We start from the raw sequence: 285,918 nt of genomic DNA, 5'->3' as shown, positions 1-285,918 counted from the left end.
CGAGGACACTCGGCCTTGCTGTGCGGTTGTGTAACGCGGAGCATATGACTGATCACGTGAGTATGTCTGCGATCGTCGAGAGAAAGTACGATGCTTGAAACTTCACTGCGATGACTACTGGTGATCTGTATGATTCTATGAGTTGATGTACAGCATTATGAAATGGTTCTTATCAGAGCTAATATTACGTTATATAAAATAAAATGTTCTTGTCAGAGCTAATATTTCGTTATATAAAATAAAATGTTCTTGTCAGAACGAATCTTTCGGCATACGCTTATTACAGTTATTATGCACGATTACTATTTCTACGATCTATAATGCTACGTTACAAGTTAGATATTAGACACTTGTGTTAATTGATATTATTGGTTGCAGGTACAGCTACAGGCTCATTAATTATAAATGTTTATTGTACGATATCACATTGTAATCCACATTTTATATTTAAAAAAAAGTGCGTTTCTTGCTCCCATTCTTCTCAAGTCTGAGGCAATCTCTTTCGATTGGGTGGTAGTTTTTGACGTTCAATAAGTGATTTTAAATGCTAATTGGAATAAAAATATTGAATTTGAATACCATATACTTGCGATGGACGTAGCTAACTAGAGTCTGGCAAGCGAAAGCTGTCCCTAGAATTATTTGTATTATATATGGCATCTCTAATGCAACGTCAACGACATTTTGACAAACATTTCGCGATTGTGTAATATGATCATTTCATCCAATCCTTTATTTTGATTCTTTGTTAAATTGTACTCGTATGGTTTTAGTGTCATTTAACCTTAATATTGTTTTACTTTGATTCATTCTAATAATTCTTCTTCACGTTCATTTAATATAATTAACTATGGGCATATGTTCAGCAGGACTCACCATCTTCACACAAATCCTATTATATTAAATTTCAACGTCAATTTCCCATTTGATTGCTAAACGGGATGTGACAATGAACTTACTACACCCGTAGTATGATAATATACTCCGCCTGGTATTCTCTTCCAGTGATAGATCGGTGAAGTGATTGGCGTAAGAATATGTCATTGAGTTGTGATGCCTGTTTTCAAACTAATTTTGAGTGAAACAATGCTATAGATGTGAGCGACACGACAATAGCTAGCAAAGTGACGAAGTCTTAGGCAATCATGGGAAGAGAATACCAGGCGGAGTATATTAATATATAACAACCATGATTATACCCAAATTGATGAAGGACCTTCAAAGGATCCGAAACCCGTCGGTACCGACACCAATGAAGCCGATTTAAATAAATAAAGTTAATTAGGTCCCACAAAATTTTTAATCATTTAAGTACCTACCTAACATATAAGATTATAGGCGTTAGTCATCTTATCACATATTATATCATATATTGTCCTGACAACTTTCGAACACAGCCAAACCAAAAGTTATAATCTCTCGTATGTTAACTGTCTAAATGACAATTCAAGCCCATCTGTGGATCCCATTACAGGACTTTCCACAGATCTGGGTTTGAGCGCTAATTTTTGAGACTTAAGTTTGGAAAAACTAGATGTTCTCTTAATCTAGTTAAAAATTTGTAAAACTACAGATAATTTTATAATTAAGATATATTCTTGAAATTTCTTACACTACTTACACTTTACTTGGATTGGATTGCAACTGTTCTAGGTTAAATAATATTGGTCTCCTAAAGCATAACTTTTATTCTCTCATGTATAAAAAATAAAACGATTGCTGGATGTAATATTATATTTTATTTATACAATCTAACATATATGATAAAATTAAAAAACAAATGGCATATGTTCTATACAATTATATTTCAGTACACTTGTTTTTAAACTTGGGACCAAAAAAGCACCTCTTCAAAAGTCACTTCAGTGGGTCTCATATCTCGTTAGTTAATAATACATTCCTGGCGTCAGGGACAAAGCATTTTTTGTTTACATTAATTTTAACTTATTGTCAAGCTAGCTTAAATAATGACACGTTGTAATATTCAACATGTCTTGAGTATGAAAGTATCAAAAATGAGACTCATAATTGGTACAAAAAACATTGTCTCATAAAGACTAAGATTTTGCAGAATTATGTTGATACAAAAGTTATCATTATTAATTATTCAAGATTTAGATAGAACTAGGACTTAAAAACAACGAAAAAACAAACATGTTTGGAAGAGAAATATCAAAAACCATGTTATTAAATATAGTGAAAAATGAACATATCTGCTCTATGAAGGCTATATAGTATGGATACAACTTATACATGTATGTTAACGCATCCCAGTACAGGACACTGTAATTTGGTCGTGCCAGTAGAAGGTTTTCGGACTATTATTATTATTATTAACAGCCTGTACTGTCTCACTGCTGGCAAAAGGCCTCCCTCAACACCTTCCAATTATCCCTGCATTATTTTTGGGACTAAAATTAAATTAAAAATTAATGTGGTATGGCTCGTAGCAAGAGAATACACACATTGCAAGCTTTACAATATGTAATGGTCCTCTTCTTGCAGGCGGCGCATTGGCGCTTAAGTCGGTCTGGCTTTCCGGGCTTAATAAAATCATATTGTGCACCCATCCGAGCAGCAGTACACAGCTGCTCGGATGGGTGCATTGGGTGCACGCGTTCTGCATGCTACCAACAAATCGGTAATTAACGTCTACCGGAATTTACGATGTGACAATGGCAGATTTTTGTTCAGTAAAATATATGAGTTCAGTACACATCTTTCTAAAAATTTTTTTGTACCACACTCTAGTCCGCCTTCTTTCAATGCAATGCGAGTTGCTGATCTTTGCGATCTACTCCGCCCATACATATGTTGTAGTCCTGCACGACAGTCGGCTTCAAAGTATCGCCACACCTGGTAGTTGCGAGGCGCCCTCGGGTTTAATCATTGTTGTTATTGTTAGTACAATTTCATGCAAAAAATCCAATAAAAACAAATTGTGAGTGCAAAATTAACATTTTCAGTGTGAAAAAATGTTAACAACATAGAAGTACTAAAAGCAATCAAGTAAATAAAAAACATTTTAAAAATCGATCAAAATTGATTTTTAAATTAAATTAATTCGTCATAATAACTGCCTTAGACACAGCATCCAATCACTTTTTAAAATATAGCTATATGAAAAAAAAGAGAAAAAAAAACAAATAATTTTTAATTAAAATACCAAAAGAAAATAAAAAATCCAACATGAATTTCAATAGCCTATTCCATATTATCCAACCGGAGGCCATTTTGTGATTCAAAATTCCTATCTGTGGCAAGTCCCAGAACAGGACTTTTATTTATTTATTTATTTATTTATTTATAGGACAACCAGTAGTTGTTACATTCTAATATGCTTAAAATATATCAAATATTAACAAATAATGAGTTGAATGTACAACAAATTAAGGTGTCACAACATGCACAGAAAACAATTATATAAAATAAAGCAAAAATTATAAAATCAAGATATGAATTTGAAAAGAAGGAAAAAAAAAGAAGAAGAAGAATATTAATCATATTTTGGCGCCTAACAATCTCGTAATATTTTTTTTAAAAGCAGGTAAAGAATCTTTAAAAATATCTACTTCACCACAGATGGAGTTATAAGTTCTTGATAGACGTGGTATGGGAGAAAATAGGACTTTTGAGTGTCTTGTAAATTACACGTATTTTGTAATTACTATATTGAAGTTCAATGTAATTGTGACCTAACTACAAAGATGCGTTAAGGTTTTAATAATGTTTCGACCAAATATGACAAAACGAAATCCACGTACAAATTTGTAAAGTTACTTTACTTTGGTTCTAAGGCTGTTTTTGACATTAAAAGTAAAGAATATGTCAATATGAGTAAATAAAATGAAATATTACTTACTATTCCATGATTATTCCAGTTTAAATCACTAAAACTTACTAAGTTCAGCACAAAAACAATCGTGTAATCGCGACAATCGCTGATGGAACTTGTCGCAGATTAAAACAACAAATTTCAACTTTTTTGTACCATAGACGTGCTAAATTATATATGAGAGCGAGAGTCAGTTCATTCGTATACAATTTTTCATGTGGGCAAAAGAGTAAGAACGTCAAAATATGCTCGAAACTGAACAAGGTGATCGCACCTGTGGCGGGTCCTGTGACAGGACCTTCCACAGACTGTGTCCTGTGTCCTGTAATGGGCGCGTTAACATACAAGAGGATAATGCGACACTTCTTCAATAATGAATGCGCCTTAAAAAAATTAAAAAATTAAATTCATTTTATTTTGATTACAGATGTAATAAAAATTGGTACAAAAATAAATACGAAAAACTCCGTCTGTCGCAAATACAAATAAATGAAATAACGATTTTCATAATTTCGAATAGTTAAAGATTCCTATTAGAAAAACTTAAATTTATTATTAATTTATTTTACGTAAATCAATGACGTAATATGAATTCGTAATTTTTTCCGACTTGTGAAAATCGGAAATATAATATTGCAGAGTTTTTGGGTGTTTCCAAAATTTAGAGTATCAACTTTATTTTATTGTGTTTATCCCCGCAGCAGATTTTTTGAATTTGTAGGATAATTTTTAGTTAAATCACACACGAAATGGTCACCGTGTCACGAAATGTCAGACGTGATCAAAATGAAATAAAATTGCTTCAAATTATTGTTTTGCATTTCAAAACAGACAAGGTGAGATATGTCTGCCTCTTTTCATAGCATTGCGTTTCGCGTAGGTTAGAAAGGCTAAGCCAGTGCTATACAGCTCAACTTAAGCAGGACAGACACAGTGTCTGACTTCTGAGTACTGTGAAGTATGAAGTGTCAGTGTCATCTTCTGTGGTCATCTTGTTGGTAGCTAACGTCTATAGTATAAAGTATTGTTTTTTATTTTCATGTAATTTTTAATTATATATCATATATTTAATATTAAAACTCCTACTTAATGTGTGATTACGTGTAAATTGTATTACTCAGAAAATTAGTAGCTTTCTTTGTTTTTAAATACATATAACCATAAAAGTGTTGAAAAGTAGACGTAACGTTTTGGCGGTTACAAGTTAGCGAACGCTAACAATTACGAAAATAGAACTTTCTTGTGCAATATTTGTAATAGTATTGGCGCGTAAATAGAAAACTGCTCTAAGAAATTATCTCAAGGCTTATTATAATGGTGTAGTTAAAATTGGAGAGTATCAGTGAACGGGTAATATATCCTCGAAGTTTAAATATACGATGGAAAACACAAACGTTCCTGGATTGAGGTCAAGGTCCCGGTCCAAAACACCGTTTTTACGATCTAACTGTGACCATGAGAACTGCCTGGAGGACGAGGAACCGTCCCAGCAAAAATCTGGGCGAAAGACACCCATTAAAAGGAGCACCCCAACCAAGTAAGCATTCGTTAATCATGTTGTGATGAGATACTCAATTGTTTTTATTAAATCCCTCGTTTTAATTAGACTTCTGAAAGCTTAATAATCTACCTAACATTACTAGCAGTATGTTGCAATGGGTGATGTCATTTTACAAAGGCTATGGCAAGGCCACCTATGGTGTAGATTTTAAAGATCTTTAACTCATGATGTCATTTGGCAGAAATCCTTGATTTTACATAAAACATTTAAAAATTTGACTCTGTTCAGCTATAATTAAGTCTTATTTAGAAATCAAATCAGCAACAACAGTTAATTTCATTCTTATTTGTTTGATTTATGAAGGTATTTTAATGTACTTTACACAATTTAGCATCAAAAAATGTTTATAATGTATTTTAATTAATGTAAAAAAAAACTAACTTGCTACAGGAATAATTGAAAAGAAGTCAGTATATTTTATAAGGAACATCTTATTCAATGCAGTTGATAAGGTGATAACATATTACCAGTAATATTTTTATTTTCATTGTTATTGTGCATAGTGTTTGTTTTTCAATTTTGTTAAATAGCTATAAAGTGACTATAGACTCTGTGTTGTTAAAAAATAGTTTTTAAGCCATTTATTAGTTGGGCACAGGAGAAAGAGAGGAGAAACTATTACCTTTACATATACCTTTATCTATATTTACATATACCTTTATCTATATATTTCTACACAGTTTTAGTAAAAATAAGAGGTCAACATAAATAGTACTACTTAAACTTATATAATTTGTTAAAGTGAGCAATATTATGAGAAATGGGTGCCAGTTTTCAACCTGTGCAAAGCATAGTGGGGTAGGCTGGTACTTCACACCACTGTGTGCATGTGATACTAATCTTGTTGAGTCTACCTGGTTTTTTCTGTTATAATAGGATGTTGACACAACTCTTCCATATAATATATATATCTAAACATCTTAGTTGTCCTTGGGTTTGGTACTCCCCTGTTCTTTTAACACTTGGGAAGCACAGAGCAGTATTGTGATAACTCTGGTTGTAATTGATTCACTCTACCCATTACAATGTAGTGCCGCTTAGGATTCTTGAAAAACCCAAAAATCTGAGCGGCACTACAATTGCGCTCATAGAGTAAGCTCATAGATATAAGATGTTAAGTCTCATTTGCCCAGTAATAACTTACCATCAGGTTACCCACATGTCTTTTAATCATAATGAAAGTTCATTTAATGTGTGCCTCATGGACGGAAGATTGTGATGATGTAGCTATGATTGTAATTATGTAATATTGTCAAAAGTTATCATTGAAAAAAAACCCAAAACTGTAGTGTAAACTAAGAATATATTTCAGGCAACCGCAGCAAAAATCAAAAAGACGAAGCATAGACAGATTAATTGAGGAGGCAGATGTAACTACACATGATACAAGAAATTTTAATAAAATGACAAATCGTGTGAAGACATCTGACTATTCGTCAGAGGAAAGCCCTGATCGGCTAAAAGAACATTCTAAAGAGATTTATCAAGTGAGTCATTGTTTTTACTTTTATTACTTTTGGATCAATATTTTATGTAACATTTATTTACATATCAGGTGTCAATGGCAGAAAGATTAGTTTTTTGTCTTTCATGAGGGAGGTGCAGATTAAATTCCCGCCTGCCTAATGTGTTTTCCACTTTCCAAATTCATTTGTTTGTTTATTCAACACTCTTAAAGTGACACACAGTATATATATATGTCACAGGTATATTGTCAAAGCCATGTTACATCTACTGTTTTATTATAATATCACTTGTGAAATTGTAATATACTTATATAGGCTTAGTATAGGCTTAAAAAGCATTGAACAAAAGGTGTTTACACACAAAATAGATGTTGGGTAGAGAAAATAGCCTATGATCTAGACAAACCTAACTATTAATTGTTTCCACTGTCTAATTATTACATATAAAATAATGTTGCTTTACACAAAATTAAGTGTACATTCAATTTCGAAAACAAATTTGAGTCATAACAAAGTAATTACTTTTTAAATTTTACTATTAGTCATCATAGTCGTATGTCATTAGAAATACTTGTATGATGTGGAAAAACAAATCAATTAGTAGAAAACTATATATTGAAATAAATAAATGCTAAGATAAATGCTAAAATATATTGAAATAAAATAAATGCTAAGAAATTATAAAATTCACATAAAAATAGTTAGTGACTTTTTAATTAATTTAAAATATGAGATTTCATATTTTATGTTGATAATATTAAGCCGGTTGCACACCGAAAACTAAGCTATGCCAAGCAAGCTAAGCTAGAAATAAATAGCGTGCACAGCAACAGCTAAGCCAAAGCACTGTCAGAACACTGGATAGCACTGGCAAAGGGTGTGCGGGTTAGCGGGAGGGGCTTAGCTTAGCTCGTGTAGCTGCACATCGGCATACACAACTAACTTAGCTTCTCATATTTTAGTTAGCCCACATAGCTTAGTTCGCATAGTTTGCGGTCTGCACACAAGTATGGAAAACTGTGTCAGCTATGCGAGCTAAGCTAAACTAACTTAGCTTAGCTCTTGGTCTGCAACCCATATTATGCTGTTTTTAAGTAGTGGAGGTAGGAAGTTTTTTTCATGCTTAATAAATTTTGAGATAGAAATAGATATATGATATAACTATACCTAATAGCATAATACCTAACTCAGTTTGAATTAAGCATAAAATATAATTAATTCTATACCAACTCACAAATTATATTCGTTTTTTGAATTTACATGACAACAGGGGCGAAATTGCTACATTTATTTCGTACAATTATGCGGGCATGAGTTGCATAGAAATTCGTTACTAAGGTGGTTAAGTTGACAGAGAAAATGTATGAACATTTACATTTAACTCATTCTTTTTTAATGTTTTGCTATTGAACATTTTGACCTAAAAAGTTTATAAAGTTATCCAATACGGAATAGTTGCATGAAAATCCATTTCTACCAGGTAAAAATTGGTCAGCTGTAGGTAAAAAAAATTATTGAAGTACACGTTAACTTGCGGAAATCCATAATTATCCAAATGATTTGAGTTTTCTTTTGTCTTCAAACAATTCGACACGTGTTTCGTCTCTACACGAGGCATCCTCAGGACATGTTGAGTCTCCAAAATCTGGCATGAGACTGAAGTCTATAGGTAATTTATTTAATAATACAAAATTTGTGGGTATATGAGCCTAAATCGTTAAGGTAGTCTAAGAAAGTACACTCGAGCACATGTAGGGGGCATAATAGATCCGATAAGAATGCTTCAAACCGAAATAGTTAAAAAAACAAATGCCAAACAATTTGCAGTCCAGAAATTATAATATACATAATTCCTGTATTTTTGATAGATTCATTTGTATCATGAAAGAAGAGTCACATTATTTATACAATATTTAATGCCCCATGTTCCAAGAGCAAATAGCCACCAACAATAATTTAAAAAGTTTGTATTATTGCTGCTAGTCAGTTAATGTGAATTCATCAACTTTTTTAGACATCTGTTTGTACAACAAGTTATGTAGGTCACTATTTACATACAAGGTGTGTCGCAGTACAATTCAAAATTCAAGGTTATTGTTGTACCTACGCGTCTCGTTTGCCAGCCAGTGTAATGTGGCGACGCCCTTATATGGGTCAATACAAATAACTTGTTGTCTTTTCGTCGGGGCTGGTCTCAGCAAAATCGAATAAACGAAGATGATTTTTCTTTACAAAAGATGGTATCATATTCATATATCATTCAAATGCAGAAGTGTATAATGTATAATATATTATTTCAATTGGTGTACCATGTATAAACATGAGTCTTTTTTTACCATAATCTTTATTAAAGTGAGTGAAAAACAGTTTACAATTTCGGTCTGTTTGTACACAAAATAATATGCAATTATTTGATCATCACAGAGTCGTCATTCATCTAGTCAACAGCGCTTTATCATCATATATGAAACAAAATCTTATATCTGTATTATTGAGGCTATTATAAACACAGTACGGAATCCTGTCACAATCATGTTTACATTTAACATCTTATGTCTCAAGGTGACGAGTGCTATTGTTGTGCCGCTCAGAATTTTTGGGATTTTCAAGAATCCTTAGCGGCACTGCATTGTAATGGGCAGGGCCTATCAATTACCATCAGCTGAACGTCCTGCGCGTCTCGTAGGTACCTTATTTTATTAAAATAAAAAAGGTAGATTTGAAAACTTTTACAGCATTACAAATAAACTTGGTATAAAGTTATACCTGAGAATTCATATACCACGAAAATAAAAAATGCTTAGAAATAGACGTTTACTTATGATTGGTTTATGGTGCAGGGCTGCTTGACATTCGGATAACTTCATAATTATCATGGTATTTTTGGACAATTTTTTCAACAATATAGTCAACATTATGCATATTCTTGGTACATTCTCAATTATAACTTATATACCACGTTTATTTCTAGGGCCGTTAGTGTTTCGTCAAAAATAGAAAAGATAACTATACGTCCAATTAAATAAGTATTTATAATTTCCATGCAGCATAAGAGAAAGGATTGATAACAAAGAGATACACTGTCTGAACCTACATACCTACTCAAGAAAGACTTTCATTCTTGTTTATTGTTTAAGCTTCAGTGGTAATATAATATAAATCGATAAGAAACGGTCACTCGCGTGACCTTTTATCGTGACTGTATTTTAGGGTTCCGCCACTAAATTGTATCACATTACTGCTTCACGGCAGAAATCGGCGCCCGGTGCAAAGGAGCCTGCCACTGGTGTGACGCAGTTGATGGTCCAGTGTTAAAAGCACTTGATCTAGATATATTATACATAGATACATCATTGTTCGATATGGTAATGATTATCCTGACTGCTGACATTCTTTCACAGCCCTTTTTTGCGCACACGGCACACGTTATGTTAGATGTGTAGGTTTATCGAGAACTGGCTTCATCATTTCGAATTTTTATGGCTCCGCGGGAATAGTAGATTGCTAACCGAGGGTTGAAAGAATCAATTCCCGAGGTATTTAGACGCCCGAGTGCAGCGAGGTCGGCTGTAGTCCGAGTAGGAATTGATACTTTTACCCGAGTTAAACACTCTACTTTTCATTTCGAATATGAGGAAAATAAAACTAGTTGTTTATCTAAGCACAGATTAGTATCCCGCCAATTTTAAATATGGAACTTACCGCGTAATTGTTGCGGTTTATTCCGCTCAAAGAAGAATGCGCTAAGTTCACACTTACTGTTTAGAAAGTCACATGGCTGCAGTATTTTTTTAATTAGTTTTTTTTTTACATAAATTTCTTCACAGCAGTTCTATTTTTAAAGTTCATTCCGAAACTTAGGTGGGAAGTAATTTGTATGAGTTTTTCCCTCTCTATGGAGGGAAGCAGCATTTTCCACCCAATAATCAGATCAAAACAACATTACTTTCCGAGTATGAGTAATGAAAAATATTTTTGCCGTTCACATAATATAAAGAAATGTGGCGAGACGTTTGTAACAATTTCAGAGTGACAGTTAAAAGGTCAAAGATAATTATATTTATCTAAGAAGGTATTGTCGGCAAAATACAGGATCATGACCAAAAAAAATAGGAAAACTTTACTTATGACGATGTTTAGCTCTGAGCTCAAAAATATAATTTGTGTTATTTTCGAAGTAAATCCGAGTTCGATTACATCACTTTTATCGGTTTTCTTTCGTCAACGATAACTCACGAACGAATCAACCGATTTTGACCGGCTTTGTCGCGATCGACGTGGATTTTTGAGTTTAAGAGCTGACTTTTTTGGAATCTGTCGACATGTTTACATACACACGCACACACACACACAAACACGCACGCACATACATACATACATACATACAGAGGTACGGACACCATCGCGGGAATAGTCAGGGAAGCTGATATTCAATGAAGGTCTGTTCATATAAGATGAAAAAATTCATAAACAAGCTTTAAAATTTAACTTAATACGCGCTTAATTAATATTATTCAATATCATAGAACTCTTTGAATTCAGACGTATTTTTATTACTGAAATAATACGTCTTTATCTTGACCAAAGTCATTCACCTTAGACATAGCGAACCAACGTTATAATAATTGAATAACAATTAATGTTTCCATAAATATCAATTTAGATTATGTCCAGACGCTCACTGCTTTAATAACATCCTTCCTTGCCACTTAAGCTTTAACATTAATTAGGAACCTTGTTCACAACGATGCCGCACCGGCGCGCGGCGCAACGCATTTTTGAGTATACGAATAATTATCGCTCAAACGCGGCACAGTCGCTGCACTAATTTAATTATAACTTACAATTCAATTTATTGCTAATAACCTTAATCCTTTAGGATTAGAAAGAGTACACTAAGGTTGCTATTTTAGGGACAAGACGAGCAGGACGTTTACCTGAATATGGTAATTGATACGCCCTACCCATTACAATGCAGTGCCGCTCAGGATTTTTGACAAACACAAAAACTCTGAGCGGCACTACAATTGCTTTCGTCACCTTGAGACGTAAGTCTCATTTGCCCAGTAATTTCATTTGCTACGGCGCCCTTCAGATCGAAACACAGTAATGTTTACATATTACTGCTTCACGGCAGAAATAGGCGCCGTTGTGGTATCCATAATCTAGCCGGCTTCCTGCGAAAAGAGCCTCCCACTGGTAAAATATGCTATAGGCAGGGGCGTGCATTGGTTTTCTAGCAAGGTAGGCACTGTAGATCTAACTAGTCCTAGTTGAGCTTTAGAATATACAATTTTGAGGTTGATTACCGTAGGTATTTAGTATCTAGCGTAAGGAAATATTTTATGAGTGGATGTTCAATAGAAGTTTGGTTACAACATAACGGAACCAAATTAAACTTAATTAACTTTGACACTACATTTATTTAGGTTCATAACGAGGTAGGCACTGCCTTATTGCCTATATCATATGCACGCCCCTGGCTATACTGCTGACATTTATATAGTTTTTGCGCTGCAGAAGAGTACCGTTCCTGCTGCATATCAGCTTGTTTATAGACTGTACGTCTTATTATTCAACAGCGGAATATTTATTTATTTTATTTATTTATTAGGTTTATTTACAATCACTAACAATAATACACACAAATATAAAAAGTAGAACTAATAACTAGGCACTAAATTTAGTGATTACTTACAAATAAACACAGCATGCACAGAAATAATTTTAGGTATTATATAGAATAAGTTACGAATTAAACATTTTTTTTAATTAATAAATGAGTTATACACAGTTACATCAATTTTCCAATTATAACATTATTAAAGATTACCAATGATGCTGCAAATGGTCTTGCGGAATTTGAGTAAGGAATCAGCAAATATCTCAGCGATCCTAGAAGCTCGGACTAGATTATGTTTATTTTATAGCAAATACAATGACATAGTACAATATGGTATAAATTGTATTTTTAAATGAGTGCAAATAAAAAATTCTCTCAGCGCCCATTTTCTTTTCGAAGTTTTGGTAGTGCTATAATTGACATCAAAAAGTATTCTAAAGGAAATCGAAACGTTTCTCTCCTATTTAACTGCATTAGTGCGATGTGCACGCGTTTCCGCTGCGGTACCGGGCGCCGTGTACAAGAACCTTTAGTTATCAAGTTACGTATGAATATGACCTTTATTTGTATGCTGTTAAGTTGAAGCAGCCGCTGACCGGGTGTGTTGCATCAAATTTAATCTAAACAGGAACATGGGCGCGTATTTCTAACGTTTTTTTACGTTATGATGGTCAAAACATGTGTTTGAAATGATAAGTAATTTTAACTCCATATTAAAGCACGAAGGCTAAAAAGAGGATTGAATTGTTATGAGTTTTTTGAATTGTTATGAAAGAGAAAAAAAAATATTGTTTCTTTTTGAACTTGCTGAACAAATTTCGAAACATATAGAGGTGTACTCATAAATATGATATTAAAAAAAAATGCCGTTACAAGTTATAATTGGCCGTACGCTTCGATTGCAATAGATGATACAAAAATAGGGTTTATATCTATACTAATATATAAAGCTGCAGTGTTTGTTTGTTTTTGAACGCGCTAATCTCTGGTACTACTGGTCCGATTTGAATGATTATTTCAGTGTTGGGTAGTCCATTTATCGAGGCTATAGGCTATGTTTTTTTTTTTTCAAAATTAGGGATCCGTAATAAAATTGCTATTTTGTAACACAAGGTGTAAAATCGAAAACCTATTTCTGCGTGCGCTGCAAAAACTATTGACAATAGAACAAAATGATGTACAGGCTATAATATAGGCAATATTTTATTACTTATAAAACTATCGCGTGAATTATACTTTATATGGCAAAACAACGTTTGCCGGGTCAGCTAGTTATGAATATAGGTATTATATTGATGCTCAGCGAAGGTTTTTAAAGTGTACAAAATTCCAAATTAATCATCCGTTTGGAAGGAGTCGAAAATCACGTTCAAAGATTCCATTAAAATACAAACAGACATACATAAGAATTTAATCAAATTGGGGCAGGCTATTAAAATTACTGTATTGTCATCGGTCCTTGATTAGTGTGCATATTTCATTTCAATCTGACATTTTTAAATCGGTACATATATCAGGTTCAAGGACCGTTGACATATATACACATATACATACCTACATACCAAGCTTCTAAAAGTAGATACTTAGGTACCATAAATTTACTACTCTAAAAACTACTAGAAGTTTCGGTATAGTATTCGTTATCTAACTTGTTCTACCGGACGCGACGTAGAGAATGTAATATAAAAACATTTATGCAAATGCTAAATTGGGTATTTATTATCACTAGACACAGGTTCACTTGACAATTAAACACGTGTAGATGTGTTTTATGAAGTTTCTTTAATTAATATATTAAAATAATCATATGCCTGATATATTTCTGTAAGTATTTTCTCATTATTTTTCTTAATTATCACCGATTACTCACCTAAGTCCAAAATGGTGACAACATTAAGGTTACAATTTTACACTTATCTGTATACAGTCATATAATATGTTATAGTCTAAATTATATAAGCAACTTTATAGTACACTTATTATCTAATATATAAAATTCTTGTGTCATGGTGTTAAACTTTGAACTCCTCAGAAACGGCTTGACCGATTCTCGTGAAATTTTGTTTGCATATTGGTTAGGTCTGAGAATAGGACAACATCATTTTTCATCTCCCTAAATGATAATGATGATAATAGGTTTTAAACACGAAATTTTTTTTTAATTTTTTTGACATTTTTTTAAATTTGTTTGATTATGAGTCAGAATTAAAAATATATACAAACAACTTCAAATTTTCACCCATCTACGATCAACAGTTACTTTTGTATCGCGATTTTAATATCGGCAATACAACGTTTGCTGGGTCAGCTAGTATACGTATAATAAAAGACAGATACCGGATACCGCTGGTATACTTACTAGCAATACAATAATTTTGTCTTTAATGTATGGTTAGTCCTTATAGCTATTCAAATTCCAAACTTACAATGGATTATTAAAGCACACTTAAACCATTGAAAACCATAATTTAATCAAATATAAACTTACTAAGCCTAAGTGGAGGTGGGCAGGGCACATAGTTCGACGGACAGATGGCCGTTGGGGCAGTAAAGTCCTCGAATGGCGACCACGTACCGGAAGACGCAGTGTTGGTAAGCCGTCGTAAGATCGTCGTGGAAATCTTTGTGGGAGGCCTTTGTCCAGCAATGGACGACTTCCGGCTGATGATGATGTTGATGATCCGTACTAATGTTATTGGGCGTAGTCTATGTTTCAACTTCAAATTTTCAAAATAATTACATAATACATCAATTGAAAATTTAATTACAAACGTCTTTGTGGCTACATTTGCGAGAAATGACTATATAATAAATGATACCACGTTTTGGGATTGTAGCGATCTTCGCCAGGCTATTTCATGAAATATATATTAATTTTAAAGATGTACTCCTCTTATCTAATTGTGTTCAGGGATGAGTCCTAATAAAAATCCAACATATATTTGAATCCAATACGCTGCATGTAAAGTAATGATTATTAGGACAACAGAACAGGGTAGAGCTAGTTAATATATATAATTAATTAACTATTATTGAACAGGGAAAACGATTCGCAGGAAAACACAACTAAATATAACTTGAGATACTCCCGCGTTGATTGTATTTTCGTCATCGAATACGCGTACATTTAGCCCTAACTACGGCGCGGTTAAGTCGCCTCCTAAGTATTAAGTCGATTTCTATTAGTGATTCGGGGATTGGCGAATCTTGACCCAGTTATTTTTTTGGAGGGATCCCACGAGGTATGTTTAGTTGTTGTTATGGTGATCAATGCGGGCGATGTTTCGTGCGGGCAAGGTCGGTTCGATGCGGGATACAAGTGATTGTGTGTGATATTCGGTTTATTTTTAAACGACAGATTCGGTCACGACCTTAGATAATTTATAAGTCTAGATAGAGTCTCCTGCTGTTAGAAAACCGATAAAAACAGTCCTCGAATATTAGTTTATTGTGACAAGCTCTGTCTTACACTCGCGATTTGTATGACACTTTGTGTTAGTGTGCGTGAATTGTTCAAAATGGAGATTAGTTCTAAACGCATTTTTTTTCAACCTTTTCACAGCTGTCATAGTCTATCTAGACGTATAAATGAAAGTTATTTGTTTAGTTCAATATAAAATCTAATTTAAGCTTGCTTAAAACTTGTTTACTTACGTAATATTAGTGATTTTTATAAATCTTATAATCTTTGCAGGAGTCCATCTAAATATGTAGACGCAACTGTAGTGACATGTCGGTTGTAAGGCTTGTAACGCGAATAGATTCGAGCATGTAATGTGGGTACTATAGACTAACAATATAGAGAGTCCATTGTTCCAATAATACAGGATGAAACTTTTTTTTTCAAATCCTTCGGGTCGATTTCCGTCAAAAGTTCAATAAATTAAAAAAAACTAAATATGCAGTTATTGGTTTCTAATAAATCGAGGGCATGACTCCTTTCTCGACTTTTCTCTAAGTCTCGTAATTTCCGACTTGGCTATCACCGCCGTTATCAAAAAAACCACCTTGTAGTACGATATATTATAACGAAATTTTATAAATGGTTACAAATGGACATTTTACTTATGATTGGTTTATTCGGACGTTTAACGTTTCCAGCGTTTATTTGCAAGGCTGCTTGACTTTCTTCCTTAGTTTAACTTAACATAACATCTTTCCTTAGCTTAACTTACTAGAGGTAGACAAATCTATCCTTTTACGCTAACTTACATTTCAATAACCTATCGACAGATAGCATTGGACTATCAGCCGTTTTCAATAACCTATCTATCCGGAGTTTAACTTACTATAGGTATGTTAAACTCAGGTAAGGTAAGGTTCAATAACCTATCGACATAAAGCATTGAACTATAACTATACTGGACATAACTATGGATTGATAAAATCTTGTCACTAAACGGTGACAGCAGTGTATCCGTAACTAGAGATACGTAATTGAAAACGGCCGTAAGTCGACATTTTGCATACTCTCGGTTTTTTCTAAGGTATAACTTTGTATCAAGTTTATATTATGTAAGACCGAAACCTCATTAGCCCAGTATTTTGATAAATTACGGCGACCTTCAATCCAATATATACATTAAAGGGCCGCAGTGCAAAGAAGCCTCCAACTTGTAGGTATTGTAATATAGAAATGAAAACATGGGTTGACTGTTGATGGGTTGACAGATAAAACGGTCGGCTGAATATCGTATAGAAAACATATAAGTTCTACTTATTTATTTATTTAATTCATATAGGAAGACCAACAGTGTACAATAGTTTTAAATAACATCGAATAGTGACAAAAGGCCAATTAAAGGTCCTTACGGATAGCGATATATTAGTTTTAAATAGTCACGAACACTTAAGTTAATACTGTCAACGATACTGGTATATAATCTTATATCATACTTACATTACTTTTACCAGTGGGAGGCTCCTTTGCACAGGATGCCGGCTCGATTATGGGTACCACAACGGCACCTATTTCTGCCGTGAAGCAGTAATGTGTAAGCATTACTGTGTTTCGGGCTGAAGGTGACGAGCGCAATTGTAGTGCCGCTCAGAATTTTTGAGTTTTTCAAGAATCCTGAGCGGCACTGCATTGTAATGGGCAGGGCGTATCAGTTACCATCAGCTGAACGTCCTGCTCGTCTCGTCCCTTATTCTCATTTAAAAAACAAACTTATAGCATACTTATGCTCTAACAATTTAGTCAAAGAATTCGTTACTCAACATGTGCCTAGCCGATGCTACACTTGTGCAGAATAGATCTAAGCCTACTCGCATATCAATTTTATTAAAGTTGCTGCTCAGTAGCTACTAGTAGGAATTTTGCCTGTATTTGGATTTAACTAAGGATGTGGAGGACTGAAAGACAAAAGACTATTTTATTTTATTTATTTTCTTTTATTTTTACATACTCGCAAAACCTCTAAGGTTTATGTGCGAGCGATAAGTTCGCATTACAATAATTGTTTTAATTACCTAAGACTTAATATAACATATAGTAGTAATATTAAAAATATAGGTCATAGGTATTCCTGGTTATTAGCTTCTAGATAGTATTTTTTTAGCTTTACTTTGAAACTTTTCTTTTGCAGATATATATCTATTAGATTAATGTTATGTATTTAATATCCTAAGGTAATACATAGTTACAGGTTCTTTTACCAGATACATTGTTATATTTAGGTAAACAAAACTTATTTAGGTAGGCTAGTTTCCTCATATTATGTTTTGTTTCATATTTCGTAAATTTATATTTAACATGATTAGGCACAATGGTTTTAAGTAATCTTATTTGTAAGTTATGAATTTTTTCTAAATATGTTTTATACGTTCTGTCATAACAGCACAACCCGTATCCAACAACAGAGTCAGCCAGGGCAAGATATAGTAGTCTCAAGATTTTGTAGTTCATTTTGTATTTTAGTATTGATAATCTAGAAAGTATTGACCTTAGTTTAGTACATACAAATTTTATATGGACCCCACGTAAAGTTATTGTCTATAGTTAGCCCAAGGTACATATTTTCTTTCACTACATCCAGTGGTGTACAGTTTGTGCTGTTATGACTTGTATTATTATGTTCACAGTCGTGACAATGGGGTTTTATCAATGGATTTTTATATGAAGATTTGTTATGAGGGTATTCACATTAACAGGGGTATTTAATTTTATCGAAGTTAATAGCTCGGGACAGTCAATTATATGAGGCTATATTACGTACTAGCTGACCCGGCAAACGTTGTTTTGCCATATAAAGTATAATTCACGCGATAGTTTTATAAGTAATAAAATATTGCCTATATTATAGCCTGTACATCATTTTGTTCTCTTGTCAATAGTTTTTGCAGCGCACGCAAAAATAGGTTTTCGATTTTACACCTTGTGTTACAAAATAGCAATTTTATTACGGATCCCTTATTGTGAAAAAAAAGCCTATAGCCTTCCTCGATAAATGGACTACCCAACACTGAAAGAATCATTCAAATCGGACCAGTAGTACCAGAGATTAGCGCGTTCAAACAAACAAACAAACTGCAGCTTTATCATATTAGTATAGATGTCGTATACTATTCGGTCGTATGTGTAGCGAATACCTCTCGTGGCCAGTTTTCTGTGAGTAATACTTAAGTTTACAATACTCCGCAACTGTTCATGAGTCATTGTAACCGTCACCAACTGCTGCGGCGCGCTACAATAAATTCGCAATTTGAATTGGCCGCGACGTTGTTCGTTTGCCGTTATAAATGACATCATCGGGACGCCGAGCCTTCTATTGGCCACGCTGTTTGATTAAGTTTTTACTGCGTCATCTGTGAATCAGAATTTACCACAATGCCCATGTTTTTTGTAGCAATTTCTGAGTCGTTTAACGAAAATTTATTAAATTTTAACCCCCTTATTCATAATAGTCTGCTAACTTAAAGCATTGCTAATTCTCACTCTGTCTTCTTCTATTGACCTGAGTCAGAATGAGAAAAACACTCCTAAGCGGCTGTTTAAAGTTAGCGGACCATTACGAATAAGGGGGTAAATATCTAACGAAAATAAAATTTTAAAAACAAAATTTTATGAACGATGCGGGATCCGTGCCGGTGCTCTAACCAACTGAGCTCAGAACGCCGGAGGTCGTGGGTTCGTATCCCGCATCGTTCATAAAATTATGTTTTTCAAATTTTATTTGTGTATTAATCCTAGAAGTGAGGGTTGTCACTTTAAAAACATAACATATTATCTAACGAATATTTATTAAATTTTATATATCTTAGGTTATCGAGGAGGAGATTGTTGAGTGTCCATGGTATTTGTTTCAATTGTGTTTTGTTGTCTGACCGATATTATGTCCACATTGCTTACTTATCATTCCAATATCTATGACTCAGTTTGTTATCTACGTAGGTACCTATATCCACGAATAGTCAATACATTATAACGAATAGAAGACTTGTTTTTCTATTAAAGTATTAATTTGCATATTATACATATACCTACCTAATCCATAATAAAGAATTTTAAAAATGTCAATACACAATTAAGCATTACGTTACCATAAGCATAATACCTGGCTACCATTAATTTTTTTTTGTGAGGGGTGCCAGCATTTAAATGTGGAATTCCCATCGAATTCTATATTTAACCATTCGATTTCTGGAGGTCTACTCGCAAAATCGACAACGATACATTCGGAACGATACGATAATACTCCTAATATATCGCAACTATCCTACTCTAACAAATGTTTGAATTCCTTATCGTTTATCGTTACCATAGACTAATATTTTGATTTTTTTACGATGTCAATGTGAATGAAATATGTTCAAACCTAAACATTATCTGTGCTACGTCGCTGTTAAGTGTCAAAGTCAAAACATAGTTTAGGCGCTAAGGACCATACCAGACTCTGCACCACCAATTTGGTATCATTTACACATAATATAAATGTTAAAAAAATATGTGATGAATATAATATGACCATTTAAAATTGAATAAATCATACGAAACTCGCGGATAATAAAATGTAAAAAAAGTAACTCAATCCTTCTCGTCGACTTCCTATTTCATAAACGATCAACAAAATTACTTAAATAACTTAGTAGTAAAAAATCCTGTTGAATAGTAAATCACATATAATTATTTTAATAATATTTATTAACTATGTATATTGTATGGCAAATATATCTATACAACTTGAAACGATAATAGCAACGACAGCCTAGATGGTGTCTGGTGAGATTATCGTAAAAGTGACGTTTGATTATTTGTGAAATTCGAATATTCGTCTCTGACATTTTCAACTAAGAGTAGGGTTAGGACCGATAATATCGAATAATGTTTCGTTCGTTCAATCATCGTTTCGACATTGAATACGATGTAACTAATAGTAGGATTCGACACGACTAATGCCACGATTTATCGAATATCGATTTTAGAAGTAGGCCCCCAGAGCTGAGTTATACGCCCGTTCTTCTCAGCTCTGAGTCAATGTCAGTTCGAATGGTTGGTCGACTCCGACGACGTTCATTATGTGATTTTATCCAATTTTGAATTGAAATATTTGAATATGCGACATTCTTTCTCTAAAACTTTATTGGTTACTACAGTTATAATAAATAATGAAATCAATGTTCATTAAATAATATCAATAATTTTTTTAAGTCTGATATGAAAAAATTAAACCACGGATTCATAAGAGTTATTTGTTGTGATACGCACCTACCTACCATCGATACAACCTGGATATGTCGCTTCTATCTACGTCCTAATAGAACTATCTTAACCTTAAAATATATTCATCTAATAACTCAATTTATTTGTCAACAGAACGAGATCAATAGTCAGTATGAGAGCGTGTCGACGAGCACGCATCGCTATGGCTCGCTCGCTGACGTCACGTTCAGTCCGATACACACCTCACACCATGTGACAAGCGACAGGTGAGACATTGCTTAATAGTCAAGGTCGCGATCTTAAGGTATCGCTTCTACAGACAAGCTATACTATGCGATGCTTTGACCAAATCACATCGTGGCGCTCGGTTACCTGGTCTCGACGCTGCTCGGGCGAGTTTCAATAGCACATTTCTCCCTTAAATTTTGATTAGATAGTAACAAGGTAGCTAATAATATAGGTGTTTATTACTAACCGTACTAACTCTTGTTGCCTATTCTTCAGTTCAAAAAAGGAAACCACAGCTATATCAACCGATCATTTCCTTTTACTTAGTTCTTTCTGTACCTCAATAAAAAAAAATCTCTCCTTGACGTTGGCTGAATCTTCGACGTCCAGTCGGCGGAGCCATTAAATTTAAAAATAAAATTAATCAATTGTTATTTTGTAGCGCGAGTCAAAGCCGATATGTTTTTTCTTATGGAAGAGTTGGGCAAACGAGCGTACGAGTCACCAACAACGGAACACCAGAGAAATCATTGAAGGCGTTTTATTCTGGAAACACCTCTTGTACCAGCAACGAAGCACATTTTATAGTTTATTTATTTGGGCAACTAACAAATTACACTCTTTACATGCTTAAACTTAACATATAATAATAATATGGATAAGAGTTAATTCACTTATAAGCTACCACAGCATTCATAATTTTTACTACGTTTATAAGACAGTAATTTTAACAATTTAAAAACTAAAATCTATAAATATTGAAATATATAATTTAAAATAAAAATGAAATATGAAAACAAGGTTTCTTAGTCACGTGTGTAAATTAAGTATTTTCTTTTTATATTGAGCAAGATGGATGAATAAATTAATGTGCTGCGATTTGGCCAGTGAGTTATATGACCTACAGAGCCTAGAAATAGTTGCGTTTTGACCCAGATTAGTCCTAGATTGTGGTATACTACAAACAACGAATACGCATTTCTTATTAATTTTGGAGGAACGTTTATTTTGAATTTGGATAGCAAGTATGGAGAATCTATTTTACCGCTAAAAATATTGTGTAAAAACAAAAGATCTAACACTATCCTTCTATCCGCCAGTGGGATCACACCGTAATGTTTTAGCCCTTTTTTGGTAGCTTGAGTGCTTTTTCGCTAAGAAGTCATAATAAGATATATGATACATAAAGATTGTTTGGTTGTATGTGGCAGAAAATTTCTTGAAAACCGCTTTGGAAGTCGCCCAAGGTTTCCTTAAGTACCCTACTGCACTGTTCATTTACTTCAACTTCCGAAAATATCTAGTTGACAGAATGTTGCAACAGCTACTAACCAATGAAATGAATTGTTTTTGTCAAGTGATCCGTTGAATGTTAATCGTTATGTTGAAATAATGTATTATGGATTTATGAATAATTTTTACGTTCATAAAATCGTCACCTTTTTTTAATCTAAATAGTGATTCATTATTATAACAGAAGAAATAAGCGATTGCTTGTAACTGGTTCTAGTAGGCTTCGTTAGATACATAATAGCTTTAAGGGTAAATGTATGCAGTTTTAATTTATAATAAAGTTCCAGTCGCTGTTCAGGCATGATCTATAAATAAATTTAAAGGTTATATTAAATAATGGCTTTGTCGTAGATCCAAGTACAACACAGCTGAATATCTAAGGCTTAGATTCTAATCTTTCGGACAGCCTGAGACTAGCTTATGATTATTTTATAGTAATAACTTTTGTATACTTTATTAAAAAAGCGCAAAAAAAGAATACTAGGAGAGTTTCATGTGCCCTTTCTTCTCTCTCAGAGCGCCATCTGTTTCGGAAGCGGTGGTAGTGTTTGAACTGACATAAAAAGAATTCTAAAGGAATCAATTGTGAGAAAATAAACGCCGTTTTTGGAAATAGACGCGGCACGTTCGTCGCGGTGAGCGATTGACAGCCGACTGCATGTCTACCTCGAATCCCGCGCACCACAGATATCTTATAGCGATATTATCTTATAGCTAGTAATGTAGTGTGCAGTTAGCTTTGTTAAATTATTGCACCGGTGCATTCCTTCTAGCATCACCTGTCTACTGCATTATTTAATAATAATTGTAATTCTATATATTCAGCAACTTTTTTGAGCAATACGATCTATATTGTCTTCGGGCTTATTATCGTCATTACAGTGTTGGTACAGCCTAAGGCAATACCTTTTTCTTTGAAGCGAAAAATTTATTGCGTTTTAAATTTTACTTTGCTACACTTTTGATACCAGCAATATGACTATAAAATATAGGTGAGAATACCGTTTATTATAAAATAACTAATATATAAATAACTAGCTGACCCGACAGACTTTGTTCTGTAGATAATAAAAAAATATCTGTTTTATAGGAATTTGCCAATAATATTTTAAAACATCTAGAATGATTTCGTAAAAAATGCTCCCTGTTATTATAATAAAATTGTTTCACAGCGGAACTGTCAAACCGTGCGTCACTAAATTCTCTCATAGAAAATATGTCCATACAAAACAAATATTGAAAATAAAAATAATTATAGGTCCCAAATCGAAATAAAAACTATCCTATCTCTCAAGTTGGACCAAAGTGCACTCCATGAAGTAATCCCCATTAAAATCCGTTCATTACTTTAGAAGTCCATCGCGGACAAACAACGTGTCATCTAATTTATATATATTAGATTTATAGTTCTTAAAAATCTACTCATGTTCTGTGAATAAATATATTTTTAATTACATAATATTGTAAGGCCCTATTAAATTGTATTTGTATGAACATGTGCGGGATTCCGATGACTTATTGATTTTCAACATTGTTGCAAGATTTTATCTCCATTTTAAGTGCGATTTACGTGGTGCCGTTTTCTCATATGTACAAGAGCAATATTTGAACACAATAATTAAGTGTGCCCATTTATTTGCACCCTAAAAATGTGTATCACATTACTACTGTATTCGAGAACAGAGAGATTATATTTATTCTGTGACTAACAATTTTCGGATTAATGTACCAGGTCTCGTTCCAAACATTGGTAGTCATTGGAAGAAAGAGAGTGACAAGAGATGACAGTACCAATAATTAATTTACTTACTACTCTTCAATAATTACGTTGCGCATTTCCAAAATTTTTAATAAGTACATAGTTATTTTGATAATTATTATTCCCAGCTAATTGAAGTACATATCTATATATATAAAAATGAATTGCTGTTCGTTAGTCTCGCTAAAACTCGATAACGGCTGGACCGATTGGGGTAAATTTGGTCTTGAATTATTTGTGGAAGTCCAGAGAAGGTTTAAAAGGTGAATAAATATGAAAATGTTTGGAATTAAATAAAATCGACAATTTTGTTTTTCCTTTGATGTGTGGGGGAAATCAAAGGAAACACAAAACAAAAGGACACATCAAAGGAAAAACAAAATTGGTCGTTCAGAAATCAAATTGAAAGATATAGCATAAAATTGATAACTAATTAGAATCTTTATATCTTTCTCAGGAGGTTGACAAAAACAAACTTAATTTTAGCTACCTATAGTTAGTTGATTACATACAATTGTTAACTATGATGGCAATATATTGTTTGCTGGGTCAGCTAGTTGATGATAAAAGTTTGTAACATTATTATGTCTACCTAGGTCAAAACGCTTCGGCAGTCCCACCTTCAGCGCGTGCTCCACAGACAGTTCTTTCGCAGAGCAAGCATTGGCAGACGCCAGCGCACTACTGGAAAAGGAGCCCAGTTACGAGCAACTGCCCTACAGACTGTACAAAATGGCCGGCGAGTACTGGAAGTAAGTCACATACATATCAAAGTGCTAGAATACAAAGTCAAAAATTAACATTACAATTATTGGATTACAGTAAGCTTCGGCTACAGTACGCCAGGGCTCGTACGCTTAGCCAATGTTAGAGCAGTATTGCCGATATTGCGCGCTCGCTCGTTATGTTAATTTAAAAAAAATATAACTGAATAAACAAGAAGTCTTTATTGAAGTATCTATCAAATACATACATACTTTTGCAGATATCATGATTATTGAATATCTTACATACTTGATTATTTTATTATGTGGCTTAATTACTTACATCTATGGTTAACTTCGGGCTAGTTGTGAGACTTGACTTAATGTTGGGTTATCGCAAAAAATATTTGAAGTTCGTCTGGGAATATTAACAGAATTATTTTAGGAAAAACAATACACTAGGAAGTAATCGCTGTAACGTGCCATGGACGTCATATTGGATCGTGGGTGTAGTACTTTACAGTTAATTCCTTTTTTTTTTTATGGAATAGGAGGACAAACGAGCGTACGGGTCACCTGGTGTTAAGTGATCACCGCCGCCCACACTCTCCTGCAACACCAGAGGAATCACAGGAGCGTTGCCGGCCTTTAAGGAAGGTGTACGCGCTTTTCTTGAAGGTACCCATGTCGTATCGTCCCGGAAACACCGCACAAGGAAGCTCATTCCACAGCTTCCTGAGCAAAGCTTAGGGAGTTTTGTTGAGTCCTGAGCAAAGCGAGGTATTGAAACCGCCCAAGACTAGGACAAGCTTTGTTCCGTAGGCAAATACACACTTTTCACACCTTCTATGATCCAATAGAAATATAAATTAGCATTTATTTTGTTTTTGCGATTTTGATAGTAAATAATAAATAATACCTAAAGCATCTGAATGAATAAGCTCCGAAGTCAAATCACCATTTCGTAGTAACGAAAAATATTTGAATGCGTTAAATAAACCAAATTTCGATATTTTTATTCTGTTCTACTTATGGTGTTGGCTGCAGTGGGTTGTCACCCTTTGCCTGTTCCAGTAATGGACAATTACCGTACCGTATTGTAATGGGCAGGGCGAATCACGTAAATACTTCGAAACGACAAACTATTCGAAACAACTCCTATATTATGATCGTCGATCGTCGATCTGCAAAATAGTGTTGCACTCTAAAGAGCCTGGGTAACGGTGTAATTAAATGGCACGCTAGACGTTGCATCAAGGTTTATGGTGACGGGCGCAGTACAATATGGATGGGGTTTTATAACGTAGACGTTGCGATGCCTCGAGTCGAATGTTAATCTATGTGTCATAATATCATCTGTTAAATAAAATTAGACCGATTCAAAATCACTTTATTCATTTTGTACAATACAAATTTAAAGTATGTATAGTTATTATAATAATAAATAAACAATGGTTTTACATTTCACGATATGCTATTTAAGATATGACTCGTTAATTGGACTAAATTAATTCGACTACGATTCAAGATGACCTGACTAATTAACCACCAAAGTGAATTTCACCATTCCCTTGACGCGACAAATAATACAACTAATATAATATATATTATATATACTTAAAGATAATTAAGTAAGATAATAATTTATCGAGTCAATATTAATTAATTAATTATTATTAATTTAAGGTACTTAATGGTACACAGACATTTTTTAATCTACGCTTAATTCTTCCTTGTTAACGCGTGTTAAAATTTCTCAATATATAATAAGGTGTAAACGTTTTACTCACTCAAAATACAGACAAAGTAGGAACTCGGAGTGTGCGGCGCCGATTAAGTAGAACATCTTAACTACTAGCTAGTTGATTCACGCAGGCTTTTAGCGTGTAGTTCGTGTAGAGTTGTCGATATCGCATCTTCGAACAAATCTCTTATATATAATAAAGGAAAAGTCTTAAATATTCGAAACTATCTCATCTATCAATCAATCTTCTTTGTTTGTAGCTTCGATGACATCAAATCTATAAGACTCGTCATGTTGTTATCATATGTGACTTTTTAATACCCCTTTATTAAAATATCATTAAACTATGAAGTATCAAGAATATGCAAAATGTTGACTATATCGCTGACAGCACTGTCAATAAAATGATAATTCCGAACTTCTCCGAATGTCATGCGCCTATTTCTGCCGTGAAGCAGTAAAGTATAAAGATTACTGTGTTTCGGTCTGAAGGACGCCGTAGCTAGTGAAATTACTGGGCAAATGAGACTTAACATCTTATGTCTTAAGGTAACGAGCGCAGTTGTAGTGCCACTCAGAGATTTGGGATTTTCAATAATCCGGAGCGGCACTGCATTGTAATGGGCAGAGCGTATCAATTATCATCAGCTGAATGCCCTGCTCATCTCGTCAATTATTGTCATAAAAAAGGCAGCCTTGCAAATAAACACGGGAATCGTTATACGTCCGAATAATCAAATCTTAAGCAAATGTCTTATTGTAAACATTTTGCATATTCTTGGTTTATTCTCAGGTATCAGTTTATACCAAGTTTATCATTGAAATTTGACTTACCTATTTGTAATTTTTATTTGATTAATACATACATTGATATTATTATCATTTAATAACTCAGAAATGCCAATCCCAATTGCTCTGGCGTTCTTTGCCCACACCGCTCGCCTCGTCCCACTTGCGTCTCCAATTTCTTGCAGAGATGTTCTCCTTAAAGTTTCTTATTAATAAACGCGATTTAAAGTAATTCACAATTTAAAACTTTTACAGCCAATATAAACGCAGTGTAAAGTTACTCGTATTTTAAAATTTCGTCTCCGTGTCATGTTATTGTGTAGTGACAAAGGTAAGACAAGGCCAAAAAGTTTTAAACTTGGAATAAATTTATTTCGCGTTTATTAATAACACAGTTTGACTTTATCTTACCTTTGTCAGTACAGAATTACATGACAGGGAGAAGTAATTTTAAACTTGGAGTAACTTTACATTGCAATTATTAATAGGACGGATGGAGTTTTTGCATTGATACAGGTAATAAACTCACAGGTAAGGCTCGAGTTCATCAACTACAATACAATCGTTGATTACAGTAACCGATCTGTTAAAAGCTAACAGTTGTTTAAACAAGCCCCGTTTTTTCGTGTTCATCATATATAAAATACTATATCATATCATACCAGTGGGAGGCTCCTTTGCACAGGATGCCGGCTAGGTTATGGATACCACAACGGCGCCTATTTATTAAGCCAGTATTGTGTTAGCATTATTGCGTTTCGGTCTGAAGGACGCCGTAGCTAGTGAAATTACTGGGCAAATGAGACTTAACATCTTATGTCTCAAGGTGACGAGCGCTATTGTATTGCCGCTCAGTATTTTTGTGTTTTTCAAAAATCCTGAGCGGCACTGCATTGTAATGGGCAGGGCGTAAAATACCATCAACTGAACGACCCGCTCGTCTCGTCCCTTAATTTCATAAAAACAAAATTATCTACACCCATGGTTTAAATCCTCTATTACAGATTCTAAAACAGTTAGCTTATTGCCAACATTAAAACACCCAATGTCCTAATAACCATTACATCATCCAAACGAGTGTTGTAATGAAATTCAGTACAACATTATATAATCTGTTTTCGTAATAACACTCCTTTGGATGATATTATGGTTACTAGTACTGGCTTTTTTAATGTTAGCAGTAAGCTAACTGTTTCAGAATCTTTTATAGAGGATTCATATTATGGGTGTAGATAAAGTCTTGTATGCAACTGTTGATAATTAGGTATTAAAACACTCATGTGATACTATTATCTAACGGTTTACTCGCCCAGCGTTTTTGATTGAATGAGTTACAAATGACCGAACGGTGTAACATTACTGTGTAAAGACATTATCAGACACTATTCAGTTATGTTTGCTTTTAACGAAATGACGTCCAAAATGGAAGGGTTACATAATAATGCTGCAAAATGTAATGCTGGTTTCGTCAAAGTTATATCCATAGCGTGAACGGCTTTTTAATTTAGCAACTTTCCTTCTGTCAGTGTCATCGACATTGTGATTGTTTCCAAAGAATCAAGTAAACAATCGTTGCATGATAATTTTGTCATTGCGTTGTTTTCATCTTGGTAAGTGAAAATGAAAGAAAAACAGAAGAGAACACTAAAATTATCTAATACAAAAATATAATTCAAAGCGTCTTGCATTTTTATTTTGAAACAGACATGTCGTACAATTTACCACGTCATGGAGCAATTAATGGTTAATCTACGTGTGCTTCTGCGTTTAAGTTAATTAACCGGTTAAAGAACCTTCATCAATTGTTAGTGCATGATGAACACTATTAATAAACGGCCGCTTAAACCTTAAACAGTGGTTCATTATTTCAACGTCTGTTGATGAACTTTTTACTCTTGTCGCATACCGCGCACTTAAATCTAAACCCCCATTTTTTATGCCTGTTTTATAATCCACATTCAAAATCTGAACAATTGAATACACTCGGCGAATAAAAAAAAGCTTCGCGCCGTTTTTCTGTTTCTAAGCTATTGCTTAGAAACAGAAAAACGGCGTTCTCAGTCGGTAAAAAATATTCCCGCTAATAGGTATGCAATATCTGAGTCATTCGAAATACGTTAAAATTATGAAGGTAGTTTTAAATATTATCAAAGTAAACGTACAGTTGTGCTGAATGGTTAATGATGTTTTAATTGTGACGTGGTAAGAATGTGTAGTTAGAGTTTTAGATTTTAATTATTTTAGTTTTTTTTTACACGTGGCTACTGATGGAGGGCCTTGTGAAGGTGATTGATCTGGAGTGTGTAGAAGAAGTGTTGACCGTTACCAGGTTTGTTCAATGCTGTTATTTTAAGTGGAAGTCTTGGGTTTTTGAGTAAGGAGCGGTCGAGAGTAGTTGTTGCAAACGACAATTAGAATTTCGATTATATTCAAGTAGCATTTATTATGATAGAATAGCAACTTGGATCAAATAAACGCCTAATGAATAATAATATTATATGATAGTTTTAAAAAACTAAAAAACACACTAAAAAACACAAAATTCTCTATTGTACTCGAGAATTTCCTAATATTAGATAAATCAATTGAAGATAAAGGTTGAAATTTAAAATTAACATCATTTCCTGACTTATTGACGATAGATAGATATAGATAGATAATAGATAATTATATAAATTAACAAAAATCTTATTTTGCAAATTGAAAAATGGAATAATTTTATCAAATTAATGTATTGTCATCGGTCCTCGATAAATCTACGAAGTTTGAACGAAATCTCGCTGATTAAAGTGAGTCAAAATCGCATCGGTTTACAAACAATTATACAAACAGATGAAGCTAATAAAAAGCGTGTAAAATTGAACATCTTATGTGTACCGACAGCCATTATCTTATAACTTGGGCCAGCGCCTTAACATAAACTCGCTTTTCATTTAATGATATAAATATCCAGACAACCGAGCCTTGCTCGGATTTTTAAGAATGTACAAACTTGAATTTAAAAAAAAAACTAATAGGACATCTGGATTCGAACCGGGTCTTCTGCTTTCCGGATCACCCAATGTCCCAACTGAGCTACTGTAGTCTTGTATATAGTGTCGAAATTTACCTTTGTATTCTAAAGTTATTGTAGCTGTTTCTCATTAAAACGGATAAAACTACATTTTTTTTAAATTGAAACCTAGCTAGATCGATTTATCGCCCCCGAAACCCCCTATATACTAAATTTTATGAAAATCGTTGGAGCCAATTCCGAGATTCCAATTATATATATTTATACAAGAATTGCTCATGTAAAGATATAAGATTATTGTAAGTGACAATTGCCTGAAGGCCGCTATCCCAAGAACTCGCCAAAATAGCGCATAATTGAAACCATTTCTTGACGGTTTATTTAAAGCTTATTATTTCACAAAAAATAATTGTATATCTACAGAATATGAGAACAAAATTAATTTTGTCTTTACATTTCTATTTTTTAAAGGTAGTGCGAGAAATATCACCAAAATACAAAAAACCTTTTTCGCCCACGGACGAGTAAAATAAGACGGACTCCGTGTCACCTTACATAACTGTGAGGCGCCAAAAAAAGCCGGTAAACGTGTAAATACATAGCCCCACGCATACACTTACACTAATACAAGCCGATCGGCCGCCATTATGAGATTTGCCAGCGTCCGTGACAGATCAGTTTGCGTAAATTAATATTTTAAAAATGCCGTCGTGCGTTGTGAAAAAGTTTTAAAACAATACTATAAAAGTATCCATATACAGTATACTCCCTTAAATAATCATATATCCCCATGGATATATGATTATTTAAGGGAGAAAAAATTGTGTATCTGGTATACCCCGTAACCGCACACACACTAGCACAGTGCTTCACTTGCTAATATCACGGCGCAGAGTTTTTTACTAATCCGTGTTTTCGCCATAGACATTATATTCTAGCGTATAGACAGGCCGATAATGCGTGATCGATTTTGATTTATCAATGTGTGCGCTAGCTAGTGGCTTAGTATTCAAAATATTAACGAGCTATTGCCAAGCGTGGCTGACTGGTTACGACTTGTCAATCAAAATCGGTTACAGTAACAATAGATTAGCTTTCCATTTCTACTTTGCAGTATCTCGAGATTTCCTACTCTCTTACACGCTGAAGATTTATTGGTTCATTTATTTATCTCAAACCAGTTACGAATTAAAGTTCGATCTCTTAGGGCAAACTGGGAATTTCTCGTGGGAAACGAAATGTAATTGATGTAGTTGACCAAGCTAGCTGTGAATTATTGTGACTGTTGGATTAAAGAGAAAGTCTATTCTATCTTGCAAATGTCAAACGCTGCTTAGTACATTGTTGGATGTAGAATTTTGTAGGTCAGGTCGGTTTGAAACTAAACTTTGATCAACCTACATTAATTTGACTCCCCAAAGCCCAGTGGTTAGTGACCCTGCCTACTGAGCTGGAGGTCCCGGGTTCGAATCCCGGTAGTTGTAATCATTTATATAATGAATATGAATGTTTGTTTCCAAGTCATGGATGTCTATTTGTATTTATGTGTGTTTATGTAAGTATGTTGTAAATATATCGTTGTCTTGTACCCATAGTACAGGCTATGCCTAGTTTGGGGCACGGACTAGTAAAAAAATAAGGACTCCGTGTCACTTCACATAACAGTGTAGCACCAAAACAAACCGATTAACGTGTAAATACATAGCCCCACGCACACACTTACACTACTACAGGCCGATGGGCGGCCATTATGAGAATTGTCATCGTCTGTGACAGATTAGTTTGCGTCTCAATAAAATATTTGAAAAATCCCGTCGTGCCTTGTGAAAAAGTGTAAAAATGATATTATATAAGTATTTGTGGCCATATATGATTATTTAAGGCAGAAAAAATTGTGAAACTAGTATCCCTCGTAACCGCACACACACTAGCATAACGGTGCTTCACTTGCTAATATCACGGCGCGGAGTCCTTCTTTTTTTACTCGTCCGTGGTTAAGGGGAAGATAATTTGTGTGTGTATTTGTGCAATATTGTATTATATATTGACACTATAAGCTCATCCAAATTTTTTGTTAGTTCTGCCGGTTTATAGTAAAGGCTACAACACATTTTGATTATTTAATTTAATTTCTACCGATTATGACCAAATGAGATTTATTATCTCACCCGGATTGTGTCAAGCGCGGCTCTTTCCCTAGCACTAAAAGTTCAGAAACACGCACACTAATATATAAAGAATATATTGAGATGCAGCAGTCAATATGTTTATTTCTTTAAATTTTTATTTTAATGATTCTTTAGGTCGTAGGTTATAAATAGCGCGAATAGCCCTCTTCTGCGGTACAAAGATGGTATTAATATCGGTTGCACTGCCCCATAACAATATACCATAGACATAATACAATGAAAATAACTAAACTAGTCGCGTCGTATCTTTGTCAGTCTATTTTGTGTTGGTGGATCTCAAATGGATAAATATATGTTTGATACAAGCAACTCTAGTTGCGACCCCAAATAGAGATTCATTAATTAATCCAGTATAAATTGGATCGAACATTAATTATTGTTATTTTTCCAGCAAGTACCCCAAGACTGACTATACGTACTCGCCGTTGTCGCGGGACCGCGTGGAGCTGGCTCCGGGGCAGGTGGCCGTGCCAAACATGTCTCGGAGATCGCTGTCGCAGCTGCGCCTGTTCGGACCCAGCAGTGTCGACGAGACTGACAAATTCACAACCACCTCCTGGTCTACTACCACCACTAGGAAGCGGTATACTGTAAGTGGTTCTGTAATTTCACAACCACCTAATGGCTTACAACCACCTCTCTGAAGTGGTTTACTGTGAGCCGTCCTGTTATTTCACAACAATATACTGGTCTACAACCACCAGTAGGAAGCAGTAAACACTGAGTCGTTAAGTTTTTTCACAACCACCCCCTGGATTACAACCATTACTTTGAACTCTGAAGTAATATACCGTGAGTCGTTCCGTTATTTCACAACCACCTCCTGGCTTACAACCACTTCTCTGAAGCAATATGCTGTGACTCGTCCTGTTATTTCACAACAATCTATTTCACAACAATCTCCTGGCTTACAACCACTAGTAGGAAGCAGTAAACACTGGTTCGTAAAGCATACATTTTTTTTACTGACTCACGTGAACTACATATTAGCGTGTAATGTCACTTATTTGGTAATTCTTTTGTAGCAGGCTATTGAGAGCTCTGACGACGAGGCGACGTATGCGCACAGCAACTTCAAGCAAGCGGAGCAGGGCTGGTGGATAGTCCGAGTGCTGACGACCATTGCGACCTCCATATCGGAGAGGAGCCGGGCCGTGTACCGGAAGGTCGTGGGGCCCTCGCATCGGTACCCGTACACTGACAGGCGCCCGGCGCAAGGTATTTTCTCAGATCATTAATACTTCTAGATAGACTCGAAAAAAATTGAGTTTAAAGTTAACCTCTATTTTGAGTAATGCACGCACCCCAGTGGGAGGCTCCTTTTCACAGGAAGCCGGCTAGATTATGGGTGGGCAGTAATGTGTAAATTACTGTGTTTCGGTCTGAATGGCGCCGTAGCTAGTGAAATTACTGGGCAAATGAGACTTAACATCTTATGTCTCTGTCTCTAGGTGACGAGCGCAATTGTAGTGCCGCTCAGAATTTTTGAGATTTTCAAGAATCCTGAGCGGCACTGTATTCTAATGGGCAGGGCGTATAAATTACCATCAGCTGAATGTCCTGCTCGTCTCGTCCCTTATTTTCATTTAAAAAAAAAACTAACATAAAGTGTCATACAAATCGCGAGTGTAAGACGTAGATTGTTACGCACTCGTATTAAAACTGACTGGTTTTTATCGGTTGTCTAAAAGCAAGAGACTCTATCTTGACATATAAATTATATTGTAAGGTATTTTATGTTATTAGAGAATGTTACAGTCACAAACACAATAAAGTTAAAACGTGTGGAAAGACATATATATAAATGGTTTAGTGTGAATAAACATATATCTAAATCACGGACGAGTAAAAAAAGAAGGACTCCGCGCCGTGATATTAGCAAGTGAAGCACCTTTATGATAGTGTGTGTGCGGTTACGGAGGATACTAGTTACACTATTTTTTATCCCTTAAATAATCATATATGGCCACAAATACTTATATAGTATCGTTTTTACACTTTTTCACAACGCACGGCGGTTTCTTTAACATATTTTATTGAGACGCAAACTGATCTGTCATAGACTATGACAATTCTCATAATGGCCGCCTATCGGCTTGTTGTAGTGTAATTGTGTGCGTGGGGCACACAATTACTATTTACACGTTAATCGGCTTGTTTTGGTGCTACACTGTTATGTAAGGTGACACGGAGTCCTTATTTTTTTAATAGTCCGTGATATAAATAAACAAGTTTTTACAATTTTTACAATTCAGTTTATAAAAATAAGTATAGTCTAGCGCCAACATATAATATTTACAAAGTACACTTACTACTTTTTATGTTACCAGCAAATAAATCAATTACAATGTTGTCACTATTGTGCAAAATATTGCATAAATTAGAACTCCTAAATAAAAAGCTATTTGATCGATACTGTATTTGATGGTAAGGGATATGAAGCAAAGGCTGTTTCAAATTCAAATTCAAATATTTTTATTCAAAATCACTTATTGAACGTTAAAAACTACCACCCATTTAAAATACCTTCGACCTGAGAAGAACGGGCGCAAGAAACTCAGCGGGCTTTTTTTTTTCTATAAAAATATGGATTACGGTGTAATATTGTACAATAAACATTTATAGAGCCTGAGTGTGTTCGCATCATTCCCAGTCTGTGGTATCATTAAGAAAATTGTTTATGCTATAGTAACCTTTCACACACAAACGTTTATTAACAATTATTTTAAATTTCGTAACACATTTGTTGTGTACATTTTCTGTGATCATATTGTAGAAGCATATACATACATCGCCCATATAAAAGACTTACTAAATCGACTTAACCGAGTAGTAGGCATAACAAGTTTATATTTGTTCCGCGTGTTAACATTATGATTGTCACGTTTCCTTGACTAGCTGACCCGGCAAACGTTGTTTTGCCATATCAATTATTATTAGACTTAGACCGTTTCTTTGACATTGCAACGTCACTTTATTGTCTAAAATAAAAGAATTAAAACAAACGTACCCTAGTTACTCATTATTACATCAACTACCTGCTAATAAAAGTCCCTTCAAAATCGGTCGAGCCATTTCAGAGATTAGCCGGAACAAACAGACAGACAGACAAAAAATGTAATTTTGGTGTATTTACATATTCATATACATGTAGTAAAAACGGTTATTTCAATATTACAAACAGACACTCGACATAACACAACGATTCATATGTTTAGATAGGGCTGTTTTACATTATAATATAATATGATTCCAGCTGGTATAATGGCACGTTCGGCGAGCGCTATGGGCGCACCGTTCCTCTGGATGTATACCTTCCTCCAAACGATAATTACCACCACAGTCACCACTATTACTGAGACGGTGAGTGTGCCTTATTTTGTTATGGTTATTCGACATTCCAATTAGTACCAACATTCAGTAATAATAATATTAATAGAAAAATTTGTGACCTGTTAATATTACATTGTATAAGTTAATAGGTTTAGTATTTTTGTAGAAAATGTATATTATATGATTACAAGATGGACCACGATCTGGTCAAGACCACCGGAATACGTCGGATGAGTGCAGCGCAGGACCGATCATTGTGGAAATCTTTGGGGGAGGCCTTTGTCCAACAGTGGACATCTTCCGGCTGATGATGATGATAATTACATGCAAAATATTAATGATGTCACTGTTATGAAGTTTGGTATTATTAAGCTGGTAATACCACGATACGGTGACTGTTAGGATTTGCTCTCAGTTAAGGCATGTCTTGTTGGGGCAATTGTAAGTTGTGGATGTTGGCTGTTGTTGTAATTATCTGGATGTGTGGCGGTCCTCCACAGTGCGGTTTTCAAGGAGCTTTCTTCCACGTACTACAAAGCTGTGGAATGAGCTTACTTGTGCGGTGTTTCCGGGACGATACGACATGGGGACCTTCAAAAAAAGCGCGTACACCTTCCTTAAAGGCCGGCAATGCTCCTGTGATTCTTCTGGTGTTGCGGGAGATTGTGGGCGGCGGTGATCACTAAACAACAGGTGACCCGTACGCTCGTTTGTCCTCCTATTCCATAAAAAAAATATATAGTGAAATTATGGAAGTGAAACTTCTTTAGAATCGTTTTGATTGGACACTCGATGAAACGAAAAAGCGAGACGATAGAGTCACAAACAGGTAAATGTGTAGGATTCAGCCGGCGAGAGAATGAGATAGAATACATTACACGTTTTCGGTCTCAGTACGAGAAGTACTCATGAAGCGACTGCTTAATTTTTTCAATACTTTTCAATGAGTATTTTTAATCAGGAAGTTTTCAGAAGTTTCACTTCCACCGTGTGTGACACAGAAGTGTTTAATTATTATTTGTTCATGTAGACATGGTGGATGACAAGAAGTATTGAGACCACAGACTAAGAATATACCGTATAGATGACGTCACAGTCCGATGATGCGTGACCAATTCTGTTTTGTCAATGTGTGGGTTTAGTGTTCATAATACTAAGAAGCTAATGCCAAGCGTGGCAGCTGTTAACGACCTGTAAAAAATTGGTTACATTAACAATAGATTCGCTTTCCTTTCCTATCTTGTTGTATCTCCGTAAGAGGTATTCTTCTCTGTCGCACGCTTTGTTTCTATACGCTAGTATATTGTAAGTCAATGACAATTATTTGTGACAATGAAAAACTGGTTTTTGCTCTGTTTCTTGTCCCTCACACAGAGCGGCAATCGTTTCCGAAGTGACGGCAGTGCCTTAATTGACATCAAAAATAATTGTCAAGGAATCAATATTGATAAAATATATATCACAGATATTATTTTGATTTTCGACAGATATCATCAAGTGAAACTATCGATAATGACAAGTACAAGTCGCGCAGTTCCAAAGATGCGGCGGTAAAAAGAAAATGGTGGCCCCTGGTTTTGTTGTTACTGCTTCCAGCTGTCGGATACGGATGTAAGTAGTTTACTACGTTTCAGGGAAGCATTGGTGACGCTAATGATAGAACCGTTGAGTCGCACGACGACCAGTTTACACTTAGAACATATATATAATGATATTAGTGGTGATAGTAATGTCTTTCATAGCGGTTGAAATCATGTCTCATCCTAGCAATACGCACCAGGCCTTTTAGGCGGGATTATTCTCTATCTTTTAAGGTCCCTAAGTCGTATTGGTTCGGGAAAATTGCAGCCGGTAATTGATTCCACAAAGTGGCTGTGCGAGGTAAGAAGTTTCTCGCAAAACACGTGGTTGTGGAATGCCAGACGTCAACATGGTGTGTGTGGAATTTGAAATCAAGGCAAAGAAAGACTAATCCAAAATAAATCTCACGTTTTTCTATACCTGTTAAACTGTACATAATAGTTTTTATTCTTAAAATTTATTTCAGTGCATTACTCTTACGAAAACCTGGATCACATGGCAATGCCAAACTTTACAGATTTCTATCTAGATCTATCGGAATTTACCTCCAGCACATTGAAGAATATAACCTTGCCAACATTCAATATCAGTCTCCCGGTGCCGAATATAAGGATGCCAGATATCAACATAACTTTGCCGGATATTCAAATGCCGGACGTACGCGAGCTGGCTGTCACGAAAATGTACACAGACTATAAAGACGTGGTGCAGAATAGAATGGCGGACGCCACAGAGTATATGAACGTAGTAGGAGAAAGCTGCTGGGAGGAGATACGAAGATATTGGAGCGGGGTGTTCGGGTGATCTTTTATTTATGGTTAGGCCCGTGTTTTAGAAATTATTCGTGTTAAAGTGTTTCTTAAATATAACTTATGGAGGGTCAAAAAGGTGAAAAAACAATACACAGATTGCCTATAGTTGGTTACTCATACTAACATTCTTCGATATTTTTAAACAAAAAATTATCGCGATCAAATTACTTTTTAATCGAATAGTTAACCTATACTATCACCGCGACATGTTTGTGCGTATTCGTGTGTTGCCATTTTCACCTTGAAATTATAAAGCATTGTTTAATTAAACTCAGTTTAATAATTTTCATTTGTAACAATTGATTGATGTATACTTTCCCTTCGCTTCCGAATGCGGGCCTTATGTACTAGTTTCTAAAACGATTTTAATATTATTTTTCTCTTGTGGAATCAGACTAAATTATTAGCTCGTTCAACGAGTTTAGTTTGTATTCTATTTTTATTATCATTTTGGTATTTTTGGAGGCTATTCATATATTTTAGTGCCATAGAAAATATTCAAAATTCACGGACATTTATTTTGGGCCTTCAGTACTAGGATGTCAATGACATCGTACTAAGAACATATTATTTAAGTTATGTTTGATTAGAATTAGATTTTTATTTTCTACATATTTATATTTTAAAGTCACAATAATATTTTACTTAAATAGACTAATCGTACTTAATTGTCTTCAAGGTAAGCCTATTCAATACTTATTTTAATACTTTATTCATTTATTGTGACTATACAGGCTGGTTTTTCGAGAAGGGCGGTGACTTACGTCCGTTCCCAATATTCAATCTATCTCTTACTTGCGATAAAAATCGTAACCATCGTTGACTTTTCTGTCCCAATAAACTTATCGACGGTAAGTCACCTTATCCGTACACGCCGTCTGTCAATGGGACGACGTATAGATTACCAACGATAGAATTTGTATGGAAATTGCAATTCACCCGTCCCAATATACGGCGATCAGAATGACTTATCGGGTACATGGGGACAGCTAATTACTGACAGTAGAAGGTAGTTATTTATCTCTATCTGTAGATAGTATATTGGGAACGGCCGTTAGAGAAAAGTCATACCAATAACTGCATATAAGTTTTTTTTCAAGCAATTTGTAAAAAATATCTATTTGCTTTCATTTTTAGTAACACATATTTATTTGCAAAGATTGATCCTTATCAGCAACAGAGTCTGTCGGTTTGATAATAGAGGCTGTAATATTTTTGAAAAATATTTCGTTTTGATTTCAATTGTCAAAAGTTCATGAAATTTTAAAATTCTATACCGCCCTTCTCAAAAAACCATCCTGTATAATGAAAATCTTTTGGCAAAGGCCTAACAAGATTTGGAAATAATAACTTATGCGAGTGATACTTGTATACTATTGCTTATTGTCAGTGTATTTTTCTCGTGTTTTTGTTATTTAAATGTGATAAATCCGCCTTCAGTACAAAAGTAAATTAAAAAAAATTCTTTGTTATATCTTAAGTATTAAATATTTATTTTTTATGTTGCCATATTATATTGTATTACCTAGTCTTTTTATCGCACTAAACCGTCTATGACTACTAAGTTTGGTAAAATAATAAGTTTTTCTAATTATTGTAATGTTAAAATATAAATATATATTTTTATATAATATTTGTAAGCAGAAGTAGAATGTAACAAAATATTATTAATGTTTTCTTTTCAAATGATTATTTACTTACTGTACCTGTTACTACTCTGTGTCGTAGAGCAGTCCAGTAGTTGAATGAATATCGGATATTGACTTTATCGCCTACCGCTTAATACACTATGCTATGTGAAATGTATGAGCGAAAGGAAAATATGAAAAATACGCGCACGAAAGAGATGGCGTTATTAATGGTGGGTCATTGACCGTTATTCTTTCAACTTCGCGACAGCGCATTTCTTTTTGCCTAACATTACGTTAGATCTCTTTTAAATTGAAAGTTTTATGTTGCTTTAATATTTTAGGCTATGATTATATTTATTTTAAATTATTAATTATTTAATCTTTTGTAATTTTAATGAACAATATCCATTTACCGTCGTTAGTCATGAATGTTGATTTGAATTATTCAAATTAAATTTTCCAATATTGTATTTTAATAGCATCTGATTTAACTTTTGTGACATTTATAATTATCCATTCAGTTTGTGATTTGTTTTTCCGATTCGGAATTTCTGTAGCATTAAAGTACTATTATTGTTCTTTAAAATATACACTTCTAACATCGCACACTATTTTAACATCTTGATAATGACCCAGTGCACGTAGTTATTTGAAATAACTTATTTCTACATTGTCTATTTCTGTTTAGTTGAAACGTAGTGTGTCAGAAAGAGACAAAACAGTACGACAGCCATGAAATAAGAAAGTATTTCGTAGTTATTATATAAATATTGCGAAGCAATTTAGTTCCTATTCTACACTGAATATTTGAGATGAATATTTCAAATATGTGTGCGTGCGGTGTACGATATATCGAATTGGAAGAGCAAATCTTAATTTCGCACAACTGGTTATTAAATCAATAATGAGATTTTAAGTGTATTAAAATTATTACTTTAAATTAAGCGCGGTTTGGCTTCATTTAACATTTTGTATCGTATTTTGATTATACTAATTCCGGGCTATTTGAATTAAATTGATTTATGCAATGTCATGTTTCCTTTCATCCCTCCCACATAATTCTTCCCTGTCCAAATATAATTCAGGGAAGGATAGAGGTATAAACGTCACCTAAGATAGTACCGACGCTACTCCTTTAGGTGAGTTTAAGTTTTATTCATTTGTTAAGTTATTCTTTATCTCTGTCCTTCCCTGTACCTTGCTTTCTATATAGGAGTTCATGTGGGAAGGACAGATCGTGGGCAGAAGATTAATGATTCCTTTTCTTGCAGGCTACAAATACTCTGTGCCGAATGAAGCTGAGTATAAACCGCCAGTATTCAATCATAACGTGGATTTGAACGAACGCGTCGCAGCACTGGAGCGCTGGGCGATAAACGTCGACAATCGAATGAAATCATTCGATGGTAAACTATCGATAGTCGATGAACTCGATGCCAGAATCGAGCAGTACTCGTTGAAGTATCTCCAACGGAATTTGATTCAGATTTTAAATGTTAACGATAATAGTGAAGCTATTGCGAGCAAGTTGAAGGTTCATTTCGATCAAAATTACGTGGGCAAAGACGAGATGCAAGTGTTGAGTCGGGACATACACGAGAAGCTGATTAACTCTTGGAAACCGGATATGAAGGAGGAAGATGTAAAGAGGATAGTTCAAGAGTTCTTGTCGACTGTAGAGAAGAGGCAAATAGAGGTGGTAGTCGAGAAAGTGAAGGAGTATGTGAGTAAACTGCAGTCGTCTCCGGGAGAGGAGGTGCGTCACTTGGATACGGAGGAGATAAGGAGGATCGTGTCGGGTATGCTGGAGGTGTATGATGCTGATAAGACTGGGCTGGTAGACTACGCGTTGGAATCTGCAGGTAATTGTCCGTTTTATATTATAGACTTACCCCCTTATTCATAATGGTCCGCTAACTTTAAACAGCCGCTTAGGAGTGTTTTTTCTCATTCTGACTTAGGACAATAGAAGAAGACAGAGTGAGAATTAGCAATGCTTTAAGTTAGCAGACTATAAGGGGGATATATATTATATATATATATATATATATTATATATATATATATATATATATAGATAGTATAATATATATATATATATATATATATATATATTTATATATATATAAATATATATATATATATATATATATATATATTATACTATCGCATACACTACAGACAAACAAATCGTGCGAGAGGAAGGAAAATCTCTAGCGGAGATACAGCAAGATAGAAAAGGAAAGCGAATCTTTATTTATTGTAACCTATTTTGATTGACAGGTCATAAACAGTCAGCCACGCTTGGTGTTAGCTCTTTAGCTTTTTGAATATTAAACTAGCTTAGGCACACATTCATTGAATTTGTTCGCGCATTATCGGGCTGTCAGGTCGTTAGAGTGTACGTTGTTTATCCTAAGAGCGCTTTCTTAATTCGTCCGATCAGAATCCGATCCGTATCCGTAAAAATACAGATCTAGAAATCTTGGACCTAATTCCGACAAGCAATTCAGGTGCCACTTTTTAGCATACGGCATTTTATGCCACACCTGACCATTCACGTCGTTGATCATGAATCCTTTCAATACGTGTCAACTCCTGGCAATTAAGAAGTAAAGAATTCTGGGTGCAGGGTTCAGAAAGCCGGGTGTAGTGCGTAAACTTCCATAGAAATAGTTTTACAATTACCCCGGACCGTATTTTCACGGGTACGGATCGGACTCTGATCAGACCTAGTACGAAAGCGTTCGAAGTCAATAGTTTGTTCGGTTAGTTTAAATATATTATATAGATATACGTGGACCAAAATTTAACGTTAAACGACTGCCCTGCGAAAAAAAAGAATTCTCCAATCATCGCGAATCCTCTCAAAACTAGTTACTTATATTTCAGAATGATCGCTGTTTCCACGCTTAGCTCATAACGATGCGTGATCATTGTAGGAATGTATGGAAGCAATACCTTTTTCTTTCCATTCATAAATGAAATAAAAAATGGAACTAGTATTCTATATTTATAGTCGAAGTGAAAATAAAGCTATGTATTCACTCAAAAACAATGTTTCGTAGTTTATGTCGTTCACAGTAGCAGTAGATACACACACTTTTTACACAAATTATCTTGCCCCAAATTAAGCATCTATAGCCTGTGTTATGGGTTACAAGACAATGATATATTTAATACAATATACTTACTTAAACATACATAAATTCATATAAACATACATATAAACATACATTTAAACATCCATAACTCGGATACAAACATCCATAGATAGTTAAATATTAAAATCAATTTTGCTTTCTCTTTCCCAATATTGTCTTTGGTGACAACATTTCGGCACTGCTATGAGAGTATATACTCTTGGTCGACTTCGATTCGATTCAATACATCACGAAAGATATCGCGTAAGTAACTAGTGTTAGTGTATTATCTAATCATGAATGCTATAAACAGTGTATACAGTTTCATATTTATATTTTTTGTGTTGTTGTCTAAAGATTGTTGTGACGCTAAACAACTGAAACACACAGATTTGTAAAAGAACTTGTTTAAAACAAGTGTTCAACACATGTTTAACTTTTTTTGCAATGACACAGTAATTACTTATTTTCCAGGTGGTCAAGTGATATCGACGCGGTGCACGGAGCTGTATCAAATAAAGACCAAGCAGTACTCCATTCTGGGCGTGCCTGTGCTCTGGGTGTTCACTTCGCCCCGGTACGCGCTCACCCCGGGTGCTATGCCGGCCGAGTGCTGGGCCTTCCAGGGCTTCCCAGGATACCTGGGTGAGATCAAATTTTAACACAACATTACATTGCATTTATTATTATGGATTTAGTTTCAAGCCGGCCGTGCTATCTAACACGCATGTGTAATAAAAACAAAAAGTAAAGTGAGTTGGACTCGCAAATATATTATCCTGTACCAATGCGCGAGTTTTAGCACTATATACTTTTAAAATTTGCAATTTCAATATTATGGATGGATTGAATGAAATATAGCTTCGGTTGTAGGGTGTCCTTCGGGTGTAGAACCTTTATAAGCGTCCAAACATTGGAAAAGGAATTTCTCCCAACCAGACTGTCTGGGCGGCTCTGGTCAAGACTGAACAAAACAAACATTGACGCGCCGTGTCCCCTCCTACACTGGAGCCAGTGCTCGCTCCGGGGGGGAACAAGTCTAAACTATTGAACTATATAATATTGACACCTTTCCTCGTCGAGAGTACTGACTCTGGATTGTGACTGGTTCGTCCGCTCCTGTCTAGCTGCAGTGTAGGAGCGCCGAGTCTGGACTGGTCTGGTCCGGCCGGGTCGGGCCTACTGGCCAGACCGACTCCGCTTCCAATGTAGGACCGGCCAGACGCTACACACAATAATATGAACTATCAATTTTTTACCCCAAATTCGGATATTGCGCATACTATAGTTAGATATTTATACTTTTGATAACATTCTTCCAGTGATCCGAACATACGCTATTATCGAGGTGACCGGATTCTCGCTGGAGCACATGTCGAGGCTGCTTGCTGCGGAGGGCAAGATAGAGTCGGCACCTAGAAACTTTTCCGTATATGTGAGTATAATATAAAACGATTATCAGTTTAGTACCGACGTAAGACTTAATTATTGTGGTTACTACGAGTGAAGATCAGCTTAAACACATGATCAAACTTTTCAGGGACTCCACAACGAGCAAGACCCAGACCCACATTTATTCGGCAAGTACATTTACGATGCCAACGGTACATCCATACAATATTTCCCCGTCCAGTTCCCTAAAACTACCAACATGGGGGGCGTGGAGTATCCTGTCGCATACAACATTGTGGAACTGAGAGTCGAGAGTAACCATGGCAACCCGACTTACACCTGTGTCTACAGATTTAGAGTTCACGGTAATCCTCTTAACGATATCCGAAGAGCTACCGAAGACAGTATCCGTGATAGTGAAGTGTAATAAGGCCCTAGTAGATTAAAATCTAAAGTACAAAGCGTAACTGCCCAATCACAGCCTCAGATAGGCGTGCGTCATTTAATGCTGTCTTTTCATTGGCCAGGATTATTGAAGACATTTTCAAAATGGCCGATTTAAAGTGAACAATTTTAGCTGTTTTTTTGTGGCGATTATTTTATATTTTATCGTAGTTTTAACAGATTTACTAGTGTTGTTAATCTCACAGTAAGCGCACAATAGATACACTTACTACATACATGCTGTTTTACCATTTTATTTATAGTGTTTTATTATTTTTTTAATTTTAGTATGAGTTTGTTTAGTTTTAATTAACTGCGCTGGACGTGTTTTACTCGAACCAACGATGCTATTTTGTCCCCGAATGATCATGTAATATTAAAGTGTCGTATGTTTTAACAATAGGTATAAGATAATTTTGTAGATTTTTGCTTTTTAAAAGTCCTATATTTTATTGAATACAATAAACAACTGAAGTGAGAAGTGTAAATTGATATCGAATTTAATTTAACGTGCAATTCGAAATGCGAAATCGTCTTTGGTATTAAATTAAATCTAAACGAAAATTACCATAGTAAAATTCATGTTGTTATCAATGTGTGCACGAAAATTAGTTTGATATAGACATAAACACCAAATCAATTTAAAATAATCTTAACTGAGTTTGAATGGATACTATTTAATTCGTTTACTTATATTTTTTCAAAGCATAATTTATATCTCAAGCATCAATTTTAATTTATTTGATAATCGATTTTCGAAATATATCAACGTTTTACGATCCTTTTATAAGATATTTTCATTAAATTATGGTTTGATTGTATAGAATAAGTTTTAAAATGATGAATTTCGATTAATTTGCTTAGAATTTTAACTTACTTTACATATTGAGCCCGGTAGCGTTAACTTATTATAAGTAAAGGAGCTAGTCCCTTTAGCATAGGTCTATGTTTTACGATTCTATTTTTAACACAGTTTTTATATGAAACTATTGTCTGTTTTAAAATTGCTTTGAAGCTGCAGTCGTTCTTAACAAATACCTCAGCTGCATCTAAATTTTACAATCATACTAGCTGACCCGACAGACGTTGTTCTGTATATAATAAAAAAAACTGTTTTATAGTAATTTGCCAATAATATTTCAAAACATCAAGAATTATTTCGTAAAAAATGCTCCCTGTTGTAATAATGAAATTGTTTCACAGCGGAACTGTCAAACTGTGCGTCACTAAATTCTCTCATAGAAAATATGTCCATACAAAACAAATATTGAGAATAAAAATATTTATGGGTCCCAAATCGAAATAAAACTATCATATCATCAACTATAAGATGAAGTAACCCCCATTAAAATCCGTTCATTAGTTTAGGAGTCCATCGCGGACAAACAACGTGTCACGTAATTTATATATATTAAGATATCGGGGCCACAGTTTTTTTTAAATTAAAGGTGACGAGACGAAGTAGAAGTTCGCCGTATAGTAAGTGATGCGCCCTGCCAATGAAAACGCAGTGCCGATTAAGATTCTTGAAAAGAAAACGGAGCGGATTCACGATTGAGATCGATTTCGATATAAGTCTTTACTCCAGTAGCTACGGTGTCTTTAAAACTCAAACACAATAAAATAATAATGCTTGCATATTACTGTTTGGGATGAAGGCACCGCTGTTGGTACCGGCATCTTGCGCTTCTCCAAGTGTGAGGTTCCTTTGCCCAGGATGCCGGCTAGATTATGGGTACCACAACGGCGCCTTTTTCTGTCTTGAAGCAGTATTGTGTTTCCGTCTGGAGGGCGCCTTAGCTAGTGAAATTACTGGGCAAATGAGACTTACCATCATATGTTTGACGATGACGAGCACAAATGTGGTGCCGCTTAAAATATTTGGGTTTTTCAGGAATCCTGAGCGGGATTGCATTGTAATGGGCAGGGCGTATCAATTACCATCAGCTGAACGTCTTGCTCGTCTCGACGCTTTTTGTCATAAATATAGTGGTAAAACTCCCTCAACAAACTGAGAATCACTGGTCAACCTGTCTGGCTTTGTTAAATAGTAAATGTATTATTGTATGCGAATGTTCAAATTAATTGCCGCTTACCACGTGATTAAAGTTTCATGAGTTTTTTTAATTATAATAAAAAAAAAAATCCGTTTTTAAATACTTAACATATTGTGGCCTTGTTTTCGCCGGGTATCAATCAAATTTAAACGTAATTATTACTAAAGATATGTACATGGTTTTTAATAACATTACAACTATTACTAAGTTCGATAAGGTTAACATTTAAATCCCAAATTTATCCTCTATATTCACTTAGAATTTATTGTAACAAAAAAAGGTCTTACAACCCCACATGGCGGACGATTGCCAGATTTTAAAACGTTTAATTTATTATATTAGTCTATTTATAAATTTTACTAAAATATAATAATATATATAATTAGGTATTCAGCTGTTGTAACGTATGGAACATGGAGTATAATTGAATGTGTTCAGTCTATTGATAAGCTGAAATATTAATTTTATTTTTGAAATACTAAGATTATAATTAAAATAGCCGTAACATATTATAGTAAAAACGCACAATACATATTAATACAAAGATTGAACTGATATAATTATATTTGTTTAAGTTATTTAAGAATTTTAAGTGTGCAATTACGAGTTCGCGAAAAGTTTCGCGCGCGATTCGCAGTATTTACATCGACGATTTTTTAACTGATTTATAAAACTACTCTGGAGTATATCAACCTAGTTCTCAATAACTACCTGAGTACAATTAATATATTTTAATAAGATTTTATCATGATTTGTTTTATATTGTATTGATATAAATTAATACATCGTTCCGCGTGGAAATGAATTATAATATAGCCCTTCCTAGGGAATTTTCCAATATTTCGGGATAGTATTTCGCATGTACATATTAAAGTTATTCAAAATTATTGAAAATATTTTTGTAACGTAACACTTAATACTAAATTTACTTTCAACTTAATATAAATATAAATTTCAATCTAATAGTACAATAGGTCGAAACAAACCGTCCTCGTGGTTTAGCAGCTTGGCTTGTCTCTAAATACATGATTCGTTCCTTCGTAAAATGTTATATTTTTCTAATATTATATCTTTAAAATGTTAGTACAAATAACAACTTTATAGCATTCAGATGCAATTCAATTACTTGTACAAATTTGCTTCCTTTTAAATAAATTTCGATAAAAATTAGGTTTTTCAGTGATTTATATTATTAATAAATATTACCAGCTATATTAGTCTGTATTCGCTTTCTTTGTTACAGAATAAGTGGTAGGTATATTTTTGTGTACAAATAAATTATTTTATTAGTAATTGTTGTATTAGTTCGTCCAAAATGCCGTCATAACTTTAAGTTTATTGTGTAATAAGCGAATATAACCTTTAAGTTCTTTTGTAGCGGATGTGATTTGTACATAAAATGTGAGTTTTTGACGGATACTTGTGACAGGATGTTTTATTTATACAAGTTTTAAAATAGCGCCTTAGTATTTTATTTATCGTGTATTATTATTATTAAAGTAGATCTTATTGAGTTTGTGAATTACTAAATATTTGAAGTAGTTATTAACCTTTTCAAGTATATTCGCTAAGTCCTACGTATATTTTCGTCGTCACACCTATCCTAAACAATCGTTATATTTCTTTGTCATGACTGCAGTTTAGTTGCGCATGCGAAAATGAAGCGAATCGTTGCCGGAATTTCGCTGGTTCCTCTGAGGTGTGACGCAGAAAAGTGAGAAAGCGAAGTGAGATACTTGCTGTCGAATTGTTTTTAATCAAATAAAGGTTCTTAACTAGCATTTGTTTTTATTTTTGACTGAAGCAAATCGAGACGATCGAGTATTAGAATAATTGGCTAGCCATCCATGACCTTTAATCCACTGAAGTGTTAAGCTTTTGTGTTTAAATGCCATCTCATTTAAAGCTAAGTGGCAATAATATAAGGTTGGGATTGATTACCTTTTTTTCAGCTTTCAGAAAAAAGTTTGTTGGTTGGTTCTGATATTTAGATTTTACAAGAGGTTTCTCTCGGCTTTTGCGGTTCAAACTAGATCAATTCAAATTAAATTGTTCGTAATAAGCAATTTATAACTCAAATCAAAATTGGGTCTATCTCGTATAAATTATATAAGGCTGATTTATGGCGTCCACGTGGACGACTTTGCGGGTAGCAGCATTTTTATAAAAACTGAAGAAGTCGTGTACTCTTAAGCACACACCGATTTATTTTTGTTTAAAGAAACTTAAAAGTGTGTCAATATTATATTATAAGCTAGCTGACCTGACAAGACGTTGTTCTGTATATAAAATTTAGTTTATTTCCTGAGAGAGTTAGAAAGGTATAAATTCTAATTAGTAATTCTTTTCATTTTAAACTATTATTTCAATTTGATTCCTGAACGACGGGGAACACATCAAAGGAAAAAACAAACTTGTTGATTTTATTTAATTCCGAGCGTTTTTCTATTTATTCACCTTTTAAACCTTCCCTAGACTTCCACAAATAATTCAAGACCAAAATTAGCCAAATCGGTCCTTGTTCTCGAGTTTTAGCGAGACTAACGAACAGTAATTCATTTTTATATATATACATTATATTATTATTCTAATAAAATCTCTTTATTACATAATTTTTTGACACGATTATGACAGAACAATAAGCAGATTACTTGCCTTGATTTTGATTTCAAAAATAACATGCAAAAAATTGTAACATGTTTAAAATTGTATCGCTAATTGATAAAGAAAATTTTTATGCAAAATTACAATAAAATATATCTGATTAGATGGATCCATTAGAATGCTTGGGTAAATGATTTTGACACTTATAGTTATAAACGCTGTAGTTAAGAATAATAAAAGTGAGGTTAGTGCTGCAGCTGGCTTAAATTAGAGATGAAAACTAAAAAGTAACGCTTGGTTCTTAGGTACTACCAGATTTCGCTATCCTAATATTAACTGTGTTCGCCTGACCTGTCTAGTAAATAAAATTATTTGTTGCTCAAGTAGGTTTACTTGAGTGGTTGTACTTACGTGTTTTTGTATAGTCAGGTATCAAAAGAGTCGTCTAACGTTATGTTAGGTATAGGTACCTACTAAGAAAAGTATGAATAACAATGAAGTTACAATCCAAAAATTAATTCCACCTTCGCCATAAGTTAGGATATCATCCCCACCATCTCGATGTGTGGCGGTCCTCCACAGTGCGGTTTCCAAGGAGCTTTCTTCCACGTACTACAAAGCTGTGGAATGAACTAACTTGTGCGGTGTTTCCGAGACGATACGACATGGGTACCTTCAAAAAAAAGCGCGTACACCTTCCTTAAAGGCCGGCAACGCTCCTGTGATCCATCTGGTGTTGCAAGAGAATGTGGTCGGCGGAGATCACTTAACACCAGGTAACCCGTACGCTCGTTTGGCCTCCTATTCCATAAAAAAAAGGATGCATATGACAAGAACATCCATATTGTATCTGTTGACATTATTTAGGTGTTATCTACCTTCAGGATAAGTGGTAATTAATATTTAAACAACAATTATTGAAATGCTAAAGATAATTCTTTTCAGGATCGTGTGATTTACACAAAAAATCGCGGCGAGTCAGGTCATGGTATATGTACGAGCAGTATAAAACACTCGAAAAAAATCAATATAATGCCGCGCGAAAGCTCAGAGACAAGTCGTATCAAGATTTGTTATTACATCAAGAACTACAAGAGAGACGAGCCAGGAGACGCCTGAGCGATCAGGACAGCTTGAGTCAGAGTTACCCCCTCATTGACAGATTCGTAGAAAGCGCTCCCTGCGTATCACCACTCCGGCTTAGCACTAATGATTTCTTTCAAAGCTCTAGCAATTTTGATGGAAATAATGATTTCCAAGATATTAACCTAGATAACTTACAGGCTACTTTCGATTACGAAACAGATGTGATCACAGGAGACGTCGATACTAAACTAAATGAATCGACTGATTCCGTAAAAAATGATTCTGATGTCGTAACCAAATCCATAGCCGATAATATCAATCAACAATTTGAAACTGTTAAGGAGAACATTGAATCCTTAGAGAAATATACTAAGTTCTGCGATGAAGGAAAGCTATCGGACGAGGAGAGTTTTCTGACACCAAGTCTCTGTACTAAGAAAACGAAATCTTTAGGAGATCTTGATAAAATTAAATTGGAATACGATAGTAATACTGCAAATTGGGTGTGGTCGAAACTAGTAGCGTTTTCGTACAAAGTCATGCGACAACAGAGTGGTTGGTAGAATTTGGTAAATATAAACTTTCCAGATTTATATTTATTAGACGTTGCTATATCGTTGTCTTTGACAGGTAACTTATACTACGACTACAGTACTCAAGTTTTAACTGCAGTGTTGGCATGCGATATCATTCGTCGAAGTCTTGGTAGATTATGTAAGTTAACATAACATATTTGAAGTTTTTTTTTCCTATTATCGTACGCGTTTGATTTTGAGCATGCATTTGCAAGTTACTACTTTCCCACACGTTGACAAGAGTGTCCGGGAATGTAGATGAGCGTGCGGGAATGTGGTGAGCGTGCGGGAATGTTTGATAATAATTATTGTGGTCGAACTTTGTGCAACTTAATAGGAAAAATAGCATACGTATGCGCACGTAGGTCATGCTACTTTGCGCACTTGTATCGTAATGTTCTATTATCATCATGCTTACTTACAGTATGTATCGACCTTGTGATGCGTACGTAGGATGTGACCTTTATTCTACTAAACTTGTAAGTATACGATTTGAGAGTAGGTAACTCAAAGGTTGACGCAGTTTCTGCTATTTAGAAACAAACTACCTATTACCTTTCTTAACAAGCTTAGGTCTAGACTCTAGATTATTACTTATTGGCACTAGGTGACTTAACCTTAATATTATTTTACAATTGATAAAATAACGAGTGAAAATTATATTTTTAAAAGTGCGAGTAGAATTAATGAAATTTATTTAATATTCTCAATAAAACAGAATTGTTCATAATTTCAATTCAGAAACAGCCCTTCTACATATCACCGATGATTTGACAGAAGCATCGGATATGGGATATAGTAGTATACTAGTTTTGCTAGACTATTCTAGAGCCTTCGACTGTATCCCTTCAGAAATACTGCTGTCAAAACTAAAACACTATGGTTTCACCAAAAATACTTGCTGTTGGTTTGAAACGTTCCTGACCGGTAGAAGCCAAATGGTGGAAATTGAAGACAAAACTGGTAAAAAACTTCTTTCTTCGTTGCTGCCTGTGATAAGAGGTGTCCCACAGGGCTCTCTGCTAAGCCCGATAATTTTCTCCATTTTTACTGCTGACCTCCCCAAATATATAAAAACTTGTAAGTACCACCTCTACGCTGATGACACGCAACTGTATTACTCTTTCAAAGGCAAGGATGTCAAAGACGCTATACGTAAAATAAATCAGGACTTAGAAAATATCTACAATTGGTCAAAAAAAAACTCGCTGTCACTTAATCCAGCTAAATCACAGATGTTAGCCCTTGGAACAAAAAATCAAATTAAATATATATGTAACTGCAACGAAAAAGTAAAAATAAATGATATACCAGTAGAATATGTAAAAACTGCACGTAATTTGGGCCTGGTATTAGACGGCGAGCAAAAATTTATGGAACATGTTAACAATAAAATAAGAACTGCTTTCATGTTCCAAACAGAGGCTATATAACTCCATATTTAAACAACAAACGAATACTTAATATGAAAGCTAGGAGAGAATTGCAGTATGCCTGTAGTATAAAGATAATTATCTATAGCAAGCGCCCTGAATATTTATTTGAAAAATTGTCCTGGAGCGGAAGTTCTAATTTAAAATGTACACGTTTTGCCTCTCAAAACTTATTAAATATACCATACTACAAAACAACAAGATATAGATCCAGTTTCAAATTCATGGCTTCCCGTATTTGGAATAATTTGCCACCACCACTTAGAATGATAAAAAATATAAATCAGTTTAAGGGTAAATATAAAATGGCATTGTTAAAAAAACAACAGGAAGCTGAAAATTTTAATTATTGTGTATGGAAAGAACTTCCCTTATATAAATATTTTTCATGATTAAACCATAACATTTGCAACTCGTTTCATATTACATTTAAACTGACACATTGACACACACTCATATATTTATACGACACACACACTCACACTCACAAATACACTCATAGTTTATACAGAGGTTGATACACTTAGAAAAAGCTTAGATCTGCATTGTAATCATTATTAGTTTGCCCTCTTTACTATGTATCCCACCTTACACCTTAGGGAGATGGGAATGGCTGAAAACCAGCGCTGCATGAGAATATAATTTCAAGCAGCATAAGCTGAGCCTACTCCCTTTTGTCTTAATGTATGTTTTGTAATAAGCTGATATTGTATACTTAAATTAAGTTCAAGGCAATAAATTTTATTATTATTATTATACAATCAATAAAATGTACTTGTTCGGTCTCAATTATCACATAGAATATGAGCGCTGTTTAATTAATCTTCTAATTTAAGAACTAATAAGAAAGTAGGTACCTACTCGGTACTAACAATAAATTGAGTAAAATTCCCAGAAACAATACAATAGTGAGCGCGCAACATTAAAAAAAACTAAAATAGATAGTATTTCTGTAAGTATTAATTCCAAATCCTTGAGAGGATCGCGGAAGTTATAGTTGTCGTACGCACTCCCATGTCCACTTCCCGTCTCTAATACATTCATAATATTGTTCTCCGTTGCGTTAGTCAGTCGTGGCACTTGGGGTTTTCTCGGTCGGTCGGATCGGAGTCGGTACTGTACCACAATATACGATTCAAGATGAACGAAGTCCTATAAGCTGAAGGAATAATTCATTCTCATTAATACACAGTAGGTACGTGAACTACACAAGTCTAAAACCGTTATCATATTAAAAGACATAGTCTGCGAAACACTTCCTCCTTTCATCTATAAATGAAAATAAAAGAAAAAATCAAGAATCAAATAGCACAAAACTTCAGTCATTTATTCATTATTAAACTAAATTTCTTTCCTTAGGTCAAAGGGTTTTTTTCCTTTCATTAGGTTTAAATTTATTTCTCAGTAAAATATATTCAATTTCACGTGTTACATATAGTTATATAAATAAGTTGGGTAAATTATCACACTTTTTTAAACTTGTTAAAAATAATGCAAATACTGCTTTTATTTGATTTCGTCTATTGAAGATGTCTGCAAAATACTCAATTTTTTGTCAAAGTTATTGTTTCATTTCGAGAATATAATTTTAGGTTATATTTTGCAGCCTTACGTCTCTCCAATAAAGTATGCTAACAGTGATTTAGATGTCGGTTTGAATAGTCAAAAATGTTGTGATCATCTCGATAAAAAGAGCATTAATTCAGATAAGGTTTGTAGAATCCAAGAAAGAAGACATTAAATTAACCTTATTTAAACATAATTTCATTCATTTTGTACATTTTAGCTTTCGTCCTGTCGAAGATTTGGTGTTTGTAACAGATTAAGCAATAATTTTGGCAGCAGCAAGGCATATAAAGGAATGAGTGAACCATGGAAAAGTATTGCCAACAGTGAGACTAATAAAAAAATTATTAAAAAATCCCGTACAGCGAAAAAGTGCGGTCGGCCGGAAAACATAACATGTCAATGCCAAAGTTTGACAAGATTAGTCAATTCTATGATGCAACTGTCGCGCTGCATTGACACAGTATTGCAAGATACAGAGAAATTATGCTTGTGAATTAAATATTCGTTTGAGTTTATAGTTTTTATATGCAATTATAATATATTATATGAGTAGTATTTTTCACTTCATAATAATATTAATTACTGTCTGCCAGCAATTATCATATCCTCTTGTAGTTGTTGGGTCATGGCATTTAGACGATTAACCACTGGCCTTATACCGTACATATATAACCGTATCTTTACCTCATTTCGCACCATATGAGCTTCTTAAAAGCGTATACAATATACTTTGACCGTAACTTCCACGAAATAAGGTGTAAAATTGAATGAATGTTTTAATATTACCTGTATAAGTTAAAGTATACCTAACGCTGCTCGGACATTTTTGATGACCATTTATTAGGCAATGTGAGTAGTTGTTTAAAGTACGTCTATAACCACTGGACACAAAACACAAGAAGAATGTATGGAATCACGATCGACCAAGTTTTACGGGGTGGAAGAAATTATTGTCAAAATAGACAATAGTGACACAAGATTAACCGACGCTCTGGTGAAGATTGCCGGAATACGTTGGATGAGGGCAGCGCAGGACCGATCGTCGCGGAAATCTTTGGGGGAGGCCTTTGTCCAGCAGTGGACGTCTTCCGGCTGATGATGATGGTGAGACAATAGTACTTAAGCCCTATAAGAGGTAGAATTCGTGTGAGAGAGAACATCTCTATCGGAGGTACAGAAAGGTAGAAAAGCGAATCCATTGTTACTCTAACCCATTTTGATTGACAGACTGTATTGTAAGAAAAAACAACTGACCATGCGCGGTTTCCTAGACCCACTGTCGCTAAGAGGTAGTCGGGTACCAACCGACGAAATTTAAAACGCCCTAAGTCCGCAGTAAAGACGTGTAAATATAGTTTTAATAATTATTGTGATAAATAAATAATAGTTAAAAACACACATTTTACATAGAAATCCAACATTAATATTCAAATTATTAAAGAACCCCAATTCAAGGAATTTCAAGTGTGTCTGTTTTCGCCTCGTCAATCAAAATGGTTATAGATTCACTCTCCTTTTCTATGTAGTTTTATCTCCGTTATAGATGTGTCTTTACGCTTCATATTCTATGAATTGTCTATGATTGGCACTAACATATTCCGTTCTTTTGTCTGAATCCAAATGGTGAAAATCTTAACATACGTCTGGACAGCCTCAAGTTATCCGATTTAAAATGAGTTACACGATTCGTGTCGTAAGGGCGCCTTCTGGCTGCAACATTAGGCTGCCAGTCCACCAGAGCGGAGCGAGGCAGCGGAGCCGAGAAACGGAGAAATATTAACCAATAGGATTGCACAAAATCTCCGCTCCTCTTAAGTGGACAGGGACTTGCGAGCTAGTTTAAAATTTCATATAAAACCGGTATGCGGAGCGGGGAAACGGAGCGGGGAAACGTGCGGGGATGCGGAGCGGGGAAACGGAGCTCCGCATATTGAAAAACACAGCAACTCCGCTCCGCATTACTTCCTCACTCCGCTCCGCAGCCTCGCTCCGCTCCGGTGGACAGTCACAGTACGCAACTCCACTCCGCATTAGTCCGTTTCTCGGCTCCGCTGCCTCGCTCCGCTCTGGTGGACTGGCAGCCTTAATGGTCGCGTTAGCATATCAATGCGCCCACAATTCTAAATTTAAAGCTGCTACCTTCGATGACAATTTTAATTCTGACGTAATCGTCATTATTATCAATGATTAAGTTTGTATTTTTTTATTTTTTTCTTGACCTTTGATGCTAGTGTTATAACACTAGCACTTTTCGGAAAAATAAAATGGTAAATTTGTAGCTTATCTGAATTGTTGCTACAAGCCGAATATTATATAGGTTGCAATAAATTTTTCCGCGATGGTTACATAACTTCATTATTAATTTAATGGATTTAGTTTCGAAAGCATTCCTGCTCTAATAATAATTCAAATAACACATGGAGGCATAATCAAACAACAGTTACAAAACCATAGATAACACTTTAATACACCGTGTTTTCTGTACAAGAGCTAATGAACATCCACGTCGCTATTGTAAATCATAAGAACATACCCCGGCACCTTTACACATCGTCTTAATATCACTTATTTTACAACAATGGATAAATAATTGGCTATCTGCGGAAAATTACAAATTTCCACATATTTAAGCAATTCAATAGCGAAATAATAAGTCTATCAATAAATATCTATACGTTGTGTTAATAACATGCTAAGTAGTGAACTAATCATATTGTATCGACCAGCCGACCAATAGGATCACAAAAACACGTCGCCATTTTGAATTACCGCCAATTTGTTACAATTATCATCAATAAATAGTAATATTGTTTTTATCATGCGATTGACGTACAAAATATTGAATTTAACAAATAAAATGGTGATATTTTCAAAACTAATTCTGTAGTCGAACAAAAATGAAGGGGGGCAAACGTTCGGGCCTCCAATGCCCTTTTCCATAGACAAAAAAAAATACAACCCTGAATCATTGACTAGTAAAAAAAGAACAAGACGGATATTTGATTCAAGAATGCGAGGTAGGAAGCCAGTCGTAGCCTAGCGAAACTTACTAAGAAAAAAGCGATTCACTCGATCTTATGAAACGTGCAGTCATTGACAGATGAAGGCTATAATCTTGTAAAAAAAAGAAGTAGCCAAAATCCACTACGTTTTAAGCAACTGTTCGCTTTCAAACTTAGCCGCATTATATTTCGTGGCCAATCGCGATACTGTAATTATTACTATTTCAAACTTATGTCAAATGACTACACGTTTCATACAAAACTAAAATTTAATTTTACTTAGGCATTCTCGCCTCTTCTTACGTAGTATTTACATCCATTCCACCAATAGAAACAAGTTTCAAAACTTAAAAAATGATTATTTAACCCAATTAAACGTTTTTTAATTTATATAATTCTATAAAAGATGTTAACATTAAATTCAACTAGATCAATAAATAACGGAATCATGTTGGAAACTATACTCTATAACACACTAGTGCATAAATTAATGAGTCACGCACTTAATATCTACAGTTAATTCCGTCTTATTCTTTTTTACCCCATAATTTATTTTTAAACACGTGTTTTGCGTCTTACAATTATTTTGAAACGTACAAATGAATATTATTTATATACATTCACCATTATCAAGTTTATTGTAAAGAAATGTTTTTTAAAAAAACAGGCCCATTCGGTTTCTTGTGCTCATCACTTCTTCACAGAGTCTGAGATGTATCTTGTCGAATGGAATAGAAGATTATAACGCAAAACCCTGTATAATATAATATCCTGACGATAAGTGATTTAATATCATATCTTGAATAAAAAATATCGGAATTTGAATATAGGCTGACAAAACACGAGCCGCTCAAGACAATTAGAACAAGGATAATATACGGCTCATCATATGGACGGGACGCATCATTAGATAGTACACCACTGATGCACGACTAACAAAAAAAACCCAGATAATATCAGCTAGTAGGCAAAGGATGAGTTTTAAATGATTTTTTATTGTTTTAATTACAACATCCTTTTCTATCTACTCAATTATTGTGCGGAATATTTTTTAAGGTAATTTTGTGAATATTTATCATGAAGGGTGAGACACTAATGATACTCAAGGAATGAAGTACTCGGTAATCGATTTTCGTTCTAATTATGTAATAATAAATTAAGTGCGGAAACACCGCTGCACTCATACCACAGCTTGTTAGTTAAGCGCAAGCAACAATAGGTCCGTCTATAAGCATTCCCGCTTTAATCCGCGCGGTGAATTAATGACTTAATATTCGGTTAAATTTACTAATTAACATTCAATATTATACATTTTTTTTCATATACGATCGGCAAAAATCAATATTCGTCGTCAGTGTCAGTGATACTATACAGCATGGCTTAACTATAAAAATATTGCATAAATTGCATACTTTACCTTGCATTGCATAATATCCTTGTCCGACGTTAAAGTTAGTAGAAGCGTGACAATAAAGAGATATTTTAGGGTGCGGTCGCGCAGCAACAATTAAAAATGCAGACATTATATTATACTACTTGTGTCTGTCGTACTACATACAACTGTCCGTTTAAAATTTATTAAAGCAGGCGTTACTTTGCGGAAATCCATAATTATCCAAGTGTTTTGAGTTTTATTTAATGTTAATTCTGCCAATATTTGTCCATAAACAAATCGACAATACGTCACAACATCAGACCAATCACAGCGCGTCATTTCATGGGATAAAAGAGTGGTTTCCGGCTCACTTAATTCAGTCTCGTGTCAGAGTTTGGCGAGTCAACATCTCCTGAGGATGTGTGTAAAGGCGAAACACGTGTCGAATTGTTTAAGGACAAATATTGGCGGAATTAACACTAAAGAAAACTCAAAACACATTGACAAGGTGCGAATTGTTTTGGAAGATCTCACGTCTCCTTTTACATATAAAGAGATTACTTTAAGTATTATTACGGATCATTAAAAGTACATAAAAATTTTCAAAACTATTATATTTTTAAGGCGGTCTGTTTTGGAATTCGCCTTCTTATTTATTTTACATACAATGTAGTCTTAGTAATAGGATTGTTTTAAGAACGGAGAAACAAAAAATATACGATGAATCTTGTCAAATCGGCAATTGATGTTCGAATCACTGGTAATTGATCGTTTCGGTCGAAATAAACACTGTCACATGAACAATTGCAATATGAATACCCCAAATTCTCCGTACTGCGACCGTCTTTCACCGTGATAATAATTTAACGTGACTAACATCTAAACAGCTACAGTATACATTAAGATAATACAAATACTATTTAAAATTAGTATCGCACAATAATTTCGTTTAGTGGCAGTGAACAATAAATACTGTATAAAATTGTCTATGAAAAGTGCTTCATTAATAATAATCTAGAGAATAACAGCAAATGACTTTGAACTTTATTTCAATGTGTTTACGATATAAAATAGGATAACTTGAGCATTTACTGCACTACTTAAATCCATTGCAAAAAGCGTCCACTGACGGCCGTTCCCAATATACTGTCTACAGATAGAGATAAATTACTTCCTTCTATTGTCAGTAATTAGCTGTCAATAATCTGAAGCTGTCCCAATATATCCGATAAGTCATTCTTATCGCCTTAAATTGGGACGCGTGAATTGTAATTTCCATACAAACTTCTATCGCTGGTAAGCTATACGTCATCCCATTGACAGACAGCGTGTACAGATAAGGTAAGCTACCGTCGATAAGTTTATTGGGACAGAAAAGTCAACGATAGTTACGATTTTTATCGCAAGTAAGAGATAGCCGTTAAGAGTCCTGTCACTTTACATATCGACCAATGGAGTAGCGTGTCCGATACAACCGGAACACACTGCACACGTTACACCCGAATACTTATCTCGATTTTTTTCCACTACTACCAAGAATGCATGTGATCTAAATAACAGCCAAAAATTTTTGAGTTTAATTTCGAGCGAAAAAAATAATATTTAAAAAGTGTCGAAGTTTCTGGAACATACAAATGTTAGATAAGCGACGTCACTGGTCCGAACGACAAAATATGTCAATTTTCTAATAGTCCACTTTTCCGTCCGTTTTTCTGATTTTTGTTATGGACTATGACGTCATTGTGAGCGCTCACAATGCGCGCCAAAATGGCAGTCGTTTAAAGTAACCGCGTCCGTTGGCTATTTTTTTTAACAATGTTTAAATACTTTAGACTTAATTTTTCGGTATTTTTTACAATAACTTATACAGCGATGTAAATTATCAAATAAATATATAAAATATTCATCCTATTTTATTTATTATACATCCTCGTTTGACCAGTGAATGTTTGTATTATTTACCTATGTATATTATATATTATAGTAGGAATATTCATTGAAACTAAAAACCTAAGAGAGTTAAAAGTAGAACCATTCATATTTATTTTTTACGCAAAAAAATTATACATGCACAAACTGAAGCTAAAACGTACGATAATCTAAGCCTTTCATTTTCAGTGCAGTCCGATTACAATCTGAATTTTTGATTATGTTAAGTTTTGTAATTTGTATGCAAACTTTTTTATTAATTGTTTGGTAGAATAAATATTTGGGAGTAGTTCTAAACTATCATCCACACTAATTAATGTTATATAATCGTAAAATCCTGCAATTATTTACTGTTTTATAAACACAAGTACATCTGTGTTAGTACAAAAGTCAATTAATGCTTTATTTTCCTTATTTTTATCCCAAGAATTGTGGTTAAGTAATTTTTTTTTAATAAAAGACATGCCGACGATTTCGCTGGTCTTTTCCTATAGACCCTGTTTATAATCACTAGATTAAATCTATCCTTGTAATGGATCAAGTAAATTCTAGTTGTCTGGTGGGTTGTCGAAGTAGTCAATCTTGTTCTCCGGTTTCGGTTCAGGTTTCGTCCTGGTGACAGCTGTGGTGGACGCCGAGGGTTGGCTGCGGATGGCCCATGCGTTCGTAGAGGTGAGGGTAGCCCAACCACCTGATGACCTGAAAAATGTGTTAAAAAAATGTTAAGCTACGTTATTTCTGTGTTGGGCCGACTTCTGTTGTGTCGCGGAGGGGTTGTTATTCTGTATTCTGTGGCGCAATATGGCGCATTTTCAGATCATTCATGGTGCGGTTTGAATATGTGTTTTATAATGGAATCATCTGATACTGAAAGTATTTTCAATTTCTGCTATTGGCGACTCTTCTATAGTCTATATTGTCTCGCTAATTCGATTAGTTCATCGAATATCTTTGAAGTTATACTTCTTTAGGCTCGTTATGCAAAAAAAATATGAGAGTGAAATTTTAAGATGGGCGCGCATCACTGTAACACAAAAGTAAAAGGGTGAAATTGGTTCCTAAAATTTTCTGTCAGTTGCGACATTCGTTATTTTTTTTTATTGTTTCTTCGTCCATTATTAGGATAGGCAAAGGGTTCAAGCCCGTACATCCGTATTGGTTATTTAATTGTCAAAGTCATCGTTGCAAGATTTTAACAATATTGTTCTGTCTACAAACGTAGAATAGCGCGAGGAATAAGGATTAAGGATTTTTGCTTTGTTAGGCCAAAGAAGTATAACTTCTTGCGTGCATACATAAGTACACACACACACTTTTTTATAGACTCGAACGAACCAAAAACATGAAATATCTAGTTACAGAATTAACTGCATCCCTTGAGGCTACGCGTCATGACGCATTTTACCACTTTGGAAGTGTCTGTCACGCAAACTATTCAACGGTATTAGAAATCTCAATACTATTTTTGAAGACATATATAGACACAAATAGTGTTTGCTGAAAAAAAATTGAGTTTAAGTTCTAAGTATAGGGAACCCCCCAAAATTTATTGTTTTTTTTTTTTCTATTTTTGTGTGAAATTTTAATGCAGTTTCCAGAATACATCTACTTACCAAATTTCAACAGTATAGTTCTCATAGTTTTGGAAAAAAGTGGCTGTGACATACACGGACAGACAGTCAGTACCAGAGGCTCCTTTGCATAGAGGCCGGCTAGATTATGGGTACCACAATGGCGCCTATTTCTGCCGTGAAGCATTACATGTAAACATTACTGTTTCGGTCTGAATGGCGCCGTAGCTAGTGAAATTACTGGGCTAATGAGACTTAAAATCTTGTCTCAAGGTGACGAATGCAATCGTAGTGCCGCTGAGAATTTTTGTGGTTTTCAACGATCCTGAGCGGCATTGAATTGTAATGGGTAGGGCGTATCAATTACCATCAGCTGAACGTCCTGCTCGTCTCGTCCCATATTTTCATAAAAAATTACAGACAGACAGGACGCGTCTATAAGGGTTCCGTTTTTTGCAATCTGGCTACGGAACCCAAAAAATGTGCTATAGGCGTGATATTTAGTACTCACTTGGTGGTGTGAGAAGATGTCGCGGCGGCGCCAGAGGTCCTTAGCACAGGGCCTGGCACACGACGTTTTCCAGCCTCCCGCGCGAGAACCTCCAGGATACTCATGGCCGGCAACCACGACTGTAATCAACATAATTACATCATAACAAGGCTTCCGGGGACCTGTTAATTCATTTATCTACACCTATGCTTTAAATCCTCTATTAAAGATTCTGAAACAGTTAGCTTATTGCCAACATTAAAACACCCAATGTTCTAATAACCATTACATCATCCAAAATAGTGTTGTAATGTTGTACTGAATTTCATAATAACACTCCTATTTTTTTTTAATTCCCTTCATGCTCAAAGAGTTTTAACAGACAGCCACATTCTTATTGCTCGATGTGTGGCATCTGTACGAATTTCAAAAAAATAACATTTTGGTTTAGGCGCGTTCCACACCACCAGAACGTCGCGCGCCGTAAAAAAAAGTAGGTTATTCGAATCCCTGCCATTTTTCTTCGAAATTTTTATTGTATTGTTTACAAAAAATGAGCGATTAATTTCCACAAGAACATAATATTCAAGAGAATTTTAATTATTGCACTATACAAAATGTAAATTACTACTAAAATAAATAATTCTTTCATTAATACTTAGTTTATTTGTATATAATCAGTAATGGATGATATTAGGTTACTACTAGGGCTGACTGTAGTAAGCTAACTGTTTCAGAATCTTTTAGAGGATTCATATTTTGGGTGTAGATAAAGTCTTGTATGCAACTGTTGATAATTAAGTATTAAAACACTCATGTGATACTATTATCACACTTGACTGCGCCTCGTGTGATAAACCTACATTCGTATTTTAATACCTCTTATTACACAACGGTTGCATAAATAACTATTATTTTATTCCGATAACAAAATTAACTAAAGTATGAAACACGATTAACACACTATTGCAGCACAATATAGCTGAGTATGTATGTTTTGATGAAAATAAAAGCCCGCTGAGTATGTTGCGCCCATTCGTCTCAGGTCTGAGGCATTCTTTTTGGAATGAGTGGTAGTTTTTGACTTTCAATAAGTGATGTCACATTCTATTTTGAATAAAAATATTTGAATTTCAATTAGTGCGGGCTAATGCTGTGACGTGTTAACCAGAATTATGATTGTAAATATCTTCCCACAATTTTAGTAATACTATTGTTGCGTAGCAATCCTTCGAAGTATATGACGAGAGTTGTCAAACTTCAAGACATTGTTAATTTCAACAGCTCCGTCAGTATTACTCGTAGCTCAGCGGAAAAGTGTTTACTTTAGACGCTGTAGACCCGGGTTCGATACACGTACCAGTGTATGGATTTTTTTGGGTTTTGTGAAGTTAAAGGAAATTTCTAGTTAGTTCAGGATCAAATCGAACAGAAGAAAAGGGATGGAAAATGTGTAAGCAGGATAAAAATAGTTAAAAGAATTTTCTAGTACAATTTAAATTTAAAGATGTAATGGGAGAATCATTTTGAAAATAGAACGGATCCGGGGGTATATAAGCCGTACTAAGCGTGGCCTACGGCAGTTCTAGTTCTGACTCGAAAGCGTAAAGAAGAAGAAGAAGAAAAGAAGAAGTAGTGAAAAGTGGAAGTATTCTAAGAAGAAGAAGACAGAAGAGAAGTAGTGTTCGGTGCAGTGTGACGCGTTGAAGGTACCGCCGCCCACAAGAGGAACAGCGGCAGACCGGCGAAATGCAAGTTCAGAAAAAGTGAACGCAAATAAAGACTCGTTCCTATAAGCGGAGTATTATTTCCAATCCCTGACCCACTCCCGTGTCAATTGGGGTCAGAAGTGGGATTGGAAAGATGCCATTAGTACCCAGGAACGAGAAGGGAGTGACCACGCGAGCGGGAGCAGCTGCAGCGGCAGAGGACGAGTCACAACAAGCATCCGGCTCTGGACTCAGTGCGACCGTGTCAGCACCGCAGGCTCCTGCCGTAGACATCAGCGCGCTCATGCAGCAGATGGCCGCCATGATGCAAGAGCAAGCGCGCCGACAGGAGGAGCAAGCGCGCCGACAGGAAGAGCAAGCGCGCCGACAGGAGGAGCAGCTGCGGGGCTTGCAAGAGGAACAAGCGCGCCGACAGGAGGAGCAAGTGCGCCGACAGGAAGAGCAAGCGCGCCGACAGGAGGAGCAAGCGCGCCGACAGGAGGAGCACCTGCGGGGCTTGCAAGAGGAACAAGCGCTACGACAGGAGGAGCAAGTGCGTCGACAGGAGGAGCAGCTGCGAGCCTTGCAGGAAGAGCAAGCACGTCGACAGGAGGAGCAGCTGCGAGGTCTGCATGAAGGCCTCTCCAAGGAAATTTTATCAGTGGTGCAGAAAAACTCCGCCCGGATTGACGCTGTAGAAAAGGAGATCGCCAGGATTGACACTGTAGAAAAGGAGATCGCCCGGATTGACACTGTGGAAAGGAAGATGGGGGAGATGGAAGCAACTATTCATCAGCTCAATAGGAAGGCCGTGTGTGGGGATCCTTCAGCCAACCCAAGAGTCACCTGCGGAATCACATCGACCAGAAGTTTGAAAGTACCCCCCTACGACGGCAAGTCTTCCTGGGCCGCCTTCAAGCTACAATTAGAGACGGTCAGAAGAGTAAGTGGTTGGAGTGACCCAGAAGCACACTCTGCCCTCACACTAGCGCTCCGTGATGAAGCACTTTCCGTATTGGAAGCACTCGGCGCTGGGAAGGAGGAAGTAACCTATACGGGCCTTCTTAACGCGTTGGAGGCACGTTATGCCGATAAACACCTTGAGCATGTGTATGGGGCGCAGCTTAAGGACCGCAGTCAAAGGGCCAACGAAACTCTGCAGCAGTGGTCCCTCGAAGCTGAGAAGCTAGTGCGTAAAGCATATCAGTCGTCACCAACTGCAATAGAAGAAATGTTGCTCGAAGTGTTCATCGATGGAATACGGGACGCCGAAGTAAGAGCAGCCGTACGACTGAGTCATCACTCATCATTAGCTTGAAGGAAGCGGTGGCACATGCGTTGGAAGTGGAAGCAGTTCGCCACGATTCTCGGGGGTTGAGACTCCGCAAAATTGTACCAGCAGATTCCAGCCGAAGACAAGAATATAGCCCAGTATGCTATGGGTGTGGGGAGCGAGGACACATTAGGAGCACTTGCCCCAGGCGTCAGAGCATAACGCAAGGTAGGAAGGATGCGGCGGTCTCAACATCAGCTCTGGAGCAGCAGGAAAACTAGAAAAGGCCAGGGCAGTGGGGTGGGCGCTGGCTGGTAGAAGCAAAGCCCCAAGGATCTTCGTTAAACAGACATGTGACGGAAACACTTTAGTTATAGAGGGAATGATAAATGGAAAATCTTGCCGTTTCACTTTGGATACGGGAGCCTCACGTACAGTCGTTAGCCAAAGAAGACTAGAGAGCATCGGAAGACGACATATGCGAGAAACAAACCAAACACTCACAACACCTACCGGCCAGCGCATATCAGTCCAGGGAGAGAAGATCGTGGCCGTGAAAATCGGTAATACGTTGTACTGGCAAAAAGTGGTAATCGCAGATATCACAGATGACTGCATCATTGGGTTGGATTTTCTTCGAAATCATCAGTGTACGATTGACATGAAACATGGTGTATTGAAGCATGGAGGTGAAGAAAAGAAAGTGTTGTGCTTACGAGACACTACTTTAAATCCGAGATCGCAGACCCTAGTCCCGGTAGTCCTGCCAAGAGATGACAGAGGAAGATCTTGTAAATGCGCTTTAATAGAAAGAGAGACATCGGACACGAAATGGATCCCAGCCAGGACTGTTGTGGGAAACTCCCAAATTGCGATGGTTCCCGTGTTTAATCCTCATGAGGACAAGCAAATCATCAGGAAAGGAACAGTGATAGGAGGTTGTGAGGAGATAGCTTGGTTAAGAAAGTGTGAAGAAGGGAGGAAGACCGTAGCTGCAAGCCAGGATGTGAACATACAGAAACTTCTGGATGGCTGTAAGGACAATCTTACCAAGCTACAGTTAATAAAAGCGAGAAATTTCCTGCTACGCTACGCGGGGATGTTCTCGAAGAACGACGAGGACATCGGAAGAACTGGTTTGGTGAAACACAAGATCGACACAGGCGACACTGTTCCGATAAGGCAAAGACCAAGACGTATTCCGTTTGCACGTGAACAAGAAGTGGAAGACATGATTCGGGATATGAAAGAAAATAGTGTGATAGAACCGTCATCGAGTCCATGGTGTTCTCCAGTGGTTCTGGTGAAGAAGAAGGATGGATCAACTAGATTTTGTGTGGACTATCGGCGTTTGAACGATGTAACTAAGAAAGACAGTTATCCATTGCAAGAATCGATGACACATTAGATTCACTTTGTGGCATGACGTGGTTCTCTACTCTTGATTTGAAAAGTGGCTACTGGCAAGTCGATCTGGACCCTAAAGACAAGGAGAAGACGGCTTTTTCAACCGGAAAAGGGTTATGGCAGTTCAAAACAATGCCCTTCGGATTATGCAACGCCCCAGCTACTTTCGAAAGGTTGATGGAGCATGTGCTGGCAGGTATGTTGGGAGAAACCTGCCTTGTCTACTTGGATGACATAATCATTATGGGACGAAGTTTTGAAGATCATCTTAAGAAGCTCGAAAAAGTCTTCACAAAACTGCAGGGTGCCAAAGACTGGCCGACGCCGACAGAAAAGACACATGTGAGAGCATTTCTAGGACTATGCTCTTATTATCGACGCTTTGTGAAAGGGTTTTCCGATGTTGCTAAGCCCTTACATCGACTGAAGGAGGAGAAAAGAGCCTTTTCCTGGGATGAAGAATGCGAACAAGCTTTCTTAGAGTTGAAGAAAAGACTATGTGAATCACCTATCCTCGGATATCCTGACACAGAGGGAAGATTCATAGTGGATGCTGATGCCAGCAACACTGGAATTGGTGGAGTACTATCTCAGAAGAGAGGAGATCAAGAAGTTGTAATTGCATACTTTAGCAAATCTTTATCAAAGCCGGAGAGAAACTACTGTGTAACTCGTAGGGAGTTACTGGCCGTGGTGAAGACATTAGAACATTTCAAAAAGTACTTGTTGGGTCGCAAATTCCTCGTAAGGACTGATCATGCCACCTTGAAGTGGTTACTAGAATTCAAGAATCCGGAAGGACAAGTGGCCAGATGGATTGAGCAACTTCAAGAGTATGACTTTGAAATCGAGCATCGATCAGGAAAAAGTCATGGAAATGCAGATGCGTTATCTAGAAGACCTTGTCCGATGGAATGCAAACATTGCATTCGTCAGGAGGAGAAAGAGAATTTTATGATCCGGCTGATCAGAACAGATTCGATCGACGAGAACTGGAGCAACGATGCAATGAGGAGAGCTCAGGAAAATGATAAGGATCTTCAACCACTTTTACATTGGCTAGCAAGTGGATCACTTAAACCAAAATGGTCTGAAGTGGCTAGACACAGTACGGCTACCAAGAGTCTCTGGGCACAATGGAACAGTTTGGTGATGCATGACGGGTTGCTCTGCCGTAAATGGGAAACCCCGCAAGGAAAGGATTGCCATCTGCAACTGGTCGTTCCCAGGGAGAAGGTGAACGAGATCCTGAGAGCTTATCACGATGGTTCTTCAGGTGGACATTTGGGAATAAGAAGAACTCTCACAAAAATTAAAGAACGATTTTACTGGTTGCATTGCCGTGATGATGTGGAAGACTGGTGCCGAAAATGCAAGAGTTGTGCTGCTGTCAAAGGACCTCAGACCAGAAGCAGAGGAGCTATGAAGTTGTACAATGTTGGGGCTCCGTGGGAAAGAGTAGCTCTGGATATGGCCGGACCGTTCCCAGTCACCAAATCTGGAAACCGTTACATAATGGTGGTGATGGATTATTTCACGAAGTGGCCGGAAGCATTTGCTCTACCGAATCAAGAAGCAATTACCGTTGCGACGAAGCTGGTGAATGAAGTTTTCTGCAGATTCGGTGTGCCTTTGGAGTTGCACAGTGACCAAGGGCGGAACTTCGAATCACAAGTGTTTCAAGAAGTTTGCAAGATCTTGGGAATCCATAAGACCAGAACTACGCCATATCATCCACAGTCGGACGGGATGGTGGAGAGGTTTAACCAAACATTGGAGCGACATCAGGCAAAAGTAGTGGACAGTCATCAGGATAACTGGGATGAGTACATTCCACTGTTTCTTATGTCGTATAGAAGCGCAATACACGAGACGACAACAGTGACTCCTGCGTACGCCAATTTTGGAAGGGAATTGAAATTGCCAGCTGATTTACTCTCAGGCTGTCCACCGGATACTCCGAAAAGTATAACAGAATATGTGGATGAGTTACGGAAAAAGATGGTTGACATCTACGAGGAAATTAGAACAACTGGGCTTAAGGCAAGTGAACGGATGAAGACCCGCTACGATCGAAGAGCTAATATTCCTGGTTTTGAAGAGGGAACCCTGATTTGGTTACACAATCCTGTAAGGCGAAAGGGGAAGTCTCCGAAGCTCCAACCAAGTTGGGAGGGACCATACAAAGTAATCAGAAGGATAAATGATGTGACTCTCAGGATCCAGCGTACCCCTCGAAGTCCCCCGAAAATCGTACATGTCGATCGGGTGGCTAAGTACTACGGAAGCAACGATGATCGGGACGATCATGTTTTGGGAGGGGGCAGTGTTGCGTAGCAACCCTTCGAAGTATATGACGAGAGTTGTCAAACTTCAAGACATTGTTAATTTCAACAGCTCCGTCAGCATTACTCGTAGCTCAGCGGAAAAGTGTTTACTTTAGACGCTGTAGACCCGGGTTCGATACACCTACCAGTGTATGGATTTTTTTGCTTTTTGTGAAGTTAAAGGAAATTTCTAGTTAGTTCAGGATCAAATCGAACAGAAAAAAAGGGATGGAAAATGTGTAAGCAGGATAAAAATAGTTAAAAGAATTTTCTAGTACAATTTAAATTTAAAGATGGAATGGGAGAATCATTTTGAAAATAGAACGGATCCGGGGGTATATAAGCCGTACTAAGCGCCTAACGCCTAAGGCCTACGGCAGTTCTAGTTCTGACTCGAAAGCGTAAAGAAGAAGAAGAAGAAGAAAGTAGTGAAAAGTGGAAGTGTTCTAAGAAGAAGAAGACAGAAGAGAAGTAGTGTTCGGTGCAGTGTGACGCGTTGAAGGTACCGCCGCCCACAAGAGGAACAGCGGCAGACCGGCGAAGTGCAAGTTCAGAAAAAGTGAACGCAAATAAAGACTCGTTCCTATAAGCGGAGTATTATTTCCAATCCCTGACCCACTCCCGTGTCACTATTATGACGGTATGGCGCCATATAGCAACCCACAGTCGGTCACTACTACACAACCCCGCATGCACCGAAATGGAATTCCTCAGGGCGGCGACCCCACGACACCATATCCGACAGAGCTCCGAGAGAACTCACATACTGTACTATAAAAAAAAATATATGGGAAAAAGTAACCAGACTAGTAAGACGTTCACCAGAAGTTATACAAGGTAACCACGTAAGTGATACGCCCTTGCCGGCCGTTACAATGCAGTGCCGCTCAATATTCTTGTTTTTAAAGCCAAAATTGTGCGGCATCGCAATTGCACTCGTTGATTTGAGACATAACATATGAAGTCTCATTAGCCGAATAATTTCGCTAGCTACGGCACCGCTGTGGTACCTAGCCGGTATCCTGTGCAAAGAAGCCTCCCGATAAGTAACATTTATTGTCATAATACCACCAGTCAAACAAACAATGTAAAAGATATAAAAAAAAAATACGTTAAAAAAACCGACTTCAAAAACTGAAAAGTATCAAATAACTAAATATTTAATTTAAAACATCCTTTATGCAAACCTTTACCTGTAATGTATTTATATGTGCTTCCTATTGATAGGTTTTAAGTCGGTGCCAAGCTCTAAACAAAATAAAACTTAATATAATATATACAGCTTACTTACTTTAATTATTAAGGATGTCTGGCCACGCGTGTCTGTCTGCTTGGGTTGTTTTGTTCTACCCAATACCCAAACCTCCAACATCGCAATAGTGAGAGTGGGGGAGAGCGAGAAAATGAGCTCTTGATTTATTTTAAAATCGAACATAAGACTATCAGAATCCCCTCACTGTAAGCAGCATCATCGACATGTACGGATGAAGGGAAGTGCTTAGAGCATCAGAAAGTTAGTGAGTTCACTTTACATTGCATCAGTGTGTACGCAGCATTTCGTCACCAATTACACCAGCAACCACACACTTTAAACCAGCATTTAGTTGTTTAACTGCACAAATAACTTGAAGTACTGAACCGTACGCCCACTGTTCAGTTCTCCTAACAAGCTAAATGAACACTGTAAGGAACAAAATGGAGATGTAATAATAAATAAATACCTTCTCCTTGTCGGCGGTCGCAACTACGTTCCGGTTGGGCTCTGCGTCGTACGCGACGCTCTCGCAACCGAAGTGTTCGCACAGTTCGTGGATGAACTGGCGTTTGGCGCGATTCATAGACGGGAACGAGTGTGCGCGCGTCTTTTGCTTTGACTGTAATTAAATTATTACATAAAAACCACACGGAAGGCTCCGAACAATCATACAAGATATAAATCAAGTAGTTCAGCCTTATTTTAAATTTCTATGGCGGTTATTTTGTACTAGAAACAGGAAAGGTTCTAATACTGAGCCTTGGGGTGTGCCTATATAGATTAGGGAACCAGCGGATTGATTACCATTTATATTAACAATATGGACTCTGCCTTGTAAATATGATTCTTATTATTGTTTATGCAAGACTCCTCATACACCGTAATAAGATAATTAATTGATGAGTCTCATCGTGTATACAGTCAAACGCTTTTGTCAAGTCACAGAGGACACCAAAGACTATTCTCAACCTTCAAAATACCTTGTATCAACTCTACACCAGCATCAGTGGTTGAAAATGCCCGAGATAATTAAGAACAAACACCCAAAAATAACTTTTACCACATAAAACAGAAATGTTACACAGTCTGACCAGGACAAACACTGGCGAAAGTAGCTGTTCAATTCGAGTGGCATGACGGCGTTACAAAAGAAGTCATAGACATAAATATTAAAACCATTGACCAATAATAGTGCTTACAAGCTAACAAGGATGGTATCCGTTGTGTTGAACAATGATATCGTATATTAGGTATTGTGTGGGAGATACCAGCCAGCTCTTTGTGAACGGCTATGATAAATTTGGCTCTACTAAACTATACCTTCTTGGCGAGTTGCACCAGGTCTGTGAGCTTGTCGTGTACGTGTTGCGCGAAAGCGGGTTCTCGCGCAGCTGCCGCCCGCAGCGAGTCGCTATAACGAGGCGCCAGTTTAGCAGACACGTCCGGGTTGCGGATCTGTAGCGCTAAGGCCAGCTGCCGAGCTCTAGCCTCCTGCGAACACTCTTCGTCGCATTCCAGCCTGGTTCAAACAAAAACAATATCATTTATTCACCAATGACAAAATATTAATACACAGCCCTCATAGTACTTAAGGTCGAATATAACAAGTTAATTTAATTTGAGTAAATGAATTACGCATATTAGTTTTGAGAATTTTTTTTGGTTCGTGTGAATTGAAATTAAGACCCTCTTCAGTTTTTACTGGTTTTATTTGTTAATACTTACATGTCTAAAGTTACGTTATTTATTTTATAAATAAACGAAGTCGTAGACAACTGTGTGCGGACAAAGACCATAGAGGACGTGCATAAAATAAAGTATAACCCATTATGAGCTTTAGTCGCATACAAGTTTTAGAAATTGATCACAGGGAGTTCCTCCTTGAGGCGTTATCGACCGTATTTTTAAAGAATATTTCAAAGGCTGTCACATAGTTTGCATACAGAAGTAACAGGCCAGTATCTTTCTCCGACAAAACATTTAATAACCAAACAAAAAAAAAACAAATAAAGAAATATATTTTCATACAATCTTAAGGCATTACGCATGTTTTTACGAAATGAATGATGCAGATTCGACCAAGTTGTCAAATCAACACGAAGGCACCTGTCGATAATATGTAATTATTTACAAATGGGATAACAGTGGCGGTTAATTGTCAAAGCCTGAACCGTCAGCAATTTTTTTTTCAACATATTCAGTGACATATTGTTTTTAGGTAACAAGAAACAAAAAAAAACGCCAAAGAAAATGTAAAGTTCAACAACTTACGTTTTAAGCATGGCGCTCGATCGTTGTGCTTCAGATATGTCCACCGACCCGCCCTCTTGTATTCTGGTCGCAGCTAGCGCGTTCAATGTCCTGTTTGCAAATAATGTATTTAAGAATTTTTATTATTAGAAAAACCTTATTACGTATTTTTACGCCAAAGCGGTATAACGCGTGATCGTGTCCCTGCGTAATTAACATAAGTGATATACTTTTATTTTTTACATACAAATTCCTTACAATTAGTATATAGCCACAGAATCAGAATTCTTTCTGACAGTATGACGGTACTAACAGCGCTGAAGGGTACCACATACAACTCAGCACTAATACAATGGATCAAGGGACATAGGGGTTTGTTGGGAAATGATGCAGCGGATGAGCTTGCAAGGCGGGCATCGGCAAATCTAGTGACTGGTCCATTGCCACTTCTGCCAAATGCGCTCATGGATATGCTCTCTTACCAATGACCTACACAACACCCGATGGATGAATGTCTCAAGCTATTGACAGTCGAAGGAGGCGATACTTGCACTGTCGCCCAAACTGAAACGTACACTTATCAGCCTCAACAGACATGACATCCGTATAATGGTGGGCAGGGTGCCCAACGGGTCACACATCACTAAACAAACACCTTTTCACAATCGGCGTAACGGACAGTCCTAAGTGCAGAGGCTGTCTGGCCGAAGACGAAACGGTCGCTCACCTCCTGGAATGTGCGGGGGTGGCCAACCAACGGGCAAAAACCTTAACCAATACGAGGTCGCTTCAGGAAGTCTGCGAACACCCCAGGAATGTTCTGAACTTCTGGAAGGAGCTGGGCTGGTTGGAGTAACTGGCCATTACTGCACACAAAATGGACCCATGCTAGTGGTTTAATTGCGGAAACAGGAGCCCCCATACCATACCATTCCTTACAATTAGAAGCATCTGTCTACTCCAAATTATGGGAGTATTTCACGAGGGGCTGCTGAAAACTAGTGTTGTATTGGTGTTTTCCGCACTAACACAACTAAGTCAGCTCCTTTAATGTTGCTTTTTGTTTTTTTTTTTTTAATAAATCGATTAGTCCATAAGTAGAATTTGTATAGTTCAGTGTTAATACTCCCCCTTTTCATAATATGAGGCTCATAAAGCAGTGAACTAACTTGTCGTAGTCTCGCATGTTCTCGGCGCAGGCCCGGGTCGCCTTCCGCCGCAGGCACGGACACGTGACGGCGACGGGACGGCGGCACGCAGTCGCGGCGGGACACACGCCGCCGTTGTCGGCGTGACACGGGCTGCCGCACTCGTGGCCGCACCGCGGTCGCTTCTCTCGACAGCCCTGCTTGCATCTATCAAATCAAATCAACATCACTTTATTAACGTAGGTCACGGAAATGACACTTATGAATATCAAAAAAATATTTTACTTATTGAATCTACCGCTACTTCGTAGAGGGTTGAGCTAATGATAAAAAGTAGCAAGAAACTCATTGCCACTCTATTATATCGAGATTTACATTTCTATCGATTTACAAATCATTTCAATTACAATATAATATGTAAAATGATGCAACAAACATACTCAAACGTCAAATAGTCAATGCCTTACACGAGTAAGTCAAAAAAGTGAATGTAAATTAATACAAAAGTTATTGAGTACAGTAGCTGCATTATCCACACACACCGTAAATAAATAAAGGTATTCAATTATGTGAGCATTTTATAAGCGATATATATAATAACTTTTAAGAATCTGAAACCGAGTCTCCGGCAACAGGATCATCCTGCTCCCACAAGCAGCGCCCGTTCACGAGTATGACGCATGAGCCAGCTATCGCCTCCCTCAACTATATTTTATCAAACAGAGTAACATTGATGGTTGGTAACTATTAGTGAGTTGGAACGCAATACGCGTCGTATGGCAGTGTTGTCGATTCTTTTATTTGTCGAGTCTTGATCAAATACTAAACCATTAAAACAAATTTATAACAGCTTGTCACTGTTTAAAGTCTTCTCACTCACTTAGTAAACTTATCCTACAAAGTAGCTACCTAGTAAAATTACTCTACACAAACCCAAGTGGTTTATGGGTGCTATTATCCTTTATTTTTCTTAAAATAAATAAATAAAGAAAACAGAGCGATACGCCAGTAATTTCTTATTTTAATAATAATAATAAATCTTTATTTAATCCCATGCAAAATATTTACATTAATTTAATCTTACTTCTAAATTATTATCTACGGATTGTATGGACCTCTTTTGGGTAAAAGTCTCCTCAAAAGAATTCCATTCAGTTCTGTTTATTGCTGTCTCTAACCAATTCTGCCCCACCACCGCAATTTCATCTGCCCATAAGGCCGTTCTGAATATTATTCTTTATCAATATTTCGCTGGTGTACTCCTTGCTTTACACACCCACATTTAGAAGGCATCTCCCGGCTACAGTATTCCCTGTATATTTCCCAATGGGAGGCTTCTTTTGCACAGATTACCGGTTGGATTATGAGTACCAGAATGGCGCCTATTTCTGCCGTGAAGCAGTAATGTGTAAGCATAATTGTGTTTCGGTCTGAAGGGCGCTGCTTTTCACTAGCTTAAATTACTGGGGAAATGATATTTAATATCTTATGTCTCAAGGTGAGGAGCGCGATTGTATTCCCGCTCAGAATTTTTGGGTTTTCCAAAAATACTGAGCGGCACTGCTTTGTAATGGGCAGGCCGTGGTTATTGTGCCACCAGCTGAACGTCCTGCTCGTCTTGTCCCTTATTATCATTGAAAAAAAATCCCGATTCGATACGACCTAGGGATCTTCAAGTTAAGAGCATAATCTTAATTCATACGCCGCCAACGTATCTACAAGATCTTCAGTATTTTAAATGTGTATTTCTCTTTAGGTTTGCGACTTGCATGTTTGTCTCCTCTCACTCATAAAAATATATATTATATCATTTATACGTCCAGTTAGACTGTGACAACTATGAAAACGTCGAAAAAATTGATGTTGTCAAGTAACCTCTATTTTGAGCCATGCGCTCACACTAACACAAAGTGACATACAAATCGCGAGTGTGAGACGTAGCTTGTCACGCACACTAAACTAATAAACCTGGCCTGCTTTCATCGGTTTTCTAGCTGCAAGAGGCTCTATCTAAGCGTATAAATTATCTAAGTCTGCCAATGTTTATATGTTCCGAAACTATTTATCAGATTGAGATGAAACTCAGATTGTATAGTACGGTAGCCCTCGATGTTTCCATAACCATCCGTATAAGTATTTTGGGAGAAGAAAGAAAAAAAGTTTATTTGTGACGATAAAGTACAATAAAAAAGGATTGTGTGGTTTGATGAAACCACGGTAAAAGTGAAACTATTTTTCACATTATAGACATTTCACTATACATTTTTGGAATAATATTCCATTAAGGGTATAAAAATCGCTTTATCAATCTTAATTTTATGCTTGCAAAAATTGGAATGATAATAGGAAATAAAACGAGCAAAACAGCGTGGAGCACTGGCACAAATGAGTAATAGTCTATACACTACACGGTCAGCTGCTGCGAACTATAGGCGCCGCCCGACCGTCACGCGACATGTAACACACAGACGAAAAAGTTTGAGACGATGTAATTAACTTAATAAACTTAGCATATTTTAAACCAATGCTGGTCTTCCCTTGGGTCAATTGCTGACGTCGCCTTAAAAAAAACAGTGAAATAATTAAACAAATAAAAAGAAACTTACATGTAATTAAATTAATTATAATATTAAACATCGTAGTGTATCTCGCTCTCAGGTGACAACGAGTGGTGGAGTAGATTTTAGAGAATAGAAAAGAGATAGTAGAGAAGCTGTACGTAGATTAAAAGATAACATTATAGAAACATACTTCTCAGTATCACAGGGTCCTTTATGGCAGGTTTTAATACACGTGTGTTTGCCGCACGGCAGCGGCTTGCCGCACGGCAGACCGCACGAGAACTCCTCTTGTGAGCACGGTATCGTCTTGCGTTCCTGTAACGAAAGCTTTGCATGAGGCCATAAAATTACATTTATTTTATTACTAAGAATGTACACAACAAACAAACGATTATTTTCTGAATTGAAAATAAATATTATACACTAGATGACCTGACAGACGTTATTCTGTACATAATAACTGTTTGCTATGAAAGTGTCAATAATTTATAATTATATCAAGAATTATTTCGAAAAATATGCTCCCTGTTGTTATAATGAAATTATTTAACAGCAGAACTGTGAAACCATGCGTCAATAAATTCACTCACAGAAAAAAGGGGTCCACAAAAAAACAAATTTTGGAAATAAAAATAATTATGGGTCCCAAATCGACATAAAAACTATCCTATCTCTCAAGTTCGATTAAACAGCACTCCATGAAATAATCCCTAATAAAATACATTCATTAGTTTAGGAGTTCACAGGAAACAAACACCAGGACACTGGGTTTATATTTATTAAGATAAGTTTATAAGCATAACTATTGATATATAAGATCACTTTAAATTTTAACAACTTGAAGCAGAGTTGAGTGTGAACCTGAGAGTTAAACAAGACATACGATTACAACATTTACGAACAATACGTCACTAGAACGGTTGGCTCAGTTGGTAGAGCGCTCGCAGAGAACCCGAGAGGTCGCGGGTGTGAGTCCAGCATTGTTCATAAATTTTGATAACAAATTTAATTTATTTAATCCCAGAAGTGAGGGAGGGATATACCACTTCAAAAATGACAAATAATACATAAATAAATAGCAAGTTCAACTAGCTACCACAATTAGTAGCCCCCGTTGACGGGCATGACGTATACAACTTCAAAAAAATCTATATGATATTAATATACGAGGGCTGCACTAAAAGTATTGGGAATGGAATATTTCCACTGTTCCTGTCATATTAAAATCTTTTTAATTGAAAACTCTTTGGTTACAAAAATCGAATACCATTTATTTATTTTTTAAAAAAGATTCTCGGTCTTGTCACAAGGTCTTTTCAAACTTGTTTAGTCGTTGAGGAAATGGAATTGACTCGAGAAAATTCTAGAGCGATGATTTATTATGACTTTCGAAGTGGTTTAACACAAAAACAGTGTGTTGACCGGATGATTTCTGCATTTGGTGATGAAGCGCCATCCAAAACCACAATTTATTGCTGGTTTGCTGAATTTCAACGTGGACGTGTCAAGCTCAGTGATGATCCCCGTCAAGGTCGTCCAAAACTGCAGTCACCAAAGAAAACGTTGATGCTGTGCGTCAGCTTATTGAGGAAGATCGATATGTGACATACCGCGAAATTCAGGCAACTTTAGACATTGGCATGAGTCAAATACAAATAATCTTGCATGAACAGTTAGGTGTAAAAAAGTTGTTTTCCCGATGGATACCGCATTTGCTCTGTGAAGAGCAAAAAGCGGCTCGCGTTACTTGGTGCGTCAGAACTCTCGAAAGATTCCACGCAGGATCCTCAAATGCTGTATACATTATTGTATCAGGTGACGAATCCTGGATATACGCGTACGAACCCGAAACAAAAAACCAGTCACGAGTTTGGGTGTTCGAAAATGAGTTAAAGCCAACAAAAATTGTTCGTCCACGGAGAGTTGGAAAAAAAAATGGTGGCCACTTTTGTCTCCAAAACCGGCCATCTTGCGACTATTCCTCTTGAGTGACAAAGAACGGTTAATGCAAAATGGTATGCTAGCATTTGTTTGCCACAGGTCGTTTCTGAAATCCGTAAAGAGAACTGCAACCGCCGCATCATCCTCCATCACGACAATACGAGTTCTCACACCGCGCAGAGAACAAAAGAGTTTTTAGAGTAGCTCCGACCTAAGCCCTAATGATTTCTAAACTTTCCCTAAAATAAAGAATAAATTGCGCGGTCCGAGATTTTCATCACCTAAAGAAGCTGTGGACGCCTACAAAACGGCCATTTTGAAGCCCCTAACTTCCGAAAGGAATGGATGCTGCAATGATTAATTCTATCGTATGGAAAAATGTGTCAAATTTCGCGGAGAATACTTCGAAAAGCAATAAATACATATTTAAATAGCAATGTTGTGTCACTTCCTTGATTCCCGAAATTTTCAGTGCCGCCCTCGCATTCATACAATATATTCAAGATAAAAAATTCATTGCAAAATTCGATAAAAAATACTGTCCTCAATTGTTGAGCCACAGACTGCAGATGTAAAAATTTTTTTAACAAAAAACCAACTGACTTCAAAAAAACTATTCCAAAACAATAGATATGACATGCACAAAAAAGTATAAAAAATGCGTATTTTTATACAATCTAATTATTCTAATTCTAGTTCTGAGGTAACAAATATAAACAAATATAGTCCTCCTCCTTTTTTGAAGTCGGTTAATGATGCACAACAGGCTCTGAACGAATTGTATTGTAATGTTGTGGTTGTGTACCTCGTGGTTCCCGTAACACATCTTGGTGGTGAGCACGACGCAGGGCGGACAGTCGCCCGCGTGGCACGAGTGGTGCGGCTCGTGGCCGCACGCCCGGGCCCGCGCGCATGTGGCGCCGCACGCCGGCGGCTTGGTGCCGCACCGCACCGGCGGCAGGATAACTTCAGCGCCGCACGAGCACCGCAGCTCCTCGAAACCTGACCAATTGGTATGCCGTGAAAACAAGCAAATACTTAACAGAACTAATCATTTAACAAGAAGAATCTTTACTCAGTTCAAGGCGCTTTTTTTTATGAAAAAAAACGAGACGAGCAGGACACGTTCAAGCGGCAAATCGCCCGTGCGAAATCGAAGCATGTCGTCAAAATTGGCGAGCAGCTTTCCAGTTACCCGACCGGAACACGCAAGTTCTGGTCGTTGTCGAAAGCTGCTCTTGGTAACTTCAACCAGTCGGCCATGCCGCCGTTGCACATGAGGAATGACACCCTGGCCCATACGGCAAAAGAGAAAGCCGATCTCCTGTGCACTCTTTTTGCCTCCTACTCGACTCTTGACGACAACGGAAAAACACCGCCGACCATCCCGCGGTGTCAGAGCTCCATGCCTGAAGTACAGTTCAGACAAAAAACTGTTCGGCGAGCTCTGTTTTCGTTGGTACGTCAGGAAGTCGAGCGGGCCGGATGGCATTTCTCCAATCGTGCTTAGAACGTGTGCCCCTGAGTTGACGTCGGTGCTAACGCGTTTATTCCGGCACTCTTATTCAATAGGCGTAGTCCCTGACTCATGGAAGTCAGCCCTTGTCCATCCGATCCAAAAAAAAGGGAGACACTTCGGATCCGAGAAACTACAGGCCTATAGCGATTACCGCCCTGCTTTCCAAAATCATAGAGAGCATAATTAACCGCCAGCTCTCGGTATACCTTGAGGGTCACCAGTTGATCAACGATCGGCAGTACGGCTTTCGCCATGGTCGGTCGACCGGCGATCTTCTGGTAAACCTAACACATAGATGGGCGGCGGCTATTGAAAGCTAGGGGGAAGGCCTGGCAGTTAGCCTGGATATAGCGAAGGCCTTTGATCGTGTATGGCACAAGGCGCTCCTCTCAAAACTTCCATCATTTGGGCTTCCCGAGAGCTTATGCAAGTGGACCTCCAAATGCCTCACTGGGCGCAGCATACAGGTCGTTGTCGACGGTTATTGCTCGATTCCAAAGCCCGTGAACGCTCGAGTGCCCCAAGGCTGTGTGCTATCTCCCACACTGTTTCTTCTGCATATCAATGATATGTTGGACACCTCCAACATACATTGCTATGCAGACGACAGCACTGGTGATGCCGTATACACGGGCCATGCAGGTCTCTCTCGGGAAATCGTCGACAGTGCCGGGAGAAACTTCTGTCTTCTATCGAGTCCTCTCTCGAGAAGGTCGCGGAATGGGGTAAATTGAACCTTGTCCAATTTAACCCCCAGAAGACTCAAGTTTGCGCGTTTACCACTAAAAAAACCCCATTCGCCGTATCACCGCTCTTCGACAACTTCCCTTAATGCCTCGCCTAGTATCGGAATACTGGGTCTCGAAATCTCGAGCGATTGCCAATTCTGTGGCCATCTGGAGGGCAAAGCCAAATTGGCTTCGAAGAAGCTGGGGGTCATTAAAAGAGCACGGCAATACTTTCTAGCACTCTACAAAGCGCAGGTCCAGCCACACATGGAGTATTGCTGTCATCTCTGGTCTGGCGCACCCCAGTATCTGCTCGATCCATTTGACCGCGTGCAACGCAGAGCAGCTCGAATTGTCGGGGACCCAGTGCTCTGTGAACGGCTGGATCACTTGGCGTTCCGTAGAGACGTCGCTTCATTGTGTGTCTTCTACCGCATTTATCACGGGGAGTGTTCCGAAGAGCTGTTTAACCTGTTACTTGCCGCCGAATTCCACCTTCGCACAACACGCCACAAATTAGGATATCATCTCCACCATCTGGATGTGTGGCGGTCACCTTGAGACATAAGATGTTAAGTCATTTGCCCAGTAATTTCACTAGCTACCGCGCCCTACAGAACGAAACACAGCAATGTTTACACATACTGCTTCACGGTAGAAATAGGCGCTGTTGTGGTACCCATGGTACCCTAGCCGGCATCCTGTGCAAAGGACCCTCCCACTGATGCTGATCCTTAAAATATTACCAGTCGGAAATGATGCTCTTTTAAGGTTATAGTTTAATGCACTGGATTGCCAAAATAGTAAATCAAGTAACAAGTCTCGACCGCAAAATATAAAGTTTCAGTGTGTTCTTTCAGTTGGTCAGTTTGCTCTTAGTGATTTTCATTATTATAAAACTAGAAATAAGGGATTGCTTGTAACTAATTCTAGTAGGCTTCATAAGATACATAATAGCATTAAGGGTAAATGTATACACTTTTATATTAAAATCCCAGCCACTGTTCACGCATTCCGTATAAATAAATTAAAAATGTTTAATTTAAAAATAGCTGTGTCGTAAATCCTACTACTTACTCCACAGCTGAAATTCTAAGTGATCGGACGGCCTAGGGCTAGATTATGATTATTTTATAGCAATACCAATGACAGTACAATATTGTATATTTTTATTAAAAAGAACACAAAAAAAGAATGCTGAGAGAGTTTCTTGCACCGCTTCTTCTCTCTTAAAGCGCCATTTGTTTCCGAAGCTGTAGCAGTATCTAGTATATTAAAAATGACATTAAAAAGAATTCTGAAGGAATCAATTTTGAGCCCCCGCCCTTTTATGTTTCTCAGTACGCCGCCCAGAGTCATGGTGATAAAATTGTCCTTGTTACCGCTATAATGCCGTATTGTTCAGTAAAATGGTGTGGAAAGTGTAGACGTCTAGTCTTACAAAACATGGCATTACATTTCACATTTTAAATTTACATAATAATATCTCTCTGTCATTGCCACGTGCGAAATAGAGATGAGATACAATGTAAAAATAATAAAAAAGACGTGTGGCACTCGGGGACTGCCGCGGTAAAGCTATTGCATAGCATTTTTTATCAACTTATGCCATTATAATTATTTATTTATTTTGTTTATGCAGTATTTTTTTTGATAAAATTAATTTTAAAAAAAGCAAACGGGAAGTGAGTAAAATTTAACTTGCAAGATTTGATTACAGACAGACAACAAGGACAGGTGAAACTATATAAAAATGCGTATCATAATAACGAAAATTAAAAAAACGTGATAAAAAAATAAAGAAATTAAAAAAAATCAAGATGTACCTCAGGCTCGAACCTGGGAACTTTTTGCACAAAAAGCATACGTGATAACCGCTGTTCCACGGCAACTGTAATGACCGTGCCGAAATATCTATATATATCTAGTAAGTAAGTGTTAGGTTATTTTCTTTACGGAATTTCTGGATTCGATCTCCACGCTCAAGGCCCGCGATAGAAGCTATGCAATAGCTTAAAAACGTTTATTTCGCAATTATATATTGAGATCTGACTTTCGTACAAAAGTCTATTTTTGTCCGACTACTGTAGAAAGGGTATATGTTGTACATTGTTATATGTATGAGGTTTGTAGCCTCTTAATTCTTTATAGACCGGAACGTTTGATTGTGGATGCCTTATAATTTAAGTTTGTTTTGTACCTGTATGTGTATACTTATAGTATGATCCACCTAGTATTCTCTTCCCATGATGGCCTAAGTCTATGTCACTACATCGCTATTATTATGTCGCTCACATTTATTGCATTGTTTCACTCGGAAATAGTTTGAATACAGTCATTGCAGCTGATGACGTATTTTTAGGCCAATCACGTGACCCAGATTTATGTGAGAATACCTATTAGTAGGAGTATATTGAAGATATATTTCTTTAGGCGGGTTATGAAAAAATGATGAGAGTGAAATTTTAAGATGCGCGCGCATCACTGTAACACAAAGGTAACAAGGATGAAGTTGGTTCCTACAATTTTCTGACGTTTGATACATTCGTTATTTTTTATTGTTTCTTCGTCTATTAATAGAATAGGCAACGGTTCAAGCCCTTACAGCCGTATTCGTTATTTAATAATTAACTGTCAAAGGCAGAGTTGCAAGATTTTTACAATATTGTTCTTTCTACAAACGTAGAATAAGCACGAGGAATAAACAATTTTAATCATTTTTGTTTTGTTAGGCCAAAGAAGTGTAACTCCTTGCGTGCATACATAAGGACACACACACTTTTTATAGTATGCGTATACTCACTGAGCTGAGGGCACGGCGCGCAGTGTCCCGTGTGGCAGAGAGCCTCGCACCGGTGCAACTGGCAGGAGAGTGAGCGGCCACACACCAGCGAGCAGCGGTGAGACACCGAGTCACAGCACGTGGCGCGGCATCGGTGGCGCCCGCACGACAGCTTCTGTACATACAACAACATAACCGTTATATAGACGACCTGTATAGCCGAGTGGTTAGCGATCCTACCTACAAAGCTAGAGGTCCCGGGTTCGCATCCCGGTAGGAGCAAGCATTTATATGATGAATATGGATGTTTGTTTCCGAGTCATGGATGTTTAAATGTATTTATGTATGTTTATATGAAGTTATGTATGTTTAAGTAACTATATTGTATTAAATATATGATTGTCTTGTAACCCATAACACAGGCTATATATGCTTAACTTGGGGCAAGATAATTTGTGTGAAAAGTGTGTCATTATTATTATTATATAACAGTCAAACGTCAAACAGTAGGTACATCTGACATCACCAAGCGGAAAATATTAGCTGTTAGGATGATTGTGCAAGCACCAGTGGGAGGCTCTTTTGCACAGGATGCCGGCTAGATTATGGGTACCACAAGGGCGCCTATTTCTGCCGTGAAGCAGTAATGTGTAAACATTATTGTGTTTCGGTCTGAAGAGCGCAGTAGCTAATGAAATTAATGGGCAAATGAGACTTAGCATCTTATGTCTCAAGGTGACGAGCGCAATTATTGTAGTGCCACTCAGAATTTTTGGGGTTATTCAAGAATCCTGAGCGGCATTGCATTCTAATGGGCAGGGCGTAACCATTACCATAAGCTGAACGTCCTACTCGTCTCATCCCCTATTTTCATAAAAAAAACTAGGCGGCCTTTATACTACTTTCTCCTTTGAGATCTGTTGCGATGGCTGCCCTGCAGAAGGTGGACTTCATAGTTGTTACACATACCCACTGACTGGTACTGACCTAGCTCTCCCAGTGATTATTTTATTACTTATTTCCAAACTCGAAAAAGACCTCCCAGGGAAAAATTTTTCAAAGTTATGAAGAACTGAGGTATGCAGTTTCGGCGTATTGTTTAGAAGACAAATCATTTTTTTTTTTATGCGTATACATAAATTAATTGAAAGATCCGAAAAATGTATTAGGGTATCAGGTGGATATATTGAAAAGGAAAAATAAATTTAGATCTTAATTTTCACTCATTAAACACCAATCTGAAAAACTTCCCATCATATCCTTTGGATTGGAATCTATATAATACATAAAGTTTATTCGAATATTACATGAAAACCCTAGACATTCTTTAAAATCTTTGTTTACATTGAATTTCAGTATAAATGTGCCATTTTCGATATTTTTTTGCCCTTTTGTAGGTAGTGATATGATCCCATTGCTTCAGAAATTTTAGAACACCTGATCGAAATAACGCGACAAGTAGTTTTAGCAGTCTTCTATTGAAGTTAACTTGACATTGCCTAAAGAATTCTGAAGAGACCAAATCAGATGGAAATCTGAAACTACAAGATCAGGGCCTATGGCATTGTCATGAAGAAAGACCATACCCTTTCTATCAATAAAATCCCGACTGCTTTCGTGTCAATAACACATCCAATGCTGGAACCAGAAGATATTTTTTTTTAATTACATAATTATACCTTGTTACACTTCCTCTGACAGAACACCTCGTTCCGCTGACTCGGATAGTCAGCGCAGGGAATGTCACGCGTCAAGTGACCACAGCGGCACTGCACCAGTGTCGTATCAGGACAAACTCGACATGGGCCTGAAAAAAACTCTTATTTAAAATACCGTACAAATTACAATATTGGTCTGCATACATATCTCTCTCTATCTATCATAGGGAAAATAAATGCTCCAATAAATGCGACGGGCAGGACGTTCAGCTGATAGTAATTCATACACCGCGCCCATTACAATGTAGTGCTGCTCAGAATTCGATATGATACGACATGGGTACCTTCAAGAAAAGCGCGTACACCTTCCTTAAAGGCCGGCAACGCTCTTGTGATTCCTCTGGTGTTGCAGGAGAGTGTGGGCGGCGGTGATCACTTAACACCAGGTGACCCGTACGCTCGTTTGTCCTCCTATTCCATAAAAAAAAAAAATCTTGAAAGACCCAAAAATTCTGAGTGGCACTACAATTGCGCTTGTCACCTTGAGACATAAGATGTTACGTTTCATTTGTCTAGTAATTTCACTAGCTATGGCGCCTTTCAGACCGAAACACTGTAATGCTTACACATTACTGCTTCATGGCAGAAATAGGCGCCGTTGTGGTACCCATAATCTAGCCGGCATCCTGTTTAAAGGAGCGTTCCACTAGTGAATGAACCTCATGTTAAAATAATAAGCTCCCTCTATGGTCTGATGCACCAACTGTATCAACTCGAACCATTTAGGCACAGCTGATCTACTGCATCCAGTACTCTATTAACAGTTATATCGCTTGGCGTTGCGTAGAGATTATGTGTTTGCCTCCGCATTTATCATGGGGTTTAGAAGATCTGTTCGACTTGATCCAATTCTACAATCGCAAAACACACTGCAAACCTCACCTTCACAATTTGAATATGTGCGGCTTTCAAGGAACTAACTTCCACATTCAACCAAACATTGACAAGAGCTTCTTTGCGCTGTGTTTCCGCGTCGATATTTTATTAATACGAAATCAAAAATTGATACTGGATGTATGCTAAAAGTTCTGTGATTCTAGAGTACGACAAACGAATGTACGGGACATTTGATTATCCTCCTATTAAGTACCTAGGTACTAAGCCATTTAGTGTCATTTATGACAATTAGATCATATTAAGCAAATTTCTTATTGTACGAGTAAAACATCGCACATTACGTTGCGCCCTGTCAGCGGTTGCGTTGGCACGTACTGTGTTTCCAAATTTTCCCCCAGTTCACATTCGAGCATCAAACGGTTCGCGTGTGCTCATATCCATTTACCATTAAGAATTAGTTGAATAAACTAAATGTTCTTAAGTCTAGTATAATTTATGAACCAGACATAAATTAATCTGTACGGCAACCAGAACACCGTACATCGTGGTCCTTCGAGCCGGATCCGAACCAGCGACCTATGGACTTCATTTTATATAATGGATTCTCTAGTTTTTAGTAAGAGATTATTGTGAAATTAAAATATATGCATTTTGGGTTTTACCTTCATGACACTTCTCTTTACAGAAGTGCTTATCACCATCGGGCCCACACTCAAGAGGCTTGGCACAAATGTTATCGCATAATGGTATGGGGTCTGTGCAAGACTTGCGTTCTCCACTTTTGAGTCTAAAACAAAAATTACTTCACATTATTTTCTAAGAATATTATAAATAAGTTTCCTCTCATGATTAATGCAAATTTACAGTTTATTAGAACGAAGTTCCTTATCGCAACCGTACGAGATTAGCGGATGGTTGCTACGTGAAAAAAAGTGTAAGAATTTTTCACGACCCCGTCCAACCGGCCATGGAGTATAGGTGAAGTTGAATGATAAATTTCAACTACTGTTTTTCAAGTGATTATTGGCAGATTAGTCTAGTCTAGTGTGGGGTTGAACCCCACAGCCCTTGTTTTTTTTCGACTATTATGCTGATATTATGAAAAGTTTTCACTTGCATCATGGTTTCCTAAACCTTCCTTTGGTTCTAATTGCTTTCAGACTTCGTTTATCATATATATAAAAAAGTGTGTGTGTACTTATGTATGCACGCAAGAAGTTATACTTCTTTGGCCTAACAAAGGAAAAACCCTTAAAATTATTTATTCCTTGTGCTATTCTACGTTTGTAGAAGGACAATATTGTAAAAATCTTGCAACAATGGCTTTGGCAATTAATTATTAAATAACGAATACAGCTGTACCGGCTTGAATCCTTTCCCTATATATAATAATGGACGAAGAAACCAAAAAAAAAACTAATGTCGCAAACGTCAGAAAATTTTAGGAACCAACTTCCCCCTGTTACTTTTGTGTTACAGTGATGCGCACGCATCTAAATATTTCATTCTCATCATTCTTTCATAACTCGCCTAAAGAAGTATAATTTCAATAATATACTACTAAAGCAAAATTCACTAGTAAACATTTGTTGATAAACTTTTTATGACTAGCATTAAACAAGTTTACAATAAACACAATATGTTTCTGAACCTTAGCCGTCCACACTTGTCAGTTGTTCACAGGATGTCGCCCGAGGAGGTAGTGATGCTCTCTGCTGCTTACATAATAATTTACAAGAGCATTAATCGAAAAAAAAAAGAAGAAAAGGTGGTGGATTCGAAACTATTTGTTGAATAGAAGTTATGTATTTAATGACCTCCGCGGATGTGATGGATCATTTCAGGACTTCACCAGACTGTCACCAACTTACTTTTGTTTATAAACTAGATGTTTCGTCTTGCTCTCCACACGTAGTGGGGAGCACGGCAACACGTATCATAAACAATGTTTCATCACCTATGTTTCTGAACTGTTTATAAACTGTTTACAGAAATGATGAAACATTAAGAAACATTGTTTATGAACAGTGTTTATCTACACCCATGCTTTAAATCCTCCATTAAAGATTCTGAAACAGTTAGCTTATTGCCAACATTAAAACACCCAATGCTCTAATAACCATTACATCATCCAAAAGAGTGTTGTAATGTTGTACTGAATTTCATAACAACACTCCTATTTTTTTTTTCATTCCCTTCATGCTCAAAGAGTTTTAACAGACAGCCACATTCTTATTGCTCGATGCGTAGCATCTGTATGAATTTCAAAAAAATAATTAATTTTGGTTTAGGCGCGTTCCACACCACCAGAACGTCGCGCGCCGTAAAAAAAAGGTAGGTTATTCGAATCCCTCACCATTTTTCTTCGATATTTTTATTGTTTTGTTTACAAAAATGAGCGATTAATTTCCAAAACAACACAATATTCAAGTGATTTTTAATTATTGCACTGCACAAAATGTAAATTACTACTAAAATAAATAATTATTTCATTAATACTTAGTTTATTTGTATATAATCAGTAACGGATGATATTACGTTACTACTAGGACTGGCTGTTTTAATGTTAGCAGTAAGCTAACTGTTTCAGAATCTTTTAGACGATTCATATTTTGGGTGTAGATAAAGTCTTGTATGCAACTGTTAATAATTAGGTATTAAAACACTCATGTGATACTATTATTACACTCGGCTTCGCCTCGTTAGATAAATCCACATTCGTGTTTTAATACCCCTTATTACACAACAGTTGCATAAATAACTATTATTAACAAATATTTACTAATGAATACGTGGCTTAAATCATACCTGGTGTTTCCACAGGGGCAAGTGGGTACATTCCCGGGCCGCAGGGGGCACGCGTCGCACGGAGGCGGGTGACACTCGCGTCGGCACACGTGCGCTCCGCACGCTAGGACACGGGCGCATGATGCCTCGCACGACCACTGGCCCTCGCGGCTACTCTCCGCCGTGCAAGCCACACTGCGACTCTTTGCAGCCGGACAGTAGCACACTGAAATGACAGGAACATGTACTTCAAGAACAGCTCAATATTTTACAACCTTTTTAAACAATCTAGGTAAAATAATTAATTTTATTTAAATATGGAATAGGAGGACAAACGAGCGTACGGGTCACCTGGTGTTAAGTGATCACCGCCGCCCACACTCTCCTTCAACACCAGAGGAATCACAAGAGCGTTGCCGGCCTTTAAATAATAATATACATACAAAATACATTTCAAATGAGATCTTTGCGAATACGTAGAAATGCTTCACAATTGCTGTGTTTGCATAAACTTTTAACTTATGATATGGACTGTCCTCCGCTTTTATCACAAATCGGTTTGCATGTGCCTGCCTTCAATTGTCGGCTCAGTACTTTTTCCCCAATGCACATTAAATTCCACCACAGTAATTATGGCTTAAACTCTCCTCTACAGCTAATGTTACAATTATATAATTGTATTTTTAATATAGATGAAAACATTGATATTATCTTCTTTTCAAATTTTCTTTAAAAAACAAATTAATATTGCTCTGATTTTAGATTTTAAAATACCACATGTATTTCGTATAGTAATGTTGTGCCTATCTATAATTTAAGTACATTTAAACTATTTTATTATATTTGTTTAATTATTTGTGCATAAGTTAATAAATTGTATTTAGTTGGTAAGCCTTTATAAATAAATAAATAAAATATACACTTATCAGCATAAGATTCAGAAACTGTAACATACTGATGGGTAAAATCCGGTAGGCCACTAAAAAAAAAAAACAAAATAAAAGCTTGATGTGTTCTAAATTCAAATTTCAAAATATTTTTATCAACGAGTCTATTATCCGAAGATTGTGACAACAAGACCATTTTATTAGAAACATTTGTCAGACATGAAAATGTCCGGATTAGTGGGCTCGTGAATTATTTTCGGCTCCAGGTTTGGTATTGAATCCTGATACAAGAACAATAATGTGTGCCGTGTAACTGGACGTTATTCTATTCACGGCGGAACAATCACGGTTTGGGCCAGAATTCCTTTAGGCGGGGAACTGACCTCGTTTTGATACGGGGCAACATGACTGGCGAAAAATACCGCAGCGGTAATCCGCTATACCGCAGCCTCAGTACCTACTGAGGCTGTGATCTACAGAACGAACTTTGACCTTGCTCAGACTTATCTAGCGAGTTGAGTCCAAGTCCGTATTTATACACATCGCTTTGAGCGACACTTAAGTCCAACATAGCGAAGACTTAGGAAAAACTCACACACATTTCTTAGCGACAGCACAACAGCTGTTGTTTGTTTTAAGATTCCCGTATAAATACACTGTCTCCTGTCACACATCTAAAATTGTTTCTAATACCAAATGAGTTATCATGTCCGCATTTTGCATAAATAATTCATTGATTTCCACTTACTTCAATAAACCTAATAATCAGATAAGTTTTGGATACTTATATGGGATAAAAATGATTGTAAAGTGACTAACCTTGAGTGACAGTCTCCTGGCAGGGGTCACAGGGACCCTCATGGCAGTCTCGGGCACACTTATGCACCTCACAATTGAGCAGATGATCACACTTCCTCCCACACTCCTGTGGCAGTTTGCTGCTGCATAGCACAGAGCGGGTTTCTGCACCACATCCACATTTCCTGGGAAATATCATGGTTTTTGACTAACATGAAACTTGGATTTATAAGGTTTGGGTAAATGTATCATACATTGCATTATTTTGAAAACTCATGGTGACTGTATAAAACATTGTATATTTGAATCATATTTGACTTTTCTAAACTTAGTTGTAAGTATATTTTTTTTATGAAAATAAGGGACGAGACAAGCAGGACGTTCAGTGCAGGATTCTTAAAAAACACAAAAATTCTGAGCAGCACTACAATTGCACACGTCACCTTGAGACATGATTGGGCAAATAAGACTTAACATCTCATTTGGCCAGTAATTACATTAGCTAAATTACCGCAACACAGTTAATGTTTAAATTTCTAACAACTTTACTTGTGAATGTTTCTGGCAAATAAAGAACTTTTACTTTACACATTACTGCTTGACGGCAGAAAAAGACGCGCATTTTAAGTTATATTAAATTATTATATGACCTTTACATACTTAGATATGGTTGCTTGGCAAGCCGGACACGGGCCTGGATGACACAGGAGTGTGCAGGGATGAGGACAGCTCCGGGGCCTCTTGCAAGCCTTGCCACAGGTGTGAGCACCATTTCCTCCTCTCTGGTATTCCGGAGACCGCATTGCCCCACACATGCAACGGTACTCAGTTGGTATTTCTTCACTGGTGTTCTGACATGCCGGACAACGCCATTTACCCTCTATAAATATTTTAAGTATCAAAAATTCCGCATAAGAAATTCTATTACTAGCTATAATGGACACCTCAATAAGCATGCATGTGCACCTTGCTACTAAATAACTCACATAATACTAGTTTTTGACTACTTGTAATCACTTAAAACATCACAAGAAGACCTACCCCCTTATTGATAATGGTCCGCTAACTTTAAACAGCCGCTTAGGAGTGTTTTTTCTCATTCTGGCTTAGGTCAATAGAAGAAGACAGGGTGAGAATTAGCAATGCTTTAAGTTGGCAGACTATTATGAATAAGGGGGCTAAACTATACCTCCCTGTGTCCTATACTAACTATACCTCATCTGTGTCCAACCCGAATCACACCATCAGGGTTTAAACACTATTAGTAGAATAATTAGTTATGTAAAGTGCTAGACTAATTCGACTCATTGATCATCCTAAGTACAAATTTGGTAGATTCAAACTACATTTTATGAATTTTTGTGATTAAATAATAATTGGAAACTAAAGAAAACTTAAATTATTTGTATAATTATGGATTTCCGCAAAGTAACTCCTAATCCAATAAATTTTCACAATTCCCTTTGTGAATGTGGTCTAGATGAGGAATAAATGTGGATCATTTATTCTTCAATGCCCTTTAATGCAACATTCTTTGTACAATTTTATACCTCGTAAAGTTCCCCACCCAACTTCCTTTATATGTCTCCTCTCCCTAGTTTTCACTCCTTTTGTATATATTTTGTAATAATATATTAAAATAAATAAAATAAATAAGATAGTAATTATATTTGTGTATTTCCTTTATATTCTTAAGAGCATGTATATTTGTTTCAGGTATAAGAAAATAAAACTTGTTTCAATCTTTAGCAGCGATCACTACCATTAAAATTAGTAAATACTCTAAGCTTGGTGGTCTACCTTAATGTGACATTGGCATACTCATGGTATAACCTCCACAGTAGGAAGAATAGAATAGACTGAATTCTTGAATTTAATTTATTAATTTCTAAGATATGATTTAATATTATTCTATTAAGCTTTCTGCACTTCTTCTACATTTAAACTTTCACAATGACAAAACTCAAATATGCCTTACAAGTAGAATTTCTTAAAAGTATATCCAAAGATTTAAGAACTTACCAACCACGCTGCTGGACGCCCATTTCCGAATACACTTCAAATGCATGACATGGTAACAGTTACTGCAATGCCATACTGGATCTATCTGCTTGACTCGCTCACAACAAACTAGACATTCTAATGTACCCTTATCCAATTGTTCACTGAGTCTCTCTCGCTGAGTCATCTCAGTATTGCCTGTAACACAAAAATATTTCAACTGGTTAAAATTCAAAGATTCACAAATACGATCTATGATGGCAGGGGACCTACACAAGAATTGTTATCAAATTTCGTAGGTACTTATAATACTTAAATATCATTCATACATTGTGTTTACAACTCTAAGTTACTTAGTACCTACAACCTACCTACTAAAACAGATCTTATATTGTGCTTTAGTAGTACCTTCTATTATCAAGATGTGCCAAAACTAAAGTAGTAGTTGTAGATAGTTTATTATTATATAAACTTCTACAAGTTGAATATTTACTTACACAACATGCCTAAGATGAGAACTCTTAAACGTTTTTTGTCTTTCCATTATGATTCAACTTACGAATCTATTATATATAAAAATGAATTGCTGTTCGTTAGTCTCGCTAAAACTCGAGAACTGCTGGACTGATTTGGCTAATTTTGGTCTTGAATTATTTGAGAGAAGGTTTAAAAGGTGAATAAATAGGAAAATGCTGCTAAATTAAATAAAAACAACAAATTTGTTTTTCCTATGATGTGTCCATACATAATTTCTATGAGAGAATTTATTGACACATGGTTTGACAGTTCTGCTGTGAAACAATTTCATTACGACAGCAGGGTGCATATTTTACGAAGTAATTTTTGATGTTATGATATATTATTAACAAATTCATACAAAAACATTATTTTATTTATTATATACAGAACAACGTCTGTCGGTTCAGCTAGTCATCTAATATAATACAATATTATAAACTGTAGTAAAATTATAAACTTTTAAGCTAGTATACATATAAATGTTTTTAACAAACAAAAAATTTCATTGCACAACACAATAAAAAATATACATACTAACAAAAACTGAGAAACATTGAAATCTTGAGTTAAGCTCAAGGCTGTAAATACACTTTCAGGTTGGCATTAGAAATTCTCATCCTAAATTTGGGGTTGAAAAGGATTTTATTTTATGGAGGTTGTTTGCCCCTTTCGATTAACACCCCTCTCAATCCAAAGAGATTCATTGTAATTTTTAAATTCGCGTTTGAAGTTACATACAAGCGAACTAAGTTTTCAAGTTATTAGAAAAAAATAATATTGTGTGATGGTGAAACAGAATATTTTTCTAGATTGTCATGACTGCCTTTCTTGCAACTAATAAAAGATATAAAAAATATTTATAAAATATAATGAAATATTTTTTAATTTGTAAGTTATTACAATACTCATCTTTATCAATACACTAGTCTGCCCTAACCTTGAGTGTTTTATAAAAGCTGGAGTCAGAGCCCAGTGGGACAGCCGTGCCTAATTTGCAGACCCAAACTACTCTAAAAAAGTAGTAGTATATTATGATCCCTCAATTTGACCCTTATTAAAGCCCTTAAATCATGAAAGTAATGGTAATAGAGGTTAATGATCTAACGGTTAAGGTTTAAAGGGTCTGAGGTAAAAGATCAAAGGCGATTCGCTTGCACAACCTTTTCAAAAGAAACCTAACCTCAAATTGAAAAATTTAAATAAAAATACTCCTTTCTGTAATTTGCGGTTTGAAGGGGGGGCTATACACCACCTTCCCCTTCTCAACCCTTAAATAAGGATGGAAATTTCTAATGCAGACCCTTACTTTCAAACTATTTCTAATATCCAACATAATAAACATAGCTATAAAATAAATCAGACAGATATTTATGTTGTACAACTATTTTATTTTTTATAACATTCACATAGATAAATTATAATTTTATTGATACTTTTCAAGTGTCACATATAAACCTAATTGTAACTAGAGTTATCACATACTTGTCGTGTATAAATTTATTGCAATCTTTAATAATTATTAACTTGATAGGCTTCTTCAAACACTTAAGGAGCCAGTCCATAGTGCATCTTGTCATCCAGGTTAGTGCAATGCTCTAGACTGCAAGAAAGGTCACCTGTGTGATGCACCAACCATTTCAAATCAGTGCACTAGATAAGGAAAAACAGAGCTACCCAGGACTACTAAAGCCGCTTACTAACCATAACCAATACAGAGAGAGAGATAATGAGAAATTATGTGGCACATTACATCTGCTATTGTATGATCCATAAACCTATGCATAGACACATTGAATAGTTAACTTTACTGTCGTAAATACTGCCACTACACAGCTGAATATCTAAGTGATCAGACAGCCTGGGACTAGATTATATTATAACAATAGCAATGGCAATACAATATTGTATACATTGAACAGTTATCAATAGTGTCATAAATCCTACTACTCCACGGCTGAATATCTAAGTGATCAGACAGCCTGGGACGAGATTATGATTACATAATAACATAGCAATGACAGTACAATATTGTATACATTGAACAGTTAATAATACTGTCATAAATCCTACCACTCCACAGCTGAATATCTAAGTGATCAGACAGCCTGGGACTAGATTATGATTATATTATAACACTAGCAATGACCACTACAATATTGTATATTTTATTAAAAAGAACACAATAAAAGAAAGCTGGGAGTTTCTTGTACCCCTTCTTCTCTCTCAGAGTGCCATTTGTTTCCAAAGAGGTTGTTGTATCTAATATATTAGAAATGACATCAAGAAGGAATCCATTTTGAGAAAATAAATGCCTTTATCAAGTTAAATATCAATAATTTATATTTACCCACCTGCAAATGGAACAGGATTTTTCTTGTGTCTTGATGGACTAGCTGTGCTATTCTTCACAACCTCATCTTTGTATTGATAATAAGAGTTGGCATATTGTTCATCCTCATAACTATTGTAGTCGTTACCAAGTCTCTGGGAGCCCACACGACCTTTCGATCTTTGCGTATCCTTGCCATTCCTTCTGTCTTGATAATTTACTTTGGTATTATAAAAGGTGCGGGGATCAGAATCCTTGTTCTTTACTTTAACATTAGATTTTCGTTGGTTTCCATCTCTATTATCAGAGTAACGACTATTTGAATCACCATTGCTGTATGAATCATATTTACCTCTGCGTTGATTGTTAGTATCGCCATTATCAGACATTTGATAATTACTATCGCTTTTATTTTTAATATTATTGTCAAATTTTCGATTTTTATTTTCATATTTTGAATTTTTAGTGTGGGATACATTACTTTCAGTTTGATTGTTCCTAGAATGATATCTATTTGTTTCAAACTTATCAAAATATTTTGACTGATTGTCTTTACCATTGATGTTATACGTATTACTGCTATGACCTGAACTAGAGGGTCTATCTCTCCAATTTTGTGATTCAGGTTGCTTTTTATTGTTTGGCTCATTTAAACTATTTTCTGCGGAGGTTTCTTCTCTGGGCTTTGAATTTCTTGTAGGCATTTGAAAAGAGCTTTTGGGAACAAATTCCACAGCAGTTGGTGTTAGTTTTGATTTGGAAACCATTTCACTGGTGAAGTTAGGAGCAGAATTAGTTTGACCTCCATTGTTCATTTGAATTTCATTTCTGTTATTACCATGAGCTGAATAACTTGCTCCATAATCATAATTTAGCTGATTGCTTTGATTAGAGGTATCATTTTGATGATTACCTACATTCAGAAATTGACTATTAGGGATATTTGGGTTTTGTACACTATTGTAGCTAGCACTGTCTGTAGGAACTTGCATTTGTGAAATGAACTCATTGAAGCTAACATACTGATTTGCTCTACTATCACCTTGCCTATTATCATAGTAGTTTTGACTATGATACTGGCTGTTCGGGTCACCATTTAAATTGCTAGAATTTTGATATTGATTATTAGACATGAAAGTATTATTCCACTGCGACATTATAGTTGTAATATTATGAAATTGGGGAGTAAAATGGCGGAGATTTTTCTAGCTGTATTTTTTGGTTTAAAAATGTAATTTCGTTCCGAAATTAGTCACAGGCCGAAGCCTGTGGCTCCGGGATATATTCTTTCACTATCTGAAATGAAAAGATACGAATATTAAGGAGAAAGTCTACAGTTTACAACAGTTTTGTCCGACATGTGGCACTTTTTGTATTGTGATCAGTAATCAAAATAATAATCAACTCACCTCAAGGAAATAGATTTGGACAAACAATTACTATATAATGAAATCAAAAAATAAAATTATCAAAACAAAAATAATTTATTAACTCAAGAACCAACTAAAAGTTGTAATTTTTAATGTATGTACCAGATGTGTCAAATTGAAAATTGAAATTCTGCCGAATATGACTGCTTACCAAAGAATATAAACTATTCTACCTAAACTTATGGTATAGCAATGATTGATTAAGTTATGGATCTGGTGTAACAATTTAAAATATCGTGTATAGTTTTGATAACGAAATGAGGCTGCATTACATTCCCTTATGTGCCGCTGGATCCGTTACTTTTTTTTAATGGAAGAGGACTAACAAGCGTACGCGTCACCTGATGTTAAGTGATAACCACCGTCCACATTCTCTTGCAATACCATGCAAGGCCTCAGAAAGGTGTAGTCGCTTTTTTGGAGGTGGCGATGTTCCGGAAAGACCGCAAAAGGAAGCTCATTCCATGTACGTGGATGGAGCACATTGAATGTACGTTGGAGAAAGTTCCTTGAAAACCGCACTATGGAGGACCGCAGCACATCCAGATGGTGGGTATGATTTATCTTATTTGTGGTGTGTCGTGCGAAGGTGGAATTCGACGGTTGGAATAAGGTCAACAAGCTCTTCGGAAGACACTCCTTGTGATAAATGCGGTGAAGACACACATGGAAACTACGTCTCTGACAAATCGAGCAGTGTGCGCTGTGTTGCGTGCGGTCAAATGGTTCGAGCTGATACCGGACCAGAGACGACAACAATACTATTCTACGACAACTCTTTATGTGGCTGGACCTGCACGTGCTAGAAATTATAATAAGTTGTTAATTCCTCGCGAGTAAGCCCATTTTACGTTTCACTAACATTTAACCAAGGCACTTACAATATTAACACTAGGATAAACTCACTTCAAATTCAAATTCAAATATTTTTATTCAAAATAGGATGTGACATCACTTATTGAAAGTAAAAAAAACTACCACCCATTCCAAAATGAATGCCTCAAGCCTGAGAAGAATGGGCGCAACAAACTCAGCGGGTATTTTTTTTTCATCAGAACTATGTTTTACAATTAAAGTAATATTTACAAAGTAACAAAGTGACATTGTACAATTTAACTTATTATTTAATAGCTTGAGGGCGGTCGCTCCATTCCCAATCTGTGGTATCATTAAGAAAGTCAATTATGTTATAGTAACATTTACCACACAAACGTTATTTTAACAATTCTTTTGAATAACGTAATACTTTTGTTTTGAACATTTTCTTGGATCCTGTTGTAAAAGCATATACATCGCCGCACAAAAGACTTGCTAACTCGACTTAGCCGAGTAGCAGGCATTATAAGCTTATGTCTGTTCCCGGTGTTAACATCATGGTTTTGACAGTTTCTCGCAAATTCACTTATGTGCCTATGAACATACATTACATTATCAAGAATACAATATTGAGTAGCAACAGTCAAGATGTTAATTTCTTTGAATTTTGCTCTCAACGATTCCTTAGGGCCTAGGTTATAAATAGCGCGAATAGCCCTCTTCTGCAGCACAAATATTGTATTAATATCGGCAGCGCTGCCCCACAGCAATATACCATAGGACATAATACTATGGAAGTAACTAAAGTATACAAGTCGCGCCGTATCTATGTTAGTTAATTGTCTAATCTTTTTAACCGCGTATGCTGCAGAACTAAGTCTGTTCGCCAATCCTTCAATATGGGGGCCCCATTGTAATTTGGAATCCAGAGTAATGCCAAGAAATTTAGCAGATTCCACCAGTTTTATCACCTCTCCGTTTAACAAAACACTTGCATCAACATTTTTGACGGTAAATTTTATATAATTCGTTTTCTTGCTATTTAACAATAGATTATTAGCTCTAAAAGAGTACACGATATCAGATAGAATATCGTTCACTTCGTTATACATAACTTGGTTTCTTTTCACTTTCAAAATCAGTGAAGTGTCGTCCGCAAACAATACTACCCTATGTTTTTTCTCTATAAGATTAGGAAGATCATTTATATAGATAAGGAAGAGGAACGGTCCGAGAATAGACCCTTGTGGTACCTCCATACTGCGAGTAGTCCCAGGAGATCTCCTGCCATTCACGTCAACCTTCTGAATTCTATTGTTAAATATGAAATCAGAAGATCGAGCGCAGTTCCCTTTATGCCATAGTGACATAGCTTCCTGACCAGCGTTGAATGTTGAACACAGTCAAATGCCTTAGATAAATCACAGAAGATGCCAAGTGCATTCTGCGATTCCTCTCAGGCATCAAAAATATTCTTGATAAGCTCAACACCTGCATCCGTTGTTGAACGTCCCCTAGTAAAGCCAAATTGTTACAAATGAAGTAACTTATGAGAGTTAAAGTAAGTAAGCATTTGGCTTAAAATATTTTTTTCAAAATTTTTAAAAATCTAAGGGTCGGCAAAACCTACACAGGACGATAGTAATTCGGGTCAGAAGAGCATCCCGACTTAAATATTGGTGTAATTTTACTATGTTTCAGGAGGTCAGGAAACAGGACATGATTAAAGACTATTGCAAGATACGGTGCTATGACATCAATTATTGAACTTATTATTTTAACAGAAATGCCCCATATATCAGCAGATTTTTTCATGTCTAGAGATTTAAAAGTTTTAATTATTTCTCCAGGGCTAACAAAAATAAAATTGAAACTTTGTTGACATTCTATAACATTTTACAGAAGAAGTGACTCAGCAACACTGGTGGAGGAGATAAGAGTGCTTGTGATAGAAACTGGAATCTCAGGAAAAAAATTCTCAAAAGCAGTAGCAACTTTCTGCTGAGATTGAATTATTGTATTCTTTACTGATAGATTGTATTCAATGTTGCGGTCTTTCAATCTTCCAGATTCCCAGTTAATAACATTAGTAGTCATAGTACATAGTCATCTTTATTTTATTTGGTGCATTTTTAATTATTTGTCTGATATGCATAGACTTTGCAATAGAAAAAACACTTTTAAATAATTTAGAGTATTTTTTAACATACTCGAGAAAAGATGCATCATGATTATACAATGATCTCTCACTATATAGTTCATATAGCCTTTGTCTGCTCCAATGAACTACACTAATACTAAAATAGTATTCACCATCTCTGTCGCTTTGTAGTACGTATCCAACTTATTATATTGACTACAACCGTAAAAATGGCACGTCGTCTGAATTTATTAACTAAACCGACAAGGATGACGATGATTATTTATTTCCTCTTTCAAGGTGGTTAAATATAAAAGAAATAAAAACTAATTTTAAAGGAAAGAGCTAATTATTTTGTTCATTTATTATGATTATGACATTCATGCCGAACCACTACTCCACGAAATAGCTTCGTAGCTACCTGGTTTTTCTAGGGTTCTTGTTGTGTACTATTATTAAGACTCAGACGTCCGTTTATCGGTCAGCCTGCTGTATCTCATACATCGCAATATCTAGAAAGTTTAAATAAATCAAAATGATGAAAAAAAAAACAATATTGTGGTTTTATGAGACCACGATGCAAGTAAAACTTTTCTTCACAAAATTTTATCCTTACTAATATTATAAATGTGAATGTCAGTTTGTTTGTTACCCTTTCACGCTTAGACCACTGAAAAGATTTTGATAAAATTGAGTACAAAGATAGATTAGAACTTGGAAAAGAACATAAGCTACCTTTAATTGCAAATAAGAGGTTTGAAGGGGTTGAAACAGGGGGTGTAAGTTTGTCATTATCATAGGTTGAAACTCTGTATTTAGGCACTTGATAAGAAATAAATAAATATTTGTTCTAGCATTTTTGAAACTTCGACTTGCATGGGAATGAAATAGGGGATGAAAGTTCGTATGGGACTCCAAACAAAGTCATGCTTACACACCTAGGAATTCGATTTTGATTATATTTGGTACAAAAATAGAACGCCTAAAAGTTTCAGGAATATTTAAAGATAAATATGTTTTTCCCATAGGAAACTATATTATATGTCGTGATGACGAATATCAAACACTCAAAATGTTTTAGCAAAGAATGGAAAAACAAAATAAAGTATTTTATAAATGTGTATTAAAATAAGCAAATTTATAGTTAGCTGCAGAAATTTGTTTGTGAATTATTGGCAAAGTATTTTAAAATATTAAAAATGCTGCACAAAGTAACTATTCCACTCGGATGAAGTCGCGAGTAAAAGTTAGTATTAATATAAGTAATAATATAAACTTTGTTCTACGTAATACAAAGCTGTGGAATGAGCTTCTTTGTCCTGTGTCTCCGGGACGATACGACATGGGTACCTCCAAAAAAAGCGCGTACACTTTTCTTAAAGGCCGGCAACGCTCCTGTGATTCCTCTGGTGTTGCAAGAGAATGTGGGTGGCGGTGATCACTTAATACCAGGTGAACCGTACGCTCGTTTGTCCTCCTTTTCCATAAAAAAGGCAATATAATAAAAGTTCCACTGTCAAAAACCACTACGCAAATTAAAATAAAAGTTTAACTAACAAATACATTTAAAACGTACACTGTTTTATATTTTATACGATGGTACGGAACTCTCCACTGCTACTCCGCATCACACTTGACGTGTTTTTTTTACCTATTCATCGGTATGTATGATTACTTATAAGAAGTCCTCAATGCAGTGAAAATTCAGTCATCGTTAAATAGGCCGTATCATGAAGTGCTAAGCTCTCATTATTTACCGAAAACTCTTTTGAAGTCTTCGGTGTGAAGCCTTGGCATGATTAGACACACGCGGTCGAAATTAACTTTTATTCTGTGCTAGCTTGTGGGACAATACGGTATGGGTTGCGTTCAGTCGCAAGTAAGTGATGTAAAGGTGCGTAGTGTAATGTTATATTTCGTTATTCAAAGTAAATAAAAAAAGTATTTCTGAGGTAACTTGATTTTCCTCAATACAAAACATTTAAGAACTTATACAATACTGGTTATTACACATTTATAATGAGATTTAATGAAAAAAGCAAAACTTAAACATGACCCCTATATATACCTTGTATATATATATATATAATATATATAATATAAATGAATTGCTGTTCGTTAGTCTCGCTAAAACTCGAGAACGGCTTACCGATTTGGCTTATTTTGGTGTTGAATTATTTGTGGGAGTCCAGGGAAGGTTTAAAAGGTGAATAAATATGAAAATTCTCGGTAAAAAATTAATAGAAACAAAAATTTTGTTTTTCCTTTGATTTTGTGTCCCCGTCGTTCAGAAATCAAATTGAAAGAGTAATCTAAAATAAATAACTAATTACATTTTATATATCTTTCTTTCTAAATAATACTAAGCACTTTTTGGCCAACATTCAGAAATATAACAGCTGTTTCCCGATGACATCTATTTTGCACACCCGTAAATGATTAGCCTAGACAATTATAAAATAACTATATAACCTAAATATTATATAGTCTGAGAATCGGTCGTCATCAATTTTTTATACCTCAAACATTTTAATTATTAATTTTCTTATTACTTTTTATGGCAATACAACGTTTGCTGGGTAAACTAGTCCTTCTAATATTATAAATGTGAAAGTTTGTATGTCTGGATGTATGTTTGAACTTCTTTAACGCAAAATCTACTGAATAGATTTTGATGGAACTTTACAATAATATAGCTTACACACCAGAATAACAAATAGGTTATAATTTATAAAACTATAGTGTGAATTATACAAAATATAAAAGAAGTGTGATTGTTAGTAATGAATACAACTAGCGCCATCTCTTATCAACTAGCAAGCAAAAGATCAATACAATTTATATGGCAAAACAACGTTTGCTGGGTAAACTAGTATGTTATATAGTTTAGTTAACATATACAGTATCTACGTGTGTATGTTAAAAAAATACGGGTTTCTTCATTGGAATTGGGAAATTACAATAAAGTTTCCAACCTCACAAACGCAACATGCTTTTGCGAACGTGGGATAAACGCTGCCAAAAGATGGTCTTTCAGTGTATGGTTGAAAACTTGAACCTTGCTTTATTGCGGGAGGAAAATTATATAAGGTCATCTCACCAGATGGATACCGTGTATACCTAAACCCCGTGCCAACCTCGGTAGTGACTAATGAAAATAATTTGGGCTTAGTTCATCACGGTAAGTTCGGACACGGTAATACCGTAATACTCAAACTACTTAACTTTTTTGGTGGCAACATCGCATGAAACATCTTTTTGTTCTGCCCCTTACTTGTTCCCGGGTCTATCGATGTTTTGCGCTGCTTTTGTGTGGTGTGATACAAAAAAACTTATCTTATATAGGTTATCAAGGACTTACCCCATATCCGAACTTACCCTGATATACTACATTATTAAACTATCTATTATCTTTATCTCTTTCTTATATCTTAACAATTTTTTTTTCATCATCATCAGTCGGAAGACGTGCACTGCTGGACAGAGGCCTTCCCCAAAGGTTTCCACGACGATCGGACCTGCGCTGCCCTCATCCAACGTATTCCGGCGAACTAAGCCAGATCGTCGGTCCATCTTGTGGGGGACCTACCAACTACCTACAACATCGAGGACTTTACTGCCCAACTACCATCTGTCCGTCGAACTATGTGCCCGGCCCACTGCCACTACCGTTTCGCAATCATTTGGACTTTGGTTCTCCTACGGATATCCTCATATCTGATTCTGCGATCGCGCAGGGAAAATCCGAGCATAGCCCTCTCCATTGCCCTCTGAGCTACCATGAACTTTCTCATAAGGCTCATAGTTAGCGACCACGTCTGCGTACCGTAAGTCATCACTGGCAACACACACTGGTTGAAAACCTTCGTCTTCCTACACTGTGGTATTTGGGACGAGAAGATATTTTTAATAATGCGTATTATGTTAACTGATCATTTGGAAAAGTCAGTATTAAAAGTTTCTATATTTTTTTTCTAGAATAATAATTTAAGAGCTAGAATCAGTAAAGAAGGCGTGATCAATGCGCTGACAAGGTTGGACGATGAGGTTATGAGTTGTGAGGCGGAGTATCAGACTCAGAGACTGACTGTGGTTGCTCTGGAGTTGAAGAGTATTGAACAGGTAACAACAGGAAGGTACCTACGTAAGCAACAAGGATCCTGGGAAAGGGTTGCATGAGAATTTCCAGTTTTTAAGGACTACAATATTAATTTTTGAGAACGCCACACAATTTTACCAGCGGAAGGATGCACAGGATGCCGGCTAGATTATGGATTCCACAACGGCACCTATTTCTGCCGTGAAGCAACAGTGTGTTCACATCATTGTGTTTCGGTCTGAAGGGCGCCGTAGCTAGTGAAATTACTGGGCAAATGAGACTTAACATCTTTTGTTTCAAGGTGACGAGCGTAATTGAAGTGCCGCTCAGAATTTTCGGGGTTTTTCAAGAATCCTGAGCGACACTGCATTCAAAATCAAAAATCAAAATCAAAATATATTTATTTTCTCTCACAATAAAAAATTACAATACACAGTTTATTAAAATCTATATTGATACATTGTAATAATTGTGAGAGACCGGCGCTTGAAATAGGTAACAAAATACCTGTGCTACAAGTCACCGGGCCCCCAAAGCACATGGTTAAAATGATGGAGCGAATAAACAAAAAATAAATATATTATAACGAAACTAATTAGATAAACAAAATTTACTTAGATACAGAAAGTAATTGGTGTTAGTGTAGATGATTGTAGTAGTCCTGCTCGCCTCGTCCCTTGTTTTAATAAAATAAGTCTATAAACCAAATTAGTAATAACAATAAAATCGAGATCTTATACACGACTAATATATCATTGAATCTTGTACCAGCCTAGGCTATTTGAGTGCAGTGAAAATATATTTTGTTATAATAATTGTTTATGTGTATTTTTCAGGAATTGCGAGATTTTCAGGGTGTCACTAGTTTGAGTAAAGAGGAATCGTACGCAGCAACAATTCATGAGGTTAGCAACTTTATTTTCAATATTTATTTTTTAGTCAATATTATTATATTTTACTAAAAATTTATAAAAAATATTAAAGTAAGAATAATATAATTATCCTACTATAATATGATAAATATATTTATTATTATTTCAAACAAAACAAATCTTAAAACTATATTTACAATACTAAGACTACATAAAATTATAACTATCATTACGTGGAAGCGTACCAAGAATACTGGCAGCATTACCGCGTTGGATAGCAAGGCTGATCCGTTGACCGAAATAGCTGCAAGCGCTTGGGTTTCCAGTAGCCTTATTGAGGCGCGAACATAGTATTTTGAACATTCTTCGCGCCTCTGGGCCCCACGGGCCAAGTGTCTCGACACCAAACGGCACAAAGATGTATGACTCACTGAGACCAACATATTTGCGACGCTTGCTGTCTTCGGCAGTCGAAGCAGCAGCCCCAGCACCAACTGACGTAACCTGGACATGAGAAGGAGCCAGAGTGTCGACGCAAGTAGCGTCCTTTTACTAAAAAGAATTCTAAAGGAATCAATTTTGAGAAAATAAATGCCTTTTTATTTTTTTTCAAAATACAGGTAGATAGTAGAAACCTACTATTCTTATTAAGTGATTTAGTTTTAAGAGATTTAATGTTTGACCTTATTACTGACGCCGATTTCCACTTTGCACGACACGCCACAAACTTGGATACGATTCCCACCATCATATTGCGTCTAACATTGCGATATTCAAAACATATTTGAGAATTTTCTTCCAACTACAACCAAACTATGGAATGAGCTTTCTTGCGCGATTGGACATGGGAACCTAGATACATAATATAATTTAATACTAGTTTTAAGGGTAAATGTATACAATTCTATAATAAAGTCCCAGCCACTGTTCAGGCATTATCTATAAGAAAAATTTTAATGTTTTATAAAAATTGGCTCTGTCGTTTCTTGCGCCGCTCCTTCTCTCTCAGTGCGCCATTTCCGAAGCGGTAGTAGTATCTAGTAGTTATTAGAAATGACATCAAAAAGAATTCTAAAGGAATCAATTTTGAGAAAATAAATGCCATTTATGCCTTTCTTAAAAAGCGTGTACGCTTCTAAAAGACAGGAGACGCTCCTGTCATTCCACTGATGTTTTTTCAGAAAAATGTGTCTGCGGTAATCACTTAGCGTCAGAGCCCGTACTCTTGTTTGTCTTTTACTTCCATAAAATGTCATAAGCCTTATTATAATAAGTTATACGCAAATTATAGCATTTTATGTATGTAAGTATATATCACGTTCAGGATGCTTTTAACGATACGTCACTTGTGAAATAAAGATATTTTAGAAGTTATGAGAGAACAGAGAAACATCTGATGAAAATATCTAAATGAATACATACATACATTAAGAGCGCTTTTGCACTACGTCCGATCCGTATCCCTAAAAAACACGGTCCGAAGTAGTCGTACAACTATTTCTATGTTAGTTTACGCACTAGATCCGGCTTCCATCATCCGATTTCTTTCCGTCAACCATTAGAAATAGTTTTTATTTATTATGTAAAATAGAATTACAATTTCTTATTATATAACAGGCCAAAAACCACAGAGGTTTGTCCAGCATGTTAGAAAAAATACTTTTATCGCCTACAATAAATATTAATATTAACTTATAAATACACTAACATAGTTCATATATAAATAGTTCTCTACACAGACACGGATCGGATTCAGTTCGGATGTAGTGTGAAAGGGCTCTAAGACTTCGAAATAGCCTATATATAAATAAATACGAAAGGTCTTAAGCTTATTATAGTCATCGGTCAATCTTACGCAATAGGCAGATCTAACCTAGACAGCCCAAAAAGACACTGTGTACAATAAGTTATAATAAAATAACAGGTATCTTGAAATTACCATCTGTAAATATTAGTATTTAAATTGTTATGATTAAATATTCAATTAAAATTTTGACATTATGTCAAAATGTGAACATCCACCCACATCATATTGACGTGATTACCTTCTACAACCGCGCGTTTTCTTGCCTCCAGAAGTTTCTTGCCTCACGGTTGCAGTTTTCCCGAACCGATACAACTAAGGGACCTTCAGGCTTCAAGCATAAAGCATATACTGGCAAATTAAAGGCCGGCATTGCATCACTTGACCCCTGGTGTTACGGATGTCTATGGGCGGTTGACTCTCACATTCCCATCACATGACACTCTTGCCCATTTGCCCCCTCTAAAAAAAAAGTGTGTGTGTACTTTATGTAGGTACGCACGAAAGAAGTTCTTCTTCTTTGACGTTATAAAACAAAAATCCTTAAAAAAATATTATCCCTCGTGGAGTTTTACGTTTGTCGAAAAAACAATATTGTAATAAAAACAACCAATCAAAAATATTATCATACCGCATAATTTAATTAAACATCATTAAATTATTTGTATACAATTATAAAGATTTTTTTTTAACACTTGTTGAAGTTGAAATTATTTAATTCACGTCCATTGGTTGTGGTTCAGTAGACATATGAGTTACAATAGGCTTGGTGGCTGAAGTATGATACAATAATGGTCTAGTTTACCAGCTTACGTCAGGGTGTCGAATTTGCGTGACGGTGTGCGCTCGCATCGTAAAAAATCAGTCTAATAATTTTTCCCTAACGCGGCATAACAAGTACTATAACTTTTAAAAAATATTTACGTAAGTATAATTTCTCATTATAACGCTACTCTAACGACTCAGTAAAATCCGAATATTAAATTTCCTAGTATTTTTTTGATTAACGCGAGTGTTACACATTTAAATAAAACACTTTTAAAGGATTAAAACGCGTGTAATAAAAAAAAACACCCAAATTTCAATGGAAAAGATGGTCTAAAATTATCTAACACCTGGAATCCAATAATCTCTAAATTAAAACCCATGACTACATATACCAAAAAAGAAGAGGACACTGTCAGTAAATTTTGCCAAGAACCATCTGTGTACAGCAAATACCACCTCCGAGGAAATAAATGGCGCTAAACTTCATAATGACAACTATGACAAATACTATCTTTGACTCACTTCATCTGCAGTCCCCAAAGAGTATAATAATATATAGGGAATTTACTTACCACGGAGCGCACAACCGAAAGCACAACGTCTCGGCATTACACCAAAGTTCATAAATTCCACAAACAAAAGTGTCTCTGTCACAAAAAGTAGAAGTTCACAGAATAAGGAGATTTTTGGAATGAATTCGCAACAGCAAGGCGGAGGAACACAAGGCTCGACTCGACGCACTTACACTTCGATTTCAATACCAAAAATATGCAAAATGGAACACGAGAGCTACATACATGCGCCAACGCTAGAAGTAGCCGCCATTTTATAACCAGTGGGCAGGTTTCAAAGCGAGTGACAGCTGACAAAGCCCTAATTTTGGGGCCAACTAACAGATGGCACTACAGTTTACTGAAAACGTCACTTTAAGGCGACTGTCCCACCCTGGCAGTCCCCATGAAAACGAGATCTGGAAAGGTCTTGAAACGTCGGGTTAACTAAAATAAAAATGTAGCTTTTACGCAAACATCAAATGTAAAACCGTTACAATTACACGCGTTTTAATCCTTTTTTTAAAGTGTTTTATTTAAATTAAATTTCCTGTTAAAAAGAAACTAATGAATACAATATGTTTCAGATGTTTCTCAGTCTAGATTTGTACAGAAGACCACTGTTGATAGCAGATAATGAAGATTTTGTGGCAAATGTTAATAGAAAGGTAAGGCATTTAATAAGCTAGAAGTCCCGGGTTCGAATCCCGGCAGGTGCAATCATTTATATGATGAATATGAATGTTTATTTCCGAGTCATGGATTTATTTATGTATTTATATATGTTTAAGTAAGTATATTGTATTAAATATGTCGTTGTTTTGTACCCATACTTACAGGTTTTGCCTAGTTTGGGGCAAGATAATTTGTGTTAAAGTGTGTCAATATTATTATTATTATTTATACGTCTAGATGTCTATCTATCTATCACAGTCTTGTGACAGCTGTGAAAACGTCGAAACAAATTGAGACTGGCAGTTAGCCTATATTTTGAGTAATTCACGCACACTAACACAAAGTGTCATACAAATCGCGAGTGTGAGACGTAGCTTGTCACGTACACTAAACTAATATTCCTGTCCTGTTTTCATCGGTTGTCTAACAGCAAGAGACTCTATCTAGACGTATAAATTATCTAAGTACCTAATCAAGCAATCAATTCTGATGATCGTAAGCTGGTACAAAATTGCCATTTAATCGTTAAATTTCTTTGATGTGGTAATAGTTAAACATAAATGACTTTTTTTCGACCGCCCTAAACTATTTAGTAACTGAATTTTATTAACAATAAGATCCATTAAGATTTTTACGCCCGTTCTTCTTAGGTCTGAAGTCATATATTATCGAATGGGTAGTACATTTTGAGGTACAATAAGTGATTTAGAATTCTGTTATGAATAAAAATCAAAGAATACATGCTGTGTTTTCTATAAACAATACCGAATCGAAAAAAGTACTCTTTAGAATTTTTGTATGTTTAATTGAATGTATAGGTGTTATTAAAATTTTCGTAAATATTAACGACAGGGGAGAAAGTATTAAAATTAAATATTTGCTCGATACCTGAAGTTTTCTATGTCTAATTGGTTCGGGAAAACTGCTGTTTTGCTAGCAGATGATTTAAAAAGATTACCGAGAAGTCTAGTTTATCGCGAGTATGGCTAAAAAGTGTAATAAAACAATGAACCAGCTATCACAAAAAGATACAAACATAAAAAGATCATACGTAATAACATTAATGTGAATTTAAGGTCACATATGCATTATATTTCTAGGAAATGCGACGCTTAGAAGCATTTTGGTTAAGAAACCGACAGCAAGAATTACAAAGAGAGGCTAACATGCTGCAGTCATATATGTATAGATTGAGATCTCTGAATCAGCAGTTTGAACAGCTTTTAGGTAAATTATTTTTTTAATAACGTCATCATTATTTAGTAGTAACACGCTCATGAGAGTACAAACGTTATATACTTCAAATTCAGAATTTGTATAAGCTCCTATTAGAAGATATGAAGCACCAAATAGGAAGCCACGGAGAATTTTACCAGTTGGAGGCTCCTTTGCACAGGATGCCAGCTACATTATGGGTACCACAACGGCACACATTTCTGCCGTGAACCAGTAATTTGTAAGCATTATTGTGTTTCGGTCTGATGGGCGCTGAAGCTAGTGAATTTAATGGGCAAAAGAGACTAAACATCTTATGTCTCGAGGTGACGAGCGCAATTGTACTGACGCTCAGAATTTTTGGGTTTTACAATAATCCTGAGCGGTACTGCATTGTAATGGGCAGGGCGTAATCAAATACCATCAACGCAATGTCCTGCTCGTCTCGTCCCTTATTTTCATTAAAAATAAGGAAGCAATCTTTAGCCATCCTTTTTTTTTAAAAGACCAAGAGGCTTATGTGATGGGAGGTGGTTAGGCAACCGCCCATAGACTTCCGCAACATCAGACAAGAGAAGCGTTGTCGCCCATTAAGTAGTTTTTTTTTAATTTATTTAATTATAAAAGTATGCACAGTTGGTACTTAAATTTTACATCTCGCCGAAATGTTGCAACATTTTGTTGGCGAGATTATGCTCTATGCTTGAAGGTTCCTAAGTTGTGACAGCTTTTAAGAGTCTTGTCCCACCGCCAACGAGTAAGCAATGAAGTATCGACTATTTACTCACTTGCATACGTATAATAGATAAAGATCCCGTGTCAGCAAAAGTAACACAATATATTGATAGTTCTTCCTGTTCACACCAGTCCACACTGTCTGAAGAGAACTGACTGTCCACAAGTTTGTCGTAGCGATTAGAGCCATCAAAGATAATATACAATCTGAATTGCTCGACTGTCAGATATTTCACCAGTCTTCCAGGATTATTTGTGCAGGATGCCGGCTAGATTATGGGTACCTACCACAACGTACCAAAAAGCTGTAAAGTGCAAGCATTATTGTGTTTCGGTCTGAAGGGCGCCGTAGCAAGTGAAATTACTGTGCAAATGAGACCTAACATGTTATGTCTCGAGCGCTATTGTATTGCCGCTCAGAAATTTTGGGTTTTTCAATAATTCTGAGCGGCACTGCATTCTAATGGGCAGTTCGTATCAAATACCATCAACTGAAATTCCTGCTCGCCTCGTGCCTTAATTTCATAAAAAAAAAGATGTTATAGTCGCCGATACGCTCGCAGCGGTCTTCTCTACCACTACTACAAGTACTGACATAAACAAAACAATCAAAATTCATCATAGGCATGAATGTTCCTTGCATTATTTCTTAATTTTTTTACAAGTGACTGTTAGGCTCAGTAACCACCAAAGTAGAGAAGAGATGCGACGAGAGAGAGCTGCGAAGCTGCCAGGTTATTTCCACCAGAGTGGAGAGGAGATGTGAGCTGTGTTTATAGCAACGCTTTTTGGTGTGCGAGAGGGCAGTGGGGAAAACACGAATCTCCGCTCAGCCGCGTCGCTTGATGGCTCGACGCGGCGCAAAATTCTATAGACCAATAAAACATATCCTCTTCACTCCACTTGATCCATTTCCACGGAAGCTAAGCGGAGAGATGTAGAAATAACGAAATCTTATTGGTTATTAAAATACATCTCTTCTCCTCTCCGCTTTGGTGGATACCGGACCTTACAGTTGATTTACAAAGCGGTTAACTTAGAAGCCATTTTTATGGAAAACAACTACTTGGTATGCAAAACATCAAATCGATCCATCTACAACCCTGCAGCAGAAATTTATTAGAGCCAAACCAACTTGGCGTTGCGTAGAGACATCGCTTCAGTGTGTGTTTATCATGGGGAGTGTTCCGAAGAGCTGTTTCACCTGATTCCTGCCGCCGAATTCCATCTTCGCACGACACGCCACAAGTTAGGATATCATCCCCACCATCTGGATGTGTGGCGGTCCTCCACAGTGCGGTATTCAAGGAGCTTTCTTCCACGTACTACAAAGCTGTGGAATGAGCTTCCTTATGCGCTGTTTCCGCGACAATACGACATGGGTACCTTCAAAAAAATCATAGTATTCGCATACTCATTCCTTAAAGGCCGGCAACGCTCCTGTGATTCCTCTGGTGTTGCATAAGAATGTGGGCGGCGGTGATCACTTAACACCAGGTGACCCGTATGCTCGTTTGCCCTCCTTTTCTTTAAAAAAACTCATATCTCCTTCATTTTACATTATACACAAGCGAAATGTTTAGATAGTTAATTTGGACCTGAGGAAGGTTAATGTGTTAGTTCTATTGACAGATTCGATATGGTCACAGAAACAAAGGCCAGAGGAATATCTAGAAAGAAGTGTTGCCAGTACTCTGTCATTACGAGATGCGCTGGCGTTGGTGAGCATTCGCTTACGAGCGGCAGCGAATTACGCCCAAAGTAGTCTTCGGTCGATCGATGAAGCTTTGCCGGCATGGAAACTTGCATCTATAGGAACGTAAGTGTTCACAAAGGGGAGAATGCTAGCGATTCCAACGAGGGTACAGTTTGAAGGTACGAGGTGAAGCTGAGGGTCTCAATATACTCTAATTGAGATACTGCACATTCTTTCGTGTAATTTTCTTGCCACTATTTTACAGGTAATGGTTGAGGCAATAATTAAAGCATCATCTGGTTGTTGCTATGATTCATGGCAGTAATATCGCATTTCCAATCAGTATGGTTATTGTGTAATGTAGTTATTTTTATTTCATTATAATTTAAGCTGTTAAACATTGTAAAAGGCAATATATGTATATAGTTTATAGAATTAATTTCTAAATTAGAAATGCTGTAAAGTTTGCTTGAATAAGTAAATATAATAAATAGTAATATATCTTATATATAAAATTCTCCTGTCACAATGTTCGTCCCCGTACTCCTCCCAAACGGCTTGACCGATTCTCATGAAATTTTTTGAGCATATTGAATAGGTCTGAGAATCGACCAACATCTATTTTACATACCCCTAAATGTTAAGGGTGGTCCACACAATTTTTTTTTTAATTTTTTTTACATTTTTTTTAAATTTGTTTGTTTATGAGTCAGCATTAAAAAATACTTACAACTTCAAACTTTCACCCATCTACGATCAACAGTTACTTTTGTATCGCGATTTTAATATCGGCAATGCAACGTTTGCTGGGTCAGCTAATATATATATATATATATATATATATATATACTCAATTAATAATTCCTGCCTAATAGACGATAGATGGAATTATATAAATGAACAAAAATTTTATCGGTTACCAACAAACATACATACAGGTGAAGCTTATAAAAAGCGTATAATAAATCTTATATCTTTAAACGAGCAAATATATATACATAAACATATATATATAATTTGAATAAAAAAAATGTAGTTTTATTCATGTTTTAATGAGAAACAGCTACAATATCATTAGAATACAAAGGTAAATTCCGCCACTTTAAACAAGAATGTAATAGCTCAGTTGGGGCACTGGGTGATCCGGAAAGCAGAAGTCCCCAGTTTGAATTCAGATGTCCAATTAGTTTCTTTTTATGTTCAATTTTTGTACATTCCGGATGTCCGCATATTAGTATTAATTTCTAAAATAGAAATGCTGTAAAGTTTGCTTAAATAAATAAAAATAAATATAGCATCTAACGATAAGCTTCAACTCATCAATAAGTTATATGTATTGTTATCAGAAGTGGGATAGAGCGAACAAGAGCGTGTGCTGACGCGAGCAGATTATTGTTACGAGCGCGATGCTTTGAGCGAGGTGCGAGGCGTGTTTTGGGTGTGCAGTCTGCCCCCAGAGCGGCCAGGACCCTCAGACTGACTCTGGACTACATCTTCACGGACGCCTTACATGACCGCAAGTATGGAATTTAGGTTTTTCCCGACCTCTCAGCCATAGGCGCAACCGTTGGCATCATCATATTTGCATGATCACGATATTTTACCAAAGAAAGGCTCCTTTGCACAGGATGCCGGATAGATTATGGATACCACAACGGCACCTTTTTCTGTCGTGAAGCAGTAATGTTAAGGCATTAAGAGTTGAACGCATTAAAAAACGGTTCTTATGGCACCTTGCTTTTTCTTGTGGGGTACATAAGCAATTGCCATCGTACTGCGATAAATTGAGACACTTTAACTTGAAAAGTCTTTCTGTTCGACGACAAATGCTAGATCTAATATTTTTATACAAAATAATTAGAAATCAGCTCGACAGTCCATCACTCGTGCACTCCATCAGCTTACGAGTTCCCCGCCGAGTACCAAGGCGTGCGCAGGTCGGAGCTGGCCTGTTCCATCAGCCATTTGCCAAAACTAACCTTAAGCAATTTTCTCCCATACCAAGTCTATCAAGAACTTATAACTCCATCTGTGGTGAAGTAGATATTTTTAAAGATTCTTTACCTGCTTTTAAAAAAAATATTACGAGATTGTTAGGCGCCAAAATATGATTAATATTCTTCTTCTTCTTTTTTTTTTCTTTTCAAATTCGTATCTTGATTTTATAATTCTTGCTTTATTTTATATAATTGTTTTCTTGATGTCACGGAAGCAAAGACTGTGCATGTTGTGACACCTTAATTTGTTGTACATTCAACTTATTATTTGTTAATATTTGATATATTTTAAGCATATTAGAATGTAACAACTACTGGTTGTCCTATAAATAAATAAATTACTGTGTTTCGGTCTAAAGGGCGCCGTAGCTAATGAAATTACTGGGCAAATGAGACATAACATAGTGCCACTCAGAATTTTTTGGTCTTTCAAGAATCCTGAGCGACACTGTATTGTAATGGGCAGGGCGTATCAATTACCCTCAGCTGAACTGCCTGTCCTGCTCGCCTCGTCCCTTACTGTATAAAAAAAGTAAGTAGTAATTTTAAATTAAATGACTCTAATTACTTAATTATCAAAAACAATAAATTATTAAAGGAAGTTCGTGCCAAAATTACTCAGTACAAAAAATTGTGAAATAATAACAATCACTAGATATATTTTAAGGATTTATATTTCAATTTTTTTCAGATATCAAAGAGCTACCGAGACTTTTATTCAGTTCAAAGAAGCGATGGTTGAATTAGTTAATTCAATTAATCAAGTGAGTATTAATTTCCATAATATTCTTAGAATGATAAAAAATATAAATCAGTTTAAGGGTAAATATAAAATGGCATTGTTAAAAAAACAACAGGAAGCTGAAAATTTTAATTATTGTGTATGGAAAGAACTTCCCTTATATAAATATTTTTCATGATTAAACCATAATATTTGCAACTCGTTTCATATTACATTTAAACTGACACATTGACACACTCATATATTTATACAACACACACACTCATATATTTATACAACACACACACTCACAAACACACTCATAATTTATACAGAGGTTGATACATTTAGAAAAAGTTTAGATCTGCATTGTTATCGTTATTAGTTTGCCCTCTTTACTATGTATCCCACCTTACATCTTAGGGAGATGGGAATGGCTGAAAACCAGCGCTGCATGAAAATATTATTTCAGGCAGCATAAGCTGAGCCTACTCCCTTTTGTCTTAATGTATGTTTTGTAATAAGCTGATATTGTATACTTAAATTAAGTTCAAGGCAATAAATTTTATTATTATTATTATTATTATTATATTCTGCTGTTGTAATGCCCAGTATGTGATAGCAATAAATGAACGAAATTCTCACACGTTTGTGTATTGTATCGGTGATTAGTATTCGGAAAGGGCAATATAAGAACTGTAAAATGGCGATTGTCAAAGCTTCGAACCTTCAGTTAAAATTAATCCAATCACGATGAAATAATATACTTCTAATCAAGGACTCGAAACAACTCTGAACATTGATTTTGATACAAAGACGACTATGTTTAAATAAATTATTCAGTATCTCATATTTCCTGCCCTAATTATTATCAAGTAATATTTATGGCTAATGAGTCATGAAATCTTTTTGGAGTTCTCTTTTAAAGTGTCCCGTAATCTCGGAACGTTTCTGAGTACTTGCAACAATATTTTTGAAGTTAAAACTTCTTTAGCGGCGTTGAGCGGCTTTTCTTGAGATGGGTATAAAATTTTAAACTCGCGTCAGTTCTCGTGGCCTTATCGAAAATTCGTAAGACAGTCGTTGAAATTATGGATGAAAGTTGACCTTTCTGCGAGATAAACTCTTTAAAAACAAACCAATCCAAAATATTTAAAAAATGCACAACGTTAATGTTCAAGTTTTCACTTCTGCCGGCAATCCCGGAGTGCAACCCGTTATTTTAATAAATGTTAGGTATACGCAGTTGTACACTGTATGCTCGATGAGCAAGTGCCTCTTTAAACGATTAGTTACAAAAACGTCGACCTCAATCTGTCCCCACCAATTTGTGCTGCTTGTTTCAATTAGTTGAATTGCATCGTCAAGTGTTAACTCGATCGACACCTATCTATATACAGGGTGTCCCAAAGTTATGGGACATGAAGGGAAAGTACCTTAAATATCGAAGATAGGCTATTTTACTGAAAGGTGACTCTATGCTATTTTTAAAAGTAAGTAATTACTTAAATCGGGGTGTTTTTTTTTACATTTCAGTAGGTTCAATTCCCAGGCGAGGCAAGTAATTTTTATAAAATCTTTGAATCCAGAAGTACTAACTTTTAAAAATAACATAAACTCTTCTTTCAGTAAAATAGCCTATCTTCGATATTTAAGGTACTTTACCTTCATGTCCCATAACTTTGGGACACCCTGTATATATCATTAACACGTGAGAACCAAAAGAATTAAATAGTTAAAAATTAGATCAGCTGAATAAAGACAGAATTAAGTCTCTCTTCAAATTTTCGGGATAATATAAGTGTCCTCTATAGCCTTTTCTGTACCTACCCCTGACAACGTGCGTGAGGACGGGTATGTCTTGTATTAGACAAACGAGGGGTATTTCTTTTATCTAAACGATCAATACGCTCTTCACATAGCGTCGTGGTTTTCAAGATGTTCAAGAATTTTTCAACATCTCTCTCTGTTAGAGGGTATTTGATTACACGTATGTATAGTCTCGTCTGTTCAAATTTATATAATTAGAGTTCATAATGATGCCATGGCCAATATGCCTTGAATTTACTACTTTTCTTTCTCATAAAAAAAAACACGGCGACGTGTGAAATTTTTTATAACACAATTTTTGGCATTAAGTCATCTAACTGAATAATATTGTGTTGAAATAACTGTAAAAATTATGAGGAAGCTTGTGATAAAAAACTTGGCATAAAAACTTATTTTTATTTTGAATTACTTTGAATCAACGCCTGTCAGACGTGACATAAACTAAAAGATAACGATACAATTATTTGTATATTCGTTATAGTCGTAAATATTTATTAAATAAAATGTTAAGACCTTTAAGAAACTTTTTAAAATATCGACAAACACCTCATTCGTTTCAACGAAGATCAAACACAGACCAGGTTAATATATTTATAAATGGTAAATCGGTACCTGTTCCAAAGTACTATACTATTTTACAGGCATTGCGAAGTCACAAAGTAACCATACCTTCATTCTGTTACCACGACCGGCTCTCCATTGCTGGTAACTGCAGAATGTGCCTTGTTGAGATAGAAGGTATGTGGAAGCCACAAATTGCCTGCAGTCTTCATGTAGCTAAGGATATAAAAGTTTGGACCAATACAGAAATGACACAAAGGGCTCAGGAAAGTGTTTTGGAATTCCTTTTAGTTGATCATCCTCTAGATTGTCCAATATGTGATCAAGGCGGAGAATGTGATTTACAAGATCTAACAATGAAGTTTGGAAATGACCGGACTAGATTTACAGATATCCATTTCGAAGGTAAAAGGGCTGTTGAGGATAAAAGCTTAGGTCCTCTTATTCGTGCAGAAATGACTCGATGTATCCATTGTACACGCTGCATTAGGTTTGCTTCTCAAGTTTGTGGTATGGATATTTTGGGAACAACAGGCAGAGGTGGTGAAATGTTAGTCGGCACATATGTTGACAAGGTGTTTCTATCTGAACTTTCAGGAAATGTTATCGATTTGTGTCCGGTGGGATCATTAACTGCTATACCATACATGTTCAAAGCCAGACCATGGGAAGTCAGACAAGCTAATTCGATTGATGTAACAGATGCAACTGGTACTAACATTGTCATCAATCATAGATTCGATAGAGTTTTGAGGATACTGCCAAGGGAACACGATGAAATCAACCAAGAATGGCTATCTGATAAGGGGCGATGGTCCATTGATTCAATCGAATTGCAGCGATTGGCTACGCCGATGTGTAGATCTCAATCTCATTTATGTCCAATAGATTGGGATACTGCTCTAAAAAATGTATCACAACTTATAAGAAGCGTAAATCCCAACAGAATAATGGCTATTGCTGGTCCTCACAGTAATGTTGAGACTTTAGTGGTGGCAAAAGATTTTCTAAACATGCTTGGATGTGAGAATACTTTTACTGAACGTGGATTATCATTTTCTCTGATAGGCCCCGATTTACGGGCTTCTTATTCACTAAATGTTAATATGAAAGATATCGCTACAGCTGATAGAATACTTTTGATAGGAACGAATCCAAGATTTGAAGCGCCTGTATTAAATGCGTGGATAAGACAGGCTTACGTAACTAATGAATGTGAAATCTTTGCTGTTGGACCTACATGTGATTATAACTATCATGTTAATTACATTGGAAGCACAGTTGAATCTCTGAAGTCTGCAAGAAACCTATTTGAAAATTCTTGTAGGCCCCTTATATTTGTTGGTATAAGCCAATTAGAATCTTACCATGCAGCTAAAATTATGAATGAAATAAACAAAATAATGATTCCCAGCACTGTTCCTAAAACGTGGGGAGTTATCAATGTTATCACCCTTGACGCCAGTTTTGCCGGCGCTCTTGAAGCGGGATGGCAACCTGGCGCACTAGACGCTATCGATAATTTATGTCCAGAAGTGATAATATCTCTTGGCGCTGACGATATATTTTATCGATGGAGAGAACCAGACAAATATACAATGATTTATGTTGGATTTCAAGGTGATAAAGGAGCTGAATTATCCACATTTGTTTTACCGGGCTGTTCTTATGCAGAATCTGGCGGAGTGTATTTAAATATGGAGGCTCGTGCTCAGCATGCTCTACCTGCGATAACTCCTCCCGGCAAAGCTCGTCTTGACTGGAAAATATTTCGCGCCTTAGCTGAATATTGCGGACTATGCATGTTCTACACTGATCGCGATACTTTGTGCTGTCGATTAGGCCAAATAAGTCCAAATTTTATAAATTTAGGGCCATATCAAGATAAGCTATTTGGTGATTTGATTCCAAAGCTAATTGGACCCGAGAATCCTTCATATAATGAAAATGATAGTATATGTGTTAGGATGAAAACAATAAAGGATTATTACTGTTCGGATGTTTACACATGTAACTCATGTACGATGAGAACTGCCAGAAAAGCTGCAGAGGAGAACGAGTGTTCCCCATATGGTACAATCTTTTAGTCAATAAACTTTTATTAAATGTCTTTGTCTTTAATTTTATGTAAATTAAAATTAATATATCAAAACTAAGATGAAGGAAACTGGTTTATTCACCTATTAATTACGATGTAGATAAACTTATTTTGAGAATTTGAGTAGATAATGAATAAAATAAGGAATGTAAATTAAATATTTGTCAACAGGTCTTTCTAAGTAACATCGACAATTTAACCGTTGTTGAAAAGGATCTTGCTGAAGGTCAACGAAGACTAAGGGAGGCTAGAGTTAACGATATTTTGAATAAAGGTTTAGTAAAACTACAATATAATGGGCCTTTATAATGAAATAAGAAATAAGATTTACCAAAGTGTTAATTGATTAGAACAAGCAATTTCATTAAAAAATTAAATTAGAAGCGTCTTTTTGACATGCAATTTTATTTTGATATCTCAAGACTGAAAGAAGGAAAGATTAGTTATAACAGTTAAGCTAAGAAAATTTTAGTTTCATTGTTATTTTGTGAAGCAAATCTTGTAATATTGTTTAACTTATATGGTTGTATGCTTTCTTAGTGAGAGTTTTAGTGTACCTTCCTACCTATTAAGATTGTAGATGTGGATTAAGAAAACATGCCTTTCGTGTTATTTTTTCGTATTCCTCATACTTCTTCTTACCACATAATTCCAATATTTTCTAACAAATATCATGGCAAGTATTTTTGTTGAAAAGAAATGTTTAAGTTGGTGGCAATTGGAAAGTGTGACTCTCAAGCTAATTTCTTTCATGTAGTGTTTCCAAATTGTTTCGAGATATGGCTAAATCACCTACTTATGAATTGCGCAAAAGTAGACACTTAAGCCCTAAATTTTACAGATTAAAAACTGGAAACTCTCCTGTAATTTTTTTTTAGTTTGCACGAGAGAATAAGTGGCAGTGATCACTTACCCCCAAGCGGCTATTTAATACTCCTACATCATAAAAAAAATTATACGTTTAGACGTATAATTTTTTTATAAATGATGATTATGAAATATATTATTGTGTATTTATTATGTTATTGTGTATTTATTTTGTAAAGGTAGGATAGGTATAAGAGGTATAAATAAATTACAACATACAAAAACACAATCAAATTTTATTTAAATATCAAATATTGTATTGTCTAACACGATTATTATCTAATATGTTTCACATCAATATTTAATAATGGCATGCTTAAAATCACAAATATAGTTGAGAATGAAGTTAAGATGACAGGGCCACAGGAAGCCTTAGATTTAGTAAACAAATATAACATTAACATTAAAATAGAAATTCTGAATAGAATCTATATTGTCATGAAGGAACAAGATGGAGGTGTAATTTTAGTTAGTCACGAATAATAAAATAAGCTTTGATGGTAGAAGGAAAAAGTGATCAAAAACCTATAAACGGAGAAAGAAAATGGATAGAATAGACACAAGAAGAACACATTCACAATATTAATACTCATACACAATACATGGGCTTAAATGCAAAATCTACAAAATGTTATAATATGAGTATGATCTCAAAATAGTACGATTAATAAGGGCTTAAAAACTATGTTATTTTGTGCGACAAAGCTTTTCTTTCCAAAACTTTGTAAGCAATACAAATTCTTACAGGACTAGATTAAAACTTCGGCTGTCGATGAGCTGACTTGAGGGCCAAGACTGATATGTTGTTATGATGTGTTACGTACTTACTTGGTCATTACTGCTGATACATTTGAGTAGCAGTAAAGATGATAAAATTACTGTAAATGCAACCTAAGATCTAAAAAAGTTCCTATAAAATACAATTTTAGGTCTCCAAATTACCTAAAATACTGTGGTTAAAATGATTTATTACGATACTCATGACATTAAACTCTATGGCATATTGTACCATCGTTCAACGTTGTGTTACAACGGTACTGCTAAACAGTATTGTCAATCCAAAAAGCCCGAAAAATAGGCTAGATTTGCTTAAGTGCCCCTGCGTACTAGGCAGCCAACATAACACCTTGTATCGTAGTTAGTCTAGGCACTAGGCGGCCATGAATTTCGGGCTGCAGCAGCCATCAGAAGGAGCAGCACAAAAGGCTGTTTTTGTTAACTGACATTAGGCTATTTGAGTTATGAGCCATGTGAGCAGAGGACTGGTCATCAGTCTTCGCGCATCTATCATGGCAGCCCACGGTAATTTGTGTTCCAAATCTGGACTTTATCGCTATGCTTAACAGTTACGCGATTTTATTTGGTTATAAATTGGATGTACAACCTAGTGCGCTGAGGTTCTTAATCAACCCCAAAGTCTAAAGCTTTTTTATACACTTTAAAAATATGGAAGCACTCTTGCGGACAGACTGAATTCTAATATTGAAAAGGGATGAATACAAAATATTATTAAAGAGCCTAATACCTCGTTACATGTGACGTCGGTAGGGCTTATATTATTAAAGTGTATGAGGATACATCAAGGTACGTTTCTGGGACCTCAACTGTTCTTACTTGTAACATGCGAAAAATCTAGGGGTTGAACAATTTAATATATTATTAAATAACAAAAACGTAAACTAAATTCCAAACAAAACAATTACAATTAACTGAATTGGCCAACAATATCATTAATTGAGATCAGCAAGTTGCAGGAAAACGCTGTTGTAATGAAAATATCAATAAATATTTTCTCGCGTTTAGACTTTGGTTATAGTCTTCAGTCTGCGGCTTCGAAGACACCTGAAAAAAATTACAAGAATATTTATTATCATTAACATAGCACTACTGATCAGTAGATAGTGGAATTATAAGATGTATAGATACGTTTGTAAATTTCAAACTCAATTCTCTTTATTCCAAATAGGTTTTGAAAATCACTTATTGAACTTCAAAATCAAGCACCAATTCGAAACGGTATGCCTAAGTCCTGAGAAAAACGGGTGCAAGAAACTCGGTGGGTCCTTTTTAGGGTACGGAACTCTTAAAACTTCCCCTGACCTTAAGACGTAACACTTATAGGATCACTGTGTAGTCCATCCGTCCATCCATCTGTCTGTCAAGACCCTTTGCCTGGGGTACGCGTAGAGATATTGAGTTGGAATTAAAACGAATTTACTCCGTAGACTTACGGTCTCTCAAGAGTTTTTTCACAGCTTCAAAGCTGTGAAAAAATCAAACTTCTAAGTTAACATAACTAAGATGCGGCCGTATTTTCCGTTTACCCAGAACTATGAAATTGGCAAGTAGTATCGTCTTATGCTAGAAAACAGGGTCATTATCCAAGGCACGGCAGTCTATATTTTGAATTCAGTTAACCGTGTCATGTGGGGTATCGTATTAAAGAGAACAGAGATAGTTTTCGATTTAGGATGAAGAATGAAAACAGCCTTTGCCCTTTTTATATGTATACGTAGGTACCTAATAATGTGTGCGGAACTCTCAGTGGGCAAGTCCGACTCGTATTTCTCCGGTTTTTGTTTACTATTTTTTTTAATGAATATCAGGGATGAGTCGAGCAGAACGTTCAGTTGATATGCCCTGCCCATTACAGCAGATTGCCGGTCAGGATTCTTAAAAAACACAAAAATTCTGATCGACAACACAATTGCGCTCGTTACCTTGACACATAAGATGTTAAGTCTCATTTGCCTAGTAATTTCACTAGCTACGGCGCCCTTCAGACCGAAACACAATAATGTTTACACATTACTGCATCACGGAATTAGACACCCATCATCTAGCCACTGATTACCAGGGAGAATATTAAAGATTAGTTGTAGGGTATACCGGCTATGATACAATATTTACCTCAGTACACCGCGATACAGCATGAACGCACCATAAAATGTAAGAATAATGGTGGCTGTCCATACTGCTGTTAGCAACGGAGCGCTGCCCTCTGAAAAAAAAAGAGAAAATACCTTTATCATTCCAGGTATAATAATACATAGAAATATAAATAAGAACCTTTTTAATTAGCTAAGAGTTCTTATTATAATGCTAAACATGCGTTTCTTTGTTTGAAATAGCTAATCTTTGGATCTACTAAATTAATTTCAATTATTAGATTTTAAGAAATTTTGTGAAGTCTTGAGATAAAGCGCTTCTGAACTGCAATATATGCATTCGAGACATGACATCAACGCATGTTATTAATGGTTACGATACACACAGTTACCTACAAATATATTAATCAACCATCGCATTAATAAAATATAAAATACTTACTGTTTATGTGTGATCCCAGTATCTTTCTTAAGTTTTACTACGCAACCCGGCATTTTAGTTTCAACTATTAGCAAAGTTTAACAGAACATTTGGCACGTCAACGTCACACATTGTTCGAGACTGGCTCGAATACGGCCGCCCACATTGGCGTAGTATTAGTTGCCGAACTTTGAGACTACGCCTGCGGTACCTAGTTGGAGCGAAGCGGAGAACAATCCTTAATCTAAGACTTTATTACAAAAATCTAAATTACATACGACATTACGTCAACGCATGGGAATTTTTCTCAATACTTCACAATATTTCTAAAAGTATATTGTTTCGTGAAATCTTGTATAAAACGAATTATTTATAACACTTAACACTATACAATGATAGCACCTCGATCGGAGCTCTTATAACATCAACTATCGTCAAGCTACAATCAGTAACTCCGTAGATTATTCAGAATAAACAGACAAAGACAAAAATTATTTTTCTGTCATAAATACCGTGCAAACATTCAAAAGACACTAATTCTATTCATATGGTTCATACACGGACGAGTAAAATAATAAGGACTTCGTGTTACCTTACATAACAGTGAGGCACCAAAACAAGCCGGAAAACGTGTAAAAACATAGCCCCACGCATACACTTACACTAATACAAGCCGATCGGCAGCCATTATGAGATTTGCCATCGTCTGTGACAGATCAGTTTGCGTCGCAATCAAATATTTTAAAAATGCCGTCGTGCGTTGTGAAAAAGTGTAAAAACAATACGATATAAGGTAATGTATTTGCGGATATATGATTATTTAAGGGAGAAAAAATTGTGTATCTGGTATACCCCGTAACCGCACACACACTAGCTAGAGGTGCTTCACTAGCTAATATCATGGCGCGGAGTCCTTCTTTTTTTACTAGTCCGTGGGTTCGTACATAATAATGTCTTAAATTTTTCCGGATCCAGATAGTTACTTGAATTTCTATTTCTTTATATCCGACTGTAACAAACCTAAGTATCCATCGTGGTAAACATGCTGACGATGCACCGTCCAGCTTCGTCCCGTTTTCTCCTCCCGAGGTTCTATCGCCAGGAGGTCTGGAATCTCGTCGGCTTCACCGCTGCAGTTAGCCCATTCGATCGTCACGTATCTGGTGAATGTATTCTTTAAGTTAGCCTGTGTTGGTGTTAACTGTGGAATAAGTTTTCTTGTGCTGTTTTTTCAGGTCCATACGACATAGGTAACTTCAAAAATTAGCGTATACTGGTGAGTATACAGAGTGAGGGCCATGAGGCGGCAGTGCAGGATCACTAAAATAACCCGTTGATAAGAAAATTGTAATTGTTATTAGGTCGGTTTCGATGGTACAAAGTTATCAACAATTTCATGTAAAAATATATTGTAATTATTATTAGTGCGGTCTCTATGGTACGAAGTTCAAGGTTCGAGTCCCACATCGTTCATAAAATTTTGTTGATTTTCAAATTTTATTTGTGTATTTATCTTAGAAGTGATATCACTTTAAAAACATAACAAATGGGTACGAAGTTATCAACAATTTCATGTAAGACATTGTAATTGTTATTAGTTTCGGTCTCTATGGTGTGAAGTTATTAACAATTTAATGTAAAATATTGTAATTTTTATTAGTTCCGTCTTTATGGTACGAAGTTATCAAAAAATTCCTGTAAAAAATGCACAACTAATATTTCAATAAGATCTACAAATATCTCTTTAGCGAGTCATCTTTACAAACTTTAGCGACCGAAGGAGCACGATAATTATCAAAAACAGGTTTGTCCATTTGCAAGGAGTAAATAATTATGTCCCACGACTTTTTATTATGTAAACTACAATTAACTAAACTGATGCTATATAACACCTTGTTACGAATGTGGTATGAGACGATTTTTCACAAATGTATCATTTCACGTCTGGTATTACAAGCTATACATAATATAATAAAATTTTAGACGATCCTAGAAAATAATCTAATTTTAAGTTATTTCAAATTATTTTCTTCTAAACGCAACCAAACTGCAATAAACATTTTGGTGAAACTCTATATTCTCTAGCAACACCAAGGAATAACAATAATAATTTTGACATATAGAAAAATGCAGTAAGAATAATGCATTACCTGGAAGAAGTTCTACAGGCGCGTCGCGGTGGCACTAGAAGTTGGCGAGTGCGGGAGCGGGCCCCGGCACGACAAGGGCCCCAAGAGCCCCAAGGCCCCGGCTGTCCTAGCTCCGATTCATTGCAGCCGCATTCTACCTCACATATCTCGTCCTCCTAAGTAGGTATACATCGTTCCTCATTGTTAATGATTACATTGAAAACAAGTAATGAAAAAAATTTTCATAAGCTAATGACAGGACATTTTGCATTTCATGTCATTTTTTTAATGAGATATTTTTGATCTTAATGAATGTATTAAATTTTAATATGAATTAACTATACAAATCAATGGAGAGCCATTTTTTTCCTTCGATATACTGCGAAAACGGTTCAATAAACCTGCAACGGTTTACTGACATATATATCAAGAATATATTGATAGGAAAAAAGTTAAAATGTTTATTTCTTTAAAGGAGAATGGCCAGCATCGTATAAGCTCCATACACCACTTACAAATATTTTTGTGTCTCGATAAATAAAGCTTGATAATTCTTTTTTCATTCACAATAATATTTTAATGGTTGGAATCCCAGATTCAGAGAAATACAATTTTAAAGAATGTTAGGTTAGGTTGGTAAGAAGGTAGTCCTCTTTTGCATGAACATTAATTATAAATAGTTCAATAGAAGATAGAACCATACCTGATGGTGCAAAGGTGGCGTGACAATCCTCCCGGGCAGCGCAGTGAAGCATCGCCACGGTTCTAGGAAGGCTTCCGAAGTGGGTTCGTCGGTGACGCTGGTCAGCTCGCACCTGGCATGGGACAGCTTAACTCCCCAGCCGCATGCGCCGTCTGCCTCCTCGCCAGAAGATGTCTAAAGTGTTATTATTAGTATCATCATCGATAGACTTACAACATACAACCACAGCGTTTCACATTTACAGGGTTCCGCCTTGTTTAATAAAAAACCCTCAGATAAAACTGTCGTCATTACGACCTACACAACACCCGGTGGATGAATGTCTCAAGCTGTAGACAGTTGAAGGAAACCTGCACTGTCGCCCAAACTGACACGTAGACTTATCAGCCTCAACAGACATGACATCCGTATAATGGTGGGCAACCTAACGGGTCACACATAAACAAACACCTTTTCACAATCGGCGTAACGGACAGTCCTAAGTGCAGAGGCTGTCTGGCCTAAGACGAAACGGTCGTTCAGTCGGTAATCTTGGAAAGTGCGGGGGTGGCCAACCAACGGACAAAAACCTTAACAAATACGAGGTGTTCCAACACTCATGTACGGAAGTGAAAGTTGGGTATGGCAGAAGAAACATGAAAGCAGAATAAATGCAGTTGAGATGAGAGCGTTGAGAAGTATGATAGGAGTTAAGCTGAGTGACAGGCTAAGAAATAGTGAGATAAGGAAACGTTGCGGTCTGAAGAAGATGTTGTGGCAAAAGTCGAGAAAGGTATGCTGAGATGGTTTGGACATGTCGAGAGAATGAATGAAGAATGATGGACGAAGAAAGTGTATAAGGCCAGTGTTAATGAAAGTGTTGGAAGGGGAAGACCTAGGCGGACGTTTCAAGATCAAATCAGGGACGTCTTGAAAAAAGGCCAGGGCAAGAGTACCCTAAACCGGAGAGCATGTATGAAAGGAATAATGAAAGTGGACGAAGGGAAACAAGTATGTAAGGATTGTAGCAAGTGGAAAGAAGTGGTCTCTGCCTACCTCTACGGGAAAGAGGCGTGATTTTGTGTGTGCGTGTGTGTAAAAAGTCAGCTACGCTTGGATATAGCTCTTTAGTATTTTGAATAAGCTAACTCACACACTGACAATTCAAAATCTGTCACGCACTACGGGACGATCAGGTCGTCTTTACGCTAGTTTATTCTAAATTTGGTCTTATTAGTTTTGTATAAAATAATAATAATGCTTTATATTATTGTAAGATGTATGTTGTGTTGTATGGTGTGTATATTGTAAGTCCAATTTAACCTAATAGTTCCGAACAATCAACCGTGCCAGTTGCTATACTGATTATCAGTTAGTTCATTCGTATTCTTTGAATATACTAAAGGAAAACTGTTTTTTACGAGATATTATATATTACTAGCTGACCCAGCAAACGTTGTATTGCTGATATTAAAACCGCGATACAAAAGTAACTGTTGATCGTAGATGGGTGAAAATTTGAAATTGTATGTATTTTTTAATGCTGACTCATAAGTAACAAATTTAAAAAAAAATGTCAAAAAAATTAAATAAATCGCAGTTTAATACTAGAATGAAATGTACCTGCACATGGCAACCCAGCAATGGTCTAGCAACAAGTCGGAAGCAAGGTTCTCTGGGACAAGGCGCGCGTTGCTCCGTTGGAGGACAGCTACGACCTGGCCACACCGCTGTGCTGAGGTGCTGTCTGTGGTCACAAAATTATATACAACATAATTTAGAAACTGTCATAACCATAATGTAAGCACCAGGAACAGACATAAGCTTATAATGCCTACTACTCGGCTAAGTCGAGTTAGTAAGTCTTTTGTGGGGCGATGTATATGCTTTTACAACAAGATCCCAGAAAACGTTCAAAACATAAGTATCTACGTTATTCAAAAGAATTGTTAAAAAACGTTAGTGAGGTTTACCTCTTTTGTGAGGTTTAACCTTTAGGTTACTATAACATAAATTTAAACTTTCTTAATGATACCACAGATTGGGAATGGAGCGACCGTCCTCTGGCTATTAAATAATAAGTTTAATTGTAAACATATTTTTTGATGAAAAAAAGCCCGCTGAGTTTGTTGCGCCCATTCTTCTCAGGCCTGACGCATTCATTTTGGAGTGGGTGGTAGTTTTTTTGACTTTCAATAAGTGATGTCACATCCTATTTTGATTAAAAATATTTGAATTTGAATCTGAATATAACTGACAGTAGACAAGTAGAGTCACGCTGACCTAAAAATTATAGGAAGTGGTGATACGAGCAATACGCTGACTTGATGCTTATTTATACATTTCGCCCACCTTCCGTTCCACGTTCCATTCCACCTCTAAGGGTCCTTGACAGCCCAAACACCAGCCTATCACACTGAGGCATAGATATGTTTCATTAGTTCAGTAATTTCATTATCAACGGGGCAAAAAAGGTGCCAAGTTTTACAAAAAGTTGATTTGGAACATGTTTATAAGCTCTAGTGTTTAATGGTGGTGTCATTTGATTGCGCAGTAGGTAAGTTGGAGGGAAAAAAGCGCTCTTTTCTCATTAACAGTTAAAGTAGAGAATCTCCTGACCAACAGAGTTGTTCATATATGGAAAAGATTGCCCAAGGATGTGGTTAAATCAAAATCTGTTAATCAGTTTAAGAATAGACTGGACAAACATTTGAATAGATATGGCAAATGATATAGACGCATCAGCGAAAGCTGCTTAGTCTATTATAAATAATAATAATAATAATCACAAACCTAATACGTCTCATATGACTTGCGGTAGAAGCGTCCCCACAGGAACAGGCGCTGGTGTCCCACGGACCCCACTCTCCGACCTCGCAGTCCACACCACATGGCACATAGCACCACGACTCACGAGCTTCCGTTGCCGTTGCATTCTAAACAATTCCAGGATAATAGCCAGGCAAATTAAGTAAAGCAAAATAAATATTAGGTTTAATCTGACGTTAAATTTGCAGTTTTGCATGGTCAGGGTCTAAGTAGACATCCGCAAAGTGATATTCTGTCCTGAATGGTATTGCACTAAATGTTTATCCAAGATAAGATTCGAGCTACTTACTGGACAGAACGAATCATTTACAAAGGCTCCATCACTTCGAAGACAACGAACTGATCTACGTTTGATACCCTCACCACAAGGGGATCCACCTGAAATCAAAAAAAAAAATGTAGCACATACAAACAATAGAATTTTATTAATATTAAAGGTTTGCGTAAGATGTGTATTAAATAAAATTTTTAATAAGTTATTTTATACTTTCCAGTTTTTGAATTCGGTTTTATTAAAAGGATTTTTTTTAATCAAAACTGATTCTTAGTGTCAGTTAATAATAATAATATATAATCAACCTGAATGAAAACTCCTAAAAAATTGTACACAAAAAACAATTACATCATCCACCTAAACAAAAATGTTCATAAAATGAAAACTACTGGGCCAAACTATGTAAAATTTTATGGGACTAAATGGCATCGAACTAAAGAAGAATTACATAAATCGGATCATAAATCTCAGCGTAATCAGTGTACATACATAAAAAAATACCGATTGAATTGAGAACCTCCCCCTTTTTGAAGCCGGTTAAAAACACTAAATCATACACATTTTTTAATCCTAACTAAAACTTCTAACCTGTTCAGTACGAGTTTAGCGACATAAACATAGGTCTCCTTATGGTAGGATTACTTATGCATAAATAATCAGAAACTGTAACGTTCTGTATCATGTTTATGATCTCTTACCCAGCGGTTGACAATCATCCCAGGGTGCAATGTGCCAGGAGTAGGTGAGGGGCTCGCAGGGCTCCGCTGCGACAAGGGGCGCGCACCGCATGCCGCCCTCGTCAGCGGGGCGAAGTACTACTCGGGTTCGGTCGCGGCGTCCTCCCCATTTTGTCTGCAGTTAATAAAGTAGATTAGAACCCAAGGGCCTAGTAGCCTGTAAGGCATCAATTGCAGCCCGATTCTCGATTGTGAGGTAAGTAGAAAAAAACTGGTATTACAATAATAAAATATTGTTAATTGCTGTTTCAGCTTCCATTTTCATTGAATCGAGAGTGCAGCATATATCTTCATCACTTGCAGAACTCATGTTTTTTTCCTAATTAGCACGTAATTATAAAAAAATCCCAAAAACAAACAATATTAAAATTAAATTTTTCCATTCCCGCCTTTTTTTATCTTTTTTTTTAATTATTTTTTTTCAGAACGAAATTGAGCTTCGCCGTTCGATTTTTAAAATTGATGACTATTATACTCATACGAAGACAAGGCTGAATAGCGAAGCGACCTCTTTTGTCATTGGGCTGAATGCATGATGTCTATTGCCAGTATGGTTAGATGTACGCGGACTTTTTAAGAGAGTGAAGAGTTTTTTTTTAATTACCTACCGCCCTAGGGCTTACTTACCGAATATGAAAGATATATAGTTAGTTTAACGGCTTTAAGTATATTAGCCTATATATCTATCGCTATAAGGCCCGTTTCGAGGCAGGAGTCTTATACAAAAAATACACTCAGGTAGTGGTCCCTTCCCCCTCTCTCCCTACGCCACAATACTCCGCGTCCATCGGCCGACGCCCGCACAGTAACAAATTACTAATTTGTAGTCGATCCATGCATCACTGTTTGACACTCTGGTTTGCTTCATTTAGAATTTAAGATTTTTTCCATTATTCCAACACTAAACTTTTAAATAAGGCTGTAGTATTATCTGCTTTACTCAATTGACATTTCAATCATTTGTATAATTATGGATTTCCGCAAAGTAACGCCTACTTCAATAAACATCTTATGTATACCCATGACTACAAATAAATGATGAAATGATCAGGCGTTCAGTCAGAGAGCAGTCTTACAGCATGCATGTTATTGCCAGCCCGTCCACCCATCTGACAACATGACATAGTTACCATCTCGCAAGGGCTCCAGTCGGACCAGGCACTCAGAACACAGTCGGCGGGGCACGGCATGTGGCACCCGGATACCCGGTCCGGAGTTCGCCCGGCGCCCGACACCTCGCATACAGAGTCCTCCAGCTTATTACCTTGCCCGTCAACACATCTGACAGCAAAAGTAGTCGTTTATATCAACTGTTAACTATTGCCTCTCAAGATATTCTTGATAATGTTATGTATGTATAGAGGCACATAAGTGAATTTGCAAGGAACTGATATCCATAATGTTAACACCAGGAACAAACATATAAACTTATAATGCCTACTATTCGAGTCGTAGGCATTATAAGTTTATGTGGTTAAGTCGAGTTAGTAGTTTATAAAAAAAAGAAGCCCGCTGAGTTTCTTTCACCCGTTGTTCTCAGTCAGTGTTGGGTCTGAGGCACACTTTTTCGAATGAGTTGTAGTTTTTGACTTTAAATAAATTATATTATATACTATTTTGAATAAAAATATTTGAACTTGAATTTATTCATCATTCCATTTTTAATACAATATATAATTATTTTTTGTGATACAAAATGAGTCGGGCTTTTGGTTACAAGCCTTGCCTTCTGCGCCGATTGGAACGCTTCTTGACAATATGACATTGTCAATATGCGTATGATGATGTGCGTTCTAAACTGCTACGGCGTAGCGTGGGTAAAGATGAGATCAATATGGAAAATTGATTAATTTAGGTGAATTATTTTTTTATATATTTGAATTATTTTTTTAATGATTTCGGTTAAGTAGTTTTACGTTATATAAAAAACATATATGTATATGTATAAACAAAATATTATTAGGTGCATTTCACATTTGATAGAAATGTAACCTCCAACATAAATTTTAATCACCATTAGGCAAAACAGAGCCCAAAAGAGGATGAAAATAATAGGAACCACTAAACATTTATATTCTATATCTCATAGTATCGACGTATATATTATTTTCTAGTTTTAGTGGAGCTTTAAATGAAAAGGGGGCTAAGGCAGTCCAAAAACTTACTGGACACTTCTCTTGATATAGGAAGGACCGCAGAGTGCGTGGTCGGGAGTGCAAACATCCCACTCTCCCACCACCCAGCGGGGCTCCAGCTCCGAACACGTGGCACGCTGCAAGGTGGCGCCACACTCGCGACCTCCAGCTGATCCTTCTCCAATAACCTCTCTGTCAAAAGTTAGGAGCCGGTCTTTTACGAGTCAATTTGAATGAGTCTTGTATGTGCCGTTTGGTGACTTGGCTTAGCGCAACAAAAGTTGTAAGTAGCGGTGTTTCAAAATATTTACCTAGTCCGGAATCTAAATGCGGCTTTAGAGCCGGCTTCGGCAGCGCAGGGGCCCCACGAAGCCCAGGGCCCCAGCGTGCAGTCACGTGCGCAGCGGACTGTGCATGCGCCGCGCAGTAACGAGGCAAACTCAGTGTCGTATGTGAAACCGTCTGATGACGCCTCGCGGACTCTTTGTTCACCTAACAACACCATTCAATATTTTAAACTTAGATATATTTATACGTCTAGATAGAGTCTCTTGCTGTAAGACAACCGATAAAAACAGGCAAGGAATATTAGTTTAGTGTGCGTGACAAGCTACGTCTTACACTTGCGATTTGTATGATACTTTGTGATAATGTGCGTGAATTGCTCAAAATAGAGGTACTAACCTCGAGCTAAGATCTATATTTTTCGACGTTTCAAATCTGTCATAGTCTATCTAGACGTATAAATGATTTAAGATTTTAAAATGTAAACAAATATGGCAATGATTCACACGTTTCATCACAGTGTCAAGTCAATTATATTACTCTGGTAATTATTTTTATACCAGCATTGATGTTCGAAGCTATATTGTTGTAGACGTCCATCAAAATTAAACATTATTTATTCATATAATGCTTATATATAATGTTCTTTTGAATTCACGTCCACACTATTTCAACATTATTATAGCTCTATTAATTTACAATTTTAAAAATATATTATATTTAACACAACGTTTCGACTTGATTGAGTAAACTAAAACAATAATTAAATAAAAAATCAAAAAAAACCTAAAAATAATTATGGGTACGAGCGCCAAGCTTCACTCTTTAAGTATATAATGGTTATTCTTTTAGGTACAGAGAAATAAAATAATTATGAAGAACAACTAACTATAACCCCAATCAGCGCCCATTCAGCCATTGCCCCAAGCAATGACATAAAATTTAAGCGAGAATGATGAGGCTTACCATATGTACAAAAAATCAGATGCCCATAAAGAGTACAATATTATATATAAAAATTGGAGTAGGATTTTTACCTGTTAATGGATGATACTTCTTACAAACGTCCATTGGAACATCTTGTCCTCGGAACATACACCGTGCAGCGCGCAGTGATCGACCTTCACCGCATTCCATTCTACGAAAAATAACTTTTGTAGTACACCCTTTTAGAATGAAGAATATCTTCGTGTTAATGAGACGATAAATAAGGCTATGGTCTCCTATTTTACACAGTACGCGACGTCTCGTTACGCCGTACGCTGCGTCACAATGCTTACTATATAAATGTACTGTTGTGGTCTCTTTCACACGTCGACGCTGGCGTGTTGACGCTGTACGTAGCATACGTACACCGTGCGCCGCGTCGCAAGTCATTTGGAACCATTGCAGCGTGAAGGTCGTCGCTCGCGTCACCCATAATGATGAGGTTTGATAAAGGAAAAGACGAGTTGTTGATTGAATCAGTAAAATCTTATAATGCAGTGTATGATAAAAGTGACAAGAATCATAAAAATAAGCATCAATGTTGAGAAAAAATTAGTGATGCAACCACTGAGCCACCTGTGTCACGCCAGACGTATTGACCGCCGACGCTGTGCGTTGCGTCAAGACGTTGGAAGCCACGGAATTGAAAGTTGACGCTAACGCCAGATGCCGCGGCATAAAATAGGAGACGATAGCCTAAACGAATTGTAAAATTTTGTATAATTTTATAATGTACTATATATAACACAAGAGAAAGATGCGATGCCCCCTACTTAGCTGTATCGAGGTCCTAGGTTTCGCTTCGTGTCTTCAAATTCACCCTCATATGAAGTGCCTATTAGAGGCACATAGGCACTAACATTCTCACATGGGTTAATAATGTGGTAATAAAATAATGATAAAACTATTACTGGCTTGAGATAATTTTATAAATGATTTGAGTTTTCTTTAGTGTTAATTCCACCAATATTTGTCTTTAAACAATTCGACACGTCTTTTGCCATGAGGCATCCTCTAGACGTGTTGTCTCGCCAAAATCTGGCACGAGACTATTAGTCTCGAATATTGGCGGAATTAACACTTAAGAAAACTCAAATCATTTATAAAATTATGGATTTCTGCAAAGTAACGCCTACTTCAATATATATATATATATTTTTTTTTTTATAGCATAGGAGGACAAACGAGCGTACGGGTCACCTGTTGTTAAGTGATCACCGACGCCCACAATCTCTTGCAACACCAGAGTAATCACAGGAGCGTTGCCAGCCTTTAAGGAAGGTGTACGCGCTTTTTTTGAAGTCGAATGTCGTATCGTCCCGGAAACACCGCACAAGGAAGCTCATTCCACAGCTTTGTAGTACGTGGAAGAAAGCTCCTTGAAAACCGCACTGTGGAGGACCGCCACACATCCAGATGGTGAGGATGATATCCTAACTTGCGGCGTGTCTTGCGAAGGTGGAATTCGGCGGCAGGAATCAGGTTAAACAGCGATGCCCCGATGTTTGATGATTTTTTTATTGATTTTTTTATTGACGAATTTTGTCAAATTGTAAGTTGCCACTTTTACTTACCCTGAGGGAAGTATGCAGTCAGAGTCGGTTGGTAGCAACTCCAAAGTCACGTTCTTGCAGACACACGATGGAATGTCAGGGTCCGATGCATCTAAATATCTGAAGTATAATTCAACATTATTCAAATCATTATTTTTTTACTATAAAAAATGTTTAATATATAGAACTTTATGTGCAGTTTTCCGTTTAAAGTTAAGCGTAATAAAAAATTTAAATATCTAGTTGACATAAAAGAATAAACTCCAGACAATCTTAAAAGGGGTAAATTTATCTAAGTTTTCAAGCAATCGCTTGGTTCTATATATAAAATACAAAACTGATTTAGCAAGGTCTCATCTCTTTCAACGCGTTTTAGTTTTTGAGTGTTTACTTAGTCTAAGCTATGTGATGGAGAATCGTAGTAGTATATGTCCCACGTCGCGTGTTGAGTGAAGGATAAAAGTGGCCATTACGTGAACGCTATAGTCGTTTTTTTTTTATTTGATGTGAGAGGCTTCTTTGCACAGAATGTAGTAAAAAGATATATTAATACGAGACTACACACATTATGGTTCAAAGTGACGAGCAGAATTTGGGGGCTCTTAAGAAATAAACAAAATCTTTATTTAGCTCGTGGGCTCCCCTATTATTTTAGAAATTGACATTATTTTGTCAAATGATTGTCACTCTGTCAGGCTATCCAGCAGATAAATATGATATTTGCTACTAGATCCATCCTATAATTTAAATGGCGCTTATCTGTTAGATTTATACATGGTGAAACGCAAATGATGTCTTAATTCGGGGCTTTTAAGAATCCTGCGTGGCACTGCCTTGTAATGGGTACTTTCCACTATGTCACCATTTGGCCCGAGGAATCAAATGAATTTGTAAAACTTCGCTATCCGATTGTCAGGATGCTCATGGGCCAAATAATTTTCGCTTTCCAATGAATGAGAGTTACTGTTCGACTGTTCTCGGAATGTTAACAATCTTTTCAATTAAGCTACGACGATGCAAGGCATCATTCACAAGTGAATGAGAATTTTGCCAGTATTTTATAGCGAAGAGATGTCAAACAGGTATACTCATCATCTTATGGTAAGTGTTCACCGTCTCCCATACTATCTTGCAACACTATTAATGAGGAATTAATGAAACGTTGTCGGCTTCGGATTTAGGTTAAGGTTTGCTTTTTTAAAAGGTAACCATGTCATTCAGGATGCACAGAATGCCGGCTAGGTTATGGGAACCACAACGGCGCCTATTTCTGCCGTGAAGCAGTAATGTATAAACATTATTGTGTTTCGGTCTGAAGGGCGCCGTAGCTAGTGAAATTACTGGGAAAATGAGACTTAACATCTTATCTCTCAAGGTAACGAGCGCAATTGCAGTGCCACTCAAAATGTTTGGATTTTACAATAATCCTGTGCGGCACTGCATTGTAATGGGCAGGGCGTATCAATTACCATCAGCTGAACGTCATGCTCGTCTTGTTTCTTCTTGTCATAAAAACAATCAGAAAACACCGCCCAATAACATGTTAATTCCATACTTTGGTTGAAGTAGAAGAAAGTTTATTAAAAACCTTACTGTGAAAAAATGAAGGCCTCACTCACATTGATGGGATAGACATTTATTTATTTATTTATTTGGTAATCTTACAGCTATTCAATTGAGTCAAACATAAAAAAAACATAGTATTATGGTCAAAAGCGGTTTACACATTAAAATAATGCAAGGTTAAACTGATCCTGTCTACATAACATGTGTGGGTGATTCTGTCGTTGTCATTAAGAGCATGAGATTAACTAAATTGCGATTTAAGAAAATATATCAGGTTTTAAAGTAGATGTCTATTTACTTGAGGGGATCACTGCAGACCGAATCACAGGTGATCGCCTGGACTTCGTCACACACAACCTGACACGCCGCTATACTTGGCGGCACTGGCTGACCCCCACAAGCGCCGGCTTCAACACGGTGCGAATCAGACCCACACCAGATGACTTCGAATAAAGAAAACATTTACCAATGAACAACTCTTTACAATAAAATGCAGACTCCTAAGATACATACATTTTAAACTAAGGTACCTGACACATCATACGATAAACTTTATAACAACAAAAGGTGCCCACGACGCTCGATTAAATCTCTATTAAGATCTCGGGCGCTCCTACGATTATATAAATTGACATTATTTTTTCAAATGTCTTTTTTCTCAAATTCTCACTCTGTCAGGCTATCCATCAGATAACTATGATTTTTGCTACTCGATCCATCCTATAATTTAAATGGCGCTTACATGTTATTTATACATTGTAAACCACAATTGATGTCTTAATTCGGATAAATAAGTTGTAAGTAACTTTACTTGGACATTGTAAAACATGACATTTAGAAATATATTGGTCTCAGGTTCAAATTAATATTATCATCAAATCAAATTTAAAATGTAGGTGAGTAACAAATAAATAACTTGTTAAAGGATTAATACGCATGTAATTGTTACTGAATTTTCAGGCATTTTTTTTTGTAAAAATATACATTCTTATTATTAAATATTTAACCCGACGTTTCCTAACCATTGTAGGATTACATTCTCGATTCCCTGGAAAGTATTTTGTTTAAATAAATATGTAACTGTCACGTAACGCAAAGAAAAATACTTCCAGCTACCTTGTTAGAAAAGGAACCAATCTAATCTATAAATTATGTCCTATCGAATAATAAACAAACAAATTGCTTCTGTTTTAGATGATGATTAAAAATTAATGTTCTAAATTTATAGCAGGCACAGTTAAATAGATTGAACATGAAACGTTAAAAACTTCCTGATTCAAAACATTTGTATTTCTATGACTAAGACTTTCATTTTCTTACTTAATCTCCTCAATAAAGTTGTTTTTGTGAAATCTATTTCAGTGAAAAAAAATTACGAAAAAAATATAAAATTTCTTACGCTTTTTTTATCATACAGAAGATAACAGAAAAATTGATTAAATATCTGACTTCAAACCTTTATACAAACTCAGCATAATAACTTTCTGTACATACACTCGCTAATGGTGATCATATTAATAATGTACAGATTTATCCATTACGTTATCTTAATCAAATATTAATTAACTAACTTACTTCGAACCCTATACCCAATGCCACAACGTTGCGAAGGCGGCAAGCGGCACGTACTCCATTCACCGGTTACCCAACTGGGACTTCGGGCCCCACATGTTCGGGGAACGGGGCACGGGCGTGATTCTTGCAGAGGACCGCAGTTGGGGCCTCCGTGTACGCGACGAATACGCACCTGTTTTCCTGGATCTGTTGGAACAATAACATTTTCAGAGCTAAATATAATATAATCTAAAATTTTTTTATAGCGAGAATAAAACTTTAAAATTTAATCTTTATCTAATATATAAAATTCTCGTGTCATGGTGTACGTAATTGAACTCCTTCGAAACGGCTCGACCGACTTCCGTGAATCTTAGCGTGCATATCGGCTAGGGTGGATAATCAGACAATATCTATTTTTCATCCTCCTAAATGTTAAGGGTTTTTTTTGGACGTAATTTTTTGTTTTTATTCTTTTATGATTCTACGATCTAGAACCATTTTTGTATCGTGATTTTTATATTATTCTGTTACAAATCCGCTATTGGGTTGCAAGATCAGGCAATCGAATACAATAATTGTAGTACGATATATTTGGTAGGTCTGAGAATCGGTTGCATCTACTTTTTATACCCCAAATTTTTTTTAATTACTTTACATGGCAATAAAACGTTTCCTGAGTCAGCTAGTATATATATAATTCTTCTGTACGTGTGTTGACAGTTAAAATCTTATATATAAAATCTTATATATCCAATCGTAGTCAATTAGTAGCTCTGAAGGGATTCTACTCACGACGAGTCTCTATAATATCCGGCGTTCCTCAGGGATCCCATCTCGGCCCATTGATGTTTATTATATATATTAATGATCTGATCCCTAGGCTAAGAAATGTTTCCCTGCTTTATGCGGATGACCTTAAAATTTTTAGTCGAATTAAAACTGTTAGTGATTGTATTAATCTACAATTGGATCTTGATACTCTACTCGATTGGTGTAGTGCTAACAGTATGAGTTTGAGTATAAAAAAAATGCTCCATTATATCTTTCACTCGTATTAAAAACCCAATTTTGTTTGACTATAAAATTGATAATATACCACTTGAGCGGAAGTTTGTTTTACGGGATCTAGGTATTGCTTTTGACTCGAAACTAACTTTTAAATATCACTATGAAGAAATAGCCAAGAAATGTAATAAGCTATCTGGCTTCATATGCAGAGCTACTAAAGAATTCAAGTCACCAAATAGTTTACTGTTACTCTATAAGTCGCTAATCCTGAGCCAAATCGAGTACGCCTCCATTGTCTGGTCACCTCAATATAATACATATACTGATATGCTTGAGTCTATTCAAAGACGTCTTCTTCGCGTATTGACGATTAGGTTTGGTCTAAAAAGGGAGCTGACTACATATGAGGAAAGGCTATCTCACTTCAAGTTACTGAGCCTCGAGAGTCGTCGCAAATTGCATGGCCTAACGACTTTATACAAAATACTGGATGGCACAATTTCTACTTCCCTCTTGTCGAATATCCATCTAAGAGTTCCAAATCGGTCTTCAAGACATGAACAGCCTTTTATTCCGTTCTGCAATAATAACGTGTCCTTCCAAAACCCCATCTATAGAATTTGTCGTCAATACAATGCACTACTACTCGAAATCAGTGAAGTACCTGACATCCACAGTTCATCTGTTTGTAAATGGAAATCTAGTTTATATAAATTCCTTAATTAGTTTAAATTTTAAAAAAAACATCTTAATTTAACTACCATAATTATTCACTTCTATTTGTCCAAATATATATTCTCTCTATCTTTTTCTTTTATAATACTACATTACCTAAAGTTAGTTTTAAAATCGCTATTTCTGTTGTATTTGCATAGTTATCAACTTATGCTAAACATGCTGAGTACACACCCTCGTGGAGTTGCAGCCTATCTTGTATTTAGCTGATAGTTTATTTTTTTTATTATGTATTTGTTGTAATTCTGTTGTGTGTACCTATTAAATAAATAAATAAATAAATAAAAATTCCTCCTAAGAGGCTGGACCGATTTGAATGAAATTTTCTGTGTGTGTTCAAGTGGATTCGAGGATGGTTTAGATTCACAATTGAACTACCTCCTAAATGGCAGGACCGATTTTAATTATTTTTTTAGAGTGTTCCAGTGAATTTGAGATTAGTTTAGATTCACATTACAATCCATATACAATTCTACTACGTATGTTAGTGACCTTCTAACGTGTCGACCGATTTTTAAAATTTTTCAAACACGTGTGTACAGGACAACGTCTGTCGGGTCTGCTAGTTATATATAAAAAAATTAAATTAAATTTTAATTTTAATTTTAATGTGTTTTAAGTACTTAGAACGAAATTTTAGACTTGTAAAAAGTAAAATAAACACGTATGTTATTTAGTGTTGGTAGCATGCAATATAACAAACTAATAATGATATTACTTTTATGTGATGACGAATACATTTTATATATTTTTCCAAACTTGAGTCATTTATTTATTTTATTTCTTAGGGACAACAAACAGTTCACACAATACATTTTACAATTTCAAAGTATAGTAGATATTAAATTAATTTTAGTGAGAACCCACATCGTTATCCACAGGTTAATTTTTTAGTTACTAGTATCTTACATGATGAATAACAAAGTTAAACATTAATTAAAGTAATATGTACATACAAAAAGAGGAAAGAAATGTAAAATTACATGTGTTAAAACTAAGTTATTTACAAAATTACTTTAAATTTAAACAAAAGAGTTACCTAATGAAATTTTATATAAAAAAATATGTATATATATTAATCCTGTTCACTTAAAATATCATTTACTTGCTTTTTAAATTTTGGTTTTGTTGAAAAGAAAATGTCAAGGTCATTAAAAAGTCTGTCATGTTTACAAACTGAAATAAAAATGTAACTGCACTACTTAGAGTAGTTATTGTAACCGTTGAAATATTTTTATAATGTATTACAGACCGATAGAAGAAATACGGCGAGAAATATTAACATGCATGCAAATTCACTGACTCTGACTGACTCTATCGTAATTATATCTGCACACTAACTGTTACCCGCGACTTCATCCGCATTTACCAGTATATCCATATAAGTTGTTATTAACACCATATATCACCATCGTTAAGGCAGCTAACGTTAGAAACTTTTCGTTGCACCGTTGTCTCTTTGACTTTGCAAATCCTGGGTTTGGCCTGTGCGTTTATTTAAAACTTTCATCCCCTATTTGACACCCTTAGGGGTTGAATTTTCAAAGATCCTTTCTTAGTGCTCACCTATGTCACTAAAGGAATATTTGTGCAAAATTTTGTGTATCTAGTCCCAGCGGTTTCAGCTGTGAGTTAATCGATCGGTCAGTCAGTTTCTGCTTTTGCATCTATATAGTTTAAAATTACCACAGCTATTTGGACAGGAAGACCACGGCATCCAAGCTTCAACACGACAGCCCCGGCGACAGCGAATGGTGCAGGCACGACGTGACGCTGGCCTCTTCAAAGGTGCACATCTACAATTCAATCATTAACATAGTATTCGTCATATAATATATCCTCCTTGTTTGCTCTAATGCTGGCACAATAACATACCAGTGATTAATTATATCAATGGGTGTTACATCCCATTGTGTTAGCCTAGTCTAGAAAGAACTTCAAGACCATCCTAATCTGTGATAATTAGTTCTATCTCGTAATGCCAAAGGCCTGGAGATCGCTTACTCAACATTATTCAACCAGACAACTTTTAACATGACTCGGTTCCATTGAATACTATGCCTTCTTAATTTAAATTTATTAAATAAAAGATTTTTTAAGAAAAAACATAAACACTGGTTAAGTGAGCGACTATTTTATACGATAAATAAATTTCTGAACGCGAGTAATGTCATAACACAAAATGTGAAACTTTTTGTTAATAATTAATTAGACAATATTTATTATTATTATGTTAGTCTGTTATTACTTTATTATTATGTGAGTGGTTCTGTATTGTTTTTTAGTATTATGATAATTAATATTTATTGTTTCTGACATGTAGACATATTTCATCTAATCTTGTTATGTGTTATTTACCTTATACTATTTACTGTATTAAATTTATCTGCATGCCTAGTTAAGCCTGGAGCAACATGTGAAACTGTACAATTATACCATCGTAACATACCATGTTTATACGCAAATAAATAATTTGATTGATTGATTGATTGATTCTAGCAGCTTACGCGATACGCTGTATCTGCTATCTTCCATTTGGGCAACATGTCTCGGCCATAAACCATATGGTCTTCAATAACTAGTTAGATTACTAATATGAAGAGCTTTTGCCCACATCTAAATCTGTGTGCACCTCTAAACTTAGTCCACCACATTAAAATTATCCTGTGCATTATTGACGGTAAGACTTTGATTGTAGATGGTAGCAGGTTGCGTTTTGTGTCTCCAATATTTGTGATTCAACAGCTGATAGTATAGTAATAGTATAACAAATACTTGAAACCTATTTAATTTACATTATCATATTTTTAGATATCATGATAGTTATCGGTAGCCTATTATTTGTGCAGTTACTTAATTACATCATCATTTCAGCTGGAAGACGTCCACTGTCACAGTCCTTAGCTGGCCTCATCCAACCTATTCCTGCGATCTTGACCGGATTGTCGGTCCATCTTGTGGTGGCCTACCAATACGTGAACTTCCGGTACGTGGTCGCCATTCGAGGAAATTAACGGCCATCTGTCCGTCGAGCTATGTTCCCTGCCCACTGCCACTTCACGTTTCGCAACCATCTGGGATATGTCGTCAATTACATGTTCTTAGTGTAATATAATAATTTGCATCAGCGTCTCTTAAGCTGTTAAGTTGATATACAAAAAGACATAGGACTAATACTACATAAAGGTTTATATAGATGAGATTTACAAGAGCGACATCTCAAATCAATTTTCTAATATACAAATATTGGGTTTGAGCAAGTTATCAACTGTAAAGTAGATCGTGTAGATGAAGCCCCAACCTGAGAGTTGAACAAAGCATACAAGACTAATAATAAAACAGTTAATTTTTAATATTATTACAATAATTTATAATGCACTTAAAATTACTTACAAGGCTTCTCTTACAACATCGGCATTATTCTGTACACACATAACATCTCTATTCATCTCCCCTTCCTCTATGCAGGGTTCACCATCATCACTCTGACTGTATGGGTCACTGTCCTATATAACATACAAATTTTATTAGAAAACTAGCCGTTCCCGCCCGCTTTGCTGGGCTAATTTTAAAAGGAACGTACTTTCCGTTGGAATTCGAAAAATAGGTAGCCATAAATCATTTAGGATAAATTTTGCATCGAGTGGTGGTACTTTCATGTCGATACGATCAGTGGTTTAGGCTTGAAAGAGCCTCAAACAAAGACCATTTTCATTATATATATTACTAGCCATTTCCGCCCGCTTCGCTGGGCTAATTCTAAAAGGAAGGAACGTTGGAATTCAAAAAATAAGTAGCCATAAAGCATCTAAGATTAATTTTGCATTGAATGGTGGTAGTTTCATCTCGGTACAATTAGTGTTTTAGGCGTGAATGAGCCTCAAACAAAGACCATTTTCATTATATTTATATAAGATATTGTAGTATAATTGGCCCAAAATTCTTCGAAGTAGTTGTTAACCAATCTTATATCTGTTCAAATTATAAGGCTCATGAGATTTTTTATTGTTTAAATGCGGTTCGAGATTTAGGGATCTACCAGCCAGTTTTGTAATATATTTTTGCATATGATAGCCAGAACTACACATGGGCTACACTTCCTAACTAGTCTTTTTTTAAATAAATCTAAAAAAAGACGCTCCGGAACTGCTAAGATTTTTTTTATGACAATAAGGGACGAGACGAAGAGTACGTTCAGCTGATGGTAATTGATATGCTCTGCCCATTACAATGCAGAAATTAAGATTCTTGAATTAGCGAGGATTCAATCCAAGTTTGGTTGTGTTATAGATGTGTGTGATTTATGTGTTTATTATAGTATACTTTGACATATGCAAGGGCTTATATAATTTAAACATTAGCTATTAGTGATGGCCCATTAAAGCTCCGAAAAGATATGAAGTATGGAGTGGGTTGGATTTTAATTTTTGAATCTCTTTAATGCTTTCAATCATAGAAGAATTAATGTTAATCCCACTGTGTTGAAGTAATCTAGCTCGGTCCGTTTCATCCGCGTACGTTGGCATAATTCTCCAAAAATATTGATCTTAATTATGTCCAAAAACAATTTGAGATTAAATATACATATTATACGTGAGTGAAACCACAGATTACTGCCACATTCAAATATAGAACTAGAATACGTCAACACAAATGAATCAACACGAAATATTAGAATAGAATCTGACCCTAGCGGAAATAAAAGCAAGGATATCTCTTATGATCAGAATCTAGAATTATCTTACAGTCTCGCCACTATAAGTATTATATGTTATATACGATGTTTAATGATTATTGTAACGCAAAACAGAACAGCGAAAGTCTATATGCCTATATATGTCTAGGCCTGCCTGTAAGAACACATAAACCCACGCATAAATAAATAATAATTTTGTATAATTTAAGGGTTACATCTCACCTGTAGATCAGTGTAGTTATTAGGGGCAATGTAATCCTGTCGACGCCGCTCACAGGGGCCCCACGGCGTCGAGAGCCACGAGTACGTCCCGCAGGCGTGAGTGTTGCAGCTTTCATTTTGAATTAATAATTCCGGAGCGGGACACGGCCAGCCATCTAACGACAAACGAGACAGATATTAGGTCGAAATTAAATTGTTTCTCAATATACTCTAAACTTCTCTTATCTAAACTGATATTATTAAGAGAAAACATTTGTGTTTTCGTATGTATGTTTGTAATGATTTCACACAAAAATTACTGGACCAATTTCAAAAATTCTTTCACCATTAGAAAGCTGCATCTTTACTGAGTGACATGAGCTATATGAAATTAAAATAAAATGGGGATAACTAATAAAAATTCAATAATATAACCCAAGGTGTGACAAAAATAGTCATAAAAAATCTGTCATCGCGTGCTATTGATGATAGAAAAAAAAATCCACAGTATTATAGAACGTATCATTATCTACAAAAAAGTCCGCGATACCATATCCAACTATATATATATAGTCCAACTACTGTAGTTATGCCACTATTTCAATCATGCATGGAAATATGGTCATTATTTTCGAAAAAAGAACACGCGAAGTATCGAATTTTCGGACAAAGAAAATCAAATCCATTGCAGGAGCGTTTTTTGAATTTGGAACATTACAACGCTCCTGCAATGTTGTATGAAACGGCGTGCTCGGGTTAATTAAATACTCTTTGATCGGATCTCTTTTGTCATTCTTGGCATACCATAGTCTCTTTGAGTTTGCCTGTCGGTACAGATAATAAATAAAAAATCGTCTTGATTTGTTATTTACATACCTACTTAATAAATATAAATTTAATATTAATTAAAATGAGTTCCAACGGTTCAGAGAGTGAAATGGAGATTGATTTTACTCCACCAGATTTAAGATCAGAAGCCATATTGGCAATGGAAAATCTGCTTCCAGGAAAGTTAAAAGAAAAATACATGAAGGTATATGAAAATTTTATGAGTTGGAAAAACGAGAAAAAAGGTGAAGATTTTCTCCGAAACAGTATTTTTGGCGTATTTTAAGCCATCTACATTATGGGCAATGTATTCTATTTATATGTTAAAAACGGCATTAACTTGAAAAAATATTACTTTCCTTAAACGACAATCGACCGAATTCAAAAGCAAGAAATCGAAAATTTTTACTGGCGAAAACATAAAGCAATTTTTAATTAAAGCCCCAGATGATATAATATATTTAGTGACAAAGGTAAATTAAATTAAATGTATTTTATAAAAAGTTTGCTTTATTTCCCTGCATTCTTTTGAGAAAAGCCCTATATATGCCTCGGCGGGAAATGGAAATTGCCTGTCTCGTATTTAGTGAAACTCTTACTCGACCTGCAATTGCCTATTTCCCGGCCTTTGCAATAATATACTATTTTACATTAAAAAAGTTCATAAACAATAATCAAACCATATTATTCATATTGTATACCGTATTCAATACTTATCCCGTTAAATGGTATTTTATTAAAGAACGTTTCAATACCTTTAAAATATGTACTTTTTATATTATTAAAATCGGTAATTTCATATAAAAGATCTAATGAATTTAAAAATTTCAATCTTTAGAAAATAATGCAATAATCTTAGATTAAGGATTGGTCACCGCTGTGCTTCAACTAGATACCGCACTACATATGAACAATAGCTTTTTTTATTACGGCAACGATGCAAAATGCTTGTAAATAATAAAATAAGACTGAGATTTTTGGGGAATTGTAATATTTCCTATCATTCCAAAATTCCGTGGTGGATTTATTTGTATTTTACAACCAATTGTTACTCAATTTTGCAAGACACAATAGAATCATCTATATATATAAAAGAAAGTCCTGTTAGTTACACTATTTATAACTCAAGAACGGCTTTACCGATATGGCTGAAAATTGGTGAGGAGGTAGATTAGAGCCAGGAGACGAGGAGTAGCATATAATAAGTCATAAAATATCAAAAAAATTACGAAAAAATATTATTATAAAAAAAAATATTTTCTTATACATTATGTATGGATTGAAATTTTGATGACATCTCGAGAATAGAAAGAATTCAATAAAGTTTTTTGTTAGTTTCACGTTACATGAGTTATAAAATACAACTGACAGTGCACGTCATGTTATTCAAGTTGACCGGTTGGTTCGTTTGTTTCGAGTTTCTATTAGCTTATTGTGCCGATATTATCATTAACAATGTCACGACCAAGACGATCAAATTATTCCCGAAAAAGACGTAATGCAACTAGGATTCGAAATATTGCGAATGACAGGACTGAAGAAGAACAAGAAATTGCAGGTGAAAAGAATCGCGTTAGTATGGATCGTCTTCGTGCTATGAATCACAAGAGCAAACGGATCGGCTGGCAATACGAAATCGTCCAGTAAAACCTCAGAGATCAACAACTAATAGATAATTTTCGACGCACAAGAAGAAGTTTATGAAGTACTGATTTGAATCGAGCAGCGTTTCGATACGATTGCAGTACTTATACTGTACTGTAGTACTGCTTGCATACTAGCTTTCGCATTGGGCCGATGGACGTTGTATACGAGTATTCTGCGGAGAAACGCAAAAAGAATTGTGCTGCCATGTTCTAGAAAACACTCAAAAATACAATGTTTGTTTCCAAATGACCTCATTTGGGGCAGGCATCTAAGAACGAGGATTTAATCCGACATTCAAGGTATTTATTTATTTACATACTTACACACAATACAGTAAAAGAATAACATACGTACTATAATTATTCCTATGTATTATGTATGGTAATTCTAAAAAAAGTGTTTATAAATCAGTAATACGGGTTTTGCTTTTGATATTGTAGATATAAGGACAGTTTCGCCATCGTATAGGATCACTGCAACTTCTCGAAGATGCACAGCTTAAATTTTTACAATTATACTTCATGGGCAACATGGACAAATAACTTGATCGATGTCAAGAGATCAATGCAGCATTGATAATAGCAATTCTTCAGATCTGCAGCAACTACTTAATGAACATTTTGCATGACGAGTTAGCCCGCAAATCTTTAATTTTCGATCCGTCTCGCATTCGCCCTGATCATTCAAATCTTAAGGCCAATCCTTGAAAGTTTGTGGTATGAATCAAGACAATCCATTTCCGAAGTTCAATCTATATATATAAGAGATTTCCACGTATATAGTCACTCATCACGATATCTCTGGAACCACTAGAGCTAAAGACTTGAAATTTGGTAGGAACATTCTTTTCACCGAGTAGAGGTCAGCTAAGAACGGATTTTCCAAAATTCCATCCGCAAGAGGTTTTTTTTTATTATGAACAGAACAATGTTTGTCGGGTCAGCTAGTATTTTATATTTTTAAAGTGAAAATCCTTAACCTGAGAGTTTAACAAAGCGTACAAGATTTTATGACGGTACTTCACTCGAACAGTTAGCTCAGTTAGGAGAGAACTCGCACGGAACGCGAGAGGTCGTGGGTTCGAGTCCCGCATCGTTCATAAAATTTTGTTTTCAAATTTTATTTATGTATTAATCCCAGAAGTGAAGGTTATCACTTTAAAAACATAACAAATTGTTTATATTTAATACTCAAAATTTTTTTTTTGTGGGTAGTTTTATTTTTTAATAAGTATCTTGATACTATTTAAATTTGAAAGTAGGTAAGTACTTTTGTACTTACTTGGAGCAGCATGTGCAATGACAAATCTCTTTCTGGATCGAGAGGGGCGCGCGTGACCGGGAGCGAGGCAGGAGGCAGAGCACGACGACCAGGGGCCCCATGACGTCACAACACAGTCCCCGGGGCACGCGATCCGGCACCTCTCAGTACGGGCCGGAGCTCCACTGCCACTGCACCAAGCGCGCTGAGCTTCTTTCTATTAAATTTATAATGTTTTAAAACAATGTGACCTGTTTAAATACTTCGCACTCAGTAAATGGTCACACAATAATTACAAAATAATAAAAACAATTAAACAAAACGATAATAATATTGACATAAGCAACAAACAAACTTGTTATGTCGACTTGTCGGTTAAATGCCGTTCCCAATATACAATCTACAGATAGAGATGAATTACTACCTTCTACTGTGAGTAATTAGCCGTCAAAAATCTGAAGCTAAACGCCAACCCATTGACAGACAGCGTGCACGGATAAGGTGAGTTACCGTCGATAAGTTTATTAGGACAGAAAAGTCAACGATAGTTACGATTTCTATCTCAAGTAAGAGATAGACTGAATATTGGGAATGGCCGTAAATCATTTTGACACGTATTAACACTAATGCCAGATTAGATAAAACTTCATGAATATACACAAATTATTAAATTTAAAGGCAAATTGAATATAAATAAATAACTTGTCAAATACAAACAACAATTTTCAACATTTTACTTAATTTCATTCACACGGGAATCATAACGCTCCAAATAATTTAGCCAAATAAATCAAATCAAAACGTTTATTGAACTCATAACATTGATTAAAAATGACATAAGTTCAGTCATACACTTAACAGCTGGCGTGCCCAGCTGCCACACCACGCGTTGCGCACGAGCCTATCCTGTCTACCGACGCCAAGGTCACCGCATGACGCAACGGGCTCGGGTTACAAAATAATTTATTGCTTTTAAAGTGTTTGGGCTTGTTTATAAAAAAGAACGTCGACGTTTTTGTTTTTAAACAAGCTAGCGCTTTGTTAGGTAACATAAACAATAGATACTGCGTAATTTAAACAAATTTCCACGTCGGGGGTTAATTTCATAACAATGAATAAATAATATCAATCAGATAAAATTAAAATCAAACAAATCAAATAATATAAATAAAATCAAAAAATTAAAATCACATAGAAACAAATCACACTTAAGTAGAGAAGTTCTATTTCAGGCTGATCATTTAAATAATCTTCAAAATTAATTGGACATCATCCCAGATAAACGTTCCAAACCACAATCATGTCTAAATTGAGTTAAGAACACAAAACTGGTCTCGTGATTCATATTAACGGACTGACAAAAAATGGCAGCCCTACTGTCACTCTTTAAATGACATCATGACATAGTAGCCCAACGTACATGTATGAAATTCACAAATTTTTATTAAACTTTAAACACGAATTCCTTAAAATGTTATGTTTGTAGCTTGGAACGTTTTTCAGGAACTACGTCCAATTATTAGTTAAATAATTAAGTATGGTATAAATAATTTTTATACCCCGTCGTGTCCAACACATCGCAGATCTCGACTGCGTCTGCCAGGGCCGCACGTGCTGTGTGCTTGGTTGAGCACACAGGGGCCCCATGGTAGGGCTTTCCATGAGGCACATCGGGGAGTACTGCAAGTTCTCTTTTCTTCTAGGGGAGGGCACGGAGCTCCTCCCCCAGAAGCCGCTGCTATTATGCGGCGACGACGAACGCTGTACCCTAAAAATATTAATGAGATTACATGACTGGTTTTAAGTCTTAGAATTTACTGCATAACATATTTTTTGATCAGAACTATAGAGTATTAAACACAATTTTGCAGTCACGAAACATCGTAAATTAAATTAAAAGTGTGTGTTAGTACACGCAAGAAGTAATACTTCTTTGGCAAAACGAATTATTTATTCCTCGTGCTATTCTACGTTTTTAGAAAGAACGATTTTGTAAAAATCTTGCAAAGATGGCATTGACAATTAATTATTAAATAATGAATACGGCTGTATAGGCTTGAACCCTTTGCTTGTACTTATAATGTACCAAAAATAATAACGAATTCAGTCTTAAGCTATGGTCTAAATATTTACGGTAAAACGTTTAAGACTTACTTAAACGAGATTGAAAAAATTCAAATTAGACTATTAAAACTAATAATTGGAAGCAAGGAAAAGGAAAAATACGGAAAAAATTATGACAATATATTTAAAGACTTAAAAATACTGCCAGTAATTAACAAAGTAAACTATTTAATAACAAAAGAAAATTATTACTCAAATAGATTTAAAAACCCTGTTAATCTGAGGGAAAATTTGAGAAAGAATATCAGGAATATATATATATAATACCAAAAATATGTAACTACTATGGGGAAAGATTAAGGGAATATGTTGTGCCAAAAATTTTAATAGTATAGAATGGTTAAGAGAGGATAAAAAAGACTGTAGAGTAGTACTTAAGAAAACATTTAAAAGAGCACTTTCTTAACGTCTCCACATAAGCCTTAATATTTAAAGTAGTATAGTTTAGTTATATGTATACAGGTAAGATTTTAATATGTTTTTAGGAATATTAACTAAGTAATGATATGTGTGTAATGTTAGATGTGTATTAGTAATAGTGTATAATATAACGAACAAATTAGGTATAATTTATTATAGATGCACAATAGTATAATATTGTCTAAGAGCGTAAACTCGCCTACAAACTGTTGCAACAGTTTGGCGAGATGTAAAATTTAAGTACCAACTGTGCATATACAGTGAAACTTGGTTAAATGGGACCTGGATAATGGTGAGAAACCTCCATAACTGGAACTCATGCTGAGGTCCCAACACTTTGGCACTGAATTACCTCTGTTAGTGGGACGAGGTAAACCTCTATATCTGGGATTTGTTCTTTCGATTTATCATCATAGCTAACATTGTTTGTTTACTCATTCTTATTCTACCCACAAATTCCACACGTAATTCCAAGTACGTAAGTACAAATTTTGAGCTTCAATTACCTTCAGTTTTAGTTTCGCTTTACTATCATATCACAGTTATTTTGAAATGTCATCAATTGGTGACCAAAGCATATTTGATAAAATTTATAATATCGAAAAACATCTGATGGCTGATACTTCCAAACGAAAAACTAAAATGACAGATTTTTATAATTTATACATTCTGTTTCCATATTCGTACATACATATTACGTGTAAAAACGTGCTTGAATATTTTTGTTGATTACATTTGTATGATTACCTTTAAGTACATAATATTTTTTTTATTAAAACTCATTTACATACATAACACGTTATTTTATTTAATGATCGCACCTGTATAATTGAAATAACCTGTATTCTCACCTCTATTAATGGAACCCTCTGTAAATGAGACAGATATTTATTTATACCTGTATATCTGAGACACTGGGTAAGTGGAATACCTCTAAGTGAAACGACATTGCAGGTCCCTTGATGTCTCACTTAACCAGGTTTCACTGTATTTATGATTAAATAAATTTATAAAAAAAAAAACACGCAAACGTCAGAAAATTTTAGGAACCAACTTCAACATGTTACTTTTGTGTTACAGTGATGCGCGCGCATCTTAAAATTTCACTCTCATCATTTTTTCATAACGCGCCTAAAGAACTATAACTTCAAAAGTAAACATAATTTTAATTATTAAAATCTTATGGTAAATTAAAGGGATGACAATTAAAAATTGCCTTGGCAGCCTCAAGTTCTTCCCGAAAAGAAGAAAAAAAAATAATACAAACAAAGTACCTGTCGTAGTGAGCTGCTGTACGGGAAATAGTGGACACCCATCAGTAGGCTGACATGCACCCCAATCTCCCCATTCTCCAACTTGACAGTCTCGGGGGCAAGGCACCTATATCATAAGTAAATTTGCTAGAAACTGTCATAACCAAAATGTTAAAAACCAGCAACAAACATACACTTATAATGCCTACTACTCGGCTAAGTCGAGTAATTCTTTTGTGGACCGTTGTATATGCTTTTACAACAAGATCCCAGAAAATGTTCAAAATAAATGAATTACAAAATTCAAAAGAACTGTTAAAAGACGTTTCTTCTCATCAACATCAAACATTCTTCTCATGTCTGAGTCATACCTTTTGGAATGGGTGGTAGTTTTTGAGTTACAATATTCAAGTGATATTATATCCTATTTTGAATAAAAATATTTGAATTTGAATTAACATTGTTTTACGAAGATGAGTAAAATGTCGCTGTTATTTGAAACACTTACAAACTGGACTTATCTTTACCTATTTCCTCAACACCATTTGAATCCTATTATAATAACTGGATTTTAAAGTGGACTGATCAAAACTTATACCCTTTCTTATAAAAGAAAATATTTCAGACCGCTGTACAGATGATGGAAGTTGATGAAATTGAGAGATGACTATCGTCACCTTGTCAGTTGATTTATAGATACAATTAAATTAACATAAGGAGTAAGACTTTACGCTTAAAGTTCTTCAATACGCTTATTTTATAAAAAGTAATAAAATATCTTTCCTCGGCTAACTGCTAATAATGACGAAAAATTTGTTATGTTTTTAAAGTGATAACCCTCACTACAGGATCTATTTTACATAAGCCACAACTTGAGAGTTGAACAGGGCATACAAGATTTTATGACGATAGGTCACTCGAACGGTTAGCTCAGTTAGGAGATCACTCGCACGGAACGCGAGAGGTCGTGGGGTCGAGTTCCGCATCATCCATAAAATTTTGTTTTCAAATTTTATTTGTGTTTTAATCCCAGAAGTGAGGGTTATCAATTGAAAAACATAACAAATTGTTTATATTAGCAAAAACCGACATGAATTTTTTTGTAAAATAAAAAGTTAAAGAATGTTAGTAGTAAAAACCTCCCTAAAATGATATCAGTTTCATTATAATTTTGTATAACTCTTAAGTACATATTTATTATGTTACACTACTACCATCATACTATGTTCAAGTTAGTGCCTTCACAATTTACGCTTAAACTATATAAACCATTGATAATAAAAAAACAGATCCATTACAGTAAAATATGCTCTTTTAGTTCCCGTAACATACTCAAAATTAAACTAAATCAAACCAATTTTATTAGCTCTACGATCATTTGGATGTTTATAATAAATTAAATGGAAGAAGCTCGAAGGTAAATTTTCTGAAACATTGTCTAAAGTAGTACGAATAGCCCACCTCACAGGGTTGTACTAGTGTAGGCATAGGGGCGTGCGCACACTGAGCTGGGTGTAGGGCCCTGCCGTCAGCACGCACGCACGTGGCCTCTCGACGCTGCACCCCTCCACCGCAGCTAGCCTCTGATACCTTCTCCGTTTCGTCAGACTCATCATCTTCTTCATCATAAATCGCGTCATCATCATCCGCATCATCGTCTTCATCGTTAGCTGCATGATAAAAAAATTATAATTTTTATTGAACTTAATTAAAATTACAAGCATTTATTTTTAGATTAAAGGAAAAATACACCATTTTCTATTAATAAAATTATGTCTTATTTAAGACTCTTAATAGAGGTACTATTTAAATTTTTACTAATTCTATCCCTAATTGAAAAAATCTTTAATAGATATCAGAGTAGCATAAAAATCATCAACTCTGTATATCTACAAATATATGAGATGCACTACAAAAACGTAGTAAAATAGATGTCATACTTTAAAATATAACAAAGTGCCCCGCTGCGTTTTTCATTTTGAACGCGTTGAAGTATAAAAATACCGAATAGATTTTCTTCTACCAATGTATGATGTAGATGCATTAGGATAATTTAGGCTCAATTATAATACAATAATCACCAGCGACATCGACCACGCGTGGACGACGACAAAATTTAATATTGCAAATTTTCAAAGCTTTTCTAACTATTGTCTGGAGATTTAGCGGGTCATTTCAAATATTTTTCTGCCGAGGTCCTGATATGGCAAATACATATATTAACATATTCTTGTCAAAAATAAATTATTGTATGACTTTTGTGATGATTTACACCTATCAAACTGTCTAATTTGACTTTACTTTCAGCCGAAGCCTTCTTAAGATTATAATATACGGAGCAACAATAAATTGTACCTACATGGTCAAGCAAGCAGAACATGAAATTAGAAAGTTAAATAACTTACGAGGCAATGTCGTAGTAGATAGTTCGACGGCAACTTGACAGGGGCCCCAGGGGCCCGGCGTCCAATGTGCGCTCGCCTCCATGATCGCGGGCCTTACTTCTTCCACTACGTCACATTCTTTGCCACCACCTTACACGAAATACATTAAATGTTAATACTCAACAAAATACAGTTGCACACAATACACTGCAATGTCACCTATAGCAACCGTTATAAAAATTAATAAAATTGTTTCTCTCATTGTCATTGAATTGTCAAGCTATATATCAGTAGCCGAATTTCATCACACATAACATAAATAAAATAAATAATTGAAAACACACATCAAAATCTAAAATTAAAATCCCTTTGATACTCGCATTCCACACCCGGGTTCGCTACGAGCATACTGCAGTATTCCCGGACCACTATTACTTACATTACTTATCTTACTCTCACTTCCAAAGTCGACATCGTAAGTTTATTTCTCTTGATCTTTCTTATATTATGTAATTACCAGCATTTCTATCTTCAGTACATAGTGCGCAGCCTTTGGTTACTAGAATTGTAAATCATGTACCAGGTAACTCAGAGATTGTGTATTTGAACGAAGCTAACAATGCTTGGCTAAATATTGCAAACATTCAAAATTTTCCAGGCGATTTAAAGTGTCAAAAAGCATGGGACGCACTTCTTTGTAAGTCAGCCTTTGATGATCTTTTGATCTCATCTACTGACATAACAGAGCGTGCTCGTCTTTTGGCCGTGACAGAAAATGAGTCGGGATTTTGGTTACAAGCCTTGCCTTCTGCGCCGATTGGAACGCTACTTGACAATATGACATTGTCAATATGCGTATCACTCCGGCTAGGTATAAAACTGAATGAACCACATCAATGTAGATGTGGCGTTCAGGTAGATGCTCTTGGACGCCACGGGTTATCCTGCCTAAAATCGGCAGGCCGTATCAGTCGGCACGCCAGCATTAATGAAGTCATCCGCAGGGCATTTGCCGCTCTTAATATACCAGCTGTTTTAGAGCCAAATGGTATTACCCGCCGCGATGGCAAGCATCCTGATGGAATGGATGGGCGCTGGTGTGAGACGCTACTTGCGTTGACACTCTGGCTCCTTCTCATGTCCAAGTTACGTCAGTTGGTCCTGGGGCTGCTGCTTCGACAGCCGAAGACAGCAAGCGTCGCAAATATGTTGGTCTCAGTGAGTCATACATTTGGTGTCGAGACACTTGGCCCGTGGGGCCCAGAGGCGCGGAGAATGTTCAAAATACTATCTTCGCGCCTCAATAAGGCTACTGGAAACCCAAGCGCTGGCAGCTATTTCGGTCAACGGATCAGCCTTGCTATCCAACGCGGTAATGCTTCCAGTATTCTTGGTACGCTTCCACGTAATGATAGTTTTAATTTTATGTAGTCGTAGTATTGTAAATATTGTTATAAGATTTGTTTTTATTTCTTTATATTAATGTACATATTTAATGCGGTTTATAATTGAAGTATTGTATAGGTAATACGTACTAAGCATGTAATACATATATATCTGTATATATTATATGTATCACACGTAACCCAACGCTCCGGATATTAAGAGGCTTGTGCAGTAATGGTGTATAAAATATCGGTATTACGAATTATATTTAAAAAAAGGCTAACCGATGGAATATTCCGAATGGTATTGTATGGTTCGGCCGTGAGGTGACATGTAACGTCTAGCACCTCCATATTTAGACATCCATGGTAGAGCAACATTCTCTTTTATTGTGACTGGATTATTACTAATACTTTCATTCAACAAATACGGTACTTTTGCCTAAAATAAGCTATATATCTACTGATAAAAATAGAATAATACGTACATACCTAATTATATGTGTATATTTTACAAAATAAACGTGTTTTTGTAAACAACGACTTTGGGTATTTGATGCTCACCTTGCGGTAGTTTCCTGAGTCGTCGTGTGCGGACCAGGGATCCGTCCTGGCGAGGTCGCCATGGCAACCACTCTCCGAGCAAGCAGTCCTCCTTCAACACACACACTCGAGTCGCCCCAATATTCGCGACACCGGCACCGCAGTACCTGCACCCAAACATATATTTAAGTAATATCCTTTTTATTTCAAGTTTTTATCACTACATAGTAAGTTGATACCCGCTGTCTGTCCCTATGTATGCTAAGATCTTTAAAACTACTTTTAGTCTTTCTTTTTTTACTACTTTTTACTATTTTGGTCCTCCACAATACGAGTTGTCAAAGTTATGTGGGAAGAGAAGATAAAGCAGTGAAAAGTATTGGAAAGTGATCCGGTGAGAAGATAGAAGAAAACAAGTGTTCGGTGCGGTGTGATATGCAGAAGGCACCGCAAGAGGAACAACGGCTTTCGCTTTCGGAAAAGTGAACACAAATAAAGGTCCGTTCTTTTAAGCAGTCTATTATTTTCCTATCTCTGACCCACTGTCGTGTCACTAGGAGGAACTCAATAATTATTCTCTGTAATGTTATCCGATTTCTTCACAAATTATGGACTAATTTTAATGAGGATTTTATATCGAAAGCATCCTTTACCCCTTTAAAAAAATTGCCAAATTTCATATTATATTTTATATATCATTTCTAATATACTAGATACTACTACTACTGCCGCGTTTCCGTTTCTGCCGTGAAGCAGTAATGTGTACTGTGTACGCCATAGCCAGTGAAATTACTGACAATAGACAGACAAATAACAAAATAAAATGTTGACTTATACCATTATATGTCTATTTGTAAACATTTTATATATACTTGGTTTATTCTCATGTATGAATTTAAACCAAGTTTATTTTGTAAGACCAATAATGTATAAATAGATTTGGCATAAAAAGGCATTATTTTTTCTCAAAATTGATTGTTTAGAATTATTTTTGATATCATTTCTAATAACTACTAGACTACCGCTTCGGAAACAAATGGCGCTCTGAGAGAGAAGAAGTGTCGCAAGCAACTCTCCCAGCATTCTTTTTTTGCGCTCTTTTTAATAAAATATACAATGTTGTATTGCTATAAAATAATCATAATCTAGTCCCAGGCTGTTGGAGCACTTAGATATTCAGCTGTGGAGTAGTAGGATTTACGACAGAGACATTTTTTTATAGATAATATTTGAACAGTGGCTGGGACTTTATTATAAAAGCTATTATGTATCTTATGGCGGAAGAAACGCCAGAATACGTGCTTATAGATTGCAGAAGTGTGGCCAAACAACAACCATTTGATCTCCAGCAGCGCTTCCTGATCTCTGTAGTAATATGAAAAGGCCGCTAGTATTTGAGATGGTCTGAGACGGCCAGATGGACGCGCACAATGGTCCAATCAAGAGCCTAAACAGCCCAGTCACACTAACTAACTAAGAACAAGGGATGAGGTTTTGTTTAATATATAAATAAATTAAATATCAAATTCTAATTGAGCAACGAACCATAAAATCTTAATGCAAAAATATATTAAGCATTTGATTCGATCATAAAGAACCTTCGATGTAGAATGAAACCCGAGAAAATAGCTACTCGTAAATAAGCCGAGATTATATTCAGAGGGACCCTTCAGTCAATACATAAGGCAGCAATATGACCCAGTTAAAGAAACCGTTTGGTAATTCATGTCGCGACTTCCATGATCTACTTAGCCCTACTTCCAAGACGAATATTTGATAACCTTCTTGACTCAGATATACATTATAATGCTTCTCTCTAGCTTTTTGGGAAAATATATCTATTAACATAGCTTGTCATCAATTTTTTTATCAATTTTTAAATACAGACCTAGATTTTTAATCACAACAAAATATGTCGGGCTATGTTTGGTATATATATTTAATTATAGACCTATATATATATGCATTCAATTGTTTTCGTACCGGAAAATAACAAAATTATAACATAATAAACATTTCAAATATCATGCTTAAAATTATGGATAACCCTAACAACATTAAAATACTACGTGCTGATATTAAGAAACAACGGCGGGAAGGGGGTGACGAAGGGGGCAGGGTTTGATCCTTAATCAAATAACGAATTCAAGCTCTAAAGGTTCATGCATCCCTTTATTTTTTTTTTATTAAATATTTGGTACACAAGACGCTTTTAACTAACACAATTCATATATTGGATACAGCGCCTTACAAACTAATTTGTTTTGTATATTACAGCCATTGTAAAATACTCTATTGATTGAAAAGAGTGGCCGTTGAGTTTCTTATATGTTCTTCTCACGAGCTCAACTTTTTCCAAACATAGTAGATTTAGTAATTTAAAAGAAATATTTATAGTGACGGTTCAAAAGCGCTTAAGTTAAGATTAATTGAATAAAGTTTATTTGACTTTGACTTTGAAATTGTGAATTATACTAACGCACATAAACACTCATTGAGGTTTGTCCATGATTTACTGTAGTGGGAAAAAAATAGACAGTGTTTTTTAATTTTTTCTTCGAGGTATCTAACTGGTGAAATAGTTTTTTTTTGATAACTTCATTATAAACTTTAACCAGTTTTGTTCGGTTTAGTCTTCGAATGTGATGATCTGTCGGGACATTATTTGGCTACTTTTACTTCAGGAAATAAATAAGGGTTGCTCGTAAAAAAATATCAAATCTGATTTAAGATAAGATTATTACGTAAACAAAATATAGACAGGTGCGCTTGCGACCACTTGTTAGAAATAATATAAAACAATGTGTATGTCTGCACTCAAGAAGTTATACTTCTTTGGCATAACGAAGCAAAAATCATTAAAATGCTGTTCTACGTTTTTAGAAAGAACAATATTGTAAAAATCTTGCAATGATGGCTTTGACAATTAATTATTAAATAATGAATACGGCTGTATGTGCTTGAACCCTTTGCCTGTCTAAAAATGGACTAAAAAAAAATACGAATGACGCAGATGTCAGAAAATTTTAGGAACCAACATCAACCTGTTACTTTTGTGTTAAAGTGATGCGAGCGCATCTTAAAATTTCACTCTCATATTTTTTTCATAACGCGCCTAAAAAAGTATAACTTCAAATTAAATATTCACGATGATGTAACTTACATGTTCTCAACGAACTGTCCATCTTTCTGACGACACTGCACCTGACGACGTTGAAGACCAAGCCGAGGAGTGTGCACCAAGGAGTCAGTTTCTATGCGGGCATTGTATCTGAAGAAAAGAGGAATGTTAAATGGGTGATTGACAAGAACTAAGGCATTGACAGCAGAGCTGACACCATAATGCAAGGCTAATCAACTCAAATTATTACAACTGTTATAATAATTATCGAAATATAATTGTTGGTTAGTAGAAATTTTTAATAAATAAATTCGTATTCGTAATAGCGAACATCGCTCAAACATGTGGTCATAAGCAAATATATCATTATTATATATAACACGATTGCGTGACTTTAAAACGTCTTAAATGGGACCCATTTTGACAGTGACAAACTTTTCCTGCCGTATTTTTATTGTTTTATTGATACCGTCCTTTTTAAATCATCATTAAGTGCCAGGGTGCTGCATTACACTCTTTTTTGGCTGTCTTGTTAGTATCTACATCATAATATAATTAATTTATAGGGTTTTGTGATAATTACAAGGTGGAAACAGTTTAAACTGAAATATTTGAATAAAGTGCGTTATGAATAGTTAGGACCGATAGAAGCTGATACTTATTTTTGAGCCGCAGTAGGTTAATTATAGTTTTAATACAGGCTCCTAGTAAAATAAGTTTTAACTTAGGAAACGCGTGGAACTCTTGTTAAGTACATAAAAATCACAAAATAAAGTCATTAAAAAAATCACATTGTTTACAAAGCAACTGCCACAAAATATATTAATATAAAAATATATTAATTAACAGAAAATAATATCTCTTACCTTTCAATTGTTTTACTATTTTCTGGGTCATGTACTGAGCATTCGGTCCAGCGCCCGACGTACACGGTGTATTCTTCTGGAGATAAATCTGTAACAAATATATCTATTCAATGCCTAGTTTTTATTTAGGCTACATCAATACTACGAGATTTTGTTTTTGTTTTTAATGAAAATAAGGGACGAAATGAGCCGGACGTTCAGCTGATGGTAATTGATACGTGCAGTATTACCTACCCATTACAATGCAGTGGAGGATTCTTGAAAAACCGAAAAATTCTGAGCTGCACTACAATTGCGCTCGTCACCTTGAGACATAAGATGTGAAGCAGTAATGTGCTAACATTAAACACGGCGCCGTTGTGGTACCCATAATCTAGCCGACTTCCTGTGCAAAGGAGCGTCCCATTGGTAAAACAAAATTTTCATAAATCATGAAGGTCTGTTGGTTTGTTTTCGTTTTGATTTGGGAAATACCTAATTATTTTGTTTAACTTGTAACACCAACTAATCCAAAGAATGTCTCCGAGAAGAAGTTTTCCAAACTCTTCTATCTTGGATATATTCAAGTCATATCAAACTTGAAAGTCTGACTATCTTACGTTTTATCTTACATTTGGTTAACTGTGAAACTTTCTATATCTACTCAATTATGTTTGGTAACCACTGACCTCTACTATATACCACTGGACTGAATGCTGTCAAAGTGCTTTTGAGCCTGTTTGATATTCGCCATTTTGGCGCGTAGTAGCTACGGTACTAAAACTAGTCTAATGCCAACCTCAGCTAACCAAACATCGATAGAAAGATTTACAAAAAAAAATGTAAACTTTATTACGTTGATTCCTGAAGTATAAATAACACGAGATACGCTTCTCTCGCAGCCATTTGTATTATACGTCAAAATTAGTTCTTTGGACGCTCGCGAGTGGCGCTTCAAATAGGCATATAAATACCACTGTTACCAACACTGGCAGGAATAAACAGTATAAAGTCAAGAAGATCAATGACGTTACATAGAACGAAGAAGATACATATAACGTTATATTAATCAAATAGTAGATAAACATAAATTATTGTCATATTTTGAAGAAATTCCAAGTCTTATCTTATATTTGTTTTTTAAATGAAAAATTATCAAAGGAGATATCGATTCAAGCATGGAAAAATCTTATATTCATCTATATTCACATATTCTTCTGTATATGGTTAGTTTTAAAGATCTAAACACTAGTATTAGATTAGTTAAAGTATTTATAAATATCCAGTTTCTTCCGATTTACAGCGTTTCCCCCCAAAAACATTGTGAATTCATTATTATAAGCTTAAAAACTTTAATCAGCCAATACTTCGATGGAGTTCGTTCCTTTTCCTTAGACGTATATAGAAGACTTAATTGTAAAATAACTTTAATTTAAGTAGATTATACGCACTTTTGTAAATATGTAGTAGTCAATAAACTGAATTTTTTCAAAGCACTGTGTAAATATATAAAAGTTAATAATATCATTATCTCCATAAAATTAATATACGTATATAAAAGGCATATATTTTCTCAAAATTGATTCTTTTAGATGTAATTTCTAATATACTAGATACTACTACTGCTTCGGAAACAAATGGCGCTCTGAGAGAGAAGAAGCGGCGCAAGAAACTCTCCCAGCATTCTTTTTTTTGCGCTCTTTTCAATAAAAATATACAATATTGTACAGTCATTTCTATCGCTATAAAATAATCTAGACCCAGGCTGTCCGATCATTTAGATATTCAGCAGTGGAGTAATAGGATTTACGACAAAGCCATTTTTTTATAAAACATTTAAATTTATTTATAGATAATGCCTGAACAGTGGCTGGGACTTTATTGTAGAAGTGTATACATTTACCCTTAAAGCTATTATGTATCTTATGAAGCCTACTAGAATTAGTTACAAGCAATCCCTTATTTCTAGTGTTATAATAATGAAAATCACTATTAAGAGCAAAAAGGTGACGATTTTTGTGAACATATTATATAATATGCACAACTATAAATAATATTTAAAAGTAAAGAGAGTTTTTTTCACAGCCTAGATACCAAAACTATCTTCAATACATTACAATCTAAACATTGAGTTTGTTTTTAAAATACCTGTGAAGCATAAATAATAATTTATAAATATCCCTATTTGCTAAGACAAAATTAAATGTAGTAATAATTTAGTATAAAATGCATAAACACAAAGAGAACGGGAGAACTTATCTGTTTAAATGAGTTAAATATTTTACGCAAATTACGAAATCTCTCGGCAAAAACTTTCGCCAGAAATGTAGCGACATAATAAGATGCAAATAGTGTTTCGAGATAAATCCGAGCACGAATAAGATTTTAGGAACATCTTACATGCGACGCTCTCCTTATTATAAACCTTTAAAGAACTTTGTTTATTAAAATATTAAAACTTAGATCATTTGTACTTTAATTTTTCCCAATATTCAGTCCAACTCTTACTTGAGGTATAAATCGTAACTATCGTTGACTTTTCTGTCCCAATAAACTTATCGACGGTAACTCACCTTATCCGTGCTTGACAGACAGTCAATGGGGCGACGTATAGCTTACCAGCGACTTAAAGTTTGTATAGAAGTTGCAATTCACGCGTCCCAATATAAGGCGATAAGGATGTCTTATCGGGTATTTTGGGACAGCTTCAGATTATTGGCAACTAATTACTTACAGTAGAAGGTAGTTATTTATCTCTACCTATAGATAGACTATGACAGCTTTGAAAACGTGAAAAAAAAAGACTTAAGAACGACCCTCTATTTTGAGCAATTCACGCAAACTAACACAAAGTGTCATATAAATCGCGAGTGTAATACGTAGCTTGTCACGTAAACTAAAGTTTTAAACCTGGTCTGTTTAAGATAATTTATACGTCTCTTGACTTGGCAATGAGTTTCTTGCTACTTCTTCTCATTAGCTCAACCCTTTACGAAGTAGTAGTAGATTCAATAATATTTTTTTTTTGACATTCATAAGTGTCATTTCCGTGACCTACATGAATAAAGTGATTTTGATTTGATTTGTCTGGATGTCATAGTCTACTATGACAGATGTGAAAACGGCGAACTAAGCGTGGCCTACGGCAGTTCTCGTTCTGACTCGAAAGTGTAAAGGAAGAAGAAGAAGAAAAGAAGAAGTAGTTAAAAGTGGAAAGTGATCCAGGTGAAGATGAAGAAGATTTTTTTTTTTTATGGAATAGGAGGACAAACGAGCGTACGGGTCACCTGGTGTTAAGTGATCACCGCCGCCCACATTCTCTTGCAACACCAGAGGAATCACAAGAGCGTTGCCGGCCTTTAAGGAAGGTGTACGCGCTTTTTTTGAAGGTACCCATGTCGTATCGTCCTGGAAACACCGCACAAGGAAGCTCATTACACAGCTTTGTAGTACGAGGGAGAAAGCTTCTTGAAAACCGCACTGTGGAGGACCGCCACACATCCAGATGGTGGGGATTATATCCTAATATAGAGGAGACTTAGTGTTCGGTGCGGTGTGACGCGTTGAAGGTACCACCGCCCGCAAGAGGAAAAGCGGCAGACCGGCGAAGTGCAAGTTCAGAATAAGCAACAACCCAAATAAAGACTCGTTCCTATAAACGGAGTATTATTTCCAATCCCTAACCCACTCTAGTGTCAGTATCATCATAAATGGCTTTCTTAAATGATACGCCTTGGGAATAGATGCTCGCTAAATAAGCCCCAAGTAAGTAAATTTTCGAATTGGCGGTAGAATTTGACGTTCAATAAGTGCTTTAAAATCCTTTTCTTAAAAACCTAAAACTCTATTGTTTTAACTACAAGTCGAGGCTACAAGTAAAGTTATAAATTGAGTATAATATATAAGTTTTATAAACAGCATCATAAGCTACGAAAAGTTACTCGTATATAAACATCAAAGCAAAACAAGCAACTAAAATATCGCGACGAAAGCTCTTTAGCAGCAATAAGCGAAAGTGTAAAAACATAATTTCGAGAGAAAACGCCGCCAAAGCCGTTTAGCATCAGCAGAGCGAGAGGAAATTAATGAGGCGGTTGTTGAGTTGCTTCGGGATTTCATTTAATTAATGAAACGTCGATAACTCGATTTCGACGAGCATTTGATTAAATGAATATTTATCTCGATTGGGACAGTTCCTCTTCTTCTAGCTGGTATTTGAATCGAGAAAGTCTACTGAAGCCGTGATAAATCAAAATCTGAAAGTATAATCCCTATGATGTAATACATACATATTTAAAAAGACCCCAGTGGCTCCTTTGCACAGGAAACCGGAAAGATTATGGGTACCACAACGGCGCCTGTTCCTTCCGAGAAGCAGTGTAAGCATTACTGTATTTCGCTGAGAAGGGCGCCGTAGCTAGTGAAAACACTGGGCAAATGAGACTTAACATCTTATGTCTTATGGTGACGAGCGCAATTGTAGTGCCGCTCAGAATTTTTGGGTTTTTCAAGAATCCTGTGCAGCACTGCATTGTCATGGGTAGGGTGGATCAATTACCATCAGCTGAACGTCCTGCTCGTCTCGCCCCTTATTTTCATAAATAAAAACCTGTATAAGCTGGTGTTCCAATACTGAAACATGCATATATACAAAACAATCATATACCTATCATCGATAAGGCAGAGTTCATATAAAACATTTAATTAAGGATCGTTTTTTCTTTCACTTAATTTGTAAATCCGACAACCACGAAAAATCTTTTCATTTTTCGGGTATATTTACCCGAATTTAATCTAATCAAATCATTTCATTCATGTAGGTCAAGGTAATGGCTTTTATGAATGTTAAAAGTTTTCTTTTCTTTTTAAATCTACTGCCACTTCAGAAAGGGTTGAGCTTTAATGAGGAAAAGTAGCAACACACTAATTGCTACTATTTTACATCAAAATTTCTAGTAATAAAAAAAAGAATTGTAAATGAATACGTAAAAACAAGAGTTATTGAGTACAGTAGATGCATTAATCCACACACACTGGAAATAAATAAAGGTATTTTGCGAGCCTATGACACAAAATTTTCAAAATCGGTTAAGTAGATCCGAAGATTAACCCCTACAACCTCACAATCTTTACCTCTTTATAATATTAGAAAAGATTTCGTTTATAATCATATAATATATAGATGGCCTCTCGGGAAACGCACTAGCTCTTCTACCAACTAAGCCAATGCAATGGTCCGAATGACGCATGATTCATAAATCCTGGTATGTTTGATAACTCACGGGTTGTGCTGCCATCTATAGGATCTTCTTTACAGCTTACCTGCTCATCTGTTATTTGAGCAGAGTTGAACGATTTTATATAACAATTATACCAAGATTTACCATCATCAACCATAAAATTTAATAAAAATTGTATAATAATTGTTGAAAGTATTAAGTTCGAAAGTATAAAGAGACATTGTATTAATGTTTGGAAAGGCGTGGCTTTGGACTCATGCAGGTCATCTTTTGTTTATTCATCAACTAAAAATTTGTCAGCTTTGCCACTACAGTCCATTGTCGTATAAAAAACAAATAGTCATAATCGCCTATTAAAAGTTTATCAAAAATGTCCGAGCGGCGTTTTGTTTGTAATAATTACTTACTTATACAGATAACATTAAAAAATTCATTAAAATTGACACCTTCTTTCGTGGCAGTAATGTTCAACATCTTATGTATACGCTCATTAGATTTAGAGTATTATTAAGGTGTAAAAGAGACGGACGCGAACACAACGCAAATACGTTTTGTTTTAGCAATAGAAATGTAATTATTAAGGAAAATTAATAAAAACGTCAAGTTAGTAACACAATTTTGTTAATTTAAAAGGGCATTTATCTTTAATACTACACTCCGACCTTTTTAAGTTTGGATAATATGCTGTTATTTTGACAGATTTTCACTGAATACGTTTTTATTTCGTGGCGTTGTATTCAAAGCGCGGTCGACACACAACTTAACGAAAACTCTACCTACTAGATACATGGGCAGAGATTTGTTTCAAACAATTTTTGAGCATGATTGTGAGCCTAGTTGTTCATTGTACGTCAATGCTACAGTCAGGCCCTATGGCCTACCATTAACTTTTAATAAGCGATGCGATTCCAATGCAGTTAAGTTTAGATACCTAAACTGAATCGCTAATATACGTACCATGAAGTGCCTTTTACTGAATGGTGTTTCGATCGCTTATGAAGAATGAACGAAATAAATTTGTCTGTGGTCCGAGGTGTGAGAAAGAGATGACGCTCTACAGTCGTTGCATAAGTTTGTCTCTCCTACTCGAACCATATGCGTTGCGTTTCGAAACCTAAAATTATATGATTTTAGCGGTTTTTTTGCGTAGAAAATACTAATAATACATTTTTAAAATTCAGCTTTATAGCGTCAAATTATAAACAAGAGGTGTGACGTTATCGCGAACCCACCACACTCACCCTGATGAAGGACCTCCGAATGGTCCGAAAATAGTCGGTACCGACACCGACAAAAACGTGAGTAAAGCCGTATTAATAGATAATTGAATAATGACTCACGAAAGTTTTAATTCATTTGGCATTCTGCAACCGCGTGTTTTGCGAGAAACTTTTATCTTCGCACAGCCATTTAGTGGAATCAACCGGCTGCAGGTTCGATACGACTTAGGAACCTTCAAGCTAAGAGCATACTCCCAATTTAAAGGCCGGCAGCGCATCTCTTGTCCCCTGGTGTTCCGGATGTCCATGGGCGGTACCTCACGTCTTCCAATCACGTGAGACTATTGTCTGTTTGTACCCTCTTTTATATAAAAATACACCATCATTTTTAAAGCTTAATTCTGCTAGTCGAATTCTATTTAAATAAAATATTGTATAATAAATTTAAACATTTATCAATGTTTATCAATGAAACTGTTCATTGATAAACACAAGAGAAAATCAGCTTTACTGTACTGTTTGTACTGACAAACAGTACAGTAAAGCTGATTTTCTCTTCAATATGAACACGGAGCGTTCAGATATTGAGCGCAGATCTGTACCTGACCTAGTTACAAACCAACTAGATACTGCATCGGAGCCAACAATATCTTTGAAGCTTTTGATGAAATTTACATAATTCTGTGTGAAATGTACCAACGCTTCAAATGAACTAAACAGGGTACTGTTCTAACCTTAGATACGTCTCTTGACTTGGCAATGAATTTCTTTCTACTTCTTCTCATTACCTCAACCCTTCACGAAACAGCAGTAGATTCAATAATATTTTTTTTTGACATTCATAAGTGTCATTTCCGTGACCTACATGAATAAAGTGATTTTGATTTAATTTGTCTAAATGTCATAGTCTGCTATGACAGCTGCGAAAACGGTGAAAAAGATTGAGTTTATAACTAACCTCTATTACACAAATTAATTTGAAAATAAACTTTATGAACGATTCGGGAATCGAAACCGTGACTTCCCACGTTCCATGTGAACGCTCTTCCACTGAGCCAACCGTTCGAGTGACGTTCTCTATTTTGAGCAATGCACGCACACCAACACAAAGTGTCATACAAATCGCGAGTGTAAGATATTCAAATTCAAATATTTTTATTCAAAATAGGATTTAAAATCACTTATTGAACGTCAAAAACTACCATCCATTCAAAAGAGACTGCCTCAGACCTGAGAAGAATCGGCGCAAGAAACTCAGCGGGCTTTTTTTTTTAATATAAAATATGGATTACTAATATTATTTTTACTAATAGTACTAAAGGATCATAACTCAGTAAAGGTATTTATCACTTTATTAAACGCATAATTAATTAGCAGTCATGCTAATTTTTTATTAAATTTATTGATTAGATTTTGCCCTTTGCCCAGACATACACAAACAGACAAAAATTCTGTAAAGTACTCTAAATTAAACACAGCAAGACTGTGTAAATGTACAGTTTTTACTAAGATTTCGTTATAGATTGCTACAGAATTTAAAAAAGGCATGCGAAATTATTCCGTAGGACTTTTGGTTCAACCTGTACATACAAACTCTCATTCTGATACTAGTTTTAAAAGTGGATCAAAGTTGACTAACAAGATTTAATTTACAACATTGTAAAACACTAAATGCTGTAAATATCAATCAAATTCATATATTATAGTTATAGATACAGAAAGTTTTGTATTCTATAGTTGCTAAAGATGAAACTTGACCAAGTGACCTGCTTGATACGCTATTCTACCCATAGACATCTTCAGTGCTCAGACTTTGGTTAATATTAGGGCTGTCACAAGCATATTGTTATTTTTCGTTTACAGAATGGAACAAAGGAAATTATTTTATGATTTTTAGCTTGCTGGTTTGAGACATCTACTAAAGAGAGAGCTAAACTTTCCAATTATTATAGAGCATCAAATTGAAGGAGAAATTTGTACAATATATTCGAAATTGTCAAAACAAGAATTTTTTTCCGATTTTGGATTACGATTTTACACACGCGCGTATTATTGGTCGCTCGGTCACCGTTGCATTGAATGCACTAATTTATCGCCATATCGCGTCAGTGGACCGACGTACGTCCGACCGACGAGCTCGAGTTAGCGCGTTACGACGCGTATTGTTACGAATTGCTACGACGTAGAGCTACGGCTCTACGTGTTCGCTATCATTTTTACAAAACAAAACAGAGTTATTGAAAATTTTTGAATGTTCCACGCGTCATACTGACAACGCCATATTGGTTACTGAGACTGTTAGGCTCAGTAATGTGCCTAGAGGGATAAAAACGGCGGCCGTTCCGCGTCCAGTGGTTAATTTGTCCAAGGCCGCACTGCCCGAGATATGTTTGTATGTAATTTAACAGCAAAATAAAAAGTTCGGAATTTCTTTATTTTTTTATGGGATAGGAGGACAAACGAGCGTACGGGTCACCTGGTGTTAAGTGATCACCGCCGCCCACATTCTCTTGCAACACCAGAGGAATCACAAGAGCGTTGCCGGCCTTTAAGGAAGGTGTACGCGCTTTTTTTGAAGGTACCCATGTCGTATTGTCCCGGAAACACCGCACAAGGAAGCTCATTCCACAGCTTAGTAGTACGAGGAAGAAAGCTCCTTGAAAACCGCACTGTGAAGGGCCGCCACACATCCAGATGGTGGGGATGATATCCTAATTTGTGGCGTGTCGTGCGAAGGTGGAATTTCCTTTAGTTATCATTTGCCTTTCTTCAATTTAAATGTTAGATAAATTTACGTGGCAGCCCTTAATTTGTAAGGCAAGGTTGAGAGTCTTGAAGTGAAGCTTGTAACCCTGGCTTGCGAATATACATCGTTGTAGATAGACGAAGTACTTAGGAATTCAACTTGTTAACTTCAAGCAATAACGACTGATATTACTAGATGTTTTATTTTATGATTTAAATAGAAGGGTATAAATTAACACAAATTTTAAATTTATTTATTATTTTATATTTCATATTAGTTATTTATTCAAGAGGGGGCAAACAGGCAGGATCAAGTTTTGATCTAAAGTTTTTTTTGATTGAAAATAACGGACGAGACGAGCAGGATGTTCAGCTTATGGTAATTGATACGCCCTGCCCATTACAATTCAATGCCGCTCAGGATTCTTGAAAAACCCAAAAATTCTGAGCGGCACTACAATTGCGCTCGTCACCTTGAGACATAAGATGTTATCTCATTTGCTCAGTAATTTCACTAGCTACGTCGCTCTTCAGAGCGAAACGCAGTAATGTTTATACATTATTGCTTCACGGCAGAAATAGGCGCTCGTATGTTACCCAAAATCTAGCCGGCATCCTGTGCAAAGGAGCCTCCCACTTCAAGTGGTGAGGCACCCGCCCATGGACAAATAAGCAAAACGTTGCTATTACAAAAGTATTTAAAAAGAAAGTGGTGATATATCTTGTATGATTTTGTGGGTATAGTACGGACCGGAAATTTGCGATGATATTGTTAACAAATGAAAATCTGTTATGCCAACTGGAACGAACCTATAAATTTATCCGTTAAATTATTATGAAATAATAACTCAAACAATATATATTTAAAAACGTAAGGCTTTTGTGGAATTTATTTTGGCTCGGCTATGTAACGCTTGTAAGACTAAGATCGGTTTGAGTCTCATATTATAATATCTTAAAATTTTAATTTTATAAATGTTAATGATAGCATTGTGAAATCCGACATGTTTCGGTATAACAGTAGTGTTTAGACAATTTTGTAACATATTTTGCATGTCATTTGACGAAACATATTGGATTATCAATAATATTATGTTAACATCTTAAGTACAATGTTTCCTGCAAAAAAAAAATCATTTGATTCATTTCATTTCATTTCATAATGGCCTAAACACATGATCGGATTTGGTCCAGCCAAACAGTATCGAACCATATTCGATGGTATGTGGCATTTTCCTTCGCACAAAATGATTATTATTACTGTCCGGACCGTACCAAGTACCCCGGACCAATGGACGACGACCCCTACAGCCCAGTGGTCAGTGACCCCGCCTACTAAGCTAGAGGTCCCGGGTTTGAATGCCGGTAGGTGCAAACATTTATATGATGAATATAATTGGTTGTTCAAGATCCACTTCCCTCCTTCTCCTCACGTCGTTTTCCTCATTACTGAGGGTCGTGACTCCCCCGCTGCATCAGTTTCTCCCGTACGATTCCCCTCCATCTGCTGCGATCTTTAGCCTTATGAAGGGCATCATGGAAGTTGATGTTTAGAGCAGATCATATTTGGTCCGACCATCTCGTGGGTCTGCGTCCTCTGGGACGTTCCTGCCTGCCCTGCCATCTACCTTGCCTGTCACCATCAGCTGTTCCAAATTATGACCCTCTTTTCGAGCAATATGTCCAAAGAATTCCAGCATCCTACTTCAGCATATTGTGGAAAGATAATTAGTGTAAAAGTGTGTCAATATTTATTTAAAAAGAAAATGGGTGCGAGGCGCCCACCGTACTGTCCGATAGTCCGGCTTTTCCAAATCCGACCATGTGTTCAGGCTATTAGGGAGGGCAATTGGGTTTTTGAAAAAAAATTTTTTTTGTGATAAATGGAAAGATTATATATTAGTTTTATAACAAAACTATTTATTTTTTTTTTCGCAATAATTCAAAAGTTATTTCAAAATAAAAAAAAATTTTTGAATCCAGTACCGAAGACACGCCGACAACTCCCGAACAAACCCGAGCGCGTGTGACGTCATAATGTTAGTTTTCACTCATTGCAGTTGATAGAAAAATAATAAATACAGTGTTTTGATCTATTTAATTTTGTTGTCATTATTAAATATTTAAATTTATATTAAAAATGTCGAACCTCAAAAGTTATCGTTCTTGTTTTGTACCATTATGTAAGAATACTACAAAGGCAACTCCTGATAAAATGTTTTTAAATGTTCCCCAAGATGACAAACGTCGAAATAAATGGTTTCAAGCAGTGCACCGTGATAATCCCCAAACAAAATCGAATTTTTTTTGTTGTGAAGATCATTTCGATGTAAGTATTTCTTAATAACATTTTTATTAATTATTATTTATCTAAGTATATAAATCAAATAATTATTATATATTTAAGTAAAGTTCAGTAAATAAATTTTTTTAACTGGACTCCAAATCATAACCTTTAAAATCATAGCATTAAAAAAAATTTTTATTGATAAATTAAAGTGCTTAAATAATAAATTTATGTATCTTTATCTAATGATTGGGATTCAATTTGATATATTTATAATTTTATAACGTTCGAAGTTATGTATTTGACTATAGTATGAAATTTTTTTAAATTTTATGTTATGGTGGTTTTTCTGTTGTTATAATAACATATAAATAATTCTTATGATTTCTGTTTTTTTTTTTAGTTGAAAGATGACATGGAAAATTACATTTATTATACAACGATGGGAGGTAAAGCAAAGATTAAAATTGATGTGGTACCACACAAGTTTGACTGTCAACCTAATCGTAGAGTAGTAGAGGTTTTTTTTGTCAGTTTTTCTGCTTCAATATATTTTATAACTGTACCAATGCCTGATAATCGAGATTTTTTCCAATAGCAAGCGACTTCTGTTGGTGTCGGATCTTCACTTCTACGATGGGTCCACATAAGTAATGCTAATGCATGTTTGCAACCACCTGTAGACACCATATAAAAGATTATTATTGCTTACAACATCAAAAAACTTAAATTTAATAGGAGTATAAATTACCTGCTGAAGCTGCACAGTCATGGCATTGAACATCCTGAATTTTTTTTGACTTTTCATTAATAGTTAAAGTAACTGAATAAGCTTTACTCCGAACTCGGTGTTCTGGACATACCCGTCCTTTCACAATACAAATATTATTTTTACGACTTAGTTGAACATAACCTATAGCTTTGTCGCCGTAACTCTCACGCGATGCTCTGCAATTTATGAAATAAATAATTATATTTAATGTAATGGAGAATAAATAATTAAATATTTTCATTTATTATATTATTTTTTAACAAACTTACCTTGATGCCTTGGCACCTCGAACTTCAGCAGAATTAAACCGAACGTCATTTTTTAAAAAATCGGTGATCATAAATATATCAACATCAGGAATATTATCAGACTTTGCCTTAATAAATCCTTTATCACACATAGCTAATGGAAACCAACTAACAACTCGTATTTTAGCAATAAATTTTTAATATTATTGTCTAGACACGTGTAATAGGCGTAAACGCTGTACTGTTATTAAATAGCTATAACATTATGACGTCACAACTATGGTGACCAATCATGGCGCGTTTATAGTCACGTGATTTTTATTTAAATTTCATCAATTTTTAATTGTTTATAATTAATTGAAAAAAATTTTTTTGAAGTTTTTTGCATTAAATATCAATATTATTAATAATAAAGTTTTAAAATACATAAAAAAAATCAATAATTTTTTTTTTTCAAAAACCCAATTGTGCAGAGCAACATTTACAAGAATAATTGATGTGCTGATGTGGCACAGACTTGCGTCGACAATCTGGCTCCTTATCATGTCCAAACCACATCAGCAGGTGCTTGGGATACTACTTCGAATGTGGAAGACAGCAAAAGTCGTTTGATTCTCAGTGAGTCTTATATCTTTGTACCGTTTGGTGTCGAGACACTTGGCCCATGGGGCCCAGAAGCAATGAAAAACTCAAAGTATTTTCTACGCGCCTAATTAGCTACTGGAGACCCAGGGTCTTGCAGCTATTTCGGACAACGATATTTATTTTTAAAATTTATGTATTACTTATTTACTTTATAACTTTACTATATACAATCAAAGCGGCCTATTAAAATGTCTGAATGTTTATAAAACTGCCCAAGAGTCCACATTGGTCGAGAAGTTTCCACAGTAAAAATAATTAGGTATTAAGTGAGAAAGTATTGGGGCAAAATCTCTGCAAAACTTTCTGACAGCCTCTTTAACTTTTCCAATTCCCCGATACCTGCGTCATTGCTACACAGCATCAATATATCATGGATTGTATTTATGGGAAATGTTGATTTAAACCATTGAAAGAAATGCAAAAGTATTACATTTATATTACAACTGAACCTGGTTTTTATTTTAATATTTATTACTACATATAAAGTATATTTGATAGATGTTAAATGTATTCTTAGTAAATTATTTCAATAACATTTGGAATGGGCATATAGGGGATTATAATGGGAAAATAAGGCGTAATATCCTTCACTTAAATCTTCACTAATGTAATAATCTAAACAATTTGTTATGTTTTTAAAATACCCTCATGATAACCCTCACTTCGGGGATTAATACACAATTAAATTTGAAAACAAAATTTTGTGTAATGTTATAATATCATCCGAGAGGCTCAAATATCTTTAATTTTAAAACGTCACTTTCATGAATTTACTTTTTATTCACTTACAGGATATTTTCCATAGACAGAAATATTTTTCATGTACAGGATATCTTTCTTAGACCGAAATATCCTTCACTTATGGGATTTCTTCCATAGACTGAAATATCCTCCTCCTATAGGATTTTCTGTGTGTCTATGTGGAAGAGCACTCGCACGGAACGCAAGAGATCGCGGGTTTGAGCCCCGCATCGTTCATAAATTTTGTTTATACATTTTATTTGTGTAACTAACCCCACAAGTGAGGGTTATCACTTTAAAAATAACAAATTGTACACATAATATTATCATTGAAATCGCTAACTAACATCGCTCTTGGTGTTCAATGCATTATCAGTAAAAGTCAGGGTGATTTACTAGTCAGCCAATAATGAAAGAGGAAATAAGACTGTTGCCTATACATGAAACATTACACGTCACATATTATTCAAGTGTAGTGAGCTCTCATACTGAACGCTATTCACAGCTCATTCTAAATTCACAATAGTTCATGAAGTTGTTATTCAAGAAAAATATAAAATGTTTGCTTTGTTGAAATCAAACTAGATTTCTAGCATCTTATTCAAATCGAATAGCTCTATAGCTTTTCCCAGCATTTACTTTATTTACCCGGATTATTTTTCATAAGATGTAACCAATACCAAGGCAGAGGATTTTGTCGTGTTTTACGATATCACAGGACTTAACAAAAGTATTTTACAGTATAGATAATAAGCTTGCATTTCATCTGGATATCTGGATAAAAGCTCTATTCAATATAAGTATATTTACAGCAAACTTTGAGAAAACATTTCCCAAGACAGCGTACGAAATATGATGCTCTATTGTGTCGGAGAGTTCCAATAGTTTTTGTATAAACCTTTGCCCTCATATTACTTCTATTGTTGAACGAAAACTTTGATCTCTCACCCTCTATTGACCGCGTTGGTTGTAAAGTTGTGTAATTAATGGCCTACTCAATATTATTAATGCATTTCTATGATTAAGAACGTTCTTCCCCTAATTTAAGGATTGTTCATCTTCAATTATAAACGAGTTTACGTGATTTACAACTTTCTAGGATGTTGTTTAGGCTTGTTGCTCTTTATCGGCCATTTTCAATAACGTATCTCTAGTTACGGATACCGTGTTGTCACCATTTTATGACAAGATCTTATCAATCCATATTTATGACCAATATACACTGGCCTGCAAAAGTAAGTATCACACTTTTCAAATTAATTTTTTTTCTTAACTATAGTAGGTAGAGATTTAAGATTAAAAACGTTTTGTTGCAAATTTTATAGGCTTTGATTCTTAGAAACTAAAATTATACAGTAGTAACATTTTTAACTTAATAAAGATAAAACAATGAAAATAGACATTTTTAGTTTAGTGTAAAAAATTCAACTAAAATGTATTTCATGTTATTTAGTTTTTAATAACTGGTAATAGTAAGCTGTAATCAGAGCTCGAGGATGCAATATCCTCGAGCTCTGATTACAGCTTTCGAGCCGGTTTGGCATACTGAACACTAGGTTTCGGAGCCGATGTTGGGGAATATTCTCCCATTTTTCTACCAGGGCCTGCTTTAGTGCCCTGAGGGTAGTAGGTGGTGGTCTGCGATTTCTGACTAGCCTCCCAAGCTCATCCCAGGCGTGTTCAATCGGGTTGAGATCAGGACTTCTTGATGGCCAAGCCATCACGCTGATACCGACCTCCTGAATATACTCTTGTACGATATGAGCCGTGTGTGGCCGGGCATTATCATGAATCAGCATCGATCCATCACCCATATTTGCTAAATACGGCCCTGCAAACTCATTGTGAATCTCTTGAGCATATCTTTTCCCAGTGAGGGTGCCATTTTCTATGGCTACTAGCTCTGTGCGACCTTCTGAAGATATGCCAGCCCATACATGTACACTGCCTCCACCGTATTGGACTCTTTCTGAGATGCAGGCTTGAAGGTATCGCTCACCAGGTCGCCTGTAAACACTTCGCCTTCCATCAGAAGTGTAAAGGGAGAATCGAGACTCATCTGCAAACAAAATTCTTGACCATTCTTCTTCATCCCACTGCATGTGTTCACGGGCGTATCGCAGTCTCGCTACTCGATGCTGTCTCTCGAGTTTTGGGCCACTCGCTGGTCTTTTGGGTTTCAAATTTGCTTCAGCAAGTCTTCTTCTCACTGTACTGTCACTAATGTAGTCCCTCCGGGTCTGAAGTAGCTGTTGCTGGACTTCAACTGCATTTTGGTGGCGATTTCTTGACACAGTGGAAATAATATAACGATCTTCTCGGGCACTGGTACACCTGGGTCTGCCATTACAAGGTCTCCTCAGATGGTGTCCAGTCTCTTCGTACCTTCGCTTTACCTTATGGACCGTTCGTACCCTCACACGCACCATTCTTGCAGTGCGACGCATACTGATGCCTAGTTCCAGAAAAGCCATGATCCTAGCACATTCTTCAACTGAAAGAGGCATGATAAATAAATGTTATGTGCTTTTTAGCATAAATTTTTAAAACAAGACCCATCGATCTTGAAAAAAATTTAAAACAGAAAGGAAAATGTGAATGGTAAAATTGTAATTCGGAAACGTCCACTTTGAAAAAGGAATGGTTTTGTTTTTGAAGATTTTTTTCAGCCAATTCTTAAAAGAAGGTTACCGACTATAAAGTTTTTATGTACAAAATTAAATTCTCTTTGGAGTCCTTTTTATTTCGAAAGTATATCTTGTGAACTTAAAACGTTATCCCAATTTTAAAAGTGTGATACTTACTTTTGAAGGCCAGTGTAGTTATAGTCCAATGCTTTATGTCAATAGGTTATTGAAATGTAAGTAAGCGTAAAATGATAGATTTGTCTACCTCTATTAAGTTAAACTAAGGATAGATAGGATATAGAAAACGTCCGTATATGGTTCATGATGCGCTTAATCGATAACTGTGTAAACTGACACATAAGTATTCAAACATGGAGACCACAAGATGGATGCCAACATTTCTCGCGTTATTAGTCAAATGCCACACGAAATTCTTGGACGCGAAATCGAAAATTGGAACAGCAGAGTGGATCATGTTAACCGCAAAATTTTTAACCGAATTCAAAAAAGGCGAAGGTTCTAAATTCGACTTTATTTTTTATGTATGTTATTTTTGATTTTGATGATTCTTTTTTTTATTTGACAGCTGGTGCTTCCCGTGTGCATTGCAATTTGGTCTATGACAATGACAATTAATCCAAAACTAACAATAATTAAAACTAATAAATTAATTAGATTGTATAAATATACGCAAATATTTTTATAGAATATTATATCTATTGTTTTGGAGTCATTTTTTTAAAGTCGGTTGTTTTTTTTTATATTTATTTTTTAAAATATTAAAAAAAAAAGTCTATTTTGTACAATCATAAATATAACCCGATATATTTTAACTGAATCCATTATAAAAATTAACATCAGTATAACGTGTCTCATTTTGCTAGTAGTAAAATAAAATCTACTACTACTATTAGCAACCAGTGGCCATTTTATTAAATCAAAACACATCATAAATACACACATAAATAAGATTCTGTTTGTTTTGTTCAACTCTCAGGTTGTGGCTTCATCTACAGGATCTATTCTACAGTTGTTAACCTGCTCAACCCCAATATTTCCATATTGGGAAATTGATTAGAGATGTCGCTCTTGTGAACAATATGTAATGTTTTTAAAGTGATAACCCCCACTTCTAGGATTAATACACAAATAAAATTTGAAAAACAAAATTTTATGAACGATGCGGGATTCGAACCCACGACCTCCGGCGTTCCATACCGGTGCTGACAACATAAATAGTTATATAGCGCCTGTTATAGCGCGTAAAACCATTAGCCATAGAAATAATAAAGATTTATAATCTTAGTAATGAAACAAATAACTACCGCAAATAGAATCTTGAAAAAAATGTATTCCGAAAGCAATTACTAAATCGAATTTGATTTAGCGTTCGAGTCTACAACAGTAATTAATGGAGTTTTCTTAATTATTTTTCGCCAATCGGAAACAATTATTACTCTCTGCAAGATGTTTAATTTCTTTCATCGTTACCATAATGTTTCCGTACAGCTTATTCAATTTATTATGTAGAGAAACTCGTAATTTATAGAGGAATGGTTGCTGCTTGTAACGAAATAAAGATTATGATGTGGTTTGTGTTATTCTGGTTTTCGCGTTTCATTATAAAGAGGTTCAATCTTATTCTCCAAGTTTGTGGCCATTAAATAAACATATACTTTTTGTTGCTCAATTGAGTTGGCGAGAGACGTCGCTCCATTGTGTGTCTTCTACCGCATTTATCACGGGGAGTGTTCCGAAGAGCTGTTTAACCTGATTCCTCGTGATGAAAGGAGACTATTTTGAAAAGCAATAAACATAATATTTTGTTAATAACATTTTGTATTTTTAAGTTACGCAAAACTTTTAGTGTGACCTACGTTCTGCGAAAATTACTGAACCGAACGGAATAATACTTTACCGCAAGATGCGGCGGGGAAGGTTTTAGTATATGTTTCTTGGTGATTACTTATCCGGAACGAATATTATTTTGACTTAAAAATACCTATTGTAGAAATAAACAGGAGGAGAGGGTGAAGATGTCTAAAAAACGCGAGGTCTCGAAGCGGGTTAGGGCATTACTCTGTCCGATAACTGTTTGAATATCATCGTGTCATAAGTTGTAATTTAGTCTTAGAAGTTAACCAAAATTATAACTTACTTTTTGTTATATTTTTATTTTACAGTAAAAACTATTTAGATGTTATCTTGTTTGTGAATGTTTGGTAGTTTTTACGTAATACCTTCATTTGTGGTTGATATAACTAATTTACTCATGATTCTTTTGAAATGATTTTTTTTCTAATAATTTATTTACTGACTGACTGCCAGAAAGTAGATACATTTTTTGTTGCATCACTTTGAAATAATTTTATAAATTTATTATTAAACGCTAAAGTTCTAAATATTGTGCCACTTCTTCTAATCAAAACTCAACATTTCCTATGTGATGGTAGAACGTTGACATAAGTGTAGATAATTCATAATGATTTCGTTTGTAATTCATTATACCATTACAAAATGAAATTGTTCTTTTCGAGCCCTACTGTAGTAGTAAATAAATTAATTACATCATGGATTTATAATTACTTTTAAAAAATCATAAAGTTATTCATATTCTGTGACAAATAAAATTTGAAAACAAAATTTTATGAACGATGCGGGACTCGAACCCTCTGGCGTTCCGTGCCAGTGCGCTGCCAACTGGGCTAACCGTTCGAGTGACGTATCGTTATAAAATTTTGTATTCTTTGTTCAACTCTCAGGTTGTGGCTTCATCTACAGGATCTACTTTACAGCTTATAACCTGCTTAACCCCAATATTTGTATATTAGGAAATTGACTTGAGATGTCGCTCTTGTAAATCTAACGCATAAAAAATTGGACGTTAGACTATAATTAACCGGCGTAATTGGGATAATTACGCCGGAAAGAACCGAACGTCTTAAAGGCGAAGAGTAAGCAGAAAACACGCAAACATGGTGTTTTTAGACAAGTTTTATGGTGAAAGTATAGCATTTCAAGCTATGAACACTACTTAATCCTGTTACACATATCCTTAAGTCTTATTTGTAGGTTGCTAATGATTGCTGTTGGTTATAGTTAACACTGCCGAGCCTTTTTGAACTACCACTTTTCTTTGAAGTTAAACAAGTTTTTTGGCATGGCGTGACGCATTTTTTTGGTACTTCTCTCAGAAAGGTTGTTCTTATAGCTAGTACTTTTTTGTGTAGGTTTATTAATTCAGATTAGTAGTGAATAACGAGGATTGTAAGCATATAAACTGTTTTCCACCAATGAATTTTGAAAATATTGGCTTTGTTACATAGATGGCGGGCCAGCAGCCGTGAACTCTTATCGCTCAAGGTCGCTGGCATTTAGTGTCGCCTTAATGAGAACATAACGCTTTTTTGTTACGTGACATCTTCTGCCAATTCGCTCGAATGTAAGCCACGTAAAAACCTCCTTTCAATAAATATTCAATACGCATCCGAAGATAGCTGACAGATATCGATATCCTGGAATGGGATAGCATCATAAATCACTATCAAGTTGATAAACTTTTAGCGAACAACGAACGTTAGTCCATGGAACGTGATACGTTTATAAGATTCAAATCTAGAACTTTTTCTGCAACCTGCTTACACATTCACAAAAATCGTCACCTTTTTGCTCTTAATTGTGATTTTCATTATTATAACACTAGAAATAAGGGATTGCTTGTAACTAATTCTAGTAGGCTTCATAAGATACATAATAGCCTGAAGGTAATGTATACACTTCTATAATAAAGTCCAAGCCACTGTTCAGGCATTATCTATAAATAAATTTAAATGTTTTATAAAAAAAGGCTCTGTCGTAAATCGTATTACTCCACTGCTGAATATCTAAATGATGGGACAGCCTGGGACTAGATTGTGATTATTTTATAGCGATAGAAATGACTGTACAATATTGTATATTTTTATTGAAAAGAGCGCAAAAAAATAATGCTGGGAGAGTTTCTTGCGCCGCTTCTTCTCTCTCAGAGCGCCATTTGTTTCCGAAGCGGTAGTAGTATCTAGTAATTATTAGAAATGATATCAAAAAGAATTCTAAAGGAATCAATTTTGAGAAAAAATAAATGCCTTTTTATGCCAAATCTATTTATACATTATTGGCCTTACAAAATAAACTTGGTTTAAATTCATACATGAGAATAAACCAAGTATATATAAAATGTCTACAAATAGACATATAATGGTATAAGTCAACATTTTAATTTGTTATTTGTCTGTCTATTGTCAGTAATTTCACTGGCTACGTACACAGTACACATTACTGCTTCACGGCAGAAATAGGCGCCGTTGTGGTACCCATGATCGGGTTCGAATCCCGGTAGGTGCAAGCATTTATATGATGGATATGGATGTTTGTTTCCGAGTCATGGATGTTTAAAATGTATTTATGTATGTTTATATGAATTTATGTATGTTTAAGTAAGTATATTGTATTAAATATATCATTGTCTTGTAACTCATAACACAGGCTATATACGCTTAACTTGGGGCAAGATAATTTGTGTAAAAAGTGTGTCAATATTATATTATATTATCTAGCCGGCATCCTGTGCAATAAAAATGACTAAACAAGGCAAGTAACTTCAATAATCTTACATTTATTACCCCCTAGTATTTCCCGTCACTTTATATCAATATAATTAAAAAGCCAATCTCTCGCAGACGAGTTGGAAAATGAATAAGCAAAAGATGAAAACGAAGAAATAGCCATAAGTATGAAAATCGATTCGCTTATGGAGAATCTCGTCGGGCGCAATGAGATGGAACTCACAAACGGGACGCCCGTTGCAAATACTCTCGGAATGCTTTCACAAGTAATCGCTTTCCGCAATTTACGACTCGCCACCCTAATGAAAATTGATTCCTAAATAAACATTTGTATTGATCCACAACATTTGCTAGACTTAAACTGGGTATTTTATGTATTTAATTACTTTTTGATAAATAATAACCAGACTTCGTATAGTTGTCGTCACTGCTCAAATTGAACATTCTTGGGGTTTTTGATAATTTTTATGAAAATCGTATACTGTATTCGTAAATCGTCACTTTGTTATTGTAGTGTATCACTATATCCTAACACTAGATTGTTGTATTCATAATCAGCTGGAAGACATCCACTGCTGGACAAAGGTGTCCCCCAAAGATTTCCACGACGATTGGTCCTGCGCTGCCCTCATCCAACGTATTCCGGCGATCTTGACCAGATCGTCGAGTTATCTTGTGGGGGGCCTACCAACACTTCGTCTTCCGGTACGTGGTCGCCATTCGAGGATTTTACTGCCCCAACGGCCATCTATCTGCCGAACTATGTGCCATGCTCACTGCGGCCGTTGTCGGTAACTTTGGTTCTCCTACGGATCTTCTCATTTCTGATTCGATCTCGCAGGAAAACTTCAACTGTCATGTTGTTGTGTATAAACCACCTATTCTTTGTAATAACCACATATAACACCGGATAATTTATTAATGCTAACCATTTTTATTTAACTTATCTTTCATGTGACTTTTTTGTCTTAATGGCAAATAAAGAATTCTATTAACAATTACAGTAATAATATTATTTTAAATGTGGTTTAACGGTATTTAATATTTTTCCATGATCATATCCATTTCAGTCGATGGCAGTTCATATAAATTACAGGCACGATAGAGTTACAATATATCGCATTCATGTGATAAGATAGACATAAAGAAGTTTAAACAACTATAAAAATTGGCAAGTTGAGAAAGTTTGTTCAGTCACAGTCTGTCGCGTAATATTGGTCTAATGCAAAAGTTTACAAACTTCAACGGAAGTTTCACAACTTTTGTACTTTACACAGCGCGAAAGAAGAAGTTGACTTAAATATTATATATTTACAAGTCGTTACGAATATTTAGAATTATACATATGTTTATAGTTATTAACATTCGAATTGGTACCAACAATTATTTATGATAATGTTACTAGAATGCTTTGTAACCTGTTAACATTATATTGTTTTAGTCTTTATATTAAGTATATTTTCAATAATTATAATATTACTAGCTGACCCAGCAAACTTCGTATTGCCATATAAATGGTAGATAGCTAAAATCAAGTTTGTTATTTACCTCCTGAGAAAGTAAGAAAGATATAAAGATTCTACTGTGTTATTTATTTTAAGCTATTCTTTCAATTTGATTTTTGAATGACGGGGGACACATCAAAGGAAAAACAAAATTATTGTTTTTATTTCATTCCATTTTCATATTTTTTCACCTTTTAAACCTTCCCTGGACTTCCACAAATAATTCAAGACCAAAATTAGCCAAATCGGTTCAGCCGTTCTCGAGTTTTAGCGAGACTAACGAACAGCAATTCATTTTTATATATATAGAAGATGTAATCACATGCAAAATCTTAGTGATGTCACTTTATTATGAAGTTGGTAGTTTCGTATTATTGGGATTGGTAGTGGGGTAACTGTTACGAATTGCTGTCAGCTATTCGGCACTTCTTCTTGGGGCAGTAGAAAGTATCCGACGTGCTGACTGCTGGTCACCCGACTGCCCAATTGTTATGAATCATTTAGGCCCAGAACACACGGTGAAACAAAATGCAACGAAACTGCAACTACTAGTTACTTTTGAGTTGCATTTAAGTTTCTGCCATAGATTCCGTTGAGAGACCACACATGACGCGACCAGTTTGAAACGCGTTGTAAATCTGTTATTCATTAATCTGTTATTAGTTAAATCATTGAAACCGGCGTGCAGGAAACTCGCGTTGCGTTTCATTCATTTTTTGTCTTGGCGTCATTTTTACAAAATGGCTGTCGACGAACAAAATAACATTAAACTTGTGTTAGAAGTGGAAAACTATCCTTGCTTGTATAATATCACACTATGAAGCTACTCTCGCAAGACTGAGACTGATAAAGCATTCTATCAGTTTCTTGTAATTCTTTGGCAGCCACAAACATGCGACAGCTGATATTCTTCTCAATGTAGGGATGTATCCACATAGTTCTTCTTTTGTGCCTTCTTCTTTGTCGAAGATACAAATACATAACCACAATTTCTTCGTCACTTGAAGAACTCATTATGCACACGTATTTCTCAACGAAAACCGAAATGATTGTGGTTGCAGCGTGTGTGTAAAATGCTTGAAAGTGGTTTCAAATCAATAATTTCAAAAGGGTTTTGTTGTATTTGCGTTTCACCGTGTGATTATAGTTAAATTATTGAATATATATTCTATTCAAATGTTCGCAAAAGAGTTTTATTAGACATATTTAGTTGTATATTGTATAAAATACAATTCGAAGAAGATAAGGAAAAGGTACCATCGGATCCGACCAACTACCTTGTATAGTAAGATAAATAAATCGAAATATGTCTATGTGGTTATAACAGTCATTGTGTGTTCTGCAAGCTCTGATAAGAAATCTTTTCTGACAATAATAAGCCATAAAGAATGACACTAAAAGTATTGGATTGGTGGAGCGATTACCTATAAAAGTAGATATTGTATTGAGTCCTTGAAAAAATCTATGCTCTATTGCCTTAAAAAGCATTGTTCGCCGTACTTTAACGTCGCCAAAAAAGCAAAGTTGGTTTGGTGCCACAGACAACTAAATCTAAGTTAGGTGTGGTAGGTTCATAGAAATATTTGGTAATACGTCGTACAAACTATATTACATACAAAATATTTTCATTCCCGACTCGTGGTCACACCAGTGTGGCAAGTAATTTCTTTTCCTCGTCGTCACACCAAGGATTTTACTACACCCTGTTGGTAATTGATATGTGATGTGTCAATTTCTATTCTCATGATCTCGACATTCTCGATAGTTTAGATAACGAATGAGTATGGACGGATAATGTTTTTTTCCTCGTCTTCACACCACGGGTTTTAGTACACCTTTTACATCTTAACGTTAGTGGTGTGATAAGTAAGATCTGCCAAAATAGGCAAGATGTATAACTTTTGTACATAGGTATATCAATTAACGTAGTAATTACAAAAAATGGCCTTAAGATATATAATTATTAACAAGTTTCGTTTGCGTATTAATAAACTATTTATCCTTCTTAATTTTCTCTTTTTCTTTGGGCTTTTTTCAATGTCAATAATTTCCAAGTCCACTGATGCTTAATTCATTAGACCAAACATTTTCAAGCTGAAACAGACACACACACAAACACATCGTAATGCTTAATGGCAATAAAAGGCGCTGCTATGCCCATTTATCTTCTTGGGTATCACGTTAGATAAAAAGCTTCAGTGGGGTCCACATATTACCCATCTAGCAGATAGACTCAGCTCTGCGGCATATGCAGTTAGAAAGATTAGAGAGTACACGAATGTTGCGACCGCTAGATTAGTGTACTTTAGTTATTTTCACAGCATCATGACGTACGGTATATTACTATTGGGTCATGCTGCTGACATTGATATAGTGTTTGCACTGCAAAAGAGAGCTGTTCGTGCTGTATATCAGCTTGGTTATAGACAGTCTCTCAAAGAAAAATTTAAAGAAATAAATATTATGACTGTTCATTGTCAGTACATTTATGAAAATTTTATATATGTTAACAAAAATCGTCACCTTTTTGCTCTTAATAGTGATTTTCATTATTATAACACTAGAAATAAGGGATTGCTTCTAACTAATTCTAGTAGGCTTCATAAGATACATAATAGCTTTAAGGGTAAATGTATACACTTCTACAATAAAGTCCCAGCCACTGTTCAGGCATTATCTATAAATAAATTTAAATGTTTTATAAAAAAATGGCTCTGTCGTAAATCCTATTACTCCACTGCTGAATATCTAAATGATCGGACAGCCTGGGTCTAGATTATTTTATAGCGATAGAAATGACTGCTTTCTTGCGCCCCTTCTTCTCTCACAGAGCGCCATTTGTTTCCGAAGCGGTAGTAGTATCTAGTAGTATAAGAAATGAAATAACATCAAAAAGAATTCTAAAGGAATCAATTTTGAGAAAATAAATGCGTTTTATGCCTTTTTATGCCTTTATCCGGCATCTCATACAAAGAAGTCTCCCAGTGGTAGAAGCCAAGAAGGGTTTCATTTTACTTTTAGACATCCAGAACCCTCACGTAATCCCCATGGAACGAACAAGTTACGAACGCATGTGATATCGCAAAAATATAGAACAACAGATGATAAATTGTATGAAACAGCCAGCGGTGTGTCTACAAAAGGCTGCGATGAGCGATCGATTATGCAGAACAGTGCGGGTGGCGGGCGACGGAGGGAGGGGGGGGGACGGGAGGAGGCACTGTTCAATGTTTGTGTTTCGTCGTTACAATCCGGTTAGGTTGAGGAACTATTACTTATGGGTGACATCGGTTTAAATTCCAGTGGGAGGCTCCTTTGCACAGGAAGCCGGCTAGATTATGGGTACCACAACGGAGCCTATTTCTGCCGTGAAGGAGTAATGTGTAAACATTACTGTGTTACGGTCTGAAGGGTGCCGTAGCTAGTGAAATTACTGGGCAAATGAGACTTAACATCTTATGTCTCAAGGTGACGAGCGCAATTGTAGTGCCGCTCAGAATTTTTGGATTTTCAAGAATCCTGAGTAGGGCGTATCAGATACCAACAGCTGAACGTAGCTGGTCTCGTCCCTTATTTTCATAAAAAAAATAGGCGTCTAATATTTTTGAAATGAAACTTCCGAGTTGAGTATTTTCTGGGTATTGAGTATACTCGAGTAAAGTCGGCTCGAATCGACTAAGGAATCGTGACCATTCAGAACAAACTTAATAGAGTAATATTTATACACAATTATTATAATCCAAGTACACAAGATATTGCAAATTTTATTAATTTTTTATGACTATAGAACGAAATAAATAGATGTATTTCATAAAGTATTAATTGAACCGTGCAGCGGTCAAGTGACCTCTACTAACCAAATGATATATGATGCGGGGTCAGTCGGCATTCAGACACAGAACGTGCAACGTGAGACGACAATCGACAAAAATGCCGAATTGTTACCATTTTATGGTGTAAAAATCAAATAGTATTACAAACCAAAGCTTACTGTAACATAACCTATCACCGGTGAGTACAATTCACTTAGTTTACTTAATAATTAATATTATAGCGAAATTATTGGGTATAATGCTACCAAATCATGAGAGTTGCTGGGCATTTTGTAATATTTGCATATTATTAAACTTTTGTTATTGAATGTACATGATATAAAATCTATTCACTTTTGTAAGCGATTGTACTTTCGAAGGATCATTATGATAACGACTATTAGAAATCATTAGTAATTATCATTTACCACTAACGGCTGTTTCCAATATACTATCTACAGATAGAGATAAATTACTACCTTATACTGTCAATAATCTGAACCTGTCCCAATATACCCGATAAATCATTCTTATCGCCTTATATTGGGACGCGTGCAAATTCCATACAAACTTTATATCGCTGGTAAGCTATACTTCGTCCCATTGACAGACAGCGTGCACGGATAAGGTGAGTTACCGTCGATAAGTTTATTGGGACAGAAAAGTCAACGATAGTTACGATTTTTATCTCAAGTAAGAGATAGACTGCATATTGGGAACGGCCGTTAAGGAAGCGAAGTCCATGTTATTTTTTTGTTTAGATTGTTATAGCTAGCTTAATGATCTTTACATTATATAGTTATTAAGTCCTCCGCCCGGCTGAATAGGCAGTTCCTCATACTTCTTTATACTTCCTCGAGTAGCGCTCGATACGCTCTAGTAGCTGTAGTTCCTTAAATAAGTTTATTTATTTATTTATTCTTAATGATATATCAACAGTACACACATTTTCGCACATGTACACCAAATTCCACCTTCGCACGACACGCCACAAGTTAGGATATCATCCTCACCATCTGGATGTGTGGCGGTCCTCCACAGTGCGGTTTTCAAGGAGCTTTCTTCCACGTACTACAAAGCTGTGGAATGAACTTCCTTGTGCGGTGTTTCCGGGACGATACGACATGGGTACCTTCAAAAAAAAGCGCGTACACCTTCCTTAAAGGCCGGCTCCTGTGATTCCTCTGGTGTTGTGTAGTGATCACTTAACAACAGGTGACCCGTACGCTCGTTTGTCCTCCTATTCCATAAAAAAAAACACATATTACAATTACATAATATCGTATTACAAAAAATTAAATTACTGATGTGAGTACTAATAACAGATGTACACAAAATTCATAGTTGCTGCTGTGACAATTAACTACTTACTATTTACAACATTATTATTCGGTTTCGGTTTAAAGACATTTATTCTCATAAGATTTAACATAAAATCACTTACATGAGAATTTTACATAAATATACAATATAATAAACTTAGGTTTCTATGACTTAGCATGCAAAACAAACAAAGTGAACAATTACAAAAAAATGAAGGTACATAAAAAATTCTCAACAAAAGAACATCAACATATTTTTCTATTCATCCGGAATAAGAAGGACTGGATGTGGCAAACGACTTATAAAGATAACAGTTGAAGTAAACTATAATAATACCTACGGTTTGAACAATAATACAAATAAGAAAACTTAAAACAAATAAGTACATGTTTTCATGAGTGATTGTGCATTCGAGCATTTTTTATTATTATTAACTAATAACATAATATAAACTAAAATAAAATAACAATTTAAAGTTGATTATGGACTTTTAGTTGTATAAGACTACAATTATTAGATTAAAAAAGGAATAAATGATAAAAAATAAATGCCTGTTGGTTTTTATTATGTGGAATGTTTTCGTAGGTTACCTTTAAATTCCTGTGGGCTATTGGAATATATTTCTAAGTTCTCTATTTTTCTATTCATCTCATTGTATTGCCTAAGCAGTCGTGGTAGTGGTGAAAATGACCATGTAAGTTTGACAAACTGCATTTTATTACTTTTTAATAGACTCTGATTTTACCGTAACTCTGACGTTGTCATTTCAAGACCCCTCTGTTCACCCGAACATTACAATTAACACAACACAATTATCATAGAACTTAGTCGTATTATATATACAGTGTAGGGACAAATTACATACCAATAACCATACCATTTTTAACGGTAAGCAATGCTATTGGTTAATTTTAACGCGATCAAAATTAACACACACATATATCCCACGCAATAATTGTTTTTTTATGAAAATAAGGGACAAGACGAGCAAGTCTTTCAGCTGATGGTAATTGATACGCCCTGCCCATTACAATGCAGTGCCACTCAGGATTCTTGATAAACCCCAAAAATTCTGAATGTCACTACATCTGCGCTCGTGACCTTGAGACATAACATGTTAAGTCTCATTTGCCCAGAAATTTCACTAGCTACGGCGCCCTTCAGACCACCCTTCAAACACAGTAATGCTTACACATTACTGCTTCACGGCAGAAATAGGCGCCGTTTTGTGGTTGACGCGTACTTTATAGTAATATTTTATATTGTCGATCTAAGCTCCTTACACGTCTTTGGTAGAAGATTATTCTACTCATAATGTAAAATCCATTAATCGCAGATAAAATTTCCCAAAATATTTCCAACATATATAGATTCTCAATGAGAAATCTGACCCAATTTACTCTGTTATCCATAAAGTCTACACAAAAAGGTTCACTGAAAGCAGTATAAAAATTGGAGCAATTTTTTACCCCGACAAATTAGGTGCACTTTCGAGGGAAAGGATAATCACGGGGGAAAATGTACGCTGATGTGAAAACCCTTTGTTTATCTCGGTTCAGTTTCTTTCTTGCAACGTGAAAGTGTTGTTTATTTTCTTTTTTTTATAAGAAAAAGTGATACGCCCTGATCAAAAATTCGGTATCGCAAATTGTAAGGTATCTTTATTTGGAAAAACATTAACGGATACAACATATAACAACAAATAATATGAACAAAATTTGATAAACTTATCGAAATTTGATATAATATACAAATACTATTATTAAATAATCTAAATATATAAAAATGAATTGCTGTTCGTAAGTCTCGCTAAAACTCGAGAACGGCTGGACCGATTTGGCTAATTTTGGTCATGAATTATTTGTGGAAATCCAGGGAAGGTTTAAAGGTGAATAAGTGTTCGGAATGAAATAAAAACAACAATTTTGTTTTTCCTTTGATGTGTGCCCCGTCGTACGATATTTGTTTTGTATGGACATATTTTCTATGAGAGAATTTATTGACGCACGGTTTGACAGTTCTGCTGTGAAACAATTTCATTACGACAGCAGGGTGCATATTTTACGAAATAATTCTTGATGTTATGATATATATTATTGACAAATTAATAAAAAACATTATTTTATTTATTATATACAGAACAACGTCTGTCAGTTCAACTAGTACTATATAAATTTATTATTAGCGCGATTTATAACATAGGTCCTAAAGAATCATTAAGAGAAAAATTTAAAGAAATAAACATTTTGACTGTTGCTTCTCAATACATTTTTGACAATGTTCTGTATGTTCATAAGCACATTGAAGAATTTTCTAGAAACTGTGACGTTCATAATGTTAACACGAGGAACATACATAAACTTGTTATGCCTACTACTCGGTTGGGTCGAGTTAGTAAGTCTTTTGTTGGGCGATGTATATAGATAGATGCTTCTACAATATGATCCCAGAAAATTTGCAAAACAAATGTGTAACGAAATTTAAAAGAATTGTTAAAAAACGTTTGTGTTACTATAGCATAAACGATTTTCTTAATGACACCACGGACTGGGAATAAAGCGAACACCCTCAGGCTCTTTAATTAAAAATGTTTATTGTACGATATCACATTGTAATCCATATTTTATATTTAAAAAAAAAGCCCGCTGAGTTTCTTGCGCCCATTCTTCTCAGGTCTGAGGCAGTCTCTTTTGAATCGGTGTTAGTTTTTGCCGTTCAATAAGTGATTTTAAATCCTATTTTGAATAAAAATATTTGAATTTTAATATAAGGGTGCAGTGTTTTGTCCCAAAAAGGTTTGCTAAATCCCTAATATATCAATTTCTGTTCAGAACATTAAGATGCTCATAATATCATGCCTTTGGTAGCTAATTTGTTTTTTTAGGCGACATGAGAACCTACTCTAACGACTCCTCACTGTTGTACAAGACTATTGTATCGGATTATTAGGGTTGGTGTTAAGTATGATTTAAGATTTATAATTAACAATAAAGGCCTTTATTCAGACCAAGTTAGTATATATTTATAAAGTATTAAGAACTAAAAACTATGAATGTATACAAATATAGTTTTGTATCTAAACTAATCTAAATATATTCCATTCTAATACGTATATATTTTTTGTAGGTCTGTTTGCCAATCGGCAAAGGCCTCCGCCAACCTTTTCCATACCTATGCCTATCTTGGGCCACTCTATTCCATGTTACTGCTGCTACTTGTCTAATATCATCATCCCATATTTTTTGTGGTCTGCCCCATTTCTTTTTCCCTTCCCAACGGTACCATCGTGTTACAATTTTGTTCCTTTTCTCTTGGTCTCTCACCATGTGCCCTGCCCATTGCCATTTGAGTCAAGCTTAACGGTTCTATGGAGGAGCACCACACATCCATGGATAGTGCGGGTGGTATTCTAATAAGTGGCATGTCGTGTGTAGATCGAGTTTTTATTTATTTATTAATTTGGTAATTTTACAGCGGTACAATTAAATTAAATATAAAAAACCCATCACAAAACCAAAAGTGGATTACACTTTTAAAATCACAATAAAATAAACTATTCCTGTGTTGTGTGTTTGTGTCTGTTTGTTACAATAATTGTATTATGTGCATTTTTTCTAACTTCAGATTTTTGTTTATATTTCGACAAATGAAATAGATCTAAGTTGGAATAATCATTGTAATTATATACATGATATTATACTAATAATAAAACCACATGAAGGCTTTTTACTACGCAACAAACGTCTGTACAGATTTGCTCCAGAACCATATTTCGGCCCACAAACTATGTGACAGTTTCTTTATACTAAGAGTTATTCCAAAGCAACAAATTCTTAATATCAATGTCACGAATTCTATTTAAATAAGGGTATCAATTTCTGTTCAGAACATGAAGATGCTTATAAGTTTACCTTTGGTAGCTAATTTGTTTTTTAAACAACACGAGAACCTACTCAAACGACTTTCCTCATTCTTGTACAAGATTATTCCATGTATCGGTTCATTAGTTTTCAAGTTTTAACATTTACATTTAAAACTTTACCGAAAACAATATAAATAATAACCCAATTTCAAATCTAGAACAGAGTATTTTTTATGGAATTGTTATGAGTATAACGTGCGTAGGTTATTCGATTGGTGTTTTGAGGTCAATGGTGCTGATGAAATAATTTTTTCACACACACTTTTTTCATAGTGAAAAAATCATGAAGAATTAAGCTAAATCACGCAATTCTGTTACTTGACGATTCTTACCATAATAGAATTAAATATAGTGTGTGTTTGTGTGTATATAGTGTTTTGTTAAGCGGAGAGGTGATAAAACCGGTGGAATCTGCCAAATATCTTGGCATTACTCTGGATTCCAAATTACAATTGGGGCCCCCAATATTTATTTATTTATTTATTTAATTAAATTGCGTTATATGCCACTTAGTTACTAAATAAAATTGTAGTACTAAATAATTATCACATGCACCTCGTAATGAGGCATAGCAATGACGACAGAGGGGCAGACATTCAAATATATTTTTCCTCTAGGTATTCATTAATGGAATAGTAACATTTTTCCAAAAGTATCTTTTTCAAAGAGGTTATGAATTTTTTAATATTGGTTTCGGCTTTTAAGTGTTCTGGTAACTTATTATAAATTTTAACTGACATTGGGTAGGGATCGGAACTGTGTAATGTTAATTTAGAGTTAGTTTGCATAAGATTATTTTTATAGCGAGGTGTGTTGTGCCGGGGCACGTCTATGATTTTAGTGTATAGACTTGGGTGTTTTCTTACAAACTTACATATTTCGAATATATATGTGCACGGTAAAGTAACAATATTTAGTTTTTGTAAATGAGGTTTGCAGCTTTCTCTTTGTTTAATATTTGCAAGCACACGAATACATTTTTTCTGTTGAAGGATTGGCTAATAGACCTAGTTCTGCAGCATACGCGGTTCAAAGATTAGAAAATTAATCGACGTAGATACAGCGCAACTATATAGTTGACTTTAGTTATTTTCATAGTATTATGTCCTGTGGTATATTGCTAATACTATCTTTGTATTGCAGAGGATTATATTCATATGCGTGCTATTTATAACCTAGGTCCTAAAGAAAGATTGAGAGCAAAATTTAAAGAAATAAACATCTTGACTGTTGCCTCTCAATATATTCTTGATAATGTAATGTATGTACATAGGCACATAAGTGTTTTTGCTAGAAACTGTGACAATCATAATGCTAACACCAGGAACACACATAAACTTATAATGCCTACTACTCGGATAACTCGAGTTCGTAGGTCTTTTGTGGGGCGTTGTATATGTTTTTACAAGATCCCAGATAATATTCAAAACAAATGTATTACTAAATACAAAAGAATTGTTACAAAACGTTTGTGTGGTAAAGGTTACTGTAACATAAATAACTTTCTTAATGATACCACTGATTGGGAATAGAGCGACCGCCCACAGGCTATAAAATTTATTAAAAGAAGCCCGCTGAGTTCGCGCCCGTTCTTCTCAGATCTGAGGCATACCTTTTGAAATGGGTTAAAGGAAAAAAATTTTTATATGTGATTTTATATCCTATTTTGAATAAAAATATTTGAATTTGAATATACATGTCAACGACGAACAATTTAATTCTTAATTTTAATTGGTATGTTTATTTGATGAAACTGTTTAAATAAGTTCTTGCCTCCTAGGTAGAACGAAAAAAATTAAATTCAAGCCAAGAATGTAGGCCACATTCTAGTGCTCTACAAATCAAGAGCAAGTCCAGCCACATATAGAATATTCTGTCATCTCTGGTCTGGCGCACCCCAGTAACAGCTCGATCCATTTGACCGCGTGCAACGCAGAGCAGTTTTAACTGTCGGAGACCCAGTGCTCCGTGAACGGCTGGATCACCAGGCATTGCGTAGAGACGAAACTTCATTGTATGTTTTCGATCGCATTTATCACTGGGAGTGTCCCGAAGAGCTGTTTCACCTGATTCCTTCCACCTAATTCCAACTTCGCACGACACGCCACAAATTAGGATATCATCTCCACCATCTGGATGTGTAGCGGTCCTTCACAGTGCGGTTTTCAAGGAGCTTTTCTCCACGTACTACAAAGCTGTGGAATAAGCTACCTTGTGCGGTATTTACGGGACGATACGACATGGGTACTTTCAAAAAGAAACGCGTACACATTCCTTAAAGGCCGGCAACACTCACCGCAACCTCTGGTGTTGCAAGAAAACGTGGGCTGCGTTGATCACTTAACACCAGGTTATATGTACGCTCGTTTGTCCACCTTTTCCATAAAATAAAAGAGGTCGGCTAAAGGCCTCCTCTCTTCCAACGCCAGAGGATTCCTCTTTAGAAGGATCAAAAAGAAAATTTGCAATTAATATGAAATTAGGTATAGAAGGACCTGATAGTGGAAAGCCACAAAATAGGTTTCACTTCAGACGTTTTTTTAGTGGAATTATTATTTCAATAAACGAAGCAGTTCTTATCTAATATACCTCACGACCGTATAATGTGACGTTGTGGTATAGATGTAATTTCCTCCCATCTCGAGAACCAACCCGACAATGGGAACCCATGTCAAACGTTCCGTAAGAAAATTGAATAATATATTTGTCGTACTTATGACTTATTGAATACATATTCAACTATGAGTTATCACAAAAATATTTTAAGTTAAACAAAGAAGTAGTCGTGTTTAAATAAAACACTCTTTAAAGGATTAAAAGACGTATAATTGTAAAAGTTACATTTTTATTATTATTTTTCCCGTCGTATGTAGGAATACCCCTGAATCTGTGCTCTGAAAATGTCTCGAAACGTCGGGTTGGGTAAAATAATAATAAAAAATCCCAGTTGTAATCACACCCGTTTTAATACTTTAAAAAGTGTTTTATTTAAATGTGAAACTCTCGCGTAAATCAAAGAATATACTTAAAAAGTCATGCTAGGTGGATAGTCACTGTTTTGCTTGTTTTAATGTGATTAATGATTGGTCCCCGCTGCGCTCCAATTAGATACCGCACTACCTAAGAACAAATAGCTTTTTTATTGCGGCAACTATTAGATACTTGTCTGCGTGGCATCTTGACACGAAAGATGCCTTTCAAATATTGTAACAAGCGCTTCGTGTTATTTTACAATGAAATTAATAAAATACAAAATACTTACTGATGATATGTGTCTTTCTTATTTCTTATGGTATTACTTTTACATATACTACACAACCCGGCATTTTAGTTTCAATTATTAGCAAAGTTTAACAGAACATGGGCACATTGTCAACATAACACATTGTTCGAGACTGGGTCGAGTACGCCCACTTCTCGTAGTATTAGTTTGCGACACTTTGCGACTACGCCTCCCACTTTGCGACTACGCCTCCGGTATCTAGTTGTAGCGCAGCGGAAACCAATCCTTAATCAAAGGCCTTTGTATTGCCAACTACACTTTTTTGTGTACATTTTGGTGAATATATTTTGTTAATAAGTTTGTTTGTTACTTTGATATACTTTAGCTGAATTTAATTTAATTCTTAGTTTTATTCAATAAATAATTGCACTCCTCTTGGTTGAGGGCTGCCTCCAGGTCGCTATTTTGTTTCCCTGTCGATATATAACAAAAAAATCATTCTCTTATTTTAGAAGGTACAGGGGGGGGGGAACATTTTACCACTTAGAAGTATCTCTCGCGCAAACTATTCAGTTTAGAAAAAAATAATATTAGAAGCCTCCATATATTTTTAATCTTAATCAATCTATTCATCAATCAATCAATCTAACTATATATATCTATTCATACACACCCCATAAGTATGGGTTTGGTGAAAAAAAAATTATTGATTTTCAGTTTCTTAGTATGGGGAACCCCCAAAATGTATTGTTTTTTTTTTTGTGAGAATATCTTAATGCGGTTCACAGAATACATCTTCTTACTAAGTTTCAACAGTATAGTTCATATAGTTTCAAAAAAAGTGACTGTGACAGACTGACAGACATGACGAATCCATAAGGGTTCCGTTTTTTGCCATTTGGCTACGGAAACCTAAAAACTCGCACGTATAAACAAATTTCTATAACTAGGTTTCTCAATTTATGAGTATCTATCCTTGAAAAACTGTATGTATATGTACTGTAGCTACTTTGTTATACAAACTTGTTGTTCAGAAGGTGGATACTTCGACCTGTAAACTGTAAGCCGATCAAGCAAAGCTGATTGTCCTCTTGCTTTCAAACCCGGATTAGGTTACCATCTACACAGTTTTATACATTCATTGTATACATCAAGTGTTATATTTTTATTTATTACTAGCTGTTGCCCGCGATTTCGTCCACGTAGATAAATGGTTTTTAAAAATAATAAGCAGGTTTGGAATTATTGAAGATTATCTCATGTCCTATTCCAGTTTCGGTTCCCGTTTTCGCTCCCGTTCCCAACATATTATACAAATACAAATACAAATACAAATACAAATTTGTATTTGTATTTGTATAATATGTTGGGAATGAATCTTATTTCGAGGAAGATTGCTATGGCAAATTAATCCTACTATTGTTATAGTCATAGCTCATCGACGTGAATTTCAGTATTTCACAAATCCCGATAGAACCATAGATTTTTACGGGATAAAATGTAGCCATACCAAATTTCATTAGTAGGGATTATATAACTGGGATTAGTAAAAATTTAATTTAAAAATATATACATCCTATATTGGAATTAAAAGAAAAAATATTTTTTGTAAATCTTAAGGTGATGGGTATAATAGCGGTGCAGTTCAGAATGTATAGTTTCCTTATTCTTCTTATAAAAAAACGGGTCAAGGACTCGTTTACGATTGGTTCCGTAAAAAATATTACTCGAATTATTTTAGACAATCACAGATTTTATATATCACACACACACATATTATGCAATGGCATTCTTTAAGGGGATTTTATAATTCAAAATAGGATTTAAACCCAGTTATTCAACGTCAAAAACTACCACCCATTGGAAAATTTTGACCTTAGGAGAACGGGTACAAGAAACTCAGTGGTTTTTTTTAAATAAAATTTCGTTTATTGAAATTATTATTCAATTTGCCTGAGGGCTCCATTTTCAATAAGCTGTGATATCATTAAATATGTCATGTTCAAAACAAAACATATATTTTGAATTTCGTAATATATATTTTGTTTTGACCATTATCTGGGATTATGTTGTAAAAGCATATACATTGCCGAACAAAAGACTAATTAAATCGACTTAGCTAAGTAGTAGCCACAAAAAATTATATTCGTTAATTTTTATCACGTTTTCTAGAAAATTCTCTAATGTGTGTTTTTTCATAACAGCATACCAGTTTTCTTAATATCACCATCATCATTCATCATTTCAGCCGGAAGACGTCCACTGCTGGACAAAGGCCTCCCCAAACATATCTATCTCATCTCGATATAGTAATCTATAATCTATATCTATAAATATAAATATAAATAAAATTGGAATGTCTGTTTGTAATATTGAAATAACAATTTTTTACTACATGTATATGAATATATATACGGTACATACACCAAAATAACATTTTTTACAATTTTTGTCTGTCTGTCTGTCTGTTTGTTCCGGCTAATCTCTGAAATGGCTGGACAGCTAGTAATCTATACTAATATAATAAAGCTGCAGTGTTTGTTTGTTTGAACGCGCTAATCTATGGTACTACTGGTCCGATTTGAATGATTCTTTCAGTGTTGGGTAGTCCATTTATCGAGGAAGGCTATAGGCTATGTTTTTTTTTCAAAATTAGGGATCCGTAATAAAATTGCTATTTTGTAACACAAGGTGTAAAATCGAAAACCTATTTTTGCGTGCGCTGCAAAAACTATTGACAATAGAACAAAATCATGTACAGGCTATAATATAGGCAATATTTTATTACTTATAAAACTATCGCGTGAATTATACTTTATATGGCAAAACAACGTTTGCCGGGTCAGCTAGTATATAAATACAATGTCCTGATGTTTGTTTCCAGTGAACTAAAGTAATGAACGGATTTTAATGGGGATTACTTCATGGAGTGCAGTTTAGTCCAACTTGTGAGATAGGAAAGTTTTTATTTCGATTTGAGACCCATAATTATTTTAATTTGCAATATTTGTTTTGATAGGAAATATTTTCTATAAGAAAAATAGCTGACCCAACAAACGCTGTATTGCCGATATTAAAATCGCAATACAAAAGTAACTGTTCATCGTCATAATCAAACATATTTAAAAAAAATGTCAAAAAATTAAAAATACAAATTTGGCGTGGACCACCCTTAACATTTAGGGGGTTGAAAAATAGATGTTGTTCCATTCTCAAACCTACCCAATATGCACTCAAAGTTTCATGAGAATCGGTCAAGCCGTTTCGAAGGAGTTTAACTACAAACACTGCGACATGAGAATTTTATATATAAGATTATATTGGCGCACGGTTTGACAGTTCTGCTGGGAAACAATTTTATTATAACAACAGGGAGCATATTTTATGAAATAATCTTCTTGTTCTTCTTCATAATCTTGATGTTATGAAATATAATTGACAAATTTATAAAAAAAACAGTATTCTATTTATTGTGTACAGAACAACATATGTCGGGTCAGCTATTTAAGAATATATTCTTATTGAGAGGCAACAGTTAAAATTATAGTTAGTGCATAGATGGTTTCTTCATATTAACTGATTGTGTCAAAGTGACAGACAGTTTATATGAAGTTACATCCTATTTGAAAATAATTTCTTCGACATGTAAATATCATATAACCGGTAAAACAGTAACCCAATATAACTGACAAACAGGAGATTCGTGTAACCGGAGCATTCTCGATGGCGCAGGGAGGCGAGAGGGAATGTCGTGATGTACCCTCCTTTGATATTCACGCCCCATAATTTTAATATAATTTCCCCCTCGTTTCTCGATCGTTGCAGGATATACTTTGTACAAACAAGCTGGTTTCAATATACACTAGGGGCTGACGGTGACTTTGTGCGTCTAGATTTCATTCAGTTGGCAATCCGTTCATTAAATAGGATTTTATTATTCTTTATTTTCTCCAGTTAATGTTGCCCCTGTTCTTAATCACCAAGTTTTGCCTGTCACCTGATGGTAGTAATACGCCAGGCTGTCCATTGCAATGCAGTGAAGCTCATTCTTGATCGAATATACAAATTTAATTTGTAAGCAAAATTTATGAACGATGCAAGTGACGCATGGTTCGTAAATCTTGGGATGTCTTATTCAACTCTCAGGTTGTGGCTTCATTTACACAATCTACTTTACAGTTGATAACCTGCTCAACCCCAATAATTGCATATTAGGAAATTGAATTGAGGTGTTGCTCTTTCAAATCTAAACAAATTGTTATTTTTAAGATGATCTCTCGCACGTTTATACCATCTTATATATATTTCGTGGTCAAGAACGTCGAGCACAAGAAGCGACTATGAAAATGATTTGGTATTCGTCTTAGCTCGGGTGTAACCGGCGTGTGGTGCGAGTGCAGGTGAGAGCGGGAACACCACGTTTTTATTCAATAATCTTTTATATCTGTCTTTGTGAAGTGAAACGTTTGCTGATTATTATATCGTGTTTTACTTGCTTTCGTGTTCAACGCCCACAATAATGGAAAATCACGAAGATCCTGACCATGTGGTCAGCCTTCCCCCGTCTTATAATTTAAAAAAAAAACACCTTTTTATCTTCAAAAAGTTTCTTTTGGTTTATTATCATATTATGTAGTAATGATATACTATATAAACTTTGAAAGATAAACTTTGGCAGTGCCCAAGGGCATATAGATTTTTCAGATACACCAAAACTGAATGTGCCGTACGGCACCCTATTCCCTTACCACATTTTGACTCTTATTTTGTTTACAAGATGGTATATTTTGTATGGTCTAATAGCTTATTTCAATTGCTATCTCATATATTCACTCAAACCACCATAAATATAAGCTATCTATGAATACACGTAAAATAAATACGCATTAACAGAACGCTGCGTGACCGCCAAAATCACGCTGATTCTGAGGCATACTGCACGATTAGAATTTCTCGGAACTGAAAAGTTAATAGTATTGACGGATTCTGTATAATAAAATGTGTGGCATTCCTCCACAGTGCGGTTTTCAAGGAGCTTTCTTCCACGTACTACAAAGCTGTGGAATGAGCTTCCTTGTGCGGTGTTTCCGGAACGATACGACATGGGTACCTTCAAAAAAAGAGCATAGACCTTCCTTAAAGGCCGGCAACGCTCCTGTGATTCCTCTGGTGTTGCAAGAGATTGTGGGCGGCGGTGATCACTTAACAACAGGTATGTTCGTTTGTCCTATTCCATAAAGAAAAAAATAAATTAAAAAGGTGTGAAATTAAAACCTAATGTAAGTATGTACACACGATCTACTTACAAGTCACCCGGAGTCCTCCATTTAGTTGACTCAACCTCATTTTTCACATGATTACTATCTGCGTGGACTATTTACCTTCTAGAAAATGCTAGAATAAATTTTCCCTGACATTTATGCAAATAAAGTTAACTCATTATTTCACTCACGTATTACACTTAACTTCAACATTTCTTGACATGACTGATATGCGTTTATTATGATTACGTAGACTTCAACTCGAGCTAAAACATTTTATATAATAAATTAGAGTTAGATTATATTTTATAGCAGTAATTCGAATTTCACTACGTTTCTAATGCTTCTTATTTACAATTTCTTGATGTAAAGTAGGTCAAAATCATCTTTTATTATTAGATTATTTTACTTAAATACTTTAGTCGCACACGATGGTATTATAAGAATATACACAATTCTTTAATTCTATTTTATTAGGAGTATATAGTACTTTGGGTTTGGATTATGGGTACCACAACGCGCCTATTTCTGCCGTGATGCAGTAAGGTATAAGCATTACTGTGTTTCGGTCTGAAGTGCGCCGTAGCTAGTATAACTACTGGGCAAATGACACTTGACATCTTATTTCTCAAGGTGACGAGCACAGTTGTAGTGCCGCTCAGAATTTTCGGGTTTTTCAATAATCTTCAGCAGCACTACATTGTAATGGGCAGGGCGTATCAATTACCATCAGCTGATCGTCCTGCTCGTCTCGTCCATTATATTCATAAATAAAAAATTTAATTATAAATTGAAACGTATTCAAATTCAAATCATTTGTTTGAAAGGCTTAAACACTTATTGAAACTCAGCTTAGCTCTTATATTTACTCCTACATTATTTTGTCTAAGTGGAAATTTTATAAGTACTTATTATAAATAATTAACTATAGAGTAATATATATGTTTTGTAAATTATGTATACCTAAGCGTTCTCAACGAAAACTGTTTGTTTTGCTACAAAGAAAGTATAAAAATAAAATAATTTGTCGCAGTAAAATGTAGCGAACACCTACATCGCTACAACTTTGCTACGCTGCTACGATACTACAAGTAATTAGTGGACTTTTAAAGTATCGAGATACGGCACTTTGTCTGTTTATCAGCTTTGTAGATGAAAGTTTTATCGAAACAGTTTTCAGTGTAAGTTGCTGTAGTGATGTATACTTTCGTTATCGATACTATTCTAGATTCTTAATAACTATTAACTAACTAGTTTAATAAGAGTAGATGTATTGTTAGGTGAAAGATATATTATACTGAGAAGATATTGCAAATGCAAATGTTAATGCACAGCATTGTATATAATTAATTTGTGTTTAGTATATTTAATCATATTTCTTAACACAATTAACGAGAAACTGAATTTATGGCACTGGATGGAATTAAATGATAAAAAAAAATCATTGACAAAAAGCCAAGAATTTAACTTACCAGTTGCAACTTCGAGTAGACCTTGTGGATCCACTGCTTCATCAGCAATCGCTGAACATATCACCAATGACATGTACCACAAAATGGCCCCCATCCTAAGAACAAATAATATATTTTTATTAATATTAATAGAGTTGTTATGATGACATTCATCAATCATTCATTATTAAGTTTACATCAAGATGCATATAATTTTATATATATTTAAAAATTTATTTTGCTAATACTTCTATTTTTGCGTGTGCATAATATCTAGTGTCATAAAAACCGGTTAAGTAAGGACTTACTTTTATACTCAATTTTAGTGATTATAGGATTTGTGAACATTATTAATTAATGACTTAAGTTAAGATAAATTTATTATTTATCCTACAGTTTATAAAGCACTCTACTTCCAGCTTGCTTTATTTATTATACGTTCGGTCTTGAAGTCCAAATTATACTTTAAAGCAATACTCTGTGAATCATTCCAGTACTCGAGGACAACATTTAAAATTTGACAAACCCTGCATTTTAACCGACTTTATCAAAAGAGGAAGTTATTATTTTTACAGAGTGCTCACGTTTTTGTGAAAGGAATGAATAAACGGTATTTATTAATTGTTATTAATTGTTAGTTATTATGTTGGATGTTTATTAATTGTTAGTTAATTAGAGTAAAATTTGTAGTTATTAACTATTATTTGTACTTTAATATTGTAATTAGCTCACGCTGTTTTATTAAAGTAAAAATAAATAAATAAAATAAAATGTCTATATTTTAATGCTTGTCACAATTTAAGAAGTTTTGATATACTCAGATAGATTTAATGTTTGCTAAGTTACTCGTCTGAAACCGGTTACTTGTCGCGAATTTTTCTCTCAAAAATCAATGGCAAATTAATATTTCCTCAGAATTTCGTAGTTTCTGGCCCGATTTTCAGATGAGGAAACTCATTAAAAGGAAGCAGATATTTTTTTATTTTTAGTAACCTTGTCTTAACATACATATAATAAGTCAAGTACATTGACAGTACGCTGGTTTTCAATAATATATAAGTAAGTAAGGTCTTTGTTGCAAGCGTTAGGTTGGCTATAAGTAGGTAGTCACTATTTTTTTCATTACTAATTAATGAAACAGTGGGTGAAGTTGACATACAGGAGAGTCACATAAGAAAACTATAATTTTTTGAATAGCAAAATACGTAAAACGTCAAAACTTGTATTTAGAAATGATATGATGAATATCTTTTGATGTGTCTCGCAAATTATCGCCCTATTGCGACAGTGTGGCCGTAGCATATAAAGTCACAAAATTTGAGAAAAAAACTATTTACTAAATTATTAACTCTGTCTTGGCTACCATAGTAACCTGTCATAGCACTTCTCTCTATACTAGAGGATGGTTCATCGACAAACTTTATGGTGCGTAAAAATCATGTCACTATTCGCGCGCGTCGTGGGAAAATCTGCAAAATATGATTTCAATTGAAATGATATTAGGTAAGAAATTAATTTCATTGTATTCTTACGAGGAAACGACATTAAAAATAAAGTCAACGACGTCGACTAGCATAAAATAAACACACGGGTCCAATATAATGAAACATATTATGAAAACCATTCCGAATATTGGGTAGCGATTTGAGATATAAGCCGCTTAAACCCTTTTGATAATCCCCCCCTTCCCAGCCTCCCACGGTAAATTAACAACCCTCATCATCCATAACTATGTTTACACCGCGACTTTGTCTAGAGATTTTCGGGTTCTGTACACAGAGATGAACTACCATTTCAAGCCCTGGTTGAAGTATAAATCTATTCATTGCAGTGACTTGCTATGACTTAAGGGCAAATTATATATATTCTGCTTAAATATTTTTAAAGTTTGTGATGTATTTATATTGTTTTCATGAGAAAAAGTTACGTTACGATCAACTCTCGAAGCGAGGAAAATAAAAAAACACCAAATTAATAAGACTGCTTTCTAAAGCCTCATTCTTTAAGTATGAGTAATAAAAGTTTCAAGATTTATTAATTGTAGTTCTTCAAACCTCTAATTAGTAAAGATTACAACTCATTTGCAAAGAAATCATTTTACACAAATTAAATTATTTTCCGTTCCGTGCCAGTGCTCTAACCAACTGAGCTAACCGTTCGAGTGACGTATCGTCATAAAATCTTGTATGCTTTGTTCAACTCTCGGGTTGTGGCTGCATCTACAGGATCTACTTTACAGTTGATAACCTGCTCAACCCCAATATTTGCATATTAGGAAATTGACTTGAGATGTCGCTCTTGTAAATCTAAACAATATGTTATGTTTGTATGTCTAAACAATATGTATGTTAAATTGGAAAAACAAAATTTTATGAACTATGCGGGACTTGAGCCCACGACCTTCATTCGAACCCCGAGAATCCTTTTCATTAAATCAAGGACATAGACTCTACATACTCTACAAATTCAAACATAAAAATTCATCTTTATTGTATCATAAAATAATATATTTAGAATCTAATCTCAAGAATACAATGCTACGGAAAGAATAGTGCGCTATTGTCCGTAGCCTAGAAGCCTCGTTGCTGCCTTAATTATTCACCTCCCAGTTCCCTTCAACTGACAGGTAACATTATTAAATTGCAGTAGTTTCTTTGGTTTATTATTACAGAGCTTATGGAAATCAAATTGAAAATATAGTATTATTTATTTCATTAGTATTATTTACTATAATTGATGTACCAGATCATTCTTATATATTGTTTGATTTTTATTCTAAAAGACCTAATCTAATATATAAAATTCTCGTGTCATGACAAATCTTCTCCGAAACGGCTTGACCGATTCTCATGAAATTTTGAGTGCATATTGGGTAGGTCTAAGAATCGGACAACATCATATATATTTTTCATCCCCCTAAATGTTAAGGGTGGTCCACACGAATTTTTTTTTTTTTAATTTTTTAACTTCAATTTTTCATCCACCTACGATCATCAGTTACTTTTGTTTCACGATTTTAATATCGGCAATACAACGTTTGCTGGGTCAGCTAGTAAAATAAATAAAAGTTTTCAAGGTTAGGGAAAGTTAAAGGGATATTTATAAGAGTTTAACAATAAACAAAAAAACAACCAACTTCAAAAACCCTATTCCAAAATAATAGATATAATATGCACTGAAAAGTATAAAAACAATTATGTATTTTTATACAATCTCATCTAATTTTAGTTACGATTATTGTTAATCTATGTTTAACTCCCGCCTCCTCACGTCGCGCTTGCGACTCAAGCACATCTCACCTATGTATGTAGTTACAAACCTACATTGGCTGACACCGACTGACTATTCATAAGAATCATCGAAATTGGTTAATATTGAGTTATTCATAGATTTGTCGAGCAAGCGAGTTTTCTCGTGGAAGCCACTGTCAGATCTGGACCAAATTGCAATGGGACCACACGGGAGACACCAGCTTTTAATAAAAAAATAATTATCTAAATCGGATCACCCAGTCCAAAAATCTGAGGTAACAAACATAATAAAAAAACATAGCGACGAATTGAGAACCTTCTCGTTTTTTGAAGTCAGTTTAGAAAATACAGATACTCAGAAGTTATAAATATAATTTAAAATGTCACTTGCGTAGACAGCGACATCTGTTGACATGAATTCTGCAATGAGTGCCCATTTTCAATTTGTCAAGATTTTGGAAGTACTCTAGAACTAAGACTGTTTACGACTTGTCAATCAAAATCGGTTACAGCAACAATAGATTCGCTTTTCTTTTCTATCTTGTTTAATTATGTTGTATTAATTATTATTTTGCCAACATGTATTCTGTGAAATTGTATTTGCCAGTAAATTTCTATTAACTTGTGTCAGCTTGATGTGTTTACAAGCGCTACCAACTGTCATAAGACATTTGACATTTTTGACATTATTTTATATTTTTAAGTTCACGACATATGATTGATTAGAATAGACATCCCAATTAATTATAACATTTATTTAACTACTTACTGTGTTAGTATTGTTTTATATAATTATAACTATAATTTAAGAAATAACTAGAACAGCAAATTGTAGCAGTAACAGCAATTCTTTGGTTAACTTGATTCGTGTAAGTTAGTTTGCACTACAATAGTGCCAACTAACAGTTGGTAGCATCATCACTGTGACGGTCATGCCCTATGTAAGCCAGAGTGCTCAGTTTGGGAGAGTTAATTATTGTGAATTGTAAGGGGTAACGCTGCCCAAATTGTATTGAGTCATTTATTATAATTATTATTATTAGTGGAAATAGTAAAATACAGATCTTAAATTACCAAGGGATTGGTATTATACTTGTTTAAGTTAAAAATAAACAGCGTCTCTTGTATTTGTCGGTTTGAAACATAGAGCATAGAAATCTATTTTAGTTCAAGCACTGTGTTACTGCAGAAATACTTACTGTAGGTGCGAGGTCAGTCGCGGCGTAGCACCAAACAAGATGTATTCTGTTTGTTCAAGTTTCTTATGTTTGCTGAAGGTAAATACCGCTTTCAGTGGACCAAGACAACTTACAACTTAAACATGTTGCAGTTATGAAACTTTTTTATGATCTTGACAATTTCTACACAACTAGAACACAATTTAAAAAAGCAATCGATGGACATGACTATGCGTCATTCATCATTGGATTAATCACTACATAAAATGGAACAAAGTTCTCCACCGCGTCTGTCTGTCTGTTCGTGAGAAACTCAAAACGACTCCGCACCGATTGACATACTGTTTTCACCAATGGATAGCGTGATTCTGGATCAAGGTTTTAGTATATAATTAGGTTAGTTTTGTATATATTTTGTATACATTAACAATATTTGTTGGTGATATCGGAAAATATAAGCCGTCTGGGAGCTTTCCACGAAAACGCTATTTAAGCCCATTAAGATATCACCAAATAATGAATGGTGGAATTGTGTACCTTATATATAGGTCTACAGATACGTCCGTGATGGCATATGTCTATCACTTAAGGATAAAATACTATATCTATTTTAATACTATAAAAATTAACAATTATAAAGCTGTCATGTAACATGGACTATTAAAAAAAGAAGGACTCCGCGCCATAATATTAGCAGGTGAAGCAACTTTATGCTAGTGTGTGTGCGGTTACGGGGGATATTAGTTACACAATTTTTTTTCTCTCTTAAATAATCATATATCCACAAATACTTTAATATTATTGTTTTTACAATTTTTCACAACGCACGACGGCATTTTAGAATATTTTATTGCGACGCATACTGATCTGTCACAGACGATGGCAAATCACATAATGACGACCGATCGGCTTGTATTAGTGTAAGTGTATGCGGGGGGCTGTGTATTTACACGTTTGCCGGCTTGTTTTGGTGCTTCACTGTTATGTAAGGTGACACGGAGTCCTTCTTTTTTAATCGTCCCTGTCATGTAATAGCTATTTACACAAATACGACATTAATCCTTATCAGCTTTGTGCTATATAAAATCATTAATTTCCGATGGTTTAAGACTACATTATTCCCGAATACTTACATATTTTTTTTTATATTGATAGAACAACGTCTGTCGGGTCAGCTAGTATAACATGTTTTTTCATGTAACCCTTTTTTATGTAGTCTTTCTGTTTCACTGTATTTTAATGTTAGATCATTTATGCGTCCAGAGAGACCATCATAACTTTGCAAATGTCGAAAAAACTTGAGGTTGACAGTTAACTTCTATTTTGAGCAATGCACGCACACTAAAGTAACAAAGCTGCCCTGTTTTCATCAATTGTCTAACAGCAAGACGCTTTATCTAGACGTAATAATTATCTAACATTCTAACAATATACATATAGACAAGCAAAATGCGAGAGAAGAAGAACATCTCTAACGGAGATACAGCAAGATAGAAATGGTAATAGAATCTATTAAAAAGGCATAAAAAGGCATTTATTTTCTCTAAATTGATTCCTTTAGAATTCTTTTTGATGTCATTTCTAATAACTACTAGATACAACTACCGCTTAGGAAACAAATGGCGCTCTCAGAGAGAAGAAGCGGCGCAAGAAACTCTCCCAACATTCTTTTTTTGTGCTCTTTTCAATAAAAATATACACATATATATTGTTACTGTAACTGATTTTGATTTTAAAGTCTAAGAGCTTAGATAGAGCAGACGTAGAATCTGGAACAGTCTCAGATGGTTTTCCGTTATGTTTATAATGCTTTTAATTTTTTTAATGCAAGAGGAGCACAAACGAGCGTACGGGTCACCTGATGTTAAGTGATCATTGCCGCCCACATTATCTTGCAACACCAGAGGAATCACAGGTGCATTGCCGGCCTTTAAGGACGGTTACTTGCGGTTAAGTACGCCCTGTTTCGTTAAGGTATCTATGTCGTATTGTCCCGGGAATACCACACTAGGGAGTTCATTCCACAGCTTTGTTGTACGTGGAAGAAAGTTTCTTGAAAACCGCAATATAGAGGACCGCCACACATCCAGATGGTGGGGATGAAATCCTAATTTGATGCGAAGGTGGAATTCGGCTGCGGGATTTATTTAAATAATACGCCAAACTCCACGCGGGAAAAACCACAGGTACACGCTACCATATTAAAGCACAAAGCTTGGTTTAGGTTTTAAAAATTTAACTCTCAGAAATAAGATAATAATCGGGCATGCATTCTGAAGGTAATAGAGAGCTTAAGTAAAAATACGAGTAAAAGCTTTCATAACTGGTAAAGTGAGAAAATACACTTGAACACTCGGAGTTAAGAAGCTGCTTGCAACCGGTACACTGCTTCCTTAACTTCAGTTTTATAAACCATTTTAACTTTTAATTTTAACATTACATTTTATCATGTGTTGCGTTATTCGTTCTCACGACTATTCTATTATTTGTCGGGCATTAAAAGGCATAAAATGCATTTTTTTTCTCAAAATTCATTCCCTTAAAATTCATTTTGATGTCATTTCTAATACTACTACAAATGGCGCTCTGAGAGAAAAGAAGCGGCGCAAGAAACTCTCCCAGCATTCTTTTTTTGCTCTCTTCTAAATAAAATATACAATATTGTACTGTCGTTGTTATTGCTATAAAATAATCAAAATATAGTCCCAGGCAGTCCGATGATTAGATATTCAGCTGTTGAGTAGCAGGATTTACGACGGAGCCATTTTTTAATAAAACATTTAAATTTATTTATAGATAATGCCTGAACAGTGGCTGGGACTTTATTATAAAATTGTATACAATTACCCTTAAAGCTATTATGTTTCCTAGTAAAATACAAACACAGTACAGTTAAAATAGGTGAATAAAATTAAGGCCAATAAAAAGCTTCACATATTATGTTAATAAAATTCTTTCTAACGAAATTTTATTTTGTAGTTTTCCAATTAACTTTATGAAAATATGTTTAACCTAGCGCCAAAATAAAATATTTACTAAGTGCACACTTGGTACTATTTATGTTATGGATTGTTTTTAGGCTTTCTGTGAGAATATATTAATTTAACTTATATTATGTATATCTTTAATTAGTGTTACTGGTCGACCGTACATTTTAAGGTAAAAAAATAAATAAATAAAAATCTTTTAACGCACTATTTTATACAATTTATATAAATTTTAAGAATTGAAAGCAGGCCTATAGGGTAACTGCCCCGTTAGATTGGATGAAGCCTTCGCTTATCAATTTATTATATAGGTGATATATAATCAGTCAATTGTTGAGGGCACTCAAATCTCAATTTACAATTTACTACAAATACAAATATTTGATTTGGTCTCAAAAGAAAACGTATTTTATAAAAAAACCATGTACAGGTGACATACACATACTTATAATACCTACTACTCGTAAACAACTTAATACATCACAACCATTAGGTACAAATATTATGAAGAAGTCTACATACTTATGTTTGATTAACGCATCCAGAGAAGAAGGTACGAAGTTGTTATTGCTAGGAATTCTTTAATAAACTAGGTATATATAGACAGTAGGTTTATATGAAACAAACATAAAAGCTGGCGAATTATTCACAGTGTAGCATTATTTCTGGAAAGTACATGGCTGAGCTCTAACTCCTAACTAAGTTTCCCTGTGTTTAGGATAATAATAATATAATATTGACACACTTTTTACAAAAATTATCTTGCCCCAAGCTAAGCATATAATATAGCCTGTATTATGGGTTACAAGACAATGATATATTTAATACAATATACTTACATAAACATACATAAATTCATATAAACATAGATAAATACATTTAAACATCCATGACTCGGAAACCAACATCCATATTCATAATATAAATGCTTGCACTTACGGGGAAACGAATCCGGGAACTCTAGCTTAGTAGGTAGGATCGCTAACCACTCGGCTATACAGGTCGTTGAAAGGAAGGATATTAGTACTACCTGTGTATCGGTCGGTATATTAATAATAATTTACTGACTTCATAGATTCAAAACTACCGTATATTTGTCACTTCAATTCATATCTCATACCCTGTCACGAAATTGAAACAATTTCCGAGAGAGTTCACCAAACAACCCTAAAAGGATAATGAGGACGATGACCCCGCTCGCGTTTCATTCGCAACAAGAGATAATGTCTTTATCTTTTTCAAGACCGTATTGAAGCTAATAGAAAACTTGGTTTCATTATTGGATTCAGTAATTTCGTTGTTATTACATTCATTCCTCTCGTAATTCCATAATTGAATTTGTTATTCCTTCAATTACTTGTTTCGTGTAATATCTTAAAATAAAACATTTGTTACATTTTTATCTTAGATGATTTATACGTCTAGATAGAGCCTCTTGCTGTTAGGCATCGCATGATAACGGGCGAGGCTTAGGTATGCAAGACAGCTACGTCTTACACTTGCGGTAGTTTAGTCATTTGTTTTTTTTTTATGAAAATATTGGACGAGACGAGGAGGACGTTCAGCTGATGGATAATTGATACGCCCTGCCCATAAAAATGCAGTGTCGTTTAGGAGTCTTCCCCAAAAATTCTGAGAGAAACTATAATTGTGCTCGTCACCTTGAGACATAAGATGTTAAGTCTCATTTGCTCAGTAATATCACTAGCTACGGCACCCTTCAGACCGAAACACAATAATGTTTTTACATTACTGCTTCACGGCAAAAATAGGCGCCGTTCTGGTACCCACAATCTAGCCGACATCCTGTGCAAAGGAGCCTCTAAAGGTGCGGTCTAAAATTTAGGCTTACCTCCATAAACTCCTTTTTAGACGTTGTTATTGTTAGGTCAGTGTATAATAAGCCTTGTATAATTTTTTTTTTGTAATAACACCGATAAATATCGAAACATAGATATAAGAGAGAAAACAAAAATAAATAATGTCACTTATGCTGTAAAAAACTTAAATGGCGCTGGAAGGAGTATTCCTTTCGGGGTACAACAACAAATGGAGCAAATACATCACATACTGGTATCCCAGAAACCTGAAAAGGAAACGGGGAAGACAATACAGGAGATGGTGAGACCAGCTAAGGACGATAGTAGACAAGACATGGACAAGCATAGCTAAAGATAGAAAAGAGTGGAAGAACAAAAGTGTCAATGATCACGTAGTGGACATATTGAGTACATTTTGTGCACTCGTGGACACCAATAGTAACACAGTGTCAGTGATACCGTGCTCGTCAGTCATCACTACCGGCGCACCCCGCAAACCCCGCGCGCCCCGGACTTTCCAACCGCGTACAGCACAAGACCGCAGTATGAGACGGGACGTTATCGCGAACCCACTACACTCACCCTGATGAAAGACGACACAGATAATTCGTAAGTTAAGCCGTGTTAATTAATAAAGTTATAATTGTCTCACGAAAGTTTTAATAATTTTAACAAACATTTAGTGACAGAATATCTGATATTTAGTTAAGTAGTGTAGTTAAGGATAGTATGTAAATATATATGTAATTCTACTATCTGAATAAAGGCTTATATTATTTAGGAGTTACAGCTGAAAGTTTTCTAATTTAATACGGATTCTCATTAAGTCGATAACAATCTATGACGAAGGTACAACAAAAGACCCAACAGGACTTTATCGATAACTAACAATCTCTGAAATGGACATTATTAGACTGAGTTATGAACGGTCCTATATCTATTAATACCAGCGGCTCCATACCTTCTTTGTTCAAGGTGACTCAGCAATTCTGTTGTCTTTTACACCTCCTTTCATTATTGTGGTTTAATTTAAATTTACGATAGCCTCGACAAAAATGTGAAATGGCGAAAAATTCCAAATTCCCTATGACAGGATAATCCAGCCACCACAAGTAGCAAAAGTTCACGAGTAAGTAGCAGTAATATAACCGTTAATAATGTCTACGACTTACACACGACAAAAATTTACATATTTCATTACTATTTTTCATTGTAGCTTAACTGTAACATACAAAGTCAAGTAATACATAAAAGATAAAGAAAGCTCATATTTTATGGCGTTGGATCGCATCTTAAAGCTTGTTTTATGGGAGGCGTTAAAAGGGACAGAAAATTATACGCTTATGTTATAAAAATGTTATGTGAATTACTTCAGATAGCAGTGCTAATGCTTAGAAAATGTGTATAAGTCGGTATATTAAAAGCAATTTATTAATTTTTAGTTTGCTGGGTGATGAAATCGCTGGAACATACTACGAGAGACGTGGATTTGAATCGCGCATCGTCCATCAATTTTTTATACAAAAAATAAAATTTGTGTAGGTATAATATATTTTTAATCAAATAAAGGACTAACGCGCATAAGTACGGATCACGCCTGGTAAGTAATCACCGCAATCCAAAGTCTCTTGTAGCTCCAGAGGAATCAAAAGAGTTTTTCGGACATTAGACCCGCGAATAAACTAACATAATAATATGAGAACACACTTTTCGCTTTTTGAGTGTTGTACCGCCATAGCTCGTAGCTCTATACGGTGAAGCACAGCACTGTAGCACCTGTAGCGCGTGTCCAGTGTTATACTGCCGTAGCGTCGTAGCTCTGTACGATGTAGCAATGTAGAGCGTAAGTCTACGTAGACAAGTACAGAATGATTCTGGATTTACCCAATAGAGATCGTAGTGATTTTTCAAATGCATATTAATTGAAAAATCATATCTAATAAGTTATTCCGATAGAAAACTAACCGATGTGTTCTTTTTTAAAGAAAAGATAAAGAAAGCTCATATTTTATGGCGTTGGATCGCATCTTAAAGCTTGTTTTATGGGAGGCGTTAAAAGGGACAGAAAATTATACGCTTATGTTATAAAAATGTTATGTGAATTACTTCAGATAGCAGTGCTAATGCTTAGAAAATGTGTATAAGTCGGTATATTAAAAGCAATTTATTAATTTTTAGTTTGCTGGGTGATGAAATCGCTGGAACATACTACGAGAGACGTGGATTTGAATCGCGCATCGTCCATCAATTTTTTATACAAAAAATAAAATTTGTGTAGGTATAATATATTTTTAATCAAATAAAGGACTAACGCGCATAAGTACGGATCACGCCTGGTAAGTAATCACCGCAATCCAAAGTCTCTTGTAGCTCCAGAGGAATCAAAAGAGTTTTTCGGACATTAGACCCGCGAATAAACTAACATAATAATATGAGAACACACTTTTCGCTTTTTGAGTGTTGTACCGCCATAGCTCGTAGCTCTATACGGTGAAGCACAGCACTGTAGCACCTGTAGCGCGTGTCCAGTGTTATACTGCCGTAGCGTCGTAGCTCTGTACGATGTAGCAATGTAGAGCGTAAGTCTACGTAGACAAGTACAGAATGATTCTGGATTTACCCAATAGAGATCGTAGTGATTTTTCAAATGCATATTAATTGAAAAATCATATCTAATAAGTTATTCCGATAGAAAACTAACCGATGTGTTCTTTAGTTGAGACGGCGATTCGGAAAACGTACTGTAGAGCACCATACGAATACATGGACCGACGATATACACAGGATTTAACTTGCTGAGAATAGCCGAACATCGGATTCAGTGCTATGGGTGGGGCATATTATGTTCAGCAGTGTACTAACACACGCTAATAATGATTATAAACATAATTGTTGATGATTTGTTGAAACGAAAATAATTCAATGACTTCTAAAATAATACCAAACCTATAAGTAATTTTACACGTATGTTTACTTTTATAAAATAATTATGAAGTGAAATCAATTTAAGACAATGAAAAACATTGGTATACGGAAAAGAACATCAACTGAGGCAATTCCAGGTGCTGCGTCTGGTCTATTTACGCCAACAGTTTGACTACTACCTCTTTGACTCTACTCTGAAAGACTCGAGGTGGGGTAACAGCGGAATTCACCGATTTAGGTTTAAAAAAAACTGAAAAAGATGTAAAATTCGTAATTTATACAATCTACAGTCAAAACTGTATACCAAAGCTTACACTGCAATGTATATTTATGTGTGAATGAGAAAATTAAATTAACATAAATCACATAGAAGTTTATATGACGTCACGTTTATTCCTTTATCGCAAACGTGACAGAACGCTCCTATTAACGTGAGCTAGATAGCAGCCGCACCACGTAAAAGTTAAATTGCTTGGAAATTGTACATATTGCTATGTTCGTTCACTTTCAACTCTTGGTGTATTTTGTCCGGATGGGTTGTCGGATTAACAGGAATGAAATCCATGGAATTACGATATTTATTTTGATAGTGAAATGCAGATTGTCCTTTTTTTAATGACTAATAATTTATTATTCTTCTACAGTTTATTTTGATAGTGTAATGCAGATTGTCCTTTTTTAATGATTTAATAGTTACTACATTATAGTAATCATATATATAATTGATCATATGTGTCAGATGCACACAGACCGATAGGCACAGGTCGTCACGCATTGGGTGCCTCGGAACGGGCAAAGACGCCGAGGCAGACCCCGAAAACTATGGCGTGACAATCTAGTTACTTATAATAAGACCTGGTCGGAGTTGGTACAGGACCAAGATAAAATATGGAGTAAAATAGGGGTGGCCTTTGTCCCGCAGTGGGATCCGTTAGGATTCTTTAAAAAAAAGTTATTTTGATAGTGAAATGCAGATTATCCTTTTTGAATGACTAGTTAATTATTCCAGTACAGTCATTTTGATAGTTAAATGCATATTGTCCTTTTTTATTCAATAATAGATTATTCTACTATACTAATTTTGATAGTGAAATGCAGATTGTCCTTTTTTAATGACTAAATAATTTTTCTACCACAGTTTTAAGATAGTGAAATGCGTATTGTCCTTTTTAATGACTAATTAATTATTCTACTATAGCTATTTTGATACTGAAATGCAGATTGTCCATTTTTAATTACTGATTAATTATTCTACTACAGTCAGTTATATTGATAGTGAAACGCTGATTGTCCTTTTTTAATGACTAATTAATTATTCTACTACAGTTATTTTGATAGTGAAATGCAGATTGTCCTTTTCTTTTCTATCTTGCTGTGTCTCCGTTATAGATGTTCTTCTCTCTCGGACGCTTTGTTTGTCTATACGCTAGTGTATTGTAAGACTATGATTATAATCATAAAAATTTGTGACGATGTCAAATATCAAATCGCAGTAAAAGATTTGAATGAAATAGTAGAGTTCCACAAACTGGGGTGTGGTTATCGGTCTAGTAACGTGAAATCGTTTGGCAACGTTTCAAGCGAAGTTTAATTAAACTACCATTAACCAAATCTCAAGTAAGATGGAGTTCTCTTCATGCATGAGCAACTCCGACATTACGTAGGTTTGATTCAGAACGGCTTCCATGTAACCAGTTATCTCTATAAATTACTATTGCTAATGCCCCACGATACCTGCCCTGGCAGGCGGTTCACTTATATTATTAGTAACCTTTACAAAATTAAGGATTTTGAATTTCTTTACACATTTTGTTTTGTAGATTTTCTGGGATCATGTTGCATATACATCGCCTCACAAAAGACGGACTAACTCTACCTAATGCTCACGACATCCGCAACACCAGATATGCGTTGCCAGCCTTAAAAGATGCCTTTTACAGAGTGACTTTCAATAAAATAAGCAAAATTTTCAAGATTTACAGCATCGTAATGATTTTTAAAACTATATACCAGCCAACAAAATCCCAGCCTTGAGTGTCTCTTAAATTTGTATCAAATAAATTCTCGACTGTAATTAACTTCAAAATGTTCATTGTGTAAACAATGTTTGCTACTCGATACAACCCTATTTAAAATATGTAACATAACATCAAGCTCTTACTCTACTTTAACACCAAATAGCTCATCAAGAACAATCCACATTATCACCTCGTGTTTATTCAGAAACGTAAACAAAACATTGGGAGTTCAAGTGGACCACGCACTCCATTCTGTCACTCGAAACGAGAACCCTCTACCCGTACTACGTGACGCTTGTTCAATCGAGTATGAGATGAAAGCAATATGAAAGGCAAACGATATCAAGCTACACTTTATTCCAATTATTAATCATTGGAATAATTGCTTGTTTTTCATGCCATTTTTAATGAAACGGTTACTTATATATTTCGCAATCTATTTTCGAATTTCATCGAATGAAATTGTACGAGCTTTACTCTACTCACTTTACTCAGTTCTAAGTATAGGGAACCCCCAAAATTTATTGTTTTTTTATTTTTGTTTGAAAATCTTAATGCGGTTTACAGAATTCATCTACTTACGTTTCAACAGCATAGTTCTTATAGTTTCGGAAAAAAGTGGCTGTGACATACGGACCGACAGACATGATGAATATATAAGAGTTCCGTTTTTTGCTATTTGGCTACGAAACCCTAAAAAGGATTGATTTATGAATCCGTCAAAAGCCATAGCAAGAATATAATCCAATGAAAGCGAATCCTTCTATGTACTCGGTGACTTATGTTTTTCTATCGTTACTATGACATTAAAGTTCTCCCTTCCAGTGAGTCATATAAAATGTTATGACTTATATTAAGTAATTTTAGTTTTCACCTACCATTACTATTTCATAATGTTTTCAAGGTTTACTTGTCAGTGAGTCACATAATAAATTATTATCATTGATAGTTTAGTGAAGTGTTTGTCGGCCGTTTCCAATATACTATCTACAGGTAGAGATAAATTACTACCTTCTACTGTCAGTAATCTGAAGCTGTCCCGTAGGCAGTATAAAAGAGATACAGTTTCTAAAAGAGATTTATATTTTCATTCGAACTGATTATTGTAAAAATAGCTGTACAAGTCGAAATAAATTTGCAAATTTGAAAAAAGCGAGTGTGCTAAAAGACCGCAAGACTGAAATAAAATAAAAAATTAATGTACCACATTAAATAAATCACCGTTCACGTAACGCTCTCATCACGCATTCACCAGCTTACTACTCAAATCAAGATATCACCGTTCGCGTAACGCTAGCGTTCGTTTGTAACACTCACGTCACGCATTCACCAGCTTTCTCCCCAAGTCAAGATATCACCGTTCGCGTAACGCTAGCGTTCTTTTGTAACTCTCTCCTTACGCATTCATCAGCTTACTCCCCAAGTCAAGATATCATCGTTCGCGTAACGCTAGCGTGCTTTTATAACTCTCTCCTTACGCATTCACCAGCTTACTCCCCAAGTCAAGATATCACCGTTCGCGTCACGCTAGCGTTCTTTCGTTAAGCTTTCATCACGCATTCACCAGCTTTTTCCCCCAAGTCAAGAAATCACCGTTCGCGTAACGCTGGCGTTGGTTTGTAACACTCACGTCACGCATTCACCAGCTTTTTCCCTAAGTCAAGATATCACCGTTCGCGTAGCGCTAGCGTTCGTTCGTAACACTCTCCTTACGCATTCACCAGCTTTTTCCCCAAGTCAATAAATCACCGTTCGTGTGACGGTAGCGTTCGTTCGTAACACTCTCGTCACGCATTCACCAGCTTACTCCCCAAGTCAAGCGTGCTTAAAGAAGTTTTAACTTCAATGATATCTTTTGTAGAGAATAAATTGGAAGATTGTTAACAAACTTCATCATAATCTTTATTTATTCATTGCAATCAACTTTTGTCAACATGTGCTTGTCCCTACTCCCGGACGAAAATAATTACGCAGTCTCAAAGCTTGTGAATTATATAACTAAGTGGTAACTATTGTTTAAACTTACTGAATATAATTTAACACACACAGTTGCGAATCACAGCGCTCCTAAAAACGGAAGAGCGCTCAAACTTCGTACCGACAACATTGTGACTATGTTTGCATTTAATTAAATTCACTGTTTTGTCCTCGGGAAGGCAGGGCCCAGGAGGGGAGTAACAGCCGACGTGGATAATTAATGGGGACTGTATTTGAACTAAATTGTCACGTTCGGTCCGTTTGCGTAACTCAAAAGCACCTGTAGGTTCTTATTGGCTTAGCTTGAGGTTCACCTGCCATGTAACAAGGGAGCTCTGTTTTAGATCATATTAACATTAATGTTAAATGGGCTGCTTCTAAGGCTGACGAATATAATCCGGCTAAGTTTGAAAGCGAACAGTTGCTTAAAACGAAGTGGATTTCGGTTATCTCAATTTTTACAAGATCTTTAGGAATCCTCAAGAAATGCTGACTCGCCAAACTCGCCAAGAGGCGAAACACGTGTCAAATTGTTTGAAGACAAATATTGGCGGAATTGACACCGTTACTGTTCTTTGCCTATCCAGGTTCTTTCCTACATATTAGTCATTAGACAGAGAGAGAAAGATTATCTTACAACTAGACCAATTTTATACATACTTTAGCTACCATAAGCCTTTAGTAACTAATGAATCACCACCATTGGACGAGAATTGAATCAATTTCAATATATTTAGGTTACATTATATATCTTATATTTTAAACGAGCAATTCTTGCATATATATATATAATCTGAATCTCGGAAACAGCTCCAACGATATTCATAAAATTTAGTATGCAGGGGATTTCGGGGGTGATAAATCGATCTAGCTAGGTTTCAATTTAAAAAAAAATGGTTTTATCCATGTTTGAATGAGAAACAGCTACAATAACATTAGAATACAAAGGTAAATTTCGCCACTATATACAAGACTATTATAGCTCAGATGGGACATTGGATGATCCGGAAAGCAGAAGACCCCGGTTCGAATCCAGATGTCCTATTAGTTTTTTTTGTGCAAGTTTTGTATATTCTTAAAAATCCGAAAAGGCTCGGTCGTTATATTTAATTAACTAAACGTTATTTGATAAAATTATGCGATATTGTAATATTTTTATTGGTTGTGTTTATTACCTTCTTTAATATAATATTGTTCTTTATACAAACGTGAAGTAGCACTATGAATAAAAAAATCTAGGATATTTGTTTGGTTACACATTTTTTTTCTTACAAAAAAGGGTATAAGAATAGGTTATCTGCTCGAGAATTCTCGACAAATTTGTCTTTAGTCGAGACGGAGAGAATCTCAACACCTCGAGAACTCGAGAAATCAATTGAAGTAAAAACAGCCATCCAGACAGATAAATCTTTTGACAATTGCAGTCACATTCAGTTATCTAGAAATTTAAAGAAAATCTTGAGTTATCTTGCGTCAACTGGGCAACGAAATTATCACTATTCAGCCGACATCAACGGAGAATGAACGTGTTTTCTCTTTGTCGGGAAGTATTGTCTGCAAAACAAGAAATCGCCTAACATCTGATTCTATTAATCCTTTTGTATACAACGCCTATTTGTAAGAGAAAAGTGTTGTAAGTAAAACGTTTTGGCTCAATTGACTTACAAACCTTGACTTTTATTATAAACACAAATAAAATTTGAAAAACAAAATTTTATGAACGATGCGGGATTCGAACCCACGTCCTCCGGTGTTCCGAGCGGGTGCTCTAACCTACTGAGAATCCCGCATCGTTCATAAAATTTTGTTTTTCAAATTTTATTTGGTTTTTTAATTCTATAAGTGAGGGTTATCACTTTAAAAAAAAACAAATTGTTTTTATAATAAATTTTAAATTTGTTGAACTTAAAAAGATAATATATATATTAAAAGATCACATTATATAATTATTTATATAATATTAATAAACATTTTTTTAAATACTTTTACAAAGAGAAGTAAATAATATTAATAATATTGTAAATAAAAGTTTTAAATTTTATGAGTAAAGAAGTAAAAAAAATCTGTTTTTCTTTTTTTATATTTTAATAAAAAGAGCGCAAGTAAAGAATGCTCGGAGAGTTTCTTGCGCCGCTTCTTTTCTCTCAGAGCGCCATTTGTTTCCGAAGCGTTAGTAGTATTAAAAATTACATCAAAAAGAATTCTAAGTAAATCAATTTTGAGAAAATAAAAGCCTTTTACTCCTTTTATTACCTATTTTATACAATAATTATATAAGATTACTAGTGGACCCGACAGACGTCCTGTACACACGTCTTAAATTTGTAAGATTGATCCAGCCGTTAGGAGGAGTTCACTAACATACATATTATATGGATAGAATTGAGAATCTAAACCAATCTCAAATTCACTGGAACACACAAAAATCATCAAAATCGGTCCAGCCTAAGCTGTAGTTCAATTGTGAATCTAAACCATTCTCGAATACACCTGAAGACACACAGAAAGTTTCATTAATCCAGCCGCTTAGGAGGAGTTCAGTTATAACAGACGCATAAAAGAAATATATATATTAAGATATGGACGAAATTGAGAATATAAACCAATCTCAAATTCACTGGAACACACAAAAAACTCATCAAAATTGGTCCAGCCGTTTAGGAGGTAGTTCAATTGTGAATCTAAACCATCCTCGAATCTACCTAAAGACACACAGAAAGTTTCATTAAAATCGGTCCAGCCGTTTAGGAGGAGTTCAGTTACAACAGACGCACAAAAGGAATATAATATATATTAAGGTAACAAAAATATAAATTGTTTCAAAAACTTTTACGATGAATAAATATAAAACTGCTATCTAGTTTTATTGTGAAGAACAATGAAACAACAAAATGAAAATAAACTCTTTCTTTCACTTTGACTTTGAACCAGAACATATTTTCATTGCAATAAGAATATTAACCCAAACTAGCAGAAACTCTGTATCTTTCGAAAAGTTCAAATTTCAATTTAACTTTAGCTGACACTAATTGCTTTCGGTTTGTAGGATCTGGTATTAATGTTTCCTATGCGGTGGAGTTAGGTAATCTCGTATTTCATTTTGTAGTATGTACTTAGTGTACCCTACACTAGTCGACGGCTCAAACTCGTTGTTGGACACAGCTAAGATGAATGCTATCTCATCTAACATCATGTGTGAAAGTGACGCTAGTGCGCTCAGGTCACGCTCAAAATCACGTGTGCTGTGATAAAATTTGAGTAATTTTGGTGCATTAATGTGGGCTTGGTGCTGGTTTCATTCGCATAACAGTGCTACAGTCAAAACGCGACGTATTTTGTGCGAGTCGCCTGCCTGGAGTCGTAATCGGGACCCCGAAACGTGAAGAAGTCTGTACGGAAGAACACTTCAAGTAAGTGCCTCCATTCTTCTTTGGTGAAGGGATGATTTCGGGGTTGTGCTGGGAATGACGAAACGGCAGATACTGGATTAGGAAACACATTTTGTAATTGTGCAAAATATGGACTTCCTCAACTCGTGACACCCGCCCGCTTAAGAGCCTAGAATAGATCTGGAGCTCAGTATGCCCACCATATGTGGCGCGTACACCTCGTGATGGTATGCCATGACAGGCTATTGAGTGTATGAATATTTTGAAAAAAAAAAAAAAAAACACTGGATGCACCTGTTCAAAAAAAAACTGTTTGAATTTTTACCTAATTTTTAACTAATCTATCCCTGTATGGTAACAGATTCGCCATTTTCCAACTCTATAAGCTGTTTATTTACGCACAAAGAAGCGTTAAAACTACCGTGAAAATGTGGAAGTTTCGACGCGTTGTTTTTTATATTACTTTGTTTCCATACAAAGCTAGATAATAATGAGACAAATAAATTATTTCTTTTCAATTTAATACTTCATTTGTCTAGAATGATCGACAAGCGTAACCTTAATATATAGTTCCTACCCTCAACGTCGCTCGTTCTCCTGGATGGTATCAGTGACCCTCAACGTAGTTCACGTGGACGGTATCAGTGTATATATATACATATAAATATACATTTATTGAATTTATCGCGAACATACAGACAGAGAGACGTGGCGGAGGACTTGTTTCTTAATATGTAGTGATGAGCTTTTGACCTTATATGTATCTTATTACTAGCTGACCCAGCAAACGTCGTATTGCCATATAACATATTAAAAAAAACAATTATTAAAATTTTGATGCAACCGATTCTCAGACCTACCAAATATATCGTACTACAATTATAGTATTCGATTGCCATCTTGCAACCCTATAACGGTTTGGTGAATGGAACAGAATAATAAAAAAATCGTGATACAAAAATAGTTGTAGATCGTAGAAGGGCGAAAATTTAAATTTGTATGTATTTTCAAGGCTAAATCATAAAAAAATTTTCAAAAAAAAAAACCGTATAACATTTAGGGGGAAGAAAAATAGATAGTAGCCGATTCTCGGACCTAGTAAATATGCATATAAAATTTGGTAAAAATCAGTAGAGCCGTTTCGGAGGAGAAAAGTAACTAACATTGTGAGACGAAAATTTTATATATAAGACTAGCTGACCCATCCCGTGAGCCTCTTGCCCGTTTGCCCCCGCTCATATAAAAAAAAAAGCAAACGTTGTATTGCCGATATTAAAATCACGATACAAAAGTAAGTGTATGTGTTTTTTAATGCTGACTCATAATCAAACAAATTTAAAAAAAATTACAAATAAAAATTTGGCGTGCACCACCCTTAACATTTAGGGGGATGAAAAATAGATGTTGTCCGATTCTCAGACCTACCCAATATGCACTCAAAATTTTATGAGAATCGGTCAAACCGTTTCAAACGAACTACAGACACCGCGACATGAGAATTTTATATATTAGATTACTAATCTTATATAGCTAAGGCGTGAAATCGTATCGAACAAACTCACATTCACATTAAAAAAATAAAATTAACTCTAAAACAAAGCTTGTTAGTGTTGCACGGGTAACTGCGTAATTAGCCAGCAATTATCAATTAGCGCCGATTCATTGGACCCGATCCGCAATCATGTAGTCTGTGTTTACTTCGCGTCCATTTAGAGACATGGCTGTAAAATATTATCGACCCTTGTACGTTGTGAAACTGGATTTTTTACATTAGTAATTTTCTAAGAAAATACCTAGCCGTGGAGAGGGCTATGTTCGGAGTTTCCCTCCGAGGTCTAATCAGAAATGAGAAGATCCTAAGGAGAACTAAATTCACAGATATATCCCTGATGATTGCGAAATTGAAGTAGAAGTGGGCGGGGTACAAAGCTCAGAGGATTCAAAGGAAAAGGCTCTGGAAGACGCAGTGTTGGTAGGATCCCACAAGATGGACCGATTTGGTTAATTTTACTGGCATAGGTTGCTTGAGGAGATCTTCGGAGGAGGCCTTTTGCGTTGCCGACCCAACCAATTGGGACAGACCCAAGCCATTCGGCATTGTGCACGTTGAAATCACCCAAGACTACGATTATCTGCTGAGAGGGGATCTGTGCAAGCACGTCGTCAATTGCCGTTCGAATGGAGCCCATGAGATGATCCGTTTCTGCGTAACCACCATGGGACCTGTAGACATACGCATAGATGTGGACGCAGTCCTCAACATCTACACGTAGCCAGAGATTAGACACGACCCTATCTTACCAAAAATTGCCAAGACGGTGACAGCAGATATCCTCCCCAGCGAACAGTTCGACAGATCCATAAAACTAGAACTAAACATTTTTTATTATTGTAACAAACTTAAGTATCCTACTGTACAAAGGTTGGTCGATTCGTTCCTTGCTATTAATGGAGTTATAAGAATATTTTAATAGTTCAAATATTTTTATTCAAAATAGGATTTAAAATCACTTATTCAACATCAAAAACTTCAAAAAAAGCGCGTACACCTTCCTTAAAGGCCGGCAACGCTCTTGTGATTCCTCTGGTGTCGCAAGAGAAAGTGGGCGGCGGTGATCACTTAATACCAGATGACCCGTATGCTTGTTTGTCCTCCTATTCCTTAAAAAAAAACTATACCACTCATACGAAAATTTATGCCTCAGACTTGAGAAGAACGGGAACAAGAAATTCAGCATTTTCCTTTCTATCATCTAGTCCTTTTCAACTTTGTTATATCAATATAATATGATAACAATATACGCATTCAAACGGAAACGGACGTCCAAAAATACGATAAAAATGCAAAAAATTATATACAATATTAATATATATTAATATTATGTTAAATTATTAATATTATTATTATTAATATTGATTTCAATCAATAATAAATAGGGTGCAATGTCTGACTCGCAGATATGAAAATTTGCTTGATATTAATCAAGTGCAAAAATGGACCCTGAATGCTCGATGAGTCGTTTTTCATTGAATTAAAATTTTTGTCATTCATAAGTGTCATTTCCGTGACCTACATGAATGAAGTGATTTTGATTTGATTTGATTTCAATACTTACGAAATGTAATTGACTTAGGTAAATCATTTTGTTGTCACTATATTTTCTTGTATTGTTTTGATCACAAAGAACTTATTGAAATTCAAGTGGATTTCTCGAAAATATTAGTAGTAGGTGATTTTCGTTATAAAGAAATTCACCAGTGGACGGCTTATTTGCACAGGAAGCCGGCTAGATGAGTCACAGAGCGAGGCTCTCATGCCGGTCTAATGAGTACAACATCTTATGTCTCAAAGTTACGAGCGCAATTGTGATGCCGCTCAGAACTTTGGTTTTAAACTTAAATCCTGAGCGGCACTGAATAGTAATGGGCAGGGCGTATCACTACCATCAGACATCCGACACTATTTCTCATAAATAATCTTAATAATATTACATTCCGAGGAGTCCGAACATTTTTCAGTGAAAAGTCAAAGCAATACCGTTTCGCCGACAATGTAACAGGAATGTCCTTCAGACATCTGGAATGTTCCTTAACTGACGCGTGGAAAGATCGCCCTGTACATCATTAAGGTGTGAAATTTCAACAATGAATGGTCCGTAGCGGTATTCCTAGGGTTCCATTCAATAAACTGAAGTCCAAATTTCACAGTAGAACTTAAAGGTGATAAGTCAATTTTAAACATTCCATTTCCGTCTACTTGAGTTTATAGCTCCTATTCGAAATTCAGCAACAAAAAAAAATGTAATGTGTGCTGGGAAACAAAGTAGAAGTGAAACTTCAAAGGACAAAGCTTAAAAAAATATTTCAAAGTTTCCCGTCAATATTAAAGAAAAAGATATTTCAAAGAAAAATATTTGGAAAAATTATTACAGCAAAAATTAATTTCCAAAAAAAGTTGTTTTTAAATTAAATTAAAAAATAATTTAATTAAAAAAATATGTAAGCTTTAAATCATAATGATAAGTAATGCAACAGTGCTTTCATACCCCCTCCATGGTAGCATTTAACGCAACCTTGTTGGAAATCGCATTAGAGGTTTCACTTCAATAAAAGAACACAATACAGAGTGTATGTGTTGAGTCTAGTCTCTGTGTAAATACACTGCCACTTATATTGATACCGTAGAATCGAAACAAAAGTGCACTGCTGTTTTCTACAGAAATAGGTGACGTGGAAATACCTATTTCGCTTGACTATCACTGCACATACATTTATTTCATTTGCTACTGAAGCATTTTAGGCAGTCGTTGGTACTGCAGCCTCACTTACTTAATTTATGCATTATTATTGATGCCAGCTAGATTATTTTAGCCTATTTCTGCCGTGAAGCAGTAAAGTGTATTTATTGTGTTTCGGTCTAAAAGGCGCTGTAGCAACTGAAATTATTGGGCAAATGAGACTTAAAATCTTATGTCTAAAGGTGACGAGCGCAATTGAAGCGCCGCTCAGAATTTTTGGGTTTTTCAAGAATTCTGATCGGCACTGCATTGTAATGGGCAGGGCTTATCAATTACCATCAGCTAAACGTCCTGACGTTTTTCATTAAAAAAAAAAACATTTTTTGCTTCAATTTATTAAATTCAATAAATTGACTATCTAACATGCAAGCTTTGGCACTAATCTAACATGCGGTTAAACGCGATACAAAGCTAAAATCTAATACAATAAAAAGAAAATAATTGTATTTTAAGTATAATTTTAATATAAACGCATCGGTCCCATAGTGTTGGTCATATTAAAAAGGCATTTAGAATTCTTTTTGATGTCATTTCTAATAACTACTAGATTCTACTACGAGAGAGAGAATAAGCGGCGCAAGAAACTCTCCCAGCATTCTTTTTTTGCGCTATTTTCAATAAAAATATACAATATTGTACAGTAATTTCTATCGCTATAAAATAATCACAATCTAGTCCCAGGCCGTCAGATCATTTAGATATTCAGCAGTGGAGTAATAGGATTTACGACAGAGCAATTTTTTTATAAAACATGTAAATTTATTTATAGATAATGTCTGCACAGTGGCTGGTACTTTATTATAGAAGTGTATACATTTACCCTTAAAGCTGTTATGTATCTTATGAAGCCTACTAGAATTAGTTACAAGCAATCCCTTATTTCTAGAGTTATAATAATGAAAATCACTATTAAGAGCAAAAAGGTGACGATATTTGCCGGCGCCCCCCACACCCTCCGCCCTGTCTAGCCTCTTGCTGCGAGCTCAAGCACACAGTGCTAGAGTGGGCGCGAACGACTCACTCGCGAAGGACTGATTGATCCGAAACAAGTTAGAAACCTACACCTATTTATAATGTCAAGTTTACTATAGTTAATTAAATATATATATATATATATATATATATATATATATATATATATATATATATATTTAATATATATATCTGTTTGTTCCACTAGTATATATATGTCATGTACACACGTCTTAAATTTGAAAAATCGGTCCAGCCGTTAGGAGGAGTTCACTAACATACACATGAGCAGGATAATTATATTATATGGACGGCAATGAGAATCTAAACCAACACCTGAAGACACACAGAAAGTTTCATTAATCCAGCCGCTTAGGAGGAGTTCAGTTATAACAGACGCATAAAAGAAATATATATATTAAGATATGGACGAAATTGAGAATCTAAACCAATCTCAAATTCACTGGAACACACAAAAAATCATCAAAATCGGTCCAGCCGTTTAGGAGGTCCTTCAATAGTGAATCTAAACCATTCCCGAAAAATAAAGTAATGTTGCAATGTACAAGAAACGGTCCTACTCTAAAAATATTTTTTATGGCAAAACAACCTTTGCCGGGTCAGCTAGTAGTTAATAATATCTTAAGAAAAGTTTAATAATTTGTTTGACATGGATAAACTCTGAAAACTTTAATCGGTTATAAAAAAATTTTTTACCCATAGAGCAAAATTAATAAGAAAAAATGCCTATTCGTTGTATGTAGTACACAATCTAGGACTAATCTGGGTCAAAACGCAACTATTTCTAGGCTCTGTAGGTCATATAACTCACTGGGAAATTGGCAGAACATTAATTTATTCATTCCGTTTGCTCAATATAAAAAGAAAATACTTAATTTACACACGTGACTTAGAAACCTTGTTTTCATATTTAAATTTTTATTTTAAATTATATATTACAATATTTATGGATTTTAGTTTTTAAATTGTTAAAATTACTGTCTTATAAACGTAGAAAAATTATGAATGCCGTGGTAGCTTATAAGTGAATTAACTCTTATCAATATTATTATTATAATATCCGGACGACCGAGCCTTGCTCGGATTTTTAAGAATGTACAAAACTTGAACAAAAAAAAAACTAATAGGACTTCTGGATTCGAACCGGGGTCTTCTGCTTTCCGGATCACCCAATGTCCCATCTGAGCTATAATAGTCTTGTATAGAGTGGCGAAATTTACCTTTGTATTCTAATGTTATTGTAGCTGTTTCTCATTCAAACATGGATAAAACCATTTTTTTTAAATTGAAACCTAGCTAGGTTTATCACCCCCGAAATCCCCTGCATACTTAATTTTATGAAAATCGTTGGAGCCGTTTCCGAGATTCAGATTATATATATATATATATATATACAAGAATTGCTCGTTTAAAGATATAAGATTTTAAGTTTAAGTATGTAAAGACTGTAATTTGTTAGTTACCCAAATGAATAAATAAACATTATCATCAAGTTACATGGGCCATATTTAATTTTCAAAAAACACTAAAGTTCGCTACGAAAATTGTTATAATATTTCCCTAGTGAATGACACCCACGCGGGGTTTGCTCGTAGAATTGATAAAAAGCGAATTAAGATGGTTCCCGTCGTGTAAGCATGCTGTAAATTTTATCTTGAAGAAATTATCCTGTAATAAAGTCCCTCGGAACATTGCATAGTAAATTTTTCAATTTCTTTTCTCGTGTCGTTTTATGTTTTTACTCATTTTAGAAAGCAGTAAACTTCATTTATACACCTAGATGGACGGTGACAGCTTTGAAAATGTTGACAAAAATTGGGGTCAACTGTTAACCTCTATTTTGAGCAATGCATGCACGCTAACGCAAAGTAGCATACTGATCGCTTTTTTTCTTATATTATAATAATCACTAGTCTTAAACTAAAAAATCACTATTAGTCATCAATATTTTTTTAATGTATCGAAGACAAAGGTCCCTGAATAAGTGCCAAAAACGATACTTATATTCTGTTTATTTATATTAAATACGTTTTAAAGAATTAAGATGCACGATTTTTTTTTATTAATATGATAAAATAATATAAACCAAAGAAAATACTGGGAAAGTTTATCATGTTTTGGCGTGTTGCCAGAATCGTTCGCTTTCATACAAAATTCAATGGAATCCACAATATTAGCATTTACATGATAATGAGAACAGAATGCATTGAAAACACGAATGAATTGAGTTTTCAATATTATCTAGTTCGACAAAAGAACGAAGTGATGCTATTTGCGTATGCTTATGAAAAATTAATGGCCCTGTATATTCTATATGGTGTCTTTTGGTGTTTTTATGGGAACAGGAGGATAAACGAGAATACAGAAGGATTACCTGATGGTGAGTGATCACCCCATCTCATACTTCTTTGCAACACCAGAGGAATGACAAGAGAGTCGCCGATCTTATAACGCGACGAATAAACGTACCTACATATAAATTAGATAACCAAAAGTCGTTACTAGGTGCCGGCGGGGTTCAACCTATTGCACTATCGACTCTTTTTTTTATCACAATTATCACGAGACGAGTACGACGTTCACCTGATGGTAATTAGGATATCATCCCCACCATCTGGATGTGTGGCGGTCCTCCACAGTACGGTTTTCAATGAGCTTTCTTCCTCGTACTACTAAGTTGTGGAACGAGCTTCCTTGTGCGGTGTTTCCGGGACGATACGACATGGGTACCTTCAAAAAAAGCGCGTACACCTTCCTTAAAGGCCGGAACCGCTTTTGTGATTCCTCTGGTGTTGCAAGAGAATGTGGGCGGCGGTAATCACTTAACACCAGGTGACCCGTACGCTCGTTTGTCCTCCTATTCCATAAAAAAAAATGATACGCCCTGCACATTAACATGCAGTGCCACTCCGGATTCTTGAAAAACTCGTTTTTCTCATTTGCCCAGAAATGTCACTAGCTACGGCGCCCTTGAGACCGAAACACAATAATACTAACAAATAGTCATCGTTGTGATACCCATAATCTAGCCAGTGTTTCGGTATGAAGGGCGCCGTAACTAGTGAAATTACTGGGCAAATGAGACTTAACATCTTATGTCTCAAGGTGACGAGCGCAGTTGTAGTGCCGCTCAGAGTTTTTGGGGTTTTTCAAGAATCCTGAGCGGCACTGCATTGTGATGAGCAGGGCGCACCAATTACCATCAGCTGACCGTCCTGCTCGTCTCGTCCCTTAATTTCATAAAAAAAAAACCTCGCCTAGTATCGGAATACTGGAATATTGAATACGGATTGCCAATTCCAATTTATTCTTAGAACAAAGCCAGTGGCAGTCTCTTGAACTGATGCAGACGGCATGATAATTAACTTTCATAAGTGTACAATATATTTCAAAAGCTAATATAGTCAGTTAATGAGTCAGCATTCATTTCCATTTTCATGTTAGACGTTTATACATTGATTAATTGGCAATATACTGTTACACTGGCTCTGTTGACCCCGCTACAGAATAGAATCGATTGCTGGCGAGCTAACACAGCCTATATGATGGCTATCACAGGTCAGCGAACTATGTGCTATGCCAATTATTGGCATATAAATATATATTGGCATTATAAATAAAAACAACTGTATTCTTGTATAGAAAAATAGATATTTTCTCAATTTGTTAATTTAATGCTTTAATCTATTTCTATCTATATAATATTAATTTCAATTATAATTTTTATGTCAAATAACGCATTTTGTTTAAAACTACCATGAATCGCAAATATAGTTTATTATGTTTAACAAAAAAAGACTACGTTTAAAAAAACAGACTTCAAAAACTGAAAAGTATAAAATAACTAAAAAGGAGAATGGGACTTTTGGGCCTGATGGTTAACAAGTTGAAATATACTTTGAAAAAAAGGGTGTATTTTTCTGATGTAAAATACAAAAAACTAGCTCATTTTGCAATCTACAAACCGAAAAAACGTTAAAATAAAGAAAATCGATTAAATTGTAATCGAATGAATATTTAATCGATTAAAATAACATTAAGATCCAGTTGTTTTATTTCAAAAATATTAGTAAGGTACATAGTTAATGTTCGAATTATTATTATGAATAAAATATATTATTTTCTCAGGGAAAAAACAGAACTGAGCAATTATTTTATTATCAATAAATCGATCAATAAATCGATTTATATAAAAAATCGATACTAGTGAAATCCGTGTTCCTCAACGCTAACTTCACTTTGACAATGACAGTCTGAGAGATCATTTCGTTACTTCGTCATTACTCATTGTCACTTCGTTTCTTGTTGTATTTGTTCAGTTACGGACTTGTTAACTACTAGCTTCCAATTGAATTCCAAGGAAAGTAATTGTCTCTAGCAGTCTGTTTTACAGTTCATGTATGAGCTAATGAGTATATATTATTCTTATCTGAGCAAATAAAACTATCTTTTAATTTAGGTATACTATATTATATTATCTAATTACCAATTGTCTTATATTATAATGCAAAAAAAATGTCGTTACAGTAGTAGATAGGTATACGTAGATAGGTAGGTATTTTTTATCTAAAACAAAAAACAAGGTTGGTACCCATCTAATATAAGTATGTGATAAATCCTTAGCAGCTAGGCGTTTAGTAAACCTAGAATAGATGAGCTGTCAACATATAGTTTAAGACATAACCTCATTTTACTACTCACTTTTGGTACTCAGCTCCTAGATTGACAAATCTTGCTAAATTTTCAATTATAGATTATTTAAATGTTATCTTTTAAATGGTGCTACTTTCATTTTATTATCACCTGGGCCCAAGAATGTATGAAGGCGTTTCAATCTCCTTTAATTTAATACACATCTTATGCAAATTTTTACCTTTAATTATTTATATGTGCTACCTATTTTACCGGTTTTAAGTTAGTGCCAAGCCAAATGTAACGGTTTTTGAACGTTTTAGTGTCAGTTAATAATAATATATAAAACTCCAAAAAAAAGCCGTACACAGAAAACAATTATGTCATCCAGGTAGACGATAATTTTCAAATAATTGTTCATAAAATGAAAACTACTGGGTCAAACTATGTAAAATTTTTATGAGACTAAAAAGCATCTATTTCGCATCAAAAAAATAATAATTACGTAAATCGGATCATAAATCTCAGAGTAATCGGTGTACATACATAAAAAAATACCGATCGAATTGATTACCTCCTCCTTTTTGAAGTCGGTTAAAAATAAAGGAAACTATATGTTTTAAGTAATGTTAGTATGAATTGTAAAAAGTTTTATATAACCGTTTGTTTCTGAAATAAAAAAAATAAATCACTTTGTAACGATAGATTACGTCCTGATGATTAAAGCTGTATATATACCAATGAAATGAAATGAAATCATAAATTACATATTGGCCAAAATAATCACATTTATGAATCTCAATTTTCTACATTTTGCTCTTAGATAATTTATACGTCTAGATAGACTCAAAAGCTGAGAACGCAATTTATACGTCTAGATAGACTCAAAAGCTGAGAACGCGTCGAAAGCAATAGCAGCGACATGTTTGCCTCTATTTTCAGCAACACACTTCAACAAAGTGACAGGCATGTCGCGGGTGTAAGCGTAGCTGTCATGCATACTAGAGTCATAAACTTGGCTTGTTGTCATGCGTTGTCTAACAGTTAGAGACTGTATAGACGTATGACTTATCCAAGATATTGCTAACTAACCGAGAAGGGGCAGAAAAAATATTGCCACTTTTTAAATCAGCATTCATAGCTTCAGAACAGAACAGAATTTCACTAAACATTTATTCAGTCTATGCAATTTTTTCTTTCAATCCATCTGGTATTTTTAGATTGGTATCAGTATTAATGTGTCAGATAAAGCGTTTTCTATACAATAAAGATTGATATTGACACATTGAAACCCAATAATAACAAAAGTCGGATATTAAAAGCTTCCATTTGAAAGTTAACGGATAATTCTGAAGTATTACATTAATTTAAAAATATCCCGAACAAAATGTAACAAAGGTTCATTATTTGAACTCCAACAAGCACTCTTTGATTGCTTCCTGTTACAATACATTTTTTGTTCGGTCCCACGAGCCGGAATCTGTTCATTTGGCTGCTCGATAAATGAATGAATATTGAAATAAAATGTAAATATCCATCACAAACTAGGCATAGCCTGAACTATAATAATATGTGCAAGACAACGATAAACATATATATATATTTGGAAACAAATAGAAATACATCCTTAAACACATAATGGACATATCACTATGTCTATTATTGTATATCATACGCACGGACCAGTAAAAAATAAGGACTCCGTGTCACCTTACATTACAGTGAGGCGCCAAAATAAGCCGGTAAACGTGTAAATACAAAGCCCCACGCTTACACTAATACAAGCCGATCGGCCGCCGATATGAGAATTGCCATCGTCTGTGACAGATCAGTTTGCGTCGCAATTCACTATTTTAATAATGCCGTCGTGGTTTGTGAAAAAGTGTAAAAACAATAATATAAAAGTATTTGTGGATATATGATTATTTAAAGGAGAAAAAATTGTGTAACTGGTATGGTGTATACCCCGTAACCGCAAACACACTAGCATAAAGGTGCTTCACTTGCTAATATCAAGGCGCGGAGTCCTTTCATTTTTTAATAGTCCGTGATCATACGATAGAAATAAGGACATAAGGATGTCTCCTTAAACAGTTTCACTGTGTATACATAATATTTAAATTTACGTTAGTAAAATTCTATCGATATTACATTGTCACCATATTATGTTAATGAAAAGAAGAACCCCACTGAGTTTCTTATGGCCGTTCTTCTCAGGTCTGAGGCATACTTTTTCGTATGGGTGGTAGAGAAGAGACAAGAGACTCTATCTAGACGTATTAAATATCTTAGATGTAAGCACGGACTAGTAAATAATAAGGACTCCGTGTCACCTTACATAACAGTGTAGCACCAAAACAACCCGATTAACATGTAAATACATAGTCCTACGCACACACTTACACTACTACATAGCCGATAGGCGGCCATTATGAGAATTGTCATCGTCTGTGACAGATCAGTTTGCGTCTCAATAAAATATTTTAAAAATGCCGTCGTGCGTTGTGGAAAAGTGAAAAAAAAACAATCACATGAAAGTATTTGTGGATATATGATTATTTAAGGGAGAAACAATTGTGTAACTGTTATAATCCGTAACCGCAGACACACTAACATAAAGGTGCTTCACTTGCTTATATCACGGCGCGGAGTCCTTTTTTTTACTAGTCCGTGGATATAAGTAAGGTTTAGTTATTTATTTTGAGTCATTAATTGTATTTATGTGTACCTCACGTTTCAAAATAAACATAATTATTTCTTTCTTTCTTTCTTACTAGATAAATAAAAAATAGGTCCATTGTTCTCCATGTTTCATCGCAATGTGTCAAGATCTTTTCCAGCATTTAAAATTCTTAATTAAAATTCTTTGTTTTTCATTTGAATGCAAATTCCGCATTTGCATATTCAGTTATCATCAAAACATTACTTTCCGCCGTGTTACTTTAATTTGAATAACAAATAGTATAAAACTATTTTTTCCAGATAAAATTGTGGTAAGTTTACAAGCATTTGTACCTTAAATAAAATTTGAAAAATAAAATTTTCTATGAACGATGCGGGCCTCGAACCCACAACCTCCGGCGTTCCGTGCCGGTGCTCTAACCAACTGAGTCAACCGTTCGAGTAACGTATCATTATAAAATCTTGATTGCTTTGTTCAACTTTACTTAATTGTTTATATTTACAAGAGCGACATCTCAAGTCAATTTCCTAATATGCAAATATTGGGATTGAGCAGGTTATCAATTGTAAAGTAGATCCTGTAGATGAAGCCACAACCTGAGCTCAGTTGAAAAAAGCATATAAGACTTTATAACGATAGTAAGTACTCGATCAAGAACTATATTTGTATTATATATCTTTATATATATAATTCTTCTGTACGTGTGTTGACAGTGAACTCCTCCTAAACGGCTGGACCAATTTGAATGAATTTTTTGTGTGTGTTCAAGTGGATTCGAGTATGGTTTAGATTCACAATTGAACTACCTCCTATAAAACGACTGGACCAATTTCGATGATTTTTTTGTTGTTTTCAAAAGTTTCAGTGAATTAGAGATTGGTTTAGCTTCTCAATTCAGTCCATATATAATTCTCCTGCCCATGTGTATGTTAGTGAACACCTAAAAACGGCTGGAACGATTTTTAAAATTTAATACGTGTGTACAGGACAACGTCTGTCGGGTCCGCAAGTTACATATAGTATAAATTTATTTGTTAATACGGCTTTACTTACGTTTTTTTCGGTGTCAGTACCGACTAGTTTCGAACCAATCGGAGGTCCTTCATCCGTAACCGTAACCTCCGAATGGTCCGAAACTAGTCGGTACCGACACCGACAAAAACGTGAGTAAATCCGTATTAATAAATAATTTAATAATAACTCACGAAAGTATTAATAATTTAATAGTATAGATTTAGTTAAAAGTTCAATGTGTGTGTATTGTGCATTGTTGAAATATTGTTTGTAAGATTGAAATGTTATTGAAAATAAGTTTTAAAAATAAATTGAAATTAATCATTTAATTGTATTTAAACACTATGAAATTTCAGTATTCTATCGGCAGTCTCTACAACTGCATTTTTTTTTATTAATCTTCATCGGCGTGCTTATGTCAAAAGTATAATAATTGGTTGAATAAGGGTGAATATTTCAAATTGGTCAACACTTCATCAATTATTTGTGGAAGTGGACCTGTTTGTGGAAGTACCAATGGGAGGCTCCTTTGCATCGGATTCCGGCTAGATTAAGGGTACAACAACGGCGCCTATTTCTGCCGTGAAGTAGTAAGTGTAAGCATTATTGTGTTACTGTCTGAAGGGCGCCGAGGCTAGTGAAATATCTGGGCAAATGAGACTTGACATCTTATGTCTCAAGGTGACGAGCGCAGTTGTAGTGCCGCTCAGAATTTTTGGGTTTTTCAATAACCTTGAGCGGCATTGCATTGTAGGGCGTATTATTACCATCAGCTGAACGTCCTGCTCGACTCGTCCCTTATTTTCATAAAAAAAATCTAAGCCAATTTATAGTAATTACTTTGATCCTATTGAATAGAGAAGTTTTGTCCACAGTCAAATATATTGTTCGTCTAACCATCGAATCTAATCGCCAAAGGAACACTTAAAGAAAAAATAGTATTATTAAAAAAAAAATGAACAAAAAAACAACCGCCTTCAAAAACACTATTCCAAAACAATAGATATAATGTGCACAAAAAAGTATAAAAATAACCACTTGGGAAGCACTGGTGCTTCCCAAGTGGTGGCTTTCCACTAAAAAATAGAATTATCAAAATCGGTTCAACCAGTCGAAAGTTTTGAGATAACAAACATAAAAAAAATACCGACGAATTGAGAATCTCCTCCTTTTTTGAAGTCGGTTAAAAATATACCCGTAACGTAATAATTTTGGCTGAAATAGTTTACTCTGTTTTAATTTGTCTGGGTGTAGGTGCGAGCGAACAGGCGTAGAATGGCCGAAACGCTTCACTAGAGAGCACTCGTCCTTTGACATAGGGTTGCCATAGTGAAATACTCTTTTATTGATTTTTCCCTTAAAGTTGGGACGACCATACGATACTGCTTGCCAGTTTTGTATCACTCTTAATATTTGGGACATAAAGTTTGAAATGTCGTAAAGGTTAGAAAATCCGTACTTTTACATATGTTGAAACATGGCTTTATTTAAAACGTAGCCTCTCAAAAGTAGATTTATGGAATTCGCATATCAAAAAAAAAATATTGCATGTTTTTAAAACTGAATTCTAATAATAGTTTTTTAGTTTATAAGGTAATTTAAAAAAAAATCTGATAATATTATAAAAAGCAATAATTTGTATCAATTTATCTACTTTTGTACGTAATGCATAAACTCGAAAAGTAGTTGACCAATTTTAAATTTTACTTCACTCTTTTATTGGTGTATTTTCACTGAGTAACTGGGCTGTAGGTATTTTGTGTTAAAAAATAACGATCTTAAAAAAGTTGTTAAAAAGAGCAAGTGCACTAAGATTGCAATTTTTACATCTTGATATTTCTACTCGTAGTTTCACATTTTGACTTTCAGCCTGAACGAACTCAAAGCGAGTGACTAGTTATTTATTAAAAATAATATTCTCATATACGCCTCATATCCCCATATATTTGCCCCCTCATATAAAAAAAACGACAAAAAACTTCACTCACACTTCTTTTTGGCTTTTACACTTCTCTAAAGAAATTATCTTTTTAGTAGAGTGTTGATCGTTACGGAATCAACGTGGTGCGGGCAACCACCAAATTTTCGAAGGCTGGCGGTGAATTTGTCTGCTAGGACTAAACTGAAAATAATTATCCCAACATTCCCAAATACAGTTCCAAGGATCAAAGCCACTTAACTTTCAGAAACGTATTTCACAGCTCTAAGGTGCCATTCATGCATTTCAATGAAAAGGTCTGTCTTAACAGATACACAGGTAAGTATATAGATAGACAGAATTACAATGAAATCTTTCCGTTCTGTTCCTTAGAGGTAGAGATTCAGGTTAGTACTTGGAACGACTCAACGTAGATATGGGCCTCTGATATTTATGTACTTCCTGTCTTGTGTAACTAATGCTTGTTGTCGGCTATTAGAAGTGCTCTAAGACCTGCCCGAAAAGTGTAACAATAAAAACGAGCGAAAAAATTGTATTGAAATCCATTACTAAAATGGTTTTGGAAGCAGAAATATTGTATTATAATGAATTCTCTTTGTTCTTTGTTTTATTTCTTCTTTCATTTGTTTTAATACCTATTCGGCTCTTGAACTATTCGACGGGAATTCGCTCAACGATACTTTTGATGGAATTGAAATCGATACTTTTGGAATCTTATTTATAGCTGTTTATAAGTCATAGACTAGTACTGCATTTTTAAATGTCAAATTTAGTTATCGTTAAGCAAACTCATAAAAAAGCAACTGCGAAAAGCCAAGATGCAAGTGACACTTTTTGTCACAAAATAACATATTAACATCAGCATAGTAAGCGAAAGAAAAAAAAAACAAATTTATTTTAATATTGTGCTTTAGGTAAAAATATATAGTAAAAATAACGTTTGCATGTATGTGGTTCAAACCTAAAGTACCTCTTGTCTTAAATCTGGTGCCCTAGTCCACTTACCCAACCGGACTTGTAATCAGTAGTTGAAATTAATAATTCAACCTTATCCCTACTCCGCTGTTATGCGATGTCCAAACTCAAATATGTTTATTCAAAATAGAATATTATATCACTGATTGAAAATCAAAAATTTACACCCATTCAATAAAGTATACCTGAGAAGAACGGGCGCGTGAAACTCAGCGGACTTCTTTTTTTTTTCACCATTTGTTCCGCTGATTTTTAGCAATATTGCGTTATATACGCTTAATACTACTAGTGCTTAAAAATTAAGATTAAAAATAATATTTATAAGTAATAGTAATAGTGACATATATACATATAAAATATTTAAAAAATAAAATAAAAATATATATAATCAAAGATATATATATATACCTATACATATTATAGTAATACACTAAAATATATATTATACCTACTATCTATAATATACACATTTACCTATATATATATATATATTGGGAGCCTGTATTCTATGTATAATTCATATATAAATTTTGTATTTATCTTCTTGCTTCTTCCTTAATATACTTATAACCTGGGATTGAAATGTGGACTGCTTGTCATGAAAAATATCAAAATTTATAAATTATTGATATACATTAATATTGACTATGATTATAATGCAAAGTAAATGAATTGAGCCATATAAAAATGCGAAATTATTTCGGTTTTTAATATTGATTTATTTGTGCACTTATATCTGATACTATAGATAAATAGTAAGTTGTTAAATATAGCTGAACTATAAATTTAGCGGCCGATGTATTAAAGAATCCAATAAACTATTTGTTACAAACATAAAAAAAAAAATCTTATTATTTAAGTTAGCCCGACGTTTCAAGACCTTTCCAGATCTCGTCTTCAGCGGGACTGCTGATGACTTTTACGCCAAATTGTAATGTAAAAATACAGTTACAACTACACGCGTTTTAAACCTTTAAAAGTGTTTTATATAAATGTGTAACACTCGCGTTAATTAAAGAAAATACTATTTGTTACAAATTTTTTATTTAAGATGGCAACCCTAGTTCAAAATGGCGGTTGAAGAGAAGGTAATGAGCGGCAGGAGTGGTCAACCGCCATTACGAGTTCAACACGAATTCGTGTAATAAATGCTCAACTTGTATACTAGCTCTTGGCTCTTATTTACCTGCATTAAAGTCGAATTCGTATTGTGAGGAGTTTCGATAATTATTATAAGAAAAGAAATATTTAGGATTCGAAATTAATGGTTTATTTTTTCTGATTAGATAAATAGAATATTAAATAATAGAACGGTGTGTGTTTATTAAGATAACAAGACAAAAGTGAAAACTTTATCAAGGACTGGTTTATAATATGAAATATTGTGACAATTTTTTTTGCTCTATACTCATTCATGTAATTTGTGTCATAGTTTTCGTGCGTTAAAATGTAAATTAATAATAAAAAACCACAAGAGGTAATGAGTAGAGAAAACGCATCAATTCGTATATATGTACTACATGAAAGTAAATATAGAGCTCTTTATAAACATTATGAACAAGTACTAGCACCCATTCACATGACCCATGGACCAGCCATCGCAATGACAATAATTTAGGGACGGGACGAACAGCCACAACAAGCAATATGTTCTGCAAAAATTATAGGGATCCTTAGTACATCTATATAAGTCCACGCAGAGTTTCGAAAAATACATGCGTTGCTTTAATTAGAATACATATTACCAAATACTATCTCGCATGTATTGAAAATACGAATTACAAAATATTTTTAAGTCGTGTATTTAAAATATAAAATACAAAACTATTTTTATTTGAAATACAAATTACAAAATACAGTCTTCCGTTAGGGTATGTAAATAAATAAAATAGAACTTACCCAGCCCAGTTTATTAATCAATAAAAGAAGAATTTCCTTTCATGAACACTAGATTTTTAAATGTACTACCAGACAAAATGCCTCTTGTTGGGGAATGAATAAAACCTGCTAGAGAAAACAACCTTTCTACTGGTCTCTATGGGCACAATCTTGTATTATATAGTATTAAGACATTTTTTATATTTGGATTCAAGGATGGTAAGCTCTTTGCTTTTATCGTTTAGGAAACTGACTAACAGCCATTTTCAATAACGTATCTCTAGTTACGGATACATTGCTGTCACCGTTTTATGACAAGATCTTATCTATCCATATTATGTCAATATAGTTATACAGCAATTTTCAATAACCTATCTATCCTTAGTTTTACTTACTAGAGGTAGACAAATCTATCCTTTTACGCTTACTTACATTTCAAGAACCTATTAACAGATACGAGTAGCATTGGACTATGCCTATATTGGGCATAACTATGGATAGATTAGATCTTGTCATTAAACGGTGATAGCAATATGTCCGTAACTAGAGATGCGTTATTGAAAACGGCCGTTAGTCGAATGCTTTATGTCGATAGGTTATTGAAATGTAAGTAAGCGTAAAAGCATAGATTTGTGTACCTCTAGTAAGTTACACTAAGGATAGATAGGCTATTGACAACGACCGTAACTCTAACTTAATTTTTGATATCTGTGGTTGTTCGGTCTCCTTGTTCACAAAAACAGTTCATAAAATCATCATCTTAACTAGTACTGTTGCTCCTGCTTCTCCCAGGTATTATTTCATGTTTTTTAATTATTTTCCTCTCATTTTACTTATGAAAGCTATCGAGCGCTCTTTTCTGCAGAACGCACCCATTGAAAGGATTGTTAAATGTGTTTTGAAGCCACAAGTATTTGAAATACTAACAACAAAATACATATTCGTAGTTTAATTACGTATTTTAATTACAAGTAATTCAAATACTGCCCAACCCATACCAGGATACGATATGTCTATTTGGTATAGCAAGACAAAGTAAGTTATTTACGGCAAAAAAATATTATACGCGGGTAAAACCGCGGCTGACACCAAGCTTTGTATTATACTTGTATATTGGTGTAAAGGTGGGCAAGATAAGGTGTGTAAGCATTTCGTAAATTGGCCTAAGTGTAGCAAATGTAGCAGGCCCGGGGACCACTCACGCGGAGCGAGGGCCATCACTAATTCAGTTAGTCGCTAATGTGTTTGATGCCCGCGACTACTCACTGAATACATCAACGAACACTTGCTGCTAACAGCCAGATGTGTACACAAGATTGTGGGACGAAATTATCAAGATATTTTGTAATATAGAGCTCTAATTTGCCATTTGAAACTACTTCTTTTTAACTTCCTTAGCGGCGTTGAGTACTTATCTTGAGATGGGTATAAATTGCACCTTCGCACGAGACGCCACAAGTTAGGATATCATCGCCACCATCTGGATGTGTGGCGGTCCTCTGTAGTGCGGTTTTCAAGGAGCTTTCTTACACGTGGAAGAAAGTTGAAAAAAATTCTTACAAAGCTGTGGAATGAACTTCCTTGTGCGGTGTTTCTGGGACGATACGACATGGGTACCTTCAAATAAAGCGCGTACACCTTCCTTAAAGGCCGGCAACGCTTCTGCCGGAACTGCAACCCGTATTTTTTTTCTGTACAGGACGGTCTTCACTTATCTCGATGTAAGTATCGCCCATGTGCAACAAAATACTTTGTTATTACAGAACGCATCGAGATAGCAAGGCAAGACCTTGGAATAAGTTCTACTGATCAAAATCAGTAGCAGTAGTAAAGCAAACCAATGAAATAAGAATTTGAGGTGTACATGGTGAGACTTTATTAATGAATCAAGTAATGGCCAATTCATCATCAGCCGGAAGACGTCCACTGCTGGACAAAGGCCTCCCCCAAAGATTTTCACGACGATCGGGCCTGCGCTGCCCTCATCCAACGTATCCCAGCGATCTTGATGAAAATATTAATAGCCAATTATTGCTGAGGAATTAAGCCAATGCTGCTCTTTTTTTTATGGAATAGGAGGACAAACGAACGTACAGGTCACCTGGTGTAAAGTGATCACCGCCACCCACATTCTCTTGCAACACCAGAGGAATCACAAGAGCGTTGCCGGCCTTTAAGGAAGGTGTACGCGCTTTTTTTTGAAGGTACCCATGTCGTATCGTCCCGGAAACACCGCACAAGGAAGCTCATTCCACAACTTTGTAGTACGAGGGAGAAAGCTCCTTGAAAACCGCACTGTGGAGGACCGCCACACATCCAGATGGTGGGGATGATATCCTAACTTGTGGCGTGTCGTGCGAAGGTGGAATTCGGCGGCAGGAATCAGGTTAAACAGCTCTTCGGAACACTCCCCCTAATAAATGCGGTGCCAATGCTGATCGTCAAAATATCACCAGAAACCATTAATATCATACAACCTGCAACGTAAGCAATCTCTGTATATATAAGAGATTTCCACGTATATAGTCACTCATCACGATATCTCTGGAACCATTAAAGCTAAAGACTTGAAATTTGGTAGGAATATTCTTTTCACCGAGTAGAGGTCAGCTAAGAATGGACTTTCCAAAATTCCATCAGCAAGAGTTTTTATTATTATGAACAGAACAACATCTGTCGGGTCAGCTAGTTCATAATATTTAAAATCAAAGTCAAGTAATATTTTGCAGTGTTTTCATATAGGTAAAATTTTTAAGATTATCACCGATTCGGAAAGCAGAATATTTTGAGAATAATACTTACATAAGCATTTACTAGGAACATATAACATAGTAAGTTAAGCAAGCTAGATTATGTTAAATTAAACCGCAAATAACTAATTTATAAAACCTAAGAAGGCACAATAACCGATTAAAGCTTAACGAACCGACTGAGCCTTTTTATACACCAAGAGCACTTCGCCCTTATGCCTACCATAGATAATATAGACATATTTTAAAATTTGTGAAAATAATTATATAATCAATAATTCAATCGAGAATAATGCGAAAATGGACATCGCTCAGCGTATGCTGTAGCAAATGCTACAGCGCTGGTTTTCAGCGTAGCCCACTACGAGCCAAACTCGCGCTGTGGCTTAGAAACGTTTGAAATTTTTTTTATATACTTACAGCATAAATGTATACACTTCTACAATAAAGTCCCAGCCACTGTTCAGGCATTGTCTATAAATAAATTTAAATGTTTTATAAAAAAATGGCTCTGTCGTAAATCCTATTACTCCACTGCTGAATATCTAAATGATCGGACAGCCTGGGACTAGATTGTTATTATTTTATAGCAACTGTACAATATTGTATACTTTTATTGAAAAGAGCGCAAAAAAAAAGAATGCTGGAGAGTTTCTTCCGCCGCTTCTTCTCTCTCAGAGCGCCATTTGTTTCCGAAGCGGTAGTAGTATCTAGTAGTATAAGAAATGACATCAAAAAGAATTCTAAAGGAATCAATTTTGAGAAAATAAATGCCTTTTATGCCTTTATGCCTTCATAACACACACTTAAAACTGAAAACCTACCCAAATAACTTATACTACGAAGAATATAATATAATAACTCTGTGCTTCGAATTATTTTTAAATAATGTGCCTTGCCTCTGCCTTTGAAGCATTTTGATTTGCTGCTAAAAGACTTATATATTTATACATATTATAATTAAATATTTTAATACAAAATAGGATATAATATCACTTATTAACAGTGAAAAACTAACAAAAAAAGGTTTGTGTACTTATGTACACGCGTTAGAAGTTATACTTTTTTGGCGTATGGAAATATAAATCAAATTTTCACAGATAGTTAAGATCAAAGATATTATAAACACTCAGCATTTAAGATTAATATAAACAAGTATTTTTTTTTTCTTATTTATACATAAAATTTGTTAATATTCCAGAAATAAAACAAAACGAAAAAAGAAAAATATTTTTTAGAAAATAATGTAATAATTTTTAATTAACGATGTAAATAAATTAAACATACCGACAATTAACCTCAAATCTATAAATGCACTCTAAACAGTTTATTCAAATCAGTTTTATCACTAATATTTAATATATATAGATATACTAATAAATTATTAGTAAATACTATCACTGCCTTATATGTAATTGATTTAATAAAAACACCAAAATAATATTTATTTATTCACACTGTTTAATTGTACTGTTACAAAACACGTGTTCTAAATATAAAAATACTAGAATATACAATTTGAACATAGTTATCGATATTCATGCCACCTAGAACTAACTTCACGATGTAGAATTCAGGTGTCGGTGTGCGCGCGCATCCTAAAAATTCACTCTCATAATTTTTCTCCATCGCGCCAAAAGAAGTATAACTTCAAAAAATTATTGAAAAAGGCATTAGATTGCGGAAATCCATAATTATCCAAATGTTTTGAGCCTTCTTTGGTGTTAATTCCGCCACTAATCGTCTTTAAATAGTTCGACACGTGTTTCACCTCTACACGAGGCATCCTCAGGAGATGCTGACTCCTCAAGTATTGGCGGAATTAACACTAAAGAAGGCTCAAAACATTTTGATAAAAAACTAACACCCAATCCAAAAGGTATGCCTCAGACCTGAGATGAACGGACGCAACAAACTCAGCGGACTTCTTTTTTTTAAATAAAAAATATAGTTACAATGTGAAATAATATAACAAGATTAATTATTTAATCGCCTGTGGGCGGTAGCTCCATTTCCAATATGTGGTATGATTAAGAAAGTCGTTTATGTTATAATAGCCATTACCACATAATGGTTTTTTAAAATTTTTTATGAATTTCATAATTTATTTTGAACATTTTCTGGGATGTTGTTGTAAAAGCATATACAACGCCCCACAAAAGTTATACTAACTCGACTTAGCTGAGTAGTAGGCATTATAAACTTATGTTTGTTCCTAGCGTTAACATTATAGTTATGACCGTTCCTAGCAAAGTAAAGAGGAAGTAAAGTAATCATGTCTTACTTCCAGGAAAGGCATATATTTCGGACCTATATTCGGATTTGGAATCAAGAGTTATAGATAATTATTTATTGATTCGGAGGTTAGGAGAAAATATATGGAAGTTCATTTACGGGTTCGAATCCCGGTAGGTGCAAGCATTTATATGATGAATATAGATGTTTGTTTCCGAGTCATGGATGTTTAAATGTATTTATGTATGATTATATGTATGTTTAAGTAAGTATATTGTATTAAATATATCATTGTCTTGTAAGCCATAACACAGGCTATATATATGCTTAACTTGGGACAAGATAATTTGTGTAAAATGTGTGTCAATATTATTATTATTATTATTATTTACTAGGCTGTATGTATTACCATAGAGCAGGTATATATAGATACTTAGGGATATACAGACCTAGCATAATATCCGTCGCGTATGACATAAACTACCCAATTATTGGCACTTAAAGAAAAATATCCTTCCCATTTAAAAAGAATTATAGAATATATATGAAAATTTTATTTTATAGCACAAATTGCCCGTTATAAATAAATATTGTTGTCGCTTTTATAAATCAGAAGAAAAAACGAGATTTAAATTGATAGGTTTTTATTAATAAATTTTTGATGTTGCATTTCTGATAGATTTTGACCACATGGGAAGCACCAGCTTTCAAATAAAAAAAGAAATATCAAAATCGGTTCCCCAGTCGAAAGTTTTGAGGTAACAAACATAAAAAATACCGAAGAATTGAGAATTTTTTGAAGTCGGTTAAAAATTGTTCACTTTTGCATAATGCATTTAAAATTATCACAAACAGTCACCCCTATTACTTCCTAACGGGAATACGTCGAATTACGAATAACCCTCTATGTATTTCAAAAAATATGTCTAATTATTATAATCCCTACATTATTCTGCTTAAAAAGCCACATAATTATGCATTAGGATAATTAAAAAGCTCCTGAAATATAACAGTAACGTCTGGGCAGAGAAGCGAAACCCGGGCAAATCGATTGGTTTATAAATAGAATCTCACAACCCACACAGTAGTCAATATTGGGGGGTGAAGCCTCTATTTTGTATACGAGGGCTGCACTAAAAGTATCGGAAATCAAGGAAGTGACACAACATTACTATTTAAAAATGTATTTATTGCTTTTCGAAGTATTCTCCGCGAAATTTGACACATTTTTCCATACGATGGAACCAATCATTGAAGCAACCATTCCATTCGGAAGTTGGGGTCTCCAAAATGGCCGTTTTGTAGGCGTCCACAGCTTCTTCAGCTGATGAAAATCTCTGACCACGCAATTTATTCTTTATTTTAGGGAAAGTATAGATATCATTAGGGCTTAGCTCGTAGTTAATGGTGTTTACGAGCTGTTAGCTGGGTGGACCAAGAATTTGTTTTTTAAACAACTGGGAGGCTCCTTTGCACAGGATGCCGGCTATATTATGGGTACCACTACGGCGCCTATTTCTACCGTGAAGCAGTATTGTGTAAGCATTAATGTATTTCGGTCTGAAGGGCGCCGTAGCTAGTGAAATTAATGGGCAAATGAGACTTAACATCTTATGTCTCAAAGTGACGAGCGCAGTTGTAGTGCCGCTCAGAATTTTTGGGGTTTTTCAAGAATCATGAGCGGCACTGCATTATAATGGGCGGGGGGTATCATATAGGTATTCATAAATAAAAAAAAATATGCAAATAAAATTTAAGAAACGACAGAAGTACAAAACTAAAAACAAATCTATTTTTTGTTCTATATCTTTATATATATATATATATATATATATATATATATATATATATATATATATTTATTGTGTGCGTGTGTATGTCACTGAACTCCTCCTAGACGGCTGGACCGATTTTGATGAAGTTTTTGGTTGTTCCAGTGAATTTGAGATTGGTGTGTGCCTTCAGGTGGATTCGAGAATGGTTTAGATTCACTACTGAACCACCTCCTAAGCGGCTGGACCGATTTTGATGATTTTTTGTGTGTTCCAGTGAATTTGAGATCGGTTTGGATTCTCAATTCCGTCCATATAATATAATTCTCCTGCTCATGTGTATGTTAGTGAGCTCCTCCTAACGGCTGGACCGATTTTTCAAATTTAAGACGTGTGTACAGGACAACGTCTGTCGGTTCCACTAGTGTATATATATATCCATAGATAATTTATACATCTAGATAGAGCCCCTTCCTGGCAACGCATGCCAGGCTTAGGTACTAATTTAGTGTGCATGGCAAGTCTCGTATTACACTCACGATGCAAATCAAACTTTGTTTTCATTGCTGTGTGTGTGCGTTGCTGAAATTAGAGGCTAACATTTCGTCACAGTCGCAGCAGTAAAGCAGGACTTTACCAGTGGGTGGCTCCTTTGCACAGGATGCCGGCTAGATTATGGGTACCACAACAGCGCCTATTTCTGCCGTGAAGCAGTAATGTGTAAGCATTACTGTGTTTCGGGCTGAAGGGCGCCGTAGCTAGTGAAATTACTGGGCAAATGAGACTTAACATCTTATGTCTCAAGGTGACCAGAGCAGTTGTAGTGCCGCACATATTTTTTGGCGTTTTTCAAGAATCCTGAGTGGCACTGCATTGTAATGGGCATGGCGCATCAATTACCATCAACTGAACGTCCTGTTAGTCTCATCCCTTATTGTCATAAAAAAAAATTAATATTTTGAGGTGTACAGGTGTAATGGTCAATAATTGCTCCAGAACTAAACCAATGCTGAACGTCAAAATATCAACTGAAACCATTAATATCTGACAACTTGCAACATGTACTCGTTCATAAATATTTAAAATCAAAGTCAAGTAATATTTTTCAGTGTTTTCACATAGGTAACTTTTAAAGATTATCACCGAGTCAAAAAGCAGAATATTTTGAGTATAATTCTCTTCGTCTTAGTCCAGAACTCAAAGTCAAAGTCAAATGAACTTTATTCAATTAGGTTTAAACTAACCGCTTTTAAATCGTCACTACAAATATTTCTTTTAAATTACTGAGTTTACCATATGTTCGTAAAAAGTTGACCTCGTGAGAAGAACATATAAGAAACTGAACGGCCATTCTTTTCAATCAAATAAAGAATCTTACAATGGCTGTAATATTCTTATATATAAAAATGAATTCCTGTTCGTTAGTCTCGCTAAAACTCGAGAACGGCCTGACCGATTTGGCTAATTTTCGTCTTGGAATATTTGTGTAAGTCCAGAGAAGGTTTATAAGGTGAAATAAATGTATATAAAAATAAATATGAAAATGCTCGGAATTGAATAAAAACAACTTTTTTGTTTTTCCTTTGATGGGTCCCCCGTCGTTCAGAAATCAAATTTCAATTTGCATACTTTCAAATGGATAATTATTTAGAATTCTGATATCTCTCTAACTTTCTCAGGAGGGAAATTAATTTTAGTTAACTATAGTTGGTAGATTAACTACAGTAGTTAACTATCTATCAGATTATTTTTATGTAGATTCATAAATCTTCATTCAATATGAAGTTAACAAAGTTTTAAGAAATAAAGATTTTATTATTATCATGTGTGTACGCGGTCGAAGTCGCAGGTATCAGCTAGTATACAAAAAAAATAGGTTGTAAGATGTTGCATGCAATATATGAGTTGTGTTTAAATAGTATAAATTATTTCATAAAGAATTAACTGTTTTTAACCTGATTCCTGCCGCCGAATTTCACCATCGCACGACACGCCACAAGTTAGGATATCATCCCCACCATCTGGATGTGTGGCGGTCCTTCACAGTGCGGTTTTCAAGAAGCTTTCTCCCTCGTACCACAAATCTGTGGAATGAGCTTCCTTGTGCGGTGTTTCCGGGACGATACGACATGGGTACCTTCAAAAAAAGCGCGTACACCTTCCTTAAAGGCCGGCAACGCTCTTGTGATTCCTCTGGTGTTGCAAGAGAATGTGGGCGGCGGTGATCACTTAACACCAGGTGACCCGTACGCTCGTTTGTCCTCCTATTCCATTAAAAAAAAAAAACTGTATAAATATAAATTACCGTATATTGGATGCATCAACCTTTAGAGCTTGAATTCATTGTTTGTGTAAGGATGCTTCGTGAACATGATGGTCGTGATTACGGTCACAATTATTAGTAACCGCGGACTTTATTAAAAAAATCCACTCAGTTATAACTTAATGATTCAGTTAATACGAATAGCCATTATAGCACATGTTTTGCACGATATTGATAACATTAAACCTAAAAAAAAGAATGCTGGGAGAGTTTCTTGCGCCGCTGCTTCTCTCTCAGAGCGCCATTTGTTTCCGAAGCGGTAGTAGTATCTAGTATATTAGAAATAACATCAAAAATAATTCTAAAGGAATTAATTTTGAGAAAATAAATGCCTTCTATGCCTTGTAATAAAATGAAACAATTCTCCAAAATGCAATTGTTGCGTTTGTACCAGTATAACAGTAGTGTATTTACACAATTTTATAACATACTAGCTGACCCAGCAAACGTCGTATTGCCATATAACATATTAAAAAAAAACAATTATTAAAATTTTAATGCAACCGATTTTCAGACCTACCAAATATATCGTGCTACAATTATTGTATTCGATTGCCATCTTGCAACCCTATATCGGTTTGGTGGATGGAACAGAATAATATTAAAATTGTGATACAAAAATAGTTGTAGATCGAAGAAGGGCGAATATTTAAATTTGTATGTATTTTTCAATGCTGAATCATAATTAAATAAAAATAAAAAAAATCGGGTCGGGTTAACTAAAATAAAAATGTAACTTTTACGCAAACATTTAATGTAAAACCGTTACAATTATACGCGTATTTAAATAAAAAAAGATTTTGGGGTGGACTACCCGTAACATTTAGGGGGATGAAAAATAGATAGTAGCCGATTCTTAGACCTATTGAATCTGCATATAAAATTTGGTAAAAATCGGTAAAGCCGTTTCGGAGGAGTAACTATGCTATTGAGCCAATACTTTTTTAATGAAAAAATAAGATTGCAAAAGATAGAACAAGAGCCATAACTCAGAACCGGTTGTCGATTCTCCGGGCCTGCAACGTGTACGGCGAACGAACTGCCGATTACCTAATACCTCGCTTGCTAAATAAGCTGCCCTCCAGTGAGCGGCAAAATTTAAATACTAAAAACATTAATTATAGAATAAAGGATTACCTATTACATAAATTATAGCAGCTAAGAGAATTTGAACCTGCTAAGTAATATTTATAAATTATATTTATTCGTTTTTAAGTCTTTTAAAATATTTTCACTGTGTTCATTTAATTTATAGTATAAGTTGTTGTTGAGTTGTGACGTATTATTAAGTGTTATTAGCATTAGTTGTTAACCTTTGTGGTTTTTTTAGATGCTAATTTGACCTAGTTTTATATCGGTATATGTAATATGATAAATAAATAAAAAAAAACTAACATTGTGACACGAGAATTTTATATATAAGACTAGCTGACCCAGCAAACGTTGTATTGCCGATATTAAAATCGCGATACAAAAGTAACTGTTGTCCGTAGATGGGTGAAAATTTGAAGTTGTATGTATTTTTTAATGCTGACTCATAACCAAACAAATTTAAAAAAAATGTAAAAAAATTAAAAAAAAATGGTTTGGACCACTCTTAACATTTAGGGGGATGAAAAAGAGATGTTGTCCCATTATCAGACCTACCCAATGTGCACTCGAAATTTCATGAGAATCAGTCAAGCCGTTTCGAAGGAGTTTAAATACAAACACCGCGACATGAGAATTTTATATACTTATAACTTATATTTTGCAAGTCAATAGACGAAACTTATTGGTTTATCAATAATATTATGTAAATTTTATAAAATCTTAAATACAATATTTCTTGCAAATAAAATTTCATTTCGTTTGATTTCTCTCTCTCTTCTCTCAGCTCTTCATTAGCATTTTGGTCACTCCGCATTTAAATATCTTTGTTAAAAATATTATATACAATTTGCTTTGTTTTCAACAATGCGTGTAGTTATTACGATCTGAGTACCGGAGAAACTTAACTTGTCAATTATTTTTGTAAAGTTTCCTAAATGTAAAATAAATCTCTCGTGATTTGATCTCTTGCGTTCATGGCGTAATAATAATAAGGACATTGCCTTGAATATGTTAAGTAACTACCAAAAAAAAATAAGAAAAAAAAATAATATTAATTTTGCATTATATTTTTGCTTGTAACTAATTCTAGTAGGCTTCATAAGATACATAATAGCTTTAAGGGTAAATGTATACACTTCTATAATAAAGTCCCAGCCAATGTTCAGGCATTATCATTATAAATAAATTTAAATGTTTTATAAAAAAATGGCTCTGTCGTATTACTCCACTGCTGAATATCTAAATGATCGGACAGCCTGGGAGTAGATTGTGATTATTTTATAGCAATAGAAGTGACTGTACAATATTGTATATTTTTATTCAAAAGAGCACAAAAATAGAATCCTGGGAGAGTTTCTTGCACCGCTTCTTCTCTCTCGGAGCGCCATTTGTTTCCGAAGCGGTAGTAGTATCTAGTAGTTATAAGAAATGACATCAAAAAGAATTCTAAAGGAATCAATTTTGAGAAAATAAATTCCTTTTATGCCTTTTATGCCACTTGTATTACACAGCCTGTTACAATTTTATTATATATTTAGTAGATTAGTATAATCAGTGCCGTATTCAGAGAAATCTATTGTTGTGATTGTTGTTAGAGAACAAAAGAATCCATCCTCAATGCTAGTATTATTCACAAATTCACAATAGCCTAACAGTATCTCTTCGGAATTAAAAATTTGCATGAAAAATAAATTATTATCAATATTATGTGTAAAATACTGAAACAAAACTTTCGGGGCATCCTTTATTTAAATAAGAAAGAATATTAAATAAAAAATACAATTATCAAAATTAAAGTTTTAATGCAACTTACCTTGCAGCTTCTATTGCATTTCTACTAACACCAAATACAGCAGAGTACCATAATATGAATTGTTTTTTTTTAAATAACCTAAAGTACGACTGTGTGCTCTCGCGACGCGTCGAGCACTGTCCACGTTGCCTTCCCCTCGTCGATGTAGCAAAGATTAAAAGTCTGAAATAACAGAGAACCTTTATCGAAAACGTAATATGCCTATGATTATTATTTTCCTTTCTAAAATATACATTGACTGTAAGTTTTAATAACAATGTTTATATATTTGCAATATCTTTTTAATATTATTACTTAATATGCTACTTAAGTGAAAGCAAACACTAGGTGGAAGTGTATCATGAATACTGGCAACATTTACGCGTGAGACAGCTAGACTGGTTCTTGCGCTTGGGGTTCTAATAGATTTATCGATATAAGATACGTACTTCGTAGAATCCCTGCGCCTCGGGGCTTTACGGGCCAAATGCTTGAGACACCAAACTGCACAAAAAATTAAGGTGAAAGTCATATATATATGCCATTTGCTGTCTTTAGCAGCTGATACAGAAATCCCAGTAATGACTGAAGCATGGACATGAGAAGGAACGAGCTAAGCGACTAAGTGGCGTCCCACAAACCCTCTCCATCGGACGGATGCTACAGCAATCAGCAATAATCCCAATTGGCTCTAAACATACGGTACAGCATAATTTATAAATTGTATTTTTTTGTAATAAGCCTACTAAGTCATAAGTAAGATAATTTCAGCTCAAATAAGTAGTAAAGTAATTTATTAATCTGTATTGTGATTTCAATATGTTGCTCGAGAAATCAAATTTACTGCAATATTTAATTGTTTTCCGTAACCATAAATACATTCCACACTTTATTAAAGTTTAGTATAATCTAACTATTTGTAAATTGCCATGTCTGTATAATAGGTAATAATCTATGGGCGGGCGTGCGGGGAGTGTTTCGGAGCTGCGCGCTCTGTACGGAAGCCGCGCGCCCTTTGCAGACCATTGTTTAGTCAGCGGTTGAGTCTCTGGTCATTTCGTGATTATTACTGCTCTTCTCTCTGATGGTGCATTATTTAATCACGGGACTAAACCCATCCCTTACTTTAAATATAAAATAGAGAGAGAAACATAATGCTCAAAGATTACTTCTGCAGGTTTCCTGTATATCTTCTAAATGTACGTAGGGCGTTTTAATGAAAAGTAAATATGCGTATCTTTTATTAAATCTAATTTTATTCGACTGAAACATCTTTTGTCTTAAATCAATATTCCTTTCTTTAAAAAAAACCACAAACATATGACAATAAACACCTAAAATCTCATGTACAGTCGCGACCATAGCTTCTTCATTTCCGAATCTCTGTTCTTTTATATAATCCTTAAATATTAGGAACAGATGTATATCACCGGAGCATAGGTGGGGTGAATATGGAGGATGCTCAGGTATTGCAGCCATCGGTAGCACCATAGGACAAAGCAAACATAAGAAATGCAAGTCAGGGCATTATCTTGATGGAACAAAACAATTTTTGCTAGTTTCATCACCGTATCTCATGATTGATTATTGGTTCTGGATATAAAGAGCCAGTTACTATAGCTCCTTATTATTATTATTATATGAATAGGTTGGCTATTTGTCTAGTTCTAATAATTCCTAGTAATTGTGTTCGCCACTCATACTTATTGCTCGTCGTCAAGCCCTGCAGCCTTTACAAACCGTAGTATCTTCTTGACGCGAGCATTACAAACGTCATCAGTAGCAAGGTGTAGTCACCAAGGATGGTGTTACGCTTATGCATTAGTTGGCTACAGTCGCAGAGATAAAGAGGCGTTTCGTCAGCCTCAAGGCAATCTCTGCAAGTTTTATCGTTTTTGAAACTACTATAGCTCCTTGTTAGAGATAGTCAATCCATGACCAATCCTTGGCTAGCTTAGAAAATATCTCTATGATTTTGTAACTTACTCGCTTTAAAGGAGATTGAAACGCTGGAAGCGTTCCTGGGTACAGGTACAATATGAAAGTGGCACAATTTAAAAGCTTACAGTTAAAAATTCCATAATTGAAAATTTTGCAAGATTTGTCAATCTAGAAGCTGAGTAATCGAAGGTATAAAAATGGGGCACAATAAAATAATTGTCCAGTTCTGTTTTCTCCTAAGAAAATAATATATTTTATTCATAACATGGTCATTTGAACATAAAATAATTATGCACCTAACTAACTTACTTAAAATAAACCTCTCACCTTATTTAAAATAAAACAACTGGATCTTAATGTTATTTTAATCGATTAAATATTCATTCGATTACAATTTAATCGATTTTCTTTATTTCTATAATCACAATTTGTAGATTGCAAAATGAGCTTGTTTTTTGTATTTTATCTCAGAAAAATATACCTTTTTTTTAGAAGTATATTTCAAATTGTTAACATCAGGCCCAAAAGTCCCATTCTCCTTTCTTAGGGATGATGTTCGAGGTTTTCCTGTTGTAACTAAAAATGTTTTTGATCAGTATAATTTGCTTTTGTGAATCGGTAAGTATTCCAGGATCCCAGTGGGCAATAACTTTTTTTTTATCTCTAAGCGTTCATGTAAAATGCTATGCACACTACCAGTCGGATCTTTGTTTACTCGCCTATAGAACGTACTGTGATGAAAACATTTGGTTGTTCACTACTATTGTTGGGTAACCCGAGCGAGGGTCACTTTTGGTGTATGTTCTTCCACGTTTAAATTCGAAGTTCCAACGTGCAACTATAGAATATGATGGAGGATTAGCAATAAAAAAAATATCATGCAAACCTCAATTAACTTGTTCCATTCTAAAAAAAATATTAAACACAGATACTTACTCAATAACCGTACGACATCCAATTTTATCCATTTTCCAACTAACTATGGAGGGTAAAGGTAAGGAGAATCATCTGTGTATATGATACAAAAACTACGTTAAAAAAAACCGACTTTAAAAACTGAAAAGTATAAAATAACTTTGTAAAGAATTAATTTAATATACCTCTTATGCATACCTTACCTTATATACATATATATTATATACCTTTAATATTGAAAAAATACTACTTTTGATAGGTTTAAAGTCGGTGCCAAGCCAAATGTAAATAGAAGGTAGTCGGTTTTTTTAAACGTACATTTTTTATCTTTTACTCTTTAGTGTATGTTATAGTTTGTTCTGTAAACTACAGTAGGATTTTTCTAGATTACATCAGGTATACTACTTCTGTTTAATATATTGTCATATATTAAACAGAATTTCGGGAAAGGAAAAAAAGGAATCGACTTCGAAAAAACGCTGCTCGAAACTCTATTTCACATTCTTGTAAGACACTGGAATATCATGAAGAAGGTTTGTTAGCTTTGAATAACAGGTAGCCCACTTATCGGGACACGAGTTAATACTTTATAATAATAAATAATCAACATAAATGAAAATTCCTTAAAAAAGCCGTACACAAATTATAATTATATCATCCACTTAGAAGTCGGTTAAAAAGTGTCCTTAGAGTGGCGCTCCGTTAGCATCAGTGTAGATCTTAATAGAAGCGCCAAATATAAAATCACTCTAGGTGCACGTTTCACTATAATAATTCTTTAAGGTTATATTTACTATATTATTTTGAACAACGTAAGTTGTTGAAATTTTCAATAATTAACTACTTTAACTCAGCATACTTCAGTCCGTTTACAATTGCTACATTCACCATACTTCATACCATACCCTGTCCCTACACCAGCGCCTTTGTGGAAGCAATTTGAACTGTTATTTACAGCATAAACTGGACACTTTTTCAACTTTTCTCCCTGAGAGAGATGATTCTCCTTGTCTCTACACTCCATATAACAAACGAACAAGAGAAATTCTTTTCGTTCGGGACTCGAACCACCTGAGAATTGAACAAAGCATACAAAATGTTATCAATACGTCTCTCGAACGGTTGATTAACTTGGAAGAGCAATCACACGACACGTGAGAGTTCACGGGTTCGAGTCGTACTTACAATATATGTAAACTTATGTAACAAAAATACCAATGACTTACAAGAGTAAGTTAAGCGAGCATGACGAAGCCTGTTTGATATTATAATTCTTGATTGAAAACACGAACTCAATAATTCCATCGGAAATAAAAAACACATTATATATATACAGACTGCTTGACAACACACAGATTACACAAAAGGCAAGCCACACCTCGCAATCGATGTCACGTCGGTTCCACATTTGATAAAATACTTTTGTGATCAAACAATAGACGTTTAGCTGTCTACCAACTTTATTTACAGGCTGTTTCTGTTTGCGCGGACTCCGTTGTTTGGATTCAGCAATCTCGGTTACAAGTTTACAACGAACGATGTATTGTTGCTAGGAGATGTGATTGAAAACATTTTTTTTTAAAGTTCTTTATTCAAGTATAAATATATAGAAAGTATATTACTTGACACAGTCAAAGAAATAACAATCTTATATTTAATACATTTCAACGGCGACATTTCCTTATAGAAACGATATGATAAATGAGTATGTATTAACATCGGACATATATAAAACTTAAAATATTAACAGATATTTTATTTTATAATGTGTACCTTTGGAGAGGTAGGTAACACATGTTTACTGAAATATTCATAATGTATAGCTAGGTATTAAGCAATCATTAATTTATTACTGATGGCACAGGTAATAAGTTAATCCCAATAATTAATTGAAGGTAGGTTGAAAATAAAATACTTGTAACGTTTTCTTCGAAGCGGTGATTAACTTGTGCATGTTTCATTATTCTCAAATAAAATCTCAGTAAAATACAATTACTAAACTACTAATTTATAGTTAATAAATCATTGTATTCGATTGATACGATACGAATACTAAATATGACAGTAATCACAATCCTCATGTCCATGAAGCATCATTACACAAGCAATGAATTCAATCTAAATAGATTGAAGCATCCAATATTTAACGATATTTTATATTTATTTAGTTTATTATTAAATTTTTGGAAAATAATTGATATTTAAAATGCTTTTTATAAACTGATTCATATTATATGGGATGTAGTTTGCAAACTTATTTGTTATGTATTTCAGCTATTATAAAATCTCATTGATTTAAATAACTGGCCGTCAAGTTTCTTGTTTATTTTTCTTACAAGTTCTACAATCACCAAACATTAAAAATTTACAAATCTTCCATGGAAGATTCAGTAATTTAAATGATATTAATAATTAAAAGATAATTAAAAATTAGTTTAGCTACGTCACTACGTATTTATACTTAACTTTGTTTTAGTGTGCATGCGTTGTTGAGAACGGATGAGTCTACGAGTCGGCAGCATTCCAGCAGAGCTGAGAGCAAAACCCTAATCGTTAACTCACAAGAACCCCACTATAGCGAGGGTCTTTATGAAGACGTCCAGACTCTCGACCCGCAAGCTTCTATAGAGTCTAGATCATCACGTGTTCCTGTGAAGTGTTTTTTTTTTATATGATAGGGGGCAAACGGGCAAGATGCTCACAGAATGGGGAGAGGTGAGGCAACCGCCCATAGACATCCGCATCAACAGGTGTGTCAAGAAATGCGTTGCCGGCCTATAAGGTATGCTTTTTTCTTGAAGGTCCCTAAGTCGTATCTGTTCACGAAGTTACTGTGCAGTCAAGTGAAAGAAGCTGGTACTGGGGAGCACCCACCCAGAGGTGAGAACAGTACTCCATGTGAGGCTGAATTCGCGCCTAATAGTGATGAAGCGGACATTTTTTAAAGTATCGTGGACTTAACATAAAAGAAAAAGGTAGCGATAGCTTTCCACCGACGATACTAGTATTTAAAATCACACGCTGGAGACTGAGACATTTTAAAATGCTTCTGCGTTTCCTCTGGTGTTGCAAGAGAATGTGAGCGGCGGAGATTAGTTAACATCAGTTGACCCGTATGCACATTTGTCCTCCTCTAGCATTAAAAAAAACTGATTAGTCGGTTGATGGTTAACGTAGAAACATTAATAATAGCCCTTTGAAAATATTGTATGGAATGGCGAAAGGAAATAATACAATGAAAGTAATATATCACTGGCTTCACATTAATCTAACAGTCTGCGCTCTGCACGGCAACACTTGCCGCTATACTGAATATTAATAGCATACATATATATTGTTCAGTTGTAAGCTTTTACTTAGTTATACATTCTCGTTCGTATCTAATTGCATAAAATAATACTTTTATTAAATTTATTATTTCATTTTTTTGAATAAAAGTGCCTGTTTTGTTAGTATTATTAGTTACTAGTTGACCCGACAGACGTTGTTCTGTATATAATAAATAAAATAATGTTTTTATATGAATTTGTCAATAATATATCATAACATCAAAAATTACTTCGTAAAATATGCACCCTGATGTCGTAACTGTCAAACCGTGCGTCAATAAATTCTCTCATAGAAATTATGTATGGATACATCAAAGGATAAACAAATTTGTTGTTTTTATTTAATTTAGCAGCATTTTCCTATTTATTCACCTTTTAAACCTTCTCTGGACTTCCACAAATAATTCAAGAATCAAGACCAAAATTAACCAAATCGGTCCAGCCGTTCTCGAGTTTTAGCGAGACTAACGAACATCAATTTATTTATATATATATATAGATATATTATTTTCGTTATAAGTACCGTCTTTAGCGATAAAAGCGTCTTCCATTGATATCCACTCGTTCCCACTTCGCGCAATTCTTGTCCACATCTTTCCTGCTGTTTCTACTATGTCATCGCTCCATCTCTTTCTATGCCTGCCTCGATTTCGTTTCCTATTCATAGGGTACCAGTTCAATACTACTTTAGGTTAGAGACCATGTCTGACAAGCGTGAGGCAAGGCATCAAATAATATACTAATTCAATAATAATGGATCTCGGAACTACAAACATTTTTTATTTATCATATATCATAAATACTTATGTATTTTGAAATAATAAAAATGTCAAAGTTGTAGTTTGGAAAATTAACGATAAAATACACTTCAAAAAGAGGAAAAATCGATGTAGAAGTAAAAAAATTGTTCATGGCGAATCATATAATAATTTGGTACAGTTTAATTTTTGTACTATAATTTATTTATTTATTTCAGAGAACTCCCACATTAATAAACTAATAACATTTACAATATTATTTATATCTATAACTGTGTTAACCCGAACTCGCATTGCATAGTCGAGCTCAAAGACTAAGAATATACTAGCGTATAGCGACTATAGTAACCAGTGGGAGGGTCCTTTGCACAGGATGCAGGATCCTAGATTATGGTATTACGCCGTAGCTAGTGAAATAACTGGGCAAATGAGATTTAACATCTTATGTCTCAAGGAGACGGCGCCCTTCAAACCGAAACACAGTAACTTTTACACATTAATGCTTCACGGCAGAAATAGGCGCCGTTGTGGTATCCATAATCTAGCCGGCTTCCTGTACAAAGGAGCCTCCCACTGGCCCCGTGTTTAGGGAACTATTAACGTAAGCGTACCAAACAATGCATAAGCTTGGAGTGGAGACAACTGAGAGCCCTCACGTGTTTCCTCTCAGGCCACTGCAGGCTGAACGGGCACCTAGCCAGAATAGGTCTCAGTGAATCAAACCTATGCAGATTCCGCTGCGAAGCCACTGAAGACCCCAAACACATCCTTCAGGAATGCAAGACCATTGCCAGATTGCCGGGGGTGTCTTTAAACACCTTTACTCAAAGCAGAGGACGTGCCCTGGATCCTACGCTTCTTAAAAGTAATAGGTCTTGAGAATAAAATTAAAATCCTAGTCGTTTCATAGTCAGTAGTCTCGATTTTTCCACAGATCATTTGTTGTTTTTTGGACGTAGGAAGTCGAGGGTAGGCACACGAGCGCAAGCAGGGGGCACAATAGATCCTAGGATTTAAGTGCATCTAAATCCCCTACTCATAATAAAAGTATATATTGTGTTCGACATACTAATGTCGACCACAAATGCCATGTCAAAAAAAATTAATCATGACGCATCGTGATTTTGTTTGTCTCTAGCTAATACATATTAGTGAGAGAGAGTTTATTCTCTCTCATAGCAGGATACGGTGGTATTTAAATGATATCAAAAATAATTCTAAAGAAATCTCTTTTTCAAAGATTTTCATTTAAAAGTGCCGTGACCCTAAGAATATAATAATATGCGCAAAAGAAACGAACAAATAAAAAAATAAGCAAGTCTTTCCATCATGGCAACATCAAACACAATCTTCACACCCTTTCTTCGCATCCGTCGTGTCTTGTTGAAAACGTTGTGAATGGTGCTTCATTTTTAACGAGCCAGGTGTGAGCCGCTGGGAGTCCGGCGCTGTGTGATCGATACTTTACTGGGACCTGAAGTTTATATGTACTTTTAGCTAGATTGATTCAGTCTATTCAGTCTCATACCAGATTCAGATTTCAGCGAGTGAACATCTCGTTAGGATGCCTCATATAGAGGCGAAACACGTGTGGAATTGGTTGAAGACAAATCTTAGCGACATTAACACGCAAGAACACTCATAACATATGGATTTTATTATGGATTTCCGCAAAATAACGTCTAATTCATTAATTTATTTATTGTAATAGCATTAATGGCTAGACTAGGTAGATAGTCATCCTAGGATACACAATATCAATAAATATTGCTAATAAAGGAAGAAGTTGAGAGAAAACGCCCGGAACTGATAAATGGAAAGGTTGTAGTCGTTCATCACGGTAAAGCTAGACCACACAATCGTAACTTTAGCCACTCAGCAAAAAGCAAGAGAGTTTGGAGGTATTATGCGACGTTTTTTGCTCAGAAATCCCGTGACAGCTATAGCAACAGAATCATATCACTACCAACAAGCACGGACTAGTAAAAAAATAAGGACTCCGTGTCATCTTACATAACAGTGTAGCACCAAAACAAGCCGATTAACGTGTAAATATATAGCCCTACGCACACACTTACACTACTACAGGCCGATAGGCGGCCATTATGAGAATTATCACCGTCTGTGACAGATCAGTTTGCGTCTCAATAAAATATTTTTAAAAAGGCCGTCGTGTGTTGTTGAATAGTGTAATAACGATACTTTATAAGTATTTGTGGTCATATATGATTATTTAAGGGAGAAAAAATTGCGTAATTAGTATCCTCCGTAACCGCACACACACTAGCATAACGGTGCTTCACTGGCTTTAATATCACGGCGCGGAGTCCTTCTTTTTTTACTCGTCCGTGCTAACAAGTTGGCAAAACGTCATTGAAAGATAACACATTTGTACTGTAATTAAAAGTAATCAAACTTAAAAAAAATCTAGAATTTCATATGAAATGCGAAGAAATCTATATTTGTTACTGTCTTGATGCGCTGCCTTACACAGCGTTGAATAACGTATTAAGCAGAGTTTTCGTTCAGTAGTGTTATGACCGCACTTTGAATACAACGCCACGCAATGACAAAGCATTAAAATCGTAAACCGCAATTTACCTTTCATTCAATCAACACAAACATAAAAAAATACACTATTATTTAAACATCGATCAAAGTTACAACGAACTACAAGAGCTTTTATAAATGTTACTTGCTGCTACGGAACCCTTCATGGGCGAGTCCGACTCGCACTTGGCCGCTTTTTATTCTATATTAACAATGACGTATGTATAGAACGTCATTGTATATGATAGTGGTAATTTTATTGTAAATATAGTTATAAGATTTGATTTAATCTAATATATTATAAAATTCTCGTGTCGCGGTGTTTGTAGTTATACTCCTCCGAAACGGCTTGACCGATTCTCATGAAATTTTGTGTGCATATTGGGTAGGTCTGATAATCGGACAACATCTATTTTTCATCCCCCTAAATGTTAAGGGTAGTCTACCCCAAATTTTTAATTTTTAGATAAATTATTTATTTTTTATTTTTTTATGATACAACTTTAAAAAATACATACAACATCAAATTTTCACCCGTCTACAATAAACATCTATTTTTATATCGGGATTATTATATTATTCTGTTACATCCAGAGATCCGCAATGGGGTTGCAAGATGTCAATGGATTTTTTTATTAATACTTTATATGGCAATACAACGTTTGCTGGGTCAGCTATTATAAGCTCCTTCACTTCTGGGATACAAGATCAAACCCGTGCATCTTATCAACGCTCTTACCACTGTACTGGAAGATTGGCTTCGTTGGTAAGAGTTCTGGGGCGTATCCCGAGCAGCGTCGGTTAAAATGTTTCGTCCATATAATTAAAATTGAATAGGTAATCAATATTACTGTTTGACTATTCAAACGTTCGTCAATGTATAGCTAAAAATTCGTCAGAATAAAACCGACGAACTAATAATTTCAACACTAATAATCGGATAGAGAAAGTAGTAAGGTTGTAATAGAACAAAAGAACCGTTGTTAATCAAATGGCGGAGCGCTACCGAGATATTTCTCATTGCGTTTTACTTTTTTGTCTGCCTTCAAGATCCTTTCACAGCACGCTACTGAAATTGGATGCATTCTGTGCTATTGCATTTTGGTTACTACTAAGCGAACTCGATAGAGACAGAATATTTGACATAAAATAAATTTGTTTTCGATTTCATCAATTTTATCGTTTCAATTTAATATATAAAGCCTATTTTCGTTATTAGATTAGATACATCATCATCATCATCCGACCGATCCCAAAGATTTCCACGACGATCGGTCCTACGCTGCTTTCATCCAACGTATTCTTACAATAGCTGTTTAAACACAACAAATTAGTTTATAAGGTGCTGCAGCCAATATTATATGAATCATGTTCGGAGATAAAAACCGTTATAGATATCAATAATTAAAAAAGAATTTATAAAAAAGTATGTGTGTCACCTTCGACACACGACTGGAGTATACTCCTCAAGAACGATTATCTTTGAACATGTACTAAACAAAATCAAGTCCAATGGAGTCGGTTACAAACAGACATACAGCAGAACCTAATAAAAGCGTATTAATTAAAAATTCTATAAATATCAAATAAATCCTTAACACTCAAAATATGTCAGGAAACGCCCAAACACAACTCTTGTTAAAAGCGGAACTCAAAGTTCCAATTTTAAAAGGTCCATCAAGGAAGTTTCATTTTGGCACACCCTAATAGGTATAATATACTACATGCGTCAGCTATCACGCAGTATACTGTGTATGCTGGCTACACACAACACAAGTACACACACACACACACACAACTAAAAAGTGAAAGGTGCGCGAGAAATGATGCGCACCAAAAATTTTATGAGTAGGTTTTACTCCATATTTTTCTCATACCGGGCGCCTTATATGAAAATCGATTCTTAAGGAATAAACTCCAAAAATTTACTCTATAAATATACATTATCGTATATTAATTGATACGCTAAACTTTATAGCTTGAATCCATTATTATTGTGAACATTTCAATAATAGTTCATGTGAGTTTGCTAGGAATTTTGAAGCTTTAGCTTAACCTTGTTCTGAATAACGATTTTTTATATTCAATACTTGATGTTACTTTTTTTTATGAAAATACGGGATGAGACGAGCAGGACGTTTAGCTGATGGTAATTGATATGCCCTGCCCATTACAATGCAGTCGTACTCCGGATTCTTGAAAAGTCAAAAATTCTGAGTGGCACTACAATTGCGTTCGTCACCTTCAGACGTAAGATGTAGTCTCATTTGCCCAGTAATTTCACTAGCTACGCCGCCCTTCACACCGAAACACAGTAATGTTAACACATTACTGCTTCATGGCGGAAATAGGCGCCATTGTGGTACTCATAATCTAGCCGGCATCCTGTGCAAAGAAGCTTCCCACTGGTAAACTTAGTTTACTTTTGCAGTAATGGCGAGTAAATTTGTAAATCGAGTCCGAGAAATATTTCAATCGACTTCCAATAGTACACCGATCGTTATTGCCTTTAAAAACATTTTACCGGGAATGGCTCTTTGAAGTAAAACTAGAGGAAATTTTCGTGCATTGAGTGAATAAATAGCTGCAGATTTTAGTGGGAAACAGGACGTCGTGCTTACGGATTGTCACTAACAAGTCCGTTTCTACAGCTTAGAAGAAAAAAATTGCAGTGTTTTTCCCTAAAAAGGTTCTCGACTGTTTCATCCTTGGTTTTGAATCTTAAATCAATATTTTCTATTTATATAGAAGCAGAAACTGACTGACTGATCCATCACAACTGAAACCGCTGGGTCTAGAAACAAAAATATTACACAAATATTCCTTTAGCGACGTAGTGCACCTATAAAAAAGGAAGGATTTTTAAAAATTCAACCCCCAAAGGGTGAAATAGGAGATAAAAGTTTGTATGAAATTTTTTATCCTTGGATGAAATTTCGTAAGAATTGAACTTCTACGTCTTCCTGGAACGTTATGTAAATGTGTCGCCAGCTTTTAATATATTCTTTATAATGTAATGTATGTACATAGGCACATAAGTGAATTTGCTAGAAACTGTCATAACCACAGAACAGAAAAAACTAGTAGAAGTGGCATCGTGTCATTTTACTATGGAAACCGATGTCGTCAAACTCACACATTTATCTATTAAATATGTAAGACACACACTTAATTCCGGCTTTATGATAGGCCTAAATTCACAATCACGACAAGACATAACTACAAATTTATTTACATCAATTTCAAACTTAATACAATTACGCTAATCTAATATTCTTTAAGTGATTATGACAACCTCAGAACTTTTTTCTTAATTTGCGAAAAATATAACCTATAAAAACTTGAAGTAAAAGGAACTCTGTAACCGAAAAAGCGCGGGAAACGTTGAATCGATTGGTCGTTTTTTCTTTCGCTGAATTTTTATTTTTGATTTTATCAGTATTAGTATCGTATACTAGCTGACCCAGCAAACGTCGTATTGCCATATAACATATTAAAAAACATCAATTATTAAAATTTTGATGCAACCGATTCTCAGACCTACTTCTCTCAGACAAAATTCTCGTGTTGTACATTTATGTAACGTGATTCGTTTCCCTACCGTAAAATAAATAAAAACACTTTGAAGTAGAACATACAAGAAAACTTCCAATGTGAATCGAAAAGAAATCTTGAAGCTGGCGGATGCATGGAATGTGCGAGCCAAAGTCTCCAAAAAGGAGTGAAATTAAAAAAAAACTCTGTAACCATAGATTTGACTTCTGTCAAAATACTTAGTGTTGTACGAAAATGAATAAACATATCGATAATTTAGTGAAAACTAGAAATGATGTAATCAGGGTTTATAACGTATATTAGCGATAAAGTACGTCTTAAGCTAAAATAATAATAGGCCAATATTTAGCTCAATTCAAATAAAATAAGACAGCGTACTCGAATTGTCATCGTAAGTTACAATATCAATATTATATTTATCTGGGAAGCAATAGACGCATAAAACATAGTTTTTTTTTTAGTATTCATCGTTATTCTGTATTTACCCAGGGGCCAGTGAGACATGAGTTTTTATAAACCGTAGTGCTTCCATACGTAATACGCGTGCGGAAAGAAAATTTCCAAAACAAGCAGTAACGAATGATTAATAAAATGAGAAGGTATAAGTACTGATGAAGTGTTAATAATCTTGTTAGTCTTATCATATATATCGGCGCAAGTACTACAACACACCAATAATTTATAAAAACGAGAATAATTCAGTAATTTTAGTTAAAATTAGTTCATAATTTTTCCTTTAATTACATTGTGATGTGAAATTATTGTAAAAACAACATGGATTGAAAACACGAGCACGTGCGCCGGGTCCTATAAATACAGCCCGCACGATCGACACTGGAGTCAGTCGTGCTCGGGCTGTCGTACGGACCTCTCTGGGACGTCGTAACGCTGCCCGTTGAATAAACGAAAGTAATAAAATACTTACTCGTGTAGTTTTCTTTGGAAGAACCAATGAGTGATCTTCAGCACCTTTTAAAAACAATACAGAGGTTCTTTCCTCGTCATATATGATATTTTATATTATGATTTACATGTGCTACATTGATGGCAAACATTCCCAGAATTCATGGTTTTCGATCTCATTTTTACAATTTTATGACGTATTTCCTCTGCTCTATGATGTGATGAGGTGTTTCTTTTACTCAGCCGTATCGGTAGAACCTCAATATATGCCAAATATTAAAATTTAATCAAAAAAATTTATGTCTATCTTAAAAATGAACGCTTATCTAGTTTAACTGGAATCTTACACATACTTGTTAAATAATAATTAATTGTAAGGGGCAGTAAGGTCCTCGAATGGCGACCACGTGCCGGAAGGCGTAGTGTTGCTAGGCCCCCCACAAGATGGACCGACGATCTGTTCAAGATGAGGAGAAGGTTGGATGAGGGCAGGGCAGGACCGATCGTCATGGCGATCTTTGGGGGAAGCCTTTGTCCAATAGTGGATGTCTTCGAGCTGAAATGATGATGATGAAGAGAAAATTAAAACTATTACTACTATTTGAATTCATCGTAGTCTCTCTTCTACACAATTACCACAACCATATTGTAACATTTTGCTTTCTTACACTGTTATCGCATGATGCATGGAAAAGAGCAATACTTGAATACAATTTATGAAGATAAAATGTATTTCGATAAAATTATATCGATATTTACATGCATGCACTTGTTGAGTAGCAAGATATTTTTATTGTTTACATTAATTATTCTACCATAAGTTACATCGATTAAACGTAAAGTTAAATGAACCATACGTCGTAATATTATGGTTAATTTTTAAGTATATCTTGCGCAACATATAAAAAATATTAATTGTATTTAAATCGGAAAATTATGATTTCTGATTTTAGGAATTCCCTCCGTTGAACATATTTTTATTGCGGCTATGATTTCTACAGTCAAAAATCGCACAATTAGGCATATTTTTATTTTTTAAAAAGATAATTATGCTTCGCTTGACATCAAATGACTGGTCTCACTTGAGCCTCGAGTAGGTACATTTGTACACAATAGTGGCGACAGGGTAACGCCCACATGCTTCCACTATTTTTTTCTGTTCCGTGGTGTGTCTACTCGTATTAGTAAGTCTTTTGTGGGGCGATGTAAATGCTTTTACAACAAGATCCGATAAAATGTTCAAAACAGAAAGTCTTACATTATTCAAAAGAATTGTTAAAAATACGTTTGTGTGGTAAAGGTTACTATAACATAAATGATTTTCTTGATGATACCATAGAAGATTTTGTTGAAAAAAAAGCCCGCTATGTTTGTTGCGCCCATTCTTCTCAGGTCTGAGGCATTCGTTTTGGAATGGGTGGTAGTTTATGACTTTCAATAAGTGATGTCACATCCTAGTTTGAATAAAAATATTTGTCTTTGAATTTTTGGCTGATCCGAGCAAAAAGTATTACAGATATTTTCCATCCGAATATTATCAAATGTAAAAGCGATGTGTTTTACAAACAATAAGCAACCGCCAGCTAATAATGAAATAGTTTCAGAACATCGTGTCCGCTTGCAAAGCTTTGACATCGTCGACCCTGAAACCACACTCTAGCTTATGAAATAACTTTTGAACTCTCTCAAACTTACTAATACAGTATTTTAATTATTATCCATCTATTCATGCCAATAAAATTGAACTGTCTGTTTGTTATAATGTCCTTAGACAATTTATACGTCTAGATAGTCTCTTGCTGTTAGACAATCCAAAAAAAAAGTCCAGGAATAATAGCTTAGTGTGCGTGACAAGCCACGTCTTACACTGGCAATTTGTATGACACTTTGTGTTAGTGTGGGTGAATTTCTCAAAATAGAGGTCAGTTCTAGCCTTTTTCGACGTTTTCAAGGCTGTAAGTCTATCTAGATGTATAAATGATTTAAGGTTATATCTATATATATATATTTTAATATGCCAAACTGATGTTGATCTTATAAACTTCTCTTACTACGTTTATTAAAGTGACACTTTTATTACATAATCTCAAAATTTTTCGTCTGTATGTTGCATGTCGCGTGACGGTCGGGCGGCGCGGCGCCTATAGTTCGCAGCAGCTGACCGTGTAGTGTATAGGCTATTACTCATTTGTGACAGTGCTCCACGCTATTTTGTTTGTTTATTGATTAAAACATTATATATTAATTAAATTTCGATATATATAATTATATTAGTTATTATGTCGAAAGAAGTTTCACTTTCATCGTGGTTTCATAAAACCACACAATTGCTTTTTCTTGTATCTTTGTATTCTCTGTTGTTAAAAGCGTGATGCTGTATTTGATTTTATGTTACCTAAGCTCAAGAAACCTTTAATAATATCATTGTTTAACTACTAGTTCACCAAAACCTAATAATAAAAAAAAAATAGATATTTTCTCAGTGCGGTAATGTTGATATGGAACGGTAAGTTCTGATTTCTGATTTATATCCGACACGACTGGACGAATTTAAAGAATTATCACTGTACCGCGTTGCCAAAGATAAAGGGATATTTGATATTCGAACGATGGTATTTTTCTCGTAAAAATTATTACATATTTTCTCGGCATATTTTTAAATAATTACAAAAAGCCAGGGCTTCTTCAAACATAAAAACGTTTTTTCATCAAACTTTCTGAGTGGACTGGAATGTTTCCGAACAGCTAAGACGGAGTACTTACGAGCTTCTATTTCTTGCTTGATATTATTTGCGTATTTGCAAACAAATTGAAAACGACTCTAGATGATCTTGAAATTATAAACACTACACACTTGGCATTCGCCAGCCTTGAAATAATGTGTAGCGTACACGTTCCGCAGTAAGGGTTGTCACACGTTACTTATAAAAAAAAATATAATAACAAAATACTGACAATACATACATTAATTAATTATAAAGTGGCATAGCATGAGGAATTCAGGGCATGGCCCCGGGCGGCTTATGAAAAGGGAAGTGACAAGCGTAACAATTTTTTTGGGTTGGACTTAGTATCGCGTAGCACGAATTAGGAGGTAGTTGATAGAGCTTAAGTCCACGATAATTTAAAATGATATCACTCTTATTACAAGGTAACGCACCGTTTTCAAGAAAATAAGGAAAATGATTCTAATCTGAAACGGGTAAAACACGTAAATAAAACACTACATGACCACTGACATGGTGGCGGGAGGCTAAAAACTGTCAATTTGAAATGAAACGTAACAAATAGTCTAGGACATACTCGTAGTTCATCAATATTTTTAACCAAATGAAAAAATTCAATTGGAAATATTAAACAATAATTCCAGAAGAAAAAGAGAAAAACAGGAGTCGATGTGAAGTCAAGTTCTGCCGAAGCGCTAGCAACAAATGCACGATGTCCGCGTGTGAAAAATTACGGATTGAAGTTAATACCACCAAAAAAACAACAGTACTCTTCCATATCGCGAACAGCGAGGATTAAAATAAAAACATTTAAAATATTTAGGCAATATGAACTTCGCTAAACGTATCGATATGCAATAGAGCACGATTTATCCTCAGACGCGTATATCCACTTGTGTGTAGTGAAGGAAACAACTGCTGAAATACAAGGTAACATTGTATATAACGTCGTCATGCGATAATATCATACGCAAGCGTTGTGTTCGCGCACACTCGCCGAGCTACCTGCGTCGCTTGCGAGTAGTTCGGAATAGATTCACCCGCACGGCCACCGTAGTGGCGTAGTTCGTTCATAACGTAGATTTACATAAAGATCTTGTGCTGATGGCCATCGGTCAACACTCTAAGGAGATTATTTCTTTAACAAAGCGCTGAGCCGCCCTACCATCCTGGCGTTGAAGAGAAGCAGCTACACGCCACTGCATCACTGTCTAAATAATAACTCAGACGACCAAGACACGTACTTGTCGACCCGGATGACTAACAACAACACTCGATAAATAAAATCAAGAACTAGTCTTGTTACGATGTAAGAGATGTTTTGTTGTGTTTTAATACCGAATGGTGAGACGAAAGAAACTAAGCGATATATTAAATATTACTATCTAATTACTTCAATTAAATATAAAAATGCGGTGCAGTTGTGTGGCTGTGTTGATATTTGTTAAAAGTAGTGATTTTTTTTTATTATTCGGGAAACAAACAGTACAACTAAATACTCTTAAAAAATAAAACTTAAAATATAAATTACTGACCAATAAAAGTTTCCACAATTAAATAATACATAGAAAAAAGCGAGCAAATTAATTACAATTTAAAAGTACCTATTTGTATTGAAAATAACAAATATTAATTAAATACATTGAATTGAAAATAATAAAATAATTACAGAAAATTATTGATGGTTTTATTCTAAGTCAGCAGTCAGCACTCAGCCGCCGTCAGGTCGCAGGCGCAAAGAGGATGTAAATTGTAAATATTAGGTGTCAGGCGTGAAGTAGACAGTTAGAACTTAGACATTAGGTATTCGACAGTCGTGTATCGCGATCAATTCAAAAAAAATTACTTGTTAAAATGTAAATTTGTAAAATCGATGTAGTTTGACGTTACGGTAAACATAAGACTATTCTTTTGACATGTCTGATTACTGATAAATTCGTCTCAATTCTACTTCAAAACGACAAACGTGTTAATAAACAACAAAGCTTTCAACCCATTCTACTAATAACTTTATATTTTATAGTAATTTATACTTATTGGTAAATGTGAAGTTCAGAAGCGGGGAGAGTTAATTCAAATTTCTGCCGAACTAGTATGTTTTTTCTATTTTAGTGTCATTGTTGAATGTTGACCTGTGACCTCTTCTTTTCAGTTTGCCGTGTTTTCTGGTTTTCTACTTTTTTTGTGTTGGTTCAACAAAATTTGTACGATTAAGTTACAAATAAAAATGACTTCAGAAACGGTGGTAACCAAAGAGAATGTCATTTCTATTGAAAAATGTTATGTAGAACTAACAAAAGATGAATGTGAAAAAATCAAAACCTTGAAGTGTTTGTGTCTAGATGTTACAAATAGGGAATTCAACTGCCATGACAATATTTATGTAACCTGTTGAATAAATCATCCCTTATAATGTAACAAAAATGTAAACAAATTAAAAAGAGACAAGCTGAAGTTTTATCTAGAACAATTTCATTTTTAATAATTGTCCCTTATTTTATTTATGTATTTATCATTCACCCAGCATAACCCACAAAGAGAGGATCAGACCACAAATCACAAGTGAAATACAGGTTCCTCCTAGTTCGGCTCCACATGAAAAAAATTCAAAGTATTTATTTGTTTAATAAGTACTTTTGGAGAAAAAAGTAAATAAATACTGTTATCACCAAAAATCCTCTATTTCTTTCATAGCTTGCTACATCATCTAGCAACATACATAAAAAATGTAAAATATAACTTAGAATAATTAGCTGTTGGAACTTTAATATTGCACATGTAAAGGCTATATAAAGATACCGGATGTTTCATTAAATTCAAGAAGCAAGAATAAACTTCATATGCTCCGTGTTTGGTTAGCTAGGGTTCAGAGTTCGAGCTTGGTATTCAATATTACAATTAAATTTAATTATACTAGGATGCATTGAGCAAAAATTAAGGTTTTGGTAGGTTAAGTGTAAAAGGTGTAAGGTTGGACATCTTATAGACTTTATTGGAAATGTACTGCCCAAAGGTTTCCCTGACAAATGCTTAACACAATGACTAACAGAACCTTATTCAGGTGAAACAACAACAGCATTAGTTAATACAAAATATTACTATACCAACATGATCCAAAAGATGGGATTCAAAATCAATACTGCGGAAACAACAATATAAATGTGTAAACTCTGTCTGTACTGCCCTATATCTTGATGAAAATTGGTATGTTGTAAGGCATAATTGATGGGCTCTAAATGATGTTGAAATTTATTATTAAGATTACCATAAGTAACAGGAACAGCTAGCATTTGTGTAATTGAGCTTAGGGTGGTTGTTTTGACCATAAGAATGATAACATTGCAAAATCTAATTCAAATAAATATTATTTTATATTCTCACTATAACATAATAAATGTGTTGTTTGTTTGTTGAGCTTTCACACTGTAATCCAATCATAAAATTTAGCACACACATCAAGAGTACTTAGTTACATTTTATCTGAAAAATTGTAGGAATTCCAGAGACAGCGCTATAGGAATTTAATATGGTGAAAGACATGGTAGGTATATTATATACCTATCCTTTCATTTTCGTAATTATATGTCCTTACTACACACCAATGGTGTCAAGATTGGCCCTTGTTGAGTTATAACAGGAAGGTACCAACCAACATAATTTAGTCTTTCATTTGAGCAATCACATTTTCTTACCATATGCAAGTTTGTGTGTTTATCACTAAAAAAACCTCGCCTAGTATCGGAATTCTGGGTGTCGAAATTTCGAGCGATTGCCAATTACGCGGTCATCTGGAAGGCAGAGAAAAATTGGCTTCGCAGAAACTGGGAGTCATAAATAGAGTAAGGCAATACTTAAAGCTGGTCTACATTCTAGCGCTCTACAAAGTGCAGGTTCGTCCACATATGCGATCCAGTGCTCTGCGAACAGATAGATCACTTGGCATTGCGTGAAGATGTCGCGTCATTGTGTGTCTTATACCACATTTATCACGAGGAGTGTTCCCCGAATTCCACCTTCGCACGACAAGCCACAAATTAGAATGTCATCGCCACCATCTGGATGTGTCCTCTATTGTACGGTTTTCAAGGAACTTTCTTCCACGTAGGCACAACCAAGCTGTGCGGTATTTCCAGCACGATACGACATGATATTCAAAAAAAGCGCGTTCACTTTTCTCTAAGACGACTAAAATGGTTTTTTCAACAACAATCCAAACATTTGTAAACAGAAAGTAGATTTCAGTAAAGTGGAACAGCTCTTGAAGGACACAATAGACTACGGTAACATTTTAATAGTAAGATTTCATGTGTATCACAATATAGTCTTTTAAATAGCAACTGACCAAATGGGCTTTGCGATAATTTTATTTATATTTTTTTATTTAGTAATGCTATTTTCCCTCGTAAAAAATACTCCCTGAACTCGCATGAAAATGTTTTCATATTTAGACTGTTGTCCTTATTCAAGGGTATCCGGGAAATTATGAGTAAAAAAATTTGCAGACGTACGTTTGTAGACAGACAATTAATTTCAAAAATAGTAGAATAATAATTGTGGTTTGTTGTGAAACCAACATTTACGAGTCCCGTGATGTGAGCGTTAATAAGTAAACTTTTTATACCCACTTATTAAAATATTATATATATCATTGGTAAACGTACACAGGCTGGGCTGGTCTTATACAACTCCTTTGCAATGGATTGCGCTTACTCAATATTTCAATCTTCTGTTACAGGTAATGGGGACAGATATGACGTGCAGAACTCATCTGAAGAAGCTGCACGAACTGTTGATAAAATTTGAAGCTGAACCAAAATTAATCTGTACACAGATAAACAAATGGTTTCTTATTGGTGAAGATCTATTTAAAGAACTATTTCAACTTGGAATCAGCGTAAATTGGAAATATTCCGATTTCAGAGAAGAAACAAAAATAAATGACATAGTGCCTTGTTTTACTCAAAATTACAAGTGGATTGAGTGTTTTATTAGCCAGTATCCAAGAAAACGGATTGATTTAGATTTAACTGGATCTGCAGGAGATATTTGCAAAGTGCGTTCCGGAATAGAGGTTTTGTTGGAAGGCTTTCGTAATATCAATAATGAATTAGATAAAGATTTGGAAAACCTACGTGAGCTAGGTGAAGTTGAAGAATTTGATAATTGTTTAAAGTTGTGGATTGAAACTGGTTATCGTCCGAGTTTCAAGCCTGGAGATAAACCTTCCGGCGTACATAAAGATCATTGGTGGTGGATATAGAAGAATTTTAAGATACGATCCATACTTTTCAAATAATCTAAAATGAACGTAACTGAAAATAATTAGATGTCCACAGCAACTAGTAATGTTGATAGATATCTTAAGAGGGGTGGTGAAGGTCTGGGTAATACACCTCAATTACTTAAGGGAACGCAATTATGGAATACAATAGGAATAGCAATGGGTCTACCCATTCGTGATCCAGCCGAATGGACACAAGACAAATTTCGAAGAGCTGAAAATGGTGATCTATGTTCTTTTGGCGGAACATCTTTAACAGCTATTCAAGGTGTAGTCGAAACAATTATATATTGCTGCGATGGAGATAGTGAGAACTTTGTCACAGTTTTGCCTGTTGCGATATATTTCCAGAGGAAACTGTATGAATTGCCAATTTTTAGAGTTTCGCGCTACAGAAACTCGCATAAATATTTTGTCGTCAGTAAATAAATAATAAATTCTTTATTGCCATATAATAAATAAATATAAAATGAACAATTAGGATACGCGATGAAACAAAAGGCAGAGGGAAAAGGCTCAGCTTCACCTGACATGGAATCATGGATTTAAGTTTCCATGCAGCGCTGTTTTTCAGCCATCCCCTCCTCCCTAAGGTGTTGAGTGGGAGTGGATGTATTGTGGCTCCCCGATTACCTACTTAAGTTAAATTTATTTAATAAAATGTAATATTAAAAAAAAGTGTTCTGATTACCCTTGCAAGTGTTTGTAAGTCTGTGTGTCCGGGTGTGTGTTTGCGTGTGTGCGTTAGTGTGAGCGTGTATTTATGTCCGTACACAGAAAAAATCTTTTAGAGAAAGATTTTTCCCGTTGCTTTTTTAGTAGAGCATAACGGTATTTTTTTTTTAAGGACTCGATAATCATTTGTTTATTTTTTTCTTTCAATTCTATATAAATAAAATAATCTTACCAATGATAAGTCACACCATCTTTTTTGAGTCTTTAATATATTATTTAAGCACTTTTTATTAGTAGGGGAGCCCACGATGCTAAATGGGGATTTACTCGAGCGTCGTAGAGACCTATTGGGTTGCAAAGCTTAGATGATAAGAAGAAAAAAATGTTATTTGATATATACCTTTTCATCGGTGGGGGCAGCGGCTATAGATTATTAAATATGTAAAAAAAACTGTTGCATGGACATCCTCGAGCGCGTCAGATATTGATAGCATCAATGCCCTACGTATTTGTAATAATGTGCGTATGTTAATCTGATCGTTTGCATGATGCGGGTGGTTGAAAAAATTTAATCGAGCGCGTCAGATTTTCTAAGGGAGTGTTAAGTGCACCAAAAAAAAGCGCTCATTCACTAATCTGACGATTTCGATGGGACGCAAACTCGCGGCCATTTTCATAATGTGCAAAAAAAAATTCGCCATTTTGAAATAGATTAAGATATATATGGTTCATCTTTATGTTCTAAACGTACTGTCTCATAATCTGACGATTATCTAGAGGGATTCGCCTGATCTGACAAAAAAAAATTTGAAAAACGGTTCACCCTAAAGGCGATTCCTGCAACTCCAGCTAATTCCATTCCTGGGCGCTTAAAATTGTACTTATGATATTTTTGAGCTCAAAATATAATTTATGTGATATTTTGAGCTGGCTGAGTTAAAAGATATAATATTTCTATGCATTTGAGCTCTCCCAGCTCGAAAGTCTGATAGAAGTTTAATAGAACACTATTTTTGGAATTTTCAAACCGCTATAACTTTTGAATGGATCAACAATTTTCACGCGGTTGGCGACATTCGACGCAGTTTTATCATCCTCATAAGTAATTTTCAAAATTTCGGAGTAATCCTGAAAAAACACGTTTTTGGTTTTATTTCGTTCACGATATCTCTTATAATAATAATTATAGTCACTTAGACATTTTTCATAGCAGCTATCCAACTTTTACTAAAAAAATTAAAGAATATCTTAAACATTCTTAAAATATGTCCAACCGATAAATTTGATAAATTTTCATTTGTATTTTTGTTTACTTTTTTCGCCTTATGTTTAATTGTATATAAAATCGTTATATTTTGTATTATATTCACTACTACTTTGTTTATATTTAAGTGGAAACTTTATTGGCTTGTGTAATATAAATTATGTGTTACAATGTGTAATATAACTTAAGCTGTTTGTTTTCCATTAAATAAATAAATATCTCTCGAACGAATCAACCGATTTTGACCAGCTTGGTTGCGATCGATCTGGTTTGACTCATCTGTCGATGTACCAGCAACCACAGTAGACAAAGTATCAACAGTACCATGTGCTTCAGAACACTCTCCAGAAACAGGAGCATTTGTTTTTCGGAGCTATTTCCCGAAACTTCCGGTGCATTGTCATGTTCCACTACACTTTTATCTTGTAAATACTGAAAGTCTCGCGGTATTTTAATTGCAGTAAATAATTTATTGCACTGTGCGTGATATACACCATTTAATGATAATTCCATCCACAGTTCGAGGTTATCATATGTTCCTCGAGACTTTCGGATAACCGGCTAGCTTTGACGATATTCCAAAATATTTACACATTTTTTAAATGTTTCTACTGTAAATTTAATTGTTTTTTGTAAGGTACTTTCACCACAAAATACACATTTTAAATTAATATCACTCATATTAAATATTTATAAACTATAATTCACATAAATAATATTAAAATATCAAAAAACTCAAAACGTAAACAGTACGCCACGAACGAGTCTTTATGATCAGCTGTGATGGCAGCAGAAACCAGAGTGGGGACGGAGTGAGAGAGTAATAGATAGAGAAAGAGTGAGAGAGGAATAGAAACGCGGAGAAGGAAAGGTAGGCATCACGCAGCTGCACGCATTTAACTTTATCGACGAATTTTTGTTATTTCGGCTTGCGGAAATCGTCAGATTATATATTTTTCATTATTCTTGAATTATTTCCTTCAAAATAAAAAAAAATAGCTACTAGAAAATCAAGTCCAATGGAGTCGGTTACAAACATACATACAGCAAAAGCTAGTAAAAGCGTATTAACTTAAAAAAAAAATATAGATATTAAAAAATAAAATAATAGGTTAGGTTAAAAATTGTCTATTTGGCGTGAAATGAGCTATATATACTCTCCATATTTAATTAAACATTTAATTATGTCCATAGCTCATGTAAATATGTATCAACTATATTGATAATTCAATATTATATAGATACAAACCACACATGTTTATATATACAATACATGTCATATTAATGTATGAATTGTAACATACTTAGTACCTACGTGCTTATCAGAATTTCCAGCACTAGTATTTACACGACTTTCTTCCATAATTTATAGAATTTTCACTTAACTTTATGAAAGTATAATAATAAAACAATTTCAATAATATAATAATGCTTCAAAATACAAGAAAGTGAAAGGTGCGCGAGAAATTATGCGCACCAAAAACGTTACTACGACATTTTGATGAGATTTTACCATCCATATTTTTCTCATACCGGGCGCCTTGTATGAAAATCGATTCTTAAGGAGTAAACTCCAAAAAGCGATTGTATGAAACGTGCAGCGATTGATAGATTTACAGATGACGGCTATAACTGTTTTATATTATTTTCCTCTCCGATCTAGACCAAACGGGCGTTTTTCTCAGTACCAAATTGCACAAAGATGAAAGACTCACTAAGAACCGACATATTTATAATTTTTAATACGAATAAAACATTAATAATCTTATTATGAAATCGGCCAAAACAAATTGGTATTTTTTCAATTTTAATCGATACAAAGTCTGGCCAGGTTGCTATTTACTCACAAATTGCCATGACAAATGTTTCCAGTACCAATGTATTATTCGATGAAAATCTAGATTCACTTCAAGGCAACTTTCCTTAGATTTTATTTTACAAAACAACTGAGTCAGCTAAGGTCGAGGCCGCAACAATAAGGCTTTGTGTGCATAATTCATTACACGCTCATTTTCTTGAGTTTCAAGGAAATGGGTGACAAGTCCCATTTGCAAATTACTGTATTTTAATCTGAACAATTTTAATCTTGGTGTGACTAAGCTGTAATATGCTGTAATATATTTTGAATGAAGATTTTCGTGTAGTATTTTTTTACTGTAGCCTCATGTAAAGCGTTTAGTTATAATAATTATATTGACACACTTTTTACACAAATTATCTTGGCCCAAATTAAGCATATATATATAGCCTGTGTTATGGGTTGCAAGACAACGATATATTTAATACAATAAACGTACATAAATACATATAAACATACATAAATCTTCTTTGAATGTTAGCACGTACAGAAATAATAAATACTTCAGAAGCCAGAGTTTTTTTTTTGAAGTAAAACTTTTTTAGACGTGACATGAGGGGCTCTCAGATTTTTAGTGGGGAGTAACGCTCCGTTACTCAACAATTTTTTTACCGTTACAATTTAGCGGTTTTGTAAAAAAAAATGCGCGTTTATACCTTACCTTCCTGAAAAACCGTATAAAGTAGTTGATTCCACTTATAAACGTGGAATTAACTTTCTTGTATTAAAAGGGTCTAAACAAAGAAAAAAACGTTATTAATTTCAAACAGTTATACAATTTATTTTCTAGTGTTAGGGTTGAGGGTATTAGGAATTAGAGACGTATTTGAATTACGCTTGAATGTATTAATTTAAGCTTAACGCCTGAAAATAAATAGAGCAAAAACTTTTCAATGAAACATAAGCGCCCATAAACAATATAGGCGCTGCACCTCGCACTAACGAGAATTTAAGCGATCTTTAACTTAATACTTGTTAAGATTCGCCTATTAAAGTTATTTAAATAAAGCAAGATTTTTTAACATAGCAAATCTCATTGCCTCATTGCTTTTTTTTCTCGGCCTTTAAACAGAATGTACGTGTGTTTCGTTGTGACATAAGGCGACACTAAATGCCAGCGACCTTGAGCGATATGAGTTCACGACTGCCGGCCCGCCATCTATGTAACAAAGCCAATATTTTCAAAATTCTTGCGTGGAAAACAGTTTATATGTTTACAGTCTTCGTTATTCACTACTAATCTGAATAAATGAACCTACACAAAAAAAGTGCAAGCTATAGGAATAACTTTTCTGAGAGAAGTACCAAAAAAATGCGTCACGCCATGCCAAAAAACTTGTTTAACTTCAAAGAAAAGTGGTAGTTCGAAAAGGCTCGGTAGGTAGTAAGATTGTGCGTTGGAGAATTTTGCTAAGGGCAAAAATAGATTAAACAATATTTGCGTGTCATAAACCGATTGAACACCGCAATTACAGGTAAAACTAAAACTTAGGAAATGCAAAACGTACAGTGCAGTGTAGTTTAGCTAGTTAAACTTCATTCCCATTCAACGTACCTAATGTATATCAATATTTGTTCAATTAAATTTGATTTGAGGCCATATTTAATCAATTAATAGAAAAAATTTTCTTCATTAGTTTAATTTTACAATACAAGTCATCTTACGCTAATTTTAATTTCAAATATTGATTTACTTATTAGTTAGTATATAGCATAGTAGATAGTCTAAATTATCTTTATATATATATATATATATATATATATAAAGATAATTTAGATATATATATATAAGAGATATATATTTAAGATTTAAGGTACCTTACGATTCTAACAGCTATGTAGATTTGTATAAAAAGTTTCACTTCTTACCACTGAAAGAACGGCGAAATATAACTGACTTTTTATTTATGTTAAAAATTATAAGCAATCATGTCGATTGCCCAGATCTGCTGCATAAAGTTAATTTTAATGTACCTCAAAAAACTCTTAGATATAGCCCTCCATTTTGTGTTCCTGCTGTTAGTAGCAACTATAGGCAAAACTCATATATGGTGCGATATATATATTACTTCTATTAGTGAAAACCTGTAATTGGCTATCTGTTACTACTTAAGTTTCTGCAGAAATTGTATTAGCTGTTGGTTTTCCTTAAATAAATAAATATATATATATAATATATCTTTTGTGCGTCTGTTGTAACTGAACTCCTCCTAAACGGCTGGTCCGATTTTAATGAAACTTTCTGTGTATCTTCAGGTGGATTCGAGAATAGTTTAGATTCACAATTATTGAACTACCTCCTAAACGGCTGGACCGATTTTGATGATTTATTTTATGTGTTCCAGTGAATTTGAGATTGGTTTAGATTCTCAATTCCGTCAAATTTTCCAATTCAAAATTCAAAGTGGGAGGCTCCTTTGCACAGGATGTCGACTAGATTATGGGTACCACAACGGCGCCTATTTCTGCCGTGAAGCAGTAATGTGTAAACATTATTGTGTTTCGGTCTAAAGGGTCTAGCTAGAAAAATAACTGGGCAAATAGACTTACCATCTTGTGTCTCAAGGTGACGAGCCCAATTGTAGTGCCGCTCATAATCTTTGGATTTTTCAAGAATCCTAAGCAGCACTGCATTGTAATGGGTAGGGCGTATCAATTACCGTCAGCTTAACGTCCTGCTCGTCTCGTCCCTTATTTTCATTAAAAAAAAATCTAATTTTATCGTAAGTAGGTACTATGATACCCAAAAATTATACGATATAGACCATGTATTGAGAATAAGAGAAAAAATAAACAAAAATAATAAAAAACAATTTTTTGAAGGTAGTTCTTAAGCTATCAATGTTTTGCGATAACAGCCAATAATTATTAAGGCCACCAACGCATCTCCATGTGCGGTTGCCTCACCACTCCCATCCCGTGAGCCTCTTGCCCGTTTTCCTCCTCATATATAAAAAAAGTAAGCTAAAAGCAAAAATACCTACCGCATAAAATAAGTAAATAAACAAAGTAACTAAAATAAAGTTAAAAGTGTAATTAATCTTATGATAAAAAGACAAATTGAATAACCCGGAGAGACCTGGGGTTGCTAGTTTCCTTCTAACTTGTAGAGCATAATTTGATTTATTACACAATTCCGAGAGTTGCCCGCTTCTGGCAAATAATTAAATTTCCCTACATGAACTTATATTATTAACATTTATTAACTTTGTGTACAAACAATTTATAAATCCTAATTAATAATAATTTCCTGTCAACCCACATGCAATCTGTGTCTATTATTAAGACTCCGATGTCCGTCCGTCCGAAAGATATTTAAAGAGATCGACCAACAATAACTCGCCGATAAGCTTTCCCCTTGAACAGCGTAGCGGTCAAGTGACCTCTACTAACAAAATGCATGTTCAGTAGGCGCTCAGACACATAACGTGCAACGCGAGACGAAAAGCGACAAGAATTGCGAATAATATTCGCAAGACAAGAGGTCAAGAGATGCGTTGCCGATCTATAAGTTTTGAATATGAATCTTGGTCACTAAGTCGTATCGGGTCAGGTGAACAAGAGCAGATTATTTATACAACAGCAGATGTGGAATGCCAGATGTCAACGTGACGCGCGTGGAATTTAGCATTTTGACGTAATATTAGCTGGTATCAGCCTGAACAACTCCTCTGTATACTCCCCGTGATAAATGCAGATGCAAATGCAAGATGTAGAGAGAACCCACATGTGTAGGCAATGCCAAAAATCAAGCCGATCGGAGATGCGGTGAAATGGAAGAATCTGGTACCTACTGGAGAGCGGCCGGCCACAAGTGAGAACAGTAATCCAGTGAGGCCGAATTTGTACCTTATTTTGTTGCAGGCAGTCACGAAGCGAAGTATTATCCATGCCGCCGTTGCACATGAGGAATGACACCCTGGCCCATACGGCAAAAGAGAAAGCCAATCTCCTGTGCGCTCTTTTCGCCTCCAACTCGACTCTTGACGACAACGGAAAAACACCGCCGACCATCCCGCGGTGTCAGAGCTCTATGCCTGAAGTACAATTCAGACAGAAAACTGTTAGGCGAGCTCTGTTTTCGTTGGACGTCAGGAAGTCGAGCGGGCCAGATGGCATTTCTCCAATCGTGCTTAGAACGTGTGCCCCTGAGTTGACGCCGGTGCTAACGCGTTTATTCCGGCACTCTTATTCCAAAGGCGTAGTCCCTGACTCATGGAAGTCAGCCCTTGTCCATCCGATCCAAAAAAAAGGAAACAGTTCGGATCCGGCAAACTACAGGCCTATTGCTATTACCTCCCTGCTCTCCAAAATCATGGAGAGCATAATTAGCCGTCAGCTCTTGGTATACCTAGAGGGTCACCATTTGATCAACAACCGATAATACGGGTTTCGCCATGGTCGGTCGGCAGGTGATCTTCTTGTATACCTAACACACAGATGGGCTGCGGCTATTGAAAGCAAGGGGGAAGGCCTGGAAGTTAGCCTGGATATAGCGAAGGCCTTTGATCGTGTATGGCACAAGGCGCTCCTCTCTAAACTTCCATCATTTGGGCTTCCCGAGAGCTTGTGCAAGTGGACCTCCAGCTTCCTCACTGGGCGCAGCATACTGGTCGTTGTCGACGGACATCGAACCCGAAGCCCGTGAATGCTGGAGTGCCCCAAGGCTGTGTGCTATCTCCTACGCTGTTTCTTCTGCATATCAATGATATGTTGGACACCTCCAACATTCATTGCTATGCAGATGACAGCACTGGTGATGCCGTACACACGGGCCATGCACGTCTCTCTCGGGAAATCGTCGACCAGTGCCGGGAAAAACTTGTGTCTTCTATCGAATCCTCTCTTGAGAAGGTTGCGGAATGGGGTAAATTGAACCTTGTCCAATTTAACCCCAGAAGACTCAAGTTTGCGCGTTTACCACTAAAAAAACCCCATTTGTCGCATCACCGCTCTTCGACAACACTTCCCTAAAAGCCTCGCCTAGTATCGGAATACTGGGTCTCGAAATCTCGAGCGATTGCCAATTCCGTGGCCATCTGGAGGGCATAGCCAAATTGGCTTCAAAGAAACTGGGCGTCATTAATAGAGCACGGCAATACTTCAAGCCGGCCCACATTCTAGCGCTGTACAAAGCGCAGGTCCGGCAACACATGGAGTATTGCTGTCATCTCTGGTCTGGCGCACCCCAGTATCAGCTCGATCCATTTGACCGCGTTCAACGCAGAGCAGCTCGAATCGTCGGGGACCCAGTACTCTGTGAACGGCTGGATCACTTGGCGTTGCGTAGAGACGTCGCTTCATTGTGTGTCTTCTACCGCATTTATCACGGGGAGTGTTCCGAAGAGCTGTTTTACCTAATTCCTGCCGCCGAATTCCACCTTCGCACGACACGCCACAAGTTAGGATATCATCCTCACCATCTGGATGTGTGGCGGTCCTCCACAGTGCGGTTTTCTAGGAGTTTTCTTCCACGTACTACAAAGCTGTGGAATGAGCTTCCTTGTGCGGTGTTTCCGGGACGATACGACATGGGTACCTTCAAAAAAGGGCGTACACCTTCCTTAAAGGCCGGCAACGCCCCTGTGATTCCTCTGGTGTTGCAAGAGAGTATGGGCGGCGGTGATCACTTAACAACAGGTGACCCGTACGCTCGTTTGTCCTCCTATTCCAAAAAAAAAAAGATTTACTGAGTACACCAAGCTTTTTAGAAGACAAGTTTGCCTCTTTCAAGTGACAGCAGAACTGAACGTCGCTCTATATATCAACTTCGAGTAGGTATACTGATATAAGCTGTGGCAGTTAGAGGACTGATCTCGAGTCGATAAAGGGGACGCATCAACTTGTGTCTTCTTAGCTGCTTCTTAGGGTTACACTGGACTATAGCATAATAATTCGAGTAGAGTTCGCTGAAGGAGTGGAGCGCGATTTGACCAAAATTTACTAGAGTAATTCATACATAAACATAATTTTAAAATTATAATAACTTTTATTATTTACATATTATCTTAAAAAGAGGTAATTACAACATTATAAAACTACTAACACACGATTGTAAATAACAATCCAAGAAGATATAAAATTAATTTACTATAATTAAAATTATAAGTACCTATGCAAAAATATGTTTTATCTTCTTGCCTCGCCTCGTTTCGTCTTCTGTAAAAATACACAGTTTTCTACATATCGACTACTCATTACCAGGTTAAAAATAATGTCAACCAAAGCGAGGAAATCCTTACTTTTGAGATTGGAGGTTCGTTGCCATGTCGGAGTAATTTATCAAGTATACCAAGCCATGTGCTTCCCCGAAGCAAAAAAAAATAGGAAGTCTTAGGCAGAAGGTAAGTTAGAGGCGACTTCTTTGCACAGGATGCCGCCTAGATTGTTTGTACCACAACGGCGCTTTTTTTTGTCGTGAAGCAGTATTGTGAAGCAGTGAACTTTACTGCTTCGGTCTGAAGGGTGCCGTGGCTACTGAAATTATTGGGCAAATTAGAATTATCATCCTATGTCTCAAGATGACGAGCGCAATTATAGTGCCGCTCAGAGTTTATGACTTTTTCAAGAATCCTGAGCGGCACTTCATTTTAATGGACAGGTTATCCCGTCCGGTCGTCCCTTATTGTCATTTTAAAAAACCAGTTCAAAAAGCACAAAACAAGCCTAGAAAGCTCGGAAAGCTTTTGAAATATGACAGATGTCAGCATCATCATCATCATCAGCCGGAAGACGTCCACTGCTGGACAAAGGCCTCCCCCAAAGATTTCCACCACGATCGCTCCTGAGCTGCCCTCATCCAACGTATTCCGGACCAGATCGTCGGTCCATCTTGTGGGGGGCCTACCAACACTGCTTCTTTCGGTACGTGGTGTACTTTACTGCCCCAATGGTCATCTGTCCGTAGAACTATGCTCCCGGCTACTGCCACTTCAGTTTCGCCATCATTTCGACTATATCGATAACTTTGGTTCTCCTAGGGACCTCCTCGTTTCTGATTCGAACTCGCAGGGAAACTCCGAGCATAGCCCTCTCCATAGCCCTCTTGGCTTTCTCATAAGAATCCTTATGAGAAAGCTTAAGACAGACGTAGTTAAAAAATAATAATATTCGTTTGCTCGTGTTTAGAGTATATCAATCATACTTCTCACTTTCAAATATACTATAAAAATAAGCAGCAGTAAAGTATTTTTATATTATGTATGTATTTTACCAGCTTTAGATATAAATTATAATAAGTATTCATTAAAAACGTAGGATTACGTTTGTCAGTAGGTAGGAAGCTATTGTTAAAGGGAATACGCCTGATAGCCCGGATGTTGTATACAAATTGATGAAGATGTCTCGCGCTGGTAAAGTAACTTCTCTAGAGAATCGCTTATTAGGTTCGTGGCGTGCAGATGCAAGATGCGCCCGTCGGCAATCGATGTTACTATGGCAACGTCGCCGACCGTAAACAGTCTGTTTACACTGCACGATATTATATCGGGACACGATGAAATATATTGTGTAGATCCAGCATCATTTTGCTATCTGGCATTCTACAAATGCGCGTTTTGCAAGAAGCTTCTTGCCCCGCA

General features: G+C 35.3%; 5 protein-coding genes and 1 long non-coding RNA gene across 14 annotated transcripts; 4 read left to right on the top strand and 2 right to left on the bottom strand.

The window, feature by feature from the left end:
• The first annotated feature begins 4,829 nt into the window (after positions 1 to 4,829).
• Positions 4,830 to 47,866, top strand: LOC126969415 (klaroid protein-like). 4 transcript variants are annotated; one of them, XM_050814818.1, is made up of 12 exons: positions 4,830 to 5,372; positions 6,709 to 6,883; positions 21,301 to 21,413; positions 25,024 to 25,179; positions 33,258 to 33,456; positions 33,895 to 34,084; positions 36,123 to 36,229; positions 37,687 to 37,810; positions 41,495 to 42,085; positions 43,840 to 44,010; positions 44,688 to 44,800; positions 44,906 to 47,866. In XM_050814818.1, exons 1-12 carry the CDS (start codon positions 5,215 to 5,217, stop codon positions 45,182 to 45,184), a joined length of 2,376 nt encoding a protein of 791 aa, XP_050670775.1. In that variant the 5' UTR covers positions 4,830 to 5,214; the 3' UTR covers positions 45,185 to 47,866. The 4 variants fall into 4 exon arrangements, with proteins under 4 accessions (XP_050670775.1, XP_050670774.1, XP_050670777.1 ...); XM_050814817.1 differs by having other exon boundaries at positions 33,892 to 34,084; XM_050814819.1 differs by lacking the exons at positions 4,830 to 5,372; positions 6,709 to 6,883 and adding an exon at positions 14,158 to 14,309 and having other exon boundaries at positions 33,892 to 34,084.
• Positions 47,867 to 49,898: 2,032 nt separating this feature from the next.
• On the top strand, positions 49,899 to 55,072 carry LOC126969437 (uncharacterized). Of its 6 annotated transcripts, XM_050814860.1 has the most exons (6): positions 49,899 to 50,048; positions 50,808 to 51,503; positions 51,579 to 51,662; positions 52,376 to 52,486; positions 54,563 to 54,667; positions 54,743 to 54,758. In XM_050814860.1, coding segments are annotated over exons 1-4 (804 nt in total). In that variant the 5' UTR covers positions 49,899 to 50,026; the 3' UTR covers positions 52,378 to 52,486; positions 54,563 to 54,667; positions 54,743 to 54,758. The 6 variants fall into 6 exon arrangements, with proteins under 6 accessions (XP_050670817.1, XP_050670813.1, XP_050670815.1 ...); XM_050814856.1 differs by lacking the exon at positions 52,376 to 52,486 and having other exon boundaries at positions 54,549 to 54,667; positions 54,743 to 55,072; XM_050814858.1 differs by lacking the exon at positions 52,376 to 52,486 and having other exon boundaries at positions 54,743 to 54,888.
• Positions 55,073 to 56,965: 1,893 nt separating this feature from the next.
• Positions 56,966 to 97,214, bottom strand: LOC126969411 (protein shuttle craft). The gene is made up of 17 exons (XM_050814811.1): positions 97,078 to 97,214; positions 95,691 to 96,964; positions 92,842 to 93,018; positions 91,480 to 91,699; positions 90,841 to 91,004; positions 89,156 to 89,360; positions 87,010 to 87,134; positions 85,472 to 85,599; positions 83,814 to 83,967; positions 79,569 to 79,765; positions 77,013 to 77,137; positions 74,283 to 74,468; positions 73,135 to 73,224; positions 72,184 to 72,382; positions 71,330 to 71,482; positions 62,914 to 63,032; positions 56,966 to 61,530 (listed from the first exon to the last, which is right to left on the bottom strand). The coding sequence occupies exons 2-17, from the start codon at positions 96,823 to 96,825 to the stop codon at positions 61,380 to 61,382; spliced, it is 3,528 nt and encodes a 1,175-aa protein (XP_050670768.1). The 5' UTR covers positions 96,826 to 96,964; positions 97,078 to 97,214; the 3' UTR covers positions 56,966 to 61,379.
• A 7,793-nt stretch (positions 97,215 to 105,007) lies between these two features.
• On the top strand, positions 105,008 to 119,996 carry LOC126969449 (uncharacterized). Its single transcript, XM_050814881.1, has 7 exons — positions 105,008 to 105,058; positions 108,736 to 108,816; positions 109,924 to 110,050; positions 112,406 to 112,592; positions 113,816 to 113,989; positions 115,158 to 115,230; positions 119,848 to 119,996. The coding sequence occupies exons 2-7, from the start codon at positions 108,736 to 108,738 to the stop codon at positions 119,983 to 119,985; spliced, it is 780 nt and encodes a 259-aa protein (XP_050670838.1). The 5' UTR covers positions 105,008 to 105,058; the 3' UTR covers positions 119,986 to 119,996.
• Positions 119,997 to 120,759: 763 nt separating this feature from the next.
• LOC126969410 (thrombospondin type-1 domain-containing protein 7A-like) lies at positions 120,760 to 252,724 on the bottom strand. The gene is made up of 29 exons (XM_050814810.1): positions 252,605 to 252,724; positions 202,684 to 202,778; positions 161,058 to 161,145; positions 160,234 to 160,341; positions 157,092 to 157,237; positions 155,164 to 155,292; positions 154,220 to 154,428; positions 152,780 to 152,885; positions 150,521 to 150,729; positions 148,983 to 149,178; positions 145,248 to 145,402; positions 143,723 to 143,835; positions 142,016 to 142,125; positions 138,605 to 138,790; positions 137,328 to 137,472; positions 135,485 to 135,583; positions 133,961 to 134,061; positions 132,950 to 133,130; positions 132,669 to 132,830; positions 131,634 to 131,784; positions 130,465 to 130,618; positions 129,782 to 129,870; positions 129,457 to 129,599; positions 128,287 to 128,410; positions 126,685 to 126,858; positions 126,003 to 126,157; positions 124,873 to 125,012; positions 123,454 to 123,544; positions 120,760 to 122,385 (listed from the first exon to the last, which is right to left on the bottom strand). Exons 2-29 carry the CDS (start codon positions 202,775 to 202,777, stop codon positions 122,343 to 122,345), a joined length of 3,801 nt encoding a protein of 1,266 aa, XP_050670767.1. The 5' UTR covers position 202,778; positions 252,605 to 252,724; the 3' UTR covers positions 120,760 to 122,342.
• Positions 252,725 to 271,074: 18,350 nt separating this feature from the next.
• Positions 271,075 to 275,461, top strand: LOC126969458 (uncharacterized). The gene is made up of 2 exons (XR_007730391.1): positions 271,075 to 271,352; positions 273,996 to 275,461. It is a non-coding gene; the product is annotated as an uncharacterized LOC126969458 (long non-coding RNA).
• Positions 275,462 to 285,918: the final 10,457 nt, after the last annotated feature.

Source organism: Leptidea sinapis, chromosome 18 (genome assembly GCF_905404315.1).
Source record: "Leptidea sinapis chromosome 18, ilLepSina1.1, whole genome shotgun sequence".
NCBI lineage: Eukaryota > Metazoa > Arthropoda > Insecta > Lepidoptera > Pieridae > Leptidea > Leptidea sinapis.
Note: the sequence above shows the minus strand (reverse complement) of the source record. Positions and strands in the feature narration are given on the sequence as shown.

Bases quoted from the DNA above. Each gene is read 5' to 3' on its own strand.
- LOC126969415 (XM_050814817.1), top strand. From the start codon at position 5,215: ATGGAAAACACAAACGTTCCTGGATTGAGGTCAAGGTCCCGGTCCAAA. The intron at 25,180-33,257 runs GTAAGTCACATA...TTATTTTTCCAG, and splicing joins ATGGCCGGCGAGTACTGGAA to CAAGTACCCCAAGACTGACT. The intron at 44,011-44,687 runs GTGAGATCAAAT...ACATTCTTCCAG, and splicing joins GGGCTTCCCAGGATACCTGG to TGATCCGAACATACGCTATT.
- LOC126969437 (XM_050814856.1), top strand. From the start codon at position 50,027: ATGGATCCATTAGAATGCTTGG. The intron at 50,049-50,807 runs GTAAATGATTTT...AATTCTTTTCAG, and splicing joins GGATCCATTAGAATGCTTGG to GATCGTGTGATTTACACAAA. The intron at 51,504-51,578 runs GTTGGTAGAATT...TGTCTTTGACAG, and splicing joins AGTCATGCGACAACAGAGTG to GTAACTTATACTACGACTAC.
- LOC126969411 (XM_050814811.1), bottom strand. From the start codon at position 96,825: ATGTCGCAGTGGAATAATACTTTCATGTCTAATAATCAATATCAAAAT. The intron at 85,600-87,009 runs GTAAAACCCAAA...AGTTTTTTTCAG, and splicing joins TAAAGAGAAGTGTCATGAAG to GCCCATGTCGAGTTTGTCCT. The intron at 71,483-72,183 runs GTATAGTTTAGT...ATTTAATTACAG, and splicing joins TGGTGCAACTCGCCAAGAAG to TCAAAGCAAAAGACGCGCGC.
- LOC126969449 (XM_050814881.1), top strand. From the start codon at position 108,736: ATGTTTCTCAGTCTAGATTTGTACAGAAGACCACTGTTGATAGCAGAT. The intron at 112,593-113,815 runs GTAAGTGTTCAC...TATTGTTATCAG, and splicing joins AAACTTGCATCTATAGGAAC to AAGTGGGATAGAGCGAACAA. The intron at 113,990-115,157 runs GTATGGAATTTA...AATTTTTTTCAG, and splicing joins GACGCCTTACATGACCGCAA to ATATCAAAGAGCTACCGAGA.
- LOC126969410 (XM_050814810.1), bottom strand. From the start codon at position 202,777: ATGGGGGCCATTTTGTGGTACATGTCATTGGTGATATGTTCAGCGATT. The intron at 150,730-152,779 runs GTACTTTGTTTG...TAATATTTTTAG, and splicing joins ACAGCAGCTCACTACGACAG to GGTACAGCGTTCGTCGTCGC. The intron at 133,131-133,960 runs GTAAAAATCCTA...TGGTGTTGTTAG, and splicing joins GAAGTATCATCCATTAACAG to GTGAACAAAGAGTCCGCGAG.